A 269,730-nucleotide genomic window follows, 5' to 3' on the forward strand; every position below is an offset into this window, starting at 1 on the left:
ATTGTCTCTTCCAGTCGCTCCAGAGAGCATATTGATTTTTCCCACACTCCTCTTTCTACACACCTCCCTCTCATTCTCTCGCCTCTGTTCCCTTTTACTCCAAAGGAACCTTCATATTTTTCTTTCCCTCCCTTTTCCACCCTGTTCCCTTCCTTTTCTTTCCTTTTCTCTGTTTCTTCCAAAACTGCAACATCGCTCCTGCTAAAGTGTTCTTCTGTTTGCTGATTTGTATTTTAGCCTCTTGCTTGCCTGTGGGACTCTGTCACGCCTCAGGAACTGACCTTGATTTCACAACATTATAATATTAAAGTGCAACCACAGTGGGCTATACATAGTACTGCAAGGACCATTTTCAAAGGTCTTCATGATTTACAGATTCACTTTATACTTAACTCTCACAGGATACAGAACTCCACGCATCATTCCTCGCGTCTGACAGAAAACAGGCCTTGTCTATAAAGCTTGATCTGGAACAAGATTGCTGTTCTTGTCAGGAAATCATATATACTGTGTCAGTATTTAGGAGTCTTTTCCTCAACATGGCTTATAACCTGCTATAACTCATTCACTCACTTCTCCCGCTGTAGTCCTGTGTGGTACTCTCATATCAAGCTGGACCCATTTTATGGGGTTTGTGATACACATATCTCTTTGTGTTTCAGGATTTTCTTTGGCAGTTTAAAAGGAAGGGGAATAAAGCTTTAGCATGGACAAATCTTCCGACAAATTCCTAGATTACGCACAGCATGATAAAGCAATGACATATCTCCAGCATGGATGCTGTTACTACAGTGCCTGAGAGTGTGAATGCGTGCGTGTGTGAATATGAGTGTGTGTCAGAGACCAGTGTTTTATGGCACTGGTTATTAACTCCATGTGGCTTTTCTCTACTTCAGTATCCTGGAAAAATAACGAGGGAAAGGAGAGGAAAGAAATGGAGACAATTAAACTTCATTGTTCTTAATTCTTTTTTAGCCCAGAGAGGGGAGCGGCCTTTACTGTTACTTATAATAATCTGTTCTGTCTGCTTCTACTTTCTCACTGTCATCTAGGATACATCTCCCCCAGTTTGGTAAGACAGGGGATATACTGTCTGGGATATATTGTATTTCCCTTTTAATCTCAAAATGGGTTCAGCAGTGGATCCAGACAGATGTTTAATCTGTTGTCACAACACTGCCCCTCAACAAGCCAGCTCTGCATAACGCACAATTAGTTTCACACACGTGTTTATCTTGTACTTACGGCCTATTTTAGGATAATGGCAGTTGAGCTGTTTTGGTTCATGTTCACGGAAAAGCCACAGTCACAGTATCTGTGCTTAAACACACAAACACTGGGGGATAATTGTGTAAAGGATTAGATGGCTGAGACGCTATTGTTGCACCACAAGCGGAAATATGCAAGACTATCATGTCTGGCTCAATCCTTTCTGCTATCACTGCTTAACACAGACATTCAGACAAACTAAGCTACTTCACCATTTAGACACAGGTAACTCTTGACAGGTTAACCTCATGGGTTCACCGGCAATGAAACTGTCTCGTAGTACAGTGAGAATTTCTGTTCCATTGTGCCTGAGATATTGAGGGAATGTCGGTAGAGAGAAGTTGGGATGACATGCAGAAAAAGGCAACCGCTGCACTAATCAGATGCAAAAGCCTCTAAATGCCACTTCCATCAAAAATGTAAAAGCTCTCAGTTTGCAATATACAATGATCAAATTTGTTCACTTCAAACACAGATAAATCCCACATGGTTGCTTCTAAAACTTTTTTTTTGGTAAAGAAGACACAAATCAGATCACGTAACATCCAAACAAGTCCCATTTATGAGTTTGTAATCATAATGTTGTTTCCCAACTTCATGGACTTAGCTTACTTGATGTGACAGCAGCACTCGTTTTGTAGTTCTTTATTTGTGGTTCTTTATTATTACTTTTTTTTTTGATACATTATATTGTTACCAGTTTCTTCAGTGTTTCATTTTGAATCCTGCTGTTGTCATTTGTAATATTTCCAGCTGCATCTTTAGTGATTTTCCCATGGCTTATTCAAAGAGGTGGACTTAGAGGCATGGCAGATTTGATTAAAAAACAAATTAACTTAAGATACTTTTTTTTTTTTAAATAAGACATTTAATTCAGTGACTAATATCATTTTCACTGCAATTAGAGAAAACTTACTGAACCAGAACAAAGGAGCCTGACAACAAATGTTTATTTAAAAAAAAACATCAGACAGACTTAAAGGTTGTTGCATCTGAACTTATTTGTTTTCCCCAAAACATAAACATCCGCCAGTTATAGAAAGTAAAGACAAAAGTATGGCTGTAGTTAAGCTGGTCAAGCAGGTTAGCTTTCAATTGTTGGAGATTTTGAGAGTTTGACTCTGAGCTTTACAGAAATTGAAGCGTCTCTGAACGCAGCACTAAAGGTCTACTCTTATGCACAGAGCAGAGTCAAATGATCAGGCAGTGTCTTTGCCTGTACAGGTGAAAGACTAAAAGTCCAGCAATTTCACTCACTTGTTGCTCACGTGTGTGGAGGTAAGAAAGAGCAGAACAGCTGAGTGCACCATAACACGCTCAATTGCTTTCCTTTTTCACCTTTCATAACTGTTATGAATACAGGGCCTTCAGACAAGTTTGGACAACAGCTAATACAAACCTTTTGAACATGTATGCCCTACTTTGACACAAACGTTTTAAGATTAAGATTAAGATAGTGTTTATTTGTCACATGCAAAGTTATACACAGTACAATGCACAGTGAAATGTATTTTGTACCTGCAACCATATATACACACACATATAAATAAGAAGAATAAAAAGTAATTCACACTATACACTATACTCTATATACTATACACACTTTTACGTGGAATTATAGATTATAAATTATAATATTTACATTGTGCAATAATGGTCCAGTTAGGGCTCAGAGTTGAGCAGACAGATGGCTTGTGGGTAAAAACTCTTCTTCAACCTTTCAGTCTTAGCCCTCAGGCAGCGGTAACGCCGGCCTGATGGGAGCAGGGAGAAGAGAGAGTGTCCGGGGTGGCTGGGCTGTTTTAGGATCTTCATGGCCCTCAGCCTGCACTGCTTGGTGTAAATGTCCTGCAGGTTGGGGAGGGTGGTTCTGATGGTCCGTTCAGCTGAACGAACCATCCTTTTTAGGGCCATGAAGTCCTGCTTGGTGCAGTTTCCCATCCAGGTGGTGATGCTCCCACGCATGATGCTCTCGATGGTGCAGGTGTAAAAGTTCCTGAGCACCTTGAGTGGGAGCTTGAAGTCTCTCAGCCGCCTGAGGAGGTAGAGACGCTGTCTGGCCTTCTTCACAGTGATGTTTATGTGATGAGTCCAGGACAGGTCCTGTGAGATGGTCACTCCCAAGTGTCTCCCAAATTATTAAAATGTCATCACTGTGCACCAGTGACTACAGTAAATAGAGTAGGTGAGTAGCACTTTGCAGTGATATACGTAAAATTGTGAACTATTGTGGAATGAGTGACAGACACACCAGGGATGACTTAATAATTAACTAATTATTGATGAGTAGTATAAATAAGTCTCACATAATTCTCGATTGGTGACTATGCATTTGTGACATTATTTTTTGATACATTTGTTAATTTATCATTAGTTTTAGTGCATTAATGTGGTGTCAGAATCAAAAGAAAAATAAGTCTCTGACTGGAGAAAACAGCCGGAGACTGGAAATTAACATTATGGTGAGTATGAATTATGTATGAATGATGCTGATCATGAAATCTGGATTACATCAAACAATGTTTATTAGTAAGTTAAAGTAAAGTAGTGTTTATTATATACTGGATATGACTCTCAGCATGTTGTTAAAATGTTCTAAGCAATAAAATAGAGCACATTTGATTTGCATTGTGATTTAAAGCAAATATACAGACTGAAGTTGGTACACTGACTTTCCATCTCAGAAAAAAGAGGCATCTGAGAAGGACATCAATTCACAATTAGTACTTATACTGAGTAGTTTTCACAGTGTTCCTCACTCATTTCTGTCATGGTACATCCAGTACGTGCATGTATACAGTACATTAGGTATAATTGTTCAACTGCTTGTTAACACTAATATCCAGTCAACACAGCAGCAACTCAGTGCATTTAGACATGCAGATATGGCCAATATGACCCGCTGAAGTTAAAATTACCATGGGGAGGAAAGGTGATTTAAGTGTCAGTGAATGTGGCATGGTCATCGATGCCAGCCAGGCCGGTCTGAATATTTAAGAAACACCTGATATACCGGAACTTTCCCACTAAATGATCTCTAGGGTTTACAGGGAATGGTCTGAAAAAGAGAAAATATCCAGTGAGTGGCATTTCTCTGGGTGAAAATGCCCTGTTGAGGTCAGAGGAGAATGGCCAGACTGCTTTGACAAGTTTTAAAGGTAACAGTAGCTCAAATAACCACTTGTTACAACCAATGTATGGAGAAGAGCATTTCTGAATAGACATGTTGAACCTTGAAGCAAATGGGTTACAGCAGCAGAAGACCACACTGGGTGCCACTCCTGTCAGCTAAAATCAGGAAACTGAGGCTACAGTTTAAATGGCTACAGACAACAGGAGGAAAAACGTTATGCTCCAACTTTATGACGGTAGCAACAGAGTTTGACATAAACAACATGGATGCATGAATCCATCTTGTCTCATATCAATGGTTAAGGCTGCTGGTGGTGTAACGGTGTGGAGAATTTCTTTTTGCACACCTTGGGCCCCTTAATACCAACTGAGGATTGATGCTGATCATGTCCATCCCTTCGTGACCACAGTGTACCCATTTTTCTGATGCTACTTCCAGCAGGACAATGCACACTGTCACAAAGTTCAAATCATCTCAAACTGGTTTCTTGAACATGACGATGAAATCACCGTGCTCAAATGGCCTGCAAAGCCATCAAATCTCAACCCAATAGAGCACCTTTGGGATGTGGTTGAACAGAAGATTCACATCACAGATGTGCAGTGAACAAATCTGCAGCAACTGGTGAATATGAGAAGGACTGATACTTCCATAGTGCTTTTCTGTTCTAATTGAGCACTCAAATCTGATTCACCCAATCACACATACATTCATACAGCACTTTGTCATTCACGCACACTCACACTGATGAATGCAGCGGGGGCCGTGCAGCATCTTGCTCAAGGATCAATATGCAGACTGGAGGAGCTGTGGCTCAAACCACTGACCTAACAATTACTAGATGACTCACTCTACCTCCTAAAAAAAATGCACTGCTCAATGCTATATCAGTATGGTCAAACAAGGTGTAATGTATATTTGTGTGTTATTTTATTAAAAATCACAAATACTGAGGCACTTTAACCCCTTTTAGTGATCTTACAAGTGAAATATAATGAACAATTATTTTCCACTCACACAAACAATGGCACACACCTAACATGTGAAACCAGACACGCCTTCCTCAAGAAGCAGAAGAATGGAGCATTTCCAACATACCAGTCGATTCATGAGATCCTATTCACCTCCTCATCATCTCCCTGAGCCTTGGCGGCTGGGTGTGTGTGAGCCAGACAACGGCCTCTCAGACCCATCACAACAAAGGTAACCAGCCACTTACACACCTCAGGGCCTTAGTGCAGTTTCAATACACTTCTTGAACAGATCACATCAGCACAAAGCTGACAGTTGGGAGTGAAAGGAATCCAGGAGGAGGAGTTTCTGTTTTTCTAAAGTTTGTGTGTTTTGGTGTGGCACTGTCTGTGTCTGTGTGTGTCTCGGTGCAGCTGTGTAACCAGCCACTATGTTGACAGTGCCAGTCCAAACACAAACATCATTGGATTTTAATGATGTGATTATTAAGCAAAACACACAAACATAGACTGAAGAGAAACCCACAGCAGATTTGATTAATGTGGTTAATTAATACATAGATGTAATAAACTGTTCAAAATTCTGTCTGTCTCTGTGTGTGTGTCTGCTGCATTGCATAAACTTGTGCCGGTGCATAAATTAATATTAGCAAGATGGGTACGAGTGTGTGTGTGTGTGTGTGTGTGTGTGTGTGTGTGTGTGTGTGTGTGTGTGTGTGTGTGTGTGTGTGTGTGTGTGTGTGTGTGTGTGTGTGTACTGTAAAGTACACTCTTAGCAGCATGTGTCTCAGTAGCAGCTGTCCGGAGGCCAGGTGGCTGAAGTGACCTCCCACACCTTCAGCTTTACTGCATGGCCATAAACCAAAGATAACACAAACAGCTCTTAAATCAACAGGCTAGACTGAGCAGCACCAACATCACAGCCGACAGACAGATTCACGTCTCATTAGCAGCTCTGCAAAACTCTAAACCAGCCAGATTGCTTGGGGTGGAAATTTCAGAAGAAGTCATAAGGTTTGATTCCATAATAATGGTATGCTTGTTTGTGCATAGAGAAATCATCTGTTTTGTTTTTTTCATTATGAATAGATAGAACTTGGTGGAAGTCTTTATTTATAGGTACAGTCATGTAAAAAAAAAAAAAAAAAAAGTTTTTATTGGACTCTATGGAGTCCTATAAAAACCTGAGTACTCCCTGACTGCCTCCACAGGAATTAAGAGGTTAAGTAAGCCATGTACTGCTAATCAAAAGCGCTTGATCAACAGATCATCAGCAAGTGTAAGCACCTCTAAAAAAGCAGAGGTTTTGGTGGGTTTCTAGATCTGGAGCATTCAGGTATGTGTTAACACAATGCCACAATCTTCCCAAGAGTGGATGTCCCAGATTGTCCAACAGCAACATTTCCCAGACGAAAGCTCTGCCTTGCAAACGAGAAAGAAATCAGTGAAAAGGAGCAGCAAACTGTATAAGCTAGACCCTTACCTTTGTGATGGAGTATTACGGGTAGGTGGGAAGCTGAGTAGAATGGCAATGCCTGAAGAACTTAAGCATCCAGCCAGAGACAATTAGAGGTCAGAATATTGGAGCCACTTCTGTTATTTGATTTCATTAATGACTGGTTCAGAATGAGAGCACATCAGAGGCCGCAACAGTGTCCCCTGCGTGGACATCATCACCTTCTCCATCCACATCCTCCTCAGACTTTACAAGTATCACAAGATCATCGCAGCAGTGTACTGAGTGGAAAACTCTGTGCACATATGCACATACAAGGACGGCACACACAAGGACTGCTTACACACACACTCACAAAGACAAACGCACCACAAGATACACTAATCCACTATTCAAACCTGTCTTCCAATGCGTGGATGAATGAGTGCCCCCAGAGCCAGCAACCACCCTAGAATGCAGTCACTCCCACTCCCACCCCCACCACCACCCCCGAGACCCTAGCCACCCCCCGCCCCGGGTCGGGTGCAGGAAACAGGGATGTGAAAAGACCTGCCTGCTCCCCTCCCCACTCATCTGGAAGATGACATGTTGGGTGTATGTGTTGGAATATGTGAGTGTATGAGGTGTAAAAAAAACCGACTATGTCTGTATGAAAATTAGAGTGCTATTAAAATTGAGGGGACAGATGCATGATGAGCACCCGACTGCCGATCAGCAGTGCTCATCCACACCTACCCCCCAAAACCCTCAATGTCTAAGGTTATCTACTGAGAGGCAGACAGCCTCTCAGTAGATAAAACTGAGAAGCAGACAGCAGTGAAGTAGCGAGTGGGAGAAGAAGACTACCCCCGGAAGGAGAGAACCAGCTAACTGGCTCAGTAAGTACCCCAATTCCCCACACCCCACCGCAGGGTGGAGGAGAGAAGGCCTGGGGCATACGGCAACAGCACCCAAGAACAACGCCAACTCCGAGACCAGCACCCACCGCCCAAGTGCGGAAGGCAGCTCCAACACCACAGATACACACATACACACACATAAAAGGTGACAAGAGAAACAGTCCTGAGTCCAGGACAAGGTGCGCCCAACCCTCCCATGCTATCCCACAACTGGAGACAGTTTGTCCTAACACGTGCATTTGGGGAGCTGTATAATGCTCTGATCCAGTTTATGAAGGATGAACCAAATCCAAATTTGTGCAGAACTGCTAATAAAAATTTCCAGTCTAAAGAAACAATTGTAGTTTTAAATTTGTTAATGGAACAGTAGTCTATTATGTTTATTAGTCTGCATGTATTATTGACTGAGTGTCTACCCTTGATAAAAACCTGTTTGATCAGGATGTATTATGAATGGAGTAATTTTTTTCTAAGCTTTTGGCAAGGGCTTTGCAAATTATTTTAAGGTCTACATTTATGAGTGAAATTGGGCAGTAGCTGGATGGCAGTGTAGGGTCTTTGCCTGGTTTAAGAAGCAGGCTAATGTTGGCGGAGTTTATATTTGGAGATAGCGTTTGATCATTCTGAATCTGAGTCACCATTCTGAAAAAAGTGGGTGCTAGCACAGACCAAAATTCTTTATAAAACTCTGCTGGAAAACCATCTGGACCTGGGGCTTTATTATTTGGGAGATGCTGTAGGGCTTCCTGGATTTCAGACATTGAAAGAGGTGAATCCAGAGCCGCAACCTGTTCATCCTTTAATTTTGGTAGATTTATATTGTTAAGAAATTCCTTAGTAGTAGTATCAGATGGATTAATCTGTGATGAGTATAAAGCTTCATAAAAGTCTTTGAAAGATTTATTTCTTTGTTGTGGATCATGAGTAATGTTCCCAGTCGGGACTTTAATAGAATAAATAGTTGTTTTTTCTTAATTTAGTTTTAACTAGTTAGCAAGGAATTTTCCAGATTTATTTCCATGTTCAAAGTTTTCTGCAACAGAAAGTGTGTCTTCTTATCAATTATTTCATTTAATTCCAGTTTTAGTTCCCTCAGATTTTTAATTATATGTTCTTGTGGTGAGGCAGCATAGGCAGCTTCTAAAGATTTAATTTTTTGTTGTAATTCTAACACAAGTGTTTTTTCTTTATTTTTCTTATGTGAGCAGTAAGATATTATTTTGCCCCACATTACTGCCTTTCCTGCTTCCCAAAGAACACATGGCAATATTCCTGGCAGATCATTATTTTCTAAATACGTTGCCCAGTCCCTTTTGAAATAATTAATGAAATCTTGTCTAATGATGTATTCAATCTCCAGTTCCTGATTGCTGATGTGACTCTTTTGTGTGTCAGAGAGATAGGCACCAGTGCATGATCACTGATAGTGATAGGATGAATCTGAGTGTTTGTGATATCCATCACAATGGAGCTGCTAACTAAAAAGTAGTCTAAGCAGGAATGTGTGTGGTGTACTCGTGAAAAAAAAAAAAAACCTCAGTGTGCTTGTGTTTAAACTAACTAGTGAAGTGTTGTGTGTTCACTAAAGGTATGTGTATGTGTGTGTGTGTGTGTGTGGTATGTATGTTTATGTGTCTGTGCTGTATGTTGGTGTGTGTCTGTCCTGCATAGCTGTGTATATGTATGTGCTGTATGTTTGTGTGGCAAATTGCAGCATTAAAAAAAATGCAGTCATATTGCTGAGTGTGGAAAGCAAAGGGAAGGGGTGTGAAAAGTGAAATAAGTGAAACAAGTGACAGCAGTGCAATCACCAAAAAAAAAAAACATTCCAAAAGTGATCTAAAACAACAATGTCAAAAACAAGGAAACAAAACAAAAAACAAAAACAAAACAATAATGAGCAAACAATAACAACAACACTATGCTGATTAATTTGGTATTAACTATTCTATGTAGATGTGCCTATTAACCCAGTTACCTAATGAAAATAAGAGTGAGAGGAAAGGATCAGAAAAAAGCTGTGTATACAGATCTCCTGGTCAATCAGTACAGCCATGGCGTGGTATTCTGGTCGCAGTAAAGCTGTCTGTTGACATAAAGTTTATCGACTGCCATGACAGCTCAGGACCCTCCTTTCATGAACTTTTTCCAGATCGGGAACAGGACCTTGTGTCGCTCCAGGATCTCCTTTGGAAACTGGATGTTAACGCTTCCTCCCCTCTCAGCTCCTGGCCGTGGCTCTTTACCAGCTATTTTTGTTTGTAGTGTTTGAATTTGGCCACGATGGGTCTGGGTCTGCATCCTCCGGGTTGCTTTCCTCACAGGCGGTGAACACAATGGAAGGCAATGCTGTTCAGTGTCCTCTGGGAGCTTCAGGTGAGTTTGGATAAACTCTTTCACTGTAGACTGCGGTATTGTATCACTTCCTGTTCCTGTTTCGGAGCACAGTGTTTTGCTGTCTGTTAGCTGTTATATCTGTATAACTCGATTTATCTGGATAATAACATATTTTAGTGTATCTTCATCTACTTTAAATAGCATACTCTTTGCTGAATCACCTGTATTCACATTATTCACTTTATTTGTTTTTAGAAATTCGCTAGCTTAGCTCAGCTAGTAGCTTAGCCCTTAGCCGACTCACTACCAGCATGGCTTCTTCTCCTGTCTCTCCTGCACTTTCCTGCTCTGGGTGTCACATGTTTAGTTACTCCTCGGCCTCCTTTAGCAGTAACGGTACTTGTAAAAAATGTAGTCTGTTTGTAGCTCTGGAGGCCAGGCTTTCTGAATTGGAGACTCGGCTCCGCACCCTGGAAAATCCTGTATCTAGCCAGGCCCCTGTAGCGGGTGCGGACCATGGTAGCTTAGCCGCCGTTAGCTCCCCCCCAGCAGATCCCAAGCAGCAGGGAAAACAGGCCGGCTGGGTGACGGTGAGGAGGAAGCGTAGTCCTAAGCAGAAGCCCCGGGTACACCACCAACCTGTTCATGTCTCTAACCGTTTTTCTCCACTCGGCGACACACCCGCCGAAGAACAAACTCTGGTTATTGGCGACTGTTTTGAGAAACGTGAAGCTAGAGACACCGGCGACCATAGTCAAATGTCTTCCAGGGGCCAGAGCAGGCGACATTCATGGAAATTTGAAACTGCTGGCTAAGGCTAATCGTAGATTTGGTAAGATCCTTATTCACGTCGGCAGTAATGACACCCGGTTACGCCAATCGGAGGTCACTAAAATTAATATTGACTCGGTGTGTAACTTTGCAAAAACAATGTCGGACTCTGTAGTTTTCTCTGGGCCCCTCCCCAATCAGACCAGGAGCGACATGTTTAGCCGCATGTTCTCCTTGAATCGCTGGCTGTCTGAGTGGTGTCCAAAAAATGACGTGGGCTTCATAGATAATTGGCAAAGTTTCTGGGGAAAACCTGGTCTTGTTAGGAGAGACGGCATCCATCCCACTTTGGATGGAGCAGCTCTCATTTCTAGAAATATGGCCAAATTTATTAACCCTCCTAAAACCTGACTACCCAGGGTTGAGACCAGGAAGCAGAGTTGCAGTCTTACACGCCTCTCTGCAGCTTCTCTCCTCCTGCCATCCCCCCAAAACCCCATCCCCATAGAGTCGGTGCCTGCTCCCAGACCACCAAAAAACAAAGTTAAAATCAGCAAAAAGCTATTTAAGCATAAAAATTCAAAAAAAAAAAAATAATACAGCTTCATCAACTGCACCAAAACAATTAAATGTGGATTATTAAACATTAGGTCTCTCTCTTCCAAGTCCCTATTAGTAAATGATTTAATAATTGATCAATGTATTGATTTATTCTGCCTTACAGAAACCTGGTTACAGCAGGATGAATATGTTAGTTTAAATGAATCAACACCCCTGAGTCACAGTAACTGTCAGAATGCTCGAAGCACAGGTCGAGGAGGAGGATTAGCTGCAATCTTTAATTCCAGCTTATTAATTAATCAAAGACCCAGACAAAGTTTTCATTCTTTTGAAAGCCTGACTCTTAGTCTTGTCCATCCTAATTGGGAAAATCAAAAACCTGTTTTATTTGTTATCTATCGTCCACCTGGTCCCTACTCAGAGTTTCTGTCTGATTTCTCAGACTTTTTATCTGATTTAGTGCTCAGTTCAGATAAAATCATTATAGTGGGTGATTTTAACATCCATGTAGATGCTGAGAATGACAGCCTCAACACTGCATTTAATCTATTGTTAGATTCAATTGGCTTCTCTCAAAATGTAAAGGAGCCCACCCACCACTTTAATCATACTCTGGATCTTGTCCTAATATATGGCATAGAAACTGAAGACTTAACAGTATTCCCTGAAAGCCCCCTCCTGTCTGATCATTTCTTAGTAACATTTACATTTACTTTAATGGATTACACAGCAGTGGGGAATAAGTTTTATTACAGTAGAAGTCTTTCTGAAAGTGCTGTAACTAAGTTTAAGGATCTAATTCCTTCATTGTTATGCTCTTCAGTGCCAACACAGTACAGAGCAGCTACCTAAACTCTGCTCCCAGTGAGGTCGATTATCTCGTCAATTATTTTACATCCTCACTGTGTATGACTTTGGATACTGTGGCTCCTCTGAAAAGGAAAGCTTCAAATCAGAAGTGCCTGACTCCGTGGTATAATTCACAAAGGCACAGCTTAAAGCAGATAACCCGAAAGCTGGAGAGGGAATGGCATCTCACTAAATTAGAAGATGCTCCTTTAGCCTGGAAAAAGAGTTTGTTGCTCTATAAAAAAGCCCTCCGTAAAGCTAGGACATCTTACTATTCATCATTAATTGAAGAAAATAAGAACAACACCAGGTTTCTTTTTAGCACCATAGCCAGGCTGACAGAGAGTCAGAGCTCTGTAGAGCCAAGTATTCCTTTCACTTTAACTAGTAGTGACTTCATGGATTTCTTTACAAATAAAATTTTAGACATTAGAGAAAAATTTATTCATAACCATCTCAAAGATTATTCTCCATGTTCGGCTGCTTTCAGCACTGCTGGTATTTGTTTAGACTCTTTTGCTCCAGTTGATCTTTCAGAGTTAACTTCAATAGTTACTTCCTCCAAACCAGCAACATGTTTATTAGATCCCATTCCTACTAGACTGTTCAAAGAAGTCTTTCCAATTATTGATGCTTCAATCTTAAAAATGATCAATCAGTCTTTATTAGTTGGCTATGTACCACAGACCTTCAAGGTGGCTGTAATTAAACCTCTACTTAAAAAGCCATCACTGACTCAGCTGTCTTAGCTAATTATAGGCCAATCTCCAACCTTCCTTTTCTCTCAAAGATTCTTGAAAGAGTAGTTGTAAAACAGCTAACTGATCATCTGCAGAGGAACGGTTTATTTGAAGAGTTTCAGTCAGGTTTCAGAATTCATCACAGTACAGAAACAGCATTAGTGAAGGTTACAAATGATCTTCTTAGAGCCTCTGACAGTGGACTCATCTCTGTGCTTGTCCTGTTGGACCTCAGTGCAGCTTTTGATACTGTTGACCATAACATTTTATTACAGAGATTAGAGCTTGCTATAGGTATTAAAGGTACTGCACTGCAGTGGTTTGAATCATATTTATCTCATAGACTCCAATTTGTTCATGTAAATGGGGAGTCTTCTTCACACACTAAGGTTAATTATGGAGTTCCACAGGGTTCTGTGCTAGGACCAATTTTATTTACATTATACATGCTTCCCTTAGGCAGTATTATTAGAAATCACTGCATCATCTTTCATTGTTATGCAGATGATACTCAGCTGTACCTATCAATGAAGCCAGATGACACACATCAATTAATTAAACTGCAGGAATGTCTTAAAGACATTAAGGCCTGGATGACCTCTTATTTCCTGCTTCTAAATTCAGATAAAACTGAAATTCTTGTTCTCGGCCCCACAAATCTTAGAAACATGGTGTCTAACCAGATACTTACTCTGGATGGCATTACTTTGGCCTCCAGTAACACTGTGAGAAATCTTGGAGTCATTTTTGACCAGGATATGTCCTTCAATGCACATATTAAACAAATATGTAGGACCGCTTTTTTGCGTTTGCGCAATATTTCTAAAATTAGAAACATCCTTTCTCAGAGTGATGCTGAAAAGCTAATTCATGCATTTATTAATTCTAGGGTGGACTATTGTAATTCATTATTATCAGGCTGTCCTAAAAGCTCCCTGAAAAGCCTTCAGCTGATCCAAAATGCTGCAGCTAGAGTACTGACAGGGACTAGAAAGAGAGAGCATATTTCTCCCATATTGGCTTCTCTTCATTGGCTCCCTGTTAAATCTAGAATAGAATTTAAAATTCTTCTCCTCACATACAAGGTCTTGAATAATCAGGCCCCATCTTATCTCAAAGACCTCATAGTCCCATATCACCCCAATAGAGCACTTCGCTCTCAGACTGCTGGCTTACTTGTGGTTCCTAGGATACTTAAGAGTAGAATGGGAGGCAGAGCCTTCAGCTTTCAGGCGCCTCTTCTGTGGAACCAGCTTCCAGCTTGGATTCGGGAGACAGACACCCTCTCTATTTTTAAGATTAGGCTTAAAACTTTCCTTTATGATAAAGCTTATAGTTAGGGCTGGATCAGGTGACCCTGAACCATCCCTTATGTAGCAGAATGGATTCTAATTGGTTGGCTGCTATGACTGGGCGGTCATGGTATAAAAGGGCGGCGTGTAACACCATGTTGTGATCTTGCTCTCGGTGATGCACACGCTTCCGGGTTTTCATTCACGTTTCTCCTGGCTGTAGCGGAGTATACTGGTGGTAACCTTGTAGCCCTCCCTCCATAAGCTTTGGGTATGGTATGACTCCCTTTTTTTTATTGTAATGCAATTTTAATCCTGTAGCTTATTTGCCTTTTAATTTGTAGGTAGTAGCTGGGGAAGCCCCATACTGGCCAATTTGGTCCCTGCAAGCATTGATTGACTGGTATGTAATTCCGCGGGTTTCTGTTTACATTCAATATTTTCGCCAGTCATTTTAATATTTATTGTGTTATAGGGTGTTTGGGCCTGGGTCGGCGGCGTGTTGATTTCCACGGCGCCGCCATCGCTTCCCCGGGATAAAGCTACAGTGTGCTGCTGTTTTGCCTTTCCCCTTTTTTTATACAAGTGTTTTATGCCCGCTGCCTTGCTTTAATATTGGTGCGATCCTTTCGATGTTGTGCCGGCAGGAAGACTTCGCAGAGGAGAGTTTTAGCACCATTGTTATGCACGGGCGTGCTTTTACTTTGTTTTATTGCACGCCTGCCGGTTTTTAAGGTCAGCGGGTTGTGGGGATTTTATTTGAGAACTGGGGTTTTATTAATGTGCGTGTGTGGTGAGTAATTTCTCACCCACACTGTTTTTATTATTTGAAGACTTGTTTTTATTTTGCTGATGAGTGTTTTTTTTTTATTAAAGTTGATTAAAATTGTAATTTGTTTTATTTCTTTTATTTAGGAGCTGATGGCTGCCGTGATCATATCTGGGTGCCCCCTGGTGGCGGGATCTCTTTTTGTGTGCCGTGACTGACTGTCTAAGACTTTGTGTGGCACTTAGGTTTTGTGTGTGCGTGTGCTGGTGATGGGTATTAAGTATTCACGTGTGCGGTGGTGATCTTCAGCCCTTCCTCAAGCACCTCATTCGACACGGGTAAGCCGCAGCTCCAAGTTCATTGTTTTATATTGTTTTATGCAATCGTTGTTTTATTGTTTCTTATGAACAAAATAAATTATTTTGTTTTATATCTTACAACGTCTCTGTCGTAAGTGAAACGAACCTGAGTGTCCTTCTTGTGCTGGTGAATTGGCGTCTGTTGAAGGAATATTTCCCTGGGTGGAATTCCCAGGGTGGTGTTGTTTCTTTTTGTTTTATAAGCATATTCGCTGTTAGTGTCCTTTGAATATTTTGAAATACAGATCGATCCACCTTACCATCGCCACAAACTTGGCAGATTGTCGGCAGGATTTGCTTTTGTACAGAGACGTTGTTTGTTGTGTTTTATTTATTTTATTATTTTGTGTGAATTTTAAGATTTTGTTCTTCTGGTTTTAAAGGCAAAACAGCAGCTAAGAGGGGTTACTGATACAAATTATAATAATGGAGGATGAATTGCAAGAGCTCAGGGATTTGGTCGCACAGCTAAAAGCAGATAATGAGAGATTGCGTCAGGAAAGGGCTACTGAGCCTGGGACTAGTGCTGTACCGTCTACTTCTAGGGTGACACCCACTGATCCCCCAATTGCTAGTGTCTCTGTGGCAGAGAGATTAGTTTTTGTACCCCGTGATAGAAAATGCCCAATGTTTAGGGGAAGGTCGGGTATAGGCTTGAGTGAATGGCTGGAGGAAGTGGAAGCCTGTGTGAGGGCACGCCATTTGTCTATCTCTGATCAGGCATTTTTCTTGTATGATCATCTGGAGGGGGAAGCGCGGGAGGAGATAAAGTATCGTACTAGTGCAGAGAGGTCTGATCCAGCACAAATAATTGCTATTTTTACAAGAGCTTTATGGTTGTTCAGACTCCTACGTTGCTTTACAGGTGTCTTTCTTCTCCAGAAGACAGCAAGAGGGTGAGAGCATACAAGAATTCTCTCTTGCACTGATGAGTCTTATGGAAAAGGTTAAGCAGTGTTCTCCAAATAACATGCCTAATGCTGAAGTCTTGTTAAGGGATCAGTTTATAGAACAGGTTTTAGATGGAGCGTTGCGCCGTGAGTTAAGGCAGCTCGTGCGAAGGCAGCCTAGGCTGTCGCTGCTTGACGTCAGGGGAGAAGCTATTAGATGGGAACGGGAAGGATCGTCTACTAGTGGAAGGGGCCGTAGTAATTCTGCCTCCGCTGTCTATGGGATTCAGTATGGGGTCCATAGCAACCTTTCAGAAGTTCATTCTACTACTAGGGCTGAAATGATGGAGATGAAACAACTGTTACAGCGGCAGCAGGAGCAACTTACCCAGCTTACCCAAAGTATTGCTCTGTTGCAGAGTTCCCGTCCCACGACCCGGTCAGTACGTAGTGCTCCCATTATTTGTAGACGTTGTCAGCAACCTGGTCATTTTGCTAGAGAGTGTGATGGTGAACGAGTTCCCCGGCCTCAGGTTTCTTCACAGGGCCCCCCGAACCCAGGAAGGCAATCTTACACAGCCCAGGCTTCGGAAAACTAGTGCCCACCGCATCGCAGAGCCACAGTGCGGGGGGGACAGCTACTGGCTCAGAGGTTGTTTTAAATGGGTTGGGGACAGTTTCCCAGTTGGTTTCAGCCTGTCCACATCTAGAAGTGAGCATAGGGGGTGTAATGGTTCCTTGCCTGATCGACACTGGGTCGATGGTATCAACGGTTACCGAAAGTTTTTTCAGACAGAACTTTGAACCCTGGGGTATCGAGTGCCTTCAGGCTTGCCATTGGTTACAGCTTAAAGCAGCCAATGGCTTGGCCATCCCTTATATTGGCTATGTAGAGTTGGATATTGAGCTGTGTGGAAAGCTGATTCCACAGTGTGGGGTGTTGGTGGTCAAGGATCCTCCCGGGGCGGGCCCCCTTAAGGTTCCAGGTGTTTTGGGGATGAACGCTATTCGAAAATTCTATCAAGAGCTTTTTGGGCAGAATGGCGCTGCGTTGTTTGACTTGCCTTCAGTTGTGGATGCCCCAAACTCAATGGTACAAGCATTACAAGAGTGTCACACTGCCAGTAGCCAAACTTCATGGGACTCCCCTGGTAATGTAAGGGTACGAGACAAGCGGGGGTATCGTATACCGGGTGGTGCAATGAAAGTCGTAGCAGCAACCTGTTCGGAGCAGTATTCGGGCGTTACAGCATTGTTCGAGCCCTCCAAGCTCAGTTTACCAGCTGGTCTCTTGGCCTCCCCTGCTTTGGTGAAAGTGGTTAGAGGGACAGCTTACATCCCAGTGGTTAATGTAGGGACCGAGGAGGCGTTACTACATCCGAAGACTATTCTGGGTACCTTAGAGGATGTCCATGTGGTTAGTTTGCCTACCGGAGTAACCGAAGAACTCCCAAAAGCAGCCACCATGGCCTCTCACACAGCTGCCCCTGCGGTACCAGATCAGGTGGAGTCCATTGACTTGTCTCAATTATCTAGTGGGGATCAGGATCAAGTGAAGGCTCTCCTTAAGAAATATAGTTCCGTCTTCTCTGCTCATGACCATGATTTGGGTTGTACTCACCTGATTTTTCATGATATTCCCCTTCTAGATGACATCCTGTGAAGCAGAGCTATAGGCGCATCCCTCCTTCAGAGTATGAGGTGGTAAAAGAACATATTAACCAGCTTTTGCAGGCACAGGTCATTAGAGAGAGTAACAGCCCCTATGCCTCACCCATTGTTCTGGTTAAGAAAAAGGATGGCAGCCTACATTTGTGTGTGGACTACCGGCAGTTGAACAGTAAAACACGGAAAGATGCATTTCCTTTGCCTCGCATCGAAGAGTCTTTAGATGCATTAACCGGTGCCCGTTGGTTTTCTACCTTGGACCTAGCTAGCGGCTATAATCAGGTTCCCATTACAGAAGTAGATAAACCTAAAACTGCCTTTTGTACCCCGTTTGGTCTTTTTGAGTGGAATCGGATGCCCTTTGGACTCTGTAATGCCCCTAGCACCTTTCAGAGGTTGATGCAACGCATTTTTGGTGACCAGCAATGTCAATCCTTGCTCCTCTATCTTGATGATATTGTAGTTTTTTCATCCACAGTAGAGCAACATCTTGGAAGGCTGGAGGTGGTGTTAAGTCGACTTCAGCAGCAGGGTTTGAAGGTAAAGCTTGCCAAATGTGCTTTCTTTCAGCAGGAGGTTCGCTATTTGGGCCATATTATTTCTGATCAAGGTGTGGCCACAGATCCCAGCAAGGTAGAGGCCGTGGCCAACTGGCAGCCTCCCAAAACGGTGTCAGAGTTACGATCCTTCCTTGGGTTTGCTAGCTATTACCGCCGCTTTGTAGAGGGTTTTGCCAAGTTGGCAGCCCCCCTTCACAGGTTGGTGGCAGAGTGGGGTGGCAGGAAATCAAAAAGGAACAGTGTTATTGGGAACTGGACTGAAGAGTGCCACCAAAGTTTTGAGGCACTGAAGACTAAGCTTGTAACAGCACCAGTGCTTGCGTATGCTGACTTTTCTTTACCTTTTATTTTGGAGGTAGATGCAAGTCAGGGTGGCCGTGGGGCAGTGCTTTCCCAGGAGCAGGAAGGTAAAGTCAGACCCATTGCCTACGCCAGCAGAAGTCTGAGGCCTACTGAGCGCAACATGTCTAACTATAGCTCCATGAAGTTGGAGTTCTTAGCCCTTAAGTGGGCTATGACAGAAAAATTCAGGGAGTACTTGTTAGGCCACAAATGCATTGTGTACACTGACAATAACCCCCTTAGTCATTTGTCATCCGCTAAGCTCGGGGCAACCGAACAGCGTTGGGCAGCTCAATTGGCCTCCTTTGACTTTCAGTTAAAATATCGGTCTGGAAGGAGTAATGGGAATGCTGATGCCTTATCGCGTCAGAATCTGCCCAGTTCACAATATGTGGAAGCCTTGGTTCCTGGTACAGTGCTACCAGTGCCTCTCCAACAAGCTTTACCATTGGAGTCTGCTGAAGTGTTGCAAGCGGCAGTAGCAGTGCTGCCCCAGCTGGCCTCGTCCGACTTTATTGTCCTCCAGCAAGCAGACCCTGTTATAAAAGAGCTGTTGGTGTTTTGGAAGCGCAAGCAGCGCCCTGGTGCTGAGGAGCGGCAACGGTTAACCTCACAGGTGTTGGCCCTCCTTCGACAGTGGGATCGCCTTGTTGAAAGGGATGGCGTCCTGTATCGGCAGGTTCATCGCCCTGATGGTGTCGAACCAGTGTTCCAACTTGTGTTGCCAGGTACGTTAGTGAAGCAGGTTCTGACTCACACACATCAAGAGCATGGTCATCAGGGAGTAGAAAGAACTCTAGCACTATTACGAGCACGGTGCTATTGGCCAGGTATGACCGCTGCAGTGACTCAATGGTGTCAGGCTTGCGGGCGATGTCAGGTCGCCAAAAATGTCCATCCAGTTGCCCAGAGCTTTATGGGACATTTGTTGGCTTCGCGACCAAATGAAATTTTGGCAATTGATTTTACCTTGTTGGAACCTACTCGGAATGGACTGGAGAATGTGTTAGTGATGACTGATGTGTTCAGCAAATACACATTGGCAGTCCCTACCCGTGATCAATGTGCTGCTACCGTGGCCCGAGTTCTGGTAACTGAGTGGTTCTCTAAGTTCGGCGTCCCTGCTCGCGTTCATTCAGACCAGGGTTGTAACTTTGAGAGTACCCTTATTCAACAGCTGTGTGAGTTCTATGGGATTAAAAAATCTTGTACCACTCCCTACCATCCTGCTGGGAATGGCCAATGCGAACACTTTAACAGGACTTTGCATAATTTGTTGCGGACGCTGCCAGAAACCAGAAAAAGAGACTGGGCTTCATGCCTCCCTCAGTTGCTTTATTGCTACAATACCACTCCCCACCAGTCTACTGGAGAAGCCCCCTTCTTTCTGATGTTGGGGCAGGAACCACGGTTGCCAGTAGATTTTCTGTTGGGTCGAGTAGAGGAACCTGTGGCTGGGGGTGTCCACGAGTGGGTTCAGGAGCATCAAACTCGATTGCAAATAGCATTTGAGGGTGTTAGAGAGCGATTACAAATGTGTGCTAATCGCAGAAAGAGGAACTTTGATCAACATGTTAAGAATGTTCCATTGAAAGAGGGTCAACTGGTGTTCCTTCGCAACTTGAGTAGGAGGGGCCGTCGAAAAATCCAGGATCTATGGGATTCTACAGTCTATAGGGTTGTGAGAATACCCCCAGAGGGCGGGGCGGTTTACACCATTGTGTCAGTAGATGGCCAAGATAATGTTAAACATGTAAATCGTGCCTTGTTGAAAGCTGTGGTTGGGGCCGAGCGATCCTCCAAAAGGTTTGCGTCAGGCGAGAGTCCCCCTAGCTTGGGAGGCTCACCACCAGAACAATCAGAACATGACATGTCCGGTGACTACGATCTGCTCCTTAGGTCTGAAGTGCCTTGTGTCTTGGACCCGCAGCCTCCTAGACCTGTAGTTATGGCTCAGCCTGTTGCATCGTTGTCAGCGCCACAAAGGAGTCAGCCCCTGGCTATGACATCTCCCGCTGTTGCAGACCCCAGTGTAATCGCCCCACCATCTGTTCCTCTGGTGAGTCCCTCGGTGGCTTGGGCAGAGACTAGTGATAGGGCAGTGCGACGTACCACCCGGTCAACTGCTGGCCAGCATCCTAACGTGCATCATCTTCCACGGTCAGTGGGGGAAGTGGTGCAAGAGACAGCAGGTTCTTCGGGTCAGAGGGCCAGTGCAGTTGGTGCATTTTTTAGGCCTTGGAATTGATGTGAGGTGATCGTCGGGGCGACGATCCAAAAAGAGGGGGTAGATTGTAGCAGAATGGATTCTAATTGGTTGGCTGCTATGACTGGGCGGTCATGGTATAAAAGGGCGGCGTGTAACACCATATTGTGATCTTGCTCTCGGTGATGCACACGCTTCCGGCTTTTCATTCACGTTTCTCCTGGCTGTAGCGGAGTATACTGGTGGTAACCTTGTAGCCCTCCCTCCATAAGCTTTGGGTATGGTATGACTCCCTTTTTTTTATTGTAATGCGATTTTAATCCTGTAGCTTATTTGCCTTTTAATTTGTAGGTAGTAGCTGGGGAAGCCCCATACTGGCCAATTTGGTCCCTGCAAGCATTGATTGACTGGTATGTAATTCCGCGGGTTTCTGTTTACATTCAATATTTTCGCCAGTCATTTTAATATTTATTGTGTTATAGGGTGTTTGGGCCTGGGTCGGCGGCGTGTTGATTTCCACGGCGCCGCCATCGCTTCCCCGGGATAAAGCTACAGTGTGCTGCTGTTTTGCCTTTCCCCTTTTTTTATACAAGTGTTTTATGCCCGTTGCCTTGCTTTAATATTGGTGCGATCCCTTCGATGTTGTGCCGGCAGGAAGACTGCGCAGAGGAGAGTTTTAGCACCATTGTTATGCACGGGCATGCTTTTACTTTGTTTTATTGCACGCCTGCCGGTTTTTAAGGTCAGCGGGTTGTGGGGATTTTATTTGAGAACCGGGGTTTTATTAATGTGCGTGTGTGGTGAGTAATTTCTCACCCACACTGTTTTTATTATTTGAAGACTTGTTTTTATTTTGCTGATGAGTGTTTTTTTTTATTAAAGTTGATTAAAATTGTAATTTGTTTTATTTCTTTTATTTAGGAGCTGACGGCTGCCGTGATCATATCTGGGTGCCCCCTGGTGGCGGGATCTCTTTTTGTGTGCCGTGACTGACTGTCTAAGACTTTGTGTGGCACTTAGGTTTTGTGTGTGCGTGTGCTGGTGATGGGTATTAAGTATTCACGTGTGCGGTGGTGATCTTCAGCCCTTCCTCAAGCACCTCATTCGACACGGGTAAGCCGCAGCTCCCAGTTCATTGTTTTATATTGTTTTATGCAATCGTTGTTTTATTGTTTCTTATGAACAAAATAAATTATTTTGTTTTATATCTTACAACGTCTCTGTCGTAAGTGAAACGAACCTGAGTGTCCTTCTTGTGCTGGTGAATTGGCGTCTGTTGAAGGAATATTTCCCTGGGTGGAATTCCCAGGGTGGTGTTGTTTCTTCTTGTTTTATAAGCAGATTCGCTGTTAGTGTCCTTTGAATATTTTGAAATACAGATCGATCCACCTTACCATCGCCACACTTAGTTATGCTGCTATAGGCCTAGTCTGCTGGGGGGTTCACATAATGCACTGTTTCTTCTCATTCACCTTATTTACTTTGTTTATACTCCACTGTGCATTTAATCATTAATTGATATTAATCTCTGGCTCTCTTCCACAGCATGTCTTTCTCTCCCCTCAGCCCAACCGGTCGCGGCAGATGACTGCCCCTCCCTGAGCCTGGTTCTGCTGGAGGTTTCTTCCTGTTAAAAGGGAGTTTTTCCTTTCCACTGTCGCCAAGTGCTGCTCATAGGGGGTCGTTTTGACTGTTGGGTTTTCTCTGTATTATTGTAGGGTCTTTACCCACAATACAAAGCGCCTTGAGGCGACAGTTTGTTGTGATTTGGCGCTATATAAATAAAATTGAATTGAATTGTAGTTTCTGGGTCTTCTTCTGCCTTCTCTGGGAAGCCTGAAAACACAAGGTTACCCCTCATGCTGCAAGCCTGGAGCTTGATAACAGTTTCTTTAATTTTTTAAAATTTTCTTCTGAGAGCCAGGTCATTCCCTCAGTGAAGGATTTCACCAGCTTCTCTTGGTGGATGGAGCTCCTTTGCTGGTGGAGGGAATCGGCATCTTGTCTGTTTTCCCCATGACGACTCCCTCAAAACAAACTGTCCAGGTTCTTGTCACCATCCTCAAGAGTGCTGAAGATAATTGAAATTAAACTAGAAATGCATATATATATTTATTACTTTGAAGGCAGTCTAGTTGGCTGGTGGAAAATAAAAATCACAGAAGCATTTGTAGTTAAGAGTCACCCTGCCGTGTACAATGCTGCTGAGATTCACGAAGTCTTGCGTTACTGCAGCATAGCGTAGCCAAGCCAAGTTTATTTATAAAGCACTTTAAAAACAGCAACCACTGACCAAAGTGCTGTATATAAAACACATCAGGACAAGAGAAAAGTAAAATTTACAAAGGTAAAAATGTAAGAATTTAAGAAGATACACACAAATAAAACGATAAAATGCATAGTTTACCCTAACAATAAATAAATAACTAGTACACACAATTAAAACCAACAATAAAAGCATAATCTTACCCTAGAAATAAATAAAATTAAAAAAGTAAACAAATTCAGTAGACAGAAGCTCATACTAATCAAAGGCCAAACTAAAGAAGTGGGTCTTACGAGCAGACTTAAAATTGGCCAATGAAGAGGCGTGTTTAATGTCTAATGGCAGAGCGTTCCAGAGTTTTGGAGCTGCCACAGCAAAGGCTCTATCTCCTCTGAGCCTCTGCTATATCCTTGGCACATCAAGGAACAGCTGATCAGCTGATCTGAGTGACCGGGAAGGAGTATGTAGGTGCAGCAACTCGGAAAGGTAAGCTGGGGCAAGGCCATGTAATGACTTAAAAACAAATAAAAGGATTTTAAAATGAACTCTAAAACACACGGGCAGCCAGTGCAGTGAGGATAAAACAGAAGTAATATGCTCTCTTTTCCGCGATCCCGTCAAAAGATGCGCAGCAGCATTTTGAACCAGCTGCAGACAGGCTAGAGCAGACTGGCTAACCAACATATAAAGGATTGCAGTAATCCAGACTAGTTGTAATAAAAGCAGTAATCAGTACTTCAAAATGCTTCTTCGATAACATATTTTTTATTTTCAACAGCTGCCTCAAATGAAAGAAGCTAGATCTCACCACTGCCCTGATCTGATCCTCCAATTTAAAACTCTCGTCCATAATAAAACCCAAATTTGTAACAGATGGCTTTAATTTTTGTGATAATGAACCCACGTCCATGGGGGAAGATCCACCCGGGATGCTGGGACCAAAGACAATCACCTCTGTCTTTTTTTTTCATTAAAATTTAGAAAGTTTAGAGCCATCTATGCTTTAATATCAAGACACTCAATTAGGGTCTGTACAGAGTTGGCTTCCTTGCGTTTCAAAGGTATATAAATCTGAGTATCATCAGCATAGCAATGGAAAGAAATTTTATGCTTTCTGAGAATGGATCCGAAGGGGAGCAGATACAAAGAAAATAACAGAGGTCCCAAAATTGAACCCTGTGGTACTCCACACATTAACGGAACAGGGGATAATTCAAACTCATTTAGATTTACACAGAAAGACCTTTGGGTCAAGTAAGACTTAAGCCATTTCAGAACAGTGCCATGAAAACCAGCACAATGCTCCAAATGAGAAGTTAAAATATCATGGTTCACTGTGTCAAAAGCAGCTATTAAATCTAAAAGCATTAAAATCGCATGATCACCTGTATCTGTAGTCAAAAGAATGTCATTAAACACCCTCAACAATGCAGATTCCGTACTGTGGAGAGGTTTAAAACCAGATTGAAACATCTCAGGAGGCATCCAAGCAACTGAAGTTTGACTGTTTGGGTGGAGCCTATGAAGTCTAATCTGATTGGTCACTTTGATGGCTAGTTCAGGTTACTGCATTAGACGAACTTACACCTTGGTAGCAACACAAGAGCTGTTTTAAACCATATTTGCTCACAATTTGGAAAATAAAGTTTGCCGAATTAACTATCGGTAGTTATTTTTTTCTGTGCAGCAGCGGAAATACTGACAACTGTCAGGACTAGATTAATTTAATGCTGAATAAATCTTTTAAACCAAAGGATTCAAAGGCAAGTTCTGAAGCCTCTGCATTCCTGTCCCATTAATCTGTTGTGCACCATCACATAAAATCATCATAACAAAGAGCACACATCATTCCTAAGAAAAAGGAAAAAAATCCTTTTCAAAATTAATTGAGTAAACTGAATTTTCCAAAATGTGAACAAATATAAAACATGTTTATGTTGATGCCAGATGTCACTCAGTCAAACACCTCTACGCATTTGGCTGCAGAGCTCAACTCACTGAGTTCAGACTCCACTACAATAGTTCATCCAGATAACATTACAGGATCTGTGAACAGGCAAGTCTGAGGAGTGGACAGGAGAAGAGGCTGTGACAGGCTGTCTTTGTACAACACCTGACAGCAATAAGCAGCTCATTTGTGTGATCTGAACTAGTGTCTGATAAAATGGTTCTTACACACCACTCTTGTGTGCTTGGTATGCTAAACTTTTATGGTTTGCAGTTATCTCTATGCAGCTAACCAGCAGATTAACTTTAGTTATGTGTGCTGTAGAGCCATCACTTCGGTCTCTGCCCTGGACCTGCAGACCACAGGGGAACACCACACATCTATCTGTCAGCTGCTATCACTGCTAAAATATTTCTTGTACAATTTTCTTTAATTTTTCTGTGTTCTAGTTTAATAAGTTCATATATTTATTTATTTATTTTTATTTATTTACAAATCTAGTGTTCATAAAGAGACTAGCAGAGCTGTTTCTGGTAGGTACTTAGATTTGTGGTTATTAGTAAAATTACTGTTCACTGTTTCTATAAACATTGAACAAATGCTGCAGATTCTGTAAAAATAAACGATAAAAAGAACAAATGTTCTGCATAAAAATGTACTTCAATCTCTATATAATTGTTAAATGTTTAAAGTGTCCATTAGTGCAAATTAGACTATAATTTTACAAAAGTAAAACATCACAAAAGAGTGAATTCATCCAGCAAATGGATTTTTCACCCCTCCTGCCCTCTGGAAGGCGCTACAGGAGCCTGGGGACAAAAACCATCATGTTCAGGAACAGCTTTTTCCCCACAGTTGTCTCCTTATTGAACTCTGCCCCCCGACAACCACCACCCTTCACACACATACACAAGCACACATGCCCACCTCCCACCCTCCATCACCTCACTCACACATGCACTCACTAAACCCCCCGGACTGACAATTTTATTGCAGTACTGTACACTATTGCGCTTTCTGTGAATATACTGCTCATTCTGTCAACAATGAAAAATCATCTAACTTGCATCGCTGTGCAAATTGTATAACCAATCATAATCTGCAACTGTACATACTGTAATTTTATAGTCATAGTCTGTATACATAGCCATAACCTGTACATATCTGTAGCAACAGTCATAACCTAGACATACATTCATGTAGACACTATTACAGAACTTGTGTACATACTGTATCATATGCTCTTTTTACACTGCTCAAGCACTTCTGGTTAGATGCAATCTGCATTTTGTTGCATTATACTTTTGACATCTGCAATGCCAATAAATTTAATCTATTCTAATTTATTTATATTTTGTATTAATCTAATTCTGCTAAGTAGGATTAAAATGTTAAATGAATTTCAAAGTAAAATATTTGCCTTTGTAGCTTTTTATGAATAAATCAAAAATCATTATGAAACAGTTGATCTGTGCTGCACATCAGCAACTTGTTGTCTTGAGGATTTGTTGACCCTTTACAAAATGAAGTTTGCCAGTTTAACTACAGCTGTTATTTCTACTGTGCACTGGTGGATGTGCTGATTTATCACTGGCTTCACTTTGATACTGAAAAAAATATTAAAAACTGAATATTTTGATGCACATTTTGAAGCACTCATCCAGTCATGTGCAATTACATGTGTTTGCTACTCGCTGAGCAACTCTGGTTGCAGGTTTATTTGTCTCTGTTTTGGCCAAAGTTATAATTGCTACATCCCGATGCACATTTTCTTTCCTGATCCTAGTTATGATAAAAGGTATGTGATGCTTTACTACAGATTAATGGGACAGGAGTGCAGACGTCTCAGAACTTGCCTGTGAATCCTTCAGTTTTAAAGATTGAAGCAATCCAGTGACAGCTGTCAGTATTTCCATTGTTGCACAAAAAACAATAACTACCGATAGTTAATTCGACAAACTTTATTCTTCAAATTGTAAGCAAATACGATTTAAAACAGCTTTTATTTTGCTGCCGCCGACCATCAAAGTGACCATTCAGATTAGGCTCCACCCAAACAGTTAAAAGTCAGTTGCTTCAAAGAATTCAGCTCAAGGCACGTAAAGTTTCCTCAAGATCATGAAACTGCAGCAGCGTGCAGCGAGCAGACACTCGCGTGTGTGATGCTTCTTTGTGCACGCGACAGCTGAGCTCTATGCACGCGAGTTGCTGAATTTACTCGCGAGGAATGAATACCTGTCCTTGCAAAATTAAATTATTTGTGTGGATTATGTTTTTCTCATGTGTGACTTTTGACCTAAATATAGTTCCATAAGTCCATACCAAAAAAGGATGCTCAGCCCCTTCCAGCCAATGGCTCCTCAAGAGCTAGCTTAATAGCTAACAGTTTTTGGTTCCCCACATCATAATTTCTTTCTGCCTGTGTTAACCATTTGGAAAAGAAAGTGCATTGCTGAAGCTTACCATCTGGACCCACACACTGAGGTAGTACTGCCCCCACCGTGGATTCTGAAGTGTCCACCTTGAGCACAAACTGCTATGGGAGTCAGAGTGTATCAAAGTGGGAGCTGAGCTCAATTTCTCTTTGAACTTTTGAAATGCTCGGTCTGCTTTGGCTGTCCATAGGAAAGGCCTGATAGTAGAGTTTAGACTGGCCAGAGGGGAGACAAGTCCTTGCCAGGAACTGCAACTCTTTTCGCAGCTACGTTGGCAAATGCAACCATTAACCGGATGGCCAAATCAACTAATACCTCTAAATCTTTTGCCTCGTCACATGTCACTAAAGAGTCCTTAACATCATCATTCAGAACTTCCCCTTGAGCACTTTGTCTTCCCACTCAGATTCAGCAGCTAATACTCAAAACTAAATGGAGGATTCAGCCACAGACCTATCTCCCTGTCGGAGGGCGAACAGCTGACAGGTAATGTTGTCTTCTTGGAGAGGATGGTCAAACACCACCTTGAAACTCTCAATAGAAATAGAAAATGTTGTTGACTCAGTGTGATTTGCAATTAAAAAAGCCCCTCAGCAAAGTGAATAAATGAGAACACTTGGCACAATCCTTGGAAAATGCTCCAGGAGCACACTCAAACTGTAGGTTACATTGAAGCAAAAAACCACCACAGCAGCCAAGCTCAACGCTAAAAGGCTAAAAGAGAGTTAAGATGAATTTATTTACAGTGTAACTAAGGGTAAGATGGAGTGTCGGGGCAGATAAACAAAGGAACTGGGAAAGTCTGGAAGGGAAGGAGAATGAGAATTAGTATGGCTAAATCTGGTTGGCAAAATAACATGGTGGAAAGTGGGCAGGCAGGTGATTGTCCGAGAGCTGCTGTTATTGGAAGATGAGACTGGGAGACTGCAGGCTGGGAATTCCATGAGGCAAGACTGGTGAGTGTTTCCAAGAGGTTGCAGAAGCATGTGAATGCAGATGTGGTCCTTAATCACAACACGTTGGAAGGGACAATTAGAGAAGCCGGTTACTTTACTGGTCAGAACAAGAGGAAAGAACGACAAGGTGAGCCACTTTAGCACTGGAGGTGATGGGACAATATCACAGAGAGTTGCAGTTGCAGTCTAGCCTAAATACACAACTTACAGATGAGGAAATTACTGCAAGGTGTGTGAGAGCAACTCAACTCTGCCCCAAAGGTGGCAGCCCACTCCACCAGCCCGCTCATCCACCTGGAAGAGAAAAACACAGCACACAAACACCACAGCCAGCCCGCATTCTGAAAATGTTATCCTCATGATGGCACTGCAGAATAAGTTGCAGGGCCAGCAAACTTTATAACCGAGGACCATGAATGTCCAAAATTAACAATTAATAATAGTACAAAGGTCTTGAGTCACCCATCATTTTGTTATATTTTGCTTTGAAGGAGCGAGTCCTTTTTGTAATTTTTTTTTAAACTGGTCTTGAGCAATAGTTCTCCAGAATTTCTGAAGGTTGATCATTTCCTATGAAAATGTAATTGATCATTTTCATAGGAATGTTTTTGTTTTTTTTAAGCCACTAAACACTGACCTATGAATCACTCACCTAACTCAAGGGATGAACCAGTATTGTGTCTACTCATAACAGATGGCTTGACAGGCATAAAATAGTATTTTTGCACTAACAAGGTGAGCTGAAAACCTATCTCAGCATGGTGTGCAGTGTGTCTTTAAAACAAAATCCAAGGAAACTGGAGAAGTGGAGGAAAAAGATGAACAGTATCTGAAAGTCATGTCTGTAAGAAACAGGAAAAAGAAATCCTGCAAAGACCTGACACAGGACCTGAGAAATACATCTGGACCTTCAGTTAATCCAAAGCCTCATCAGAAATGGTCTCTGTAGGATGGTGGCTGTTGTGAAGCCATTCTTAAGGAAGGGTGACGAGGAGAAAAGGCTAAGGTATGCCAAATAGAAAAGCAGCTGGACTTAAAATCAGTGGCATCAGGTCTCATGGAGTGATGAAACCAAACTTGCAATTTTTTTATTCAAATCACTATCAAAATGTACAGAGGAGGTCAGGAGAGAAGTCCAACAATGTGTGTCTACAGCCATCTGTAAAACACAGTGGAGATCCTGCCAATACCACTACCAGTGGTGCTGGTTTGTCAAAATTAATGGAATTATGAAGAAAAGATCCACCATGCAATATTATCTTGAGAACATTTGATTGGCAGCAGCTTCATTTTTTCAGCATGAAAATGAACCCAAAGACACTGCCAATGCAGTAAAAGCATACCTGCACAGAAAAACACTATCCAGTCATGGATTGGCCTCCCAGAGCCCGAACCTCAACATTATTAAAGCAGTCTGTGAACATCTTGACAGAGAACAAAGCAGCAAACATCCAAAGAAGAGCTCTGAATGTCAAGAAGCCTGGAGAACTATTCCTGAGGGCTGTTTAAAGAAATTACAAGAAAGCTGCCTCAGAGAGTTGAGGCTGTGTTGAAGAATAAAGGTGGTCATACCAATTGTACAAACCCATTTTTTTGTACTGTAGTTCCAATTATATTTACACTTTTCAATAAATCGCTACACCTATTTCCCCTTTTACAAGCAAAATATAAAAGAAATAAGAAATGTCTCAAGACTTTAGCACAGTACTGTATTAATCTTGACCAAAGTGGCATTATGATCTGAACCACCCCACTAATATAATTTAAAACATAAAAATGACAAAAGCAAGCAGTGACACTCACCATTAGACATGCACATCAACCGAATCTAGATTGTCCTTATCAAATAATGTTCAAACAGTCTTGCAATATAGTCTTTACTTCAATCCTGGGCAATCACCCAAGTGTGCGTTTTTGTGTGTTTACTTGCTTTGGGAGCACACAGTTGTAGCTTCCTTCTAGGTACAAAAAGCAAGCCCCAAAATGTAAATAATCAAATTTTAGCATGAAGACATGGTTTAAGGTTGAGGGTTATGGTTAGGATTAAGGTAAGTCTCCAGGAAATTAGTGAGAGTCAGTGTAATGCCCTTTGAAGTAATGGAAACACAACTGCATGTGTGTGTGAAGGAGCAGGCAGGTCAGGTAAGGCTATGTCTAAACATGCCATGTGCCCTGAAGTCCTGTCGTACTGCAGGACATAAAGGGTCAGGCTTAATCTTCCCTCTGATTATTTTCTTCCCTTGGTTTAGCTATGTTACACCACCCCTCCTCATCTCCCCAGCCCCCGTTTCTTTTATTAACCGTACTCACAAAAGAGCAAAAAAAAAAAAAATCTGTAATATATACTGAATTTTTTCAGGCTCTGAGCACACTTTGAGGCTGTGGGAGTGTGTGTTTGAGGGGTGAAAACATATCAGCATTACGATCACATACAGCTGTTTGTATTTTGTCTTGGGAGCCACAAAAGAAGGTTTCATAAAAGAGAGAATGACAGAAGAAGACAAACTTTGCCACAGATGTGTCATCTTCTTGAGATATGTATGTCACTGATCCTAATGAAGAATCACTATTATATTATACACTGCCCCCCAAAAATGAAAGGAACACTTTTTAATAAGAGTATAGCCTCGAGTGAATTAAACTTCTGGGATATTGATCTGGTCAGTGAAGTAACAGAGGGCGCTTTGGTGTTAATTAAATTAACAATAGGTCCAGTAGAGGGACAACAGAGACACAACCCCCAAAACAGGAATGGCTTTACAGGTGGAGGCCACTAACATTTTTCCCTCGTCATCTTTTCTGACTGTTTTTTCACTAGTTTTGCATTTGGCTTGGCTCAGTGTCACTACTGTTAGCATGCATACCTGGTGCACCTGGACCCTACAGGGGTTGCACAAGTAGTCCGACTTCTCCAGGATGGCACATCAATACGTGCCATTGCCAGAAGGTTTGCTGTGTCTCTCAGCACAGTCTCAAGAACATGGAAGAGATTCCAGGAGACAGGCAGTTGCTTTAGGAGAGCTGGACAGGGCCCTTAGAAGGTCCTTAACCCATCAGCATGACCGATATATGCTCCTTTATGTAAGGAGGAACAGCATGAGCACTGCCAGAGCCCTACAAAATGACCTCCAGCAGGCCACTGTTGTGATTGCCTCTGACCAAACAATCAGAAACAAACTTCATGAGGGTGGCCTGAGGCCCAGCGTCCTCTAGTGGGCCCTGTGTGCACTATGGAGCTCAACTGTCATTTACTATAGAATACCAGAATTAGTAGTTCCACCACTGGTGCCCTGTGCTTTTCACAGATAAAAAATCAGGTTCATCACAAGCACATGCAACACACGTGAAAGGGTCTGGAGAAGCTGTCGTCTGTAACAATGTTAACGAGACTGGTTTGGTGGTGAGTAAATGATTATCTGGGGAGGCATATCCATGGAAGGATGCACAGACCTCTACAAACTAGGCTAGGCAAACAGAACCCTGACTGCCATTAGGTATCCTTGGATCCTTGGATCCATTGTCAGACCCTACCCTCAGTTCCTCCTGGTGCACAACAATGCCCAGCCTCATGTTGTGAGAGTATGCAGGCAGCTCCTGGAAGATGAAGGAATTGATACCACTGACTGGTCCCCTCGCTCGCCTGAACTAAATCCAATAGAACACCTCTGGGACATTAAGTTTCAGTCCATCTGACACTGCCAGGTTACACCTCAGATTGCCCAGGAGTTAAGTGATGCCCTGGTCCAGATCTGGAAGGCGATCCAGCGGGATGCCATCCATCGTCTCATTAAGAGCATGCCACAGCATTGTCAGGCATGCATACAAGTATGTGGGAGCCATACAAACTACTGAGTACCATTTTGAGTTGCTGCAATGAAATTTTGGCATAATGAACTAGCCTGCTGCATCATTCTTTTCACTTTGATTTTTGGGGTATCTTTGAATTCAGCCCTCTGTAGGCTGATAATTTTCATTTCCATGAAATGATGTGGCATCCTTTAATTTCTAACATATTAACCAGGGTATATCAGCATAGATATCCAGCATGATTATTTTTCCTTTTGAGATCTGATGAGTTTTCAAAGTGCACTTGGGTAACTGATCATCAGCAAGTGTGAGCACCTCTATAAAAGGAGAGGTTTTGGCAGTCTTCCTGGTGTGGAGCATTCAGGTGTGCGTTAACACAATGCCATGATCTTCCCAGGAGTGGATGTCCCAGCAAATTCACCCCAAGGTCAGACTGTGCAATGTTCAAAGAAACTGCCAAAGTCAGACTCTACAGGCCTCAGTTATCATGTTAAGTGTTAAAGTTCATGACAGTGCAAATAGAAAAAGACTAAACAAATATGTCTTGTTTTGAAAGGTTAGAGAGAGTCTCTTCTCTGTAAAAATAACATGGCAGACCAGCTTAGGTTTGCAAAGTTGCATTTGAACAAAAGACTTCTGGAACAATGTCCTTTAGGCAGACGAGACCAAAGTGGAGATGTTTGGCCACAATGCACAGTGCCACATTTGGCAGAAACCAAACACCTGACACCAATTGTGAAGCATGGTGGTGAGTGGTGATGCTTTGGACTTGTGTTGCAGCCACAGGAACTGGGCACCTTGCAGTCATTGAGTCGACCATGAACTGTGTGCAATGTGTGCAAACAAGTGGCAACCTGTCCAGGATGTACCCCACCTTTTGCTCTGTGACAACTGGGATAGGCTCCAGTGCCCCTGAGACCCTGAATTGGATACGTGGTTAAGAAAATGGCTGTGTAAGCCTAATCCATGAATGTAACTCCAGTAAGGAGTGGAATTCAGCAGTGAGATTATCCCACCAAGTCAAGTGTTTGTTGGTTTTTTCTTACATTTTTTAAAAATATAATAAAACAACAATGTTAACTGAAAGAAAATGAAGGAAAACAGAGGAGGAACTGGCCAGTTTCAGCTATGGAGGACCCATTAATATGAAAGGGAGGTTGTTCAAAAGCAACCAGTAATTTATAGGTCCTGAGAACTGAAGGAGACTTGAAGGCTTAAAAGCTCTGAGATGTGAAATGACAGTCTATTGATTGTGTAATTCTATAGCATTACATAGATGATGTCTGTTTCAGAAACCTTCTGTTATATTCCTATTACAATGATTAATCATTTAAATAAATAAAATATATAACAAAATGTGTCATTTTGTCCTCAGTGACAGTCCTTCTCCTTAGAGGTGGCTGCTTGATGGGTAAACAGCTGGCCAATGCTGTTGAGCTGACTGAGTCCTTTTAACTGTATAGTTATATATTTATGCTGGGGGTAGACAGGCAAAACACTCATCTTACTGGAAATCACTGGTCCACACAACTGATCTATTGCTGGCCAGTAACAATGCGAAATACAATTAGTAGATAAATGTATCAGATAATGTGGAGCAAACAGTGCCCTTTGTGAGCAAATATTACAGAACTTAATTAACATGTATATTTTTTTCACTAAATACATTCCTTGTGTTACAGTAACTGATCAGTACTTATTATGCAAAGTGTTATCCTTACTCAGTAAATGCCAGAATCTGCAAATGCAAATTGCTTAGTTGTCAGTCTCCCTCCAAACAGGAGTGAGGAAGAGTTTCTGAAAGTTTACCATTAGAGTTTAAAGGCTTGCAAAGGATTCGGTGTCACATAATTCCCATAGTCCTTATTAAAATTTTTTGTGGCTAAAGACGAATCAGTTTACATCCATTTCAGCTGCTCATCTTGTGCAGTCACAACATATTATGCGTTAATTATGAGACAAGTGTAGTTAGAGGATTTGTAAGCAAACAGGACAAATGTCTCTTAGATACTGTATTTCATTCATCCGTAGAAATTCAAGAGTCGTAAGTTGTTTCTCCTTTGTCCACATTAGTTTTCGGGCTGAGCCTCGGTCGCCTTCTTGAAGCCAGCTAAAGAAGGCATCAGGTGACCGGGACACTGCAGTGAAAAAGAGAGTCCCCTTCCGAGGTCAAACTGTTGCTGTTTGATTGACGGCCAGCTGGAAACCTGCTGCTACCTTGAGGGGAAAACGCAATGCGTGGATGTTTTGTGTTTATCTGAAAGCGAGAGAGAGAGCGAGAGAGAGAGAGAGAGAGAGAGAGAGAGAGAGAGAGAGAGAGCACGTCTGCTGCTGCGTCTGTTCTCTCTCTCTCCCTACCACACACTCTCGGGAGCAGCGCTTTGACGCACCACGCAGAGTTGGATTATAGTATTGCGCGCTGGTCTTTAACGATTTTTTTGTCTCTTACATTACCCTTACCACTGACCGGCAATTGATACATTACCGGAATCAATATCTCTCCGCCACGGTGACCTCTGCGGAGCTTTTTTGGGAAAAAGAAGCGCAGCCGCGGCTTCCTCGCAGGACGCGTGTTGTGAATTATAACCAACACAGCCTTACCTGGAGTGTGTGTATACACTAAGTGTGTGTGCATGCGAGAGGGTTTCTTTGGATCAGATCAAGGACCGAGGTGTTTCACTGGCTTTGCTCCGCGGGCACACATTTACATACAGAGACACGGCACACACCGGGGGGATTTGGGCACCGCATGCCGGGGACATGTGGAAGTTTGCGCCGCTGTAGCGCAGCCAAAGAGCCGGTCCACCGCCTTATCGAGCTCCCCTCTCTCTGCCCAGGGGGACCAAACTCCCTGTTTACAGTCCTCACACACTGAAACCCCGCTCAGAGGACCCAAATGTAAATTCAGAACGAAAGATTTCTGAAACACGCGTCTGCAGAAGGAGGACAACGAAAAGGAGGACGGCATCCCGTTGCGTGCAGAGTTTGGTGAGCTCCTTCTGGGATTTCGGGGCTTTATCTTTTAACGCCCTTCTGTTTTTTTCAGTATTTTTGTGGGTCTCATATTGGCCCCCACTTGCCGCAGTGATGGTGGGAGCTCTGTGCCCCGTTGGCCCTCACCGCTCCCCGGCGACTGTGCTGGTGACTCTTCTGGTCCTGGTCCTGTCCAGCGGATCGGGCGGTCAGCCGTGCCCGGCTCAGTGCTCCTGCACCGGCACGACAGTGGACTGTCACGGCCAAGGGCTACGCAGCGTGCCCAGAAACATACCTCGAAACACGGAGAGACTGTAAGTACGGGGGGGTTGGATTTTTACCTACCATGATATTTCCCAAAAATCTGGACACAGTGCATTGGAAAAGTCACCAGAATATTGTGTTGCCAATTTTTATGCGTAAATGACGACAAATAATATAGCGTGCATTTACCTTTTAATGCGGTGATTCTTCTGAAGGGGTGTGAGGAGTTTAGAGAGTTTATGGACATTTTGAACACACCTTCTGATGTTTTAGACGCTAAATTTTATTCTGATCAGTGGTTACGAAATGTCATCAGCATCGATGCTTATGATCACATAATATTCTTTGAAATTTGATTGTTAAATTTGTTTGTTCTGTTCCTTTTGAACGAGAGGCACTGAAGAGGACCACATTATTTTTTTAAATAGCGCAAAGCTTCATGTCGCCTTTAACCTATACTTTCAGCCTTATTAACGCCGCAGAAAGCATTTGATGTAATATTCTGGTTTGTCGCGTAAATTATGAAAACTGTAGACCTCTTATTACTTGTACCTAACGCGAGGACACGTCAGTGCTGATCGCGGAGCTGAAGTTGGGGGCTGCTGTGGTTGTTGGTGGTTTCGAACTGTTGCATTAGCACAGCCTCCGTAGACCACATCGGTTTGTCTGGAGACCAGCAACTTAATCAAAAACGGATTTAGACAAGTGGACTCTGAGTTAAAGAGGCCGCTTTTTTTTTTTTTTAAATCAGGAAAAGACCCCTAGATGAAATGAACATTTAGTGCAGCAGCCACAGCTCCTCTCAGTTTCTCTGACGCTCAAATGACAATTCTGCATTGGCTACGGCACAGCAAGTTTCAACAAAAACCCCTTCAGTGAGCACACTCAGAAAAATGTCATTATTTTATTAAAGTATCTTTTTAATGTATTGATAATTCCATAAAAAAAAAAAATAAACATTTCTCTGTCTAGGGACCTGAATGCAAACAACCTCACTAAAATCACCAAGACGGATTTCGCAGGGCTGAGGCATCTGCGAGTGTTGTAAGTGACGTTTATGCAATCCATTCTATTTTATCCCCTCTTTATTCCCCCCTTCTTTGAAGATGCAAAAGGAAAACAACAATATTCTCACTCACATGCTCTGTTAAGCAGCACCTCGCATCTCAAAAAACTTTCCAACAGAACACCACAACACAGAGATTTAACTGTTTCCGACCATGCTCGGCAGCAGACTGCTGCACGCAGGCACTGCATCCAGTGGTGGGAAGCTGCGGTTTCACTGAGCCATCATAAGTGTCTAAACAGAATAGTGCAGGCACCTGTTAATGCTGTCGTGTTAATCTGCCAGTGGAAGTGTCAGGAGGGGCTTATTTTAACCACCGGGCCCCGGGGCCCATGTGCTGGAGTGATTAACGCGCTAGCGAGGAAGTGATGGAGGGCAAAAAGAGGAAAGAGATAGCGGTCATTAGGTGTAACCGCGGAGGGAGGAATGCAGCTGCTGGAAGGGAGGGAAGGGTGGAAGGAAAGGAAGAGAAGGAGAGAGTCAAGTAAGAACAGGTTTCTTTACCTGGGATGAATCCAGATTAAGAGTTCCCCTGCACCAGCATTGCCGGGACGGGGATGTGCGCTGTGCGCGCCATTCAGCAGCCAACATGAATGGCAGGGAATACACATAGTTGGAATTCCTCCAGAGATTATGTCCTTAATTGTGTGTGCTTGTGTGTATGCGTGTTTATTTGTGCGCTGTAGTTTTCACTTTAGCTATTTCCGGTATGTTCACCCGAAAGGACCACAATTACTGAGTTTATTGGCATTTTTTTTTCAATCAAAAATAGCAAAAAAATGCTGTACTTAAAAAAAAAAGGGGGGGGGGGGGGGGGGGGGATAGCTTTTTAAAGACTTGGAGCAATTTGTGAGAGGAGTCTTTCATAGCCTTTCCCCCCATTTTTTTTCTTTGTTGCCATGTTTTTTTTAATATTGTTGACTCATTCATGCATCAATTAATTAAAAAAAAAAAGAAGAACTCAGTGGAACTAACCTATAAAAACCTGTGGGTTTTTTTTGGGGGGGGGGGGGTTGCTTGGCTTCATCAGCACACTAATCTTAGTGGAGTTGTGCTAGTGTAAGTGAATGAGTAGTCACAGCTATGTGGTTAGATAGAGAGTAAATTGGATGATAGATGAGTCGCTGTCTAACTGATGGGCCAGTTTTAAAGTCAATTCTGGGGCTCTATCGACCCACTGCTGATTGTCTCCCCTTTTTCTGGCTTTTTTAAAACCTTCTATCACTTTCCATCTCCACCAATCTGCCTTTCTTCTTTTTTTCACACCCACTGCTGCCTGATCTTTTTCCATGTCTCCCTGTCTCTCCTCTCCAGTGTCAATCTCTTGTGCCCTATCTCACTCTGTCTTTCTCTTCCTCTTCTCTCTCTTATCAGTAGCCTCATCCAGCCATCTTTCTCCTTTTTCTTTGGCCTCTTATGGTTTAATCACACAAATCACTCTGTCAGCTCTCACGCTCTGTGTCTCTCTCTATCACTCTCCTTTCCCCCCCTCTTCTCGTTCCTTTTTTTATTGTCCAATTCACATAGTCTCACACTCTCTTGGTGTTTCTCTCTCAGGCAGTTAATGGAGAACAAAATCACCACAATCGAGAGAGGAGCCTTCCAGGACCTGAAGGAGCTGGAGAGACTGTGAGTAATGATGTGTTGACGCCATTGGGTTAATTCTGTATAAAATCAGTTTGCCTATCCTTGAAAATTCAAAGGGCACATGTGATCATTGATTTATAAGTGCATTCCCTTAAAAATACACAGATCAACAAGTACCATCATAAAATCTCTTTGCACGGTAACGAACCACCACAAGCTGCACCAATTCTCTGTGTTAGAAATTGTCCAGGTCTGTAGAGCTTTACTTGAGTTGACGCATTTGGCACATTCAGACATATTTAACAGTACCAGAAATTCAGTTACAGGCTGACTTCAGATGTCAAAGCTTTACATTCTATCTAATGTGACAGAAGTGAAGGCAGACTGTTTCCTCACGTTTTTTACATGGTTGAAACAGTCATCTGAGACAGCCCAGAATCATCCCAAAGAGGCTTTGAAGTGTCAACCTAATTAGCGGCCCCTTGTGCTTTTCATGGATGCGTGCATCGTGTTTTTACACTTTTGTTCATACCTTTTATTTCCCACATTTCTGTCATTTACCCCTGCTCACCCCCTGCAAACGTCTTAGTCCATGAGGCAAATGTTGAGACTGAGTGCCATGACAGTGAATGCCAGAGGTTATTACGCTGCCAGCACAGGTCAGCATCCCAACAGCATAAGGCTGCTATGGCAGTGTTGGTAGTTTATGTGTGTCAGAGAGATCCAGAAAGAAGGGACAAGTTGCCTTTCTGACCAGTAATATGCCCGTTGTGTTTTGTTTACTGTCATGTATGTGTGTTTGTGTGTGTGATTGTTCAAGTGATGTGGTCTGACCGACGGCCAGTGACACATGGGAATGCAGCAGACTGTGACCAAGTGTGAGGAGTCTTAGTGACAAGCTTTTAATTAAAGGCACTGCTTAAACACACACACACACACACACACACACACACACACACACACACACACACACACACACACACACACACACACACACACACACACACACACACACACACACAGAGTAGTTAACATTTTGATAGCTGTTTTGGGTCAATTTTTCAGGAGTTGGTGGGATGAAAGTGGTAAAATGTGATTTATGTATTTATTTTTGCTGTTTTGGTGTTGGCCCTGTCATGCCTGGTTTTTCTTTGCTCTCTGCTGCACTATAGCTGCTCTTTGTTGACAGAGAGAGAAGCTCTGTAGACCGCTATAAGGAATCTGCTAGTGTTTCTCATGCAACCAACACTGGGCTCTGTCCAGCTAAGCAGTTCTGGGAATTCCTACCCAGAGCTGGTGACAGAGAGGGCAAAATTTAACTGCGTATGGTCTGGATTTAAAAGTAAACTTTGATAGTGATTCCCCTCACTACAAAGAGATGGTACAAGCCAGTAAAAACCCTCTTTCATGTACTTATATTAGCAAAACAGTCTTGAACATAGATTGTGGTGTGTTAACAGCAACAGCTGATAAAGTCTTATAAATCTAATGTGAAATTATACATGACATGGTTGTCTCTCTTTATCTGTCTTGTCTGATTGCAACACCTCTGACAACGGCTAACTTTCTGACACAACATGGCTGTCTTCTGTTGTTCTCACGAGTTTTTTTCTGTAATTCAGTTTCTCTTGCGTGGCATGTTCACAAACACAAAGATGAAGTCAGTCATCAATGCCCCCCAACAGTTACCACACAAAGGCACGTCTCTGGAGTCTGGAGTCTGGGGGCTTGTTTCAAAGCCCTCCGTCCTCTTGGGGGCTGGAAGGGGCCTGCTGGGTACCACTGCCCAGAGGAGAGGGCCCTAAGCTTGGCTGACAGATCCACAGTGACTGCCCCCCACAGGGGCAGAAAACGGTTCCCCTTCTCATCTTTTTTTTTTTCTTGCGACAGGCCCGAAGGGCTGGGCAGGGCTGGGTCAGGTGTAGGGCAGTAGCCTGGGGGTACGGAGGAGGGGCATGTGGGTGAAAGAGGTGCGGAGGAGATAGGCATGTCACAGCACAACTGTGCGCACATACAAACACATGAATGTGTTTGGATACACTCATGCATGCGCATTCACTTACGCAAGGCTGCTCTGTCAGTACTAGTTTTATCTTGATTTGGTGGCCCCCAAACCCACTCGCACCGCTTTCATTCATTCCTTAACCTCTCCTCATGTTTTTGCTCCTTACTCACCCATCTGGCTCCCTCGCTCTATTGTCCTGTGTATATAGGAATGTCATACATTCTTTACTCTCACCCTGTGGGTGTAGAATAGTTAAGTGAGGAGTTCCTGATCCTCTTATCCTTCACTTATTTGACTATTTTCCAGCCCCCATCCAATTCAAAGTGTGTGAGGCTGAAGGCAATAACAGCCTTAGACATGCGGGGAGAATGAAACAGAAATTGCAGGTCCTGAGACAGTAATTTCAGAGAAAATCGGTCAGATAAATCCATCGATAATTAGCCTGTAACTGAATGATCACATTATTTAAAGATTATTTTTTACAAAGATGAGTAATTGCACAACTGATTACAGTAGTGAAATGCATCTATCAACAGCAATTACAGAGCAGTTAATGAAGCCTCAACTCAAGTGATCATGTTTAATATGTTGACAATCTGAACAGCAGAAGATAATTGTAACAGTGATCCCAGATAGCGGGGTATGGATTTCAAAGAAAAGCTCTGGATTAGTGTGAAATGATTAGCTCTAAAGCCTGTGAGTGATAACATTGTTCCCGCTGATCATTTCAGGGCAAAGTTTCAAAAAATTTTTTTTCCATTTTTACTGAGCAGCAGACCTTGAAATTATCTCCACTGTGAAGACACAAAGCCATTTTCACCAGAGCAGTTCTGTCTAAAAAGTCATTCAAGATAGATTTTTTTCACGTCTCTGCTGCAGCCAGCATTTGTTATGTTTGTTGGTACACACCAGTTCGCGGAAAGTTTAGAGGAAAAGCTGCCCGGGACTGCTGAATTCAAATGATTTTTGCCTGATAGGAGAGGAATTTACTGTTTGGGAGATAAGACTGGATTTCTGCATTTCTCTGTTTTAAGGCAAGAGATGCTATCTTTCATTAGTGTTTAAATAACAGATCAGATTAGAGAGTTTAAATCTTTGGAGGGTGATGGATATTGGCTCACTTTGGATGCACAAGCTGTGAACCGAAAACATGAACTGTTGAACCACATTCACACCCATTCACACACGCACTGGTCACTTTGAAGTGGTTTTGGAGTGGACAGTTACTTTGGTTCATGGAAATGTCTGCAGTGTTTGGGTTATACAGTAACTGTGGTGTGTGTGTGTGTGTCTGTGTGTGATAGACTGCCAGTACAGCATGTGTATTATGGCTGTAGCAGCATTGGTGGAGTAATAATTGGTTTCTGAGGTGGTTTGTTATTTTCAGAGTCTGCAAGCCTGTAGTACTACACATCAACACGGGTCTGACGTGTTAGGGCTGTGCGTGTGTGTGAGTGTGTGTGTGAGACTTTTTATGTTTGCATGAGTATTCATGTGTGTATGTACAGAGATTTGGCACACTGCGCATGTTTGCAAGTGTGTGTTTACTGTGGGGTTTCTGGGCTTCTAGCATCTGTTTATGACTGCAGGGATTATCACCATGCTGCAGTGTGACATTAGCTCAGCGCAGTGACTCTCACACCTCAGACTACTGGCTACTCAGTCTTCATTCTCTTTCAGCCAGACTTTGGCTAATGAGATATGGCTGTGGAAGCACTCTGAGGCTATTTGTGTACACACACACACACACACACACACACACACACACACACACACACACACACACACACACACACACACACACACACACACACACACACACACACACACTCTGATACAAAAGATGAAGGTACATTCTTTCAGATGTAGAATGAATAAGGTTCATCAGTGGGTGGGGATTGCAAACATATTTAGGCTGTAAATGAGTGGCATGTGGCACTGGTTTATGCTACATATTTGTCTTTGTACACATAAACATCAAATAAATTAAATCACTACATGACCACTGAGATTTGATTGCTTGAGTCAGAAGTTTATGTACAAGCTGATTTTTTAAAAAGTGAAGTGACAATAAGCAGCCAGGCTCACTGGTGACAGAGAGCTCACAATGTGATAACTCAATTGCACATAGTTGGCTGTTGAGCTGTTAATCTTTTAGACAGTACTTTCTAAACTGAGTAAATGTAGCGGTTCAAATTAACAAAATGCTGACAGCGCTACCGAACTGAAGTTCCACAGAATCAATGGTGAACACCACAGTGAAAAATGTGCAAACTGAAGTGGTGCAAACTCAATCCGGGAGCCCATCAGCTGGTCAGCTAACATAGCTAACACAGCTAACAAGGGGCAACAGTCCCCTTTGGTGGTCAACCACGTTAGCTCGTGGATATCCAGGCCAATATTTCCATTTCTGTGCACTGTTCACCGTTAACAAATGCAAGTACATTAGACTAAACAATAGTTGTGACGATGCATGTCAGCAAATGCAACCCCTCTTTTGCTCCCCACACTGACTATGTAAAAGCCGACCAACTGTTGCTCAGCTGTGACTGGTCAACAACAAACAAAGTCCAGAAAGCTTAAAAGACCTTGTGCTTTGGCTGCAGATTCTACATCTTCATATACAAATATCTGTTTACAGAGATTAGGGCAAACTGAGCAGCCATTCAGCTCAGCAAAAGTGAGCAAACTATCTGAAATGGAAATCTACAGTGTAACCACAAAATTTCAGGTAGTTACATTGTAACTAACATAGATGGGTGAGAAACTTGTTAAGGATGATGACAGTCTTTCATTTATAGTATAGTTAAATAAGTGAACTTTTCAAATCTCAGAAAAATTTATAATTTCTACCTCTGATGAACAACACTTAACTCTGATTGTTAATAAATGAATATCACTATTTATCACACAAATTTACCCAAGATTGTTATAAATATCCTACATATCATCATGTAGTAAATCACACGTGGCTTCAGGTTCATTTTGTGTGTCATTTCCATGCAGTTTGGTCAGGGTTTATGCTGGGGACAGGAATACTCAGTACTAACTGGAGTGAAATGGTACACAAAAAGCACAAAATGTTTCATGACGGCATGAATAACTTAAGCTGGACCTTTTATTCTTATTTCCAGCTGCATTCTTATTCTTGGACTCCACTAGAGTTTCTTTAATTCAAAGTTCAAAATAATCCTTATGTATCTTATAATGGATGTTGGTTCACTCCCTCTTATCTGCTGTCTGAAACAAAACATTTTAGCTCCTTGCCCTTGAAAGCCATCCTCCTTTGAAGCCAGCGTTCTTTTGATTGGCTGCTCTTCAGTAATAGAAACTTTGAACAGCAAGAAAAAAGAGATGCTGTGGCTCACAGCCAGAGCTTTGTGCCTGAGATGACAGTATTAGGAATATCCTCTCCCTCTGATATCATTAAGATCCAAGAGTGTTAAAAAAAAATGTCTGAAATGGTCTGAAGCCCAAGCTTTTGGCTCACAGGGATTATTTGTACATACTCTGAAATTATTATTTGAACCTCTGGCTATGTTTAATTAGAGAAAATAAGGACATCCATAAGAGGTCCACTTTAAGGTTATTGGTGTTTTGTTCATATGCAGTGTTGCAATGTCAAGCTGATATGTCTGGTAGTTACATTGTGGTTATCATAGCAAGTTGGAAAACTCATTAAGAATGATGACAGCCTTTCATGTATTGTGTAGTTTTATAAGTCACACGTTTTATAACTGTCACACACGTGTGGATGAGTATATGGAGTCTGTGTCTGCATACATCCAGAAGTGCATGGAGGATGTAAGTGTGACTAAAAACATTGTTGCACAAGCCAACCAAGAAACCTTGGATGACCAGTGATTTATGTGCAATGCTGAAAGCGCAAAACAATGCTTTTAAATCTGGCGATACAGTGGCACACTAAACTGCTAGAGCCAAACTGAACCATGCCATAAGATTTGCAAAACATACTCATGGTCAGAAAGCACAAGATTTCTTCCAGCAACCCACAAACACCAGGCGTATGTGGCAAGGCATTCAGGAAATCACAGACTACAAAGCCACTCCACCCCACCTGTAAGAGCAACATCAACTTTCTCAGTGAACTGAACAACTACTTTGGGAGGTTGGAGGCACTCAATACCACTCCTGCGAGGAAATCTATTCCTCTCCCCAATGAGCAGACACTCTGTCTGGACACAGTAGATGTTTGGAGAACCCTGAGGAGAGCAAACACTCAGAAAGCAGCAGGGCCCCGACAACATATCAGGATGGGTACTCAAGGAATGTGCTGATCAGCTGGCTGGGGTTCCCACTGACATCTTTAACACCCAAAAAGCCCACAATCTCCTCCCTCAACGATTACCAGCCTGTAGCACACAGCCCGATCATGATGAAGTGCTTTGAGAGGCTGATAAATGACCATATTACCTCCAGACTCCCTCCCACAATCGACCCACACCAGTTTGCCTACCACCCAAATTGCTCCATAGAGGATGCCATCTCCTCTGCAATCCACATCCAGTTTAGAACATCTGGAGAGAAAGAATACACATGTGAGATAGCTGTTCCTGGACTTCAGCGCAGCATACAATGCCATAATCCCACAGCACCTGGTGAGCAAACTACCCAGAACGACAATGATAGGGACTACAGAGAGGAGGCAAACCCCCTCGTCAGTTGGTGTCAAACCAACAACCTGGCCCTCAATGCTGATAAAACTAAGGAGATCATCATCGACTTCAGGAGGAGCCAGCCAAGACACGCATCACTCCTTAACAGTCACACTGTAGTCGAAATAGTCAACACTACCAAGTTCCATCCACACTGAAGCTCTGGTCAGTGCAGTGCATGTACTTCCTGCAGCAGTTGAGAACAGCATGCCTCACCCCTTCCAGTCCTCACCACCTTCTACAGGGGCACTATAGAAAGCCTACTGACCAGCTGCATCTTTGTCTGGGCAGTCTCAGAACATTTACAGAGACCCCTTACACCCCCACCATGGACTGTTCTCCCTGCTGGCCTCTGGAAGAAGACTCTGCAGTCAGTAGACAACAGAAGAGAGCAGAACAGGCAGATTTAAAAACAGCTTCTTCCCATATGTTCATATATATATATATATATATATATATATATATATATATATATATATATATATATATATATATATATATATAATTTTTTTTTCTGTTGCAGTATATTGTATATAACTAAATTAAAGACCTTTATAGTAATTTCAAGGCAATCAAAGTGATTCATTAGTAATTAAATTTTTTGTTAGCTGCTTCTTTCTACTTCACTGCATTTGGAATAATATTAAGTCTCAGTTGTAGAGGTCATGTTATTTCTTTATAAACCTGATGTGTTAAAAAAGTAACGTGCCAGAAATACCTGAAAATAAAAGTATTTGAACTTAACAATTGAAAACTTTTACAACATTTGTAGAACTAAAACAGGAAAAAGAAACAAACTCTTAATCACTCTGTGTTGTTAACTACCTCCGCCAAGGAGGTTATGTTTTTGGTAGTGTTTGCATGTGTGCATGTCATTCTGTCTGTAAACATGATAGCTCAAAGTTTTGAAGTTTTGAATGAATTATCATAAAACTTTGTAAGGGTGTAGAGTGGGGTCATGTTGACAATCTGTTAAAATTCTTCAAGGTCAACTTAATGATTTATTAGTCGGAAATTGACAAGAAACTATGTGTGCATGGTCAACATATAGAAAGTACATAGAGATTTAAAACAGGTCACGTTTGACCTCTGACCTCTCCTTCAAGGTCAATAGATGGATTTGAATGTCAAAGTGCTAATAATGCTATACAGAGCTATTTAAAACTATGTTTCCTCCTGCCGTTGTTTGGATTGACAACATATATGGGCATGATGAGAAGGATATATGGGGATTCTAAATATCACGTTATACTTTGCATCCAAATACCATGTCATATTTGACCTCTGACCTCACTTTTACATTTCACATCTGCCTTTCTCTCAAATTGACTACAAAAAAGTATTTTCAAGAGGAGCTCCAGTTATTCATGTCCAGTTAATTACAAATTAAAGTAAACATCTGTCATGCTACCCTTATCTGATTTTTACTGCGCTACAAACTTCTTAAAGTCAGTTAAAAAAAAAGTCAAACAAAGAAAAGAAAATGAATTCATACAAAATACAAAACTACTCTCTTAAAAGTAAACACTGTACAGTGCCTTGGTGGAGGTTTGCACTCTCACAGTGCTTCTTGTTGCGGTGTATATATATTATAGATAATGTGATATTCAGACCGATATTCTAATGAAGACATTTTAAAAAGTCTATTAAAACACACTGATACCTCAAAGGCACTGTCCAGACTGGATGTGATCTCTGTGTCCTGCATCTACTTCGTTTTGCATTTCCTAGTCTGACAGCATTGCATCTATTTTAAGATGATGAGCTCATACCACCTCTCTGCTGTCGTTCCTCCTCCCTACCTCGAGCACCAGTCCGTACACTCTCCCAGGGGATGTCTAGCCCACTAACGGGTGCTCATGGCTGGGCAGGACCTGCAGGGGGAGTGGGCCTCTTTGTGAGGCCATGCGGGGCTCTTAGCTGCCAGAGCCAGCGTTAACGGAAGAGGAGTGAATAATTTAGAAACATCATTTCTGTGGGATGTTAAATATTTAAGCAGACTCTGATGTAACTTTGGAGTGTGAATGTGTGTGCGTGCGCGCGGGCATGTTCATATATTTGTGCTTTGTGGGTGGAAGATGGACACAGAGGGGGTGACGTTATTTAAGTCCACATCAGCTTCTAGTGAAGCAAAAAGAGGTGAAAGACAAAGGTTAAGAGGAAAAAGTCAACGAGAGAATAAAAGAGAGATTTGGGGAGTTTTGAATGGAGCTGGTGTTTTGTTTGAAAAAAATGTGGTGTTTCTGTTCATTTGTGTGGGGTTTTTGTGCGTAAATCACACTGCACTTTTCTTATTAGGTTGAAGTAACTTTTGTTTCTACTGTGTTTTGTTTCACACACAAATGCACGCACGCACACACACACACACACACACACACACACACACACACACACACACACACACACACACACACACATCTTCATTCCTGTCCAGTAGCACCCAGCTCAGCATCCATCGTTTGGGCCTGTCAATGTGTGTGGGTGTGTTTGTGTCAGGGTTAAACTGTTTCAGCAGCCTGTCTCTCATTGTGTCACTCTGTTGCCTCACTCTCTTCTGACTCACATCAAGGCACAAACACACACACACAGATACACCAACACACACTGAACACAAACCTCTTCACTCCACTCAACCAGGGTTAAATGATCGCACCCAGATTATTAAACTCACCCGAGTCGTTGCAACTGTGTGTGTGTGTGTGTGTGTGTGTGTGTGTGTGTGTGTGTGTGTGTGTGTGTGTGTGTGTGTGTGTGTGTGTGATGGGTTGTTGTGAGTTCTTTCCCTGTGAGGGCCTTGTTTACTCAGTGGGGTCCTTTTCACACATTCGGTAGCCCGGCCAGACTGCCTGTTTGTTTTTCCCACATCGTCTCCTCTCATCCGTCTTTGTGGTAAAAACGCCCCTCCGCCCTCCCTTCATCCGAACCCCTTCTCTCGCCATCCTCCCCCTGCTTTCCCTCCATCCTTCTTGAGTTCACTGTTTGTCTGGCAGCCATGTTGTACCCCTAAATCATGGATAACCTCTTTATTTCAGTGTCCATACATGAACACGTATGTGTGTTTGAAAACGCGTCTCCATCAGTCGCCTAATTATTTTATACTTTCTCAAACTGCTGTCAAATCGTATTACAATCAAAACAGTGTAACAAAATTTAATACGAAGTTCAGGAAACGCAAATCCCACTTTAAAATTGCCTATTATACACAAATGTACCCGCTTCAACCGCATCCTTTGGAATGAGCAAGGTCAAGTTTATTCCCTAATTCCTGTTGTATTTCTGCAGGCGCCTGAATCGGAATAATCTGGCTGTCTTTCCTGAGCTGCTTTTCCTGGGAACAACGAAGCTTTACAGACTGTGAGTTGTGTTTTGATTTATTTTCTCTATCCATCACTCATTTGCGCTGCATGGTTAAGTGAAATATTCTCTAAGTATTTGTATGTTTTGCTAAGAAGTCTTGAGATTATCCAGATAAACATTTGATTCATGTAATGGTGTGTTTGGGTGTATCACCACAACTTTTGCACAGTCCACTGAATAGGACTCAAAATTCTGTGGAAATGTATGTTGCAGATGCTGCAAAGTAGAGAAAAATATATGAGGTTTTCTGTGTGACCCAGTCTGGGTGTATCACTTAAATGAAGGAGTGAGAGGAGTGAGAGAGCAGATTTTACATGGCTCTCTCTATAGAAGCCAGTTCAGTAGCTAATGGAGATTAGCACTCCAACAGCTGCTGCCCACTGGGAGAGAGGTGTGTATGTGTGCTTGTGTGTGGTTGTGCAAGAGAGGATGTAGAGGAGAAAGTGAGCATGACTTACTGGTATAAGCAGCGAACAGGTTTCCCTCCTGAAGTTACATTTTGTGTTTCACGGGCAGAAAACAGTTTTCGTTACAGAACATAAACGTTCCAGGTTGCACTGAAACCAACGAGCCACTGTTTCTTGTCATTGAGCACCTTCCACTCCACTCACTGTCCCGTCCGAGCAATGGATTTCCAGCACTGCAGGGCTGGGCTGCAGCACCACTGAAACTGTGGGAACTAACTTCCCGTCACGGTCATTTGTGGTCTCAGGGAATAATTATGGTTGCACATATTTATATGAGTGGCTGAATGTATTTACAGTATCTAAAACAATATTGAAATGCTCAGATGATTCAGAGTGTGTGAAAGTTGTTTATGTTCTGTGGCTGCTGCAGTGGTCGGCTGGGCATGACCTGTTGTGTCTAAGGGTGTGTGTCTACATGCGTTTGAGCAAATGCATGTGTGTGTGTGTGTGTGTGTGTGTGTGTGTGTGTGTGTGTGTGTGTGTGTGTGTGTGTGTGTGTGTGTGTGTGTGTGTGTGTGTGTGTGTGTGTGTGTGTTTCCCAAGGCCAAGAGTTGGCATTTTGCTCAGCGTGTGGGCTGAGGTAAAAATACTACTTGGATATATTGCTCTGTACTCAGCTTGTCAGAGACAAGTTGAGTGAGGGTGTATATCTGCCTGTAAATGCATGTGTTTGTGTGAGTCTCGGTCCTCCAGGTGTAAGTGTTTAGAGGAGGGCCCCTCATCGGCCGCTCTTCTTCACTGAACCTGGACAGTTCATTCCGCATAACAACATTTAAGCTGCTGTATTATTATTACTGTGTTTGTGGTCTTAGAATTAGATTAAGGTATAAAACCCACAGTCAACAGAGAAAGGATGAAAATTCAGACATCTACAGAAAATTACTGTTAAACAGATTTGTCAGACGTATGGAACTCATTCAGCTTGAATGGCAACCACAGAGGCTTGGCCAATAGTATTTAAGACTGTTTGGTCAATATTAAATCTTATGTCTGCTTCTACACCCCCTACAGTTTATTTTAATTTTAGAAATCACAACAAGAAACCCCTGAGAACCTCTGAAGTGGGATCTTGTTAAGTTTTATATTGAGGGTTGTAGGTATGTGCTAACTTGACCGGCTTTGGTTCTTGCGACAGTACTTCTATAAATGAACACTTGCTCAACCTGCTATTATGAAAATTATGTTTTCACTTTTTTTGGGGTTTGGAAAATCTGTGTATGTGTGTGTACTGGAGTATTTATGGTATGTGTTCAACCTTTGCTCCGCGCAGCAGTTTAGGGCATTCAGAACTAATTTAAACTGGTCTGAGGTCAGGTGTGAGAGATGTCTTTGAACTTGTACAGCTAGTTTGTTTAACCAAAAACAAGTCTGAGGATGAATCACGCCTGAATCATCTTTGTCTGCCAACAAACCTTTGGCATGCAGGACATTGGGTCTGTATTGCTGGCAATAATTGTCACAGATTTTGTTCATATTTTTTATGGACAGAATTTCAATGTGTAGCCAGGAGTGGAGCGTCTCTGCTTTGGTGGCCTCAGGATTTCATCTTCATCAGGTGGCAACATCCAGCTCACACTGGGGCGGTTTGTGGCCGCGTGTGAAGTGACAGGAATGAGAACTAGCACCTCCAAATCTGAGGTCATGGTTGTCAGGCGGAAAAGGGTGGAGTTCCCACTCCGAGTCCAGGATGATTTGATGCTCCAAGTGGAGTTTAAGTAACTCTGGGTCTTGTTCACGAATGAGAGGAGAGTGGCGCAGGAGAGTTGTGGAAATGAGCTTGCTCTGTAGGGTGCCTGGGCTCAGCTTTAGTGATAGGGTGAGGAGCTCGGTCAGTCAAGAGGGAGAGCGGAATCGAAAGGAGCCAGCTGAGGTGGTTCAGGCATCTGTCTAACATCCCTTCTGGATGCATCCTGGTTCAGATGTTTCAGGCATATCCTACTGGGAGAAGTCCCTGGGATAGGCCCAGGATATGCTGGAGAGATTATATCTCTTGGCTGACTTGGGAATGCCTCAGTGTCCCCCCGGATGAGCTGGAAGAGGTGGCTGGGGAGAGGGAAGTCTGGGCTTCTCAGCTTCGACTGCTGCCCCTGCATCCCAAATCCAGATAAGTGGTAGAAAATGGATGGATAGATGTTAGAGAATAAACGTTCTGTTTGTTAACTAATAAAAAAAATGATCTAAAAATCTGAGATATGTAACAGTCTAGGGGATAAGCTGAGCATACACCTTTATCACTTTTGCCCGACTAAGTACTTACATTTGGAATTGACATGAATACTTCACATTAACATAAATAAACCCTTCACATGGAGCGAGAACAGGTAGCGTCTTGTCACACAGGTTTTTAAACTCATATTTGGAACCAAATAGGAACCTCCTTTGCTCAATGAGAGACTGCAGCATCTCGCAGGTCTTTCTTTTATCTTTTTTATAGGCTGTTTGAGCTCCACCTAAATGTTATCCAGGAGGAAGAAAATTGCTTAAAATGTTCAACTCTTTTATGCCCAGCAGCCATCAGCAACAGTGTTCTAGTCTAAAGACCCTATTGTTTTTGTTGTGCCTGAGTACAACTTGAACAGAACGTGAACACAACTTTTTGAAATGACTCACCTCTGACGCATATTATCAAACTCACCTACAATAATCTGGTTAGTGCATGAATCCTTAAACTGTGCATGCAGAATGTCTCTCTAAATATTAGTGGTGAAGCTGAAGGTCAAAATGTCCTAGAACAAGCTGCTGGTGTGCTTTCTCCCAAAGCTTTGCAACTTTGGAAGGAAGGTTTTTGTGATGTGGTGACAGCTGGCATGCTCATAGTTGTGCTCCAGTGTACTGAGAAGACAATAAAACCCTGTATTATCTACAGCTGACAATAGCTGCTTTTCAAAAACAATGTACTTGGTGAGAGCTTGTGTTATTTTTATAGACCATGGGTTGTCTCTGGACATATTCTCACACTTTTCCTTGTTGCTAGCATTAGTAAGCACCTTGAATGCTTTGTCAGATATTTTATCTGGCAAATTTATTTTATTTCAAATTGCTTGTGTCAAAGGTGATGTTTTATAATCCCCATCACAGTTTAGCAGAACTATTCAGCATACTAACAAGCAAAGATGGCATGCTAAAGTGTTGTCAATGGACAACAAGTATGTAGATCACTGGTTGCCATGGATATTTGTACCAAATTATGTGTCAATCCATTGAAAAATTTGAGATATTTCACCAGATCTTTAGGAATTTTTGTCCCGTTGATGGTAGCTGAAGAATTTGAGGAATCACAAGACATGTCAGGATGTATAATATAGAGGCTGCAAAATTTCACGGTCATCTGTGTCCTGTGTTTGCAGTTATCATATCTCTAGAGTTGTGGAGATGTTAATGTCTGGACTAACGGACTGACTGACATCTGTGTTTGCACCATAATGGCTAAAAACAAATCCAGTAATTCAGCAGTGAACATTTTGCTGCTTTTTGGGTGGAAATTAATCGTTACAATTTCGAAGAAACAACTTTTTTAGTTTGCACATGCATGTCATGGATATGTGATGTACCAATGTAAAAAAAAAAAAAAGAGAGAACAGCAAGTATATCTTCCTACAAAAAGATGTGTGTCCTTTTCATCATTCCCATTTATAACACCTGTGTCTACACCCTAACATCCTTCACCTCCCACATTACACATGATCGCAGCTTCCCCAGCACCCCAGGGCCCAGACTGCATTAGATTATGTAGACACACACATCTGGAGACACCATGTGGTGGGCATATCCCCAGAAAACTCTCTCTTTGTGTCTGTCTCTAACACACACACACACACACGCACGCACACACACACACACACACACACACACACACACACACACACACACACACACACACACACACACACACACACACACAGAGCTCTCCTCTTTCCCCCCTGGCCTATTGTTGATCACTGAATCCACTCTGCGATAATACTGAGGGCCACAGCTGTGACTGTTTGTTCTGAGAAAGAGAGGAGAGCAACTATAGAAACTGTGATTAAACAGAGCCACTTCATTAGATGGACTCTGTAAAACAAGATGGGCTAGTAAAATCTCGCTGCATTGGACAATAACCAAAAGTTACCTGAGCCAAACAAAGCTGAGATCAGAACACACACACACACACACACACACACACACACACACACACACACACACACACACACACACACACACACACACACACACACACACACACAGACACAGACCTTTAAGATTATGCATTCTGACTGTGACTGCTCCACACACGTCTCCCTATCAGGTCTCTAAGCTGACCTTCGTCACAAGCAAAATTACAAAATGAATAATAGATAAATCATAAAATAAAAGCTAACAAAACCCCCCCAAACAAACGGAAGAGCCCAATACAACCCCAATTCCGAAGAAGTTGGGACAATGTGTAAAATGTAAATAAAAACAGAATGCAATGATTTTCAGATTTCATAAATCCATATTTTATTCACAATAGAACAGAATGTACCATTTTAATACAAATATTGGCTCACTTGATAAATTTGATGTCAGCAAAATGTCTCAGAAATGTTGGGACAGGGCCATGTTGACCACTGGGCAGCATCTCCTCTTCTTTTAGCGACAGTCTGTAAATGTTTGGGAACTGAGGAGAGCAGTTTCTGGACTTTTGGGAGAGGAATGTTGTCCCATTATTGGCTGATGGAGGATTCTAGCTGCTCAACAGCCTGGGTCTTTTTTGTTGTATTTTTCATTTTGTGGTGCTCAAAATATTTTCGGTTGACGAAAGATCTGGACTGCAGTCAGCACCCAAACTCTTCTAATATGAAGCTGTGCTGTTGCAATAGCTGCAGTATGAGGTTTAGCATTGTCTTGATGAAATATAAAAGGCCTTGCTTGAAAAAGACATTACCTGGATGGAAGCAAATGTTGCACTCATAGGCAATGATACCCCCCCCGTACCTTCAGAGATGCAGGCTTTTGAACTGAGTGCTGATATTTAGCTGGATGGTCTCTCTTCCTTTTAGTACAGATGATTTGGCATCCATGTTTTCAAAGATTTTTCTGTTTTTAATTAAAATTTTACACAGTGTCCCAACTTTTTCATGAGGATTATACATGAAATACACAAATACAATTAAGCATAAATGACTTTACACTGATATGTACCTATGTTATGATTTTTATGGTATACACTTGCTGTTGGTGCTGCTTTCTTTATGATCATATTGTTGTTTTCCATCACTAAACAGGAGACATATTTCTTTATCTTGCTCGTTAATATGGTGCTCAGTCAACAGAGCAAGAAAACAAAATGTATGTCATGAAGATAAATAAGGGAAAAAAGCAAATCATATGGTCAGTGGCAAAGTTACTGCCAGCCAGTGTTAATTTTGACAGCAAATTTTGATTTAGTTTTAGCCATAGTCTTTTGATGAAAATGTAATTTAGTTTTAGTCATAATTTAGTCATCTGAATAGTTTTAGTTTTAGTCTAGTTTTAGTCGACTAATTCGTGTAAGAATATAGTCGACTAAATCTACAGTCGATTCAGTGACTAAAATATAAAGGGTGTAAAATGCTTTTTCTTCAGTTCCTTTGAATAAGTAATTATACACACTTAGACGAAATTAAACATTTATTAAAAGTTATGGAATATTATTAATGCTTGAAAGACAACATCTTTATTTACCTGACCTTGTTTATTGAGCATAACAATAAAGTATTGATGAGTAGGCCTGAGGTTAGTGCGGCCTTCCTGGGTTTAGATCAAATTGGTGCAACTGTGCGTTTGATTGGATGTTTTCCTAACTTGTCCCGCCCTGTCACAAAATTAAATAAGTTCTGATTGGATGTCGTCCCCACCGAGCATTTTTGTCTTGTTTTCATTCGTTGACCAAAGTATCAATTAATTTCATCATCGTTTTTATCCTTTTAGGAAATTTTTATCTAGTTATCATCTCGTTTTTGTCATGAAAAAAAGGGTCGTTGACGAAAACTATGACGAAAATAGTTTGTCAATGAAATTAACACTGCTGCCAGCAAAACACATTTCTAATATTTAAATAATGAAAGTATATTCCTGAGAACTTTGATACACATATAAATCCAGTTTTTCAATCAAAATCTGAAGGCAAATGAGGAGATTTTTGATGCTGGAAACTTTCTGGTTTCTGCTTGTTGTGCATTTGACTCTGAGTAGGTGATCGGTCTATGAAGAAGGAACGGCTTTGCTGAAATGGTCAGCAAATCTTGAAACCACTGGCTATAATTGATGATGAATAGCATGTAGATATCTGCTACCTATAGTGCAATCTCTGAAATTCAATTCATTTCCGTTTTATTTATATACTGTAGTGCCAAATCACAACAAATATTCACCTCAGGGTAATATTGGCCTTTGTCCATAAACAGTAAGTGATCCGATGATGGCTGCAGGGTTTCCAGGTTTTCCAAACAGGAAAAAAATCCGCACACAACCTCATTACCATGTGGGACAGGTGCAGAGCCAAAAAAATATAAAACCATGAAAAAGAAGAATGAATGTGAACATTTAAAATTCACATCGGCTTATGATCCTGTACAAATGCACCTCTTGGATATTCTGATCCACAACAAGGACAACATATATACCACTCCTTTAAAAAAAGAATACAAACATGAGCCGGTGAAACAAGCTTCAGATCATTTTAAAGATAAAACACAATCAGAATGTTTAAACACAACTCGGATAAAGACAAACATGGATAATAAGAACACGTGCCATTCAATATTCAGCTCTCGCTAAAGATATGTCCACCATTATTCATAAATATTGGCACCACTGACACCACTCTGAAAGGACACTTGTCCAGTCCACCACAGATTGTGTTCAAAAGACCCTCTAATCTTAGAAACATGGTAGTAACAGCAGATTTTTGATCTTCTGCTATGTGACTCAGTGCTGTGGAGTCTGGGGATTACAAATGTAATAATTGTCTGCAGTGCAATTTCACTCATAAAACAAAGATTTTCTGTCATCCACATACAGGCAAGACCTTTCCGATTTAAGGAATAATCTCATGTAAAACCAGTTATGGGATATATATATATGCTTAAATGTCCTTCTGGGCTGGTGTATATTGGTACAATATCAAAACCTCTGGAAAATAGAATTTCTAAACACAGAAGTGCCATTGGTGCCAGCCACTTTAAGCATATGGATCACAGTGTGTCTGTCTGAGTTACATTGGGATTGAGCATGTACAGCTCCCAAGAAGAGGAGGTGACATTAACACTCCTAAAGGTCTTAATGAAGAAATGGACATTTGTCCTGTTTTATGATTTCTTGTATTTCTATGTCATATAAATTCAGTTTTTCTGTGTATTTGTCATGGATCCAGGTGCTTTCAGCTGTATATCATTTTTAGCACAACTACTGGGTCTAACAATATGCACCTTTTTAGGAGCTTTCTTATACTTGATGACAGAGATACCTGATGGCACTGTAAGACCACTTCTTGAGGCCTTTTTGTATAATATAATATAGTTTATTTGTATTTATACTTTCACATTTTCTTATATAATAGATACTGTATGTGACACATTTGTGTCCTTTTATTTGTGATACGAACTGATACAAAGCAGCAAGTTCAGCCTTAGAGCCCAACCTAATTCACAGCCGTGAAAATCGCTTCGCTTTTCTCATGTAATACACATGTAATATGGTAGAAAACTTGATGTTGAGACGGCAGAGTCACGCCCCTCTGCCGCTTTCGGCACGCGTTCCTGGTTCCAGACCAGCTAGTTTGCGGGGCCGGAATTGAACCTGTTTTTCGGCCGAGCACCGAGTGCTTCGGCAGTGGAAAACCCGCCTAACGGTTCAAATTACGGCAAGGGCTCCAGAACCCTGTTGGTGGGAAAGAGGCCATTATGGGTGATTGGATGAGTTTTATAACTGTCTAACCAATTACATAAAAAAATCTTTTATTGTGAGATATTGCTTGAGAGATTATGCATATTTTCTGTTTTGTTTGCTGTTGGGTTTTTGTGGTGACAGTCTTCATTTATTTATTTTTTTATTTGTTTTTGTTGTTTCTTTTGAGTCTTGTCAGGCACTGATTTTTCTGACTCATGCCAAGGCATTATGCATTATTTGTACATTATTTATCAACTGTTTGTCCTCATTAGATGTAGTTCTGATTGGATATTACTGCCATTGGTCGTGGTTATGCGACCCATCACAGGTGACTTAAGGCGGCACCGCCCTGTGTTTCATTGTCTGATGTAGAGCAGGTGTGCTCGAAATGCCATACGCTATTAGATGCAATACATAAGAAAACTGGACTTCTGCAGTGTGCAAACCATCAATTCTTTTTTAGTCTTTCTTTTTTATGGTTTCTTAGGTTTTCTGACAGTTGCTTTACTCAGGATTACTTAGGATTAAATGCAATAAAGCAGCATTTTTGTGTTCACTTTAAGCATCAAGAGACATTTACAGATCAAGCCAACTTCTTTGTCTACAAAGCAGAATTTCATATATTACATTTAAATCAATATTAAAGAAGTGTCTTTTCAATCTACGGCACTTTTTTCATTATCTAATTCGAGAGTGTTTATGTTGCTCCTCAACTAGTTTCTATATTATAACTGCACTGCTTCATAACCACCACTGACCAGCTGTTTCTTAAACTTTTTGTAAACAATCCGCAGCCTTTGTGATTTGTTAGAGGTACACACAGATACAATGCATTCGTTTTGCCTCCACTCCTCTATTCTCCTCTGCCAGCACTTTCTCTGTGTCTCTTCTCTTTTTCCTGGACAGAAATCAGTAGAGAGATGAAAGAGGGAAAGATGAAAGAGGGATTGATGAAGGGATGGGGTGATGGGAGGATAAGAGAATGGGTCACTGCTTCCACAGTTGAAAAGTATGAGTCTGAGGCTAGATTGATGTGACAGTTTTTGTATGCATTTATGTGTAGATGTGCTTGTGATCCCCCCCCCCCCGCCCCCCCCCGCCCGTGGGCACTTCTGGTCAACAGCAGTGGCTTAGCAGTTCTCACTACAGTGTTTTGTTTTGTTTGGTCGTTTTTTTTAGTATTATGGCTTTCCTGTGTTACTTAGACAGTATAAAGACATGAAGTGAGAACTGAAGATTTGACAAGTATTACACTGTTAGGTTGTTATGTTTCATAAAACCTATTCAGAAGAAGGGAGCCAAAAAATGTAACTAAAGTAGCATCAGTCACACATAAAACATGGAATACATGATGGAAGTATGTGCTCCATGTATTTTTTTCACATTTTGACCTGAAACATGAATGTGCTGAAAAGTTGGGCATAAATGCAACATATATGTGTAGATCAGAAATCATCAAGTCACAAACGTAAGCAGGTGATACAGGTGGTACAGGTGATAACCTGTAAATACATGTGAAAGAAATTTGTACATATTAATATTCATATACAGTCCTGAATTTACACGTTTGCTCACTTGCAAAGAAATTAAGTCTCTGATTTTTATGGTAGTTTCATTTTAATGCTGAGAGAAAGAACATCAACCAAAAAAAAAAAAAAAAAACACATTACATAAAAGTTAAAATTGATTTGCATGTCATTGAGTGAAATAAGTATTTGATCTTCAAGCAAAACATGACTTAGTACTTGGTGGAGAAACTCTTGTTGGAAAGCACAGCAGTTGGTCCCCAGGTTTGCACACATCTCAGGAGGGATTTCTGCCCACTCCTCTCTACAGAAACGCTCTAAATCCTTAAGGTTTCTTGACTGCCACTGCACCACTCAAAGCTTCAGCTCCCTCCACAGATTTTCTATAGGACTGAGGTCTAGAGACTGGCTAGACCACTCCATGACCTTAATGCTTCTTTTTAGCCACTCCTTTGTTGCGTTGGGTATGTTTTGGGTCGTTGTCATGCTGGAAGACTCATCCACGACCCATCTTTAGTGTTCTGGCTGAGGAAAGGAGGTTCTTGTCTAAGATTTTACGGTACATGGCCCTGTCCTCCATGTGGTGATGTCATCCTGTACCCTTAACAGAAAAACAGGCCCAAATAATGTTTGCATCTCCATACTTGACTGTGGGGATGGTGTTCTTTGGGTCATACTCAGCACTTTCTCACAAGCCTTCTCTGAATCATTTAGATGTTCACTGGACAAACTTAAGGCAAGCCTGGACATGTGCCGTCTTGAGTAGAGGGACCTTGGAAGAAATTGATGCTGTGGACAGGTGTACTTTTTACACATAACGAGAGTTGAGATCAGGAGTATTTTCCATTGATTGAGTGATTGAAATGTGTGCGCCACATGGATACCTGGCCAGTCTGTGGGGGCCAGAAATCTGGCTGTAATGTAGGGGATCAAATACTTATTTCACTCAGTAACATGCAAATCAGTTTATACCTTCTTTGTAATGTGTTGTTTTCTGGATTCTTGGCTGATATTCTGCCTCTACTACTATAAAACCTGGAGACTGTTCATTTCTTTGGAAGTGAGCAAACTTACAAATTCAGCAGGGGATCAAATAATTATTTCAACCACTGTACACGCCTTTATATACACTACACAAAATCTACTTTTAAAGCCCACTTTGTGCTTGAGTGAGTCGATTTGCTCCTGAGTCAAAGCATCCTATTTTCCCACTGTGGGACTGCAGATGACTGATAGCATTGCTGCAAGTGCAACAGAGGATGTGCATCCATTAGACAGCAGTATCCACCCCAAATAATGCACAACATGTGGCCCAAACACACAAAACTTAATAGCATGCTGGTGCAAGTGAGATACACACAATGAGTTTATTTTTCACTTTCAGCATCAAGAGACATTTACACTTTGCATAGAGTGGTTTACTATACAACATCAGCGGAGGGATATCAGCCAAACAGTTAAAGCATATCAGGCAATGACATTTGCTGGATCTGTACTTTTTTAGCTTCAACCTTTACTTTCATTAATTGGTTCAGTCTGTTTTGTTTAAAATATCTCACCTTTCTCTCCTACGCTCATCACGAGACTGTTCAAACACACAGAAAAGTTTTTTACTGACAAAAACAATCAGTGAAAAGAAAAAATTACAGGACAAAAATTTAATGAACATCTTATCAAATGCAGCCACTTTAATTTGAAAAAAATCAAACCAACAGTTGGAAATATCCAGTTTTCTCTCATCTGATGAGGACAGTGGGTTAGTGTAATAGCTACACACACACACACACACACACACACACACACACACACACACACACACACACACACACACACACACACACACACACACACACACACACACACACACACACACACTTTCATTTCAAGGCAGGCATGAACTTGTGTGTACCAATTATATTATTATTCCAGTTTGCATGTATTTCTTTATAAAATTGTTAAACATCTGTTAAAATCCTCTGAGAGACTTTAAAACTTGTCAGTCATGTTACACACATTTGTCAGTATTGCCAGTAATTTTACTCATTATTGAGACTACGTCTTAAACTTTCTTAAACTTTACAGTTTCCTTATTCTTCTCCTATTCCTCCCATTTTTCTTTCCTTGGACATTTAAGCTTCTAACCACCTACTTCAACCAAATGTAGAAATCTTATAGGAGATATTTTGAGACTTTTGCTGTTTTATGCACAAATTGGAAACAGCCATAAAAACAGGTGCATGGAAATGCACTTATGAGAAAAAGGTTGCAAGAAAAGAAAAGAGATAGCTGTACCTTGATCGTTCTTTGTCTCTCCACTGAGACAACGAGGGATTCTATGTTGATTTTCTCTCTCATTGGAATCAACATAGAAAAGTTGACTGAGAGATAGAAAATGAGGGAACGTCAGGTCTCACACACTTTAAATCAGAGATAAAGTGGGGTTCGAATTAATGAGATGATGTTTTGTAGGGTGAGTGTGTGTGAGTGTGTGTGTGTGTGTGTGTGTAATAGTCTCTAATCCTTGGCTAAACGGTGCCCTGATGAGGCTTTACCAGGCGGCATAGTTGCTTAGCAGCCTTGAAGGTTGTGGCTTTGTCTTGTGTGAGAGCTTAACCCTGCTGCACACACACAAACGCACGCACACAAACTCGCCTGAGACAACAGGCCTATCATAATGGTTGCACTAGAGTGTCGGGGCACCTTTCATAAGATCTCAGCTTTCCCAGTTAACTAACAGAGAGGGAGGAGGAGAAAGCACAAGGAAGAGAGAGGTCAAAGGTAAAGAAAATTAAATTTTCTCTGGGTAAATAATGTTTTTTAATTAAGACAGAGAGCGTTAGGGCATTGTAGTTGCCACAGTGATGATGACCTTCTGGGCCAGTAGAGGTTAGAGGTGAGGAATGTTCCAGTCAAGAGACCCAAGCACATGCCGATTTAAAAGGGTGAGGAGGGAAAAATCTCCTCCCTCACGTTAACTAAAATCATGATAAATTAAATGTTTACTAATGAAAAGCGCCACATGGAACAGCTGTTTGTGCAAGAGATTTGCTGGGAGTTGTTTTTTTTTTTTTTTAAATGCTTTGATTTGAGGAACTTAGCCAACATGATGTTTTTGGCCTGTGGCCTTCATCGATGTCATAATCCAACAATTTACAAAGAGCTTTTAATGAACAGGCTGGGAAAACAAATTAATAAAATACACACGCTAATCAATCACATAGACACAATGGCTGTGTCTAAAATTTCACATTTAGGGAGTGTTTAGGACACTAAAATTATATGTGAGATTTTTTTAATACCCAACACTGAATCACAAAACAGAAGGCGTCTTTTCATTTATAGTTTCACATTCTTAGACATAATATACATTTGTGAAACCAGTGTTTACGTAACCACTGATTAACACAAAAGTATGTTAATCAGACACATTTTGAGTATATGCTCACCAGCCACTTTGTTAGATACACCTGTTTAACTGCTTGGAATCGCGAATGTCTAATCAGCCAGTCATATGGCAGCAACTCGATGCGTTTAGGCATGTAGACATGGTCAAGATGACCTGCTGCTCAAACTGAGCACCAAAATGGGGAAGACAGGTGATTTAAGTGACTTTGAACATTACGTGGTTCTTGGTGGCATACAGGCTGATCTGAGTGCTGATCTGTTAGGATTTTCCCACACAACCACCTCTAGGGTTTACAGAGGATGGTCCGAAAAAGAGAAAATCTCCAGTGAGTGGCAGTTCTCTAGGTGAAAATGACTTGTTGATGCCAGAGGTCAGAGGAGAATGACACTTCTTGAGTATGGCCAGACTGACAGGAAGGCAACAGTAACTCAGATAAGCACCTTGTTACAACCAAGGTATGCAGAAGAGCATCTCTGAATTCTCAGCATGTTAAACCTTGCAGAAGATGGGCTAGAGCAGCAGAAGACCATACCAGGTGCCACTCCTGTCAGCAGGAACAGGAACAGGAAACTGAGGCTACAATTTGGGCTCACCAAAATTGGACAATAAAAGATTGGAAAAATGTTGTTTGGTCTGATGAGTCTGAATTTCTGCTGCGACATTCAGATGATAAAATCATACACAACATGAAAGCATGGATCATCATCCTTCCTTATATCAACAGTTAAGGCTGCTGCTGGTGGTGTAATGGTGTGGGAGATATTTTCTTGGGAAACTTTGGGCCCCTTAGTACCAAATGAGTATTACTTGAACACCACAGCCTAGCTGACCATGAACATCCCTTTATAACCATAGTGTAACCATCTTCTGATGGCTGCTTCCAGCAGGATAATGTAGTATGTGGCCTCCACAGTCACCAGAGCTCAATCCAATAGAGCACCTTTGAGATGTGGACGAACAGGAGATTCACATCATGGATGTGCAAGAAATCTGCAGCAACTGTGTGATGTCAATATGGGCCAAAATCTGTGAGGAATGTTTCCAGCTCCTTGTTGAATCTGTACCACAAAGAATTAAGGCAGTTCTGAAGGGAAAAGGGGGTCTGACTAAGGTACTAGCAAGGTATACCTAATAAAGTGGCTGGTAAGTATGGAATATGTGTGATTTCAGGTGCAGCATCTGATTAGCCAAGGAGCCAGTGGGTAATTCAACTAAAGATGTACAAGAAGGACTTGTTCTTTTGGCTATAAAGTAAAGCAAATTAGAGCATCAAAGTTCATTCTTAACTTTAGAAAATGTGGTTTTACAAACTATTCACTTGTAATCTTTTTTTTTTTTCCAAAGCTTTCAACCTGCCTTTAAAAAGATGCGTATCTGTTGGCAGCAGAGTTTGGCCACTAACTTTGTGTACATACGATATGCAAATATCTCTCCAAGGAAATGAAGTTAAGCCTTTGCAGCCCAAGACGCATGCGGGTGACCCCTCCCCTCCCCTTTCCCTTCTGTCTAACAAAGATAGACACACACTGACACAAACACATCGCTTTACCATTCAGTAATATTTCCTGCCCCCTCCTGTTTCTCTGAATGCACTTTAACAGATATAAAAACTCTCACAAACATTCACTCCAGCATGCGCACACACGCACGCACACACACACACGCACACACGCGCACAAGAAAGCTCTTTTCAGATCTTTTCAGCATACATAAAGACATATTGTCAGAGAAATGTTTTCATTGGGACTCTTGGATCACACACATCGACTCCAGCCGAACAGGGAAAAAAAGTGATGTTATTTTTTCTTTCTTGTGGCCGGATTTGTGTGTTTTCAGACATTTCCCGTGTCATTTGTGTACACTTTGTGAATCACCTTGAGTGCAAACTAACAGTTACAACAGTGTTGAGGTGTTGAGTGTCACTGACTCACTCGTATGAATCACATGACCGCCTATCTGAATTGCTCAAGGCCACTCATTCCTAAGAAGTGATCTGGCCATTCACATCCCAACACAATGCTGTAATTCATTCCCGAGCAATTGAAGGAGGGCTTGCCAAAGCCGCACTGGCATTATTATGAGGGCACCAGCACAAAAGATTATGTTATACAGACAGAATGTAAAGATATGAAAATGCTTGGTTTTAACCGTGGCTAGAGCTAACTTGTTTCTTAATGGAGCTCAGGCAGTGTGTGTGTGTGTGTGTGTGTGTGTGTGAACCTTTTTTTTTTTTTTTTTTTTTTAATAGCACAACACCCCACTAACAGTGTAAAACAGCCGGGACCTAATTAAGTCCACCTAGCAAGACCTGATTCAGTCTAATAGGCTGACTGCAATAAGTCAGTCTCCATAAAGGTTATGTTGCAGAATGCAATCTGTTGTACTGTTGATTAGTCTTATATTGTACTGAGCGGTATTGTTTGTTTGTTTTTTGTAATTATTCAATCAGAGGGTAGACTCCATTTAATATTGTCTTTAGAGTTTATGAGACAAACCTTCCCTTGAATTATGGATTTCATGTTTACCATTCATTTTAAATTAGCACCGCATATATGTTGGATATGCGTTTAGAATAAATGAAATCATGTAACTTTTCTTGTTTCATCTTCCTACAAATTTCCATTTCTTATTTCTTGATTTGGTGTTGCGCCTGCAGCTTCATTAATCACCAGTCACCCAGGGCGCGCGAGTTTCAAAGGTCAGTGCTCTAAGGTGAAAGGTCGGGGATCATCAGTGTCGGCCAATGAGATATCCAGGATAATGGACATGCCAGCAGCGATGGTGCTGCTTTGCCCATCAACTTGCACGAGGAGCGAGAGTTACGCCTGGAAAAACACACAGAAAGAGGAGGGGTGGATACAGACAGAATGAATGAAGGGTATTTAAGAGAAAGATTAGAGACGTGTTTGCTCTCTTAAATGGTGTGGAAAAAAGAGCAGGGAGGAATTTACCGAGGTGAAGAAAGAAGCGCGTCTACAATGTGAGTTAGCCATGAAAAAAAAAAAAAACAGTGGGAGAAAGTGAGGGACAGAGAAAGTAAAGAAAGGTGGAGAACTAAGGGCAGAGTGTTGTGGAAATGAGAGGAGAGAGGTATGTCAGTGCTTACTGTAGATGGCAGGTAGCCTGAAGCTTGGAGCCAGCAAGTCTGTCACAGAGAAGTGTCCAGGTGTGTGTGTGTGTGTGTGTGTGTGTGTGTGTGTGTGTGTGTGTGTGTGTGTGTGTGTGTGTGTGTGTGTAACCTGAGTGTGGATTATTGGGAGGGGGTTACATACCTACATATCCAACGCCAGGAAGAGCTTACCTGGAAGCAGGTCGTTAAAGAGAGCAGATTGTGTGTGAATCTGTGTGTGTGCGTGTGGGGTCCTCTCGATCATCAAAGCATTTCTTCCCCTTTGCTTGTGTGTTATTAAGGGTGACAGTGTGCGGCAATACCTCCCAACAAAATGTCTAAATCATCCTCTTTACTTCCCTCGATCTGTTTTATCTCTGCTTCCTCTCCCCTCCTCATTCACGTTAGCCACAGTGTTTAACTTAATAACATGAAGTCAACACTGGTGTTATGCAGCTTAGAGCCAGCAGGATGTATATCCCTCCATCTGTGGTGGTTGGTCTCTTCAAGGTATCCGCATGTATGGATCCAGACCCCATATTGATGGATGAGTCAGCCAGCCTGGTGAATTATGGGAGAGATTATGGAGTAATCAGTATAATTCATCAACGTTCCTCTGCTCACCCCCAATCAAACAAACAGCTACTCAGCAATATTGACCCCTGCTCACAGTGTGTATTCATGTAGAGAAGCAGGCGGGTGTTTGGGTTTGTTGTTGCTCTCTTGTCGTGTGTGTGTGTGTGTGTGTTACATTCATGTTCATATGATCAGTTTTCATACAGATTAACTTGGGCTAATAAATAAGCAAAAAGGCAAAGAAAATCATCTTTTATTAACAAATAAAGAAATTACTGCCATCAGATGCTGCTAAACCGTATTTGTCAGCCAGCTGCAGGGTTCACACTTTGGGTGGAAAACTCTGGTAGTATCAAAACACTGACTGAGAAAATATGTTAGGGCAAAAACCAGAAACTCTGAGTGCTCTCTGAGTCTCGCCTGCAGTCAAATGGAAGACAGAAAGAGTTGAGTTTATGTCAATCAGTCAGCAGACCTAACATGGCTGTCTTTCTCTGTCCTGGGTGCCTCCCTCCCTCCCCTCTAATCCTCCATTTTGGCTCTGTGTCAAGCCGCCTTGTCCAGTTGCACAATATACCCCTCCGGGGCAGGCAACTGCATCCCCTCTCTGGCTCCATTAGTGCCACTCCACTGGCATAGCCGGCATTCTCCAGTGGGACCGTCATCGCTGGCCACTCTATTGGCACCCCTGTCACTCTCCAATCACCACAAAAGAAAACCTCACCACCCTCCCTCACTGCCTCTCCTGCTCACTTGGTCTTTTTTGCGCCCCCATTTTATTCCCCTTACTGCTATTATCTTCCCTTTCTCTCCCCAGCACCTTTCTCTTAATTCTTTTCCCTCTCATACGCTTTCTTGCCTACACACCCTCTTCACTTCCCCTCCCCAGCTCTCTCTTCCCCCGAGCCTACACATTGGTTTGGAGAGGCTTATGCAAGACCCTCATCCATGGTAATGATGCAGAAGAAACCAAGAGAGGAAACTGGGAGCTGACCAGTGATTGCTCCCAGAGATGTTGCTCACAAGTTTAGGGCCTCTCACATTATTTCGCTAAAAGCTGAGTGTGTTTGAAGTGACCAGAGTGACCCAGGCTCATTAAAACGCACTATGTTTACATAATGTGAGGGCTCGGGCCCCACAACAACAGATCCATTCGCTGTCACTTTGAGAAAATTTCAAGCTTTAAAATCAATTTAAAATGAATGTCAAAGGGGCAAAACATAAATTAAAACGTATTCAAATATAAATCAAATGTGATCTTTGCATTTAGAGATGGAGTACGAAGGGCTTCTGAAGAGTAACATGAGCGAGAAAGAGAGAAAGTGTGACAGTGTAGCTGTGTAGCTGGAGGCTGGTGATGGATCAGCAGGTTTGTAATCACAGGTTGGTGCTCGACCAGTGTGTGTGTGTGTGTGTGTGTGTGTGTGTGTGTGCGCGCGCGCGCGCGCGTGCACCCAAGTGTATATGCATGTGTGTCTTTGTGAGTGTCTAATGACAGGTTTCAACCCCGATGTGTCATTATCCAATTACAGTTTTCTCTCATCTCTACGGTAACACCATGCCCTCCGTAATTGGACGGCTGCTCAAGAGAGCTTTGACCTCTCAGCAAGTGTCAGACAGAAGAACACACACACACCCACATACACACACACACACACTCACGCACGTACGCACACACGCACGCACGTACAGGATGCCAGTAAGATTGGGTCATACAGGATAAAACAGATGCTATCTGAAAGAGTGATCAGATAAACTATGCACAGACAAGTTAGGACTCTGATCATTTCATATCACTCCTTCTACCTCACACTTATTTTTTCTTCATCTGTCTCTCTGTTTCTGTTTCTCCGTCGAGCAGTAACAGTAACTGGGGCTCATGTGCTTCCTCTCTTTGCACTCTCTCGTTTCCTCCCTTCGGTCTCGCTCTCTTGCAAGTGTGTTGTGTCTAAATGGGCCTAAATGGGCCGAGTCGAAGGAGAGCTTTTGTGGTTTATCGTCCTGAAGCTCTCTCTCTCTGTCTCTCTCTTTCTCTCTCTCTCTCTCACAAAAAAACAAAACAAAACACAGCGTTTTACCCGACACTAGCCCTTTTCAGTATTTCACACAGTTAGAATGCTTCATGTCCTCTTTCCTCCCTGCTTGTGTGCGGATTCCTGCTTATAGCAGATCTTCATGAGGTTAAATGTGATGCTAATACAAAAAGAGATCCTTATCGTTCAGAGAAATTCAATTACAGGCTATTGGCAGACAGAAGTGGATGAGCCACGAAGGAGAGAGTGAGGGAGGAACAAGAGGAGGCACAGAGGAGAGCGTGTGTTTGTGCAGGTTTCCTCCCATTCCTGGGCCAAAGGTCATGAAATAGAAGTCAGGGTCATCTGCATCTTGAAAGCTCATTGGCCGACAAACCCATGAGAAAGAAGAATTTTCACATCTTTTCTTAACACCAGACCAAATTCTGTTCTTCAGCATTTGAGATGTTTTGTCACAATTTTGAAACGAGTGACGTCCATCTTTCATGTTCTCATTTCACGCGTCCTTGTCTCGGCCTCAGAATACTTTCAGTAAAAGTTCTATTTTATTTGTAGCAGTTTTTCTTTTCTTGCTATACTTATCAACTTGTGACATGTCAGTGTGTTTTAAGTGTTTTCATTCAAAAGTCTGGCTGCCTGTCTTCACATTTCAGCTCAGTATCAGGAGGTGGGAAATTCATAATGACAACACGGTTTGGCATGCCTCAAAATTTCCCTTCATTTATTCTTTCGCTCTTATCACTTTCCTCTTTCCGCTGTCACTATCTCCACTAGACGATGAGTTCATTATTAAATTATTTTATGAGTATGTGCACTGTCTCCTAAAAAAATATTTTCCCATACAGCAAAACTACATTTTCAATTACAATCCAAGGGGAAATTATTTTTGCTCCAACAAGCACCAACTTGCAAAAGACTAGGGTTCAATTCCCCATATAGAACTAGTTATTTTAAAATTCTGCTTAGTCCGGCATTATTAGATTTTTAAGTTTCCTTTTTGCTCACGTTAGGAATAGATAATAGTGTTAAAATACATCTTTTTGCAGTGTTAACTATGCAAACAGCTTCACCTTCATTTTCTGGCCATAAGTGCCACTTGATTATACAGTGTATGCAACTTGTTGACTTACAAAGAGCAGCCATAGGAAACACACAGTATGTAATTTGGGAGAAAACACATTTTACGCACACCACTCTAAATAATGCAGTTTAATTTTTAGGTGAAAGGGTTGATACAGTAGGTGTTTAGTGATACATCCACTTTTTTAGATGCACTTTTTCAACTGCACGTTAACACAAATATCTAATATGCAATCACACGGCAGTAATTCAAAGGATTTAGGCAACCTGCTGAATTTCAAACTGAGCATCAGAATGGAGAAGAAGGATGATTTAAGTAACTTAGAACATGGCATGGCTGTTGGTGTCATACAGGCTGGTCTGAGTATTTTAGAAACTGCTGAAATACTAGGATTTTCCCACACAGCCATCTCTGGGATTTACAGAGAATGATCCAAAAAGAGAAAATATCCAGCATGGATCCATCCCATCTTGTATCAGCAGGTCTGGCTAGTGGTGGTGTAATGGTGTGGATCATATTTTCTTGGCACAATTTGGGCCTCTTAGTACCAACTGAGCATCATTTAAACACCACAGTCAGCCTGAGTATAGTTTCTGGTCGTGTCCATCTTGTTATGACCACAGTGTAGCTATCTTCTGAAGGCTGCTTCTAGCAGGACAGCACACCATGTTACAAAACTCAGATCATCTCAAACTGGTTTCTTGAACATGACAGTGAATTCATTGCACTCAAATGGCCTCCATGGTCAAGTGTATGTCTGTAGCAAGTTATGTAGAAAAAATAAAGTTTGTCATTTTTGAGGGGACTTGGCTTTTCCAGCTAGGTGAACGCAGAAGGCAACAGTAAAAGTCAGACAACAACTTCAATACCTGAACAATGAATATGCACACATAACTACAGTATTTTATAGTCTGGAAGAGAGGCAGTGAGGGAATGAGCAACCCAAAGCTATGATGTCAGCCTGTTTTACAGCTCTCATAATTATAAGCAGCACTCTGGGTGGGTGTGTGTGTGTGTGTGTGTGTGTGTGTGTGTGTGTGTGTGTGTGTGTGTGTGTGTGTGTGTGTGTGTGTGTGTGTGTGTGCGCGCGCACGTGCATTCAGAGCACATAAGATTCCTGTCAGGTTACCTTGGTGACCTGCTAGGTAACCCTTCGTCTTTCCCAGACATCTTAGCAGCTGAGGATTTTGTCTATGCTGGTTGAACCTATGTTAAAAGGTACTGGACTGTGAGAGAGGTGGAAATCCCCTTTTTAGTAAAACTTGTATTTCCATTGTTTCTATTGTGTTTTTCCTTTTTTCCCATAAGTCATAAGGACAAACTGCCCATCACTCCCTTTACTGAATCACATCTGGCTTTTCTTCAAAACTTTCCAAAAACCTTTTTCCGTATAAAAAAAAAGAGAGAAAGAAAAAAAAATCCCTGGTGTCTCACAGACACACACAGATACACATATGGATACTTGTAAAGAACCTCTTGCCATCACATTTATATGCGTCAGGTGACCATCCGTTTTCAATGCGAGGTACATGTTGTCTTCTCTTGACCTAAGCAGCTTGACCTAAGCAGCTTCTGAAAGTGAAAGTAAATGTAAAAAGCAAGTGGAAAACATAATAATCAGTGAGTGAAAACCAAGTGAAAAGAAAAAAGGGCCAAACAGAACGTGAACCACGATCTCGTGGCTGGCAAAGCTGTGTTTACTCTGCCGCCACACCTCAAACCTACTAATCCTGACTTTGTAACTCTTTAAAAGAGGAGCGTTATCCCTAGGCATCCTTAATTGCTGCAGGTTAAGGGCAGGAAAACAAAATCTTTCACACAGGAGATGCTAATAGTTTAATATTACAAACCAAAAGTCGCTGTTGCTTTAACCATGGCGATTCTGTGAGTTTGTCACAGTCACAGTAATGCTTTCTCAACCGAAACAATAACCTTTCCCCAAGCCCTAGAGAGTAAGGACAAACAGCCCACAGCTCACTCAGGCTGGAGAACCTTTTGGACTTTTTGGTGCAGAATTCAAAGCATTAATATCTACTGACTGGCACTGACTTCAGATCAAATCAATACAAACCACAGAGGCTCTAGGCGAACCAGCAGCAGTTAACTTTGCTTCAAGCAAGTTAGAGGCCTGGTTGTTAAGATGATTTGGGTGTGTGTGTGTGTGTGTGTGTGTGTGTGTGTGTGTGTGTGTGTGTGTATGTGTGTGTGTGTGTGTGTGTGTGTGTGTGTGTGTGTGTGTGTGTGTGTGTGTGTGTGTGTGTGCGCGCATGTGTGCGTTAGCCTCAAACAGCAGTCTTCAGCACCTGGAATATGGAAAGCCAAGGGGGTAAAAAGGGTAAAGGAGGTAGTGAAGGGGTGATGAGATGGAGAAGGAGGGATGAGAGGAAAGGGTTATTAACCACAACACATTACCGCCTGGCAACCTGCATGTTCAGACAAAAACCACAAGTAATAATCCCACTGTGTGTTTGTGTGTGTGTGTGTTCAGCATGCTGGTCCCATGCAGGTTTGTGGGGGGTTTATACATTCAGTATTGTAGGCATGACAAGCCTCATTTGAACTGAATCTATATGCATGCACTGTATATGTGTGTAAGCTGCTGTCTCAGTGAATCATCCTGCAGCTGGTTGATGCAGAGGAAGAAAAATACTTTGAATCGGCATTTCTAAAATGATGGCAGTGCTCATATCTCCTGCTTCATTTCTCTCAATCAGCTCTCTCAGGAGAAAGCAGCCATTGGGTTGGCTTGGCTGACTTTTATAGCATTTTGAATTAGCTGGGGTTTTTTTTCTTCTCTCTTCAACTCTGTGACTCCTTTTACCTTGAAACTCTCACGTTTCTTTTTCCAAGTCTGTTTGCTTACAGCAGAATCTTTTTAGTATCATCAAAATACACATGTATCACAGATCTTCAGTGATGAAAAGTGACTAAGTATAGATGTTCCAGTGCACAGTTTTAAGATACAGTACTTCATTTTGTGCTCTTATTCTGCTCATTACATTACACGCTTGCATATCTTTTCTTTTTAACCTGCATTAATTTATTACACATTACACTTAGCAAAGAGGACGTTCCCCTGACATTTTTCAAATAGCTGCATTTATTGACAGTTTGAGATCCTCAAAGACGTTTGCTCATCTTTATACTGAATTGCTCATTTTATGACCCAGCAGACTTGTCTCTGACTGTCTACATCTGCAAGCTGCAGTAGAATTACAGCTTGAAGGTATATTACTTTTACTCACTATGTGCTTTTATTATTACATATAACTTATACAGTACTGTACATTACTGTGGTGTTAACAGTTCTACTTAGGTGAAAGGTTTGAATTTCCATTTACACCTTAAACACACCTTTTTCCCCCTTTGCATGTCTGTAAACCAGCAGTGCAGAAACAGACAGAGACAGGTGATATCTGATATCTGGACTGATGGTGATGACTGCTGCTAGTCAAGCAGTATGGATGGTTCTAATTGAAGTGTGTGTGTGTGTGTGTGTGTGTGTGTGTGTGTGTGTGTGTGTGTGTGTGTGTGTGTGTGTGTGTGTGTGTGTGTGTGTGTGTGTTTTGGACAGTTGGAAGTCATTTCCATGGTAGCAATTAAACACTGGGAGGTTTCAGTTCAAGGTTAATTAGCATGCAAAGATGAAAGCGAGTCAGACAAGATGGGGCTGGATGTTTGATCACTGTTTGTCTTGCATGACCATTTGTGTGTGTGTGTGTGCGTGTGTGTGTGTGTGCGCGCGCGTGCGTGTGTGTGTGTGTGTGCATCCATGTGTTTCAGACCTGATTTCTAGTTGCAGAGTATTCATCATGCACAATGCTGTATAACTATGCGCATTGTTTATGTATGTTTGGCACAAATATTATAAACCTACTGATCCAGAACTTAATGTGAAGCAGAATTTAGCCAGAATTTGTATGTGCACAGCTATATTCAGGTTCATGACCATCTGATGTATATTAACAGAAGAGAAGAAGCTTTATTTGTCATGCTATTTAAAGATACATGTAAGGACAGATAGATATTGAATGGCTGATTAAAGATAGAGGCTATTTAATAAGTAATAAGTCGCTCATTTCTTTTGATTTTCTTTTCCCAGACTTCTTTTCAATTTTAAATTTGGGAGCTTGGGACAGAAGCTAACCTCTGTCCCAAACTCTGATATATGCAGCAGAGCTAAAACAACTGCTCGGATAGTCAGTGGAATGATAAAAATTTATTTAGCGATTATATTTTTAAAAAGTGTTTTATTGACTTTATGATTTTCAAAGATCAGGCAAAGTCTGATTAGTACTGAATCAGTACTTTTTTATATTTGATATTCATCCACTTATGTGAACTACAACCTTTCCACATCCTCAGACACTTTATTTGTTGCAACAATGATGAAATGGGCATCTGACACGGTACTTATATAAATCCAATTTCTGATGTTTCCTTCAAACTCACCAAGTTGTTTAAAAGGCATATTTATTTTCTTTAGAGATAAGATAAGATGAGATGAGATGAGATGAGATGAGATGAGATGAGATAAGATAAGATAAGATAAGATGAGATGAGATGAGATGAGATGAGATGAGATGAGATGAGATGAGATGAGATGAGATGAGATGAGATGAGATGAGATGAGATGAGATAAGATTTATTTGTCTCATGCACAGTTATACACAGTACGATGCACAGTGAAATGTATTTTGTACTTATACCGATAATAAGTAGTAAAAATATATAAATAGGAAGTTTTTATCTAATTTTATATTTCCTGTTGTTATGCCTCCTTGGGGTCACGTTAGGAGACAACATTTAAAGCCAACAGCAACAACTAAACTGCAGCAGAGTCTGTAGGAGATGGATAACCAGCATGTGAGACACTCGCCCATCACACCAGAAACCAAACCTAACCACAGACTGCATCAACAGAGCTTTGGTTCAGATTAGGAAAATGTGGTTTTGGCTGATTATATGTAACTAGACTTTTGGCATCTTAAGTTACTTTTTATTATTATTTTTATTTGTGCATTCAACAGGATGTCCACACACTTGTAGATAGGTGATCAGTAAACATTACAACTACAGCTTACTTAAATATTCTGCATTTACTCACTATGTTGCCAAAAAAAAATGTATTTGCTGTTGAAATTTGGAGAGAAATATGATTTACAGGAGACAGAGTTGGAGGCTGGAGAGACTTTCCATATGACTGTTCAGGCTGGTGGACCTGCTGTAAATACAACTTCAAAATGTCCCGCTTTTGTGCAAAATAGATGCCAATTACTTTTTAGTAGTGATGTTACCTCCGCTCAGCAGCATCTAACAGAATCATGCCCTACTCCATAAATCAAAGCATTCACTGCAGCATTGTCTCTGAGTGTGTTTTTGTTATTTTACCGGTTATCACCTGAGTGTTGCAGGTACTTCTCTTCTTCTCCACCTCCCTTTTCCCTCCTTTTATTTTCCTTTCATCATTCTGCACTCCTCCCTCTGAACTTTAACAGCCAAACACTCTGTGCAGAGGATTTCAGCTCTGTTATTCACAGCTCACTGATACAAATCCTGCTGTCTGTGCATTCTGCATGTGTGTGTGTGTGTGTGTGTGTGTGTGTTTATGGTGATTGATACGCATTAATGGTGTAAGGCGAACAACCATTAAAAGCTGGGAAACTGTAAGCAGCGCTGCCTTGAGCTGTGACTATTAGTCTGAAAGTTTCCGGTGTTGGTAAAACACAAGAGACTGCAGTGGCAGATGTTAGAGAAAAGTGTGTGTGTGTGTGTGTGTGTGTGTGTGTGTGTGTGTGTGTGTGTGTGTGTGTGTGTGTGTGTGTGTGTGTGTGTGTGTGTGTGTGTGTGGACTACCAGTAGCAGGTGGTAAGTTTATTTCACCCTCTGGCCCAAACTCATGGTCACAGGGGATTTTGGAGCAATCTAAAGCTCAGCTGTTCTTGCGCAGCAGCTACACTTGTGTTTGTGAGAATGCTTATAAGCTCTGGGACAGATTGTCTTTTTACATTAGCAGGACAGTTTCAAAGACAGAGATTTCCGTCTCTAATGCAATGAAATGAATCATAGACATACTGCAAGTCCTTCTTCTTTTCAGTTTCTGTAATTTCATGCAGTTTCCTCTGTATCTTGACTCAATCATAGTGGCTCTTTCTAAACATGTAGATGAACACTTTTCCAGGTCTTCACTTAAACTCCAGTGTCATTGACACCCCCCCCCCCCTTTTTTTTTTTTTCAAAATTCAAAACCAGAATGAGATCATTCTGCAGTTTCACCTTCTGACTGAATCTCATTAAAGCTAATTACTAATCTGGTCACATGGAAACCTAGGAGCAATCAGCAAACACTCTGCAGTCTTGACACTCAGCTTAAGTAGCCAGGGCTTCAGGTTTCAAACTCTCCAGATGGGCAGGTTTGCTCAGCTCAACGTAAATAAGAGTTCAACAGCTCAGGAAGGACAAAGACTGCCGTTACCAAAGTGGCTGCAGGCCAAAGAAAGGATGAGAGGGAGAAAAGCGAAAGGAGAGATTGTTATTAAATTCTCTCTTCCTGAGGTCAGTGACAGTGGGACTTTTAGTGGCTGCTGGAACCACTCTCCTGCAACATCCCACCTAATTGGTTAATGACATCTGATGTCATAACGTGACCCCCCCCCACACACACACACACACACACACGCACACACTCTCTCTCTCTCTCTCTCTCTCTCTCTCTCTGTGCCAGCATCATTCTTCACCCCTGCCTTCTTCATGTTGCTTTCTAGTCTCTCCACCTCTCGGTTCTTCTGTTGTATAAACTCGCCCAGTCCTCCATCACCTTTACTTTCAGCATGTGTTGATTAAAGAAAATAATATGATAGTGAACAAACATTTTCTGTTTGCGCTCCATAGTCTCTGCTCAATAAATGTGATTTGATGGAAAGACATGGCAGAGATGGAACAGTGGATTTAGAAATTACACCAAAAATAGAAAAGCAGAGGTCATGTCAATGTATGATTCATTCTGTTTTGTTTTGCTTTTGTTCACTAACCTGTCTACAATGTGAGAATCCCACATTCGTAACCATCCAACCAAACCTAGCTTGTAGTTTACATCACTAGTTGGTCAATAGCAGCAAATCCTTAAACTCTTTTCATCGTTTCTCTTTTTGCTTGACAGATAAGATAAGATAAAATAAGATGAGATGAAATGAAATGAGATGAGATAAGATAATCCTTTATTTGTCCCACAATGTGGGAAATTTACAGTGTTGCAACAGCAACAGAACAGCAGAAAACACAAATAGAAGAATAAATAATAAATGATTTCAAACCGCCAATCAGTCACTAAAATATTTGTTTCAAAGACCTTTATTTTTTTACAATATGTAATTTGATAACATTAAGAACACTGATCATGGCTCCATTTTAGTAACTAACTTTACTAACAATAAATATCTTTACAGGATGCGATGTGTAAAATGAAATGTTTTTTATTGAAATAAGCTTTTCAAGTGTCAAATTGTTTTATCGAACCAATCAGTTGATGTGTGTGCACTACATGTGCCCTTTGATTGCAGACTTATTAATGCCCTGAGCAGGGACAACGTTTTACTAAAAAAGAAAAGAAACCCTGCAGACTCAAATGAATGAATGAATTTATTTATTTAGTAGGGACAATGCACATTAATAAACAATCCTGTAAATGTGCCAGAATTAGCCAAAAGGCTATTTTTCATCTGTTGTCCCTGGACAAATCACAATTTGTCATGCTAAAAACAAACATCCATTCGACATCCATTGTGATGAATCGTGTGACTCGAGCATGTGTTAAAAATTGCTTTTCACTCAGGGATTAAAAAAAAAGTCTGCAAATCATCATTTCGGCATGATTAATAAAAATGTAAAGGTAATGTTTGACTACAGGTTGCAAAAATCCACTGCTGTCAGGCTGTCTGTCTGCCATCCTGGCCTTCTGCCTGTCTGTCTGTGCGCCTTTAGTTACCTAAGAACCCTGGACCAAAAATAACAACACACTGTTAGACCTCTCGTTGCAGCCTTCTCACATAGCCCATAAACTTACTGTAACAGCTCTTCATGCCACCTGCACCACTACTGTACACAGAAACACACGAGTTTAAGGCACTCCGATGGAGATCTGTCTCCTGCTTGCAAAGTGGTCATTACAGTCTTCCATTTGGTCATTATGATTGCAGTTCACTCGTGATCGACCAAACTGGGCTTTTCTCCAGCTTCGCACAAGTGTTTTGTGACTCAAAAGCCCACTGAACCTTGTTCAAAACACAGATTTAAGACCACTGATGTTGCTCGTCCCCCCTTGGCCAAAACCCCAATTTCTAACTCCTCCCCTTACCCCCGAGGGGCAGCAGCAGTGACCCATATGTGGCATGAAGCATCAGAAATACATCTGAACCCCAACAAACACCCCCCATCCCCCAAACACACACACACACACACACACACACTTCCTTGCATTTGTACTTTCCCCAAGGAAAAGGCTGAGGGACTCTACACGTTTTCATCCTGTAGAATTCGCTCGCTCAGTTGCACGTGCACGTACACACACACACACACACACACACACACACACACACACACACACGCAGGCACGAACACACACACACACATGCACAGAAACACGCACATATGCATGCATGGACAAAAGAAAGAAAAGGGAGTAATGGGCTTAGCACAGCAGAGCTTCATGTGTGTTATAATCTTGTCATGATACTGTCCTAATCCCCCTTTAATCCACTACCCTTCTGGAAAGATGAAATTGGGATTACCCTTCTATCTGTCTCCATTACACAATCATCTTCTCTTTCGGTGCACGCGTGTTGTGTGTGTGCGTGTGTGTGTGTTATGAGGTAATGCAGCATTCCCTGGAATCCCAGCGATCATCATGCTCTCAGTTTTTTTTCCGCTGATCCCAGGGCTCTGGTTTTCCTACTGCTGCTGTGACTGTGTGTGTGTGTGTGTGTGTGTGTGTGTGTGTGTGTGTGTGTGTGTGTGTGTGTGTGTGTGTGTGTGTGTGAACTTGTATTACTCATGTTGTGGGGACATAAATCTATGTAAGCAGTCACATTGTTGAGACATACAACACAGCTTGCCCTCATAATGTAAATCAGAACATTGAAGTTTGAAGGTTTGGTTTAAGGTTAGTTTAAGACTTTTGGAAATTGCTGTAACGTCCTCGGCGGTGATGGAAGCATGATGGTGCATGTTCACGCGGCTATGTCTGAGTTTAAGTCTGAGTTTCCCTGGACATGTAACGGAAACACACGCACACTCATGGAAACGCACACCCCAGTGGAGCAGATGGCCACTGTGTGTGTTTGTTTGTGCTCAGATGATCATTTATATGCACAGTGAAAATTAACATACTAACAAGCTGGCTGTGCATATGTGTGTGAGTGTGTCAATCCTTGATCACAACTGCGGTCATGGGACAGGAGCTGAATATGCGTCTGTGTATGTGTTTTTGTGTGTGTGTGTATGTGTGTGTGTGTGTGTAATGGCATAGGCTCCACTGACCAGTGTCCGCAGCTTGAAGAGGCAACCCGCTGTCACCTAAAAGCAGTGACATATTTACAACTCCTTCTCCCTCAGGGCAGAAGAGGAAATCGGGGATGAGCAAAAAGGGGAAAGAGAGATGTGAGAAAGAAAGATGCAGAAAAAGTCAATAAATGCTCCAAAATGTAGGACTGGTTCGATGGCAGGAGGACCAAGAGGTGAGATGAAGAAAAAAGGGGAAGAAAGAGGACAAAGGCATAGAGAAGTGGTTTAAAAAAAAAGCTGTAAAGAGATGGTGAAAGGAAAGGAGAGGCAGTCAGGAGGCCAAGTAAAAAGAGGAAAGGAGGTTAAGGACTGGCACATTGATGGAAACAGAGAAAGAGTTCGAAGATGCGAGAGAGAGAGAGAGGAGAGAGGGAGAGAGAGCATGAGGCTCTGACAGCATAAAAAGGCTGCTGTGACTTTTTACATTCTCCGAGATGGTCTTAAGAGACACTGAAATGAATAAAGCTCAGTGTGTGTTTGTGTATTTGTATACTTGCCCTCAAGCTTTTGGCCACTAATGGACAGCAAAGTCTTTGTTCCTGAGTAACATGGTTTTTCTTTTTCTGCAATGGCACACACACACACACACACACACACACACACACACACACACACACACACACACACACACACACACACACACACACACACATTATTTGCCCTTTGAAAATAACTGTCTTGTCTGTATTGATGGACTCTGTGACTTTTAGACTTCATATTTGTATGTATTTGTGCGTGTGTGCGTGCGTGTTAGTATGTATGTAGTCTGACTACAGCTTCTGGTGGTTGATTGCAATCGCTCCCAGTCAGATTCTTGCAGGTCATTGGCTAACTGTTGCCCAGGGAGACAACTCAGCCGTCTGTGATTGGCGGATGATCCTAACGCAGTCTGACAGCTTGTTAGTGCAATCTGATTGGTCAATTAGTAACATCACTTGCTCTGAAATCCCTGGAGAAAGAGAGAAGAAAGAGAGACACAATGTGATACAGAGAGAAAAAAGTAGAAAAAAAAAACAGGGGGTAGAGATATACGTTTATTTTAGTATCTTTAAGGTTATTGAAATTTTTGTTTTTCTTTTTTAAGAGAGGCACTTTTTTTGTTTTGTGTCACAGCAAGTGAAGTGAAGTTTATTGAAGTGAAGTGAAAAAGGCTGACAGAGGTTTTGGAAAGACCGCGAGGGGGAGGATGACGGGAGGGAGGGGGTCAGGGTGGGTGTGTTGTGGAGACAGATTCAATCTCTCCATAAATTATGAATGTGTTCCAGAGGAAAATATTCAATAAGCAAATGCCACATGGTACCGAGTCTAGGAATCCAACTGTGTGTATGTGTGTGTGTGTCTGTGTGTGTGTGTGCGCATGTGTGTGTGTGTGTCCATATGCTTATGTGCTGACATGTTGACATTTTATAATACAAAATAAAATGAGTTTATTTAATTTGAATATTGGCCTTAGAATGTTTACTGTTATTATTTTTTTATTTACCTCCGGTGGTTTGGATGTAAATTGAAAAAAACAATTTTTTCTTCCTCTTTTACGGGACTTTAAATACATATTTACTACAATCCTCAATACCACTCTTTTTATGAATGCTTATTTTTTGTGAAAATCAGTCAAACGCAACTTCGGTGAGGTACTCGTGAGTTATTAAAGTCGCCCTGTGACAGGGTGTGATCGGCAGAGAAGCTCAAGTAGAAAAAAATATCAGTCGCATAGGGGATTCAAAGCCCGTGTCTTGGTGGAAGCCATGTGATTATGCTATCAACCTCTCAGTTTGCCTTCTTATCTAGACTTTTGTCAGTTGTTATACATCCTCATCCATATTCTGGAGCAGTGCCCTGCAGGTTGAAAATGATGCTAAAGGATTAGGCAGTTTGCTAAAATAAGACACTGAAGGCTCCTGACTAAGTGTCAGTATGTGATGAGTCGAAGCAGGAATATGTAGGAGTTTAAAGTTACCTGTGAGTGCTGTTTGTGACATCAGAACTAGTTTAAAGGTGAATCCTGCTCTAAATGGCTCAGTTGTATTGCTGACATTTGAAGCAGGGCATTGCACAAACACAGAATGGTCTTACAGAAGACTTTTTGCATCAAGTACTTAAATTAATGATATGCAAATTATTTGGATTCACTGAAGAATTTCATATCACTTAAAAAGGAATATAAATTTCTTAAATGTAGCTGAAGTGGCTCTTTAAATCCTGCTCTCTTCCTTTTGTCAAAGTTCATATGTTATGTGATGAAAGCTCCGCGCTGCCATGTTTGTCTGACTGTACGTGCATGAGTTTGCTTGCCTTTTTTCCTCCATGTTGTCTTACAAGCTTTTTTACTGGCAGTCGAAAACAGAACAGCCATTGATGTGTCCTGTATGCCAGTGTTGCTAGTAATAAAGTTCTGCTGAATTGATTAAATTGAAGGCCAGCCATGAACAACTTAATGAACTTGTTGGGCTTGCAAGGCGGCTGTGTGCAACTGTGTCAATAGACTGGCTAATAAAGTTATGTTATCAGGATGGCAGGCAGCCTGCACAGCCTGCTGCTTTTAGAGACATGTCACGCTGTGTGTGAGTTAATAAAGTTATGTGTCCTTTGAATGGGTGTAATACAGTTGCCACGGGTGCTGCTCTGTGATGATAGCATTACAGGAGGCATTTTGATTGTCAGTGCAATAGTCTCGAACCAAATGCCTCTCAGTATGATGAGCGAGGCCAGAGGAAACATACTGAGTTTCCCATTGGGTTTTGTTCTGTGTGACCCATGTGCAGTGGTTTTATTTGACTGTTAGGTCTTAACACGATAGGCAAACAGAGAAACTGCAGATAGGAAGGTGATAACAGAAGCAACATGCAGTCCCAGTGATACCCACAAACAGGAATGAGGATGTTTGGTATGTGGCTTCTGTGTCAGGTGGAGCTGAGAAGGGTTGACACCTCGTCAGGGAGTCTGGGAAAGAAGACAGGAGATCTCACTATTTGACACCGGGCTTTTTATAGAAACAGGGGAAGTAGAGATGGATCCAAATGGATCATGTCTGCTTTACAGGGCCCCCTCCACCACTCTGTGGGGTGTGCATGTAAATGTATGTGGGCAAGTGATTTATAGACCATTTTTAAAATCTGCTAATCTCATTGAGATTAAAGTCCTATTTCTATAAAGACATAAAAGAACAACAAAACTCTGCATGCAAGAAACACTGACACTAACGGACTATTAAACAAAAAAAAATTATAGAAAAGTAATCATTTTATGCTGGAGTTTTTATGGTTGAGGTCCTGTTATATACTATTGTATATAAATGAGTTTGGCTCAAGCATCTGGAAGTATGTGTAGTAACGCTAGAAAGTCGTGCTCACCTTAATTACCATATCGCTATGTACCAAATTTATACAATGAATACAAGGAACCTCCAAGATCGAGTGCTTTTGGATTGTGTGCCATAAGTTAGAAATCAGAAATATTTTGTCATTTGAGAGATCAAGTGATGACATTCTTCCAGGCAATACTGGAATTGGAGAGATATGCACAAAGTGTCCTTTTGTATAGGTGCCTTGACACGGGGGTCACCGCAATACTGGAGACAGATAGTCATATATAAAGTTCTGCATTAGGAGGAGGGACAACTGAGTTTCTTAGCCAAGCAGCTGAGGTTTCTGTCCTGTTCAAAGGTTTTACTCTGTTTTGCTTGGATAGTTAGTTAGTTACCACTCTATTTTGCTTGAGTAAAATAAAGTATTTGGTTAAATTTAGTGAAGCACCTGTTGGAAAAAAAAAAAAGACATGTTTGGCACGGCTTCGCATTGTGTGTTTCCTGCAAGTTACCTGGTGCATTATGGTACCAACAGCAAAGAACACCCTGTGAAACACCAGAGGTTGAGACAGAATGGAAGTATTTGACACACTGGGAGTGAGAACTTGCTGAAATCTTTAGTTGTTGAGGTTCTTATTGTAAAACTAGAAAACAATGAACTACTGTATATCTTCCGACTTTGCAATAATGCACATTTAATCCTTCTTTCATGATTAAGCACAGCCTACTGTGACATGTTGTGTTTAACAGCTCTCGTGCATGCACAGTTGAAGTGTGTGTGCACTCATATTCTTTTGTGTCTCCAGGATAAATGAGTTTGAATACATAAAAATGTCACACAGGCTGAAACACAATAGATTGTAAATGTTTGTGTGCATGTCAGCATGTGTGCATACATGCATACATAGATGCATGCGCAAGCATGCATCTGAAAGCACTCTGTGCTCAGCGTGAGTGAGTGAATAAGGGTGAATAGTGCACTGCGGGAATACTGGCCCTCTATAGAAGATAAATGTGCAGATATGACAGTGATACATGGTGATGTTTACAGTAAACCAAGAGAAGAAGAAGGCTTTGACCTCCGTGGGATTAAAAAAGAGGGAAGCAAAAGACGGACCCAGCTTGTAGGATGTTTTTGCTGAACTCTGTTAAGCGCAAGAAAATTGGCAGTGCTTACATTAATGAAAGAGGGCAGTTCATCCATCTCTCTGTCTCTACAGTGAAGCTGTTCTCTATCTTCTCTGTATGATATCACCAGAGGAATGTCATTATTATGTGAACTGACATGGTTGGCTCACGTTCAGTGCTTGTTCAAACAGCCAACATACACTCGCCCGCCCCACCCCCAAACACACACACACACACACACACACACACACACTCACAAAGGTGCTTGTGCGCATTTAGCCTGCTCGTCCCACCCCATTACTGCAAACAATTCCTACAGTGTTTGTGAAGTACAGCATGCTCAATGCACAGCAAATCTCAGCCCTTTCATACTAAAGGACGGCGGGAAATTCAGCAGTAAACACAGATGACTGAGAAATTAAACTGTTTCCTTTCAGTAGCTTTATGGACTTTCTAAGGTTTCCTAAGTTTACAATAGAACCCCGGTGGACTGTCAAAGTAAGAGAAACTCTATACTTTTAGCTGAATTGGTTTTACAGCAGCGCACCACTCTGTGCAGCTCAGTATATCCAAGCTGGTGTATAATGTGATATTGGCTGGCTTTAGGAGACTTAGCGCTGCTGCTCTTGATTTGTTGCAACTTTGTGGGAAAGTTGACTGTGAGTGGGATAAGCCCTTATTGCCTGCCCCTGTGAGTGTGTGTGTGTGTGTGTGTGTGTGTGTGTGTGTGTGTGTGTGTGTGTGTGTGTGTGTGTGTGTGTGTGTGTGTGTGTGTGCGCGTGCGTGCGTGCGTGCGTGCGTGCGTGTGTGTGTGTGTGAGCTGATGGATGAACTTGCAGTCTGGTAAGCAGGGACATTCCCCTCTCTGTTCTCTCTCTGTGCCATGGAAACCAGACAGGAGGGCTATGGTGGCCCACAGGAGCCAAATGAGGCGGCAATAATGCAGCGCTTAACCCCACATTGAAAAATGACTTCATTCTCTCATCAATAGAGCAGTTCCTAACGCCCCGCCACGCTTATGCATGCAGGTACACGTGCACACGTAAACACACACAGACATGCACGCATAAGTAACTGAAGGGGGTATGATACAGTTAACTATTATGCTTTACACACACACACACGCACACACACAGATGCACAGCCTCTCATGCATACACAGTATGCAGTATGCTGCAGTGCGGAGAACCCAGTTTGTTCTTTGGTTTGATTTGGATGAAGATGTGTACATTTCTGTTTCAGCTTGCATTAATATTCAGTTTGTGTGTGATACTTTTCTCTCCATTAGGATTCGTTTTAGCCAGCCTAGCAGATGCTAATCTTCTTGGGATGCATTAATATTAACACAAAATACAAAAAAATAAAAATAAATAAAAATCTGGCAACTCATTTCATTGTGTTGTAAAATTCAAATTATTTTTTTGAGCAAACACTGTTTCCTAATTGCTCCCGAAAGTGCTCATTAATTGAAGGTCATTGTAACACAACACTGCATGCAACAAAGAGCTTATTGATCTGGCCAGAGGTCCAAGACATTAATCCAAACAGCTGCTATTTTTGTGTGTGACAGACACCCCAAAGGCCTTTTAAGATGCTTCTTTCCAGAGGCTCTGTGCTCACTTAGTGCTGGTATTGTACGGCTTTCTTCTGTGTGTGCACGCGCGCGCGCGTGTGTCAGTGCATGCATGTCTGAGTGTGTGACAAAAAAAGGCAGAGAGTAAAAGAAATGAGGTGTACTGTAATATTATAAGTTGAGCCCTGAGGGCAGCTTGGAGCTTTTAGAGAGCAACAGAGACTGATGACAGAATGGCAGCCAGGCGTGACGGACAGACAGACAAGAAAAACGAAGAGAACGGAAGAAGAGACGGACATAAAAAGAGAGAGAGAGAGGCTGAAGTCAAGAGTAAAAGAAAGAAAACAGTAAGGCTATAAAGAAATAAACTCTCATTTCTGTGGAGTCAACTCAGAGTGATAAACCCAGGGAGGGAAATCCCTGATTACTGTGTCTGTGTGTGTTTTCATAATTACCAGTGTCTCTTGGATACCTCTTAGCATCTGCACATTAACCAGAGATGAACGGGCTGTATGTTTTTGTTTTTTAAAAAGTTGCTTGATAGCATGTATGTGCTTGTTTTTGTCAAGTTTGTTTATGAGTGCTTCTTGTGTTGTCTCTTGTGTCCATTTGTGTGTGTACATGTTTGTGCGTGCGCATCCATGCATGTTGCCCCAGGGCAGCTTCTTTATATTCTGTCCTCTATAAGGGCTCGAATTGAAAGCTTATGGAAATGATAACCTAGAGTTATGAATGGCTGTATACACTAAAGAGGGAGAGATATAGAGTACTGTGCAAAAGTCTTGAACATCTCTCTTTTCTTTTTATATAGAAGTCAGATGTTCTTGTAATTTTTAAAGTGGTCTTGAGCAATAGTTTTCCAGGCTTTCTGAAGGTCATTCAAAGTTCTGGCTGATTTTCACTCATTTTCAGTCCAGTCCTTTGTACCTGACCATTTTCAGAGGAATGTTTTTTTCATTTGTTAAGCCACTTAACACCGAACTATGAATTATTCAAGCATAAAACAGGCACCTAACTGAAGAGATGAACCAGTGTTGTGGCTACACATAACAGACAACTTCGCAAAAAATAAATTTTAAAATGTTTCTTTGGGCACTTTGTTACTAGCAAAAATGCATAAGTTGTTCCCATTTCTTCAGTTGAATCTTTGAAAAATATCTATGATAACACAGTTTGACAGAGAATAGCATGTTTGCACCAGCAAGGTGATTTCTAAAGAGCTATTTTCAGAAAACTTAGCATGTCTTGGCATCGTGTGCAGTGTGTCCTTAAAGATTTTGAGGAAATTGGACAAGTGGAAGACAAAAGAAGAAGTGAAGAGATCAGATGCAAAACCCTCTAAATCCACCTGGACACTATTAAAAGAACATTTTTTTTTTTTATCTGGCTCTTATGGTGAAGTTCAGCAATTTCAGCAATGGTGGGGTTATTATCGAGAGAACAAACTGCCCTTTTTTCAAAAATTCCCTACTTTTTAACAAATATTGTGTTTTGTGGCAAAACTGGCTAAATCCAGAGATTCTTTTGTTTGCAAAAACTTTTAAAGCCACTTCTTCCACATAGACAGTTAAAAGTGGTAAAAGTCACCTTTGATTGAACTGTAAACAGTAAAAATTAGGAATTCACCATTTCTGGGGATCAAGGGGGTGGATAGGTTCATCCATATCCATACCTATGTGCCCTACATTTTCAGAAAAGACATGCAGTTATTCTCTTCAGTCCACCCTCTGCCCAGTGTGAATCAAAAATTGAATCAAAAGTCCCAAATATTAGACTATCATAAAAATATCTCTACATAGATTCACACAGTACGACCACAACAGCACAGAATGGCAGCATATTTGGTTTAACAATAACAGAATAGTAGCTACTATGCCGTAGTGGTCGTGACGACACAGAGACGCAAAAGGGGGCTCTGACCAGTACCACCCACATGCGGGTACACGCCGAGCCCATGACCTGCCGTGCCTTCTCCACTGCCTGGTTAGGCAGCCGCTAATGATCCTTCCGCAGGTTCACTGAAGGAAATCTCATTACAACTTTTACTGCTTTTAAATAGTGAAATTTGATTGCCAAACATTTTTCTACACACAAAATAACACTAGACTCACCTACAGCTGTGTTTATAATCTTTACCTCCAACAAAAGCCGGCTCCTCAATGCAGCACAGTGCAGATAATACGTCAAGTCACGTGATTCAATAATGCGTTCTGATTGGTTCTAAGGATGTAGAGGCTTTTGCAGGCAATGGAAAGTTTAAGGCTTTTGACAACACACAGATAATTCAGGCTAGGCGGAGGCGGTATTTAGCAGGTTATGACATGAAATTATTTGATTGGTGTATAGTACGTTTGGAAATATCATCATCTCATTTTTGACAGAGGTGGCGTTTAGGCTTTTGCATCTGAACTCTTCAAGTGTCAGGCCTAAAAAACTATCTATAGCAGATGATCAGTATCTAAAATTTATGTCCTGAAGAAACAGAAAAAAAAAATCGAGCAAAGACCTGACACAGGACCTGAGAGATACATCTGGCCCTTCAGTGGATCCATCTACAGTTCACTGAAGCCTCATCAGAAATGGTCTCAGTGGAAGGGTGGCTGTCAAGAAGCCATTCTTAAGGAAGGGAAACAGGGAGAAAGGGCTGAGGTATGCCACATTACACAAGAACTGGACTGAAAATCAGTGGCAACAGGTTTAGTCGAGTGAGGAATTCAGATTTGAAATTTTTTATTTGAATTGTCATCAATATCTACAGAGGAAGCAGTGTAGGATCATCTTGACAGAGAACAGAACAAAAGGCATCCAAAGAAGAGCTTTGAATGTCCTTCGAGAAGCCTGGAGAACTATTCCTAAAGACTACTTAACAAAATTACTAGAAAGCTGCCTAAGAGAGTTCAGGCTCTGATGAAGAATAAAGGTGGTCACTCCAAATATTGACTTTTAAGCTCGTTATAATTGTGCAAACTCTGTTTTTGTCTTATATACTGTATTCCCATCTATGTTTGCGCATCTCAATAAATCACTGCACTTATTTCCCATTTTACTAGCAAAATATAAAGAAATGAGAGATGGCTCTTGCACAGTACTATACAAGAAAAAAAGAGAGGAGGATATGGGCAAGACCTAGAGATATAAATGGATGATCAGCAAAATAAAAATGAACAGTATATTTCAATAAAAAAAGAAATGTGTAGAGGGAATAAAGTCATTACTGGAGGTGAGAAAAACCTCTGTTATTTCCTTGCTAGGGAATTGTTTTCTTATTCACTGCTCTGTCTTCTTGCCTTTATCTTTAAAAGGGGAAATTGGGAGGAGGCGCGAGGAAGAAAGAAACACTAAAATAGACAAAGGTTATAGGAGGAGCATCTATGTGAGCACATGCGCGAGAGTGAGGCCGACAAAATGAAGGACAGAGGTTAAAAGCTGGTGCAGCGTCTTGTTAACCTGCGTGGTGGGTGACAATAGCTCAGTAGGACCCCTGCTCTCCCAAGCCTGTCTCAAGTGCTGCCTGTCAGTATTTAGAGTGCTCTCTTTCTAATCAGGCAGCTTGCTCCAACGCCTTCACTGTGGCCTCACTAGGGCCTCCCAAGACCCCTGCACTAAAAAGAAACAATTTCACAATGCCAGCCTCTCCAGTCTGCTACGACCAGATCCACGTTGGCTGGCACAATGAATATAACCACTGTGGTTAAAGTTGCACCATTTTCCTCAAAAGTGGTTGGTGCTGCACTCAAGTACTTTTCTTGCGAGTTCTTGTACAAGTGGTCATTTTGTGCTTTTTTTGACCTCTGTTGTTCCTGCAGATCACCTGTCAGTCAAGCACTCAATGAAGTGCTTTGCAAAGCTAGCCCATATGTGGGAAGCTATGCAAAGCACAGCACTTTCTGTTGGAAATTGTAGTTTCTGCAGGTTATAGTTGTCAGTAAAATATATATAGAGACTATGAAATCTAGTTTGTACATATTGAACAATTTTACCATCTGTTGAACCTCATAAGCCTGCAGTGTACCAATATATTTTTTTATACATATACTATAATACACATATGATACTACTATCCCTTATGTGTGGTTGTTTTATTTTTACATATTTTTCCACTTTCCTTATACTTTTGAATTCCTATAAGGAGAAAAGCTAAGAATTAATTTGACTGATAGCCTTTTTTTTTCCCCTTCAAATTTCCCAATTGGTCTTGTGAGAATAAAATTACTTTGAAATTATTTTGTAGTAAAAATCTGATATAGTAACAGCTCCGGCATGCAAGCAGTTTACCCACAGTATGAACACACCAAACAGAACTGCAGCGTGGGCATGTACAAGTATGTTCAATGTATGTACACAGCATATTATAAATGCAAACTGAGTGATTTTTGTGCTTTTGTTCTACTTGCATGTTAAGGAAAAAAGGAAGGAGAAAAAAAAGCAGTTTTCAAAGTTTTGGACGCCATTGTTCTAAGTGTCACGTCTTCTTGTGAACATAGTAAAAAAAAAAAAAAAAAAAAGCCACTTGAAGGCATCATGAAACAGCACCACCGCTAATTAAAGCAACTCATGAGTTGATACCACTTCAGTCACAATAGTTTGCTGTTTGTCTGGCCATATTCACTGTCCTTGTTTTGATGTTAAAGGGAACTCTAAAATCAAATAAAAATGACTTGACAGTAGTAAATGGTCTTATGCAAGAATTAGGCTGTTAAATCTTTAAACCAGTAGGGAATCATTTCCTTTGGTGAAACCCAAGACAGAAAATAACATTTGCCTCAAAAACCTGGACCGAGCGAGAAATCACCATAATTTGTGTTTGTCTTCATATACGTGTGTGTGTGAGCGTGAAAGAGAGCGAGAGATAGAATGTATGTGTCCTGTTGTGGCCACCTCAGGACAATAAATTGTGGTGGGAAATGTGTGTCTGGAGTGTGAAATGGGCTTAGACTATTTGGAACAAACCACAGTAGCTCGTCTACTTAAACTACACCATGTTTGTGTGGGTGTGTGCATGTTTGGTAGTGTTTTATTGCCCTGCTTAATGTGGAAGACTTAAAGGAAGCATGCGTGCCCTCTTTGGTATTCACTGAGAGAAAGGGAGAAGGACAGAGAAGGGAAGGAATGGAGCAGAGGAAAAGAAATAGGTAGGACACAGGACAGAAGGAAATGAATAAGAAGAGGATAGAAAAGCAGAGCATAAAGGGAGGTTGAAAGAAATAACATGGGCTGTATAAAAGAGATGTTTATATGCACCGTGACATCACCCATTAGTCTGTGAAGTCCTGCTTTGAAGCCTAGAGTTTTGCATTACGGCCATTTCCATCTTGATGTTCTGGGGCCAAAATTGACCACATCTGGATGAGAGGCTGATTTGACAGACAAAAAAATGTAAAGAATGGAAGCATTAGCAAGCTTGGTTTCTGCATCCATAAACTGTATGGGCACACTGACAGCCACAGAACCGACAATTAGTGCCAAGTAAAATACCAATAAAATACCATGATGTAACTTAACAAAACTGTAGCACAGACGTCATGGATGCAGTCGTATTGCATGTAACCACATAGCGAGCCATGTTAAATGTTGATTAATAAAACTAAAAACGCTCATAAGGTACAGATGCCACAAACACAGCGAAGACGTCTAGATCAACGATGTATCTGTGCCTGAAAGAGGCCATGCCCCTAATAATTCATAATTTTGAGCCCTAATGCTGTTTAAAAAGGTGAGTTTTTGTAAAGTAGTGGAGAAAACAACAACAACAAAAAACATTTACAGTCACGTCAAAGGAAAGCACCCCTCACTGCTTCCATCGATACTGACAGGGTGAGTAACAGACAGGTGCTGCTAAACATCAGACTATGCAACACTCCGAGAAACTCCAAAAAAAACCACGAGCTGCATCTCAGACACTGCAGACCTCAGTTAGTGTGTAAAAAGTTCATGACAGTACAATTAGAAAAAGACTAAAGTGTGGCTTGTTTGTAAAGGTAAAAGGGTTGTGCCTCCAGCAACAGTTGTAGAAGAAAAATGCTTGTACCACTGCTTAACCAAAATGCATTGGTCAAGCAATAAAATTGTTCTTTATATTAAAAGTATTGTTGCAGCTTCATCTGTTTCCATGCACATTGGTAGTGGGTAAAGTTGTGCTACAAACCTCAACTTTGTTTGGACAAAGAAGTTGAGTTTGACGACTAAGGTGCCGTTTACACGAAGCCGTTTTCACTGGAAACGGTGTCGTTTTGATGCGTTTCAGCCTTTCGTTTACACGATGGCGTTTCAGAAACGATCCGCGTTTACACGAGGACATGTGAAACGATGAAAACGATGTAGTTCCCATGCCAGGCCACAAGTTGGCGTTGGTTTTCTCTTTGCAAAGTTTGTTTACGCAAGACGCGCATGCGTGGAGTGACACAGTAGGTAGTGCGGCAAATTGTTCATTACTTACAAAACGGCCAATGTGAGAGGTTTTGTGTGGACCGATGATGAGGTTGGATCGCTGCTGCACACAACGCTGAATTACAAAACGGTAAAAACACAGGAAAAGCATAAGAAGCACTCGTGAATCCGCGAGTACTGTTTATCAGTTTGCGCGTGCGCGAAAAACTGGCCGTCGCAACCATAGTGCGCATGTGCGAGTCGAGCGTTTTCAAATCACCCCGGTTTCAAGTGTTTACACGAAAACGCAAGCCGGTGCGTTTCTGAAACGCTCCACTCTGGACCCCGTTTCTGAAACACATCGTTTTCACTCTGTTGTCGTGTAAACAGAAGGGCGAAACGCATCAAAACGACACCGTTGTCGTGTAAACGCAAGGCCGAAACGCATCAAAACGACACCGTTTCAAAATGAAAACGGTCTCGTGTAAACGGCGCCTAAATCTTGGCTGACATTGGGTCACATGACAAAGCACAGCAGCAAATCTACAACAGAATGGCTGAAAAAGAAAAGAATCAAGGTGAAGCAATGGCCCAGTCAAAGTCTAGACCTCAGCCTGATTGAAATACTGTTGCAGGACCTTAAGAGAGCTGTGCATAAACACACACTCACAAACCTCAATAAACGAAAGTAGCATTGTAAAGAAGAGTGGCCAAAATTCTGATAGTCATACAAAAACGATTTATTCAAGTTAATGCTGTTAATGGTGGTTTTACAAGCTTAGAATCATGGGATGTACTTAATTTTTCATAGGAGTGCATAGAGTCCGGTTAAAACTGTATTTGTAACAGGCTATAAACATGTTTATTTCCTGCTGTAAAGTTTGGCATTTCAATATGAATATCTAGAGAGACTGAGTCACTTTTAGAGTCAGTCTCAAGTGACAAACTGAGAAAATTCCAGATTTTTGTCTTTGCTTCTCTAGGCTTTATTTTTCAAGCCCAAAGGTTACCTTGGGAAGGACAGATGGAAGGATAGAAAAATAATATGACAACAAGACAAAAAAAGATGTGGAAAGGTATAATGGAAATATAGATTATGGAAAAAAGAAATGAATGTAAAAATTGGGGAAAGAATTGAGAACGAGACGGAAGAAAAGATTAAGGAAATTGAGGGGTAGCAAGGAAGGAAAGAAAGAGATGTAAGTAAAAACGAGTAGCCAAAACGGGTTTGTGGTCAAAGAAAAAGAGGGGGGGTAAAAGCAGAAAGAGAAGAAGGAGGGGGAATTCGAAGAGTATGAGAAAAAGAAAGAAAAAAGTGTCAAGTGTGTGTGTGTGTGTGTGTGTGTGTGTGTGTGTGCGCACGCGCGCGCGTGCATAGGGGTGAGAGGTATATGTCTGTCTTCACCAGGATTAAGCTTCGCCCTTATTACAGCCTCATTACATCAGTCCACTTCTTCCATTACAAACACACACATTCAATGTTGTGTTACTGGTGCGTGCACACACACACACACACACACACACACACACACACATATGCATAGAGGTTCTCGCACATGCACACACATACTTATGAATTTAAAAACAGTCGCCATGTCAATCAATCTCTGAGAGGTCGGGGCTGGAGGTTGGTATTCTGAAATGTTAATCAGTTTATGTGTATGCAAGTGTGTAGCTCTGTGTGTGTGTGTGTGTGTGTGTGTGTGTGTGTGTGTGTGTGTGTGTGTACATGTGGGTGGGCATGTGTGTCACAGCTGTCCAATGCATTACCAACTAATATGACACTCCTAGTGCGCCCACAAACACACAGACACACACACACACACACACAGACACACACACACACACACACACACACACACATCCTGCTAATCTAATTTAGTTAACAGCGGCAGGCTTCAGAAAACAAGCTGATGTGTTTGTGTTGCACAGCGCCTCCTATCTCCCTGCCCGTGGTATGCAGCTTGTCTAAAGTCATTCCTGAGCCCTGACCTGAACATATTCTCTATATTTGGGACACAAACCTCATGGTGGACATTGTAACCGGGCAGGATTGTATTTCAGACTGAGCTGCTTGTGTTGTGCTGTGGTTAGTAAATGGAACAGTGGCATCACTTAGGTCTGGATTCAGCAGCAGCCTCGAGCTGAGGTGTCTCAACTTGTTTAGTGGAAATGTGGGAAATGTGATGTGGTGCTCTAAAGCAGCCCTGGTCCTGGTCGGGGTGCGTGTGATCAAACACCATGAGGAGAAGCTCTGTCTGGTGTTTCGGGGGAAAGGTGTTGATGGTCTTGTGAGAGTCTGTATTTCATAAGAGCTAGCTCAAAGATAAGTTCACATGTATTTAAATGAACATTCATAGTATTTAAAAATAAGCTCATACTCCCAAAAATGAACTACTTCATGCTGATTTCTCACCCTCACCTGCTTTTACTCTTCTGCTGCCAATTATTGCCACTTCCTGGCCTAAATTATTTACTAAATGTATTCCACTAAAAACGAAGAGAAAAATCGAAGCAAGAAAAAACAGGGCAACTCAAAACAGATTGGATTTCAGGTATAATTCATGTCAGTAGTAATGTGTGAGTATTGACTCATGGTGTTCACCTGTGGTAACATTTTCTTTTTATCATCAGTCTCTCACATATTTCCTAACACTGGCTGGTTGCATCCATACAATTTTGTTTCATATTTGCTGCAGATGTTTCTGATGTTCTGACTTATTTTGCAGGCCTACAATTTGCGAGATTTGTGAGATTCCTTTTCGCTGGAATTTGATTTCTTTACAGAATTCCTTCAAATGTTCATTGGGACTGACTTCTACACTAACATAAAGTGCAATGTCTGATTGCTCTAACCATGCTTAAAAAAACTGTTGTTGCTGTTTTCGAAATTTAAAGCACCAGGAAAAGGATATACATTAGTAAGCTACTTCAAGATGTGTCTTAATTATCCTACTCAAGCTTACTCTCACTCTATGACTGACTCTCCCATAAACCTGAATTGGATAACCAGTTAAGAAGATGAATGGATGAATGGAGTCAGTAAATGCTGGATATCAACTACATATTAGTGCCATGGACATGAATATTTTTCCTTTAGTAGAAAGAGTGCAACACAGGCAGAGATCAGGAAGTCATTAAAAACAGTCATTTTAAATATTAACATTGTAAAACTTTGGAATTTGTGAATGTCTTGTGACTGGCTTGTGTTAGTTTTTCCCAAATAAACACGCAATCACCGAAGATCTGTTTCTCAAAATCCAGCCCTCATGTACTGACATATATGTGCACACACATATATGTACACACACACACACATATGTGCACACACATATATGTGCGCGCGTGTGTGTTGTCTGGCTGGTGTCCAGGAGACTTAATGGCCAACGCTGTTTGCTTTCATGGCCAGTCTTTCCAACTCACTGCTCAGAGGAATGCAGAGCACACGCGGTAATCTTGCTCACTTCGGTGCATATGGTGTTTCAGTAAAATGTAGCACAAATGCATTAAAAACACCAACAAGCGATCCAGAAAGCCTACAAGTAGCCTGGATTATGCGTGGCTTCTCATTCTCACACTGTCGGCCATATGGAAATGGATCTTCAGCTTTTGTTTGCTCTCTGTTTTTCTTTCCTGTCTTTTGCTTCTCGCCGCTCTCACTCTTTATCTTCCTTCTATCAGTCTCAAGTATTGTATTTTATTTTGACACATGCCCAATGAACAAAAATTGTTCCCGGGCATGGCGTCTTTGCCAGTAACTGCCACATTTCAGCACCAGAGTTGCAGTGTGTGTGTGTGTGGGTGTGTGTGTGTGCGTGTGTGTGTGTGTGCGCTCTGAGCGGACAGTGGACAGATGGTGCAGGACAGCTGGTCCAGAGTGACAAGTGTGTGTGACCCAAGCCTCTACGGTGGTGAATGAAAGAAAGACAACATTGACGGAGAGAAACTATTTGAAGAGGAATATTTCAGCTAGCCTGCAATTGCCAGGAGCTGGCAAATAGAGGGGTGGGGGAGATGGGTGTGTGTGTGTGTGTGTGTGTGTGTGTGTGTGTGTGTGTGTGTGTGTGTGTGTGTGTGTGTGTGTGTGTGCGGGGGGGTGGTTTGCTGGAGACATCTTGAATAGATTTGGAGTGAGACAGAGAAGAGGAGGTGGAGTAGCGATAAAAGAAAAGCAGAAACTATGCCTTTCTGCCAATTTGTTCTTTTTCTGAATAGCGCTTGGATTTCTTTCTGATGGCCACAAATGTTGTTCTTCCATCTTTTTGTCTTCACCGCTGGCCCCTCCCCTCCGTCTTCCTCTCCTCCCCTGGTCTCTCTCTCTTTCTCTCTCGCTCTCTCTCTCTGGTCTAAAAGCATTGTGCAGGTGCCGGGTCAGATACTGTAAACCGCCACAGCCTCATCACCCACTCACAGCCAAGCAGCTGACTGATGAATCGCTCATTTCCCTAAACAGCCCCGAGTAGACGATTGACAAGAGGCTCATTTTCACACTGAGTTTAAGTGAGAGGCCTCAGGGGAGGAAACACTTTCTGTCTCTAACATACACACAACACACAGAGATGGTGACACACACTCTAATAGTGCCTGATGGGAGAAATGTGATCTGGCCCCAGCTCTTACCCATGATGACCACCTCACTTTTGCCTGCTTTAATGTGAACATTTGAACTGAAGCCATGAGGCTACAACAAACCTGGAGGAGCATCTGTGTATTTTACATTTGGATGTGCTAGAACTCATACTGGTAAAGAGGAATCTAATTCATCTAAATCCATTAGAAACTCTTTTTCTTTTATTGTTTTAACAGACAAATGACATTGCAGCCCTGTGATGGACTGGCTACCTGCAGTTAAGGAAATGGATGAATGGAAATTACATTGCAGAGGCTTCCTTTGTAGACCAGCTGTCATACTGATGTCACTCACCACTGAATACCCTAAATTCACTGAGAAAGATATGAGGAGGAAAGATATGAAGCAAAAATTCCTTGTATGTTAGCATTTTACTTATGGGTAATAAAGCACAGTGGCAATGTGATTTGTTTAAACACGTATGATGCAAAGATGTGCTCCCATTTTGGCTCATTTTTCAGGTGCTAACCACTGCTTTATATACATTAATCAACTATAACAGACCATGCAGTCAAGGTCAACCTCCTGTACTCATATAGGGACATTAAAATAAAGTGTTTTATATTTTGCTAAACCTTGGTCACTTTATTGTGTGATGCTGTAAAGTAAAGCCATTGTCCCCATATATGAGAATATACTCCCTGTTCAGAGATGATGCTTAGGATTTTATACTTATCAGGTCCACCTCTCCCAAATAGCGCAGAAAAGTTAAAAATCCAACATAAACAAAACCTTGGGTATCAGAAGGTTAATAAATATAGCTACTGACTTTTAAGGTGGAATTTTTTTTTCTTGCATCTTAGTCAATGCCTGAGTTAATGATGTGAATCAGTCAACGCGCTTTAAATACCATTGTGACAACTCTGAATGTTCACTTTGTTTTTATGACATGTTCTTTAGTGATGATTGGCTCCCCAAAAAATAATATGAAAATGTAATTGAATTGGTATGAGTTTGGTATGAGGTTGTGAGCATACGCATCCACGCATCCTTTTCCTCACATTGTATATAAGATTTATTTAGTCTATACTACACACTAAATAAAGCTTACTCTGGGACAGCAAATCTCTGTCTGTCAGTCTGTATGTTTCTTTGCCCACAAACCCCTCCTAGCCCACCAGGAGATGAGCCACCACACTTGGCACACAGGTACATCTCAGGTCCTGGAAGGTTCTTATCTATATCACATATTATAATGTCATCATTCTGCCTAGCAACGACCTAACAACAGGCTAAAATGACCTGTTTTCAGCAACTACAGGTAAAACAACCACTGACAAAAGGAATTGGGTGGGACCCGAGATAAATATTTCTCAACTTCCAGGGGTGAGCGATTAAAGCGACTACCAATGAGAGTGCAGGATACATTAGAGGGTTACCTAGGCAACCAGAGCCTGGAACTAGCTATCATCAGTGTGGACTCGGCTTTAATCTTTATGCACCTACACATTATGAAAGCATCCTATTGTTTAAATTACACAACAGTAACATCTAATTTATATCCAAAAAATATACACGCCTAGCAACCACCTAGTAATGGGCTAAAATCACTCATTTTTAGTATATAAACATCTACCACCCCTTTCTTTTACTTTTCTCAATGTGATTAAATATATCAGTTTACCAACATCACATATCTATCTATCTATCTATCTATCTATCTATCTATCTATCTATCTATCTATCTATCTATCTATCTATCTATCTATCTATCTATCTATCTATCTATCTATCTATCTATCTATCTATCTATCTATCTATCTATCTATCTATCTATCTAGCTATCTATCTAGCTATCTATCTATCTAGATATAGATATATTGTGAGTATGTGTGTGTGTATCAGCATGATTATATAGACATGTGTGCATGGGTGTTGTGTCTGTGTGTCTGCAAGGAGGCCTTGCCAGCATGTCACTCTAAGCTGCTGGGTAAACACAGGAAAGGAAAGACAAAACCGCACAAACTGCTGAATTAAGAGATGTGAGAAGAGAAGAGTGTGTGTGTGCGTGTGTGTGCGTGCGTGCGTGCGTGCGTGTGTGTGTGTGTGTGTGTGTGATTGTCTCTGCCTGTCCTGTCACGGTTTGTAAACTGTGAATAATGACACCAGGGTGAGTAAGTCATCGGCGATGCAGTCCTCTGTTACTCTCCGCACTCTTGCTCACATGTTTTGCCTCTTTCCACAGATCCACTAACCCCTCATTCCTGATATACAAACACACTCTCCCCAACCACAGACCATCACTTCCTAAGCGCAGCTGTCAATCTCACCAAAAATGTTGCTAGAGGGGGGAAAAACTGACCTCTATATTTCATAGCTGTTAAACCATTTTTGTGCTGTTTAGTTGTTTATTTGTTATCATCTCTGGTTGGTTTGAGCAGCAAAAAGCAGCAGATGGGCTGTTAGGTTTTAATGGTGACAATTTAAGTGTCAGACTAATATAATGCACATCCAGGTTAGGGTTCCTTCTCACCTCTCCCTCCATAAGCTTAAGCGTTTAGTTTAAGTCCAACGCTTCTGGTCGTCTGACTGAGCAGGATTCCAGGATGACAGATGAATAGCACGAATGAATGATTGATGTATGAAAAGACCGATGCAATGATTGAACGATCAGGAGAGTGGTGCAGCAATTGATGGATGAAGTGAATTGTGGGGGAAAAATTGATGGCGAAGCTAAGTCTGAAAATGACAAAGGATCGTTGGGCACCAGATTGATACGCTATCCACCAGAGATGGTTTTTTCTCTCTCTCTCTGTAAGAAGTTGAAGTTTTAAATGGAAAAGAGGCAGACAAGAAGGGAGGTGGCTGCTTGCTGCTTCAGCTTATTGGGTCATGGAGTTTGTGGCAGATCAGGTCAAAGACGTGGGTGAAAAACTTTCTGACCTGGCAACGGACAGGCAGGCAGAGACACACACACGCAAACACACATGCAAGCAGATGCACAAACCCACACAAATGGACCCAGACACACAATCATGTGCTGTCACTTTCTATTTATCTTTTCTATTTATTATTGTATGGCAGTGTAAGAGGCAAACAGGAAAAGGATATGATGTCACTCACCAAGGGCCTGTGGTGACCAAGTGGTCTGGCAACTCATCCAGTGGTGGTCATTTTAGCTGTGGTGTGTGTGTTTGTGTCTACATCTCATGTGTGTTTTGGACGCTCTTCCAGGCAAAGACTGCAGTAAATTTGGTCATAGTGCTGAGCTGGTTTTAAAATTCAAATACATGCAGAAACACACACACACGTGCACGTGCGCACACACACAAACACACACACAGAGCCTATCTGTCATAGGCAGTGTGTAGGTGTTAGCGTTGGGGTTATTGACTCGTAGAGACAGAGACAGCAGCGAGCTGCGAGTGAACACACTGCTATCGGAATACGATTAATACTGTCTGGCTGATGGATTAGACTCATTACACAGGGAGCAGGGCAAAGGAGGGTGGTGCAGGGTGTAGGGGATGTAGACGAAAGAGACAGAGAAAGTGGGAGAGACAAAAGGAAGAGAAGGATGGAAAGACCCCCAAAGGAAAGCAGAAAAATCAGGATAAAAGACCAGAGGTGGAGGGAGAGAAATGTCAGGAAAGATGGAGACGGAGACATCAAAGATGAAATATTCTGTTACATTTAAATACTTCTCAATTAAAATGAGCTCAAACATCTTTAGAAATCTACTGTCAAACAAGTAAAAAAGTTAACATGCACGTTGACCATTAGGGGGTGCTCAAAGTGCAATATGCTAAATGAAATGTGTTCCTTAGAAGATTTCACTCCGGTTAGGACCAACACAAGTAGTTCTACACAGGTAGCATCACACAACTGGTTTGAATTGTTGTTTTTCGTTCAGACACTTGGTAAACCTGTAAACCCTCTCCTGGACATTTTAAAGTTTAGAATCCCTGCTTATTAGAGGGTGCTGGTACTGACAGAAATTAATGAGATATTTGCATGTTTTCTGCAACCTTTTATCAATCCCTTGCTGCATGTACTGTATGTTTATGTTCTTATATTGTTGGGATCTTCTTTATTATCACCAAAACCAGTTACGAGGCTTGACTGATAAGCACGTAATCGGTAAACTCACGCATGTGTTGATTTCTTTTTTTCATTTACAGTGGATTAAAATGTTCTCAGCATCTCTGACATTTGATGTTTCTCCATTCCATTTGCCAAAACATGTTTTAAAATGCTTACACAATGACGTGAAGAAGAATTATTTCTAACACGCATGTTGGAAGAGCACAGGTGCAGGACACAGTGTGATGGCCCTTTCTGTTGAGCCAGCTGCAAATCTAAATATCATCATCAGATGGTCCCCATTATTAAGCGCTTCTCCTCATATGTAATTACTGTATTACTGCAAGCCATTTCTATTTCTCCACTGTGAGTGTGTGTTAGTACAACAGATGTATTTCTCACTTGTCTATAATTACACGTGTAAACATTTCAGATGATGTCATGGTCTCAGAACGCTGACTAATCTGTTCCTGGGCTGGAAAGCAACGTAATCAGTCTTCTTTTACACACACGCAAACACACACACACACACACACACACACACACACACACACACACACACACACACACACACACACACACACACACACACAAATAGAAGAAAATGTTATCTTTACTTTTTCAGCTTTGTTATTTCACCATCTAAAGAGAAAAGGGAATGTATATTTAGTTTGCTGTTTCCTCAGCAACAGGTTTGGCACGTGGCTTGCAGCTGGCTTTGTCAAAAATTTTTAAAAAAAAGTGAACAATTGAATGAAATTTGCAGGAGCTATTTATGTAGGAGATCAGTAGGCAGAATGTCACATTTCTACCAAGAAATCTTCTTGGCTTTGCTCTCTCCCCGTTCAAAATATAAGCAAGGAAAGATTGCAAAATAAAACCTCAGAATCAGCTGGAAAAGTAACGCAGCTCTTACCGCACGAGCTTCTGTAAACTGGGCACTTTGTACTGCTACAAACTCATGGTGGGAACACGCGCTCTTACCTTTTTTGGGCACATTGCCATCTTTGCAGGACAAGCGCACCCACGTACACACAGGGGACATTTCTGTCAAGAGAAAGTGTCCCTAGGTGTCCACCCTGGTCCCGTAACCATAGCAACCATCTTACCTGGTGTTCAAAGTATGTGCGTGAGGTGTGACAGTGAATAAGGGAAACAGACAATGAGATGGGAAGAGAGGGCGAGAGCGTGGAGGACTGCAGTTCTGTCATTCATGAGCAAAGTCAATATTAGTTTAGGAGAGAGAGAGACTGAAGCAGGAGGCTGAAAGAGGACACGATTGGTGTGTGGGAGGGTGTGTGTAATTCTGCATAATAACTGTCTTTTGAAGGAGCGAATAGTAAGAATCCTTTTTTTATCAGTTCTGAAATCCTGCCGCCCAAGATTTCCAAGATGCACATAAATTTAAACCAGAGAAGCCACAATTTATCATCACTCGCACACCGGGGGCACGCATTCCTCCACATTGCCAGGTGCCAGTCCTGGCCCAGTGCGCTCGATAATCCTCAGTATTGTCTTCAAAAGGTCTACTCTCCTCCCTCTCCTTTCTCCTCTCATCTCCTCTCTTTTCTTTGGGAGCCTTTCTCCTCCTAATTGCCCACAGAAGTGTGATCTTTGGGGGTCCACTAATGGCATCACTGCCGGAATTAGCTGGAAGATCCAACCACAGACACGCACATACTCATGCACACTGAAAGTCCCAGTGTCATTTTTATCCTCCCTGACCATCTCTTCATAAACTCCCTCTACAAAAAACTGAAACTCACTCCTTCTCCTTCTCTTTTTCCCCCTTTTCCTTTTTGACTCTTTCCAGCTTCTTCTTTGCCCATTCACACATTCTAATACTTAATAGGATTAAGGTCTCCGAAAGGGATTTGAACAAGATGATTAGTTTACTGCTCTGCCAACTCCAACTCATACCCTACCCTACCACACACACACACACACACACACACACACTCGGCCACGGGAACCCCCAGTTTGCTGGACCTGGGAAGAATCTTGCGGCAGTAGGCCTTGTACAAAAGAGATTCAGAAACTGTATAACAGTAGGTAAGAGTTTGTGTATGTGTGTCCAGTGTGAGACACAAAAAACAGGGAGGAGGGGAAAGGATGAGGGGTGCATGTGTGAGAATTCAGTAGTGCTCTTTCATGCCCAGGTCTTCTTAGACATGGAGGGTGTCAAAAGCCCCCCTCACATTGAAAAGATCCTTTAGAAACGCAGCACTAAGCTCTTAACACCGAAGACCTGACTCTGTCACGCACACACATACACGCGCGCGCACACATACACACATCCTGGCCCACCAGAGGTGAGAAAAAATGGAAGTTCTAGAGAACCACACAACCCTAGATTTAAATCTAAAAGGTGTTTGTGTGCCAGAATGATGTAGGCCCACTGACAGGTGATTTCTCTAAAGATCCGTCCACACCAAATCTGACCTAAACATGATTAAAAACAGCTACAGACAGCTGGCATCTGGACAGATGTCTCACATAGTTAAACTGGTGCTCTTTACCTGTAATCTGTTCAAAATATAGTCTGTATATAAAAGATGGACCTAGCCACTGTCATTTAAGCTGCATTCATAGACTGTATTGGTGGCATAGATACAGATACATGCTAATTAGTGCTAAGTTAAAGACCAAAAGAATGCTAGAATCTCACTCACCAAAACTGGTGCAGCACTTTTGGTCTTAAAAATTGTAAATCAGTCAGTCAGTCAGTCAGTCAGAATACTTTATTGATCCCAAAGTGAAATTACTACTGTTACAGCTGCAACCGTTTCATTTAAACGAGTAACCCTAAAACACAATAACATACACTAAAGGCATAAAAGTATAAAGACTAAAGACTAAAGAGATATTTTGACTATAAAAATGGCTGAGTTATATAGAAATTCACTGTCCCTCCATCTGGAAGGAAGACCAGACCGTAAATGTGATTATTTCTTCTGTAAAGTAGTGTGTTTTAACACGGCTACTTAGGGGATTTACTTTCTTTTGAAGTCAGGCTCAAGTGGCCATTTGAGGAGTTTTTGACACTTTACTGTTGACTTTACTTCTTAGCCCTGGAGCTTGCTGCTTGGTTTTAATGTAGCCAAACTCACAATTTAGTCATTGTCATTTACACATTTTTCCATCATGAGACTGACAGACAAGCAGTGCCCGGCTTTGGTGCAGTGAGGCATCGGCCAAATCATTATAAAGGACGAAATGTGGTCTATACGTCTATGCTGACATTTAAAATGTGTGACCACAGAGAGGATTAGAGGTTACAGAAAGCTGGCTTTTTAACTGCTTACTGGTAACAATCCTGACCAAAGACTTTTTCATTGTTTTCAAAAAGCTCAAGTTTTCCTGTCCACTCCAAAACCTGAGGCCAGCATTTTAAGATTTATCTGCCCGGGAGAACATACTCAAACAGCTCAGTTTCTGAGTGTGAAAAATAACAGCTTGGTGTGGACACAGGGAGGAAACAGGGACACCGTTTTGTTGTTGTTTTGGTTTTTTTTTTTTAGATTTATCTTTCTTAGGGTGGATGTCAAAGAAAAAGTGCAATGCAAGAAAGCTAAAATAGGACACAACCTTTTCGGACCCTTCTCCTGTGACATTGATGCACAATGTGGCACTGTGTGTGTGTGAGTAAATCTCTTTTCCTACATCACATCCACGACATGGGGCTGTCAGCTGTGAGCTTCAGCAGTGATGCGTCTGGGTTTGGTGTGTGCATGTGCACGTGTGTGTCTGTGGGTGGACGTGTGTGTGTGTCTCCTCTTTCAGAAGGTTCCTAACTTAGCAGCATGATATAGTTCCTGTGTGGGTCTAATACCCCCGGCCCCTTCAAACAAAAACACACATGCACGGACACGCACAGACTGGGCTCAGCGGGAGCCTCTTTTAATGAAGCCAGCCTCCCAGTTTAGGCTTAGGGGCAGAGGTGAGGGGTTAAACCTTGGGGAAGTCCAAAAACAAGACCAATTTAGGAGAAGAGGAAAAGACACAGTGAGAGAGAAGGATGAAAAGGGAGAGGTGAAGAGAGAGGAAGTTCGAGAAGAAAAGATAATGTAGTAGGTAGAATATTCACCAAAAAAATCATTTAAGTGGAGATGAAACTGAATCAGGTGCATTGGTGCCAAACAGAGGAAGAAAATCCACTCCTAAGTCCCTAAGAAGTCAATTTTCTAGGCGGGATAAAACTTGTTATTCAGTCTCTCTCTCTTTGGTGGTCTGAGTGATGAATAGGGTTTAGAGTGGCGTCCTGCACTTCCTTAAGAGCCCCACAGTAACCCAGACTGCCACTCACATGTGTATGCATGTACTAAGTGTACATGAGTATGCCGTGATATGTGTGCAGTATGTGTGTGCATGCTGTCTGTCTCTTGTTGCACATCACAAGGGCAGAAAAATTTCTCAGAATCAATTTTCAATCATCTCAGTGCTTCAGAGAATAAATGTCCATGTCTCCCATGTGCACACATGCACGCGCGCGCACACACATGCATGCACGCACGCACACACACACACACACAGCATTTCTTTTCTCTCCTCTGATGTTTACCAAGCTGCATTACTATAATTGACATAGCAGTGAGTTGTGTGTTCCCAATTGAATGTTAAGTGTGTGCGTAAACAATGAAGGTTGTGTGCGACCTAAAGCATAGGCACACAAATTGTCAGATCTTCACACTTTTGACATGAACAACTTTTTACTGATTGTTATATCTGATAGTTACATCTGTGTGTGTGCTTGTGTGTGTGTTAAATTAAAAAGCACTTGGTTTTAGGGCTCCAGCGGTTAAAGGAGTACGGCTGTTTTCCAAACCCCCTTGGTCCTGTAAAAACAGTATCAGGATACACTCTATTTGATTCAGACCAGCCACTGTGTGTGTGTGCGCACGCGCGTGCGTGTGTGTGCGCGTGTGTGTGTGTGCGTGTGTGTGTGCGTGTGTGTGTGTGTGTGTGTGTGTGTGTGTGTGTGTGTGAGAGAGAGAGCGAGAGAGACTAAAAGAGAAGATGCACATGTGTATTTGCTTTGTGTGTGTGAAACAGCAAAGATGAACACATTTTACTGAGGAGCTGCAACTAATTATTGCTTTTTCCCATCACAACTGTCCAGACCTCAACATGTCATTCTCAGATTCCTTGTTTTGTCTGTCCAGTAATCCAACATCCAAAGATTCTCAGCAAACAGTGATTCATAGGGTGGAGAAAAGCAGCAAAGAAAGTTGATATCATAACCACTTAAAAGATTAGGCAAATTATCTACATCTTCTCTTGGTCATTTTACATTTAATCCTTTGTGTTTGCAGAAATCACCAGCTTCCATTTGGCAATTATATACAGAAAAAAAAAAAAAAACGCAGACTGTGAACTGCAGCAATTTGGTATTGAACCTCAATATGCTGGAATAGATACAGCTCTAATGCAACATTCAGCACACTTTCACTGACTAAAAGTGCACTCACTTGTGTCATTTTGAGACTTGAGAATGAACTTGTGCCTCAGCTGGGACACTGAAAATCTTCAAAACATTTACCTGCCAATGCTGCAATCTGTTGCTGTGGATGCAGAATGATGGATTACTTTTCTTCGCTATCACCCCTAACACATGCCTCTTAAAGAGCTACAGTTACCAGAGGACGTTTGTTTACATTGTGTCTTTGTGCCCCTGCTGTCTGTCTCAGCTGTCAATCCAAAGCTCACAGCAGCCAGCCAGCCCTCCCACAGGCTCGTAGGCTAAAGAATCACTTTCCTTTTGCCATTTCAGTTGGACATTAAGGCTCCAAATGAACAAGCCATTTGTGGGTTTTAGCCTTTAAAACTCCCAGCTTCGTAATTTTTCTCTATTATTTGCAATAAATTACCACTTCAGATGAAGAGGTGGAAGCAGCAGGTGGAGAGATACCTGTAGTGCTGATTAAACGATCACAACTGCCGGAATGCGAGGAATGTGGATGGGCATTAGCTGTTAGCCGATTAGTGTGGCAGAGGAAAAAGTCGGGGTCAAGAGCTGGAAGGTCAAAGGTGAAAGGTCAGATGGTCTGTCTGGAACTTAGGGTTGCATTGGAAGCAGAGGACACATGCGAAAACACTCACTACCAAGCAGTCTGTGATGCTTTTAGGATGCCGGAGTGTCGTCTTTCCAGAGCTGATGGAGTGCCTTCATTTTACTTGCTGTAACAGTCTGTGATGGACAGCTGAATTCATTCTCATGCCTCTGTTTTATCTCATTTATTTATATTTGCACATGTGCGTGTGTGATTAACACCTCTGTTCATGTAACTATTTGTGAGTATATCCTTCAGCACCTTTGAGGGCATGCGCGTGTCCTTTATAAACCAAGCTGCTACATCAGTGAGTGATAGGATGTGTTTCACTTGATGGCAGGCACTATAGCAAAATTTAGTCTGTGAAGCACCTGTTCATATGTTTGAGTGTATTTATACTCCTGTTAATGTGTGTGCGTTAGCACGTTGTGCATGTATGATACTGACTGCAGTGAGTGTTTCTTTTTTTATTGCAAGCTGTAGCTTATTTAAAGTGGATGAAAATTAAAGTCTCTGTAAAGCCCAATGCTTGTACTTACACACACGCACACACACATCCATCACTCATTCCTTAAAAGCAGAGGAAGGAGGGGTTAGTGGGGGTGAGGTAGAGATGTGTGGGAGTGATGAGAGGAGGAACAGAAAACTCTGAGGGAAGTGGAGGTCACTAGTGCCCCCTACAGGTTGCTGGTACACTCAGAGCCTCTTGTACCTGACTTGTATGGATGTTCAGAGCAGACAACTGAATAGCATCTGGCTCTAGATGTGTGGACACTTGTCAGAGGAAGTGTTTTGTATCACTGAGAAATGAACTGAGACGGCTGATTATATTTGGGGAAGGAGTGCTCTGTCTGTGAGGAACTCAATTTTGCAGATGATCAGTCTGGCTCTGAAGTCCCCCCACCTCCCACCCCCACCCAGCCTCTGCATTTTGATGATTACATCAAGTACTTGGATTGCAACGCAAGTGGTTCTGTGATAGCTTGGCTTAACTCTCTGCCCCCATTTTTCTGTGTCTCCTTCTCTGTCCAGTGATCTCAGTGAGAACCAGATTCAAGGAATTCCAAGGAAAGCCTTCAGGGGAGCTGTGGAAATCAAGAACCTGTAAGTGGCACTTTAACAACACTTTCTCTGGTTTTAAGTGTGGTGTGGTGTGTGTGTGTGTGGATGCATATGGTTTTATATGCGTGCACGTGTGGCACCTGCTTTCTGACATGTTTTAGAATGTGCACAACATCCATGTGCTTGTGCATCAATATTTAATTGTGGTAAATGTCATGTGCCTCCTGCCTGCTGTACTGACTGGCACTGCTGCTTGTTAGTGCTCTGTGTGTGTGTGTGTGTGTGTGTGTGTGTGTGTGTGTGTGTGTGTGTGCGTGCGTGCGTGCGTGTGTGTGTGGGCGCGCGTGCGCACTTTGGATGTCACACCACTGGCATTTTGCTGTTTCCTGTCTTTGTTTTGCCTCCCTCCTAGTTATAATAATTGTTGGTCATTTCACAGGTAAAAGTAACTGCCCATCTGTAATTCTATAAATATGGATTTTTCAACTATTTTACTGCTTCCTGTGGTTTTTTTAAATGCCTTGCAATTATTCTCAAAGGACAGGGCATTATGCGGGTGTGCATGTGTGGATCTTTACGTGTGTGTGCATGCATTAGAGTGCGGATGACAGCGCATGATTTACTGTCCTTATGTCTTAATTAAATTGTTTCAGCAAACCGACTTTGAGAAAGAGCCGGGAGAGAGAGGAAGAGGGATGGGGGACAAGGTATAGAGCAGCGCATACAAACTAGACATCAGAAGAGAGCGGGAAACAGGAATGAACACAGAGATAAATACATTGAGAAATGCATCTACAAAGAACAAAGAGACCAGAAGATAAAACTTTTTAAAAAAAGAGAGAAAGTGAAGGTAAAGGTGAGGCAGCGAGGTTGCTGAGGAGTTGAGGTGTTTTCACCTAGAGCTGGCTGAAGATATGTTGTTAAACATCTTTACGTCTTCAGCTTCCTTTTTTTCTTGTGTGTACATGTGTGTCTGCAGCCAGCTGGACTACAACCACATCAGCTGTATTGAAGATGGAGCTTTCAGAGCGTTACGCGACCTGGAAGTACTGTGAGTACCTGCGAACAGCAGCAGCAGAGCTTTGGCGAACACTAACAACAGTACAATACAGAGCAGCTAATTTCCTCCTTGACCTTTCAAAGACTGCATTGCCTGTGCAGCTCCTCAATAAGACTGAATTCATATATTTTGAGCAGTGGCGCTAACACTTTGTTCTGTCATTATCGAGTGTGCTCGGAGCAGGGGTGCAAGTCACGGTATCCCCATTTGTACCATGTCCATCCTTTAGGTGAGACAAGGAAGGCAAACATAAAACAGAGAGAACATGCAATTAATACTGCTTGTTTTTTTCTGAAATAAAGTTAAAACATGACAGTTTGTTTTGTTCACCAATGTCTCAATGCGAGAGATTTTAAATCTTTGCTTTATTGGCTGGCGATTGTGTTTCTCTATCATTACACTTTCAAGGATATTTTCTGTGTCATGTTAATGCTGTCTAAGAATGTTATGTCCTTTCACACGCAGGGCATCCGGGATGGTAGTTTAGGCAGTTAAACATTTTTGTTTGACATCCAGTCCTGATGCATCTTTTTTACTCTTCCTCTCACTTTTAAATAGAAGTGCCCTCCATCATCGCATAATGCATTAATTGGGTCATCAGGGCCACTGAATAGACAATTTTGTTGAAGTGTTATGCAACTTATTAATGTTTTTAATACTAATTATGCTTTGATTTCAAAGTCAGTCAATATCTTAAGTGGGCAGTATATAGACTGCTGTGTGTTTTAAGAAGTTTAATCAGAGCTATAAGCAAATGTGCAAAGGTAACTGATCATTTACAGGCAAAGAAACTTTAGCACCTGTTTTTATCTAATTTCAAAAGATTTTCTGTAGTCTGAGCAATTTGGGAGAGAATAAATGGATAATGTATAAAGCCGATGTCTAAAAAAGACAGACTGAAGTCTCAGTAGGTTTCAATTAAATGTGATTTATAACAGAGCTACTTAGAAACCAACAAGGTGGTGCTTTGAAAACATTAATATAACACAGATTTGTTTTTGATTGTTTTTATGTGACATTACCAGTGCACTGATTTTAGGATGTCTGTTTGCAAGAGCTCTTTTCATGGTAACAATAAAAGACCAATGAGACATTATGCATATCTATAATAAGAAAAGATAATATATTGTGTATTCACTTTTCCTCCTTAGCACCCTGAACAATAACAACATCAGCCGGCTGTCTGTGGCCAGTTTCAACCACATGCCAAAGCTCAGGACCTTGTAAGTGGCATCTCTGTGTATTTGGTACACCTTGCTGCCCTGAGGGGAAGGACTCTTCCCATCCGTGTCCATTTGTATAAAGATTGATTGATCTGTACTTGCAACCCTCTCCCTCTCTCTCCCAACCTGCTCCTGCCTCCCCTGTCATCATACCTCTCATTTCTCACCTCCCCCACCCACCTGTTCTTGTCTGGGTCCTCTTCATCATCCTCCTCCTCCTCCTCCTCTGCCCCCCCAGCCGCCTGCACTCCAACAACCTGCAGTGTGACTGCCACGTAGCCTGGCTGTCAGAGTGGCTGCGACAGCGCCCCCGGCTGGGTCTTTACACACAATGCATGGCCCCGCCGCATTTGAGGGGGCACAATGTGGCTGAGGTGCAGAAGAAGGAGTTTGTGTGCACAGGTAGGTCGGGTTTACTGATTTGCTTTGCCGTCTGTTTTGTGACTTCCCTCTGCTTGCTGTTTCACAGTGGCAAACCCATCTTTTGCTTTGTCTCGTTTGCTTTTTTCTCATTACCTTTTGCTCATGCTTTTTAAAGACTGGGATGAAGGTAAGTACTCTATTAAATGGCTTGTCTTTAACTCTATGTGCTGCATTTCCTAAATTATATATCAATCTGATTTTCTGTACAACACGAGAATACAACATTGTTTTAGATAGACAAGGTCACATCTAAGGACAGCATATTTCCCTCACTTGCACAGTTGCTCTACCTGTGCTGCAGTTTTTTTTCCTTTGCTTTTGGGATTTACTCCAAGCATAATCTGTTATCCATGGATAATATTGGCCCTCTGTCTCTGTGTAGGTCACCAGTCGTCATCATCTTCCTCCTGCAGTGTGTTACAGTGCCCAGAGTCGTGCACGTGCAGTAACAATATTGTGGACTGTAGAGGAAAGGGTCTCACAGAAATACCCACCAACCTGCCTGAAACCATCACTGAGATGTAAGACATGTGATTTAAGTACACGTAGTTACTTCAAACAGCTTTCATGCACACAAAACACCTGCATCCACACCAGGAGCGGTGATATTTCTCCTGCTCTCTTTCCATTTTCCCTCTTCGTCTCTTTCCACCTTTCTGTTTCACTACTTCTCTTTGTGTGGTGAAATAAAACCACACATCTGTGAAATGAGAAAGCCTGGTCATGCAGCTCTTTGCTGCTTAAGAAAATAATAAAGGAATGACAAAAGAAGAACAACTGAACGATTAATCTGAGGGACGAGGCAGATCGCATCGCTATCTGAAAGTGAGAATCAAAGAAAAGTGTAAGGAGAAGAGCTGCCACGTTTAACAAAGTACCAAAACAAAATGTTGACTTAAGATTTGAGACTTGAACTTCTTGAGTCAGACTTAAGTGGACTTCGTAATACTGGTCTTGGCTAGATTTGATGCAGACAATGCAGACTTGCTTGTGTGCAGTGCTCCAGAAAACCAGCAGCATGTAGCTCGATGGCAGTGGCACTGTGTAGGAGGAATGCTGATTGGTTGAGAAGTGGGTTTGGACAGGAAAGGGAGTGAGAGCAAAGTTCACAACAAGAGTGCACAAAAAAAATCTTCAAACATCAAAAAGCACTCACTAGAGGACGATTTCTGCAGTGGACAGTTTTCATTATTTTTAATACTTGATTTCGCTTCAAAGACAATCTTTGTCTATTATGACTTCTGTCTTCTGCACAGCTGGGTTGAGCCGAAGGACTGACAATCTTTAGAGTGGATGTTAGATGTATTTTTAACACTGATAATCTGAAAATCTCTGCGTTGGCGCTCCATAGAACCAATGCACAGTCGCTTGTGTCCCTTTAGAGAGGCTGAACAGAGACCGGCAGAGATGTGGTGCCCAGAGATCTGAATGTCAGTGACATTTTGCAACTTGCAGTGCCAACGCACAAAATAACTGTAAGATGAACAATTGACGTGACAATGAATCGCAATGAAGTATACCACTGATTGACGCACATGTTGCAGGTGCAGATCAAAGTGCTGGGTGCTGTAAAAGTATAAAGAGACTCGTGTCCACATGTCACATGACATGTCTGTCGTTGCATCAGATCTGCCCGCATATTGCCTGTAGACCTTCCTTCAATTTAATGGGACTTAACTGACTCAAGATTAAAATTATCATGATGGTTTTAACTTCACTTGGATTTGTGTCGCCCTGTGACAAAATGGCAACCCTGCTTCTCTGAATTGGATAAGAATTGGATTTGGCTATTTAAACTTAGGACTAGACTTTCTAAATGCTATGGCAAGACATGGGCCCTAACTTAGACTTTTCTTGACTTAGTTAAGACCTAGAATTCTTTCAAATGGCTTAAAACCCGGCATGAGACTTGCAAGACTTCAGACATGTACTTCCTTATTGATTCCAGATTTTATTTTTACTTTAGACTCAGAGAAGGTCTTTGAGTTGACTTGTCTAATTTTATACTTCACTTGGCCTTGCTCTAATTGATTTTAGGCTTGAAAAAGACTGGTGTCGATTCACTTCAGACTTGGAACAACTGAAACCGCTATAGAATAGAAACTTTATGCACATTCAGTCAAAAATGTCAGTAGTGAAATGTTTAGAAAGTAAAAATAACTTGATTTTAGGAAAATGGTTCACAATGAAGTTGTTGTTTTAGTCTAAGTTGTTGTCACAGTGAATGAACACACTGGAAATGTTTGGAGAATGGCTTTTTTTTTTTTTCTTCTTTTTTTTCTTTTTTCCTTTCTTCCAGTCTGCTGGCATGTCTGTTTGATGCAGAGTCAGAATTAATGGAACACTTCCCAGATGTTACGGCTGTGTGTTTGTGTGTCCGTCTGACTATACACATGTTAAAGAGGGCAAAAGATCAGAAAAATGTGGCAGACTTTGGCAGGGTCCATTAAAGGAGCTTATCTGGAAAAGTTTCCCCTTAGCCAGAGCCTCCGGGAATGAGCAACAGCCAACAATAGAGCAGAGATAGCTCTCTGATAGGGGAATGTTAATGCCGCTTCTCAATGGTCTGTGTGTATGTTTGGTTCCAGACGACTGGAGCAGAACGCCATCAAGGTGATACCAGCTGGGGCCTTTTCTCCTTATAAGAAACTGCGCAGGATGTGAGTAGATGAGGAGATGCATGCATTCTGCACCCTGTCAACCATCCACAAAAACTTTAGCTGCTGTCCCCTTTGCAGTTTGTGTTGACCTCCCTGCTACACTTTCTATGTTTCTCTCTTCCTCACTGACTCTCAGGATTTATGCTTCTGTTTCTTGTTTCCTTTTCCTTTTCCACGGCTTTTTCACAGAGACTTGAGTAACAACCAGATATCAGAACTGGCCTCGGATGCCTTCCAGGGTCTGCGCTCCCTCAACTCTTTGTGAGTATTGTGTGGTATGTTTATTTTAAAGATGTGTTTTATAAAAACACTACAAAGCACTGCTTTGAGGTATAAAAAAAAGTTTAAAATCTGCTTAGGACTCTGAGAAAGTTGTCATCATAACTTCCTTTTTTTTTTTTTTTTTTAACTTTTAGCCATTGTTTGCATATTTTGTGTGAACAATGTACTCACCAGTTTAATATCTGAGAGCTGTTATGGTCATAACATACTGAGAAAGAAAAATGGGAAACACAAACAGTCAGGTTTTCCCACAACAGTGTAGCCAAATTATTGAAATGATCCCTCATCAAACAAGTAAAGCTACTACAGTTAAAGTCTTTTTTGGATTTTCTTATGTTTACATAAACTTTTCTGAGCAATAACTGACTGTAGTTGACTGCTTACCACCACCACCGAAAACAGTGACTGTCCCATCACCGCTATGCACTCATAACAAGGCACAGCAGGCCTGTAAACTTTGTATGGGACTCCCAGAAGAGCTTGGTTTTCTTGTCATCATCTTCATTTTTTCTTGTCAGTGGCAACCATATTAAAGGCCCTTTACTGCCAGATACTTGACCGCAGCATGGGACAGGAGATGGACAGGGGAAAAAAGAAAATCCGATATCAATACTCTTTTAAAAAATTAATTAAAAAAACACACACACATAAGGTGAAATCCACAAATCATTTTAAACATGCAAAAAAAAAAAAGTTTTAATAATGATTTCTCTCTGATTTTCTGATCTGTGACTCTCACCATCTGATTGCCTGTTCCCTGTTTCCCTCTCATACTCTCTATAAGGTTGGAAATTACACCCAAATCTATTAAATAAACATATAAAGCATAATGCACAAAACAAAAGCACATACATGTTTGACAAAAGCAGTGGTGTTGCTGGCTTTCTTTGCGACCTGAGTCTCAAGTCGGACCAACTGCTTTGCGTGTGAAGCTGTGGGAAGGAAGGTGGAGAGAGGAGCTGAAGAGGGAGTGAGGGCTGTAGAAGTTATATTAAGGTCTCGTCTCGTCTCTCCAAAGTCAATAATTCATAAATGCTGAATTGCTGAATGGAGGCTTCTGCCACCTCATTACACATTCACCACAGAGAGAATGGGACACACCGATTCATGCTGACATACCACACACACCATGGCTTTCACATTAAGCCACACTGTGTGTTTATTGTGCATCAGTGTTTGGTTAGAGAGGGTGTAAAAGAGCCATAGACGGTATCTGCGCATGTATGCATGTGAGCAAACAGAACTGTATGTGCTGACATGTGTGTGAGACATAAATGAAGCATCTGCTTCCAACTGTTTCCCAACCTCGGTTCTCTCAGGGACGGCCACTCGGCACAATGAAATAAAAGCCGATCTAAAACACATGTCTTCAGCGTGCATACACAACTCATCTCAGCCTGGTGCATAAAAATGTGTGTGTGTGTGTGTGTGTGTGTGTGTGTGTGTGTGTGTGTGTGTGTGTGTGTGTGTGTGTGTGTGTTAGATGTGCTTGCATCTCAGGTATTTGTTGGGCAAGGCAGTGGCAGTCTCAGCCTCGTCCTGTTTGTGTAGTAAATCTGACGTATTTACAAGAAGGCTTCACTCTGATAACGACGTGCATTCCTAACACCGTAATCACAGCCAGATTTATGGAGGATATCTTATTTTTATTATGATATTTAAATGAAAAGTGATCATCATGAGTAATATTTCATGTAGTATTGACATACAGCCAGGTACGAAGTCAGATTCAGTGTTTTTACAGTCTTGATTGAAGTCTTATCATCTACTCTTATCATTTTTTGGGGGGGGGGGGGGGGGGGGTCTTTTTTTTTTTTTTTTTTGGAGTCAAGAGCAAAAATGCCTGCCCTCTTAGTTTTGTAATTTCATTTTATTACATTTTTTAGATGGAATAGTAGTTTTTTGTTTTTTGTTTGGTTTTTTTTTTTAGATTTGACTACTTTTCAAATTTTTTACCAAAGTTTTCTTTAGATTGCTCAGTGATTTTGTAGCTTTCAGGCAATCCCAATTCCTTCAACTATTACAACCATCATCATCATCATTACCACAAACTGCGTTTAGAGTGAGAATGACCGTCAGACTCATAGGAGCTGTATTTCTTTTTTACACAAAAAAAAATATTCAAAGGTCAGTTTCCACCAAAGATGCTAATATTTTCTCATATAGCATAATATAATATTTACTACAGCATATTTCCATATGCTAGACAAACAGAGAGATGAGAGAAGAGGTGTGACTCTCTGTACAATCTTTGATGAGTGATAAGATCAGTATTATTGTGTATGTGCGTTCTTATTAATGTCGCATTTGTTCTCTGCAGGGTACTATATGGAAACAAGATCACTGAAATCTCCAAAGGACTCTTTGAGGGACTGTTTTCCCTGCAGCTACTGTGAGTAGAAACACAACAGATGAACACATCTGCATCTCATTGATATTCAGCTGAAAAGTGCTTACCTGAAACATTGTCATCAGAGTTGACGCATCATGACTGAAAGCCATCATCACTGACCTGCACCATTTGAAACACTCATCAGAAAATGATAACAGGATGAGCCTCCGTTTCACTCTCTTACTCTCCCTCTCCCTCCTTCGCTCTGTCACTTCAGGTTACTGAATGCTAATAAGATAGCATGCCTGCGTGTGGACGCATTTCAGGACCTTCACAACCTCAATCTGTTATCACTGTATGACAACAAGCTCCAAACCATCGCCAAGGGGACTTTCTCATCTCTAAGAGCCATACAAACGCTGTACGTACTCACACACACACACACACACACACACGCACAGAGCTCAGTGAGCACACATACACACACACACCAGAGTAGAGATAAATAAGAAAGTGAAGTAACCGGCAATCTAATAACAGAAAAACTGCGGACATAAACAAAAATCAATTACATTTTTGGAATAACACACCAATTGTTAAAAAAGACTTTTTATTCATCTTTATAAACAGCAGTTTCTTTGCCACTTTTAGGAATTAAACTAACCTCTCAGTCTACATGAATGCTTCAAAATGCGTCACAGAGAAGTGACATACTGCCAGTTTCTTTCAAGAGACTCAACAGGCTCTCTCCCAACATCTTACTCTAGCTCTTACTGTGGTCTCCTGTATACCTACTTATTGCTCTGTTTCTCTTCATTTATTAGTGATTATAACAGGAGTGTAAATTTTAACATCCAAAAAAAAGATCTCAAACTGCCGCCCATCAAACTGCCCAGCACTTTGTTTCACCCTTTAATTTGCTGTCATGCAAAATAAATAAATTTGATTTTAGGTGAAAATGTGCATTTTTTTCTCCTTAATAACTTCTCACTGGTCACTGTAGACGAGTGTGAAGAGTTTATGTCCGGTGCTTTGTTATTGTCTGTATGTGCTATGTGCTGTATATGGGACATCCAAGAACACGGAACTCACTAATTTTGGTAATTACAAATACTGTTAATCTAGGGCAGCTGTGGCATAAACCATTGGGTTACATTGTGTGTTGGTGTAATACATTTATTAAGCTTTATATATATATATATATATATATATATATATATATATATATATATATATATATATATATATATATATATATATATATATGTGTGTGGTTTGTATACAGCATTTTAGTTCTGTGTTGTGACTGTTTACAATCAATACAGTTAAATCTTATTATAGACATATAATACACTTATTGACAAATAAATTCTGCCACTCATCCTGGTTCTTTAATTTAAAGAATAAAATAACCACTGTTCCCGTATCAGCATTTGAGCTGCTGTCCACATATATGATTCTATTACACGCTTCCATTTTGGCCAGCCTCAGAAAAAATATACTCATTGCCAGCTTACCTGAATGTGTTTTGTATGTTCTGTGTCCCCGTGTCTCCATGCAGTCACTTGGCACAAAACCCCTTTATCTGTGACTGCCATCTGAAGTGGCTGGCAGACTACCTGCAGGACAATCCCATCGAGACGAGTGGCGCCCGCTGCACCAGCCCTCGACGGCTCGCCAACAAGCGAATCGGGCAAATCAAGAGCAAGAAGTTCCGCTGCTCAGGTATAGACACACACACACACACACATACAGTAGTTCACAAAAATATAGCCAATATAAATATGGTATGTAGTTGAGAGTAATTTTAATTTCTGAACATTCCCAAACACACACACCCAAGACAAGATGACCACTCCTCTCTTTTCATTCTGTGTCTACCTGCTGGGATTTTCCCTCAGCCTCTCTCTACTAACCTCATCTCCCTGTTTTTTTTTGTTTTGTTTTGTTTTTTAATTTAGTTTTTAAAAAACTAAATAGTAGTATTTTCTGGGATTTTCTACACATTTTTTACACAAACACACACATTGCCAGTAACTGTCGTCTTCTAGTGTAGCATTTTTTTCTTCTGTTTTTCACTTTGACTCTTTCTGTCTCTCTATTAGCTAGAGAACAGTATTTCATCCCAGGTATTGTACAATGAGCATGTGTGTGTGTGTGTGTGTGTGTGTGTGTGAGTGTGTGTTTGTGTGAGAGAGGGTGTATAAACCGCTGTTTGCTCACTCACTGCTGATACTGCACACTCACACATCCTGGACACTTTGAGTGACTTGCCCTGACTGACACCTTTTGAATGCCAAAACATGTTCTCTTAATGGTCTGACATGCATTATGATGCGCCACGTCTAACCAGACACCAGATAATCACATTCTTGTCCTTGCACTGGGTTTTCGATGGTAAGCGCAACCTTGATGATAGAGGGAGAAAAATAGTTAGATTAACAAGCTTGCGTCGCTGTCAGCTGGGCTCTGCTTGTCTGCGAGACGCTGGATAAATGAAAGCACATTGGCACAGCGATCACAGAGACTATATTCAATACCGGTCCTTCTTGCTTCTTAGTACATTTAATGACAGCTAATGCATGATCGTGTGTCCGTGAGCATCTGCGTCTGTTTCTTTCGCTGCAGAACATCAAAAGGTCACACAGTCATCATGCTCAGAGGGGTGCTGGGAAATATGTAAATGAGACATGCATATGAGATCAGTAGCAGGGCTAAAGGCGGTCATTACCACAGAAGCACACAGAGGAGCCACGAAGTGTGTTGCATGAGAAAGCATGTGTGTTTGTGTGCGTGTGTGTGTGTGTATGCGTGCGTGCGTGTGCTCACTGCAGTCATTAACTCTGCTGCTCACCGGGGGGACAGAGGTTTCAAAGCCCAGATACCACATACGGGGCAAAGCTGAATAATTTAAGAACATTTTCGGTTGAAAAGTTGAATAAACATATTTTATTCTGCGGTCCAACCTTGATGTTGGGGCTAAGATCAATACACCTAAAATCCTCTTATTTGCATTTGCGCTGTGTCTTATTTAGGATGCTACCTCATTTTTCTGTTGTTACAAATAAGGCTCTTTTATCTGTTTATGTATGCTTTTTGCCTCGCAGTCTCCCCAGAATAGGTTTAAATCGGCCGTGCTTCAACTAGAAGAGGCCAGAACGTGTGTTCGATAAATGCACCCATTCTATGTCGTGTCACGCAAGCATGATTCTCACTATTCACAAGTCATTAGTCCTTTAAATGAATCACTGCCTGGGGACTGAACACAAACTGCAGCAAATTGCAGCTTTTTTTTTTTTCCTCAGTTTTTCATCAGCTTTTTCCGTCCTGTTCAAATAAACGAGTGAAATCCCTTCTTCTTTCTCCTACTGCCTTTCTAACACACTCAGGAGTACACCATGTCGGCTGTAAGTAACACACACGCACACACAAACACACAAGGTTCTTCGTCAGCTCTGAATCCCTTGCCTTTCGTCCCTGACCGGCCTCTGACCTTTGACCTCAACCGAAGTGACCCTTATGTGACTCCTCTTGTCTTGTTGTTCACCATCAACAACAATGCGATTAGAATAATCATTAAGATTTACACTTTAGCGCTCAATGATTGATGTATTTTTCTCTTGTTTCTTTATATATATATATATATATAGTGTGTGTGTGTGTGTGTGTGTGTGTGTGTGTGTGTGTGTGTGTGTGTGTGTGTGTGTAATACCCAGAAGTCAGCGCTTCTCTTGCATTCAGTGCTGCTGTAACTCTCCTCCCACTCCTCCATAACAGCTGCCCTGTTCCTGCTCTGATGTCTGTAGATGTTCCTCCAGTCTTTCCTTCTCTTCCTGCCCTTTATGAACACTTTTCTGTACTTTTCCACCTTGTCTGATATCTTCCTTCTTATCACTGCTTCTCTCCATTCTCGCTCTTTACACAAATTACACATTTTGAAGTCAGGTGGCTTCTTCTTTCTTCTCTCTTCCTTTTTCCTCCCACTTTCTCTCCTATGCCTCTTTTCACATTCATTCTGCCCTCTGCTCGTTCCTTCCCTGTGCTCTTCCTCCTCCTGTCCCTCTGTCCTTCCCACCCCTGTGTTCCAGCGGAGGAGCAGTCGGTCAGCAGGTTGTTCCTTTGTGCTTGATCTAACCATGTGGCTGCCAGGTTCCTATTGTGGAACATGGTTCTGTCAAGCACCATGGAACGGCCCTGCAACACCCTACAGCATGGCGCAAGAGACAGCAAACTCTTGTCACTCCCTGCAAGTGTGTGTGTGTTTGAAAATATCTGTGTGCATGTGTGTGTGAGCTTGAGATAGAGCCTCACTGACTGTATAGTATGATAGATGACTGCCTGTGTGTGCATGAGCATTTTTGATGCTGTTCTGTTTATACTAACAGCTTCTTTGTAGTCTGACAGGACAGGAAAACTCCAATATGTTTGTTCTCATGTGAGTGCACGTGTGTCTGTGTATGTCTCGATCTTCACAGTTTGTGGAGCTTCCTGTTATTTGATTCCTTTGAGGCTGCGATGCAATGCAGCATTTTGAAGCAAAGCTTATGGGGAATGTTGCAAATGATTGTAATCACCTTTGTTTTCCCCTCCAAAAAAAAAAAAAACAACACAGCCCCTCTGCAGTGACTCAAAATTCTTCTATTGCATCTGAGCCTCTTCTCCATCCACGGTGTCAGCACCAGTACCAGTAAATGCTGGGGTTTGACTCTTGCACAGTGAGGGCATTTACTGACACTGTGGTTGTGATTGTGACCAGGTAACGAGGATTACCGTAGTAAGCTAGGAGGTGACTGCTTCGCAGACCTGGCATGCCCTGAGAAGTGTCGTTGCGAGGGCACCACCATCGACTGCTCCAACCAGAAACTTACCAAAATACCGGATCACATTCCTCAATACACCACTGAGCTGTGAGTCACACTTTGTTTGTCTGCTAAAAAGTGTATCTGTGTGTGGGATCGAAAAAAACCTCACAGCCTCCTTGTCTTTGTCTCTAACCACTTCTTCTTTGCTCTGTTCTCAGGCGTCTGAACAACAATGAATTCACTGTGCTCGAGGCGACGGGGATCTTCAAAAAGCTGCCTCAGCTGAGGAAGATGTGAGTCAGACACGTCTTTAACGTAACAAGGACAAAACGTCAGGAAGTCATACTCCGGTCACACAGAGGAAACCTACGTGTGATGTTGATATATAAATTTAAACGAACCATGTGTATTTCTCTCTGTGCACATTTCTCTTTTCTTGCTGCTTTCTTACTTTCTTTCCTCTTGCTTCCCACTCCGTGTAGTAACCTGAGTAATAACCGTATCACTGACATAGAGGAGGGAACATTTGAAGGAGCTTCAGGGGTCAATGAGTTGATTCTGACCTCCAACAGACTGGAGAATATACACCACCAAATGCTGAAGGGACTGAGTGGTCTCCGCACACTGTGGGTACACACACACGCACACACGCATACATATGCATTTGCATCAAGTATTCTAGCTCCAAAGACATTCCCACATACTGTGACACTATGAAACATAATATAATATGAGCATGCATAATTCACAGGGGTAACACTTCATATTTAGGCTTATGTAATGAGTATCAATTAATAGCTAATAGGACCCTTATGAGGCCATAAAAGTTCACATTTTATCAACCTTGCTAAAAAGACAGTTGACTATTAATTGATGCATAATAAAGTTTATTATAATAATAAATACTATATTAATGATGAAACATAGAAATGCCTTAAACCTTGCTAAACCAAGTCCAGTTGTACAAGTATATGAGAAGAAGAAATCCTGATGCCACCAATACTGATTTGATATATAAAGTCAGTGGTATTAATCTTAACAAAGCAACAAAAAAGTGCATTACATTTAATAATGACTCAATAGGTAAGTTAGTTAAACTCAATAAATGCATTTGCATTGGTCTCATAAACAATTAGAGGAAACTCTAAGTGTTAGTAAGATCATATAACTGTTTATGGTGATTAAGGCTTATGTAGTCTTATATTCTGAAGGAACCTAAAAAAACCAGCTTATCCCCTCAGGTTCCGGCATGTTCGTTTATTAAACAGGAATGACACCAAACAAACGGAATAAGGAGTCCAATTATTAAATTTAATAAAACCATTTCAAACAGTTTACAGATATCTGGGTCAGACTGCATGCCATGCCGTGTGAGATGGCATGAAGTACTGGCACATTCTAATTCAGCTTACAGTTTCATATAGTCACAGCTTATCAGTCTTGGTTACATCATTATTCAAAACAAGAAATGTGCAAGACAGAGAAAAAGGATTCCACAGCTGCTTCTCCCTCCAAGTGTTCCTTTATCATGTTTAGTCTCGTTGACCAGTCCTTGCTTCTGTTATTGATACAATGGCGACGTAGCAGGAACATTCTGACCTAAAACATTATGTATGTATTATCAGTTATATTATTTTCCAGACAAATTTCTCAGGGAAGTAAATGTACATTTAGTAAAGACAAACATATACCATGAACCTCATGAAACTTCATAAAAACTTGTTTACGACAATACACATAATTTGTTAATAAGCAACTTATAAAGAATGTTATGGGTCTTATTAACTATTAACTAATTACTAATAACTATTGCAAAGACAATATAAAGTGTTACCTTTCCAGGGTATATACATATCTCTGTATATATGTTTAATACATGCTAAGTTATTCACTTGTGTCTGCGTGTGTGGGTAGCATGCTGAGGAGCAACCGCATCAGCTGTGTGAGCAACAGCAGCTTCGTAGGGTTGAGTTCAGTGCGTCTTCTGTCACTCTATGACAACCAGATTACCTCCATGAACCCCGGAGCCTTCGACACACTGCACTCGCTGTCCACACTGTGAGTATAAACAATACAGCGCACAAATATGGGAAAATATAAATGCAAAAAATAAATAAATAAATAGAACTGCTGAGCACCCTCATCTCCTCTTTTTTTTTCATCTACAGAAACCTTCTAGCCAATCCTTTTAACTGTAACTGTCACCTGGCTTGGCTCGGTGACTGGTTGAGAAGGAAACGCATCGTCACTGGTAACCCCCGCTGCCAGAGTCCTTACTTCCTGAAGGAGATCCCCATCCAGGATGTAGCTGTGCAGGACTTTGCCTGTGAAGATGGTGAGATGGAGTAAATAATAATAATAATAATAATAATAATAATAATATCACACATGGCTTTCTAAAATATCTGCAGCCCTCGCAGATATTTTAAATTTTTTCTCCCTGATCACTTTTCCTCATGGCCTGTTGTCACCATCAGGTAATGATGAGAACAGCTGCTCTCCGGTGCTGAGGTGTCCGGCTGAGTGTTCCTGTCTGGACACTGTGGTGCGCTGCAGCAACAAAGGACTCACCACGCTGCCCAGAGGCCTCCCCAAAGAGACCACCGAACTGTGAGTTTAAAACATACTCACCATTTAGTATAAAGCGTAGCCAAACTCCACATTTTACAAGTTGTAATCATAAAGTTCTCCGTGAAACGTGCCCATAAACATAAAGAAACATAACTGATTTATGATCATGTCCTTGTGCGTCTCTAAACCACTTCCAGGGCTTTGAGATAATAGCTGTTTTTAGATTGTTCCCTTAACACTGTCCCTGCCAATGATGAATATTCCACCAATCAGTGTTTTCAAGTGTTGACCACTTGCACTTTTGTCTTGTGCAGAGAACAAACATCCAGTTCTGTGTCAAACTTTCATATCACTGTTAGAGATAAGTCTCCAGCTATGAACCACAGACCAAATGGTTTTCAGTTGAAGAGTTCACAAGCTGGTAGAGCATGCTTTGGTTCATTTTTGATAGCATTCACACAGTTAATTCATCCACCAGGGCCAGACTGTCATTGCAGATTTTTTACTGTATCATCCTGAGGCATCTGACAAAGGACATTTAGTGGATTTGACCTGAACAGAGCATATCACAGCATGCCGCTGGCACATACTGCTCTGTAGGTAATCCCAGACTGAATCTGCAATGTTAAGATCTGGGTTCTTTGGGGCCATACCACTCATTGTTCTTCTTGTGGCTAAAGATAGATTTTTTGGCTCTGGTTATATGTCCAAGTTCTGCATCAGGTGTCTGATGCAGTACAATCAGACACTTCATAAATTATCTCTGCAGTGCAACTGTGCAGTTGTAGAGTTACAACAGCAGTGTAATGGAGGCTACAATGAGTGCGTTTGGCAAAGAATAGTGAGTCCACCTGCTGCCCTCTTAGCACCCCAGGAGCTGCCCTGGAGAACGGTATGGCCATAGCAGAGGTCAGAGTCAGAGAGGATTTAAAGGGCAGACACTGCAGTAGTGCTTACAAAGCGCTCACTCCTAGTGTGGATGCATGAAGTTGCAGCTGTCCTTTTTTGGCTTAAAAAAAAACCTCATATTTATTATGCTATGCATCAAAATCAATCTTTTACCTCACTGGAGCTTGAAATATTTAGAAAAAAAAAAGTTGAAAACCACAGTAACACAGGCTAATAGTGACACAGGTACACATACTGTGAATGTAAAGAGAATTGTATTTTTCAGAAATTCATCTAAACAGATTTGTGCTGTAATAATAATGGTGATTGCTATACATCTGCACTCATAACAATCAAAAACTGTACTTTAATTTAAATTTGATTGTCCTTGTGGCAGCACTGTGGACTGCTTCCAGATGGCTGCTATTAGAGGATCGCTCCCTGGAAGCACTTGTGCACTTCCACAGTGTAAACATTAAATTCTATTTCAAACCAGTCCAGTAAATGCATGCAGATGATTATCATTGATGGTGATCTTGAGCTGAGACTTTGACACATAGACCAAAAGCTGTTTCTAGCTAAAGAATCCATAGTCTCTAAGTTCCATAACAGTGCATCAGGTGAGGAGCACAATCAGGAGGATTCCTCTCATTTTTCTGACCTTGGTGTGGTTTAATTCATTCCACAAAGTGAAAATTATTAAAACAGATTTCTAGTGGAACGTCCTGAGTTGTCCATTTAAATTTGGGTACTTGCCAGCTTCCCAGCTTGTATTCAGTGATGTATGGGAAGATTACCCTGAAGGGGAGAAAAGCCCAATTGAAATCAGTCCTGAAACCTTTTGATCATAAAGTCCTGCTCACAAAAACTCCCAAATGAGCAGAGTGTTATAATCTTGAATTAAATATCCGACTGCAGCTTTAGTGATATTTTAATTCATTCTACTGTTTCTCTTTTGGGTGACATGGTTCTTCCAGTATTAACAAAGACTTAATTAATATGCTGGATTAATAGCACATTGTCACAAAGTGAGAGATAGGATCTCATCCATGCATGTGTATTTGTCTGAGCAAGAGAGCGAGAGACGCCTGTGGGGATATTAAACTCCAGTGTTTATTATGGCTGCAGCCATAATGACTGCTCACCCTGGATATGAGGAATTTCCCACATGGTTAACACTTCATTTTCTCCCTTCTCATTTTCTCCCTTTTGTTTACCGATCCTCTTTAATATCCCCCATATTCCGCCTTTTTTTCCTCCCTCTCCCTGTCTTTCTGATTCTCAGGTATTTGGATGGAAATCACTTCACTCAGGTTCCCATGGAGCTCTCCAATTACAAACACTTAACACTCATGTAAGTCTCACCAGTAGCACCTCAGTGGAGAGATATTGCATACATTCACACAGATAATTAACTCACACTTTGCAGAGTTTAGTACAGTTAACACACATAAAATAAATTAAAAAAAAACATTTTAAATAAGGATTGTGACTTGGTCTGTGTTTCCTGCATTCTGCTTTTAATCATCAGAACTAAAAGACTGGTACTTTGTTCTGTGTTGAATAATTTTTGTGACTTTGTTTGGCCCTGATGTGGTGTGACAGTCTAAGTACAGTAGACTACAGAGGAGTATTGCAAACTCCAAAAAGTCTGTGTGCGCGTGTGGGTTTGTTCACGCATGTAAGGACAGTGTTGCCTGTGTGGGTTTTATGTATCTGTTGTTTCCTTTCCAGTGATTTGAGTAACAACCAGATCAGCACGCTGTCCAACCACAGCCTCAGTAACATGTCCGAGCTGCTTACCCTGTGAGTCTGGCTTTACGTCTGTGCCTTTGCAGTGTGTGTGAGTGTGTATAATTGGGTGAATATGGCCTTGAAAAACAATGAAAGCAGAAATCAAATAAGGGAGACACGATCACGTGTGATTACTGCCTCACATTAGCCATCATAGAGACCCATGGGAATCTTTCAGTGCACCACTGGCAGAGAAAAATGTATGCAAGTAGCAGCCTGAAGAGGCTGAATTTATTGCCACAAAATAACCAGAGTCTAGCTCAGAGCTCATCACCCCCCTAAATTTATTACAAATAAAAATGGGGAGTTATGAGTAAATATACAGATGGATGTTGGAGTGGTGGAGGGGCTAAACAGTTGGCAGCAACACAGGACAGCAGAGAGAGCGTGGATCAATGCAGCTTGAGACGCCGGCCTGGACTAGCTCACAGGCTCACTTCATTATTAATACGATATAAACAAGAATTTAAAAAATAAAACAGGCAAGCAGTGGAAGGAGGTGTAAGACACAGGGGAAAACAGTGCATGATGTATACATCAGAAAGCTGTTCTTCAAGTTTATAGTCAGTGCACCAGTGTGATAAATGTAGTTGCAATATAATAAAAGAAACAAAATTCCCACTCTGAGTGCTACATCACTGCCTTGTAAGACCTGCATAATGGGTGTGTTAAACTGTTCACGTTGTTGCTTTGCCTGCTTATCTCAGTCAGATGTGGGATTGTGCTCTGAAATGTCTCGCTGCATGCAAAGATGTGAAAGACTGAAAAAAAAATGCATTGTCTCTGTGCTAAAATCTTAATTCTGTGTGCAAAGAATTCTGAGCTACAACCGCCTGCGATGCATACCAGAGAGAGCATTCGATGGACTTAAATCGCTTCGTTTATTGTGAGTATCTGAACTTCCTGATACTGAGAAATGTTGTACATATATATATATATATATATATAAATATATTGTCTCTCATCGCATTTCGCTCATTTTAGGTCTCTTCACGGTAATGACATATCACTGATACCAGAGGGAGCCTTCAAAGACCTATCATCGCTTTCCCACCTGTGAGTAACACACAGACACAGAAACTTCATTGGTCATGTCTGTTTTGTGTGTTGGAAAAATGTACTTTTTCATGCAATAAAATAACAAACCAAAGAAACACATACAGTAATGATCATGAATATATGTCCTCAGTAAACATAAAAAAAGCAGAAGTAAAGTTGTGACATCAGCCAAGATGTTACCTGCCCGTCTGCTCAGTGACCTCTATGAATGCTGACTGAAGGTCCTTTCTGAACTTTCTAGCAATGGGAAACTTGTTTACCTTAATTTTTGTGTGTTTTCCTCATATCAATTACAACAAAAGAAAACTAAATAAAAAAAAGGTTATGCAGCACAAGGTGGGACTGAACATTTGCTACTTTCAACTACCACATCTATTCCTACCAAGCTAACTGGTTATCCCATCAGTGATCACACAGAATTATGTTTCTTATAAATGGAAAGCAGAGGGGCAGTGGTAATAAGCTGTGACAGTCCAAATGGCATAAATGTGTTTTTTAATACTCGTATTTGTCTTTGTATGTGAAATGGACAATTTCAGAACAATCAATAATAGAATCCATATTTTCTAGTTTGTAAGAGGCCAGGTAAAGATCCACATGCCTTCTTTGGCCATTTTAAGCCAGGGGATGTCTGCAGGACAGGAGCTGCACAACAAATGCATCTAAAATCAACTAGTTTTCTCCTTAACTTAGTTAGAAACTTTGGATTTTATACCTGGATCCTAAACAAGCTTCATCTTTCTAGTGTCAGCAATCTAAAGCTACTTTCAGCAGCTCTCTTATTCACAATGGAGTAGCTCCACATGTTTGATTTGGCATATCTTTACACCAGATGCCCTTCCTGACACAACCCCCAAAGGGATTTGTGTCTCCACCTAGGATCAAGCCAGGAATCTTTTGTTCCTCTAGTGTTAGCAATCTAAATATCTGTAATTAGAATAGTTTGCTGGTAAATATTGCTGGTGCATTTCTTCCTCCTTTGAGAAATGTTCCACTATGTTGGTATTTGGGGCAAATTACCAGGGAATTTTCTTTCCCTGGTAAATAATGGATTTTGAGGGAAATCTGCTAAACTAATTTAATGCAAAACATAAAAAGCCCACTCCCACTGTGGCAAGGACTCCCAGAGCAGAAGCTGAAAAATTCAGAGTGTCATAATGATATATTCTAACGAACAGTGCATAAAGCAGGAATCTGTTGTTGAAAATAACAAGCTGATGGAATTAGGAACTGAAGGACTGGCTTCAAAACATAAAGTAGTTGTTTTATTTTACCGAGGTTTTCTTTGAGTGTGATCTCGACGACGGTCTGAGGGCTGAAACGTCACCTGAACAAAAAACAAATACATACAGAACAAGAGTGTGAGTGGTCATACAGGGTGCAGATAGCTGGTGAGTTACCTGCTGGTGGGAATGTCTGAATCTACGTGACGTGCTCACTAGGATCAGCACCACCGAGAGTGCTTGTAACAGACTGCAGACTGCAGGAAAGAAATCTAATACAATATAACTCAAGGCATTACGTAGAAATATGATGTAGCCAACGTGATGTCACCCTTTGGTGTTGAAGCTGAGGGTTGTCACCAGCTTGGGTTTTTGAAATCAGATGTGACAAGCAAAGGGTGGATCTGAGTGAGAAACCAAACACTGCACACTTGAGGTAGCCATGCCCGAAAGTTTCATGGTCTATTTTTCAAAAAGGAAGGGAGTTGAAACTAGCAAATGAGGCTCATTAAGAAAGTGTCTACTGAGGTATTAAAACCTCACCTTAAGCTTTGTTTACTGGATATCAACAAAAAGACAGAAAAGTAGCTTTTTTACCAGTAGTTTACACCGGTGGACAAATACAAAGTCTATAACTGTTGGTAGTCTGGAAAAAAACTACCATTAATTAATGTTTTTGGCACCATTTTATGGAAATTGATTTAACTTTGAGAAATCCCACCAGTGGCCCTCCTGTAGGCCCACCACCCGCAGGAGGTGTCGTAGGGGTCGGGTGTGGCCGAGGGCGGAGGCCCTGGCGGACCGATCCCCAGCTATCGAAACTGGCTATTGGGACATGGAATGTCACCTCTCTGGTAGGGAAGGAGCCTGAGCTAGTGCGTGAGCTTGAGAGATACCAGCTAGATATAGTTGGGCTCACCTCAACGCATGGCCTGGGCTCTGGAACCAGTCTCCTGGAGAAGGGCTGGACTCTGTTCCAGTCTGGAGGCGGCGAGCTGGGGTGGGTTTTCTTGTATCCCCCCGGCTTGCTGCCTGTACGTCGGAGTTTACACCGGTGGACAAGAGGGTAGTTTCCCTGCGCCTTCGAGCTGGGGAATGGGTCCTGACTGTTGTTTGCGCTTATGCGCCGAATGACAGTTCAGAGTACCCACCCTTTTTGGAGTCGCTGGGTGGGGTGCTGGAGGGTGCTCCATCTGGGGACTCCATAGTCTTGCTGGGAGACTTCAACGCTCACGTGGGCAATGACAGTGAGACCTGGAGGGGCGTGATTGGGAGGAACGGCCTGCCCGATCTGAACCTGAACCCGAATGGTGTTTTGTTATTGGACTTCTGTGCAAACCACAGTTTGTCCATAACGAACACCATGTTCGAACATAAGGATGTCCATAAGTGCACATGGCACCAGGACACCCTAGGTCGCAGGTCGATGATCGATTTTGTAATCGTATCATCAGATCTGCGGCCATATGTTCTGGACACTCGGGAGAAGAGAGGAGCTGAGCTGTCAACTGATCACCACCTGGTGGTGAGTTGGATCAGGTGGCGGGGGAAGATGCTGGACAGACCTGGCACACCTAAACGTATTGTGAGGGTGTGCTGGGAACGCCTGGCAGAAGCCCCAGCCCGGGAGATCTTCAACTCCCACCTCCGGCAGAACTTCGACAGCATTCCGAGGGGGGCTGAGGACATTGAGTCCGAATGGACCATGTTCCGCACCTCCATTGTTGAGGCTGCTGCTCAGAGCTGTGGCTGCAAGGTGGTTGGTGCCTGTCGTGGTGGTAACCCCCGAACCAGATGGTGGTCACCGGAGGTGAAGGGAGCCATCAAGCTGAAGAAAGAGTCCTATCGGGCTTGGTTAGCCTGTGGGACTCCGGAGGCAGCTGACAGGTATCGGCAGGCCAAGCGGAATGCAGCTCGGGCAGTGGCCGAAGCAAAAACTCGGGTGTGGGAGGAGTTCGGTGAGGCTATGGAAAAAGACTTTCGGACGGCATCGAAGCGATTCTGGCAAACCGTCAGGCGACTCAGGAGGGGAAAGCAGTGCTCCACTCACACGGTTTATAGTGCGGGTGGGGTGCTGCTGACTTCAACTGAGGCTATAGTCGGATGGTGGAAGGAATACTTCGAGGACCTCCTGAATCCCACTGACACGCCTTCTGTAGTGGAAGCAGAGTCTGGGGACGAGGGAGATGACTTGACCATCACTGGGGGTGAGGTCACTGAGGTAGTTAAAGAACTCCTTGGTGGCAGGGCCCCTGGGGTGGACGAGATTCACCCTGAGTTCCTGAAGGCTCTGGATGTTGTAGGGCTGTCTTGGTTGACACGCCTCTGCAACATCGCGTGGAGATCTGGGGCAGTGCCAATGGATTGGCAGACCGGGGTGGTGGTCCCCATCTTTAAGAAGGGAGACCGGAGGGTGTGCTCCAACTTTCGGGGGATCACACTCCTCAGCCTCCCCGGTAAGGTCTATGCCAGGGTGCTGGAAAGGAGGGTCCGTCCGTTAGTCGAACCTCGGATCCAGGAGGAACAATGCGGTTTTCGACCTGGAATGCTGGACCAGCTCTTTATCCTCTCAAGGATATTCGAGTGTGCGTGGGAGTTTGCTCAACCAGTCTACATGTGCTTTGTGGACTTGGAGAAGGCATTCGACCGTGTCCCTCGGGGTGTCCTTTGGGAGGTCCTGCGGGAGTATGGGGTGTCTGGCCCGTTGTTGCGGGCCATTCAGTCTTTGTACAACCGCAGTGAGAGCTTGGTCCGTATAGCCGGTAATAAGTCGGATTCGTTTCCTGTGGGTGTTGGACTCCGTCAGGGCTGCCCTTTGTCACCGATTCTGTTCATAATTTTTATGGACAGAATTTCTAGGCGTAGCCAGGTGGCGGAAGGCTTCTTCCTCAGTGGCCTCAGAGTCTCATCTCTGCTTTTTGCGGATGATGCGGTTCTGTTGGCTTCATCAGGGGGTGGCCTCCAGCTCGCAGTGGAATGGTTCGCAGCCGAGTGTGAAGCGGCCGGTATGAGAATCAGCACCTCTAAGTCTGAGGCCATGGTCCTCAGCCGGAAAAAGGTGGAGTGCTCTCTCCGGCTCAGGAATGAGTTCTTACCCCATGTGGAGAAGTTCAAGTATCTCGGGGTCTTGTTCACGAGTGATGGGAGAAGGGAGCGGGAGATCGACAGACGGATCGGGGCTGCCTCTGCAGTGATGCGGACGCTGCACCGGTCTGTCGTGGTGAAGAGAGAGCTTAGTGTAAAAGCGAGGCTCTCGATTTACTGGTCGATCTACGTTCCTACCCTCACCTATGGCCACGAGCTTTGGGTAGTGACCGAAAGAATAAGATCGCGAATACAAGCGGCAGAAATGAGTTTCCTTCGAAGGGTGGCTGGCCTCTCCCTTAGAGATAAGGTGAGGAGTGCGGCCATCCGGGAGGGGCTCAGAGTAGAGCCGCTGCTCCTCCACATCGAAAGGAGCCAGTTGAGGTGGCTCGGGCATCTGATTAGGATGCCTCCTGGCCGCCTCTTAGGTGAGGTGTTCCGGGCATGTCCCACCGGGAAGAGGCCCCGTGGTAGACCCAGGACACGCTGGAGGGATTATATCTCTCGGCTGGCCTGGGAACGCCTTGGGGTCCCTCCGGATGAGCTGGAGGAGGTGGCTGGGGAGAGGGAAGCCTGGGCTTCTTTGCTTAGGCTCCTGCCCCCGCGACCCGGCCCCGGATAAGCGGAAGAGAATGGATGGATGGATGGAAATCCCACCAGTGGCACCACTACCACCATGAGTCAAATGCTTCCAGTCATCTCTTCTGCTGTCTCAGTTCTTGGTTTTAGAAATAAGACAGTGATAGACAACAGTGTCTACAAGTATATAGATCTTACTTTTTCAAGTAAGATCTATATACTTGAAGTTTTCAATTTGTACTCCACCGTGGTCTGAAAGGAAAAGCTTTCGTTTAACTTCTCTCTTTATATTACTGAAAAATGTGCTCACTTTTCCCTCCAATCGGCTGGCAGGGCTCTGGGCGCCAACCCGCTGTACTGTGACTGTCACATGCAGTGGCTCTCAGACTGGGTGAAGAGCGGCTATAAGGAGCCTGGCATTGCTCGCTGTGCTGGGCCCGGCGACATGACAGACAAACTTCTTCTGACCACACCCTCCAAGAAGTTCACCTGTACAGGTAAATGCACATATGGTAGTGTGGCAAAACTTGCCAGCAGCTATACAGAGAAACAGCAAAATATGGTTAAATAAGTGTCTGGTGTTGTACTAGCAAACTTACACACACTTGAGGAGGACTCCCAAAGGAGACCACAAGTTGCCTAAATTGAAACTGCATTACATATACATTAGATTCATATTGTTTTACTGCACAAAAGTAAATGTTAATATTCAAATGTACACAATAACTGTAATCCATAAATTTGCTTGGCTGCATCTTGTCATACTGAAAAATGCTACTGTTAATCTTTAAGCCTTATTATATCACTTACCTTTGAATACAAGACTGAAATCTATTTTTGACCTAATCTAACTGACGCACTGTAGAAGTCCCTGGGCCTTGTGGTTTTCTGGTGCCAGGTAAAGTATCATATCCCAGTACTTTCTACTCAGTCCCAGATTCCCAGTTTGAGCCAGTCCTGTCCCGGTTACCCTCTCTGCTCAGTCAGAACCATTCCGACTCCCTTTCAATCCTCGTGTACGGACCAGCATTGTGTTCTTTGTTAAATGTTGAATTTCTGTTATCAAAGTTGGGGATATGTGTGTCTTCTGTACATGCTATGGTCCTGCAAAGAAAATGTCATCTTTCTCATGTAATAGCTGTAATATATGAGCAAGAGGAACCTCTGCACAATTATACTAAATAATATAGTACTGTTGGTGTAATCGCACGCTTTCTTAGATACACCTTGCTAGTACCAGATTGGAGCCCCTTTTGCCTTCAGAACTGACTTAATTCATGGCATAGATTGAACAAGGTGCTGGAAACATTCAGCAGAAATCAAGACTCATCAGACCAGACAGCATTTTTCCAATCTTTTATTGTCCAATTTTGGTGAGTCCATGCAAATTGTAACCTCAGTTTCCTGTTCTTAGTTGGCAGAAGTGGCACCCAGTGTGGTTGTCTGCTGCTGTAGACCAACCCTAGAGATGGTTGTATGGCAAAATCCCAGCAGATCAGCAGTTTCTGAAATACCAGCTCCACTGAGCTCTGATGCTCAGTTTGAACTTCAGCAGGGCATCAGGCCATGTCTACTGTACGTGCCTGCATTGCGTTGCTGTGGTGTGATTGGCTGATTAGATATTTGCGCCAACATGCAGTTAAACGGGTGTACCTAACAAAGTGACCGGTGAGTGTATATAGAATACAGGGCAACAAACCACCAGCTTTATCTTCTGCAGAAAAAGCTGACATTTGAAGTTTTTGCAGCTGCCAAACAATGTACAGTCCTCTATGTAAATCTAGTCACTCTGACTCTTCCTGCTCCCCTACGTGTCAAACTCTATGCATTGTTAATAATCTCTCTTGTGTATATGTTTTATTTGTGTGGATTGGTGCACCATACAGGCCCAGTGGATATAAATATCCAGGCTAAGTGTGATCCGTGCCTGTCCAACCCCTGCAAGAATGATGGCACATGTGCTAATGACCCTGTGCACTACTACCGCTGCACCTGCCCTTATGGATTTAAGGTATGCAAACCATGGAAGGCCAAGAGGATTGCATTCACCTGTTCTTTTTTTAGGAGCTTTTCTAATCACTTACTGGTAAAAGAAAAAATAGTCTTTTTGTCTTCACAGTTAATGCCTGTGGGACAGGAACAATATCTTACACACACAGAAACGCACACGTAGAAAGACCTTATCCCTGTGTGAGCCAGATGAATACATCTGTGAACGTTTTCGGGTAAAGAGAGTGTATGGATAAGAGACAACAGTTTCAAAGTCAACTGATGCAATAGGTGGAAATTATAAGAAGCTGTTGTTGTTTTAGCTCTCTGAGCATATGTGTGTGTTTGTGTTTGCATGCAGGGCCAAAACTGTGATGAACCCATTCATGCCTGTATCAGTAACCCGTGCCAGAATGGTGGAACCTGCCATCTGAAGGAAGGAGAAGGCAGCAACTTTTGGTGAGAGATGTTCAAAATATTTTATCCAATCTTGTTAGTCTTGGCTCTTATTCCCTCACAGGTTAAGTGATAGAGGTATTTCACTCCATTCACACACAAATCTCCCCCTTTTTGCCTCAGGAAAACTGTGTAACGTCTTCTGTGGCTCTGGAGAGAGGTTTTTAAAGGGTGAACTCTGATGATGAAAATAGCTGGGACAAAAAAGAAAGCATTTGTTGCTTCTGTGGAGTTTTGAAAGATGTGAGCATTTACCTGGTGGGGTGCATTGCATTATGGGAAATCCAAGAAAATGCATCTAAGGATCAGACATTTTTAAAGAGTTTTGCCCGTCCTGAGGAACTTTGATGCCAGGGCCTCAATTGCATCAGTTTTGACCTCTCTTTTGAGTGTTTCACTCAATGGCGTTTTAACTCCAGTAACCAGTTTTCTAAGTGCTACAGGCTCAGTGGTGGCATTATACATCATAAGTAGTGTATGGTAAGAATTAGAGAGAGAGAGAGCTTAAAAAAAAAAAAAAAGGGCTAAAGCAAAACTTCCACACAGTTTTCTTCCTTAAAGAAAACTTATGGTTGCACCATTCTCAGATCTTGGCAGATGATGGAATGGAACGAAAACACTAATAAACATAAATAACTGTGTGACCACAAAGTCTGGTGCAGCATCTGTTCATAAACCAATTATTCAGAACACCAAACATCAGCTCTCAGATATCAAGAGACCGGTGAGAATGCGCATGAAGGTAATCTGCGGATTCTCAGCAGATCCTTCCATCAATGATGCTGCAGCAGTAATGAGAGGTGGCAATGAATTTACGGGAGGTAAATGGCTCAGGGGACCGGTTCTGTTGTGTCTCCAGAGTGAGGTGGGCAGACCCACTGTGAGAATTGTCCTCTCTTCATTAGTCTATTTAGTGTTAACTGTAGAGGAGCTAATTCCTGTTTGCTTGCTCCGAGCAGATTTTAACCACGTAAGCAGATAATTAAACAAACCCAAGCTCCTCCTGTTTGTCGCTTCTTTACCTTCTCTGTATACTGTATGCTACTATTTCTTGTCCATTTATGTCTATATTTCCATCAGTGTATGATTTCTTTTCCCTCTCCAGTGTAGAGGTGGAATATTCATCGTGAAGAGCTGTCGCTGACTCTATAATGAGATATTAATCCACCCGAGTGTGTGCCGCATAAGAGCTCTTTATTAGACCCATAATATAGCACTCTCAATGTGTGTGTGTGTGCGAGGGAGAGTGTTGTAATAAACCTGAGTAGTAGTTACAGAGTTGAGGCACGCTCATCTTAACAGAATAATGACTCTCTTCTGGGGATATGTAGATGGAGCTGACACTGCCATTATGAGCTGCAAGCATGGATAGTGCATCTGTGTGTGTGTTTGTATATGTGTGTGTCAGGGGAGGGGAAGGAGTTGGGGGGGGGCATTCAGGATGGCTGATATTCACAAGTCCCCAGAACTGAGCAATTTTCACGATTAGAGCACCCATGATTGGTCAATAAAATTGTCCACCCACACAAAATTAGTTGTCGACTATATTGGCAATTATTCAGTAGTAATCAGCTGCTTACAATTATCCCCACACTGGGTAGAAAATCCCTACCTGGTGTCTGTTTGAGGCCACTGAGAGTAGCGTATTGGTGGTACATCAAGAACACTCAGACATGTGCGTGTATGAAGCTTCGTGGTGTGTGCAATGGGACCTAAAGTACTCACAAAATATATACTCACAAGTGGCTGCTGTGGTTAAAAATCATGTGATGAAGCTCCCAGCTGTTTGCTAACATGTGCCCTGTCTCTGGCTTCACTTCATCCAAAATGCTACAGCAAGAGTACTGACGGAGAGTAGAAATAGAGAGCATGTTTGTCTCATATTGGTTTTTCTTCATCGCCTCCCTGTTAAATCCAGAATTGAATTTGAAATCCTTCTCCTCACATACAAGGTCTTGAATAATCAGGTCCCATCTTATCTCTAAGACCTCATAGTTTGTGTTCATTGTGCGTCGCTTTTAGTTTTACTTCCTTGTTCCTTGTCCTTGTTTTCCCCCAGCTGTCTCCACTTCTCTAATCATTCCTCTGTGTATATGTTGTCTCTGTCTCTTCCCATACTTTGTCAGGTCATCTGTTTTCCTCACCCCACTGTTTCCCAGTTTCCACTGACTCTCCTAATGTCATGTTTCTTTCACTTTTCAGTATGTTTTCCAATATTAGGTTTTTGCAGTTTAGTGTCCTCAGTCCGCTTTTTGTGTTTAGTTCTGCCATTAATAGATTGAAACAGCCTTTAAAATACGGCTTGCTTTGAGTTTGTCTGCCTCCGTGTCCTGTATTTGCGTCCCCACTCCTTCACACTCCACATGGGTGACAGTTTCAATGGTGTATTGTTACGCAGTGCTTGGTATAGTGTAAGTGACCCTACAGGTTTTTATCCACCTATTTATGAGTGTGTGGATCTGTGTGTGTATGATCTCAGGTGTGTGTGTCCGGAGGGCTTCGAAGGTGACGCGTGTGAGATCAACATTGATGACTGTGAAGATAACGACTGTGAGAATAATTCCACCTGCGTTGATGGAATCAACAACTACACATGCATGTGCTCACCAGAATATACAGGTAACACTTATGAAGAATTAAAGGCTGGGAACGGATGTTGGATGTCGGATGCATGTTTTCCCTGTTCTGTATTCCCATTTTATTTATTTCTCCAAACAGAAGCACAGGACTCTCCCAGATAATACAGGGATTGTGTAGGTTTGTGTCATAGCCATCAGTTTTAGTTATTTCAGCATTGTGTTGATATTATTTTTGCATGATATCAGCCTCTGCAGTACGCATAGGCATCGACCACCATTACCACAGAAAAAAGGCATGCTGAAGGAACAAATTAGAATATCTAAAAACAAAATGTTGTACCATAATATGCTTAGAGACATTCATAACAGAATTTTTAGATCAGTGACTGGAAATTTCTTTCCAAAGTGCATCCTGGGAGTCAATCAAAAATTCATGCCACTCAGCCCATTAAAGCTGGACATCCTTTTGTTTTAAATTTTGCACATCTTGCCTTCAAGGTTGTCTCATTCTGCAACTCTGGAGTGCATCCAGTGTGGCTGCTGTTAGTAGATCACTGTGTTCACAATGCACCACAAACCTGCAGAGAGCCAAATTTAAAAGTAAGCATCATCACTGGTGATGAGAGCTGAGACTTAACAGCAGTTTTCATCTGAAGGTTGTGCAATCAGACCGTCAATGAAGTGCTCCGCTATTACATCTTGAAGCCTCCGGGGGGACGATTCATAAGCATAAATAACCTAAAGTCTGGCGCTTGCCCAGCTCGCCAAATTTGTGTCTTCATGTACTTCATACACTTCTAAAACTGGAGGAGATCCAGTCTGCACAGCAGTTACACAGGTTCTCAGATTAGGGCAAGTGTGATCCGAAAAAACAGCAGCGGTAAAGGAGACGACCTTGATGGGAAGATCTGCTAAATTTAAATCAGATAATGTTTTTGATTTTTATGGGCAAAGTTGCAGAGCTTTATGATAGCACCTTGATTTAACCAAATGTGCAAAAACTTTTACATTTGACTCTCTTTATTTTTTCTTTAATCAAATATCAAGTTTATTTTCTCACACAGTTCTTTGTGCCGTATGTTGTACTAACATTAACATTATCTGAACTGTGGAAGTGTAAAGGCTGTCTGTGGGAAATATAAAATAAACTTTCCGTTCCAGAAATTGTCACCATGATTATCTCTTCCACAAAAACCTTCTGTAGTTACAGAGAATTAAACAAGACAAATCATGTTTTATTTAACTAACACTGGTCTGTTGCTACTTGTTTGTCTGCTTTTGCACTGTTTTTGCACTAATCATCTCTGACTGCTAACCTATGCGGCGGTGTTCTCTCTCTGTCTTTTTGTGTTTTGCTGTCCTGTGTCTTTTCTCCCATCTCGCTCTGCTTTCTATCATCTGTCATCTTTTTTTTGTGGTTGCAGCTGCTACCAATGAGGTGGAGAGAGGTTAGTCTGTTCTTCCCTCTGTCCTTTCTGTCCCTCTCTCCTTCCTTCCTAACTTCCCTCATTTCCTCTGCTTTATCCACGGGAATGCTACAGATTCAGCATACTGTATGCAGCCATGCTCTGTGTTAGCAGTGCATGTCTTTGATGTACAAATAGACCTCTCAGATTTCCGTGGTGCTTGCTGCTTCACGCATACATGGGATGACCATCCCAGGTAAATGAGCTGGAATTAGAGGAGAGAACTGGTAATGTTCTATATTATGAAATGTAAAAATCCCATTAAAAGGTCCAAACTAACAACTTGTGTCTCTGTCCTACAGTAATGTAGACATTCATCGAGTGCATTTATTCCATTCGCTCCTCCAGAACAAGCATATATTTTCAGTTTTTTTTTGTTTTTTTTAAAAAAACAGTTTCTAAGCAGTTACACACTGTAGTTATTATCCCGCTTTGCTCAAATGGTGCACTGGGTGCTGACTATTTTCAGCTGTACATTTGGTGGCCCTGAAAGTATTTGTTTGATTCCACGATAGACTGAAATAGACTAAAATGTGTGTGTTTAGTGTTTTAAAGCTATTTGGTGGAACAATGGAAGCCTTTGGAACAGAAGAAGTTATATTAGGAGCCAATCATTGTTGGTTTGGGTCATTTCTTGGGATTTTTTTTTTTTTTTTTTGGACAATAAGGAAAACATGCTGAGTTACATCTTATCATTTTTAATAAAGGTCATTTTAATGTTCCACACTGAGGAATGAAAGTTTGGGACAACAACTACGTCTGCTTCCTGAAACCTGAATATCTACAGTGCTGTGCAAAAAGTTTAAGCCACCCCTCAATCTTTTTGGTTCTGCTAGGAAAATGGGAAATAGGTGCAACAATTTATTGAAACAACAATGTGCAAGCATGCATTGAAATACAATATATAAGGTAAAAACAGGGTTTGTACGGTTCTAACAAGCTTGAAAGTCAATATTTGGCATGACCACCATTATTCTTCAACACAGCCTGAACTGAAGGCAGCTTTCTTATTATTTCTTTAATTAGTCTTCAGGAATAGTTCTCCAGGCTTCTTGAAGGACATTCAAAGCTCTTCTTTGGATGTTGGCTGCCTTTTGTTCTGTTCTCTGTCAAGATGATCCCACACTGCTTCAATAACGTTGAGGCTCTGGGGAGACCAATCCATGACTGATAGTGCTCTATTGTGTGTTTTTCGCTTTGCAGATGGTATTACACGATGAACCAAATCTGACTGTGCTTTTCTGTGTTCATAATTCCATCAATTTCAACAAGATCTCCATCAACACTGGCTGAAATGCAGCTCCAAACCATGAAAGAGACTCCACTGTGTGTCTACAGATGGCTGCAGACACTCACTGTTGTACTTTTCTCCTGACCTCCTCCATACATATTGGCAACAATTTGAGCCAAAATTTCAAATTTGTCACTTATTTTCAGTTCAGTTCTTGTGTATTTTGGCATAACTCAGCCTTTTCTCTGTTTCCCTTCTTTAAGAATGGCTTCTTCTTTGGCATTTTTTGTAGATTACACAAAAGAAACAGGACTCTGTTTCTTATGTGTTTTAGTGACAGGGTGCTAGTAACAAAGTACCGAAAAATACAATTTAAAAATGATTCTTGCCTAAGTCATCTATTATGTGTAGATACAACACTGGTTCATCTCTTGAGTTAGGTGCCTTTTTTATGCTTGAATAATCCATAGGTCAGTGTAAAGCTGTTTAACAAGCTGAAAAATAAAAACATTCCTCAATACAAATGAGTGAAAAAGCAGCCAATGTCAATGCCAAAGTCCTTCAGAAAACCTCTAGAACTATCGCTCAAGACCACTTTAAAAAAAAATAAAAAATGCAAGAAAGTCTGGCTACTTGGAAGCAAAATACAAGAATAGAAGAAATGAGGGGTGGCTCAATAGTTTTGCACTGTACTGTGTCTTACAGTAATGACCCAAAGCACCTGAGCACATTTTAAGGAACTAAAAGCCTACTGGTCTGCATGCATTTCCACCGCAGTCTAAACATTTCTGAAAATTATGCACATTAGTCCAGTGGAGTATGAAAAAGTAATGGCTGCTTTAATACCTGAAACTATGTTATATTTTATCATTGGTCAGTCTGTCATATGCTTTTTTTCTGCAGCTTATTTGATGTGAACAAAAAAGCAAACTGTTTATACAGTTATAACATTTTAAATTGCCTTTAATAAAATGCTGTGAGTACTTGGCCAGTAAGTAATGCTCAGCTCTGCGAGCCCCGTTCCTAAAGTTTCTGAACTGACGGGACATTTTGTGGGATAAAATAATTTTCCCTTGGAGGAGTAAAAGCTCAAGTTGACCTACTATGCTTTTGTGTCATACATAAACTGTGACTGGACTCTTTGGAGAGATGTTGGGTGGTCAAAGTTTCAAATAGTTTTGTTTTTTTTCACTAAATGGTACCAAAGAGAGGAATAATCTTAATATGGTCATATTGGGCAGACAGCTTTGGCTGTGAGCACAGAATCCCGACCCACCTGCCTGCTGTTTGTGTGGAGCAGCCAATCAGAAGAAAGTTGGTTTCAAATGAAGCTGGCTTACACTGAGAAGCACTTAAATTGCTTATTTCCGACAATGGATAAACCTGTATAAGATGAATAAGGAATATTATTGAACTGAAGAATGTTTTAAGCAAATCTGACTACTTCTAGGTGTGTGAGACACAGCAGTTACTGTCTAAATGAAGGGCTCAGTAGCACAAACATATACATTCACATCTCCCACTGTTTCACACTCATTTTTACTGATCCCCATAGGGTTGTGTAATTATTCCCAGAGTGGAATTTGTGCTGTCAGGAGTATTGGTGTATTCCCTCATCAGTGATTCATTTGGAGTTCAGAGTTTCAGGAAGATCAGGATTTAAACTCTGGAATATGATCAGAAATACAACATTCTCAGCACTGAGATCATTTATCAGAGCGCTGTGTTTTTTCTGGCCACAAGAGAGTCATCCATCATGAGGCCAAGCACCCATTCAACATATACACACGCACACACACACACACACTTACACACGCATTTCTATGCATATATGACAAACACGCACTGACAAAGAAGAAACACACTGGAAAGATGTTTAAATATTAATGTGTTTTATGTTTTAATTTCACTTTATCGTTAATGCTGTGCAAAGAATTGAAAAAGTGACAATATATTTATGTGTGTTTGTGTTTGTGTGTGTTTCTAGGGGAGCTGTGTGAAGAGAAACTGGACTTCTGTGCCCCCGAGCTGAACCCATGTCAGCACGACTCAAAATGCATTTTGATTCCTCAGGGATACAAGTGGGTAGACTGGAAACACACACACACACACACACACACACACAAGCACACACACAAACACACACTCTTGTATAAACGCATATGCAAAGTTATTAGAATAAGCAGTGCTTCCTGTTTTCTCTATCAGGATTTGAAGACTTATATTTTTCACACAGAAATAATTTAGTTGCTGGTTTTTCCCAGCAGACATAAGCAGTGTGTGTGTGTTTTTGTGAGAATGTGTGCATGTGAATGGGAGGTGTTGGGAGTGTGATTTTGGCTCCCTAGAAAGGTTTCCTGGCAAGATTTTATCTGAACCTTGATTTAGTTTTATTCCCTTGCTTATTTGTGCTGTGGTCAGTGTAGTTATGTCTGCAAGTGCTCTTCGTCAGGCTCTTTGGCATTATGTAAATTCGGGATTGTGTGTGTTTGTGTTCTCTAGCATTTGTACCATGTGGACTGTCTGGGTCAAGAGGCAATTGACATGTTTTCTTTTTAGTTTTAAAGAAATCTTACACATGTAATTAGAGCAAATCTAGCCACAGACAGACACAAAGAACAGCTGTATCCCTGAAAAGAGTCCAGTAATAACAAGTATTTCTGTGTGTGTGTGTGTGTGTGTGTGTGTGTGTGTGTGTGTGTGTGTGTGTGTGTGTGTGTGTGTGTGTGTGTGTGTGTGTGTACATTTTAGGTGTGAGTGCACTCCAGGCTACGTAGGCGAGCACTGTGAGCTGGATTATGATGACTGTGAAGAGAATAAGTGTCAGAATGGCGGTCAGTGCATCGATGCCGTGAATGGATACACCTGCATCTGTCCGGAGGGGTACAGGTGAGCTACACACCACAACAAAAGACATGCTGACGGTGTCACAGCCTCTTAATCAGCAGTATCTGCAACAGTGTTTTGCTACGTGGAAATCATTTTAACAGACATAAATAGCTTTTAACTGGAGACCTTACCAAATGGAAATGTCAACATTTGCTTGACCCTTTAATGTTTTCTGTGCTTGCCAAGAAAATCATTTTCTCCCCTCACACCAATCTACAGCTAATATATAAAAACTCTTAGTTGTGATATGAGAGAAGCTCCCCCTAGTGTTCACTGACAGTTATTGTGATGAGCATGCTATTTTTCTCTACATCCCTGGATAGTGTGATATATTTTTAAGTTTCCCAACAGTGTTCCTTTTTTAAAAAAAAAAAAAAAACACCAATATCCAACTGTACTTGAAAGCACCAAGGACATTTTTTGAAACATGAAAAGAATACATATAAGAAAAAAATAAGTGCCTTAAAACCCACTAACTGTGTTCACAAGGATAATCTGAAACCTTAAAAACATTTTGGTTAGTACTTAGAAACTCTGGACTCTTATGGTATTTAATGTGAGTGAAAATGTGTGTTGCAGCGGATTATTCTGCGAGTTCTCTCCTCCAATGGTCCTTCCTCGCACCAGTCCTTGCGACAACCATGAGTGCCTCAACGGGGCGCAGTGTGTCATTGTGGGATCAGACCCCCGCTGCCAGTGTCTCCACGGCTACGAGGGCGAGCGCTGTGAGACACTCGTCAGCGTCAACTTTGTCAACCGCGAGTCCTACCTGCAGCTTCCCTCCAGCCTCCTCTCGCCACAGACCAACATCAGCCTGCAGGTGCTCAATCAGTCACAGACTGTTTACTTTATTTGTGTCTTTTGTTTTAATTACGTGCACTTTTGCTTTACTTTCAGGTAAAATATTTTTGCAATTTTTAAAATGAAACCAGGGTTTGCAAACGTTTTGGAGATTATGACCCCTTAAAATAAACAGTGTCTCACTGGTAAACAGCTTAATCAGAGAAACCTCCCAGATATTTTAATTTAAATAATCCATCCAGCCATCCTCTGCCACTTATCCTGTTCAGGGTCACGGGGGGGCTGGAGTCTATCCCAGCTGCAGGGTACACGGGGAGAACATGCAAACTCCACACAGAAAGGCCTGGGCCAAGGTGGATTCAAACCCAGAACTTCTAGCTGTGACAGCACAACAGTGCTAACCACCATGCCACTGTGCTGCCCCTCATTTAAATAATTTGTAAAAATTTTGATACAATTGATTAAAAAAACAATAGCAAAGCAACAAATCCAGGAAATGGACCCACATTTGTGTTGCAAGAGTTTCTTTCTGAGTCATTCCCATGGAGGGTTGTTTCTGCCACTAAAAAAAATGTTTTTTTAGTGTCCATAAGTCAAAATTTGGGGATTTTATGTAAAAAATTTCAGATTACGCATCTCAAACTTTCAACTTACTAACTGAAACTTCTGAGAAAATAACTTGAAACTCTGACATATTAAGTGAAAAACTGGAGATAATAAGTCAAAATTTCAATTCAGCTCTGCCTGTTACAAATGTTGTTTTCAGTGATGAGAATAGGCTTCTGTACATTCCATCTCAAGTCATTAAATTAAAAAAAAAAAGTCCCATCTGACCATTGCAGATTTACCTGAAAAAATTCCAAGGCAGAGCAGGTACACTTCTTAGTTGGAATTATGCAAAATTTCAGGTGATTAGTTGTCTGGGAAAAAATCTAAATTTCATATTTGGAAAATGAGAGGGAACATCATCACAAAATTTAGATAAAATATTAACAAAGTTTATTAACAAAATAATTTGGATTTGGGACATGGTGTCATACCTGTGGAATATGCTGAAGCTGGATGGAAATATGTCATATTAAAGCTTTAATACCTGTGAAACCATTCACCTGATTTTCACCATTTTAAAGAATATCACAAACATAAATAAGAAGCTGTAAACAAAATATCAGTCATGCAAATATTTGCTTTCTGTGAACATCCTAACATTTTAGAGACTTCCAGCATCCATCATTCTGTGTTAATGTGAGCTACACTCCTGAAAGTCCAAATTCATAGAGCTACAGGACCAGATATTCATCCAAAAATATTTTTGAATGACCTAACTCAAGTAGTTCTCTAGATAATATAATATAAAAATGGTTGGTCGGTCGGTCGGTCGGTCGATCGATTGATTGATTATCTTGGCTGAGGATACTTTGACACGCAGGTTGGAGGAGCCAGGGTTCAAACACCACCTTCCAATTAGTACTGCCTCCTGAGCCACAGCCACCCCTGATGAATGACCCTACCTGACCCTCCTATTAATCACCACTCAAATCTAGCTTGTTACCCTTTGGAGAGGGCACGGACACCATCTGGACTAAAATGGCTAGCTTAATATTAACATTTAAACTTAGCTGCACCTCAAAACACTAAAGTTCTGGTAAACACATTAGCTACTAATCTGGTGATTCTGGACAGTAAGTACTTATTTCTAATATTTTAAAGCAAATGTTTTCATTATTTCTAGAATAACAATTTATCAGATGTGGCAAATATTTTTCACAGAGCCACATTGAATAGTAAGAAGAATCTGTGCCTCCCCTCAAATTTATGGCACTTTATAATTTCACTGTGTTGGTTTATTTATAATTAAATTCTCATTGGCATGCAGACACAGTTAGTGACTAGCTGGTAAACGTAGTGGAGCACTTAGCTGCTAAAGAGCCAGATTTCCTTCAGGGGTTTGTAAAGATCTCCAGTTTGTGTTCCTCATGTATTAGCATACATTTAGATCACAGAATCAACACCAGCCATCAGTTTTGCATTTTAATTTCTCTTTTAGAGAAACCAGTGGTTATGCCTGTGACATTATTAGTGCCGGGATGCATAAAGAAAGGACAGCTGAGACAAAAACAGTTAAAGTGGGTGAATAAGCCTGCATTAACAGACAGCTTTTTGATGACAAGTTCATGATATTAATTTCTGCTGCTCCCATTTGGGCAGGTTTAAGCAGAGGTTGCAAAAGTACACACATGCCTCACAAAAGTATTCACTCACCTGCCTTCTCACATATATGAATTTGAGTGACATCCCAATACATCCTGGAGAGAACACCAAGAATCAAAAGAACCCCTATGAGCAAGCACTTGGCAACAGTAGGAAGGAAAAACTTCTTTTTAACAGGACAAAACAGCAGAACCAGGCTCAGGGAGGGGCAGCCATTGGCTGCAACCGGTTGGGGGTGAAGGGAAAGAGAAAAGAAGAAAGAGATCATAGAGAGACAGGACAAAACACAGACTAAGGGAGAGAGAAGGCAAAAAGGTTTGTGACATGTTGCAGTGGCATAGAAAAAACCCTCAAATTAATGAGGATGTAAGCTTTAACTTACGCAGTAAGTCAAATGTCACTGAGCAGTCCTTACCTTTCAAATTGAAATGAGGACCTCTCTCCCTGGAAATACAGGGAGAGAAACTGCACACAGTTTCTGTGTTTGCTGATATTTGTTGAGCTGATAGAAATGTTGCATTTGAAATTACCTCTCACTTAAAAATCATTACTCCCTTTATGCTCCTCTTCTGTAGCGTTAGCTAGATTCTGATGTACTGTGACCACAACTTATGGACCCCTGCCCCCAAAAAAACACAGTTATGGCTCATTCCAGCCCGCTTTAACCCCTTAGCGCTAAGTGTAGAATTATAAATTCTACATAGATTATCCAGTTTTGGCCCTTTTTCATCTCTTTGTGTGTGATAAGCACTGGTGATGGATACACTAATAGGATTAAGTGTTTTGAAGGCTTGCAGTGATGGGAAATAACAAACTCCCCTCAAATATCTTAAACCTAAATTAAATAGCCTGTTTTGAAAATGTAAGGAGTAGAAAGTAGAGATATTTGTGTTAGAATGAACAGTAATGAAGTACATGTACGTTATGTAGTAATGAAGTACTTTGTTGACAGTTCTTATAGTAGATAAATGAATCAAGTGCATGTTTCCCTGCTAAAAATTAGGCCATTGACATGGAGATCATTTTGTGTTTTCAGATTGCTACTGATGAGGACAGTGGTGTGTTGTTGTATAAAGGGGACAATGATCACATTGCCATGGAGCTGTACAGGGGACGTCTCAGGGTCAGCTACGACACCGGCTCCTATCCTCCTTCTGCTATATACAGGTACATGTACATGCAAACAGAAAGCTCATTCACAGACGTCACAATCACATGATGGATGGTACAAATGTCTGGAGTGAATCTCTCTCTCTCTCTCTCTCTCAGTGTGGAGACAGTGAATGATGGTAATTTTCATGCCGTGGAGTTAGTAGCATCAGATCAGACTCTGTCTCTGTCCATCGATGGTGGGCCACCCAAATCCATCAATTCCCTCAACAAGCAGTCCACACTCAATATAGATTCTCCACTTTATCTAGGAGGTGAGGATCCAAACACAGTGCATATTCTTATAGCTGTGTCTGTGTAAATGACATAGAACATCATCTTGGTAAACTTGGTTAAAATCACTGGCATGAAACATCAAGCCTTGATGGGCATTTTGGTCCTCAATTCAATTTGAAACTCACACATATATCATTAAAATAATCTTTAATCATCTTAGAGCTTTTGCTAAAGACAAGTAATGAGATACTGAGATACCTGCATTAATAATATTCTTATTACTTTAATAACTTCTATCTTCGTGTAGGGATGCCAGAGCGTGCCTCAGCTTCTGGCGGTCTTTCAGCTCTGCAGCACAGCTCAGGAGGCCGTAACGGAACGAGCTTCCACGGCTGCCTCCGTAACCTCTACATCAATGGGAAGCTCCAAGATCTAGGAGCTGGGCTAGAACCTGGGCTTCTGGGTTCTGGGACCACCCAGAGTGCCACCAGACAGTGGTTGGGCAATGGGGTGGAGCCAGGCTGTCAGCCATGCCAGAGAGGCGCCTGCATCCAAGGTGAATGCCACCCTACTGGTCACCGCGGCTTCACTTGTACATGCCACGCAGGCTGGACAGGAACCTTGTGTGACCAGCAAGTTAGCAACCCCTGTGATGGCAACAAGTGAGTGTTTCTGTGCTTTGTCTATGCATTTAAAACCACAGCAAGTGCAATGGCAGCTGGTTCCAGAGAGGCAGCAAGATCCACATCCTTATGTTCTGTCCCTTTCCTCTTCCACCCTACAGGTGTATCCATGGCACCTGCATCCCAATCAACTCTTACTCTTACTCCTGCCGCTGCCAGCCTGGCTTTGCTGGTGTCCTCTGTGACGAGCAGGAGCAGGATGCAGCTAATCCCTGCGGTCTGTCTCGCTGCAAACACGGCAAATGTAGAGTGTCAGGCCTGGGCAAGGCATACTGCGAGTGTAACAGCGGATATACAGGGGAGGCATGTGACAGAGGTAAGAAAACATGGATACCTGTAAACTTCCTGTATTGTTCGAAAAATAATAATGTAGTACTTAAGTCTGTTTCTTCTAACAAAGTCTAAGCTTCTCTGTTACTTGCTAACTCTCTTCAAGTCTCTCAGCAGCATGTGTGTCTAAAAGTGTTTCATGTCTCTGCACTGATGCTTCTAACCCATCACTTTTTCAACTCAGCATCTCCTGAGCTTCTTCTTAATCCCACACGAGGGGTTACTCAGGTGAGGCCACCTGATCGCATGTTACCATCCGCTTACTGATTTTGTCTCTTGCATGCAGTCCAACAAACCTCTCCCTGTTATGGTTTGCTGTCACATTGTGCAACATGTGGCATGAAATATCCCAGCTTTCTATTTTTCCTTTCTGCTCATTTTTTACTGCTATAATGTAGTTTGGCAAACTCACATGGTTTTCCTTTAATATTAGCATTAAAGTATTAAACTTTTTTAAAGGTAACAGGTCTTGATATTTCTGTCATTATATTCCAGAACTGGAAATACTTAATAAGCAAAAACATTTATACATTAAGCGTTCACATCTTGCTCATTTGGTCATGTCTCATGGGCATTTTTCTTTTTTTAAGCTTGAGTCTACTACTTTTGTCAACTCATTGGAAAGACAGTGAGAGGGCTTTCACAGGTTCCTAAACAATGTTGAGATTTCTTAGAGCATCACAGCTTAATAACTGTTGACCATTTGCCCTCAAATCACATGTGATGATGAAGGTGCTGGAGAGGTCTGGGTTGACCTTCTACAGTCTGCATACAGATCAAATCTACATGCTGCAAAGCACGTACTCCCATCTAGATAGTAAAGACTGACCAAGGATAACTGTCTTTGATTTCTCAAGTGCATTTAACATGATCCAGCCGCTGATACTGAGAGAGAAACTACAGAAAGTGTCAGTAAACACATCTACCATCTAATGTGTTACTGACTACCTGACAGACATGCCACAGTATGTGAGACCGGGCAGTGCTCTGTCTGATTTGGTGATGAGCAGTGCAGGAGCTCCACAGTGGACTGTGCTGTCTCCATTCCTGTTTGCCTTGCAAACCTCAGATTTTCAGTGCAACTCCAGATCATGCCACCCACAGAATATCCACCAAAATTTGGTATATATTCTGTGATGCCACCTACAGAAATAATCTAATGGTTCTGTAGTGGCTTGATGTTTAGCAGGAAGAGGCAAAGCACTTGTGGATGATTTTGTGGTCTAGAGGAATTATTTGCTTCTGAATGTGAATAAGACCAGAGAGAAGGTGATCGACTTCAGAAGGAAGAGGATGGCTGCATAGCCTGTGTCTGTCCCGTGAGACGATGTTGATGTGATGGAGGGGTACCTGGGTTTCCACATCACATCAGCCTCAGCTAGAACACCGACACAGAGGCAGGCTCTATTTCCTAAGGAAGCTGAGCTCCTTCAATGTGTGCAGCAAAATTATGTAGATTTTCTGTCAGTCAATTGAAGTGACTGCAGTGTACTATGCTGTGGTCTGCTGGGGGAGCAGTATCAGAGCTGAGGACACCAATAGATTAAATAAACTGATGAGAAAGGCTGGATCTGTGATTGGCTGAAAACTGGACACATTTGAAGCTGTGGTGGAAAGGAGGTCACTGAACAAACTACTTTCCATCATGGATAATCCTGACCACCTTCTGCCCCACCTTTTCCTTACTGGCGGAGGACCTTCCCTAACAGACTGACTTATCTCCACTGACACAAGGACAGATGCAGGGATACTCTTTGTAATACTTTCATTATTACGACTTGCAACTACTTGCTACTTGCTATAGAAGAAATTCCCAAATATGGGATAAATAAAGTATTTGTTATTCTTATGAATAAAAACTGTCAAGTTGTTGAAAAGGCTCCTAGAAAAAGTCATCTTTTTAAATCTGAATTTGGTTGAACCAACAACAGATGTCTACTAAACTTCTGCTTTTGAACCTGATAGTTTTATGAATATTTCAAACAGGGGTTGTTCTAGAAAGATTCTTCTTCATCTTCATTCCTTATATTAGTGCCATTTTTCCTCTTCTTACTGTCCTCTTTATGTCATTCATGTATTGACTTGTTGTGTTGTTGTTTAATCACCATTAAGACTGACTGTCATTAAGACATTGTGCTTTAAAACAACTGTTTTAACATTGCACTCCTACAACACTGTCAGCCTTTTTTCAAAAAAGGATCAAAATCCAAACAGCAGAGCCAGACATATCATTCCCAGCATATTTCTTTCTTATCAAAGCCTGACGACTTTTTCCCCACAAACTCTGATGTGCAGAATCGATGGTGTTCTCTGTAAAAATTGCAGAAAACTTGCAAATATTCCCCCTGTTCTTCGTGTCTGCAGAGGTGGCCTGCCGAGGGGAACGGGTCCGAGATGTCTACCAGAGACAGCAAGGCTACGCGGCGTGCCAAACCCAGGAGAAGGTCTCCCGTTTAGAGTGTCGAGGCAGCTGCCCGGGGGGAGCAGAAGGACAGGGCACCTGCTGCACCCCCCTTCGCAGCAAACGCAGGAAATACACCTTCCAGTGCACTGACGGGTCCTCTTTTGTCCAGGAAGTGGAGAAAGTTGTCAAGTGCGGCTGTACAAAGTGTTCTTCATAAAGAAAAAAAGAAAAAAAAAGGAAAAAAAAACAGAGACAACACCGTCAGCAGATTTTCTGTTCTCCAGATATGTTCTGTGTTCCTGCCCCCTTACTTGATCCCCCTTCCCCTGTTGTCCAAGATCCTGATTCCCTGTGAGGAAACCCTGCACAGTATCCCCCACCCCGACCCCATCACCAACAACAACCCTGTTTTGTTTTTTAAACCCTGAAAAAACAAAAGAAACAAAATTTTAAAAATAAAAAGTTTCTTTTCTTGTCAGTGCTGGACTGATGATTGATGCTTCCTCGGTGGGGATGTCGAATTGTATTGTAAAGTACAAAAACAGACTTATTTTTTATTATGAAGTGGAGAAAAAGACAAAAAAAAAAATTACAAGAGTTGACTTTTTCCTTATATCTACTTCTTTTTGTTGGTCATGATGACTCCAATGGTGTGCCACACTGTCTCTTCCCTGGAGGACTGATGGGTCACTCACAGCTGACCACTTCCTGTAGGCTTCCTGCTTCCCGTCCCGAGTTGTGTGTTTTAGGAGTAACCTTAGTACCACAGACTCACCACTAGGAGGAGCTGCATTAAGGCATCGGGAGAGGGTGGGCAGTGACAACCTTCACAAGAAACCATCACTGTAGTCTGCAGTCTCCCTTAGCAGACCTCCTGAACCCTCTGAGACTGTGTGCATGATCCTACACACAGCTGTGCTCAAACATGTGGTATTTTCTACAGCTACTGAACAACAAACAGACACACACGGACACACACACACACACACACAAATACTCTCACCTGTAGAGTTAAACATATTACCTGCCAGGTTAAATACACTATCTGTTTATTCTACACCCCCCCAGTCATGATTGACAAGTATTTATTGTATCATAAATACCTGTACTTATTCAGTAGATTCCCCATGTATCAATCTGATTCTTTTAATATATATTAATTTATACAGTATTTGTCCTTATTTTTGTATTAAAAAGACATAATCTGTCAAGATAGCTGAACTAACAAAATGGTGTCCTTTATTTTGGTTGAAGAGAAGTTGTTTTTTTTTTTATCACTGAAACTATTGTGCTTGCCAGAGACCTTTAGTTACATTTTAATCTGCAAATGTGACGTGAAGACATTGTATATTTTTGTCGCGTTTCCTGGGAGTTTGTACTGTGCCATTACCAGAAGGTCTTTATATTAGAGTATAAATGTATAGATAATTTCCCTACCTATGTATTTCACACACAGATCTTGTGAGTAGCATTGACCCTAGAGGATGCTTAGGACTGTTTTTACCTTTTTAACAAATTTATGCTTAAAGAATACTGTGACTTTTTCTAAATGAAACTACTTTGTTAGCCCCTTGGTCTCCGATGTTAACATGTTGCTGCTAAGTTTTTGTACCGTAGACTTGGATCCTGATCTGTATGTTATATAGAACTTCCTGCTCCTACTGTACGGGGGGCACCTTGTGTAACAGATAAATATGTCCCCCTCCACCACTACACATGTGCATTGTGCTTTATATTTCCCCTTCTCCATCCCCAGACTAATGTCAGTTCCCTGACTGATGTTTGTTTATTAAACACAATATTTACCTCACACTTCTCATCTTTGCCTTTCTGTCATGCTAAGACACACCGAGGCGAATGATTATTAATGACTGGAGAGCAATAATGTGAAAAATAACTCCCCATTATTTTTGTAAAGATAATGCACAGTGCAGAAAATAGAGAATCCACTTGAAATCCTCACTTTTACCTTTTTTCCTACCTTTACTCTCGCATAAATATTTAATCTTCTTCCTTGGTATTTTTGAGCTATCATAACCACAGACTGTATCAGAGTCTATGGTCCTAACATTTCAGCTACAGTAAAGCACCAATCACAGGTAAGTTTATTGCAAGCTGAATGCAATTTAGCTGAAAACATGGAGAAAGAAATTATTCCCGTGCACTGTATTGCCAAAAGTATTTGCTCGTCTGTCTTCACACACATATGATCTTGAGTGACATCCCATTCTTGATCCAAAAGGTTCAATATGATGTTTGCCCACCCTTCCCACAAATAACAGCTTCAGCTCTTCTGGGAAGGCTTTCCACAAGGTTTAGGAGGTTTTATGGGAATTTTTAACCATTATTCCAGAAGCACATTTGTGAGGTCAGGCACTGATGTTGGACAAGAAGGCCTGGCTTGCAGTCTCCACTCTAATTCATCCCAAAGGTGTTCTGTCAGGTTGAGGTCAGGACTCTGTGCAGGCCAGTCAAGTTCTTCCACACCAAACTCGCTCATCCATGTCTTTATGGAGCTGCTTTGTGCACTGGTGCGCAGACATGTTAGAACAGGAAGGGGCCATTTTCTCTTGTGGTCTGGAGCAAAAAGTATCCTTGTATGCGGACGAGCTTCTTCTTTATATTTCGAACTTCTCTGTTTCTATCCCAGCAACTCTCTCCACTCTGGACTCCTTTGGCGGTATTTCTGGTTATAAGCTAAACTTGGGCAAAAGTGAACTCTTCCCCTTGAATAAAGCTGCAAATGAGTATCCGTTAGAGACCTTGCCTTTTAAGATTGTCATGCATAGTTTCCTCTATTTAGGTATTCTTGTAACCTCCAAATTTAGGGACCTTTATGCAGCAAACTTTGCCACCCTTTTGACTCGTACAAAGATGGACTTTGAACGCTGGTCTTTACTAAATTTATCTATCGCAGCCCGTATCAACACTGTTAAAATGATTATTCTCCCCAAATTTTTGTATCTCTTTCAATGTGTTCCTATTTTCTTACCACAAACTTTCTTCTTAAATCTGGATGGCTGCATATGTGACTTTATTGGAGTAAAAAGCCTCCACGGATGCGTAAGCAGCTATTGCAAAGACCTAAATCCTTAGGTGGTATGGCTCTTCCTAACCTTAGATACTACTATTGGGAAGCTAATCTTAAAATATTACAGTTTTGGCTTCACCCAAATTTAGGTGCTTCCATCCCAATATGACTATCAATGGAGGCCAGTACTTGCCGACCAGTATCTCTGTCGGCTCTGGTTCACTCCCCTATTAAATCTGCCACTGACCTGTATACGAAGAATATAATTGTTAAGACATCTTTGAAAATTTGGAAACAATTCAGACGTTTTTTTGGGCTTCAGTCATATTCGTTGCAGGCCCCAATAACATCAAACCACATCTTTTCCCCATCTCTAGTAGATGGCGCTTTCACCGTTTGGTCCAACTTAGGCATCAGATCATTTAATGATTTATATATGAATAATGTCTTTGCTTCCTTTGAGCAATTATCCCAAAAATTTCTCCTCCCAAAGCAACATTTTTTTAGATACTTGCAGATTCGTAGCTTCGTCAATAACAGATTTCCTTTGTTTTCCTGCTGAGCCCCCAGTTTCTTCTTTAGATTTTTTTTTTTAGACCAGTCCCATCTTTGAAGGGTATGATCTCATACATTTATATTCAGATTTACTCTTTGGATCTGACTCCTGTGACTCCTCTCAGGAGGCTGTGGGAGGAAGACCTGAAGGAGCAGATAACTGACGATATGTGGAATAAAGTGCTTAGAAAAGTGCATGAATCTTCTATTTGTGCTAAGCATGCATTTGTTCAATGTAAAATAGTACATCGTGCACACCTAACGAAAGCCAGGTTGTCAAAAATGTTTCCAGATGTGGACTCTGCCTGTGACCGCTGTGGTCTGACGCCCGCAGCCCATGCTCACATGATGTGGTCTTGTCCTAACCTGAGATCATACTGGGGAGAGATATTTGACTCGCTAACTAAGACTGCCGGAAAACAAATTATGCCTGCTGCTAGTATCGCAGTATTTGGGGTACCACCTCCTTACATACACCTGTCTCCTCAGGAAGAAGCTTTCGCAGCCTTTGTCTGCTTATTGGCCTGACGCCTAATTCTAACAAAATGGAAATCTTCATCACCACCATCACATACCCACTGGGTCAGAGAAGTCCTTTACTTTGCTAAATTGGAGAAAATAAGATTTATGCTAATGGGAAGAGAGAATAAATTGAGTGCAATGTGGGATTGTTTCTATGATCATGTAGGGAGACTTGTTCTCCCTAATGTCCCGGATTGATGCATCTCACACTGTAATGTTGAAACGACAGGCAACCTGAAAAAGTATTTTATTTGTTTGTTTTTGTTTTGTTGAGGGTATTTGCTTTGTTCCTGAGTTTGTTCTATTTGTTTTATGTTATGTTTTGGGTTTTCTTTCTGTTTGTTAGGCCAGGTTTGAATCTTTATGATACTTATTCTGTTATGTTTACATGTTGGCTATTTTCTTGTAAAAAACAATAAAAGTTGTTGGAAAAAAAAAAAAGAACAGGAAGGGGCCATCCCCAAATTGTTCCCACAAAGATGGAAGCATGAAATTGTCCAAATTGTCTTGGTATGCTGAAGCATTAACAGTTCCTTTCACTGGAACTAAAGGGCTGAGCCCAACTCCTGAAAAACACCCCCACACCATAATCCCCCCTCCACCAAACTTTACACTTGGTACAGTGCATTCAGACAAGTACTGTTCTCCTGGCAACCGCCAAACACAGACTCGTCCATTGGATTGCCAGATGGAGAAGTGTGATTTGTAACTCCAGAGAACACATCTCCACTGCTCTAGAGTCCATTGGAGGCGTGCTTTACACCACTGCATCCAGTTGTGCTGTTCTTGAGCTAATCTGAAGGCCACATGAAGTTTGGAGGTCTGTAGCGATTGACTCTGCAGAAAGTTGGCGACCTCTGCACACTCCGCTGACACCGCTTTGTGTGGCCTACCACTTCATGGCTGAGTTGCTGTTGCTCCCAATCACTACCACGTTGTTATAATACCACTAACAGTTGACTGTGGAATATTTAGTAGTGAGGAAATTTCACAACTGGGCTTGTTGCACAGCTGTCATCCTATCACGGTGCCACACTGGAATTCACTGAGCTCCAGAGAGAGTGACCCATTCTTCCTTGAACACAGGTATTAATTCAGTCATTTAGATACTATACTCCCTTCTGACATGTAGCGCGAATAGAGGCGAAATTACTTAACTAATGCACATTTACCTGAAAATAAAGTACAGTACTTAAGTTAATTTTACTTTCCACCGCTGCTTTTACCACAGTAGCTGATTTTACCTTAAAATATCAGAAGTTGCACTCTCTACTGTTCCAAAGGTGTTTCTGTTGGAGCAGTTCCCGTCTCCATCTGGCAAATCATCGTTGTTGCCCTGCTAATTGGACCAGCAATTGCCCACTGTGCACCTTCCATAAATGCAGTTCTTCTGGACACTCAACAAAAAACAAACAAAACAAAACAAAAAGCAAAATGGATGCACACGTGTGTGTGTCCGCATGTGCGTGTGTGTGTGTGTGAGAGAGAGAGAGAGAGAGAGAGAGATGTCTGCGTTTTTGTCACAAAACAATGAAGGTGAGACGCTTCAACAACGCCCCCCTGGAGCTGGAGGCAGATTGAGGAAAACCCAGAAAACTGGAGGCCAGACAACCCAACGGCAACCACACATGCGCCCCAGAAAAAAATATTAAAGCATGGTTTGATTTTCTGATTAAGATTTGAAATTACAGATATTTATTTATTTGAAAGAAAAATTAATTTCAGTGGCAAAAAATAATTTTTTTAGTGGTGGAAACAAGCTTCAGCAGTGAAGTACATTTCTGTCAGAATAACTCCTCTGTATTCAGATTATTTGAAGTCAAGAAAACTGGTTAGGAAACAAATGGGAATGTTAATAATTTGTTTGTTTGACTTTGTATTGTATTTGTTGGTGTTTTGCTGATAATGAAAGAGTAAGGTGTAAATTAATAATTCTCAGTCAAGAATTTACTGAAAGCAGAGGTTGTACAGTTTACATGATTTCAGTGGCTTTTTACTACCTTCATTTTGTGGATTCTACTCGTTGTGAGGTTGATAAGGTACTTCTGTCATGCCCCCTGGGTTTTGATCCCACGGTTTGGCATCTTCTGTAGCTTTGAGCTCCCTGTTTGGTTTCTTAGCTGTTTTGTTTATGGTTGGGTTTTGATTTTCAGTTATGCCTTAGTATTTTGAACCATTAGTCTTAGATGTATTTTAGTTCTAGCTACTCTTTGTATTTATAGAATTTGCTTAATCCCCTCAGTTTGTGTTTCTTTGTTTTCTGGCTTCAGTATTGTAATTAATTTCTTGCTTTATTTTGGTGAATATGTGCTTCTGTTGTCGTGTGTTTAGTTTTACTTCCTCTGGTGTCTGATTGTCTTTATTATCTATACCTGGGTCTAGATTGCCTCACCTGTTCCCACTTCCTCTGACTGGCCTCCGGCGTGAGTATTTGTAGCCCTTTATTCAAGCCTTTGCTCTTCTTGTCGGTGCTGCTTATTGTATTCTTGGAGTTTTGGGTTTTTATCACTTTATGTGGATCTTTTGGACTTGTGCAATCAACCTGAATAAAATTATGTTCCTTTTTTTCTTTTTTTTTTCCCTGCTTGTTCTGGGTGCTGTGTTTGGGTCCATTTACTGCTAAATTATAACAACTTCGAAGCACAAAAAAAAAAAAATTCTTAAAAAGAAAACATGCTATTTAGCACAAAAGTTGTTAATATATCCATTTCAGATTTTTGAAAGATAAGCATAAAAATTATATTCAAAGACTAAGATCATATCAAATGATTGGTATTGGTTTAGAGAGAATCTGCAAGGTTGCAATTGATTGATGGTAAATATACGGTGTACTGATACATGATTTGTACAAACAACAAGTACAGCAATACTTTCACTGCTGTTCGTTTGTCTCTCTGTGTGTCTGCCAGCAGGATTACACAAAAAATACTGAGCTGAACTTCATCACACATCTGTTGGAGAGGTGAAGTAAGGGCAAAGGGAGAAGCCATTACATTTTGGGGCACATCTGGATCACTTTAAAATGTACTTTACAGTGGGGAATTGACCCCAACAGAGAATTGCACTGTCCTTATAGTTTATAACTTCAGTCAGTGAAGCAAGTGTATATTGGAACCCTTTGTCCATATGAATAGCAGTTGATTATTTCTATTCCCAACTTGATCCAGTTATGAATCAAACAATGTTAGAGTGTAGCTGCAAATCAGACCTCTGACTGTATCTATTATGTTTTCTTATGCTTATATACAAAAATTCCTTATACAGTTGACAAACTTGCCACAATACAGTCTTATAACAGCCAATCAAGTTAAATTCAGATCAGGAAATTTTCAAGTACCTCCAGTCATCATGAATACTGAACAAAGTATGAAAATAAATTAATTGTATTTTCTTAAAATAGAAATTTCTTAACAGCCCCTGTTTTGCCCTGAAGAGATTTAACATGAAAATCCACCGCAAGATAATGAAGTTGAATATGAAAAACATATACTTACTTCAAAATGTATCTAAAAGCAACAAAGAAAGATATTCATAGAAAAGAAGCTGGCAATGCTCTTAAACGATATTTTACTAACAGTTAAATCTGAGTTATTGCCTCAGTTAAAGTGCATTTCGTATCTCCACTGTGTGAATTCTCTCCTGGGCTGAAAAACATCCAGTGAGCAGTTAGGATAACACTTTTAATCATGTGACAGAAAAATATCAAGAGATAGTTTTGTTCACATGACAGTGTGAACAAAACATGAAAGTTTAAGGTCAAAATTCACTCATACACACACACACACACACACAAATACTTGTACTTATTCACTAAGTTTGCTATGTATCAATCTGATTCTTTTAATATATATTAATTTATACAGTATTTGTCCTCATTTTTGCAAAAAATTTATTGTTGAAACTCTTGTGCTTGTGCAGAGTCCTTTTGTTATATTTTAATCTGCAAATGTGATATGAAGATGTACACTGCTCAAAAAAATAAAGGAAACAATTAAACAACACAATATAACTCCAAATAAATCAAACTTCTGTGAAATCAAACTGTCCATTTAGGAAGCAACACTGACTGACAATCAATTTCACTTGCTGTTGTGCAAATGGAATAGACAACAGGTGGAAATTATTGGCAATGAGCAAGACACACTCAATAAAGGAGTGGTTCTGCAGGTGGAGACCACAGACCACTTCTCAGTACCTATGCTTTCTGGCTGATGTTTTGGTCACTTTTGAATGTTGGTGGTGCTTTCACACTCGTGGTAGCATGAGACGGACTCTACAACCCACACAAGTGGCTCAGGTAGAGCAGCTCATCCAGGATGGCACATCAATGCGAGCTGTGGCAAGAAGGTTTGCTGTGTCTGTCAGCGTAGTGTCCAGAGGCTGGAGGCGCTACCAGGAGACAGGCCAGTACACCAGGAGACGTGGAAGAGGCCGTAGGAGGGCAACAACCCAGCAGCAGGACCGCTACCTCCACCTTTGTGCAAGGAGGAACAGGAGGAGCACTGCCAGAGCCCTGCAAAATGACCTCCAGCAGGCCACAAATGTGCATGTGTCTGCACAAACAGTTAGAAACCGACTCCATGAGGATGGTATGAGGGCCCGACGTCCACAGATGGGGGTTGTGCTCACAGCCCAACACCATGCAGGACACTTGGCATTTCCCGATGCCCTAATTTTGTGTGTGACTCCAAATCCAGGCCTCCATTGGTTAATAAATTTGATTTCCATTGATGATTTTTGTGTGATTTTGTTGTCAGCACATTCAGCTTTGTACAGAACAAAGTATTCAATGAGAATATTTCATTAATTCAGATCTAGGCTGTGTTATTTGAGTGTTCCCTTTATTTTTTTGAACAGTGTATATTTTTGTCTCATTTCCTGGGAGTTTGCACTGTGCCATTACCAGGATGTCTTTCCCTACCTGTGTATTTCACATACAGATCTTGTGAGTAGCGCTGACCCTAGAGGAGGCTGTTTTTAACCTTTTAACTAATTTATGTTTAAAGAATACTGTGACCTTTTTCTAAATGAAACTATACTGATGTGGACCGAGTAATGTGTTGGGAACAAAAGGATGCCACATCATTTGATGGAAATGAAAATCATCAACCTACAGAAGGCTGAATTCAAAGACACCCAAAACCTCAAGGTGAAAAAATGATGTGACAGGCGAATCTTTTTTTGCCCCAATTTCATTGTAGCAACTCAAAATGGTACTCAGTTGTTTGTATGGCCTCCACGTGCTTGTATGCATGCCTGACAATGTTGGGGCATTCTCCTAATGAGACAACGGATGGTGTCCTGGAGGATCTCCTCCCAGACTTGACCAGAGTATCACTGAGCTCCTGGACAGTCTGAGGTGCAACCTGGTGCATCGAAACATAATGTTCTACTGGATTTAGGTCAGGAGAGCATGGAAGCCAGTCAATGGTATCAATTCCTTCATCCTCCAGGAACTTCCTGCATACTCTCACCACACCAGGAGGAACCAAGGACCTACTGCACGAGCATAGGGTCTGACAGTGGGTCCAAGGATTTCATCTCAATGGCAGCCAGGGTGCTGTTGTCTAGCCTATAGAGGCCTGTGTGTCCCTCCATGGATATGCTCCCTAGACATCACTAAGACACCACCAAATCAGTCATACTGAATGATGGTACAGGCAGCATAACATTTTCCATGGCTTCTCCAGATCCTTTCATGTCTGTCGCATGTGCTCAGTTTGAACCTGATCTCATATGTGAAAAGCACAGGGCTCCAGTAGTGGACCTACCAATTCTGGTATTCTATGACAAATGCCATCTGGCCCCACAGTGCTGGACAGTGAGCACAGGGCCCACTAGAGGACGTCGGGCCCTCAGGCCACCCTCATGAAGTCTGCTTCTGATTTTTTTGGTCAGAGACATTCACACCAGTGCCCTTCAGGAGATCATTTTGTAGGGCTCTGGCAGTGCTCATCCTTTTCCTCCTTAAACAAAGGAGCAGATACCGGTCCTGCTGATGGGTTATGGACCTTCTACAGCCTTGTCCAGCTCTTCTAGAATAATTTCCTGCCTCCTGGATTCTCCTCCATGTTCTTGAGACTGTGCTGAGGGACACAGCAAAACTTCCTTGCAATGGCACGTATTGATGTGCCATCTTGGAGCCTGGGAGATACCTGGACCCTCTGTAGGGTCCAGGTATCTCCCCATGCTACCAGTAGTGGCGCTGATCCTAACCAAATGCAAAACTAGTGAAAAACAGTCAGAAAAGATGAGGAGGTAAAATGTGAGAGGCCTCCAACTGTAAAATCATTCCTGTTTTGGGGGTTGTCTCATTGTTGCCCCTCTGGTGCACCTGTTGTTAATTTTAGTAACACCAAAGCAGCTGAAACTGATTAATAACCCCCTACTTCACTGACTAGATCAATATGCCAGAAGCTTAAATGACTTGATGCTGTACTCTGATTAAAAATTGTTCCTTTGTTTTTGAGCAGTATACTTTGTTAGCCCCTTGGTCTCCAATGTTAACATGTTGCTGATAAGTTGTTGTACCATAGACTTGGATTTTGATCTGTATGTTATATAGAACTTCCTGCTCCTTCTGTACGGGGGGGGATTACCTTGTGTAACATTTTAACATGCCCCCCTCCACTACTACACATGTGCATTGTGCTTTATACTGTATTACTCTTTCTCCCTTGCCTAACTGATGTTTGTTTATTAAACACAATATTTACCTCACACTTCTCATCTTTGCCTTTCTGACACACTGAGACACAGTGAGGAGAATGATTATTAATGACTGAATGAATGAAAAGTAAGCCCCCATTATTTTAGAGACACTGCACAGTGCAGAATATAAAGAATACACTGGAAATCCTCCCCTTTACCTCTTTTCATCTCTTTTCTCTCAGTTAAGTATTTAATCTTCTTAATCATATTTTATCTTCTTTCTTAGTATTTCTGAGGAATTCATAGCATTCCGATAAAGATTTTGTTCTTGCCTATTTAACTAAAATAGTTTGTGAAACCTCATAAAACACCTCTAACAACAAATTAATGAACTGTTCCAGCTAATCTTCTATGTAACTTGTGCTTTTTTATTATAGTTCAGCTGTGGGTACTTTGGAGTACCCAAGATGAGCTAATACTTTTCTTTAGGTGGTACATTTTCTCAGTTTTAAAAGTTGATATGTTTCTATGTTCTTTTGTGAATAAAATATGGATTTAACATCTGTCTGAATTGTATGGGTGTATCCTCCCAACAGCCAATGTGTCCAGTGTCTCTTTCAGCTCTAGATGACCTCTAAACCAACTTCATGGTTAACTTGAAGATCTAGCAACCTTGTGGTTTGTCTATGAGAGAGATGAAGGCACACAAGATCACAGAGGTCAGACAGCGATCTTCACTGAGATCACTGAGTCCTGGTGAAATGATGTGCTCCTTAATAAGAGGGAGGATGCCAAAGGTGGTGGCTTCTATCCTTTGAAAATGTACATACATGCAGGAGATAAAGACTTACAGCACTTTAGAGAAAAGGTTAGGTGCTTAGATGAAGACCATGAATTATATTGCCAGTTCATATTTATCTTTGCCTCCCCTATTTCATGTCTACTGACAATTAATAAAAATAAGTACCCAAAATCATTTAAAAAGCCCAACTTTTAATGTTTAATTTGATTACACAGTCTGGCAGTGCCATCTGCTGGTGTGTGGCTTAATTACAACTTACTGTTTTATCTCAACTGAATCTCAATTGAATCTACTTATTGTTAGAGTGTAGCTGCAGACCTTTGACTGTCTGTACCCATTATGTTTCCTCTTATTTAAAAAAAATCCATAGAAAACACTTAACACAAAAAACTTAAAACTTAACAAAAAGACATAAAATGAACACAAAACAGTGGACATTAAAGTCTGAATTCATCAAGTTAATGATGACAATTTTCAAGTGCTGACATGTTCCAGCTCATATGGATACTGAGCAAAGTATAAAAAGAAGATTAATATAAAAGAAGCTACTTTTCACTGCTGCCTGATTCACAATGGGTCACCACAGTGGGCAGCTCCTCATATTTGATTTGGCCCAGATCCTTTTCCTGATACAACCACAAAAGGATTTGCATCTCCTCTGGAATTTTTATGAATCATAAATGTATAAATTAAACGATGTATTTTCCTGAGGAGATCCAACATGTAAATCCACAACCGGCTAATAAGTATGAACAAAAACTAGATACTCATTTACTCCAAAAGCAGCAGATAAAGATATTCAGGGACAGTGAAGAAATGTTTCTAATAAATCTTAGCTAATAGCTATCATTGTGTTCTTTATAAATATTTTCTAGATTTTAAAATCAAGTAAACCTGAAGTGTTACCCCAGTAAAATTGCAATTTGTATCCCTACCTTGTAAATTCTGTCCTGGGTGGACAAACATCAAGTTTTATTGATGTAACAGAAGAATACAGCAAGAGAGTTTTTGGTCATGTGACCAAGCAAAGTTTGAAGTCAAACCTAAGCCAATTATTTATCAAGTATCATTACAGTCAATAGTCAAATCTAATTTTTATTGGTATTAAACTTTCAACAGTCAACAGTTCCTTTTGTTTCATTATTTTTGACCAGGATATGTCCTACAGCTTGCACATTAAGAAGATATGTAGGACTAATTCCATTCAATATGCTCAATATCACTAAAGTTAGTAACATCCTCTCAGACTGATGCTGAAAAACTAGTTCATGCAGTTATTACTTCCAGGCTGGACTGTAATTCATTATTATCAGGTTGCTCTAAAATCTCCTTGAAAAGCCTTCAGTTAATCCAGAATCTGCAGTGAGAGTACAGCAGACACCCTCTCTACTTTTAAGATTACACTTAAAACTTTCCTATTTGATAAAGCTTATAGTTAATGCTGGATCAGGTGACCCTGAATTTTCCCATGGTTGCAACAGACTGCTGGGGGCATCCCATGATGCACTGAGCATTTCTTCTTCACTCCCCACTTGTTAATACACAATTACTGCATTTAATTATTAGCAATTATTCAACTCTGGCTCTCATCCATAGTTTGAATTTTGTTCTGTCTCTGTGCTCTGTTCTCTTTCCCCTCCCCTGCTGGTAGTTTGCTAACCCTCCCTGACCCAGGTTCTGTCAGAGGTTTCGTCCTTTTAAAAAGGAGTTTTTCCTTCCCACTATTGCCACGTGCTTCCTCAGAGGGGGGTTGTGTGATTGTTGGGGTTTCTTTGTAATTTTGTGGGAGTTTAAATAAATATAAATAAAATTGAATTAATTTCCTTTTTCCATCCAGCCATCTTCGTTTCTTCTTCTGTCCAATGCCAGGTCGCGAAGGCAGCATGTTGTTTAATTATAGCAACATGATTTGTACTCCTCCTAAAGTCCACATTTTCTGTGTTTATTCTTAGCTCAAACTCTCCACCCCAAATTAATGTGTGCAATATCTGACTTCTACCACTAGATTTCATTGTTCCCTTGCCTCTATTGGGTTCAATTTCGGACCAGGACAAACAAAAACTCTGCTCTTTCCCTCTGAGTCTGTCTCTTTCTGGTCTATTCTTAGAGGTTAGAGGGACACTGTGAGAATGGGGTGTAAGGCTTTCTGACGCCCCGCACTAATAATTCAACTGCCTCACACAACAGCACGAATGAAAACTGGCAGGAAAGATGTACACAGCTGCACCGGCCACTTGTGGCCGTCTGTTGGAACCCTTTCTTCTTATTAATAAAGTATTTTGTGTCCTCTTCTTGCACTTCTCCATTGTTTTCCCCCCTCTGGGTTCATTTATACAACCTATTTTTGGCTCTTGTCACAAATGTAAATCAAAACTGTTACGTAAACACACGTCTGAATTATTTACTGCGTTTGAATGGCCACTGACATTGTAAAAGGGCATTTATGCTTTAGATTGTCTGAGTGATTGTTTAATCAAAATATACACCTTGGTGTGTTCATTTTTTATTCTGTAGTTTTTCAATCATCACATCTCCAATGACAGATAATTTGTGGACTCTCAGCTGTTACAGACTTCATTGCAAACAGCCTACAATACAAGGTAACTTCTTTTGCTGTATGTAACTAAAAAACACTGTAGACTCTCACGCTACCTTTTCTTTTTGTAACTTTCCTCTCTTTCTTATCTTTTCTGGCCTGATTCTCTCATATTCTTTGACTTGAACAGACATACTTGTGAATGAAAAGCACAGTGTTTAGTTGTCAGCCTGGGCCAAATTTGTGTAAACGTGTTCTCTCTAAATCTGTAATAATGCTGAGAGCAGGGGCTTCTCCCCCCAAGAGTTTTAGGATTATTGCGGCAAACAATGCGAAAACTTCATGATCTGATTTCCCCAAAGGACCAAAGGGGATTATAAGACCTGTCAGATGGAGAGAGTTTACAAATCGCATCAGAGGAGAGAAGAGAGAGAAGGTGTGCATGGGTGGCTGTGTATTTGACACATAACAGCACATTCTCATCCAAACAAATACTTAAAAGAGTAGTTTTTATTTTGCTTTGTTTTGTTTTTTTAATTTTTGGGGAGCAACCGTTCACTCAGATTATAATTTTTAAAATAAGTCAGAGATTTTCACCTTATATTCACCAAGTCTAAATAGGTCGGATGGCTCATGAACTAATCTGACTACACACTGATTCACATCACTGAGTCAGATTAATCTACAGTTAAGTCCATACATTTTTGGGCAATGACACGTTTATTTTTTTTTATCATTTTACACCACCACGGGCAATCGTTCAGCATCAACATCTCTTTGGACCTCTTAATGAGAGAACGGGTAGCAAATGTTAGTTCAACACTTGGCATCAGCTCCAGATTATTTTTTTTTTTACCTCTTTAATTTGCCATGAAATAAAAATGGAGCAGGCCTCACCTAGCCATGAAACTGCTTGTCAGTTTATTGTCCTGTGTGTAAAAATGTCTGTAATTCCTAAACAGTTAATGCAATGATTTTGTTAAAGCCCCTGAATTAAAGCGGAAAATCTACACTTCAATCACAACTTGATTGCTTGATTCATAATCCTTTGTGGGGATTACCTGATTGTTAGTGAAACTGTGCCATTTTCCAAATGCTTATGGACCTGACTGTACATGAATGTGAAGAACGAGGTCAGCTAATACAGCAGCTAGGAGCATGTATTATTTGAGACCCGTCCACAAGATGTTTTGCCATACAAACTGCAATATGATGGCCATCACTAAACCACTTTAAAAGAGAAACATTAATCCAGTTTACAGCTCTGTATGTTTGTTCTAGGACTTCATTAGAGTACACTTCCATGATGTGTACTTAAAAAAAACATCTGATTTCTCTTTTTGCAGGACTGAAGCCTACTGGCTTTTCTTGATTGGAAAAGGCAAATAAAATCCATCAAAACTTGTCTGTGTCTAAATCGGATCCAGAGAAGAAGAATGGAGACCACGGGCACCCACAGCAACAAAGATTAGAGCAGGATGTCTCTCATCAATGCTGTGTAAGATAACAGTAGATTCAGCTTTCTGATCACAAACCATATGTTTCTATATATACGCCTGCCAACCACTGTATTTGTTAACTGCATGTTAAAGCTAATATTTAATCAGCCAGTTACGTGGGAGCAACTCAGTGCATTTAGGCATGTCAAGAAGAAGTCCTGCTGGAGTTCAAACTGAGCATCAGAATGGGGAAGAAAGGGGATTTAAGTGACTTTGAATGTGACATGGTTGTTGGGACCTGGTCTGAGTATTTCAGAAACCTTTCTGGGATTTTCCCACACAACCGTCTCTAGGGTTTACAGGGAATGTTTGGAAAAGGGGAAAATATCCAGTGAGCAACAACTAAATTTGTGGTATTTAGAAAGCTAAAAGCGGTACTTAAAGAGATAAAACATAAAATCAGTGGTGTTGAAACTGTAAGCGTTTTTGATAGAAAGTTCTCAGGGGTTGTAAGTGACAGCAGACATATTAATTACACAAAGCTAAAAATCTCAAAGACACTTTGTATTTTGTATAAAATTAAAGATTTGTTTACTTATAATGCCTTATTTATAATGTACTGCACACTTATCCTTCCATATATGACTTATTGTGTAGAACTGTGGGGGTCCACTTTAGTCAACGATAGAGTTTTAAAATGCAAAAATGAGCTATGTGCCTAATAAATAAGGCAGGCCATTATGAACGCACATTCATTATTTCTAAAATCCAGTAATGAAATTTAACGATATAGTTTTATATAAAATTAATTCAAATATTGTTTAATGGAAAATCAAAGACCCTGCCACACTGTGCACAAAAATATTTTGTACTTCAGGAAAATAAATACAATCTAAGAGATGAATGTAAGTTTATTGTACCTAAGGCCAGAAAAGGGTTCAAACAGAGATGCTTGTCTGTTCTCGGACTTCAGCTGTAGAATAATGTGATATATGAAAACAGATATGAAAACATGTAATTTATTTTTTCTTTTCAAAAAGAAAATCTCACAATATATTTTACATAGTAATATGACTAAATGGATGTCCTTTAGGATGAAGGTCACAAAGCTTTTCATCTTCTTTTTTTTTGTATTTTCTTATATCAAAGGTAACTTGTAAATGGGTAAATTGTGAGTTAGGCATATAAGTGTTTGCTTCTGCCTGCTTTGGTCTCACTTACTGATTGTCAGATGTGCATTTATGATTTTTGTGTGACCAAAACAAAAAAATAAACTGAACTGAACTCAAATAATCTGGTCAATATGAACCAGAATCTCTGAGTAATGATTCCAGCACCTTATTGAATCTATACCATGAAGAATTAATGCAGCTCTGAAGACAAAAGGGAGTCCAACAAGCCACCATCAAGGTAAACCTAACAAAGTGGCCGGTGAGAGGATATGCTCTGTTATGCGCAGGGGGAATCCACTAAAATGCAGAGTGAAGTGGAAAATATTTGCTGCCAAGACCGACCAAAGTTCTGTTTTTTCCTCCTCTTCTTTTTTTGTTGTTGTTGATGGCAGAGGTGAAACATCTTCAAGAAACTTGATGAAGTCCAGTCGCCTTTTTTCAAGCTCCAGAGACTACCATGACCTGGATGACTGAGAACCTACACAGACATTTTCTTTTTTTTGTTTGTTTGTTTGTTTTTTGTTCTTGTAAAACATTTAATTTAGGCTTCCTAATAATTCAGCCCTAAAAGTTATTGAAATTCTCAGATTTAATAGAAGTGTGCACAATGCCACAGTTAATTTTTCTATTTTTGAGAGAAATAGTGTCCCTTAGAAAGCTCAGTGCAGAAGTTACCTTTATTAGAGGAGTTCCCCGTCCTCAAGTGCGCAAATCGATTAACACCTTACTCAGAATCACTCTGCTTTGTCTGCAGCCTCAGGGGCTCTTTTTAGCTCTCACAGTTTCAAGGTGGGTACATGCGGCCCATAAAAAGCTCCTCCAGGTGAACTACCATGGGAGACACATTGATGCAATGAGCTTCTTTTGGGTGAGATGAGACTGAAATGAGGACAGTCATTAGTCAGTCAATATTAATAGATGTAATCACTTTATCATGAACTGCGCCCCCAGTCGGATCTTTAAAGACTTTTCTCACTCAGTTACTCCCCGTCCAACATCTGCACGTTTTAAAACATTTATTTGACCTTTGTTTTATTAATCCTCTTCAGTGTGGGGAATATTCTTGTGCACAGTGCAGCTGAACGTCCCATGAAGGTTGCAAGCCCATTGCAGAGCATACCATGATGTCTTCCCCTACTCTTCCAATGCACAGACACAAACATGCTATGACTGTGGTACTCCACATGTTTTCAGTGAAACTGCGAGCTATGACTAATGATTATTTGTTGTATGTAAAGGAAAATTTTTAAAATACTGGGGAATGCATTTATTAGCTTTAGCTTATATCTGGGTGACAAAAATTCATCTGTAATGTCTGGAGCAACATCATGTGTCTTTTGACTCAAACAACCAGAGAACAATCAGGGTGTTTCCACTTTGTGAAAAACAAACACATGTAAGCTACAGTAAGCATGAAATGTCTTCTCACCTAAAGCTGCTGTTTCTCCTTTTTCTTTCCCAGCCTGCACTTAGAAGTTAGCAGATACTTAGAGAAGAGTTGATGCACACACCTTAATTTTCAGTAAAGCTTCAGATGGATTTGTTTGTCAAGACAGCTGATTTGTCAGTTTTACCACAGGTCAGCAGATTCAAAATACAAATGAAACAAATTTTTTAAGTGCATATGTCCTTGGACCAAACGCTTATAGCCTGTTACAAAAACAGCAAACTCCTATATAGCAAATATTCCCTGCATAATAACAGCATGAAAGGGTTGAATTCATAACTCAAGTAAACTTTTATAACTATTTTATAACTTGCCTGTTTGGCTTTTAAGGTTTAAAGTTTGGGGTGTGACCGGTTTCACTGAAAGGTGTGCTGTACAGAGGAAGGTGTTGCAATAACTGTCTGTTAGACCAATTCTTGTCACTGAACTGGACCTCTCACCCATGTTAGTGGTGTTGATGCCTTTTGGAGCACTTTTAATGGATTTATCTGGAGCCCATCCAAGAAGACCTTAATATAGCTTTTTATGACTTTAAACAAAAGGGGAAAAAAAAGCTCAATTTTCTGAGTTTCCAGGAGTGACCTATAAGGTGATTCTCTGGGAGCGAGAGTCTCAGTTTATCTTACACTCACCAGCCACTTCTTCAGGTACCACTTGCTAGGACTAGGTTGGACCCACTTTTGCCTTCAAAACTGCCTTAATTCTTCATGGTCTAGATTCAACAAGGTGCTGAGATTTTGGTCTATATTGAGATGATAGCATCACATAGTGGCTGCTGCTTTGTCAGCTGCACATCCATACGGGTGTGTGAATCTCCCGTTCCAACGCATCCCAAAGATGCTCTATTGGATTGAGATCTGGTGATTGTGGGGGTCATTTGAGTACAATGAATTCATTGTAATGTTCAAGAAACCAGTTTGATATTATTTGAATTTTGTTACATTGTGCCTTATTCTGTTGCACAAATGATGGATCCATGCTTTCATGTTGTTTATACCAAAATAATCCACCCATCCAAGTAAAACATCTACTCTGAGCTGAAAGCTGGAGGTGAGGGAGAGAATAAACTTCACCTCCCTTAGCTTGATTCAAACATTTGGCCATCTACAGGTGTCTGCTTTATTTCTAAAGTAAAATTATATTATCTTTCTCTACTATCCAAATGTTGTTGCAGAAATCGAGACTAATCAGGCTGGAACACATTTTTACAATCTTCTATTGTCCAATTTTGTTGAGCCTGTGTGAATTTGTGAACCATTTCCTGTTCTTAGCTGACTGGAGTGGCGCCCACTGTGGTCTTCTGCTTCTGCTTCAAGATTTAACATATTGTGCGTTCAGAGATGCTCTTCTGCGTACCTTAGTTGGAACGATTTGAGTTACTGTTGCCTTCCTATCAGCTCAAAGCCGTCTAGCCATTTTCCTCTTACTTCTGACATCAACAAAGCATTTTCATCCAGGGAACTGCTGAGCTCTGGATATTTTCTCTCTTTTTTGGACCATTATTCGTAAACCCTGGAAATGGTTGTGCAGAAAAATCTGAAATGCTTATAGCAGCCCATCTTGCACCAAGAACCATTTCATGTTCAAAGTCACTTGAATCACCTTTCTTCCTTATTCTAATGCTAGGTTTGAACTTCAGCAAGTCCTCGTGGCCATGTCTACATGCCTAAATGCACCGAGTTGCTGCCATGTGATTGGCTGATTAGATGTTTGCGTTAGCAAGTGGGTCAGTAAGTATACCTATTGAAGTGGCAGGTGAGTGGTGACTGAAAATAAGTAAAACAGCTTTGTTTAGACCTTACAATTTAAAAAAAAAAAGTGGGAAAAAATATTTTTTGTTTACAGGATTGTGTGTGTCTGTATGTGTGTTACAAATTGTAAACTTTCAAATATGTGCGGGGGTGCTGCTTGGCAGATTTTCCTACTTCTTTATGCCATGCTAAGCTATCCAGCTGCTAGTTTATGTTACAGTTTTTACATTAACATGTAAATGGCATCAATAATCTCTTGACAAGAAATAAAACTCTGACTAATTCTTTATATAGTAAGCTACCTAATAAAATAAACTGTAGCTCAGGAGGAAATCATTTTTCTTGTTGGTTCCATTAAGGCTTGGTGGTTCTTTCAGGTCACAACAGACACGTTCATATTTAACACCAACAAGGAAGTCCCATGAAATTAAAATGAACAGATGTTACTATGAAGAAAGTTCATCAGAGAGCAGGCCATGAGCCTGCATACCTCTACTCTTGTCGTGGCCATTTCTGCATCAGCCTCACTGCACAGAATCACATCTTGTGTTTTCAGAAGTTGTCACCATAAAAGCTTCTGTGTTCTTGCTGGTCAGGACATCTTTCACAGGAACAACCACTACAAATAATTCATGATTGTTTCTTTCAGGGGAAAAAGGGTGGGGGGGGGGGACAGAGTGCACTGTGCATCCACCAAGATGCACAGCTGACGGGTGCTAATGTGAGTTACTTACATAATCCCATTTCTAGAGAGTCACAGAAATCCTGACCTCTGGTAAATCGCTCTCCACGCTGGGGGAAGAGAGCAAGAGGAAGGCCAGTTATTTGCCTTTTGAATGGCCACGCTGCAAAACCTCTGTCCTACTGAGTAAATTTTTCTGTTAATCCACCCATCCATGTAAAACATCTACTCTGATCTGAAAGCTGGAGGTGAGGGAGAGAATAAACTTCACCTCCCTCAGCTTGATTCAAGCATTTGGCCATCTACAGGTGTCTGCTTTATTGCTACAGTGAAATTACATTATCTTTCCTTTATATTATAAGATCAAAATTTCTCCACTTAACTCAAGCTGCTAGTTTTAAAATCTTACTTCAGAGTACTTTAAACCCAAAGACTTTGTTGGGTACCGATCACCAAAAATAAAGCTCATGCCTATACACACATAGAAACAAACAGCACCACCCACATTTATCCAAACACTCGCCCTCATCCCAGACACTAGAAGACATCCTGATGTAGTTTAATAGTAAGGTAGGGTTGTCATTTTATGGATGCTTGGGACCTCCCTAGTGTGAAAAATTCAGTGTGCTTCATTCTTCCTGCCCCTCTACATCCGGGGTTCAGTCTGGTCCCCTTATTTTTGCCCTACCCCTTGACCTTCAATTTATCCCACTCATATGGGAATGTGCGTCAGCCTGTCTTTGTAGTTCCTTTCCTCGGTGTCAGTGACTTGTTCCGACCTCGTCCCTCTGTGATAAAACACAGTCACCGTGGTGTTCCCGCTGTCCTCACTTTCTCTGGTGTTCGTCGCACAGGAGACGTCCAGCCTCACCTTCATCGGGCTTTCTCGCTTCGTGTTTCCAGCCTGGTTACTCGCCATAATCGTCTCCACCGCTGCGCTCACCGCGGCCAAAAAGCCGCGTCTGCGGCAGCGCAACAGGCGCAGGAAAGCGTCTCTGAAGTCCGCGTTGAACGCATATATGACCGGGTTGAGAGACGAATTGCTCCAGCCGATCCACACAAAGACATCGAAAGTTTTTTCACTAACGCAGTAAGGGCCACGCTGAGCCGCCGGAGCTCCGGGTCCGGGACAGAACGGCAGAGCGCAGTTCAGGATAAAGAAAGGCAACCAGCAGCAGACGAACACACCCATTATGATGCTCAGAGTTTTGAGCACTTTTGTCTCTTTTCTGATGGAGACTTTGAGCTCGCAATGCGACTGATTAGAGGGCTGGCAATCCGGATCAAGACTGATATGAGACTGAGACGAGTGGGTGCTCATTTCTGTACACAGGTGCGAAATTAGTTCAGGAACCTCCGAGCGGCAACTCTGCGCGTGCTCCGCAGCCCGCTCCAAGGATAATATCATGCGGATCTGCATTTGGGCTATCCGGTAGATGCGTGTGTATGTCACTATCATGATCACAACGGGGATGTAGAAGCTGATGAGGGAGGAGGAGATGGCGTACGTGCGGCTGAGGCTGGAGTCACAACTCCCATCATCAATATTGTCTCCATGGTGCGCCAAACCCTCTCCGGTCGGGTCACCGATCTCCGCCCGGTGCCAGTTTAGCTGCACGGGAACGAAAGAGATGACCACAGAAACTGTCCAGGTCACACCGATGATAACGGATGCCACTCTTCTAGTCATACTCCTTTCATAGCGAAACGGGTTGGAGATGGCCCAGTATCGGTCCACACTAATGACGCACAAGTTAAGGATGGACGCCGTTGAACACATGATGTCGCAGGCCAGCCAGGTTTTACAGAAGCCCCCAAACGGCCAGAAACCGGCCACTTCGGCCACTGCTTTCCATGGCATTACCAGCAGGGCCACCAGAAGATCCGACAGAGCCAGTGACACGATGAAGATGTTGGTTACTTTTGCGCGCAGGTGCCGGTAGCGATAAACGGCTGCGCACACCGTGAAGTTACCTAAAAGCGTCCAAATGATAAGCAGCGCCAGAACACAGCCCGTTAACACGCGGTGCGCCGGTAACCCTTCCCGGCTGCCACCTCCTACCAGCGCCAAGCCGGTTGTGTTATTCATTGCCTCGTCGCGCGCTCGGGCACATGTGTGCAAGAATCCGCGCCACTAGCAGAAAACGAGGCTTAATGGTCGCCCACAGTGGCGACTGCGTGTCCTGCTCCACTCGGACTGATCTGAGCTTCTGCTCTGAGCGCACAGCAGACTGACTGGGGACCTCATGCACCACCAGCTGGTACTCACTGCTGACAACACAGCTCCCAGACGCGCAGAGCTGAGAGAAGTTTGCCACCTGAGAAAAGCAGAAATCATGTCGAGCCATTTTTAATTTTCTCTGTGAATAGTTTCATTCTGCCTTACTATTTTAGATTAATCCCTTGCCCCGACGCTTTGGGCTCTTTCTTTTTCTTAATCTCAATACACTTAACATCAGTGGAAATGTTGCTGCAACAAAACGAAAAATATAAACGTGAGGATTCAACACAAACATACAAAAGACTTTCCTTTATACACATTTCCCAGTTCACAGAGATTACGGCCAGAAATGCTGATTTATTAAGACAAAGTGTTTGCTTTAAATTACATATTTTATTAATTCGCAGTTTTCCCTATATAGATTCATTTTTATTATATTTTGTTTCGCGCATTTGAACTGAAACACTAGTTCATTTTTTTCCCTCAGACACATGCAGTGTCTGTAATATTCATGTATCACGGTGTGCTGGATGTCTTTTCTATGCTCTCAGGGAGCCACGCTCTCCTCGGTATCATCACCTTCTTTCTCAGTGACTCAGACAGACATGCTTCAACCAAGCACCTCATCCCACTGTAGGGTCACAGTTGGCGACAAAATATCCACAGTCATTCACACTCATATGGCCTGGGATGCTGAACACTAAGATTACAAGAGACTGCAAAAAAGTCATGGCTCATTGTGCAGCGTCCTGATGAACTGATCCATCTAAATATAAGTATGTGACCACTCATTTTATCAGAAAGCTCTCAGACAGGAAAGAAATTAAGATTTTCTTCAGATTTGGCTTTTCATTGAATGTCGCACTCCTGCTTATTATCTTAACAGATCTCTTCATATCACCCGGTTTCTCTCTATAATATTTGCATTCATTCAAAAGAGTGAAGTCAGTCAGATATTTAAATAGAATTTAGAGGGGGGGGGGGGGTTTCAAAGATTATTTTTGCCCTAATCACCCAAACATTAGAGTTCTTAGTCTCATTCTAATGTTTTACCAGAGAATCATTACTTTCATATAATTTCTGTAAGCCCATGCCTTGGTCAAGAACACAGTAAAATCACTGCAGTATCAAATTATCAGACTTATTAGAATTTCATTGTAATTAACAGAATTATGTTCACCAAACAATCTGCAAGTTTAAATTAATAGTTTAACATTCTGCTCGAAAACATGCTTTGACTGACCAGGAGAGACAGCTCTAATATTGCTTATTCACTTGATACATACAAAATACAATTTGTCACATTTCCAGTCTTCATACTAAGATAACTGACTGCTTGCTGAGACTTCATATGATGGTGATATGTGTGGCACACCCAAAATGTATGGCCACTTTTGTGTTAATCTGTTAGTTTCATTTATTTAATTTGCTTACCTGTGATTTCCAGCGACAAAGACTCAAAATATTTTTGGGAAACATGACCAATATTTGTGCTGATTTATTGGGCAACATGGACTATACAGAAGGACAGTAAAATTGGAGCAACACCTCAGGTGGAACTGTTGATTCCAGGGAAGATGCACCCCGGTTGCTTTAGGGGGGTGAATTTCCGCCCGCTAAACAGATGCAATCTGGAAGGCAAACCGAGTGCACTGCGTCTTCATTGCTTCTGAATGTTACCTGTATTTGCAGGGATTTCATTTTTGTTATGGTGGCACCATCCCTGGGGCCCGTAACAAATTGTGGGGGCTCGTCCGGGATCCACTTCCAATAGACTCGTCGACGGAAGAGGGTCCAGAGATATCAGAACCATCAGGCCAACGCGAGGTGACGTTGCTGTAGCCAAGACGACAGCTGGTGAGTGTCCGTGAGGGGAAGCCAAGATTCAGGCGAGGATCTTCGTTCTGCCAAGGGAACTGCACTGCTGTGTCTCACCAGTGGAAGCACATCATGTCAACAGCACGCAAGGAGCTGGTTTGGAGCATCAAAAAGAACCTGTATAAGCTTTCAGGTGGGGAAGCCTACCAGCTAGCAAGAGACATTGCAACTGACTATCCAGGTGATGAGTTAGAACCCACTGATGAAGAAGGTTGTGTGGAATGCATTATTAAATATATGCAGTCTGATGCCTTGTTACAATCTGAAGATGAAGGAATGAGTCAGCTGCTAGCGTTAAATGATATGTTGTGCAGCATAATTGAAAATCGTGATTTGCTTAACATAGTGCATAAGGTTGCACAGTCACAGGACAATGTTAATGTACCCGCTAAGACAGTAGAGTGCACCACACTCACACATGCTGCCTCCCATCAGTCACCACCAGTTACTGATGCTCTACAGCACACTGACTTTGGTGCACAGACACCCAACACCAATCAAAGCTTAACCCAGGCTAGAATCACACGAGGTGAGCTGGGTAAGCAGCCACAGCAGTTTGGAACTTGGAGTAACCCACAACCCAGTGAGGTGCACAGTACACATGACACAGCATCACGTGCTACATTATGTCATACTCCATCACATGTAGCCAGTGAGAGGATGGTTTCCATAAAGGACCTCTCTTACCTCCAGCGGAGGGAATTTAAGGTACACGGTGGACAGATTGGGGACCACAACTCTGACATAACTTACAGCAGCATGTGCAAACAGATTGATGAAGGAATCAGAGAGGGTTTTACAGATGCTGAGGTAATCCGAGGTGTACTGAGGATAGTGAAGCCAGGTGTCTTCAAGGACATGCTCATCAACAAAGAGGAAATCACCATCAGTGAAATCAAGAGCTTCCTCCGATCACACTTGGGCGAAAAGGCCAGTACTGAATTGTTCCAAGAACTAATGTGTGCAAAACAGAATGACCAAGAAACCCCCCAACAGTTTCTGTACCGTATGATTGGGCTCAAACAGAAGATCCTTTTCCAGTCAAAACAGGCCAGTACAGACATTCGCTATGACCGCAGGACTATTCAGGGAGTATTTCTTCACAGCATCTATCAGGGTTTGTGCGCAAAGCACACTGACATCAGACAACAGCTGAGACCGCTTCTCTCAAACAGCGAAGTCACCGATGAGGAGATTCTCAGCCAGGTTACAAAAATGATGAGTGATGAAAATGAACATCAGCGTAGGCTAGGCCATGCTCCCCGTCAAAAAACAACACATGCACACAGTATCCAAGTGGAAGAAAGAGAGGGGACCGTAGACCAGGGTGGTAGTGAGATGATACAGCAGCTCAGTGTACAAGTAGAGGCTTTAGCTAACATGGTCGCAACTCTAATGGGCCAACAGACAGCAACCCACTCAAAAGCTGTACCTACCCAAACAGCAGACCAAGACAAGTTGCATACCACCCAGCCTCTTGCTCACCAAGCACCCACTCCTCCACCAAGTCAGCCCTCTTTTGTGAGGAGAGGTAAAATATTCAGCTGCACCAACTGCATGCAGCAAGGCTCAGAGAACTGTAACCACTGTTTTTTGTGTGGGGACCCTGGGCATAGAGCAGTTGGCTGTCTGAAAAGACCCAAACAGTCGGGAAACGGGAGTCGGTCTCTGTTGAGGGACAGACAGAGGCCATTCCACAGTCTCAGTCCCGCTCAGTAATGGCCACCCACAAACAGAGACATCGGAATGGAAAGAAACATAGCAAAAAAACAAGACATTCATGCCCTCTTAAGACACAAGCTGCTAGTAACAGTACAGTGCGCACAGTGCCACTAATTGGTAGAAAGAGTCTGATTAATTGTTTTCTCAATGGCTTTGCTGTCTCAGTACTATTTGATACTGGTTCACAAGTAAGCATCATTGATAGAGCCTGGAAGGAGGCATTCATCCCTCAAAATGCAGTAAGGCCTCTACAAGAGCTCCTGGAGCCTGGGGAACGCTTTGACTTGTGTGCAGCAAATGGCCAGTCCATCCCATATGATGGGTGGGTGGAGCTAGCAGTCAATCTCCCAGGGAATGTTGACCCCAACCTCACAATGGAAGTCCCCTTCCTTGTTAGCCAGATCCCGCTTCCCCAGCCACTACTGGGAGCCAATGTTCTCCAGGGGATGGTAAATAACCAGCAAACTGATGCAGACGCACAAACTATGATCCTTAGCCTCCTCAGCAAAGCCCTAGGAGTAGAGGAAGAGCAGGCTAGGGCCATGGTCAACTTCATCAGTGTTCAGAAAGAGCCAAATTACAGTATGGCTGCCATTCGAGTAGGTAGGGAAAATATCAATCTCCCACCTGGTAAAACGGTGCGTGTGCGATGTAAAGTACCACCTACCTTTGATATTTCCAATCCTGTGGTCCTGTATGAACCACCGGAAGAGAGTTCCATCCTCGAACAGCTTAGTGTTGGAGAGGGTCTACTAGAAATCAGTGATAGCCGGCAACCATTTGTTAAAGTACCAATCTCTAACCACACTAAGCAGGAAATCATCCTGCCAAAAAGGTCTCAACTTGGCTCCATCCAGCATGTAGTCAAGATTCTCGAACTAGGCAAGCAGAATGTGCAATGTGGGAGGCCATCACCAGCCGGTGTAGTAACGGCTGAAGTTAATGTTGCTTCCCCTAGCACTCCCCCTAATGACCTGTGGCAACCACCGGTTGACCTCAGTCACCTCAGTTCAGACCAACGAGAAATAGTTGAGAAAGTACTTTATGAGGAGTCAACTGTATTTGCTCGGGACAGCAGTGACATTGGCTGTATTCCCTCTCTCCAGATGTCAGTTAGACTCAGAGACGAAACCCCTGTCCAAAAGGCTTATGCATCAATCCCAAAGCCATTGTATAGGGAAGTCAAAGAGTATATCCAGGAGCTGCTGGTGAAAGGCTGGATTATTAAATCACACTCACCATATGCTGCACCTATTGTTTGTGTGAGGAAGAAAGATGGATCATTGCGCCTCTGCATTGATTACAGGCTCCTCAACAAAAAGACTGTGCCAGATCGGCACCCTCTTCCCCGCATCCAGGACCTGATTGACTCACTGGGGGGCTATAGATGGTTTTCCATCTTAGACCAGGGCAAAGCTTACCACCAGGGCTTCATCGCTGAGGGGTCCAGACATCTGACTGCATTCACAACCCCATGGGGTTTGTATGAATGGGTTAGGATCCCTTTTGGCCTGTCTAACGCGCCAGCAGCCTTCCAAAGAAGTATGGAGGAAATGCTGGATACACTCAGAGATGAGTGTTGCATCCCGTATTTGGATGATGTACTCTGTTTCTCCAGGTCTTTTGAGGAGCATGTTGAGGTCCTGCGGCGTGTACTCCAAGCTCTGAAACAACATGGGGTTAAACTCAGGCCTGAGAAATGTGAGCTACTCCGCAAGGCGGTCAGGTATGTTGGCCGCCTGGTGTCTGCAGATGGGGTGAGGGTAGACCCAAAAGATCTTGAAGCTGTACAGGCACTGAAGCAGAAAACCCCACAAACAGTAGGTGATGTCAGGCGACTGCTGGGTTTTCTGAGTTATTACCGCGCTTATGTACAGGACTTTTCCCGTATAGCCAGGCCACTCTATGGACTACTCCAGACAAAACCTAGTCCACCGCTGACCAAGCCAAAAAGAGGGAAAATGAAGGGGCCTCAGCTTCCTTCACGGACTTTAGTAGAATGGGATGACCAGCACCAAGAGGTTCTGGAGCACCTCATAGATATTCTAACAAACCCACCGGTGCTGGCCTACCCAGACTTTGACCACCCGTTCATACTGCACACAGATGCCTCTCAACAGGGCCTCGGGGCAGTACTATACCAAAACCAGGATGGTAAGATGAGGGTGATAGGTTATGGGTCCCGTACCCTGACTCCAGCTGAACAGAATTACCACCTCCACAGTGGGAAACTGGAGTTCTTGGCCTTGAAGTGGGCCATATGTGACAAGTTTGTAGATTACTTGTACTATGCACCCCACTTCATTGTATTCACAGATAACAACCCCCTCACTTACGTTATGAGTACGGCCAAGCTCAATGCCGTGGGACATCGCTGGGTGGGGCAGCTTGCTGATTTCCACTTTGAAATTAGGTATCGGCCCGGCAAACAGAACATTGATGCAGACACCCTTTCTCGCTGTCCACTTGATATCAATGTCCTTATGGATCAGTGCTCAGAAAGACTATCAGAAGAAGTAGTGTGTGCCACTTGGGAGGGAACTAGGACAGCCAAACAAGGGGATGTAGCTTGGGTAGCAGCCCTCAATATCACGTCACAAAAACAAATACACTCAAACATAGAGCCACTTTCAGTAATCAGTCACAAAGAACTTGCAAAGGAACAGCATAAAGATCCTGTAATAGGTAAAATCTTAGAGTTAAAGGAGAAAAACAGAGAACTAACTGATGAGGTACGTAGGACACTTGACAAGCCCACAAGAAAACTGACACGGGAATGGAGCAGGTTGCAGGTGGAGGACGGCCTTCTTTATAGGAAGACTCCCGGGCGACGACAGTTTGTCCTGCCTGCCATCTACAAGCCAACTATCCTCTCACACCTGCATGACAGTATGGGACATGTTGGGGTGGAAAGAGTCCTTGGCCTAGTAAGAGACCGCTTTTATTGGCCTTTTATGAAAAGAGAGGTTGAGGAATACATCACCAGAAGATGTCGCTGCATAAAGCAAAAAAAGCCAGCATTGCCTGACAAAGCACCCATGGGAAGCCTTACATCAAGCTCACCCCTAGAGCTGGTGTGCATTGACTTCCTGCACCTTGAGACCAGCCGAGGTGGGTACGAATACATATTGGTTGTAGTCGACCACTTCACCAGATTTGCACAGGCGTATCCCACCAGAAACAAGGCTGGAAAGACAGCTGCAGACCGAATCTTCAGTGATTTCATCCTGCGATTTGGGTACCCAGCTAAGCTCCATCATGATCAGGGCCGGGAGTTCGAGAATGAGTTGTTCAAGACACTCAGACAGCTGTCTGGTGTAAATCATTCCAGAACTTCCCCATACCATCCTCAGGGCAACCCCGCAGAAAGATTCAATCGAACTCTGCTACAGATGCTCAGGACACTGGGTGAGAAAGAGAGAGAAAACTGGAAAGATCACCTGGCTTACGTCGTTCATGCATATAACTGCACCAAACATGAGTCAACAGGGTTCTCTCCATATTACCTTCTGTATGGCCGCCATCCACGTCTGCCTATTGACGTTCTCTTTGGATTGGTAACTGAGGATGAGACATGCACTCAAAGTGAATATGCAAAAAGATGGAAAGAGAAAATGATTGAGGCATACAAGATAGCCAGCACTAACAGCCAACATTCAAGTGCAAAAGGAAAGCGCTATTATGACAAACGGAACAGAGGTGTGACTCTGCAGCCCGGGGACAGGGTTCTTGTTCGCAACCTTTCAGAAAGGGGAGGTCCATGCAAACTGAAACCATACTGGGAGAAAGCCATTTACATTGTCAGGGAGCAGGTTGGGGATAACCCAGTCTATAAAGTCAGTCCTGAGAAGAAGGGTCACCCCACTCGTACCCTCCATAGAAACTTGTTACTCCAAGTTAATGATCTGCCAATAGACCTAACTGAGTCTGCCATGCTTGATAAGCCTCAAAAGAGGAAAGGAAGGTCAAATCCACCCCTGGAAACTGTCGAACAAAGACAGAACAGTGACACAAGTGATTCCGAGATGGATGGGGAGGCACCCCGTTACTGGCTACGGGTACCAAGAGAACAAGTGCAGGCCAATTTGGACATGTATGGGCAGGATACCACAAGCAGGCTACAGAGTACCATTGAGACACCTGGAGATCTATTGGAGGAGCACACCCCTGTGGAATCTGAGTCTGAAAGCGTGAACGTAGGAGAGATAGAGCAAGAGAAGGAAAATGAGATTTTGCTCTCTGCTGAGGAGCCCCAACTTGACGAAGCACAGCAGGTGCTTCAGACAAACAACTCAAGGGGAAATACTCAAGAGTGTCAACCAGACTTCCAGCCTCAGCCAAGGAGATCTACAAGGGAGAGGCGACCTGGCCAGATGCTGACCTACTCTTCCCTTGGTCAGCCAACTTATCAGCCACGTTTGGTTGTTGGCTCCATAGGAGTACAGCCGATATTTCACATGTGCCAGTACCCACAATCTTACTGGTATTCAGTCCAACCCACTCACACCATACCTGTCACCTACTCACCAATTAATCATTGTATCCACTGTTGTTAAGGTCGAGAAAGACATCTGACAGGTTTTGTTCATGCGATACTGTTATAAATTTGTAATGTGTGTTTATATGTATCATATAGGAGTTGAAACCTGGTTCAAGAGGTAAAAGGAATTTGGACTATTAACAGCAAGTGTCAGGAGCCACTTTTGTTTGTTGGGGAGCGTGTGGCACACCCAAAATGTATGGCCACTTTTGTGTTAATCTGTTAATTTCATTTATTTAATTTGCTTACCTGTGATTTCCAGCGACAAAGACTCAAAATATTTTTGGGAAACATGACCAATATTTGTGCTGATTTATTGGGCAACATGGACTATACAGAAGGACAGTAAAATTGGAGCAACACCTCAGGTGGAACTGTTGATTCCAGGGAAGATGCACCCCGGTTGCTTTAGGGGGGTGAATTTCCGCCCGCTAAACAGATGCAATCTGGAAGGCAAACCGAGTGCACTGCGTCTTCATTGCTCCTGAATGTTACCTGTATTTGCAGGGATTTCATTTTTGTTATGGTGGCACCATCCCTGGGGCCCGTAACATATGGTAGATTTTAATATTAATAAGACCGTATTTTCTGTTTTGCCCTGTGGTGTACTGGGTGTGTTTTTTTCTCCTCTCAGGAAGCCATGTTCTCCTCAGCATCATCACCTTGTTTCTCAGTGACTCCTGGCAGACATGTTTCAACCAAGCCCCTCATCCCACTGTAGGGGTCACAGTTGGCTGCAGGACGTCTGTCTTCAAAGGATCCACAGCAATTCCAACTCACATGCCCCAGGGATGCAAATACTAACATTACAACAGGCTGTGGCAGTGGAGAAGTCATGGAAACTGGAGGCAGAGCACTGACTGGTGAGGCGAATCATGTTAACAGCACCGCCATGTGACCTGTAGAAACGGAGGTGCTCGGAGGGACATTTTCTGAGGATTTTGGTAGCGTTTTCAATCTATTTTTAATTAAAAACTGAATATTTCCATATTTCCATATGTTCAAACAGTCACAGGATGCATGAGAAGAATAGGAGTGTGTGCACGTGTCTGAATGTCTCTCTGTCTATGTGCCATTCAGTGGCCTAAACTTACTGAAGTCCCCCTTCACTTCTCATTTCTTTAGTGCTAAAATCAGTGTGGCAGCCTGATGTGGCTGATGTGTTTCCTTTGATGGGGGTTGGTATCCTGGGAGGAACATCTCCAAAATCTTCCCAGACATAGTGAAGACATAGCGAGCTATCCAGAGATGATTCCCCATTACAGTCCCGTCAAAGCGGCCGACCTGGAACTCCCACTGATAGATGAAACCATTGGATCAGACATCAACTTATGGTGTCTTTAATCACAATCAAATGATAATTAAGGAAATCATGTGTAACAAATGTCTGGAGCTAGAATCAAAGCAAAGACTTCAGATATGTTAAACTGCGTTAAATGAATCTCAAATAGGTAACTGGGACATTGTTGCATATGATCCAGGTTTTGCTGGACAGCCACGACTGTTCCCTGTCAAAAAAGGCAAAAATGCTGATGAAATTCTTTTAACAATTTTTTAAAATTTGAAATATGTGAACTATGTCATGTCATGACATTATTTTAAAAACTGAACATCTATGTTTTGAGATTTGGGGATGTCTCAGACTTGAGTCAAGCTATTAGAAATCATATTTAGCGCTCGTTTTGCCTCCAAACTATCAAAAACTCACACACACTGGATGGGACTCCACCAAACACAGAGCTAAATATATCATCTGTTACCTGTTGGATGCTCTACTATGTTTCTGGCTTACTGCTAAGTTTGTATATCTGCTTTCTGGTGCCCTGTCCTTTAAGTAGCACAAGGTGGGCTAATCATAGCTCGTTGAGTAAGCGTGTGAGGGAGTTAATCAGTTCAGTAAAGCTGTATTAATGACTTGTGTAAGATTCCTCATTAAAACTGAGCCCTTTCACTTAATATGTTAAGTTTAAAAGAGGCTGACCTGGTAACTTAAAGGTTATATAATAGATTTTAGCAGTTTTACTAGTTTATTGGTTTATTTTATAGTAAAATAATTTAGTCCTGTTGGACAAGCTTTTCATACCTGGGAGGGTAATGATTCTGCATTGGTGTCCCAGATCTTTATACCAGATAGGCTCAATAGTGACAGATAGAAACAACTCTTCCCTACACTTTTTTAATGCCTACAGCACAAGACAGTGACAATAAAACCAACACAAAATAAGATTCAGTAAGAAAACAGCCACAATTAAAAATGTCATTGTCCTCCAGTCCTCCTAGCTGACTCACTCAGTTTTCCTCTGTGTGTGTGTGTGTGTGTGTGTGTGTGTGTGTGTGTGTGTGTGTGTGTGTGTGTGTGTGTGTGTGTGTGTGTGTGTGTGTGTGTGTGTGTGTGTTTTGTGTGTGCGCATAATTTCTTTTTTGCTGTTTCATCACTGCAAACAAACTCACTATACTTCATTCTGCGAGTCTGCACTTTGAGTGCAATTTGACAATTAATTATGGCATAAAAAGCTATAAGAATCCAAACTACTGATCTAACATGATTATATTTAATTTCAAAATTGAATGTTTCTTTGTTCTAAACCACACCTCTTGTAAATAAGCAACCACGTAGAGAAGGCCAACCAAAGTGCTGGCCATCTATATCCAACAGTATGTATTCCTGCTTCATCCCAAACCACAGCTGAAGCTTGCTCCATGACTTTAACACACTGTGAATGCTGATTACTTCCTTCCTACAAAGAGTATAACAGTTTCAGTTTGTTGGGCTGCTTGTAACTTTTTGTTTCATGTTCCAGTGTTCAAGAGAGTATGTGCAGCGCACGCAGCTAACACCAGTGTTACCAGTGGGTGTGCAACTGCACCAGTTTATTATCAAATATGAAAGGGTCTCTAAATATTTGGACCAAGGCAACTTCAGTTAACTGGCCATCATTTATGCAGCCAGCCTTCCATTCTGATACATCTGCTAAGTTATGAACATCAATAAAATTGCCATGCACATACAAGGCACAATAGTTAGGACTCAAAGAAATTACTACACCAACTACAAAAGTGAAATTTTTAGTGCAGATTCTTCTACTAGTGCCTCTGATTCCAGCTGGCTCATTGTGCAGAGTCCTGGGATTACACTGTAGGTTTTTTCCCACCTTTATCAATCTAAATCTATGTGACCAGGCACTTCAGACCTTTAGCAAGAGATGGATAGGGCATCTTGACTATCTTGTGAACACTGAAGATCTCAGACTGGTGAGTCATGATGGTTTTCTTAAGGCTCTGCATGCTTTTCATTGAATGCTGCACTCCTGTTTCTTACCTCTTTTATGTGTGGACCAGTGGACACACTAGCATCATTTTAATGCTTTGCTAGCCAGTCAGTGCAATGGCATTGTTTTCAGCTGAAAGATTGTGCTGTATTGTACACATATACTATACATGCTCAGCAAACAAATGCAGACACTGGGCTGGTAATAATTGTGAAGCCTGAATCTGTAGATTTTAAAAAACTAACAACATCACACAGTAATGTATTATCTCTTGTTTGCAAACTGCATTTACTGATATTTAGTTTTACTTTGGACATATTGTGTTGTAATTGTGTTGCACTGTTATGTGTTACCTGCTTCCTGTAAGCAATATTGCTTACAGGAAGTAATACTGCTTCCTGTATTACTTACAGGAAGTGTGATTTATTATCCTCGCTTCCCACAGCACTCTCTCTCTCACACACAACCACACACACACACACACACACACACACATTTCTTCAGAGGACCTTTGACTTTGACTTATTTTCTGGAGACTTAATCGAACCCAAACTCAAACTAGTACTTTACTTACTTTCAGGTAAGTACTGAACCGAAGACAAAAAAACAAGAGTTCATTTGACATTATAGAAGTTAAGTTATTGTAATTTTATTTTGTCTCCAAAATAGAGTTAGACCATGACTGTGTAAACAAATATGTTCCCACAACATGAGTAATACAAGTGTGCTCAAACACAGACACACACAGGGCAGTGGATAAAAGCAGACTTTTTGGCTAGGAACAGAAGCAGATGGCACAGTTGAAGTCACAGCATCCGTAATAATGCTGAAATAGCACTCAGGCAATATTTGCTCTTTATTAATGGCAACAGGATTTTGTTTGAATAAAAGGTTTAGATGATGCAGACAGAGATAGCAGCACAAAGCAGAGGGCGTGGAGACGATCATCAGATTATGTCCATTATTGCTGATTTTGTTTTTGTTTTTGGCAGTTTAAGACATACAAAGGAATTACATCCCTTTGTTGAAATGAAATTGTTTTCACATGGGCATTAACTCCCTTTCAGAGCTAATGGTAGAATCGAATAAAACAGTTTAAAGGTTGCAGCATATTAGATGTGCAACTGTGATGCGTAATTATGGTCCCAGCAAACACTTGAATGGAAAAGATTTATAATAAGATCAATACAAAATGTTTGTGCTGTTATTGTGCACAACGGTGAGTTCCAGCACTCTTCAAAGCTGCATTCAGTCTCATCTCTTGTCATTCACAACTGTCCCTGTGCCATCTCTCTACAGAGATCCTAACACTTCTTGTCACACTGCTTTTTCATCACTGGGATTTTCTTGTCGCACTTTTCTCTTTCTCTTCACAGGTTGTCCTGCAGTCGTCGCTTGAGGCTTTTCGTACTCACTTTTTGTTGCTCAGACTTTATTTTGGGTTTTACTCCTTCCTTGAAGGCCTCGGTTCTCAGTTTCTCCACCCTCTGCATGTCCCTTTCTTTGTGATTCTCCTTCCTCTGATGTAAGACTCCTTGTCCATTTGTTTTTTTCCTCTCAACCTTCTTCCTCCTCTGCTCTTGTAAACTCTGGGTAAGTCAGTCCAACTGTCTGCATTTGTTGACGTTCTCTTTCTGTGTTGTTTTTTACTTTAATCCTTTTAGACCTTCTCCTCCATTGATCTTGCTTTCTCCTTCCAAGTAAGATAAGATAAGATAAGATAAAACTTTAATGATCCCACGACGGGGAAATTTGTGCATTACAACAAGTTACAAGTAACATTACAAGTTACTTGTAATGTTACAAGTAACATTACAAGTAACTCTGTGAGGTCTTACCTGTCAAGTTTTTCAAGTCTTAGCCAGAATTTCAGTCATCTACAATTCTTGTACTTTCTTCTTTCTGTTATTTTCCTTCTCTCCTTCTTCTATATCTCAAGCACCTGTTTTTTCTTGAGCTCATTCATCTCCCTCTGCCCTGATTTTTGCTGAACCGTCTCTAGATTTCTTTCATAGCACTCATTTATTATGTTCTGTTGCTCCTCCTTCTCATTCAACAGCCACTTCTTCTGCAGCTGATGAACCACATCTTTGTGTGTTTTCTGGAAATTTTCTGAGTGTTAGCTTTTTTTATTGTCTTGCATCATGATATCCACCAAGCAAAAGGAGCTCCAACACCTATTCTTTGCCACTGGAGTACTTCCCACCACTTGTAGCCAGCAGCTTAGCCAGATTGCTGCAGCCATCTATCATACAATATTTCATAGCTGTCTCTTCCATGGATGTCCATCACTAAGAAATGCTTATTAGTTTCACCTCTCTTCCTCGCTTCTGCTCCTATCTGAGAAGTACTTGCTTCTTCACCTCTTGTAGATTCTGATTAGTGTCAAGAAAGAAAGAAAGAATTGAAAGAAAAAGAAAGAAAGGAAGGTGCAAAGTTGCTGAATGGCATGCCGTTTGTCCTCACTATTCTCCCAAAACACTGTAGCTCTATAGAAATCCCAACACTGTGGGTGTGACCATATGGCACATAAATCCCCTCTGGACTCCACCCATCATTATCACTCTTTTTTCCTGATAACTGAAGAAAGTTTGTATATCTGAAGCACTCAGCTCAGCAGGTCTCTGCACTGAGAATACTCAGAGAGGAACAGTCTGATGGTGCATATATAAGCAGTTTATCAAGAAGTTGGTGTGAGTGTTGTCAAAGTCCAAGAGGGGCTTCTTTAATTGCCATTTAGGCACCAGCAATCAGAAAATTAGATGTTCTTCTCTCCTTGCTGAAGTCATGCAAACCAGAGAAACAGACTGAAACACAAGAATGGCTAAAATTGTTTGCAGTGACTTGATGCTGCAGCTCTAGGAAAGGAAATTATCAGCTAAATGTTGTCCTTCATGTTACTTTCGCAATATGCTGAACAGCTGTAGACTAATGCAGTTTTTTGGGGGGGTTTTTGTTTGTTTTGTTTTGTTTTGTTTTTCCCAAACTCCACTAGATGGAAGCAAAGGTTAATTCATCTCATAAGAGCCTGACAGTGATATGTTTGTGCCACTGGAATGAGAGCAATGACAAGAGGGATGGTAGACTTTAAAAAAAAAAAGGTTTTACTTAATTGTTTAATTTAATCATTGATTCAGGTTTTATTTTTATTTTATTAATGTAATCTTTTTAAATACTGCAGAAAGAAAAACATTTAGTCAGTTGATGAAGGAATGGATTCGGTGTCTAAAAATGGGAACGTCTATTTATAGAAAAAAGGATGAAATTCAATTTGCTTATCACATCTTATTAATGTTTCCTTCCTACTGGAAGAAATCATGATGAACAATGTGCATTTTTCACAGCATTCTCAGTTGGATCCTGTTCTGGGGAACACGAGGTCAATGACATTAATACCTTTGTCATTTAGGAACTGCCTGCACACTCTGGCCACAAGAGGATGCACATTGTCCTGCACCAGGGCCCACTGCACCACCATAAGGTCTGACCACTGGCTAACACGTGGAGGTCTGTATAACACTGCCAACCAGGCGTGCTGGATGATTCTGTAGTAATCTGCACTGTGCTGGGCTGTGAGCACAAGTCCCACTAAATGATGCTGAGTCTTCATGACACATTCATGGAGTCTGCGTGTGACAGTTTGGTCAGAGACATAAACATGAGTAGCCCACTAGAGGTCGTTTTGTAGGGCTCTGGCAGTGCTTTTCCTGTTCCTCCTTGTGCTTCTGGAGATCCTGTCATGCCCATCTCCTGGTATCTCCTCCACACTCTTGGGACTGTGCTGGGAGACACAGCAAACCTTCTTGCAACAGCACATTTAGATGAGTCATCTTGGTGGAGCTGGAATACCTGTGCAACCTGAACAGGCTGCAGGTACCCTCACATGCTACCAAAAATGATAAGAACACAAGCATGTATAAATGAATATTTTAGTGATTCACTGTGTCTGCTGTAAGATTTTTGTTGGTGTTATAAAACAGTGGGAGTAAGAAACTGCACCCTTAGAACCAATTCCTAAAATTTACTTTACAGGTTTTTCTTTATTTGTCATATCTTTGCTATCTATATGCTTTATGCTTTGTATGCTTGCCTACCTGATTATAAATGTAAATTAAGTTAGAGAAGAGGTGCTGATGCATTAATTTATGATTCTATCCTTTGTTTTCATGTCCTATGGCACTGTTAAACTGTCTGTGGGGCACTTGGTAATAAAAGTTCATTAAGTGAATCAACTCTAATTAGACACAATCTGCCCTCTAGAGGCTCTTTTTCAGAATTGAAATAAAATAAACTGTTTATTCACTTGCCTGCCCTCTACAGTCCTAACAAATTGAGGAGTTTTGTGACACTGTAGTAATCTTGTTAATTCTTGTGTTTGTCATCATGAACAGGGCACAGGCAATGACTGCTCTATAATAAAGATTCAGGTAGAGAAGATGAAATGTTGGTGCAATGTTGGTGGCATGTTATGCAAAAAAGAGAAAAGAAGAAGTGGACAGTTTTATGAAATGTACATCACACACACCAAATAAGAGTTAAACCAACACAAACTGGGAGAGCAAAAAATATATTTAATAACACAGTATCAAAGGTTTATTTTTAGTTGTATCATTGAGCAAAGTGTAAATTAGTAATAAGGTACAGTACATCATTACTTTGTCCTCAAAAGGTACTGTCACGGTCTGCTTAGTGTGTTAAAAGTCTTTGTAAGGAGGAAGGAAGTAAACATTCAACTTTTTACTTCAAGTACTGAGAGCTTGTAAACCAATGTCAGCTTCACGTGGCTTCAATAGTTTTACCTTACATAATCCACCAGTGACAGTGCCTATAAGGACAGATGTGATTCATCATGTAGGCTGCGCCACTGACCTTTAGATTGTTTCAAAAGTATTTTATGTTTCTCTGCTGGTGCACCCCCCCCCAACACGTAACTGAGTCTTGAAAACAGGATCCTCTGGTTGCTTAAAATGTAAGGCAAGAAATGTAATGCCTATAGCTGTTAGCTCATCAATAATAGAGTCCATGCATGTTCAAGGCAAGGCCTAGATTGTCTTACCGCTCCACTGCACTGTGACACATGCAAGCAGACCTTACATAAACTAACCAAGAGGCTTTCTGTGCAAGCGTGTGGTTAAATGCATGATTTGTGCGCAGTGACCTCGTCTTCTTTATGTCAAAACAAAGACAAACATTCACACACACACACACACACACACACACGCACGCACACAATACTGACAATACTGACTTTCTTTCAGACAAAATAAGTCTTCATCTGATGTTGCATTAAGGTAGAAATGAGGCATAACAAGGGTTAGTGTTGATAAAAAGTTGAAGAAGCTGTCAGGATGCCTTGGCAATGATGAGAATGCTCATGAGGAAGACCATGACGAAAAAGATCCACATGAAAAACCGATCCATCACCTTGGCAACCTTTTTCCACTCTGCTACCTTGATACACGTAGCTCTCTGCTCACGGAAACAGTTGGCGATGTACTCGATGTTCTTCACCACCTGGTAAAAGGACAGACGGGTGGGAAAAACACTCAAAGGTTATTTACATAACCTCCAGAAGAACATTGCTGTTATTGACACTGGTGGCCATTAGATGAAGTGCAGTCGGTAACCCGCTTCTTGCGTTTGCATGACCGCAGTCGGGATGCTGACTGATGAGATTTGCACGAGACAGCAATATTATGTTGCTGTGTTGCATATACAGTATATCACGTATATTTTGTACAACAACTGAGTGGCAGTGTATATACTGTAATCCTGCATTTAGGTATAATGACTTCAAAGTCCTTCTAGAAGCAAGTCTTTGCCATTTTGAAATGCTTTCTGGCATTTATTTTGAAGCATTATCTAAATTTAATTTAATTTCAAAGGACACCAGGACATAAGAGTACATCACCAGTGAAATCTAAGAAAAATACTTTAAAAAATTGCTGGCATTGCCCCAGAATAAGGTTTTTAAAAAGCTTTTTTCCCCTGGAAGTTATACTGTTTGCTGAGTGCCACAATTCCTCTTTATAATGTCCCTCTTTGCATTGCTCTGGTCCTTTTCTGTGGGAAGCAGTTTCTTGCTCTACACCTTTGCTTTGTACCATACATTTATTTTTTCTTGGGTAAACACTTAGTTGGACTTATCACATAAGTTATATCATGGTTTATACTGGCTGGGGAAGCATTTTGGTAATCTAGAAAGCATATGCATCCAAACTAAGGTTTGTGTCAAGGCTGGCAGTGTGGCAGGCAGAATTTGGACCCAAATGCAGGACTCTTGTAATAGACAGACAATAATTTGAGCAGTTTTAATGAAAAGTCTTTTCCAAAATACAGAACTCCAGGGAGCAGAACAGGAAGGCTTGACCTCAGGTGGACGGAATCACACTAACGAGACCAGGGAAACCAAAATTAAATACACAGCACACGACACAAGAAACTACCAACATAAAACAGGAAGTGGAGAACACGGAGACCAAGACTAAGACACATGAAGTTGACACAAAGACTGGGAAATGTACAAACACGGGGAAGAAGGCACACAGAAGAACATAGTAGTCAAATAAGAGTAAACAATTACCAAGAACATAATCCAGATAACTAACTATGGAAGCCTGAAAATGCCAATCCAGGAAAACACTACAAGGCTCCTAACTGAAAACTACAAGCCATAATAACCTATTAAAAAAAGAGATAAAAAACAGGATTAACAGCTAAAAACAGAAAACACTGGGTCAATGACCCAGGACCATGACAGTTTGCAAGTTATCTATCTATCTAACTCAGCTACATTAGATGCACTCTGGTGAATTTCAGTTCTTAACATTCATTGATAAAGTAACTTAGTGATGAAGTCATTTGAATTAATCCAGTTTACCAGCCCTGAGAATTTGGATGAAGTAGCTGCCCTTATCCAAACTACATGAGATAGTTGGGCAAACAAGACTTAGAGAACATCAGTTAGAAGAAAGTTTGGAGTTAGTTTTGTTCCCTAAAACCAAGTAAAGTTCCCTTCCCCAAAATCCTTCCCAATCACCAACTCCATAGGCTTTAACAGGCAAACCACAGACATGAGTAAGATCATAATTTATCACTGAGAAAAAGCTAAATACTCCACTTTCAAGGAAGCACTTCTAAAAGAAAATCAGTTGCATCTATAAGTGTCACCTGTTTATGTTGGATGCAGGGGCAGCAGCAGGGGCAGGCAGGGATTCGAGTCTTCTCTGAGGAATAGAGGATCTGGTCCTTAAGGCCCCCATTCAGGTGTTGGAGGTGTGGTGGATGCCGAGGGGCCTGGTAGTCCAGTTCATCCCTCCTGATGTGATGGTAGCGCTGAGTGGGCTCATGCTTCACCTCACCCCTCTCCAGCCTGGAAGCTTGGTTACTATGGTTTTTGTAATGGTGATGCCTGCCTTTGGTGCTGCCTTTTGCCTGTCTTTTGTGATGGCTATTGTGATGATGCACGCCATGACCATTGCTGTGCGTGTATGGATCACTGTCAGCATAGTAGAAGCCATCATGGAAGCGGTCATCATGGTAGCAGCTCTTATCACCCATGGGTTCTTCTGGATACAGTGGGGTCCTCTGGCTCTCTGGCGTAGTGCAGTTTTCCCCAACTTCATAGACAAAGAAGATTTTTGACATGTAGTCAATGATGAGCACCTTAGCCCAGTAAGGGACTGGTTTGGCCTCAGCACCGCAGAAATGAATGTTCATGATGAAGATAGTGAGAGAAGTTGAGGCTGTGATCATAGTCATGGTGGCAATGTAGTACTTCCCTAGAAAAGAAGACAGAAGAAATTACAGATTCAAAAAATATTGTTGCCAAATTTGTATGTGTGTGTACTTAACATAAACAATGCATTTCCTTAATGATATTGGAAATGCATATTTTGCATGTAGATTAGTCACATATAAAAGAAAATGCTGTAAAATTTTTTAAGACAGCATCATGAGATGTCAAATTGTAATATATAATCGTAATACTTAGGAACTCATGGGACACTAATGCAAAATTATGTGTAAACTTATTGAAAATTTTGACCTTGCCCCTGATAATTCTGAATTAAGTTTTTAATTATTTCAGAAACAAATTCTGGTCGGTATGATTTTCTACAGTTTCCATACTTCCAAGAAAAATTCAGACCTATGTAGGGCATGCTCTCTGCAGGAGGCATGCTCTCAGCCACCAACAACTGGAACACAGTGAGCGCCAGCAATACTGTCACCCCCAGGGAAACTTTCTCCCCCGAGTCGGCTGGAAGGTAGAAGCCCAGTGGGGCCAGGAATGAGATGAGGAAGCAGGGCAGGAGCAGGTTGAAGATGTAGAAGGAGGAGCGCCTCTTCAGGAGCAGGGTGTAGGTAATTTCAGTGTAAGGGTCAGAGCAGCAGCCATACATCATGACGTTTCTAACCGCTGGCATGCCGTGACACTCCCACTCCACGTTCTCTACAAAGTCAGACAGGTCACCGCTGTCCATGCCCAAACTGATGTCCACCTGTGTGGGGCACACGCAAGAGCACGGTGAAAAGATGTCAGGGAAATACACACAAACAAGCAGAATCATCATTGCACTCTTGAATTTCACAAAAGGGACGGGAAAACCAAGACAACCAACATTTAGACATACTAATCCCAAATATCATAATAAAATGTTTTATTTTATTTATGTTGCTTTCTCAGTAGAAAGCAACATAAATAAGTTTTAGTATTCCCATCTAAACCACGTTGAGGTGTCTGAGCAAACAGACAGATAGTGGGAAAAATGGATTTTGGAAATGGTTTCAAAGGTTTATTGTTATGTTTCCATATTTTTTATCCCTGGGTTCATTAATGAGGACATATTGAGAAATAATTAAAAAGCTGTATGTTAGTCAAAAAACAAACAAACCCTGAGCTGTATCAAAGGTGTGCTGTTTTCTCTACATTTTTAGATGTCTGCCACCTTCTTGCACTGCATGCTTTCTGTGTGTACACACACCTGGTTTCCATTGTAGGTCCAGGAGCCAAATGTGAGATTGCATTGCTGCCAGTCAAAGGGGAAGTAGGAGACATCCACCACACAAGTGCTCTTTGTGATGGCCGGAGAGTCCCAGATGATCTCTCCGTTGTAACGCAGCTTCACATTAGTGTTGGACGGGCCCGACGACTCCTCGTCTGCTCTACATGGACAAAATAAAGAAAAGAAAAAAAGAGAGAGTGAGTTCAATCTGATGCAGCTTTTCACTTGATTTTGTTAATTCTCCAAATATCACTCCTTGTCTTCTTTCTGTTCTTGTCTGTTGTTACTGACTTGTTATAGAGGACTATGTCTGGCTTCCAAACCAGGTCACTAGGGATGTTGATCATTTCTAGGTCATCATATTCCTCCTTGTCCCACTTCAGATAGGCATCGTGCCAGACCTGCCTGATCCACAGGTATGTAGTTAGCACCTGGTTCTTCTCATCCTGAACACACACACGCACATACACAGTGACAGAGAGAGACAGTTATGAATGTTGAAGCCCTAAATTTCTGAGAGGCTCACACACATGAATCCTGAATAAGACTCCTATTTTATACTACAGTTACACTGAGTGTGGCCCCCACAGAAAGAGCAAACTGAAAGGCTTACTGCCCGCTGGCATTACTCTGAAATCAACACATTTATCTGTAGCTCTGAAGATGTGGGAGTAAGACACAGTCTGTGAAAATAGTCTCTATGTCAGGTCTGAGAAATTTAAAAAGGTGAAGTGAACTGAGTATCTCAGCTTGGGTTGTTAGAAATGTAAATCTGTTACTGAAAGCTTGAGTTTCAAACTGGAGGCGTGGAGTTTCAAAACAGCCACTGAGGGTCTCACACAGCAGGCTGCAGAGTTATATAAAGGGACTTAAGTGTGGGAACCAGTGGTTTTGGAGCTTAACATTTAGAGGCTGCAATTTCTATAACTTAGCATAGATATGATTATATCTTTATTTACATTCAGTTTCACTATTGCTTATCTTTATCTTTATTATGACAACCACAAAACAACCTCAGTGCTGCCAAAACATACATGACTGAAGTATGAAGTGTGAATAGCAGCTGAGTGTACTTAACTGCATTAGCCTGTGCAGGTGTGCCTGATAAAGCAAAGGCTGACTGTATATTGAGTTATTAACATTGTGCTATAAATCATTGGATGTGTGTTACAAGGAAATGTGATTTTAAGCTACTCCTCAATTTTTAAACTTATACTTAAAAACCTATTTTAAACTTTACCATCATAACAATACATACTGTCCTAATTCTTCCTATTCTTATTTTATTTTTTATTTTATTATATACCACTTAAAGGGCACCCTGGGGGTCATGCCACTCTGGATTTTTTTTTTGTTTGTTTTTTTGCACACACTGTGCTTCTCACTAATAAAATCTTGAAACAGTGTGGACAAGCAGTGGTCAAATGCACACAATATTTTACCCCACATTTTTAAAACTGGCCAAATACACCTGGTTATTGGTAAATGTAATTAAATAATAACTGTTAAAGTGTAATAAAATATATTTAGGCTTCCTCTCGACTCACCATATCTTTGATCTGTGACAGGGTGATCTGCAGGGAGACATTGAGGGCTTTGTCTGTGTCCTCTACGGGTCTCAGAGCGTTGGAGTAGTTCTCCATCAGGTCATTTAGAAGTTTACGGGCATAATGACCCTGAGCACAATGTGACACTGAGGAGCAACACACACAGCACACAAAGAGAATGGAAAGCTGCACTAAACAGAAAGAAGGAAACTGTGTGGATGATAAAAGTAACAAATCAAACTTGACTTTTTAAAACAAACTCATGTAAAACGAACATTCAAAACAAACTCATGCCTCAGTTGTGCATCAGTTAGCTCAGGCATCAAAATGAGCCATCATGAAGAACTGACCTCGCACCAAAAGGCCGATCCAAACCATCAGCAATGCCTTCCTCATTCTTAACCAGTCACAGGCCCAAGGATCAATTATTCAGCAAAGCAGTCGCCGGGACAGCCTGGGTCCTAATCCAGCGTCACTCGATTCTGATCTCCATTCTCCATTCTCCCTCGCTGAAGCTGAGCCAGCCGAGACCACAGAAAATTCTCGAAATCTTACATCCTGTCAGAAGCTCTCAATGCTTCGCTAGTTGTTAGTCGCAGTTCGTCTCTGTCACTGTCTCTCTGTGTGTAATCGCTACTGGAACAGGACCTGGGGCTATCACACACACACACTCACACGCGCATCTACACACAAACACTCAAACACAGGTACAGGTGCAGTATCACATAGCACACATGCACTGGGTGAAATGTGATGCCTGCAGCCCTATCCACTTCTGTACATGACCACAACCAGCTGTATGACATGCACACGCACACACGCGCGTACACACTGAACCTTACAGCATTACACAGCTAATGACAAATGTCAGTCACACACATTCAATGCATCTCATGACACTTTCTTACCCATGTTCATGTCATTTAAGAGGACCACTGAGGCTGTGACACAAGTCATGCATTTCCCATGACAATGAATTTTACACAGATCCAGGATCAGGTCTCACGCTGTAAACAGGAATTTTTAACATGGCAGTCAGTGAGAGCAGATTTTATCTTTGCCTTTTCCACCAGCGTGTTGAAGAGGCTACAAGTAATGGATCTCTGTAATACTGTCCAGCAGTCATGGGATGTTTAACACAGAGCATAATAAAATGCTTACTGCACACTTTTATTTGCATGTTCAGATGAATCTGACTGATTCTGTCTTTGACGCTGTTGTTTTGTGTGTTTAGACAAATACTATATATGTACTGAGTTTTTATCTTTTAGTAGTTATCTTTTCATAAAGATAACTACTAAAAATAAATGATAAAAGAAAAAGGGAAAAGAAAGGTATTAAACAAGCAGAATTTTTTTTAAGAAAGTTCATCAGTAAAATCTGAAAGTCTGCTTCTATGAAATAGACAAGAGCTGAGCTTCAGTGAGAGGAGACTGGTAGGTTTAAAAACTGATTACCATCTGATGAAGTGAAACAAGAATATAATTTTCATTTATCACACAGCCTCTCTGTGTCTCTTCAGATGCTTTTTTCCAGCTTCGTTGTTTGGACCCAGTGTTTTTTCCACAGCTGAAGATGGCGGAGAGTTGTGGCTTATGTAAATGTGAAGCATGGCAGCACTTAAAGAGAACAAGAAGGGTCAATCAGCTTTATTCACAAAACTGTAGAACTTCAGGTCTTTTAATTAGACAAATACTAATATATTAGTACAATGTAGCTGTTTTACATTAGAACTGCATGACTTTCACTGTATTTTGTTATTCACATTTGTGCACCAGTTAAGTCCAACACTGATTATAAAGGATCCTTTTGTTCTTGAGTAAATTTAACACTTCTGAAGGAGGAAAGGAAGGAAGGAAGGATGAAGGAATCAAATGTCAGTAAGAAATGTTAGTGACACAGTTTTACTGTGTTATTCTGCAGAGAACTGTGCATGGTGATGTGATGTGTTAATGTGTCACTCAGTTTCTGTGGTGCTGAGCTCGTATAGGACAGGTGTTTCCTGTGTGTGTGTGTGTGTGTGTGTGTGTGTGTGTGTGTGTGTGTGTGTGTGTGTGTGTGTGTGTGTGTGTGTGTGTGTGTGTGTGTGTGTGTGTGAAGCAGGGAGAGAGTGAGATAAAGAGAGAGAGGGGCACAGAAAACCCAAGAGCAGTAGTTTGGTGACAGTTAAGGAAAATGTGTATAACATATAATGAGCAACTTCTGGTGAACTGAGCTCATTTGCAGTTAAACAAGTCCTTTTACATACAACACTTTATTCTTGATTATTGAATATCCAATCTGGTAATATCCTATATTATTTTTATTGTCAAATCCCATGAAATAAGCAAATAATTAACAATTAACTCATAACTTCTCTCAAGGGTGGTTTGTGTAGCCAAAGCGTGGCCTTACTTTTTGTCCCTGTGCCACCGAGCTCAAGAGTTGTAGACAAACACATCAGTGAGGCACATCATTGCACTGGAAATGCCCTTTGTTTCCCAGATGTCCTTTGGCACACAGAGAAACAAAGGCTGAGATATTAAGATTACTTTTACCTGCTTTTAGTTTCAGGGTGCAATGATGTGTAGTGGTTCACTGTCACACTGACTGAGGTCACCACAGCCTGAATGCCACAGGGAGGAGGCTGGAAAGTACTGAGAGGTGGTGTGTTAGTTTTGGCCTTTAAATGAATTTTTCACTAGAATTGTTGAAAGTTAGATTATTACATAATTCTAAAAATGCAAATTAAGGAGAAATATATTCCCTTTTTTTCCCTTGTTTTTTTTTGTGAAATGCCAGTTTAGTACAAAATTGAGTCTATTGAAGTCAGCGTTTGATTCTTTTTTTTCTCTTTTCTTTTGTGGTGCAATACTGTAAAAACTGGAAATAAGTTGCTGTTGTAGCAGAAAAAGCACAGGTGTGTGTGTGAGAGTCTTAGCATAACATCCAAATGAAATACACCCTTTATCATTAATGTTATTAGCTACACTTGTGCTTTGGTTGCTATGAAATGTCCCTCAAGGCATATGAGAAAGAAGCACATCCACCATTCGCTGACTATGAAGTGGCTTGGCTGCATACAATTCTGTATACCACTTGTGTGCGTGTGTGTGTGTGTGTGTATGCGTGAGAGAGAGAGAGACAGGCATACAGCGACACAGAAGACAAGGATAAGGTATTGTGGTAGCTGTGGCAGAGAGCACAGTGAGAGATGAAAGCTGTGACCACAGCAGGCTGCCAAACATACTGTGCTCTCAAATTGAAGCAGTTCTCATACTACTGACGTGTATTAAAAGCATGTAAAATGTACATTTATCATCAGCTACATTTGATCATGTGGCTTTATCTTTGGAGTACAGATACCTTTCAAAAATATGTCAGCAGTAAAGTAAAAATGATGTTTTTGCCACTAAAAATGAGAAGAAAACATGACAAGAGAAAGATGAGACTGGCTTAAGATTTATATCCTAATTGTACAGCAAACCTAGGTATTATATTTATAACTGTAGCCTTTGGGTGTCCATGAGAATAAAAATATGTTAACCCACAAGTTCAGTACAGAGAAATTTAAAGTTTAAGCCAGTCTTTACCTTTGCCATGTTTTGATTTCAAATGCAAATACCTAATGACTCAATGTACAGTTTACACTGATGAATGACCTGAACGGTGCTGTATCTATATTGGTATAACATGGTTATGAAACATGGTTATTAATTTGTGAATACTCAGGATGCCTGATTTCTTGTACCCATGTCATTTCATATGTCTTTAGCATTGTAAAACCTAATAATGCTTTCATGTTTATTAAAGGAAACTAATCAAACTCTCAATTGGAGCTTATTTGTCTCTGTAGTTTATTAGTACAGTGGATTTTTGGCCCACTGTACCACCTGATATCATTAGATGATGTACACAGTTTTCATAAAGTTCATCCTCTGTTAAGGTGGTCTGAGGCTTTTGTGTGTGATCTACATGGCTCTGTAAGCAAGCATGTAGGGTTGTCAGTAAGTGTGTATGCAAAGAGAACGTGTATGTGTGCTGGCAGACGTGCTGAGAGTTGTGTGTGTTCGCACAATTATATCTATATTATGTACAGAGTACACGTGTGTGCGCTGGGATGTGGTTAGGTGTTTTTCACCATATCCTTGAAAAGTCTTCACTTGTACCTCATATCCTTAGCAACTCTGAACACCGCATAGGACAGAGATATGTAGAGAAAGGGCGGGAGACAACATGAGGGGGAATGAAAAACTTCTCTGAGCTTCGTTCCTGGGTCTTTGCTGTTTTTGGATGTCCTTTTTTTAAACTTTCATTCAGTTAGAACACTGAAGGTTGTGTTAAACTGAAAAAACTAGTTGAAGACAAACTAGTTGTTTTAGCCGTCATTCCGTCCTTTGACATACATGCGGCTCATGCCTCATATTTAGGAGAGGCCTGTCATGATAATCCTGCACTGATGATAACTCTGATATTTAAAAACAAAATGTTAACATAGTGTCAATAATCTGTACATCAAAATACTGTAAATTATTCTTTTTGTATGTTTTTGGACAGTTACAGTTACACACTCTTGCTTCTTGTATTTTGAGCTTAATTTTTTTTTTTTTTAAAAAGTTTTAACTGGATAGAATTTTTTATTTATTTCTTTTTTTTGGAGAAGCCTGACATTTCTGACCTTCACACTTCACAGCGGATACCTCATGTATTATCCCTTACACAAATACCAGAAGCGCTTACCAACCATAACACTTCCGCATATTACAACTTGTGCCGATATGAGTCCCAAACCCCTAAGGGACAATTTTTTTGGACTAAATTAATAAAACTAATGAAATGAACAAAGTCATATGATATGCATATTATTTATAATTTATGTGATCATAAAACAGTACCATTAACATTTTGCTACACATCACTCTGTATTAGTATACGTTAGCCTGATAGCATAATTGCCTAAATAATTTTTAAGCAGTGGGAATAATGCAGAGTGGGGCAGAAATCTCTATTTGGACAAAATATGACTTGAGCAGTTATGCTATGAGGCTAACAATATATTGCATAGCTACTATACTACAGATTTACAAACCATACATCTCTTAACACTGGTGGAAGGTCTGAGTCCTTAGACATCTCAGACTGAAGAACAGCGTTGTACACAAAAGATCACACATTAAATAAAGTCCCTATACGGACGCTCTTTGGTGTGCAGACCTTTTTAAATCTGCTAGGTGTTTTTTTTTTTTTTTTATCCAGCATTCTACTGAACACCAGTACATGCAGGTCTGTTTGAGTCTTTGTGGAACGCTTTATCAACCAGAGGGTTTAACATAATCACTATTATTTTAAAGAAATTACCAAACATTTTTATACAGTTTGACACATGCAAAAAATCTCAAAGTATCTTTAAATATATATATATATATATATATATGAAGAGACTGTTTTTAATTTATATTTTATACATATTTGATTCATACTTATTTTGTGAGTTTACTCACTCAGACAATTCATAAAACAAGGGAATAGGGATACACAAAACACGCAAAACTATATTTTAATACAGCACAAAATCTTTACAAAAGTTGCCACTGTATTATATGACAACGCATACAAATTGGAATGTTTCGACATGTAAATTGTATCATTTTTATAAAGTTTATTCAGGACTAGTAACTCATGTAAGGCACGTGGGAAGATTATTTGCATTACATGACAAATAAATGATTTAAAAGAAAAAGAAGTGACCTCAGACCTTTGACTTCTATTAGAAAAAGGCACATAAACTTAAACTCCAATGCAACTTCACCAAAAACACCCAAAATGGCTGAATCGATAACACTCAAAATAACGTACAATTATGATCATTTTTACAAGTTTGGAAAGGGCATTTCACAATTGTATATTTATTCAATCTTCCGCTAAGGGTGAAATTGTACAGACACACTGAATATTCACATGAATGAAAATCATGTGTTAAATCCTTAGCTTTAATTTAGTTTTAAGTGAGTTAGTTGTTCCACAAATAAAACACACAAACACGCACTCAATAGTGCCCAACAACAGATCTCTTTTTTTTGTATTTTCTAAATAGAGGCACAGAGTTAAACGCTTAATTCTGTGCTCATGGAACGGTTTCAATAAAAATTAACACTTTATTTCTAATAATATTTAATAAAATTGAACTATATATATGAGTATGCTCAGCCCAACATGGGAAAATACTTCTATTTATCATTTTCTTGATATACCTGATGAGAAAAAGCAATAAAAACATATTATTATTAACATTTTTTTTAAATAAAAAGTTTCTATGAATTTAGTTGATGTTCTGCTTGTTTGGTTGTGACAAATGTGCAAATCTCACCATCGAAGCCCCATGCAATTTTTAAAAATGTACTTTTAATTTTGGCTGACACATTAACATACTCTCCTCTTAAAGCTTTAATTAAGTACAAGTCCTTCACAAAAATACTTTGTCCCATTAGATCTAGCTCCATATAAGAATAAACATCATTCTTTAGGACTGCATGTGTGGATGACACAAACGTAGACTTTTCACCTCTGTACACTTGAATCAGAGTCCATTAGGTTTTCAGTGTATTTTCAGTTTAAATACTGATCCAGTTTAGGAGGGTCGTGTGGGGAGGTTAGTGAAATAGAACTAAGTTTACCCCTACAAGGCCAACTGAGTTTGAACAGCACATTAAAAAGTCATCAGATAAAAGGCTCAGGAGCTCATAAAATCAAGTTGAAAGGCTCAAAAGACCTTGCACTGGTTTATGCTGAACATGCGTCTTCTGGCCTGTTTCTTGGCCTGGTTAACAACTGTCCGCACAGCGTACTCAAACACCTGCTGCACGCCACGGTTGCTTAAGGAGGAGCACTCCAGATAGCCTTTAGCCCGAACTTCTTGAGCCACATGTTTACCCTCCGATGGTGTGATGCATATGCCCCGATGCCCACCCACTTCCCTCAGGTCCGTCTGGGTTGCCACAACCAGCACCGGTACCCTGGGCAAGTGTTGCCGAACCTCATTGATCCACTTGTTCTGGACACTGGCGAGAGAGTTAGGGTTAGCCACAGAGAAGCAGATTAGGACGACGTCGGCCTGCTGGTATGATCGTGGTCTGATCTGTTTGAAGCTGTCGTTACCAGCCGTGTCCCACAGCCCCAGACTGATCTGGATCCCATCCATGTAGACCTCCACCCCGGTGTTATCAAACACTGTGGGCTTGTAGGAATCAGGGAAGGTCTCTGAAGTGAAGCGGACCAGCAGTGCCGTCTTTCCGACTGCACTGTCCCCGACCAGGACGCACTTAATTGACATTTCCGGATAGCCGTTCATATTTTCCTCCAAATATTTCACTCCTGAAGATGCTTGAAGTTCTTTGAAAAAGCTTAAGGCCTAACTTTTTTTGGTTTAGGGGGACACAAGGTCCACGAGGTAGTTGAAAGCAGTGATCAGTCTGTGTTCTGTACTTCCGTATGCAGGCAGTAGTTTTCAAAGCAGATTATGTGTGGCCCTGCTTGGTGTAGACTTCATTAACAGAGATGCTCTTCTGCAGTGGTCATTTATTAAGGTGACTTACAATACGTCTCCTCAGACTCCTTTTTACTGACAATGAGTGTGCACAGGTAGCTCTTCTCCAGTAGACAGATTTATATATGCTTCACATAACCTCTTAGATCTTCAGGCCATCTCAGCTCGCCTCACTTCCGCACTCTGCGCAGGAGCTGGTCAGGTTCTGGTCCTTCTCTCTACACATCTTGAAAACCCTCCTCCTTGTTAGGCAGGTGTACTTTCAGCACTGAAGAGCAAAATTTGCTGGGGAAGAGAGATGAAGACACAGCACTTTAAAAACAAGAGGTATCTGAGAGCCCCTAGAACACTTCATTCAGCTGAAACCTGATTTGCACATCTCTCTGCACATCTGTCCGACTCTTCTCCTACATCGTGCAGTCTAACGTGTAAGATAGCAGCAGCGCAGCTCTTAAAACAATACGTTTGAAGAAAATATGAAATATGAGCTCAAACAATCATCTGTTGACTGCGTGAGTACTGTATGTGGAAGATGCCGCTCACTTTTGCTTTTACGACAATTTGAAGTATAAAGATGTGATTCTGTGTCAAAGTACTGATTAAGTGCGGAAGTAAAGATTGGTATGTTTGGGTGTGACCCAGAATTCACTCCTTTATCCTGGAAACTTTAACAGGTGCTCAAAAAACAACATAAACACCGTGTCATACTGTCACACTCACATAAAGGATCCATCTTATGTGTTTCCTTCCTTGATTCTGCAGTTTATACCACAAACTGACATCTGACGAGGGGTGAGGAAGTCAGTTTAATATGGTGACAAACATTAATCTTAATGGCTAATGCCACGATTGAACAAAATCTATTGGTAGCTCCTCATTATTCATCTGGGCCTTTAAAGTGACTGATTTATTAAATTAAGTAGCAAACATACTAAGTGACAACCTCAAAACCACCTGCCATGTCACACAGTCATCCAAAATGGAAAGCACTGTGTAACGTAGATGGGACACTTTAATCAGTGGTTTTTCCACAGCTCATCTCTCAGAATTATCGGACTAAAATAAGTCTTTATCTGATTCTGTCTGTTTTGTCAGAGGAGGGGTAAATAATTTAAGAAAGAAAGGAAAAATAAAATATGACCAATCTGTTAGATTAGCAACACTGTCCTGCCATTCTCATTCTCTCATAGACGATTTTGTGCATAGTTTAGTCTAAAACATCCATAATTATTCATTTCAGGGGCACACCTTAAAGAGCTCACTTGTCCAGTTTTAAAGTCTGACTGTTAAAAAACAATCCTAAAAACTGTCCTTTTTATTTATATATATTTTTATAAGACAAAAATTCATATATTTATAAATATTTTTTTTTTTAATTTAATGATTGGTTGTTAAATTTGAGAACTAAATAGAAAGCCTTGGTCATAAAGACTCGAGGCACATGATGTTGTATCAAGACAAAGAGAAAGATAAAGGCAAGTGAGAAAAAATGGTTCGGCCTACCTTTCTTTTCGGTCTCCTCGAGCTTGAACGGGCGGATGCTGGCTGCTGCCGCCTTTGTAGACTTCACAGAGCTAGTAAAAATTAGTTTTTTAAACTCCTGAAAAGGCGTCTTATTAATTATAATGTGCCGGCCCGCTTTAATACGACAACCCTTGCCAGAGGCGCCAATAATTAGGACAAAACTAAGACGAAATATTGTGGTACCTTCCTAAATATTTGCCTGGTAGGTATCGAAAGGAAGTGAGAAAGTACGAGAAAAGACAAGTCAATTGCATCCGCTTGTTAGAGTGTGGAGGTGTGACTGAGTCTACTGCTCGCCTCCCCCACAGCAGCTGTGCACCATGTATCACTGGGGCTTTTTTTCCCCCCTCTGTTGTGGATTTGTACTATTTGCTTGCAGCTTTACGCAGCAGCGGAGCGCACAGCTGGCGCACAGGTTATAAAGGGCTTTTAACTGTTAATGCGGCTGAACCAGCGGCCGTGATCACACTGTCATGTGGGCAATTATAGCAAATAAAGGGATACAAGTTTTTATTATCATCATTATTATCATTATTGTTACTGTAGGTAATCAAAAGGAAAGCACCAGTGTACCAGTGTATAGTATTCTTATTGCGCCTTCTATGCAGAGTCCAATTTATTTTCCATTGTTAAAAGGGACAAAGTGCAGGGATTTTACACGATTAAAGGTCTGTTAAAAGCTTTAACCTACAAATAGAAATAAAAGTGTTGAATGAAGCTGAAAAATGTAATTCTGAAAATGGAGATCAAACTATTGGTGACCGAGTTTGAGTGACAGAAGCATCGAATGAAAGGAGTGAATGAAAAAAATCTCTCTCGTGTCTTCATCCTGAGTCCGATGGTTTTAAAGGTGCTTTAAAAACGTTACATTTAGTTTTTATATTTTGTTCATCAGCATTGTGAATTCATTGCAATTTTAAATTTGTACACAATTTGACAATATTTATTTATTTATTTATAATGCCATTTGACTTCTTGCCCTATTCAAAAATAGGACAGTATATGTGGACACACTATGAGGACAGGTGTGGTGTGACTGTGGGTGAGGGAGTGTTCTGTATGAATGTGCTCAGCTCCGTTCAATGTGGGATCAAGACTCCTAAATGATAGGACTGAAAAAAAAATGACTTTACTGAGAAATAAATGATCAAATATCTGTGAGTCCGCTGTCTGCCATACAAGAAAAAACCTCCATCAGGGGCCCTCTGGCAGCTCAGACAAGGTCAAATAGGTCAGCAGCAAAGCTATTCTTTGGTTAATTAATTGAAATTGTATATTACATTTTAATTTCATATACATTTTAAACATTCATGAGCAAGTAATTAATATCAGGCTTTGTCATAGCATTATTTCTTAAATAAATATAAGCCTCAGCCAAAGGTTATTTTATATGACCACTCAGAGATTTGCAGGATGGATAATTATGAATATGACACCAGTTTGATGCTATGAAAAGAGTAAATAAACAGAATGCAATTATTTCACAGGCTTTTAAACGTCTATATGAAAGTAGTTGTCTTTGTTTTTTTGTTTTTTTATTTCAAAATTTGTTCCCATTAACAAAAATGAAAATGCCATCAAAAGATGGAAAAGTTTTTTAAAAAGGTAATGGAAAACCCACAACTGTTAAAACCTTTCGAGTCAAGATGCTCAAGATGCAGAGTTCATGCCTCAAGAGCGTGTAGAGCAATAGTTGTGCAGTGTGAATTTGTGAAGAATTTGGGGATTTTACAATTTAAACTCATAATATGATGAAAATGTTGAGCGAATCCAGAGAAACGTCTGTACACAAGGTACTAGGTTAATAAAAACCAGCACTGAATGGCCTGATTTTCAGCCTCTCTTAAAATCCCAGTTTGGGCTCAGCAGCACAGTTTGTTGCTGCATCTACAAAGACAATTTAAAAGAAAATAATAAAAATAACAAAAAAAAAAATCAAAATTTGAACTTGGAAATCAGGCTGAAGAGGAGAGTCACCACACAGCGCGTTATCTGCACCGATCAAAAGCCAACGTACATGATAACGAGTAGTTTGCGCGTGTGAAAACATCATTGCTGCTAAAATATATAAAAGTTTAAAAAACAAATAGGGTCTGATTATTTAAGCAAGACAGTGCCAAACTACATATCACATTTATTACAACAGCTTAGCTCTGTAATACAAGAGTCCAGGTGCTAAACTAGCCTGATGACTAACTGTTAAATACAGTTAATATATATCACAGCTCTCCCTTTTATATTTGTAAGTTATCCAAAAATGGTAACTGTTATTCTCTCACACACAGGCACACACACACACACACACACACACACACACACACACACAAACAAACACACACACACACACACACACACACACACACACCTTAAACTGTAAGCAAATAGTTTTATTTAAACAGTACGTTATCTTCTTTAAAAAACACAAACAACAGAATACAAAAATACAATCTTCTTTATAATTCAGGTGCTCTCAACAATATGTATAATCAGTAAAATTTGCCATCATGGTTGTTGCACTTCTCTGAAAAATATTACACAGAAGCTATTTTAAAACTAGAATGATTAGTAGAACACAGCTGCTACAAAATATGCCACAATGTGTTTTTTATAAAAAAAAAAAAAAAAAAAAAAAAAAAACTACAAGGACTGGAAACAATCATGTGCCATCAAGAGAAGAAAACTTAAAGTTTGTCACCTGAGTTTGAATATATTAGCAGCAAAACATTTCGACTTGCACAAGAGTAAATGAAGAGCTGAGACAAAACTCCATAATTGCTGCAGAGATCACAGTAAAAGTTCCTCAAACTACTCAATGACACAATTAAATCATTTTTTTTAAAAAAACATCTGCAAAGTTTCAGACTCACATCGTACTGACGGTAATACTACAACCAAGAAAAGACTCTCTCTTCCTTCTGAACACTGGGCTTACTGATAAATTCTCAGACTACATGACAAAATAGTACCAAATTATTAAAATGTGTCTGAAAATGTTTTTGTCATATTACTTAAAATCCTGGAGAGAAACCTCCAAGCAGACAGCATGCCATCACAATTGAAACAAAGTGTTTCAAATTTGTACATATTTAAATGATTAACAATTTATTTGACATGGAGCCTGCTAAACATAGGCATGTTCCATCTTTAAAAGATAAAAAGGCAAATGTACACTATAAAACAATTAAATATAAAATATGCATACATTCTAGCTTTACAAAAGCAGTGCTTCACACCATAAACGCAGAAGAAAAACACAAAAGGAAGAGCAGGAGAGTATAAGAAACTGACAGAAGTAAGACCGATGGTGACAGTGTATCATACTGCACAAGCTCTAACAGATGTATTGTGGCGCTGTTGAAGTGGAAAGTGAGAGACAAAGAGAGTGTTGTCCTCCATAGCAGCTTCAGTCTGAACACAATAAACGGCTTCTTTCACTTCAAAGAGACCAACACAAGACCTGGCTTTGGCTCAGTGAACCTGAGAGTTACAGAGATACAAGAAAAGGTGGGTGAAGATGAAGATGTTTAGCATGCGTGTCTTGAGCGTGAGCGTGTGTACATGTATGTGCGTTTACCTGTAGTGTTTGTTAGTGAGGTAGTCTATAACGGCGGGGCGGATGCGGGCCACTCCCCCCTGGCTGTGGTTCCCTCTTCCTGTGATGACAGAGAGCTGAGGTCGGCACAGACCCTGCTCACATTCTACAGAAAGAGGCCAAAGAGGAACAAAACAGGCAGAAAGAGTTCAGTTTACAGCAGTAATAATGAGTACAAACTCTGAAGGGGGCAGGGAAAAACTGCCCTTTATAACAAACTGCAAGCTCGGTGTCCTGCTGGGTAACACTGTAGTTCACATCTTCACCACGTACCAGCGCTGTCCCTGGTTGGACAGCGCTGGTAAGTGGAGGCATACTCCCATAAACTTTACACATTTAGTTCAAAATATCTCAATTTATTTTTTCTCTGGTACAAACCAAGTAAACCCCTAGTACAGGTGTGAAGTCTTTATCAGGCCTTTTTCAGATACTGAACATGTAACTTTGCCTGGTTTTTTTGGTTTTTTCTAAACATATGACAGCCACACTATTTGTGTGATCTTTGGCACCTGGTGACTGAGAGGGAGCAAAGAGCAACAGAACGAGACAAAGAGACATGAGATGAAGGCCGTGATAATGTATGTATGTATGTATTACAGTGATCATAGAGGGTGGTAATGTTAAAAAAAAAATCTGTTTCCCCTTGTGCTGCTGCAGCTTTTACACTCTTCTAATGACATTTAATTCAGACCTGGGCTGTGCTGAAATGTTACTCTGTCCAATCTAACGAGGTCACTGTGGACACTTTTAGGTAAAGTCCCCACACAGTGTTATTCTCACATGACTGATGTACAGTATTCAATTGCCATAGAATAGCATTAAGGGACGATTCACAAATATCAACATTTTCCAGAGCGTACAAAGCGTACTTTTTTTCAGACTGGCTGAAGCCTATCCCAGCTGTCATAGGGCAACATGCAGGGTACACCCTGTAACTAACAGATATACCTATATATTAGAATTTATAGGGTGCAATAAACTGGTTTGAAATTTAATGTGAATGTGTACTGCACTACATGTACGTAAAATGTACATGCTGCACAACTGTACACAGTGGCAGTGGAGCGATTTGTCATCTGAATAGCTGGTCCTGTGCCAAAAAGTGATTTCTGGTATTTGCCCAAACATTATTGCTGGTATTTATATTGTTGGAAATGACTTGGGGGCTATAATCTGTCAAGAATATGTCAAACATGATCTCTTATGAATGATATAAATTCATTTTGAGTCATAAAGAACATTCCTGTCATATGGTAGAAGCTGCAGTCAGTTTTAGTCAAAATGACTTTCATATTGTAGCGATTCTGTTAACGTTAGATGCTGTTTTGTGCAGATGTTCTGATTTCCCAGTGGTTTGTTGGTACTTGAACTTGTGGGTGCATGTGAGGGAGAGTGAGGAGAGTCAGAGGGAGTCCCGTTTTGTTGTTGTTTTTGGCGTGGTTGCGACACACAGCAACCATTTAATTGTTAATAAAAGGGAAACTTTTGCTGGCAATCTGTCGCCATCTTCTTCAACGTCTTAACAGAGGCTACAATATATTCTTTATTAATGAGGGTAAGAACAAGTCATTTCTTCATTTTATATATAAGCCCTTCATAAATCCTGTGCACCAGTATATTTACTGATATAAGCAAAGATAAAACATTTAAGAAAAGAAAAGAAAAAAAAAAAAAAAAAGGAAATCCCTTTTTGACTCAACACCAGAAACCTGAAAACTCCACTGTCACCATGTTTTGTGTACATACAGCGCTCATACTGCGTCCCTTCATATGCTGTGGCATCGCCCGGACCTCGCTTCGGCACTGAGGGGGATGGCACACACATACCCCCGGACCTCAATTCGTCCTTTAGCGACTTCTAGCGATTTTTGAGACAGCCAACAGTGAGTTTTGTTACACAAAACTTGGCAGAAGTGCTGGCCGCCGATGCCCAGATTATGCACAAATATACGGGCCAGCATAGATAAAAACGGGCCAGGAACATGTAGAATAAAATCCATCATCTTTTTCTGCAGTTTACTGCGTACAGTTTCCATTTTTGGAACAATGCTTCCACTTCTTGCTGAATTTATCTCTGGCAGCTTTGGCTGCTTTTCACACCTGCTGCGCTGCACTCATTTTGTGAATAGATGATGGCTTATTTTAGAGAATTCAATGACACCTTTGAACTGATCTGCCAGACCTGAGGCCATATCGCTGCAGACCACAGAATGGTGCAGTGGTGTGGATGCCTTGGCCATCGGCAGTCAGACGGCAGCGCTCATATTACACAGACTGACCGACATTTTCTATTTGAAAAGCGTACGCTGGGTGTTACCCCCCTCCCCCATGTCATACGCTTTGCACGCTCAGGAAAACGTCGATATTTGTGAAGCGTCACTAAGATGTTCATGAAAAGGGCATCTGTAAGAAACTACAGCATACTGAATATATAAAATATTTTTAAGCACCTTTGGTTTTGTCCTGTAAGACCTGAGCCAGATGTTCCAGGGCCTCGTTGACGTGCAACCCATGGAGGTCCAGGATGTTGCTGGGCAGCAGCGATGAGTTGACCCTCTCAAAAATCTGAACTGCTGCACGGTGATTCGCCTCACGCACACGCTCACCATGCAGGTGTCCCTGAAAAACAGAAACAAAGAAAAATTACAATAAAAAGAGCAAATACAAGTTAATCTACCACCATAAATGACATGTTACAAATTCAAAAACATAACAGAAGACATCACTTCCAATGCAGAAAATTCCCCCCAAAGCAGTGAGACTAACACTATACTACAAACTAGACAAGTTTATGTAAAGTGTTTCATGACAAACTGCTAATTTAACCCTTTCTGTCTCAGACACTCACCTGCTGTGCGTAAAATGAGGCCACTTCTTTGCGTCCCTGCTTGTAGGCCTCTGCAGCCTTAGCAAAACTCTCGAGCTGTCGGCTCCTCTGTAGTTTGGCCTCAGCCCTGAAGTCTTCATACTCCGGATCTTCTGTATCCTGATAACTGGGTACAGCTGATTCCACAGGCTTCTGCTTCTGACAAATTAAAGGAGCAGAGCGGTACAGAAAGGATTTTAGGGCTCTGGAAAAGTAAAGGCAACTTACAGTCAACTGCATGATTGGGGGCAAAGTGAGGCAGTACAAGAGCTCAAAAAGGCAGTGACAATGAATGAATGAATTTCCTTGTTCCACTGTGAAAATTATTCTGACGGTAAACATGTGCTCCGCATGACTTTTCTCCCAGGTCATTTGCGCTACACCTGTCATGAACCTGTGACCTACACTTTGCGAAACACTGGATGAAACTAAAGAAATTAGAACAAATCATTTTTTTGCAACAGGCTGCTGGTAACAAGGTTCATCCTTTTTACATCTTTTTTCATGCATGTGAGTACTGGAATATTACTACATAATGCACCAATACTACATAATCTGCTGATATCAATGTATTATATATAACATTTATATAACATCACTATAATCATAAGGCAACCATGCAGAAAACATAATGCAATCATGTTGTCTGCATTTGAGCAATATTGCTGAGCAGTAGGTATGGCTTTAATATTGGTCAATGATGAGTTATTGATGATAGTCTATACTATTTATGGCCATGAGTCATCCCTGACCAATATGATAGACAATGCTCAGCCAGTCAAAAGGCATTACAGCTTAACCAATAAGGCTGCAGCCTAGAACTGATGTTACTATAAACAGACTGGCTCTTTACTGAGAAATTTGGAATTACCCAGTTTCTCATTATCTGGCTATGCCAGCTGTTCAGTGACCTAGATGAGCTGGTAGATTATGGGGAATCCCCACTTTCTCCATTTCAGTCAATAATGGTCAAGTAGGTATAGCCAATCACACAGCACAATATGATCACATGATTATGCTAAGCCAATCAGGCATGAGAAAGAGGCTGCATATCATTAGCATATATTATGATGGCATTGTCAGCCTGAAATCCTCTATGTTGTTTCCTCTCCCCTTCAGATAAATACAGCCAAAGCGTACAAAGAATACTAAACATCCAGGAATATAAATATTGTGCTGCACATCTTTGAAGAGTAAAATTGAGCCAAATATATTGATTTTGGAATCTTTAGACTTGAAAGGTAAAACCTCACGGACAGTATGACAATATCCTCTCGCTTTATTTTGGGCAAAAGGATAATAAAAATTATAAGAAAGCCTGGCTCCTTGAAAGCAAAATATAAAGAAATGAGGGGTATCTCAAGACTTTTGCACAGTACTGTATATCACAATATAATTTGCCTGTATTGCAAAATAAGAACTGTAGAGAAGTTGCGATGAAACAGAATGTTATTTCTTCAACATCCAAACATGGCAACCAAATGCTAAAAAGGTTGAAACAGTCAGACATGTGACTACACAGTTCATATTTTTCCACATGTGACACAAGTACAATATATCGTCTGTGTTGTGAATACCTTCACCCTCTCCTTGCTTGCTGCTCTGTGGTGGTCAGACCGAGGAGCTTCTGGAGCAACTACAGTCTTCACAGGCTCCTCGTTCAGTAGAGAATGAAGAAACAGCTCTGTCTCTCTGAGGTTGTAACTAAAGATACACAAAAATACAAGTTAGCCAAAAGTACAGATCAGTACACCAAAAGATCAACCCATTTAATTCTTATGTTTAGATGTCTGTAAAAACTTTCACAAAACAAGTGAGTTCAATGTGTTTTCTCACTTGTGGTCCCTGAAGATGTCCTGCAGAAAATGCCTGTCAATGGTGGGGAAGAGGGAGTAAAGCTGATTCTCTTTCAAAAGTGTGGCTCCGTTACGCTGGTCAAGGTCTGCACGACTTTGTCTGGTCTGAAAGAGAGTGTTGGATCAACTTTAAGGTAAGGATATCAAAGAAGAACAAGATGCTTATGTGAATTCTACAAACTCTACAGGTACAGTAGGAGCGAGTGTTACCTTCTCGACATTGTTCTGCAAAGCCTGTTCCTCTTTCATAATCTCTCTAAGAGAGACATGTGGACGGGACGCACTCCAGTGGTCCATGAACGGCATCGGACCGCAAGCCTCTGGGTGGCTGCCCAGTGACATGTAGCCATCCGTGTTAATCAGGAAGTTTGCAGACTGCGTCTGATCTTGCCGCCCAGGTATGCCCGCCTGTGAATCACCCCAGTGTACTGAACCTAATAATACAAAAAAAGCCCTGTTAATTCTGTGCATGTGCTTTATGTTACTGCATATGCAGACATGACTCTGTGATTCTGTGACATGACTCATGATTCAACACAGTATTACTGATGAGCCATACAAACACTTCTTGAATGTCATTTAAGAGTATTGTGCTTGTTAAACTTACTTTCCTGAAGCAGGTGAAAGGAAAGAGCTGCTTGTCTTTGCCTTTCCTGAAAAACATAAATTATACATTGACGTTGGAACAGAGACACACAATAAATCACAACAGATCTGTAACTATCAGACCTAATGCAGGTGAAAGAGTAACTTGAACTCACCTGGATGGTTTCCTTCCACTTCTGGTGGAGCAGTTTAGCCAGGTTCAAGTCCATCTGCACTGCATAGTCATCTGCAGAGCATGAACCTGAATATAATCAGATAGGACAGACACAATCATGTCAGTTCTGAGTAGCAGAGAAGATTAAAAAGACATTTTGTTGATTCAGCAGTCCAACAGTAAACAAAAGCACCAGCTGGGTCAGCTAACAGAGTATGAAACACTGTCACAAATGGCAGAACCAAAGAGCGACAGGGTGCGATATTTTTGAACAAAAGAGAAACCTGTCACTCACACCCATATTACGCAGCAGCTGATTCTTTCACAATTACCTTAATCCTTTTTGGCATCTACATCGGAACAAACCAAGCATTAGTGCCTTCAAAGAGACTGCCCTAAACTGCGTGCTTTTACTGCACCTGTAAAACTAATGATATCTCACCCCTCTTCACCTTGGCTTAGCCGATGACCAATCACAATAAGGTCTTAAGTTAAGATTTCCTAGTTGAAAACTAGAAAACCTGTGGGTTAGTTACCTGGGTCTACTCCCACAGGTCCAAACAGTTCAGTTAACTGCAGTGCCAGCTCAGTGGGGAGTTTCAGCTCCACACTCTGAATATCCAGGTGATGTCGGCTTCGTGTCTCCTCTCTTCTCTGCTTTTGCTCTCTCTCCAGCTCCTCAAGCTCTGCCTGCAGAAGTCGGTTCACCTCTTCCATGCTGGCAATCTCATCCTCAATCTCAGCCCCTGACTTTTCAATTATTGCATTATCTAAACTCTTGCTCCAAGCTCCCCTATCCTGGTCAGACGCTGATATTCCTTTGGGTTCAGTGTTGTCACTTCTCTCTCCTTCCTTTACTGCTTCAGGCAGACTAAGATCAGTGTCAAGAGATTTTTCTGAACTGGGGATTGCATCAGGCTGGCTTGTAACCAGAACCGCACCTCCCAAATTTGACATATCTGTATTATTTTGGCTCTCCTCTGATTCACTGACTGTCTCACAGGTTGAATGCTGGGTCGCCTTTGGCCAATCTTCAGAGCGAGCCTCATGTAATGCATTAGGACATGAAATGCTTTCTACAGTCTGACATGTGGCAGCACACAGACCAGATGTGTTGTTACTGTCAGCTGGAACATCTTCATCTCTAAAGAACTTCTCTCCAGAATCCAGCAGCAGGTTGGTGGCCCATTCTAAGTCCTGACTGCATTTGTCGTACAGATCTTCTAATGTGTCAAAGCTAACGAGTTTAAAATGACGGCTGAGAATGCACAGGCTCTCCAGCCGGTCTCGAGTCACCCCGAGCTCTTTCTCCCCCACCTGTGTGCCTTTCTCATGCACTACACGGTAGGGTACCTCTCTGTGGCCAGACGGGTGAACTGCATCTGCTGCAGACACGGCAGAGGAGAGCTCCGGAACAAAACGAGAAGAGTCGCCGTACAGGACTCCGAGGTCACTGGTGCACGCAGAGCTGGCTGTATCATCGGGGTTGGTTTGATGATTGAGACGCCATAGAAGGGCAAAGTCTCGAGGTTCTGTCTGAGTGAAGCAGCCAGTATCTGCTGGATTAAGAAGGGGTGGCTCCAGCGATGCCTCAAATTTAGACAAATCCAGGTTTGGCTTAAGATCAAAACTAGTGTTTGAATTAAAGTTAAGTTCACCAACTGAGCTATTATGACAACAGTCTGAGTTTTGAGCTTTGGTGTCGGGACAGTCTACAGACAGGGGGCAGTTTTGAGTGAAGGTGAGGGCGAGTTTGCACTGCTTCCCTGACCTACGACCCTGACGCAGTTTTCCCTCCTGACCGCCTCCAGTGGAGGGGCTGCTTTCTGTTTCCACAGAGCCCTCACACACCGGAGTCTGACATGTTTCACTCAAATATGTGCCATCAGTCTCTGCTGCAGTCTCTCTGTCATTCTCTGTGTATTTGCTTATGTTCACATCAGGAGCAGCCTCATCTTCAATACTGTGGTTTCCCATATCATTGCTGCATACAGTCACCTCCAAAGTTTTAGAGTCGTCTACTAAATTAGTGGCTAGAACTGATGAAGGATTTTCTTTGTTGGCTGGATTTAAATGTGCAGACATAATTCCTGTACCAATCTCTGGCTTGGTGGATTTCCTTTCCTCTTCACTACACCCTTCATTCTCAATTTTAAGTCCATCCGAATCATCAGTTCTCGATTCCCTGACAATGCCAGAGTCAGCTGGCTTCCAGTCCAACACGCAGTCCGGTAAATCACCTCTGCTCCCATTAATTCTGTTCATGTTTCGTTTTCTCTCTTTACTGTTAGATCTACTGCCGTGGGACTCCTCGGAGCTTCTATCTGCCTCATCCTCTCGCTCAGATGCCTCTCCAGAACTCAGAGAAAGAGAGGGCGAGAGGGAGGAGCTGGCTGACACTGTGGCTCTGCCAGTTTGAATGAGATCAAGAAGCTTCTGAGCCTCAGTTACATCTGGGCCTGATTGTGCTCTTATTGTTTTTTTATATTCACTGCCTTCTTGAGATGCACCTTCATCTTCCTTTCCATGCATCTCTTTATGCCTTTCTCTTTTCCTCACCTCTCGCTGCTTGAGAGGCCCTTCAGAAGGCCAGTCTCCCAGAAAATTCAATGTTTTAGGGATGTCCTTCTCTTCCGTGTACCTCACCACCTCAGCTCCTTCAACTTCCTCTTCCTCCATAATCTCTTTCACTTTTGTCCCACTGTCTAATTGGTTAGTGTCTTTCACAAGATCTGCAGGCTCCATCCTCCTGCTCGTTCTCTCTCTCCTCAATCTCTGTCTAATAGACTCAGAGAAAGCCACAGACATTTCATCCCCACAGTGATCTTCATTCATCACCGATTCCACAATACAGTCTGGCATTCTCTGCTCTTCTACTGGGTGATTTAGCTCTAAATGAGCATCCAGCTCAGAGTCTAATTCCCCCAAATCCATATCATCATTTTCATCAGAAGCTTCCAGGCTGTCTGTAGGTTTTTCACCAAGCTGGAAATTAAGTGACTCAGTGGATTTATGGGTGCCATCTTCAGTCATTCCCACTTCTCCAGAGCAACCAACAGATGACACGTCTGGGAGAGAGGAAAAGAGCTGAGAGCTGGATGTCTGACATCCCTCAGCTGATCTAGGCTGGCCTACAAGGTCAGGACAAGGTGCTTCAGAAGATGTCAGCCTAAAGTAAACATACACACAAAAAAACAAAAAACAAAAAAAACATACACAGTTGTAGTCAGAAGTTTACATACACTCATGATGGGCATGAATGTCATGGTAATTTTGGGGCTTTTAATGATTTCTCTGAACTGGTCTTTTTCCAAGGTGGAATGATTATACAGCATACATCTTTAATGACTTTTAAAAATTAAATAACTCAAGAACTGGATGTACAATCATTGTATCAACAAGTGTTTAAAAATGTCACAAGAGGAATTATTCTGACCCCTAAATCACATGCTCCTCCCTTTCATTTATAATCAGGTCCTCTTCAGCCAAACCTAATCTGATCCAAACAGGTGAACCTAGATGTCAGCTCTATGAGACCAACATTATGACTGAAACTCACTGTGAGCTTCTGTTCTGCAGAAGCAACTGACGTTTCAGCTCGGGCATCTGTGATCTCATGATAGACTGGACGGTGACGAAGCGCTCATATCCTTCGAGCATGCGGCGGATTGATTCCACGTGTACACTGTGTGTGGTACGCCTGCACACAGAGCAACAAGCAGAACTGAAGGTTTGAAATTTTCTCCAACAGCATTTTTAAAAATTAATTTAGTTTAAATTCTACATTAAAACCAAACGCTGCTGTAATTCCTCTGTTACGCTCACCTCACCAGCTCTTTGGGCTTATGTTTCCACCAGGTGTCGGGCTCTCTGAACAGCACCCTATAGCCATGTTTTAGCGCCTAGGATAGATTACGGGAATATTTTTGGGTCATTCATAACAAATTTATGTATAATTTATTATATCCAGTGCTTATTAACTACCCCCTAAATGGTCACAACTTGTTTCACAAGAAACAAGCTGCCTCTGCACTACACACTGTATGTTAAAACTCGACCGCACGTCCAAAAATACAGATATTAAGCCAAAATGTTTTTTAAAGCCTTTGCACATTTACAGTGTTGTAACTTTTTATTGCTAAGATGACTGACCTGTGCAACATATGGTTTCATCTCCCAGCCCTGCATGTTGGTATTGTCAATTATGATGGGATTAGTGCCCTTTTCAAAAGCCTCCTTGGCTGTGGGATAAGAACAAAGGAGACAAGCCAAAATGGATTTGTTCTTTCAGTGCAACACAAGCTGAAAAAGCATCAAGCAAAATCAAAAGCAATCGATAACAGAGATAAAAAAATATTTTAAAAAGGATCGCACAGGGTTTTTTCCACTTGCTTTCACTTTCAACTGTGTGTGTGTGTGTGTGTGTGTGTGTGTGTGTGTGTGTGTGTGTGTGTGTGTGTGTGGTGTTTACCTCTTTTATGGTTCCACTCATGGGCCTCCCCCAGGGCAGTGGGGTCAAACTGATATTCTCCATTGCGAGTGAAATAGTCATCGGTGCTTAGCACAGCTCCACCTGGGTTGTGCTCTAACAAGGTTCTGCAGAGACACATGCAAAGATCAAGACTCAAGTGGTGTAAATGTAACAGCTTCCAATTACAGGGAGCAGCAGTAATCATCGACTTGTGTGGAACAGTGGTTGTTAAAGTGTTTCTAAATTGTCGTGACTCTGCTGTTTCAACACAATACCAGCTTTGTTGTAAACTGGTGGTGACCCAATGACCCATAATCTTTTTTTAAATATTTATTAGTTAACGTAATCCTGTTAGTACCTATCACTCTGGAACACAATCACTCCTCTGTCTTTAAAAAATCCAATATGAGGTTTCAACATACTTTACACCTAACAGGAACAAGCTTAAGTCATGGAAAATTTCCAATGTTACAGTAACTACAGTGCTGTGCAAGAATTTTGAGCCACCTCTGAGTCAGACTTTCTTGCAATTTTTTAAAGTGGCCTTGAGAAGTAGTTCTCCAGGCTTTCTGAAGGTCTTTCAAAGATTATTTTTTGTACAATGGCTGCTTTTTCATTCATTTTCAGTCCAGTCCTTGTACCAGATCATTTTCAGAGGACTGGTTTTTTTTTTGTTTGTTAGGCCACTTAACACTGACCTATGCATTATTCAAGCACAAAAAAAGGGGCACCGAACACAAGGGTTAAACCAGTGTTGTGACTGGACAACTTAACAAAGAACCAGTTTTAAATTTTATCTTTAGGCACTTTATTACTAGCAGCCTGTTGTAAAAACAAACAAAACAAAAATCATTGCCATACTTTAGCTGAATCTGTGAAAAATATCAAAGTAAAAAAAAAATGGCAGGCATAAAATAATATTTTTGCACCAACAAGGTGATACCCAAAGAGTTATTAGTTTGGTATATCTTGGGATAGTGAAATTTTTGAAGAAACTGAACAAGTGGCAGACATAAGAAAGAATGACAGGCTAAAAAAAAACACATCAACAGCAGATGAAGACCTGACAGAGGACCTGAAAGATGCATCTGGGCTTGATCCATCTGGTGTTCACTGAATCCTAGTGAGAAATGGTTTCAGTGGAAGGGTGGCTGTCAAGAAGCCATTCTTATGAAAGAAAAAAAGGAGAATATTCGGAGGTATCCCAATTTGCACAAGAACTGGACTGAAATTTTTTGGTTCAAATCATTGTCGGTATGTCTGCAGGTCAGGAGAGAGGTACAACAGTGAGTATCTACAGCCATCTGTAAAACACAGTGGAGGCTATGTCATGGTTTGGGGCTGCATTTTAGCCAGTGGTGTTGGGGATCTTGTCAAAACTAATGAAATTATGAGCACAGAAAAGTGCCATCAGATTTTGAGCCACCCTTGGCAGCAATGTTGGATCATCTTAACAGAAAACAGATCAAAAGGCAGCCAACATCCAAAGAGGAGCTTTGAATGTCCTTCAAGAAGCCTGGAGAACTATTCCTGAAGACTACTTAACAAAATTACAAGACAGCTGCTTAATAGAGTTCAGGCTGTGCTGAAGAACAAATGTGGTCATAAATATTAAATTTCAAGCTTATTAAAATTGTACAAATTCTGTTTTTATCTTTATATACTGTATTTCTGTTTGTGTTTGTACGTTTTAATGAATTGCTTCGCCTATTTCTCATTTTCCTTGCAAAACAGTGAAAGGAGGAGTGGCTCAAGACTTTTGCCTAGTACTGTATTTAAATATTCTGTCAACTATTTAACAACAATTATTTTATCTTTTCTGGTATATTTTTGACAGGTGAAAAACCTTTACTTAAATTGCACTTTTATAGCACTATATAGCAAAAAGTAAAGCGAAAGAGGAAGATCCACAGGGTAGCAGAATTTATGTTTTATGCATATATAAAACAAGGGAAAGTGACTATGTATAAACAAGATTTCTTGGCTGGTTAAATTATTACTCCCTGTTGAATGGCTGTTTACTAGTCTGACACTATTTGCTAAATCTACACCAATTACTGTTTAGTCTATCAAAACATTCCTACCTTGCCAAGGTGGACTTGCCAGAACCTGGAGCACCCCGCAGAAGCACAAGCACCTTCCCTTCCAAACAAAGCCTGCTGTTGTGGGCAGGAAGCTGTGGGGCAGCAGGCAAGGCCCAAGACTTTGGAATAGTAGCAAAAGGTTTGAGAGGTGCTTGACTAAGATGGCCCTGACTCAGCCAGGGGGGAAGCCAGTTTGAAGGTGTTTGGGCCACAGGGGTAATAAAGGCTGGCATCTGGTTTCCATGCATACGAGGAAAAAACACAGGTGCCTCCAGGTTCCAGCGTGGTGACAAGCGGTCGAGCGGCTCTGGATTCGCCGTGTTCATCTTGGACCTTGCTCCACCATCTGTGTGCATGACCCCAGCATTCTCTGAAATAGTGTCTGTTGGGTCTTGCTTTTTATACACCTGGAAAGCTGAGGGACGCCCTGAAGCTGCCAGGTCCAAAGGAGGTTTCAGGGTGTCTGCAGATGTTTCTGTCATCAAGTGTGCAAAATTCACTACAGATTGCTGCCCTTCTGAGTTCTTTTGTTCCCATGTGCTGAGCTGGTCAAGTGAAGAAGAATCTCCAGACTTATGCTCAGTCAAATATCCTCCAGGGCCAAGCTGCTCAGCAGAGGGCCCTCTAGATCCATGCTCCAGGCTGGACTGAAGCAACTCAGGGAGAGCTTGCTGAGGAAGTGGCGGTGGAGGGAAAGAAGAAAGCAATGCACCAGCAGATAAATATTTGCTGCTGCGGTGCTCTTCATCAACATCCTGTTGTGCAGTTAGTGTCTCTAGCTCTCGATCAACTAGCAGATCCAGCTCTTCAGTTAGGAGGGTTGAGGAGGGAGGAGAGGAAGGCTGCTGTGAGGGTTTGGAGGGCTCTGTGTCTGGTCGCGGTTCAGAAAAGTGTTGTGGGCCAAGCAAGGCTGCAGCAGTGAGCTCAAAGCCAGAAACAGGGGGTGGGGCAGGGGGTGTGCCTTCGGCAGCCACAGAAAGCTCCAAGAGGGAGTCCATTGCATTTTCAACTATGACACACAGACACAAAGAAACACACATAAGTGAATCAGGAACTGTTTATGCACAATTCAAAGCTTCAGTATCTGAGTGCCACTTCAACACGATAAATAACTTACATAGGACAAAGAAAAAAATGCCACTAAAACTAATGATTTTCAACTTGGTAGCTATGAACCCTCAAGTTTGCTCTTCAGTGACTTTACACGCTCAGGTTGTCAGAGGAACAGCGGCAGACCAGTCTGTCAGAGGTTTTTAATGAGACTCAGAAAATAATCCACATTTCATAAAACTGAGCTGAAGTGGTGTTTGTTGCATACAGTTGTTTGTAGGGGTCTTTCCTCCAAGTATGATAACGCTGCTTTTAGCTGCTCCCTTATTCACATGAGGTTACCACAGCAGGTAGCTCCACATGTTTGAGTTTTTACACCGGATGTGATTCCTAATGGAACCACAGAGGGATTTGTCTCCTCCCAGGATCGTACTGGGGAGCTTTCACTTGTTAGGCAAATGTGTAAACCCCTAAACTATGGAGCCACTTTCCTGTGAGTATGAGAAAGTGAGCAATTTGCAATAATTTATGCATGTGGAAAACTGGCTGTAATTTAAACAGATATTCTCAACAGTAAAATTGAGGGACGATAGGTCAGGAACCAATGCTAAATTCTAATTTGTGCTTTTCTTCGCTCCAGACAGGTGAGGCTGTTACACACAGTCACAGATTTACAGGTAAATCATTTGCTGCGCAGCTGACGTCCTTAGGTTGAATCCTTGACTATATCACAGCCGATATTTGTATTATTTTTTTTATATTTTATTATATTGTTCGTTTTTCTTTTTAAAACCTCTCTAATCATGAAAAAATATGCACCTTCAGTTGCTCTAGGTACATAAATTGTCATTACACATGAACAGGATTGTAAATATTTCTAAGACTATAAATATACTAAGAAAAATAGCACACACAGCAAATTTGCGCTGACATTATCTTTTTGTGGGACTTTGGGCTTTTCTAAGATGGGCATTTTCTCCACCACGAATATACCTTACCACCTCTCCTTCTGGACCATTTAATAAGGAGCGAATTTATCCAAATTATCCTGATCTGCCCTATAAAACGTAGTAAAACGCCCCGGCCATGCCAGAAATGAAAAACAAACTATCCGGCTAACCAGTTGGCCAAGTTACAGCAAATACCTTTCCCAAAAGTGGCACAGCAGGTCTGTCGTGTTACCTTTGAAGTCACACTCGGAGAGCACGATGTAAATAACTTCGGGGTCCAGGTGTGAGAACATCTCCTGCATCTGTCTGACTATCTTCTCCTTGACCGTGTTGGGTGGAAAGTTGCTCGACATAGCACCGCCGTACGCCTGAGGGAGTGGGTGACTCGTGCTATGACCGAGGTTTCCCCGCTCCGTTGGACCGCCGTCCGGAAGCCTGGCTGGGCTCTGGCCGTTTTTCTTTCTCCGGGGCATTCCGTTGGTCACCGACTATTCTCATTGGCAGCTAATGGAGCAGCTAACCAAGTAGCTTAGGAGCTACATGAGGATGGCCCAAAGCTGAAACCATGTTGTAGCTCCAAAGTGCAACAACTCAGTGAAATGCTAACAACATTGAAAAACACAAGCGCAAAGGAAGTAACGTACCGGAAGTCAGTGGCTTCATAATAAAATGTTTTCGTGACGCTTATTTCGGCCACTGGAAAAAGAAAAAAAAAAAAATCCCATCATAAGTCAAAACTTTAGGTTAGGCATCTCAAACTTTTGACTTGCTAATTCTTGTGAGAAAATAACTCCAAAATGAGAAAATTATTGCGAGTTATTAGGTCCAATTTTGAGATAACCCGAAATTTTAAATGAGTTCCGCCAAAAAAATATAATAATAATAGTAATTTAAATTAAAAAAAAAAATAATTTTTTTTAAAGTGGCGGAAACCAGCTTCCATACAAACCTGATCCGACTGAGCAAAAATAACAAAGACTGAAATTTACTCTCACATTGTTAAACCGTTTGGATGTCGTTACAAATACGACAATAAAAACTGTAGCTCACCTGTAAATGATCAAAAGTGAAAGTGCTCAGCCATGTCTCCTTACAATGTTTATACTAGCATTTTAGTGGATACACTGATCTATAGGCTTGCTACCAGATAACATTAGATAAAAGCACTAAAGTAAATAAAAAACAATGTAGTGGATCAAACGCATAAAGTGAGATGAACTAGCTCTGGAGTAAGCATACCTCATAAATGTTTCCAAATACAGTGCTTGGAGATGTGTACTCAGTTTAATCTTCATATACTTATGCATATACTTTCATATACTTCTAAATATTGCAGGAAAGGCATTGGTCATAAACATAATCTGGAAACAACTTTCTCATTAGTTGTGGGAACAATTTTGTGATTTATAAACTCTGTTTGTGAGATCAGTTGATTTTCTTGTACAACAATTGTATGGAAATTAAATACATACTGCATATCTTCTTTGTAATTTCTTTAAGTAGTCTTCAGGAATGATTTCCAGGTTTCTCAAAAGACATTCAAAGCTCTTCTTTGGAGGTTGGCTGCCTTTTTTCCATTCTCTGTCTGCTTTAATAATGTTGAGATCCTGTTACAACTGATTTTCAGTCCAGGGCTTGTGTAATTTGGCATACCTCAGCCTTTTTTTCTCCCTGTTTCCTTAAGAATGATTTCACAGCTACCCTTCCACTGAGACATTTCTGATGAGGCTTCAGCAGACAGTAGATGGATCAGCAAAGAGTAGACGGATCAACAGAAGGACCACATACATGTCTTGGGTCCTGTGTCAGGTCTTTGCTGGAGTTTTTCTGTGACTTTCAGATGACTTTCAGGCATTACTTTCAGATATTGTTTATCTGCTGTAAATAGTTTTTAGGCCTGCCACTTCTTGTTTCATCCTCCATTCGTAAAGTTTTCTCAAAGATTTTAAGGACACACTGCACACCATGCAGAGATATGCCAGGTTTTCAGCCAATAGCTCTTCGGAAATCACTTGCAAAACTTGTATTTCACACCTGTCACACTGTTATCTTTGGCATTTTTCATAGATTCAGCTAGGAAAATAGGAATAAATGATGTGGGTTTGTGACAGGCTGCTAGTAACAAAGTGGCTAACAATACAATCTAAAATTGGTTCTTTGCTAAATTGTCTGTTGTGTGGAGGTACAACACTGGTGCCTTCCTTGGGTTTGGTGTTGTTTTTAATGTTGTAATGATTCATAGTTTTTTAGTTTGTTAAGTGGCTTGACAAACAAAAATTCCTCTGAAAATGGAAAGTACAAGAAAGTTCGACTCTTTGGAGGAAAAATATTTTTTAAAATGAGAGGTGTCTCAAGACTTCTCAAGACTCAAAACAGTATTGTATCTGAACACAAAAGCAATTAAATACCAGACTTTTCATGGGAAAGTGTCAAGAATGTCTTCTTTATTTTATATTCACTGTCCATCAATCAGACACCTGCCTTCCAGAAGCTATAGTCAACTTGAGGACATTATAGTAAGCAGAATAACTCACTTCTAAAACAGAAAGCAAAAAGGTCTCTGAACTTTTTTTTGATAAAGGGTTAATAAATGTTGGTGGCTGCCTGAAAAATACTGTGCCTGGACATGCTTTCATACCAGTCAGGAAGAAAAGGGGGCAGATCTAATACAAAAACATCCTTCTTATTTTATGGTTCAAAATGATAGTTTCAGTTATTATCTATGCACAACTGACAAGAAAATAAGTATTTGTATTACTATGAAAATATTAGGATACTGCAAAATGTAAAGAAACTGCTAATGTAGTTTTTTGCTTCCCAGTAGTTACCAGTTGACCTCTAGGTGTCAATTGGTATCAAAAAATTATTTTAACACTTAACCTGTAACTAGTGGTAGTTACAATAGTAATAATAATGGTGTTTATAACAATGATATTTGTGCCACAAGGTTTTGTTTTATTGTTTCTGTTATATTTTCACTCTCTACAGCACATGTTGAGCATTTTTAAGCACATTTCTTATCATTACTATGCAGCTGACATTCAGTCATATATCGCCTTTCAGCCCCAAAGTTTTTCTAAGCTACAGATCTTGCAAAGGTGCTTAGAGTCTATTAAGAGTTGGATGGCTGGCAGTTAGCTTAATGAAGAGAAAACAGAAGTCCTTGTTTGCATCACGGACATAGATCAGTGAACTTTTACAATTATACATCTCCAACAGGAACCTGGAGTCATGTGATCAGGATCTGCTAGCTGTGTATCATATAAGTCTGAGAACTAAAGGAGACAGAGCTTTTGCATCAGTGACTCCCAGATTATGAAACTCTCAACCTCTGAGCCTGAAGACTTGGTAAACTTGATGAGCTCTTTCAAAAAGCAGATAAAAACTAATCTTTTTTTTAAACTTGCTTTTGGGTAACTTTTATTTTCATTTTTTTTGTGAAGCATTTTATATTTATCTATATAAATAAAATGTGACTTTCTTACTGTAAAATGCTGCTGCAATACTTACTAGTTATGATAATGACAATCTTTTCAGTGTTTTTGTCAATGAATCCTCTGTACATGGTAGCGTATGCCAAGAGAAAAAAGAAAATATTCAAAGGATTTCATTTAATTAACAGATTTAGACACAAGAATATACCCGCACTAGGTTGAGGAACAGAAAGTGTGCCAGCTATCGGTTACAGACTCCCGCCATGTAATGTGGTTCTGCAGTACCTGTGTAAGACCGAAGGGGGCGTTCTGCACCCAGCCTTCACACAAACAGCACTGACTGAACGGACAGAGAGCTTTGTGCCGAAAACTAAGCCCAACCTGTGTCAGACTAATGAATTAAAACGGCCTGTTTGAGAGGTAAATACTACCGAGGAAGCGCTTGGCAAATATCCCGGGGTTTAAGTCGCAGCCGTATATTTGAAAATAGACTAATTTTGCATTTGTTAGGGTGTTCAAAATCATCCGTGGGGCAAGTTGGTGTTGAGAGAGGAGGGCTCAGGGCGACGATAGCAGCAGCCCTTCTTTCGCCTGTGAACTAGCGGCAATACGGAGCGATGCTCGGAAGTTGAAAAAAGACAGTAACAAGTAAATTAGCTTCATTTTTAAACTTCACAAAGTAGTTGCATTAGTTGTAAAGCACAGGAACTAGCCACGAGCATGGCTATTTTAGGCAAAGAGGAGAGGATACTTCACTTCCTCTGTGATTGTAGCTGGAGATGTGATGGGTACCTGAATAGTTTGCGGCCTATGCTAGCAGAGTAGGCTAACCAGTTAGCTAACGTGTACTAGCTGCTAACTGCTAACATTACTTCCTTCCCGCAAAATGCTACCTGCTACGCTAGTGATGTTTGCATTGCAGCTAGCGAGCTAATTTGATAACCTGTATGACAGTAGATATCCACCGGCGTCTTTTGTGTTGTTATTTAAGGTGGTTTTCAAATTGCTTAGTGGTACAGATAGCTGTAATATTACCGAAACAGCAGCTGAGTTCGTTTCTGCATCCAAACGATGATTTATGAGAAATATGCGGAAAATGTAGAGCTGATGTTTATTAGCTTTCATGTTTAGCATGCAAGCTAATACTATGCACGGTGCTGGTTTACTGCTGGCTTTCTGTCTGAAAAGTTAACCGGATTAGAATATCATTAAATATACAGGTTCGGTTTTGTCAGTTTCAGCAGACAAAATTGATGCTTGGCAAATGAGAATGATGCTTAAAACGAGGTTTTGTTAAGTGCGGTAGCATGGTTGTGCTGAACTTTTGTTTTCTGACCCATAGAGGCCAGTAGAAGACCGTGTGGACCGTACATCAACAAGCATGGAGTTCCCGCAACAGCAGAAACCGGCGGGGGACGGAAAGATCGTTTATCCTCCTGGAGTTAAAGAGATTACGGACAAAATCAGCAACGATGAAGTGGTCAAACGATTGAAGGTATGTTTAGTGTAGGTTCTTGATGTAAAAACACCGTTTGCTTCTTGCCCCTAACCTCATTTAGAAGTGTCCAGCCCATGGCGCAATGCCAAAAAAACCCCTAACTTTGTGAACTGCTAAATATTGAGCCATTATTGGCCCTTGTTTTCCATGTAAACAATACTCATCATCATGTTGTTCCTACCAGAGTGTTAAGATCTTTTTAAATTCGAGTGTGACCCCATACAAAACAGGAGGGAGTATTGTTCATAAGCCTCAGCTTTTCTAGGCCTTCATCCTTTCACCCCAAGGCTGGAAAAATGGGATGGTCCCAAAATGTGAATGCAAGAAAAGCAAACATTGCATACTGAAGCTATTTTTACAGCGAGTGAACAAAAACAAAACAGTGAGTCATGTTTAAGTGAGACTTAAGAAAGGAGCTGCAGTAATGAAACTGATTATAAACAAAATTTTATTCTGACGAGTTTGGATACAAGTGAAAACTAAGTGAAACTTAGGGAGCTAGTAGACCTTTAAAATATGTGACAGCTCTGTACTAAAAAAAAAAACCCAGAACATTCTACAAGCACATTTATCATTTTAATTAATTTGGGGAGGCTGTGTATGACCCTTTTTTATTGCACTCATGAACAGTTTACTGAAGTTTAGTTTTATTATTCTATGCCAGATTTTTCATACGTTTGTGGGATTAAAATATACACTCACTGGCCACTCTGTTAGGTTCAGCTGCTAGTTAATGCAAATATCTAGTCAGCCAGACACGTGGCAAAAATTCAATGTTTTTTAAACATGTAGATGTGGTCATGACAACCTGTTTAAGTTAAGCCGAGTATCAGAGTGGGGAAGAAAGATGATTTAAGTGCATTTGAATGTGGCATGGTTGTTGCCAGATGGGCTAGTCCAAGTATTTCAGAAGCAGCTGATCTGCTGGAATTTTCCCACACAACTATCTCTAGGGTTTACGGAGAATAGTCTGATAAATGGAAAATATCCAGTGAGTGGCAGTCGTCTACATTAAAATGCCTTGTTGATGTCAGAGGAGAATAGTCAGACAGCTTTAGACTGATGGGAAGGAAACAGTAATTCAAATAACCCTTTGTTATAACCAAAGTGTTTAGAAGAGCATCTCTGAACTTATGATGCGTCAAAACATGAAGCAGATGGGCTTCAGCAACAGAAGACCACACCAAGTGCTACTCCTATCAGCTGAGAACACAAAACTGAGACTACAATTTGCGTGAGCTCACCAAAATTGGAAAATAGAAGATTGCAAAAATGTTGGCTGGTCTGATGAGCCTTGGTTTATAGTGCAACATTCAGATGGTCAGGTCTGAAATTGGCATAAACAGCATGAATGTATGGCTCTATCATATCTTGTATCAGCAGTTCAGGCTGCTGGTGGTGGTGTATTGGTTTGAGGGATATTTTCTTGGCACACTTTGGGTTCATTGGTGCCAGTTGAGCATTGTTTAAACACGACAACCTTGAGTATTGTTGCTGACCATGTCGTCCCCTTATGACCACAGTGTACCCATCTTCTGATGGCTGCTGCTTCCTCAATCTAGTAGAGCATCTTTGAGATGTGGTGGAATACAAGATGTACAGCATGGATGTACAGCTGACAAATCTGCAGCAACCGTGTAATGCTATTATGTAAATGTGGACCAAAATCTCTGAGGGATGTTTCTAGCACCTTGTTGAATCTATGCAACAAAGGATTAAGACCGATCTAGTAAGGTGTAACTAATAAAGTGTTCAGTGAGTGTATGTCAAGTAATGGAACTTTTTTTGCGACAGTATTGTGATATTGAGTTCAGCTGTGTCGTTCACCAGAGATTTACCTGACCATTTGGAGATAGGATGCAGAAAATTGACAGGCCATTATTTAAAATCATTACATTCATGACCAATTTGGAAGCTTGCAGCTATGCAGAAACATTATAATATGTCAGTTATGATTGTGGCCACCTGGAAAATTATCAGTTGATCTCTTTAAGCCCTATTTGTGGTCTAACCAGCCCCTGAGAGAAACGGGTTCCTTAACTGCTCAATGCTGTGTTGAGCTTATCTGTAATTTGATCCAGGTGGATAGTAGGATTTTAGATTTATTTGCTGATAGCTGCTGTGAGATGTAATTGGATGCAAAGCTGTTTGACGTGTGACATGAACCAAAACAGTCATGTTTGGGGCCAGAGAGCAAAGCATTAGCCAGAACTCATTAGAGAGTTCTGTAAAGCCAGTGGTAGCTAAAGAGAGTGCCAAGTTCTAGGTGTATCCATTCATCCATCCACTTCCGCTCATCCTGTTAAGGGTCGCGGGGGGGCTGGATCCTATCCCAGCTGTCATAGGGCGAGAGGCAGGTGTATCACTATAAGTAAATAACAATATGATTATTTATTATAAAGATATACATTAGAGCTGTTTGAAGCTTGTGTCTCATTGTACATCCTGTGTAATGACAATAAAGGCATTCTATTCTATTCTATTTAACAGTTCCTTGGTCTTGTCCAGCTGGACAAATGTACTGAATGGCAGGGTGCTGCTTACTGTATAAGACAGATGTGTACAACAGTTTAACCTGTGCTGTATTTAAATGATTGACATTAATTACATCTGCAGTAGCCTAGCTAGTTATTTGATAGAAGAAGTTTTATTGTACTGTGCTGCCAGTAAAGCAGTTAGAGGCTACTTTGTGTTAGAAGGTAAATGATTTCATTTCCTGTCTTAAGTTTTTCAGACATTCCATTGTATAATATAAACTCATTTTATTTAATTTATTTCATATTATTTAGTTATTTTATTTGTGTATTTTTAGCTTGTAGGTTTCACAGTATGTGTTATTGAGGTGAGTTTACTAGAGTTTGTCATCACAGTATTATTCTCACCTGGACTAGTGTTGTGCTGGTCTTGTGCAGTTTCTCCCATTAAGTTAAGTAAGACCTATATCAGGCTCTCAATTGGTGGGAGACTGATTGGTCCATATGTAAAAACAGTGCATTACTTTTTTTTGCCTTTACATTTTTTGTGATGTATTAGCTACTTTCAGACTTTTGCTGTTAATTGTATGGTTAGCCTACAGATTTCATTCACTGGACGGATAGACTGTGAAACGGCACACTGTGTCGATCTGTTTGTTGACGAGACATTATCTCTGTCTAGGAGTGAAGCTTGTGTTGATCCTGTGTAATTCAGTCTCCTGGAAATGAATGCTTTCTGCAGATTTGAGCCTGAAGTCCTGGCAATGCAAGCTGTGCAGAATTAGAATTAGAACACAGACATGGAAAATCCTGCTTTTCCACGTCTGTACTCAAAGTGATCATTTTAGATTGTTGATTTAGTTGAACAGTCTGGTACTTACAAGCCTCGTGTAGCTGTATTTACTTAAAAATATGCATAATGGTGTTACCTTTTAGATTTGCATGTCTGTTATTCTTGATCTTTTTTTTTTTTTGTACATGTAGCCCTAAAATGTCTTATTTTAGAATTTACTCAAGAAAAAAAAACCTGATTAACTGTTTAATAACTGAGAAATGGCTTAACACTTAAGGCATGTAAAGATAACAACAGTGTTGTGCATTTCTTGAAGAAATTCAGGTTTCAAGGATAGATTGTCATGTTTTACGCAACATTGGTATTCATCAGACGTGACTAAAGCATGCACTAAAAGAATTTGTTGTGATGCAGAATTGAAAGGAGATGGAAAATGAGTGCCAATATCTGTCCCTACTCACTTTTCTCCTATTTAGACAGGGCTACATTCACTTTGTGAGCTACAAAATGCTTCATGTGTGGGAGTAGCTTACAAGCTGAGTCTGTATTAGCCAGGCTTTAAAGATGAATCAAATGAAAAATGGCTATCTTATCCTGTAATAAAACCCTATTCATGTCACTGGAATCTCATATATGTTTTTAGAAAATCACAGTAGGATGAATTGGTATAAAAATCATATCAAGCATCTTTTTTTGTTGTTGGCAGAAAAAACTGAGCAACTTGGGCTAGTTTTGAATGGATTATATATCATTATACAATGTACTGTTTGATTTGGCTTTAAATGTTTAGGGGGAATGTCTTTGTTTTGGGGACTTTGGGTGACCTTCAAATAAAATGCACCCTTGTGGGCTCTGCAGGCACAGTTCTTCTAGTCTGCTGGAGTTTAAATCTGCCATGATGCGCTGACAATTTGACCAATATTTTCACCAGCACAGACTAGTCATGTAGTTATTAAGCTGTCAAAAAAACCCACTTTGTACACCATCTGCTTTGCTGTGTGTCAACTTATGGTGACTGTTTTAAACCCTATTTAAAAACAGGAACAGTTAAACACTTTATTGCTGAATTACATCAGAAGATTAATTTATTCTTATGCTTGTATGGATATACAGTCAAATGTGGCTAATGTTGTAGTCGGTTAAAGTAGCATTAAGCAGGATTCATGGTAGCACTTTTGTATTCATTTGCTTAGGTATTTGGTTGCATAGAGATAAGGATTTTGGTTATGCAGCCTTCCACAAAACCCACAGCACGTAGCCTCATAGGCAATGGGCATTCTGTGCATAAGTTGAATGGTGATTGGTTAAAAGTTGGCCTGAACAGGAAATTGAGCAACAGTGGAGTTCACTGGGAAGGGGACATCAAAAATTAAGGAAAAAAAACAAACATGAAAAGCACAAACAGTGGCTGCAACGGACAGTTTTCATTGTTTTTAAAACATCATCTCTTCGTATGTTATGACTTTGGTCTTCCCAGTGGCTGGCTGAAAGACCAACAACCCAAGCAAGAGCATTCTACAAACTGCTCAGCAATGCTGTGCGTGTGACCAAAGCATAACCTTGCCTGGCTCTTTATGCCACAGTCACACTAAGAAAACAGTGGCTGGAGACCATTGCACGGCCAAAATGTTTGCGACTGTGTGTAATGAATTTGCAACCTCGTTGCCTTTGAAATGGTTGTTTCAAAGGGGAACCAGGTCTGCAACTACTCACAGTTAGTTGTTATCTTCAAAATGACTTTGTTTTGTCAAGACAGTAAAAACTAAATAAGATGGGAGTTCGCCTGAGTCAAGTTGGGAATGACATGTAATCTGTTTGTGATAAATTGGCAAAAATTGCAGATCTGTTGCCATCTGCATACACAGAATTTCACATTAGCAATTTACATCCAGAGTCCACCTAGAGCTCAGATTTGAAACAACAGAAATTCCTACACAAATTGTGATGCAGTTGCTGCAGGACAGTGATTTAACTGCAAAATGACACCAGGGCTTGGCAACATAACCAGAATACAATCATCTGGCAGCCAGTGTTGGTAGTCTGTTTGAGTTTATAAATTAGACAGTATAAATTTGCAAAATGTCGCCTTTGTCTGTCTGTGATTGCAGTGCAGTCAGTTTGAGTCTCTTGCTTAGAGACAAGGTTGCCTCCCACCAGGTGATCTGTGCAGTTGTCTTGCGATTAAAAGTGGTTACTAAGAGGGTGAGGGTGTTGCAAGCTTAACCTCTGGCTGACCAGCTGGTCTCTGGAACTATTTGCAATTGGCCTACAGCCGCATATAAGAAAAAGACAAAAATTCAGTGCCGTCACCAAGTGAGCACATAAGTGTTTATGAACGACTTGTAGCTGTAATGTTTGGTGGTGTTGGTCTTACCGTTTTGATCAAGCTTATAGTTAGGGCTGGATCAGGTGATCCTGAACCATCCCTTGGGTACATAGGCTTGGGTTGTAAGGGGGTATTTCCTTTTCATTCACCTCTTTTCATTGTGTTTACACACCACTCTGCATTTAACCTGCCATCTTCTCAGTAGTGAGTCTGTGTGAGTTTGATGTATTCAAAGTGGGTGACACATCTTTCTCCTGCACACAGCCTTGTCAAACAACACAGAATATTTCTAGTAGCCAGAACATGTCTGAAGTGGACTACTTCCTTTTGTGTACTACATGTGAAAAAGGACAACTTTAGACAATATCTTGACCTAATTCTCATCTTAACCTATTAACTTGCCATGTCCTGTCCATGGGACATTTGTAGTTCATTTTATATGGCAGGCTAGACCCTCCCATTATGATGGACACCTCGTTCAGCCAATCATGTAATTGGCCGCACCAAATCACCTGACAAAGCTACTGATGACCTCTGTGGAACCCATTTCTTAACATGATTGGCCAAATAGCTGTCAATCAAAATGGGAGGGTCTAGCCTGCCATATAAAACGCACTTCATACGTCTGGGTCGTGGCCAGTTAATAGGCTATGAAATGGGTTTTCCAGAGCAAATAATAACCAGAGGGCATTATGTAGTTTTTTTTTTTTTTTTTTTTTTTCCCAGGTGATTTTAGTGCTGCCAGTTAACAGGTTAAGGAGGAGTCATCTATATGTGGAGGTGGCTGCTGTCTCAGGCAGCCTCAAAATTAACAACTACTATGTAAAGAAAGCTTCTGTTCTTTGTAGAAATTTGTAACCAACATGTGTCAAACATGTGTGCAGCGGTTGGGCGTGGCTAAAAATGTGGTCGTTGCATTTGTTGATTAGGTAGTTTGACAAAGGACTCTTATTGAGTCTTACTTTTTACTTGTTGGGTTTTGGGTTGCACAAGAGTAGAGCTTGAGTTCTTGCATGATTTGAGTAAAACGTCGTCCTTCACTTGACTTGGGTTCACTGTTTCCACTGTCTTCTATGTGCTGTCTGCTCTGCTTGTTTCACTGGTGTTGTACTTTAGGTGTCCACTACCAACTTGGGTCTGTACGCTTTAGATCATGAATGTGAAGCTCTGTGTGAACGTCCATGGGCCTTTAGTTTAGTCCGCAGTGACACTACACTACAAGGCCATCACTATGCATTTGCCTTCCAAACAAACTCTTTAAGAGGAAGGAGATGTTGCATGGTGAAGTTATGGCTTAATCAGACATTACAATGAGGACACATGGCCCTCAAAGAAACCTTAATTGAAAATGATGGAAGAAGAATGTAGCAGCAGAGATGGTAGAAATACAATTTGTAGCAAAATGAGCAAACTTTTAAGGCTTTTTTTTATTTTTATTAGATTTCACTGGTGATACACCTAGTTATGCATCTGTGGCCATTAACATTTATTTAGATAACGCTTCAAATAACTTCCCTGATATATGCACAAAGGCATTTTGAAATGGCTGCTGAGTTGCGAGACTTGTTTGTGAAAGGACTTTGGCCTAATTTTAGCCTAACATTTAAAGGTTGTAGATTCAAGAGTCAAGAACTTGCATTAGCAGCTATTTGAAAATATGTCACTCTAGTTCACATTGAACTAAATCTTTTGTTAGATTTAGGTTGCAACAATGCAAGTAAACAGTCCCACGCGTTCAGCGTGGAGAGCCTCGGCTCTGGGTAGCAAGTGTTTCAGCTGAGAATAGAGAGGCTTGGGGTGCGCGTGTGTGTGTGTGTGTCTGTAGGAGTAATTGTGGTGCTCTGCAGTCTGCTGGAGCCTGTGGCCCATCCCCCACCCCTGCTGGCTGGTGATTGAGCTCTTCTGTTATGCTTCAGCTTTCTCTCATACACATAAACACGCACACACAGAGGAAGAGAGATATCTTAACTGAAAAAAATATATCACTGGATTGATAAGATTGGTGTGAAGACAGGCTTGAGATATCAGTGTTTCATATTACGTAGAAATACGCAGATTTTTTTTTTTTTTTTTTAAGAAAAAAGGAAAAGAGAAAAAAACGGTCCTTTGAACTTAAGTTTATATTTGTTGTAATCCAAAGGGCAAAGACAACATCAACACTGATAAGTGCTGGAAAGCTGTCACTTTCAGCTTGAGTAGTCTTTTTTTTTTTTTTTTTTTTTTTTTAGCCATTTAACTCTTTAAAACCCACAGCACTCTGAAATGACTTTTTTTTTTGTCACTCTCACCACTTGTGTTATTAAGATCATAAAAATCCATCCATCCGTCCGTTTCTCACACATAGACTTTACTTGGGTGGACCACTTGTGTATATTAATGGCCAAGTATATTTGGTAACTCATTTTAACATTTTTGAAAATATAATTATTATTATTTTTTATTTCTGGGAGAACAGTGCTGTGCAGGATCAATTTACTATTCAATAATCCACTCCCTCTTACTTTGAAAGTTGAGTTGCTTCTAACCAGCTGTCCCCAATCCTTCCCATTTTCTACAACTACTTGCCTGATGGCCAGTGTTGCTGTTGTGCTGGTCCTCACAGTCATCCAGCTATTTCCGCAAAGAAGACATTGTCTCTGGGTCAGATGTAATCTGCAAGATTGAGGGACACTCAAAACAGAACCCACAGCAGGTGAAGAACCTGTCCATCTGCTCTGATACCATGCTCACCAAGGCTGCATAGAAAAAAAAAAACACTAAGACAGTTGAGTTCATTTTCAGGATGAAACTTAATGGAGAAAAGATGGTGTTTCGATCACTCATACTGTATATAACAAAGTATTTTGCAAAATGTATTTTGCAAATGGACACTTTACCTCCTCTGCCATCACTTTATCCTTACAGTCCATATACATTTTATTTATTACACTCACCCATATAATGCATACCATGTATGCTGTGTACCTTACTGGCTACAAATGTATATGTTTGATATCTGTATATAGTGTTCTGATGTGTGTGTGTGTATGTATGTATATGTGTGTATTGACATTGATATATATATTTTATGTATATAGTGCTTATGTATATGTGTATAGTTTTTTCTAGTCTATTCTATTTTAGTTCATTTGTTTTTATTCATCCTTTTCATTTTTCTCTGTACTGAGCTGCTGTAATGCACAAATTTCCCCGTTGTGGGATCATTAAAGTTTTATCTTATCTTATCTTAAACTGTGCCGAGGAGAAACTCATAGATGGATTTGGTAAAGAAAATGTGTGCCTCTCCTGGCAGTGCATGCGAACGGCCTTATGTCTTACAAATGAAAAGTCATCTGTCAACTCTCTCTGGTACAAGTCTTGGTGACAGTGCTTCTATATTAACCTAAGGGGAGTAATTACAGTTACATTAATGCCACCCAGCAATGTTAGTAGAACCTCTTTGGGTAGGGGAATGAGCATTCTGCTTTCTCTGAAGTGCATTTAAAATATTCCACTTGATTTCTTTTTTTTTTTTTTTTTTTTTTTAAGTAAAAGCATCCACCATTTCACCCTCCACCCTTGTTGCTCTGTTTAACAGATGGTGGTGAAGACGTACATGGACATGGATCAAGACTCCGAAGAGGAGAAGCAGCAATACCTCGGCCTGGCACTCCACCTGGCATCAGAGTTCTTCCTTAGGAACCCCAATAAAGACGTTCGGCTACTAGTGGCCTGCTGTCTGGCTGATATCTTCAGGATCTATGCCCCTGAGGCTCCCTATACTTCCCATGATAAACTCAAGGTTAGATACTAACCCTGGGCTGAACACTGTCCTCAAGGGTATTGCATGGCTGTCCAAACTGTGATCATTAGACAAGTTGATAGAACAATTGTCATTTTCTATGAACTAATAAAAACATTGACTTTTATTCAGTTAATGGCTTGTTTCCTAGCTAATAGTTGAGTCTGTTTGATTGATACCTAGTGGATGGTGAACGGGTCTGTCCACTGAAATGCTCTTTGGGTCGTTAGTCTTCAGTTCATGCAGGCCAATCTTTAGGAACCCCCTGAACAAATGAGGGACATTACTGGCAAATAATAGTCTGTTAAAAAGTGGGAGGAAAAAAATCAGATTAACAGACGTCCAAAAATTAGGGGAAAAAACTCAAGCAGTCAAAATTGATCATTTTAATAAAAACTTACATAGCCATTTGAAACTGTTATTCACATTATTTAACTAAATAAATAAATGCCCAAAACCCCTGAAATGTGCATCACTTTGCATAACAGCAAGTGTGCCTTTTGTGGCATTGCACACTCGAGCGGTGTCATATCGGTTTGCCCAGTGTGGTTAATGTATAGTAGTGTTAGCATCAGTAGCCTTCTTTCCTGGTGGGTTAACGCCTGCACTACATGTGGTTACGCACTGCTCAGACTAGCGAGGGGAGCAAAGCTTAATTTTTAAGTCAGATAATTATGCACACCCTTTTAAAAATGTGCTCAAATTCTATTGTAGAGTTCATTAAGGTTGTGTGACATGAAAAGTACACTAAATTGGTTCGTGAATTAATTGACATGGTTGAGTTTGCAGCAAGATTACAGTGTTGATGTGGCCTTCGGCTCTTTTAATTCGAAACAGCAGCAAGGTTATTTTACGATGAAGCACACCTCAGTGTTGGCTGTGAGCCTCCCATGATCATCTTTGGCACTGCTACTGTGAGACTTGTGTGTACTCAGCAGCACTAACATAAAAGTGTTTAACTCGGTCGCTTTCCCAAAATTCCCCAGGACATCTTCCTGTTCATCACCAGACAGTTAAAGGGGCTAGAAGACACCAAGAGTCCTCAGTTTAACCGATACTTCTACCTGCTGGAGGTAAGGTGCTGACTTGTAGTCTGACATTTCTTAAACAGTCGGTACAGTAAACAATAAAAACCTGTATTTATGTTTTTTAGTTAAAAGGTAAATTACACAGTCATAGTATTAACTGCTAAAAAAAAACAAAACAAAAAACTATTTATGGCTTTCTTTCGTGTTTTCTTTTTGTGTTTGTAGAACCTGGCGTGGGTGAAGTCGTACAACATTTGCTTCGAACTGGAGGACTGCAATGAGATCTTCATCCAGCTTTTCAAAACACTCTTCTCTGTTATCAAGTAAGAACTTTTATCACATGAATCTGTCACTCTTTTTTACACTAGAATTTAAAATAAAATTTACCACTTGCCAAGAAGGAAGTGAATTGATAGATGGGACTCGTTTTAAAACATTTAAGCATTTAGATTTTACCACTGCCTAATTGGAATACTGTTATATAAATAAATACTGTTTATGTATAGATAATTTTTTTTAACATTATTATTAATTTAGTTTTATTTGTTAGTTTGTTTTTGTTATTTTGTTGTGTTGTTCCTCTTCCTTCACAGTAACAGCCATAACCAGAAGGTGCAGATGCACATGATGGACCTGATGAGTTCTATCATCATGGAGGGAGATGGAGTCACACAGGAGCTGCTGGACACCATCCTTATTAACCTCATCCCTGCACACAAGGTAAGACAACAAATAACCTACTATACAATATAAAATCAAAACTGTAATATTCTTCAATTGTTTTCATTTTTCAAAAAGATTTTTAGAACTATGTGATTGCTGTCATTGTTTTGCATTAAGATTTTCTGTGTGCTTTCTGGTAATTAGAAAGATTTTGAACTGTCCTTACCGCATTAACTAATGGTGTGTTTGACTGGAGCAAAAAAATAAAAATGACTGCAGTTACATTTAATCTTTTTTTGATTAAGATATTTAGTTGAATTAATCAATCTGTGTTTAACCTTCCTTGGAACAGAATCTGAACAAGCAAGCGTACGATCTTGCTAAGACTCTGCTGAAGAGGACCGTCCAAACCATTGAGACGTGTATTGCAAATGTGCGTAGCATCCTGCACTCAACTGCTTTTTTTTTTTTTTTTTTTTTTTTTGATGTTTTACTTGCACCTTCTCACTTTTCTGTGTTTTTGTTTCTCCCTTGGATTTGGTCAGTTTAAATATCTGTGTATCTATTTTTTTTTTTCCGTCTTTAGTTCTTCAATCAGGTTTTAGTGATGGGCAAGTCATCAGTCAGCGATTTATCAGAGCACGTCTTTGACCTCATCCAGGAACTGTTTGCCATTGACCCTATGCTGCTTACCTCTGTCATGCCACAGCTGGAGTTCAAGCTTAAGGTGAACACAGTAGTCACTAAACAAACTTTAACCCTACTTTAGATGTACAGTATGCATTTTTAATATTAATCAACCTTTGTAGGGTTCATATTTAATAGACCGTCTACCTTTTGACGGTTAAAAAAGTGGATGTCTGTGTATTTGACAAACCTGGGTTTATTTACAGGAGTTCTGAGTTCTGCATACGTTTTTAAAAAGATGTATAAAGTTGTATAAATCGTTTTCTGCCTACAGAAGGAGCTGTGCAGAATGTGATAAATTGCCTTGATGCCCCTTGAGGAATGTAGGATAATGGTTTGAATTATGTTTAGAAGGAAGTGAGCTTACAAATCTGTGCTGGCCACACAGGTCTGCTTGAGGCTGGCAGTCAAGGCTTTGTTTGCCACCTTTAATATAACATAGCACAATCCTCATATGAAGATCTTCCCAATTTCTTAAGGGTGAGCACCAGGTTTTAAGAATGGAGAAGAATGCATGGAATAAAAAAATATGTCTGTGGTTCTGTTTTTCTCTTACTGACCATTGTGTGTCCACCAGGTTTATATAGGGATGCACCAATTTGTGAAACTGATATTTAGCACAACAATTTGGCAGATGGCTGGTACAAAAGTCTTCATTATAAAAAAATTAACTCTTTTAGTGTGTTTCAGCTCCTCATCCCATAATCACTGAAAATTTAGTGAGAGCAAGAGTGATGTGATAGAAGAGTTAAACACTTGCCACTGACATCAGTCAGTGTTGTCTTGTTTGGTATCAGTCAGAGAGGCAATATCTGCCAATACCTACTCTTGGCTGAGATATAATTGCATCATTGAGGTTTAATCTTGCATCACTACTGAGTCATGACTCATCTTTTAATGTTGTGGGGTTTTTGTTTTTGTTTTTTTTTTTTCTTTTTTCAGTTAGATGCTGTTGTAAGAAGGATTTTCTTTTTTGGACAAATTTGGACTTGTGCCTCTAAAAGTGCTAAAACTGCTTTGCAGCAGTGTGTGGAAGCAATGGGTCCTGAGCACAAGATACAAACAGGATTAATAACCACTTCAAAATTGGATAAAAGCGGTAGCCTGTATTAAAAATAACTGTGTGTGTTTTGTGTTTGCAGAGCAACGATGGCGAGGAGCGTCTCGCTGTTGTACGGTTGCTAGCTAAGTTGTTTGGGGCCAAAGACTCAGAGCTGGCCTCACAGAACAGACCGCTGTGGCAGTGCTTCCTAGGACGGTGGGTGACATGATAAATAAAGCTTGACGATGATGATGATGAACATTACAGACATGAAGCAATGTTTTAAGCTGACTTGATTCAATCAGGAGAGACAAAACACAATGCGAGAAGAGATTATTTAGTTGGATTTAGGAGTGGTTTGGATACAGAAAATCATTTATCTGAAATAGAAATTATCTGTGCATGTGTGTATGGAAGGTGCATGCTTTCATGATTAATTAGGAAGTTAATACAGTTTATAAGGTGTTCCCCTGCAAATATTAATTTTTTTAAGTACAAAGTACAGTGAGTCTTTTTTCCTCTCAGTGGACTTCAGCTGGCAACAGGTAGTCCTTATTCTGCCCTGCAGCTTGGGTCAGTTTGGTGTAGCAGCACATGAAATAATTCACCTCCTGCTGCAGGTTCTGGTTATAGCAGATATCCAGAGCAGAACAAAGACATCTTCATTTAAGGAGTCCTTTAAGGAAGTGGACTCAGTCCTCTATGGAGAGGCAGCTGAATGCAGGTTCTGGTTTGAACTTGCAGCAGGTACAAGTACACCTTGTAGAATGCGATTGTCTTTGGGGAACTAGCTGAACAATAGCAACAACCAACATAAGAGCAACTTGGCCAGTGAGCAAGCCAGTAAACACAAGAGAGGAAGGGCACATGCTCACTAATTAGCAGTGACTAACCTTTAAAAATAATAGTGAGGGGATTTTCCACTAGAACGTGGATTGCAGAGAGGGCGTTTTACCGCTGTAAAAACTTTTTTTTAAAAGAGAGCGAGAGGGGAAAAAAGGAAAAATGCTTGAAATGAGTCGCTGATTATTCTTTGGTGCCCATGTAAAGTCTGTGTGTGAAACACTGGAGACCTCACCAGTCTTATTTACTTAGCTTTACTAAGACGCTTTATTTGTACTTCGTCAGTCAAACACTTGCCAATTCACCCAGTTGCTCAAACTTACTAATGTCAAATTAATCATGTCTAACTTTATTTTGATTTCCAGGTTCAATGACATCCACGTACCAGTCAGATTAGAGTGTGTAAAGTTTGCCAGCCACTGCCTCATGAACCACCCAGACTTGGCAAAAGACCTGACAGGTTTGCTTTGTGTTGTGTTTGTTTTTACACGATTGCGGTGCCTTAATCCATTGTTTTTCATCTCGATTTAACAGAAATATTGTTGCTTATCTTTATTCTTTATTTTTTCAGAATATTTGAAGGTGCGTTCCCATGACCCAGAGGAAGCCATCCGTCACGATGTCATCGTCACCATCATTAATGCTGGAAAGAAAGACCTCAACTTGGTCAATGACCAACTGTTAGGCTTTGTACGGGAAAGGACCTTGGACAAGAGGGTAAGATAAATATTTGTAGTACAGATATTGTAACAGGCATGTATTATGTTACAGCTAGTAATGTGCTGGTTTATTAGCAATGACATTATTTTAGTGTAACAATCAGCAATCATGGACCTCAAACTGTTGTGAAATAAAACGTATGAATTCTCAGAGTTTATGTAAGTGTTCATAAAAGTGCGAAAATTTCCCAAAAACAAAATTCTTTTCTCATGAAACAAGAAATAATAGAATTTACTTCCCAAATATTGATTTAATTTTTCCCCTCTTTAATTCATTTTCCTTCCTTGTACTCCCTTGTCCTGTAGTGGCGTGTGCGTAAGGAGGCCATGATGGGCCTGGCTCAGCTTTACAAGAAATACTGTCTGCACCATGAGGCGGGAAAAGAGTCTGCCCTGAAGATCAGCTGGATCAAAGACAAACTGCTGCATATCTACTATCAGAACAGTATCGATGACAAGTGAGAACATGCATGCTCAACAAATCAGATTAATGATTTGCTACTGCTGAGAATCAAATTTACTAAAGTTTTTTTTTTTTTTTTTTTAACTCCTCTGCGAGGGCAAAGTAAAGCGCATGTTTTTTTTTTTTCAGAAAAGGAAACAATGTAGATTTGTTTTAGATTTAATTACTTGATAATTGAGCAGAAACATTTGTACTTCGTGACCAACAGACCAGCATTAACAGCAACTCCAGAGGAAAAACGAGGAGGACAGACTGAGTCACTTCACAGAATCTTTGCTCCAGGCCAAGAGGGCACCTTAGAGACTGATCTGTTTTAAAATAACAGTTTCCCTACAGTGTTTGTGATAATGATGGTTTTTCTCCAAAACTAATGTTGCAGAATAAGGCTTGTTGTCCGCTGCTGAGGAGATGACCTATAGCAATAATAATAATAATAATAATAGCAGAAAACTTTAAATTTCCATCTGTAGTTGATTTATTGATTTTTTTTTTTTTTTTCTTCTTTTTTCAAATAATTAATGGAAACTCTTCCTTCCTTTTCTTCAGGTTATTGGTCGAGAAGATCTTTGCCCAGTACATGGTCCCTCACAATCTTGATACAGAGGAGAAGATGAAATGCCTCTACTACCTGTATGCCTGCCTGGACACAAATGCTGTCAAGTCAGTAAATCTGCACTAATAACACCATCAAATCATTTTAGATTTATATACATCAGTACTGATGAGTGTATTTGCCATAAACACCCATCACAAAACTTCAAAATAGGATGCACACCCATCTCTGTATCTGTACGCAGCATGAAAACACATTTAAAGCAATTGCATATAAGCCTGGATAATTTCTGCATCTGCGAGTCCATTAGGGTCCGCTCAGGCCTGAGCGATGTACATTTCAGCATCAGATGGTGAGGACAGGGGTCTGTGCAGATGTCCATGTGCCTGCCTGTTCTTTGTGACAGTGTGGACTTGTCCACAGAGAATTTGTATTACGATGCACCAATTACTCATATGCCCCAGGCGGCAGACAAGTGGACTTCAAAGAAGTATAACAGGAATGAATACTCAGTTGTTGATTCTCTGTTGAGTCTTATATTCTGATGTGCATGTGCACAACAGAGTAGAATTCAGGCTTTACGAGGACAGTATAATGATCTTCCCTTTGTCCCTTTGTTCTTTTCCATAGTTGATGCCACATTTTTCTCCTCTCTCTTTGTGTCATTAATTTTTGCTTTCAGGGCTCTGAATGAGATGTGGAAGTGTCAGAACATGCTCCGTGGCCTCGTCAAAGAGCTGCTTGACCTCCACAAGCTGCCAGTGGTACATTGAGAGACACACACACACACACGTCATTTCTTCCATTATCTTCTTTAAAATCTATAACATGATTCTCTCTCTCTTTCTCTTAGTCTGAGGCCAACAACACAGCAATGTTTGGGAAGCTGATGAGTATTGCCAGTAAGTTGTAAACATACAAACAGTACTCTACACTTTGACTCTGCTAGAGTAGCTTTGTTTGATTCACAGTTTTAAAAAAAACAAAAAACACAACTTATTTTAAACTTGGCCCTCCAGTTTATCCACTGACTGAAACAAGTTGATTAACTCCTTGTCCTTTAACACTGGGTGATTGCTGCTGATACACCGTTACCTGCCGTGAACACCTGGTTAACACAGACCGCATTAAGGCTGAGATATCAGATCAAAAGTACTTTTTATTACCGTAATTATGCAACCATTTGACCTATCTGAAAAATTCAAACGGTTTCTGAAAGCTGAGAAATTGCGCTTCACACCCAACATAGTTATTATGGTAATTGTTGCAGGAAGTCGGGGAACAGTGGGACATTTGAAAATCGTTCTGTCGCTGACGACAGGTTCGGTGTTAAAGGGTTAAGGCTACACTCTCTTTAAACCTACTTACTTTGATTGGTTGCCCCTTGCAAACAAGGTTTAAGGAGCAGATGGGTGGGGTTTCTGTACTCAGAACCAAAGATGTGTTCCACATTAAAAATCCCCCCTCTTTTTTACACCATACAATACCAAGAGTAGAAAAACTGTCAGAAAGCAAGTGTTCAGAGCATTCTGAAACCTGAGCTTTTGGCTCACAGTGATTATTTGCATGTACACTTCTTTTATTTAAAATTTTGGCTATGTAAATGGACTGGTTCTTATATAGTGCTTTTCTACTCTACTTTGAGCACTCAAAGCGCTTTATACATGTCAAATTCACCCATTTGCACGCATTCATACTCTCACAGCTGCATCAAAGAGAAACGGGTTCAATATCTTGCCCAAAAATACTTTGGCATGCAGACTGGGGCAGCCAGGGATTGGACCGCCAACCTTCCAGTTAGTAGGTGACCTGCTCAACCTCCTGAGCTACAGCCAAAGTATCCAAAAGCATAATAGATCAACTTTAATATAAAACCAGTTTTTTAAATACATGCAAATAATGTTGTGGCTGCTCAACAAGTCAGGGATGTTATTCACGAATTTGTTCCCCAGCTCCACCAGTGGTCATGTCAAAGTGTCATTGTTACAGCGTGTGTATATACGACGGAAAATAAGGAGAAGCAAAATGGGTCACCTTTAATACTCTAGGTTCATTCTACTTGAGAATGTAACTGATTTCCTATTCTAACTCTGCCTTATGTTTTCAGAGAACCTACCAGATGCTGGAAAAGCTCAGGACTTCATGAAGAAGTTCAATCAGGTTCTCGGTGAGGATGAGAAGCTCAGAGTACAACTGGAGATGCTCATAAGTCCGACGTGCTCCTGCAAACAAGCTGAGATTTGTGTGGTGAGAAGATATGAACATTCATGCACATTGAGATATCCTCACTCACATGTTTAGAGTCTCCTCTCTCTCTCTTTAACTATGCACAATTATTCAGGTTGCAAATGTAGTCTCTAATTTTAGTGCTGTGAGTTTGACTGTATCAGTCCAAAGGAAAAAAAAACAAACAAACAAAAGAAATAAACACTTAAACAGGGAGAAGGAACTGTGGAAGTTTCTAACAATGGTTCATGTTATTTTTATATTATGTGTCCATTTAAAAAAGTAAAACAGACAGCTTCCTTCCCTAAAATGCAGATAGTGACAGATTTCAACAGAGCAAAGAAACTGGAAGGTTGGCTTTTTTTTCTCCCCTCTTTACCTTTTTAGTTGTGACAGTACTGAATTTTATTATTGCAGCCTTATAGGGGCTTAGGACTGCATAGATGGGAAATAATACAGGGCTTGGTATGAATGTGCGTTTAAATTAACATACACAGAATGACACAAGTATTAACGTGCTGTGGTGGTGTTTATACTTTGTGCAGAGGGAGATCACTCGGAAGTTGACATTCCCCAAACAGCCCACTAACCCGTTCCTGGAGATGGTCAAGTTCCTGTTGGAGCGCATTGCCCCAGTTCATATCGACTCTGAAGCAATCAGGTCAGAAACATTTACCCATGAATACTGGATGAAACAGACTCAGAACAGAGTCAAAATGTTAACGCATGTTTAAGTTTATATTCTGATTCCAGTAAAATGGATCAAAGTAAATATTATTTCAGTTTGTGGGGGAAAAATGTCAGTTACTAAATCCTGTCCCAGTAAGTGTGGTTTTTTTTTTTTGTTTTTTTTTTTGTACAGTCTCCAAAACAGAGGTAGTTATATGACGAGCAGTGTCTCTTCCTCTCACTCAGAGTGCTTTATGTCATAGCTTTGTCTCTCTCATTGTGTAACACTGTACCATTGACAGGCTTTACTCATTCACTGAGACACCTAGTGGTGATGAGGTGTAACTGCAGGCGTCTGGCAGAGTACACGTTTAACCCTTTCTGCTTTATGGAAAAACACCATTAGAAAGGAAACGCATGTATTGAATGGCATGTAGTGTTTAAGTTTTGCAGTTTAACAGTTTCCACATAATACTTTTTACTGTGTGATTTTTTTTTTTTTTTTTTTTTTGCAGCTATAAGCAAACAAACTTATGAATTTGCTAAATATAGGAGTAGCAATAATCTGTTTTGTTTTACTGTAGCGCTCTGGTAAAGCTGCTGAACAAGTCCATTGAGGGCACAGCTGATGATGAGGAGGAAGGTGTTACCCCTGATACTGCCATCCGCTCAGGACTGGAGCTACTCAAGGTACATGGTGTCAGCAAAGTATTCTGAAATAAAATTACCGCCACACAGAGGAAGAAACAATGTTGTTAGAGTACTAGTTAGAAAACATTTCCTGCTCTGTTTCCAGGTCCTGTCTTTCACCCACCCCACCGCATTTCACTCAGCAGAGACCTACGAGTCTCTGCTTCAGTGTTTGAAAATGGAGGATGACAAAGTGGCAGAGGCAGCCATCCAGATTTTCAGAAACACTGGGCAGAAGATCGAGACTGAGTTACAGCAGATAAGATCGTAAGTGACGTAAATGACAGTGCTGTATATGTCAAATGAAACACTATTGGGCTTGTGTGGAACATTTTATAAGGCGGGAGTCTTTGTTTGGTTTAAGTCTCCAGAAAAGTGCCTTTGGTGTTGTAAAGACTCACTTTCAATGTATTACTTATCAAATGGGTAAATCAATTAAAAAAAAACTGTTTTGTACATTGAAGATGCCAAATTAGAGGTCAACCAAAACCTTCTAAAAGGACTTGGTTGACCTCTAACTGACAGAAATTATTGGCTGTGATCATCTTAAATCACTTGTTCTTATGTGTCCATCAGGACTCTGATTCCTATCCTGCATCAGAAAGCCAAGCGCGGCACACCCCACCAGGCCAAGCAGGCCGTCCACTGCATCCATGCCATCTTCAACAACAAGGAAGTGCAGCTGGCGCAGATTTTTGAGGTAGTCAACTCTTTCGCTTAAGCAATTGTTTGATTTTATGTCACCTTGGTCAGATATTCGCGTCTCCTTTTTTCAAACTCACCATTTGTTCCTTCACATGCAGCCTCTGTCACGTAGTCTGAATGCAGATGTCCCAGAGCAGCTCATTACTCCGCTCGTGTCTCTGGGTCATATCTCCATGCTAGCCCCAGATCAGTTTGCTTCACCAATGAAATCCATCGTAGCCAATTTCATCGTGAAGGACTTGCTCATGAATGACCGGGTGAGTGCAGATCAGTAGTGTGTAGGCAAGTAGTACTTACAGTACCAGACAAAAGTTGTGTGTGTGTGTGTGTGTGTGTGTGTGTGTGTGTGTGTGTGTATGGGGGGGAAAAAAAAGTGAAAATTTGATGGGTTTCTGCCTTTTTCTTCAGTCGGTAGGAAACAAGAATGGGAAGCTGTGGACAGCTGATGAAGAAGTCTCACCTGAGGTTCTTGCTAAGGTAAGAGGTGATTTCACTTGTGCAATCTGTTCATCAAAACTATTTTTGTGTATTTATGATTTAAGAGCACAATTTTTTATGCTTTCTATAATATTTTTTTTCCTATTTCTGTTCCCAAAGGTTCAGGCCATCAAGTTACTCGTGCGTTGGTTACTAGGAATGAAGAACAACCAATCCAAGTCAGCTAACTCCACCCTGCGCCTGCTGTCAGCCATGTTGGTCAGCGAAGGAGACCTCACAGAGCAGAAGAAGATCAGGTATTTTGGGCTGAAGGTCCCTTTGCTGAGTGACTGCTGTTAGAGTCATGTGTGAGAGTGCTTTGGATGGAGGCTTTAACGTTTTCCTGGCTAGTGTTTGAGGTGCCCCTGTTTGTTCTTTCTCCTGACAGTAAATCGGACATGTCCCGTCTGAGGTTGGCTGCAGGTGGAGCCATTATGAAGTTGGCACAAGAGCCATGCTACCATGAAATCATCACACCTGAGCAGTTTCAGCTCTGTGGTCTCGTTATCAATGTAAGTCTCACCTTTTTGTCAGACTTCAGGGGCTCTGTCGTAGAAGATGTTTGAATGTCACAGTTGGAAAATCGTGTAAATATCTACCAACTAACTCAGTTTGTTCCTCCGTGCAGGACGAGTGCTACCAGGTTCGTCAGATCTTTGCACAGAAGTTGCACCTGGCTCTTGTGAAATTGCTGCTGCCCCTGGAGTACCTGGCTGTGTTCGCTCTGTGTGCCAAGGACCCGGTGAAGGAGCGCCGCGCACATGCCAGACAGTGCCTGCTCAAAAACATCTCCGTCCGCAGAGAGTACATCAAACAAAACCCCCTCGCTCAGGGTCAGTTCTCATCCTCTGGATGTTTTCAAGCTGAAACTTCACCTTTTGTGTTATTACACACTGCTGTTGCTGCTTGCTTTCATTTCAAAGACCTTTGATGTGCAGTTTTTAACATGCTCTTTATTAGATGACAGTTTAGATGATGAAAGAGGACAGAAGTAAGGTTCCATCCAAATGTAGTACAAATAGTGACTAAATTTAGTTAGAAAATGTGCCAGAGAAAATGCAAACTAGTGTGCTCTGTGATTTACTACAGTCATGTTAATATTAAGCTTTCAAGTCATTGGGATAAAAAAAAAAACAAGCTTTTGAAATGAATTCTTTAGTCAGGTGCTGTTAACCTATTGCATAATTCAAAGAGCAATAGAAAAACATGAAACAAATGACAGAAGCATAACCTTAATGTTTGTTGTTGTTTACATGTTTGGTTTGTGTTACAACAACTAGGACAACATTGTTTTTGTCCTGATGAAGGTCATTTTACAGTTTTATATTCCCCTCTTGTAATTCAAACACAGCATCATGGAAACACTCTCAGCATTGTTTGCTGAGACTGACTGAGATGCTTAATTCAGTCCTTTTGGCAGCACACCAACTATTCCACAAGTGTAATGTTTCACTGGGGGTTTCTTTTTCCCAGGTTGAAAAAAAGGACAGAGAAAGTTACTTACAGGCATTAAAATTAGTTATTCTCTTTCCTCAGAAAAACTCGTTTCTCTTCTTCCTGAGTATGTCGTTCCTTACATGATCCACCTGCTGGCTCACGACCCAGACTTCACAAAACCTCATGAATACGAGCAACTCAAAGACATCAAAGAGTGAGTGTGTTTTTGATTTGGGCTCCACCTGAGACTGCCTTTCAGAAAATGCCCGCATTTCTAAATTGCTCTTTTGTTCTGTCATAAAGCCCAATAAATACAGATAAATGATGATCACTACAGCTGTGGCATAAAGAATATTTGTTGTGTGTGTTCATATCTGTTTAGATGCCTGTGGTTCATGCTAGAAGTCCTGATGACCAAGAATGAGAACAACAGTCATGCCTTTCTTAGGAAGATGGTAGAAAACATCAAACAAACCAAGGATGCTCAGTGTCCTGAAGACACAAAGGCCAACGAGGTTTGTGACGGAGTTATTACAGCTTTGCATTTTCTGATTTAGTTAGCTAACCTACTTTTAGTTTGGTTTTCATTGACTGTAATAGCCTCGGTGCATACTAACACACACACACTCAGTGCAGCAAACATTTAAATACATTTGGCTGGACTTGCACTGTAGTTTCAAATCTGTAGCATGTAAAGTTTATAATAAAATTGCCATTTTAAATCTTATTTTGTAGCTTTTTTTTTGTTTCCTTCATGAAAGTTCCTATGCTTTAAAAATCACTGAGCAAAGTCTGTGGATTTTACATTAGTAGTAGGCAGTGGTTTTAATAATTATTTAACTGAATGTCTTTCTGCGTTGTTGCTTTCATTCCTTGTTGCAATTACAGAAGCTGTACATTGTCTGCGATGTTGCTCTCTTCGTGATCGCCAACAAGAGCACCGCATGTCATCTGGATTGTCCAAAAGAGCCTGTCCTACCCTCCAAGTTCTTCCTCATACAGGACAAGGTAACACACTCATACAGGTGTTTCACCTCCTCCTGAGGATAGAAAGTGATTCATGTTACTATAGCTGGAAGAACGTGCATGGTTAGGAGCCTAAATCATGACCTTTTTTGTTAAAGTTAATTTTAGTTTAGCAGTTTATGATGGTCAGTTTTCTTTTATAATTTTTTTCAACAGGACTTCAAAAATGATAAAGAGTATCTGACGGCAGAGATGAGACAAATGCTGCTCACTGGAAAGGTAAATGCACACTACTGAGGCTTATTGCTGTAAAAAAGCAGTTATGTTTAGTTTTAAGAAAGGTGATGTATTTTAGTGCAGGGATGGGGGGGTGTACAACATGGAATGCCAACAGTTTGGCATTAAATTGTAAATTTGCATCCTGATGTGGCGTTAAAAGGTTTAAAAAAAAAAAAAAAAAGATCATTGCTGTGTTTCTCTGATTGTGAAAAGCTGAATTCTCTTTCATTATGTAGCCCAAACCAGCTCCTGTCTTAGGAGCTGTCAATAAGCCTTTGACGGTACCAGGGAGGAGGATCTTCACTAAAACCACCACAGCTTCAGACACAGCCAGTAACACCAGCACCAACTCCTCTCCGCTGAGCTCAACAATCAAGAACAGGTAAGTACACTGGCACAACAGGTGCTCACTTTTACGCATAAAATTCATCTCATTTTAAATGCGTCTTGCAGTAACAGCAGTTCTACCACCGAGTCGTCAGAGAGCCGAGCGCAGGAAAACAACGAGAACCCAGTTATCAAGGCTGACGAGGTGAAGAAGGTAATCTCACACGGGACCTACACATTTTCTACCTTTAAGCACTGTTTTTTTTTTTTGTTTGTTTGTTTGTTTGTTTTTTCTTGGCTTAACTTTTTTTGCCATTTTCCAGGACGAACCCAGTCAGAAAACTGCTCCCGATGCTGGGACAGAGGCGTCACCTGTCAAACGACGTGGTCGCCCACCTAAATCTGCTGCAACTGCTCCTGTAGCAGCTGACAAAGAGGGAGCAGCAGCACCAGTGGGGGGTGGAACTGGCAGAGGCAGGAAGAGAGCAGCTGACCCCAACTTGAACCCATCTGCAGAGTCAATCAACATCAAGATGTCAAAACAGCAGCAACAGAATGACGAAGGGACAAAGCGACAGATTGATCTGCAGAGGTGAGGTCTGAGGAGGAAAAAGAGCATGTGGCAAAAATAAGATCATTACGAAGCTTAGCCTTTTGTTACTAGTCATATAAGCTGAGGAAGAATTTGAAGACAAAAAGAAAGTTGAAAGTGGTGATTTTAACATTTTAATCCTACTTTGTCTCAGGTGTTAACTATTTTTGTCTCAGCAGGTGGCCATTTGTGAGCAAAGTGAAAGGAAAAGGGAGAAACTTGGAGAGGAGTCAGGGAGAGTTGTAGGAACAATTACCGTCCTCCTGGACAGTGAGGGTGACTGTAATCGAGCCTGAGCTCTGTGTCAGAGAGATACCAGCTCACGTGAGCACAGTCAAGCTGTGCAGCCTGGTCCACCATAAATAGCCAAAGAGGTACCAAGTCTTCAAGGAGGGGAGTTCCCTCTGGCAGGAAGGGAGAGTCCATCAGTGGAGGAAAGACAGGTAGACAGGGCAGTGAGATGGTTTAACACAGCACATCTCACTACAAAGACATACCAGGCTGTTCAGGTCATGAGTGACCACTCAACTATGATGATTTAAGAAATACTCTCACCAGACACTTTATTAGGTACACCTTGATTCTTCATGGCCTAGATTCAACAAGGTGCTGGAAATATTTGATCCATATGATAGCCTCGCACAATTTCAGGAAACCAGTTTGAGATGCTCTGAGCTTTGTGACATGGTGTATTGTCCAGCTGGAAGCAGCCATTAGAAAATGGGTACATTGTGGTCATAAAGGGACGGACATGGTCAGGTAGGCTGTGGTGTTTAAACAATGCTCAGGCAGTATTTAGGAGCCCAGAGCGAGTCCAGAGTAGCCTCAGTTTCCTGTTCTCAGCTTACAAGATTCAAGATTCAAGAAGTTTATTGTCATGTACACCGCAAAACACTGTGGTTATGCTGAGCAATGAAATTCTTACTTGCGACTGCTTTACAGACAATTGAAATAAGCAACTAAGTTAAAATAAAATTTAAGAACTAGTATATTAGGAAAGTAAAAGTAGAAAATAAAAATAAATAAATAATAAAGCAAGTGCAATATATACAGATATATACAGATGAAAGAAAGGCAGGTAATCACAGTTTGGTAATCAGTCAGTGGTTCAGTAGCCTGATGGCCTGTGGATAGAAACTGTTTTTTAGTCTGGTTGTTCTTGCTTTTACACTCCTGTAACGTCTGCCAGACGGCAGGAGTGTGAACAGTGTGTGCTGTGGGTGGGTACGGTCCTTGATGATGTTGTGTGCCCTCTTTATTACCCGGGTATTATAAGTGTCCTGTAGTGATGGGAAGGCAGCTCCACAGATGAATTGTGCTGTTTTGATGACACGCTGGAGAGCCTTCCTGTCCTGACTGGTGCAGTTTCCATACCACACCGTGATGGAGTTTGTCAGGATGCTCTCCACAGTGCATCTGTAAAAGTTGCTGAGGAGCTTGGGGGATAATCCGAATTTCCTCAGTTTCCTTAAGAAGAAGAGTCTCTGCTGAGCTTTCTTGACAGTCTGTGCTGTGTTGTAGGTCCAGGTGAGATCTTCACTGATGTGGGTGCCAAGGAATTTGAAGGTCTTCACTCTCTCCACCTGAGTCCCGTTGATGAATAATGGAGCATGCTGGTCTCTTCTCTTCCTCGGGTCAATAATCATCTCCTTAGTCTTCTCTGTATTTAAGGAGAGATTATTTTCCTGGCACCAGGACACCAGCTGGGCCACCTCTTCCCTGTAAGCTGCTTCCTCTCCCCCAGTAATCAGCCCAATGACGGTGGTGTCGTCAGCAAACTTGACGATGGAGGTGTTGCTTTGGGAGGGGATGCAGTCGTAGGTGAAGAGGGTGTACAGGAGAGGACTGAGCACACAGCCTTGTGGGGTCCCAGTGCTCACTGTCTTTGTTTCTGATGTCCTGGTACCAACTCTGACAAGAGCAGCACCCGGTGTGGTCTTCTGCTGCTGTTGCCCATCTGCTTCAAAGTTCGACTTGTGTAGTCAGAGATGCTTTTCTGTATACCTTGGTTGTAATGAGGCATGCAGAGTTACTGCTGCCTTCCTATCAGCTCGCAGCAATCTGGCCGTTTTCCTGACCTTTGGCATCAACAAGGCATTTTCTCTGAGAACTGCCACTCACTGGATATTTTCTCTTTTTCTGACCATTCGCTCTAAATCCTAGAGATGGTTGTGTGGGAAAATCCCAGGACATCAGCAGTTTCTGAAATACTCAGACCAACCCGTCGCTCACCAGCAACCATGCCACGTTCAAAGTCATTTAAATCACCTTTCCTCCCCATTCTGAAGCTCAGTTTGAACTCCAGCAGGTCGTCTTGACCATGTCTACATTCCTAAATACACTGAGTTGCTCCCATGTGTTTGTGTTTATGAGCAGTTGAACAGGTGTACCTAACAAAGTGATCAGCGAGCGTATATTGAAAATCTGCATTTGGTTCAGTGACACCTCTCTTGTTTGTGTGTTAAGGTCATTGTGTTGGGCGTGATTAGAAACCAATAGCCTGACAGCAACTGTATTCCAGTAATGTCAAGATCCTTCTGTGCTAATGCATTTTTAAAAATATAGCTGTTAGTGGTGGAGCAACAACCACCATGTAGCCATATCTAGACCAGTCCACACTGCATTGTACTAGAGTACCTACCCTGAAGTAGAAGCTTAAAAAAAGACCCCACGAACAGATCTTAAAACTTTGACGGTTCCAACCTCCTGTAGTGTTCCCCTGGTCTGAACGTGATTACTGTTCCTCCAGATTTTTACAGACTGATCCCTGATGATGTTACTCAGGTTTTACCTTTTAGTTCCTACAGATGTTTGTAAAAGTTAATGAACTCTCAGGGATATCCAGGATCGAAAGAAACAACCTAAAGATAAGAGTTTGTTTGAGGAGATTACCAGATAAGGATATTTACGTAAATGTTAGGTTGTTGATCTGTGTTAAGACTGTGCTGAGGCAGGATTGGGCTGACACTGACTCCAAGTTTCTTTGTCTTTCAGGTAAAGAGGAAACTGCTGAAGGTGAAACCAAGACTGTAGAGACTGGGCCAGACTCTTCCTTATATCTTCCCAACCCTGCATACAAGCTCCTCTGACTCTTAAAGCTTTCCTGGATACATTATGGACCTTTCTTAAAACACATAAACAGGCACACACGCACGCACACAAACACTCTAGAAGGTTTTAAACACCTTGTAGTCATGATTTGAAGCTCATTGTATGTAGGTCTTACTCAGAAACATGTTATTTTTTTTTTCCTTTGTGTTTGTTGCTCTTTGCTTCTTTTGTGGAGCCATTTTTAAGAAAAAAACAGGATGGACATTTTACAGCCGTTTTAATCTGGTTATGATTGTTGCTTATTAAATTCCCTGGGAAAATCCTACTGTATGTCTCTTGACCTCTTCCTCGTGTCTGTGTTGCACAGTATTTTTTATTTTCGATCTCATCGGTTTTACACAGTTATATTTTGTAAATATGCCTTTCCACTGAAAAATTTTTGAATATCTGAGTAAAAACAGTTAAAACTTTGCAGCAGATGGCTTAACTATGGGAACACTGATTCATTTAACAGATGTACCGGCACCAAAATTTTATACACTTTGGTAAGTTTAGGTTTCTAACTTTGGTATGTTTAGGTGCTTTAGCTTGTTTATAGCATCACAAGCCCAGTTAGAAACTTGCAGTGGCTTCTCAAATGACACCAGTAATGTTTTTAAAGGCCTATTGATTTATTTCCAGTGCGTGTAAATAAACAAAATTTAGCAGTCGGGCATTTCTGGATACTGTGCTCCAAGCTCTGCTCGCTGCCTCATGCCCTGGACTGGTCAGTGGCTCTGAAATCGAGCTGGGTTTGAATTACTTTTGTTTTGGGGGGTTTGTTTTTAACTTCTGAAGTACTTCACTTTGGAATGCATAAATATTACTATCCAAGTATGTGTTAAAAGTTTTTGTTCATCTTTTACAATTAAATATTTTTTGTACTTTGTCAGCTTTCTGTTGGGTAATTCCTGATTTTTTTTTTTGTTTGTTTTTTTAAAGCATCGAGTGAGTGGAAACCATGTGGGTTTATGTTGATGATGGGACTTATTTTTGGTGAAGTTAAAGTATGCCTATACTCATGATCATATTTAATTTTTTCCAAAAATAATAAATGCTTTTAGATGTTACGGTGCAGTTGCGTTTGTCTCTATGCCTGTGTTTGGAAGTGCAGTTTTCAGAAACACGAGCCAACATGATTTTCCACTTTTTTTTTTTTTTTTTTTATTCAAAGAAACATGACACTGTCACAATAAATAACCATGCTTTTTATACTGCAGATGCTTGCTTCCAAGAACAAGGAAAATAAGTCTCAATCCAAATGGAGAAACTGAGATGCAACAGCCCCTTTTTTATGCTTTGTAATCGTGCAATATTGTACATCATGAGAACACCAGGAAGACAGGGGGGGGGCTCTGTCCTTGTCTTTTTCTTAGAAAATAGATCCAGCCATCAATGGTGTACTCTAGTGAGAACAAGAAGGTTCTTTATCAACAACCAATCCCAGCTATTTACAAGTAAGGGAGATGGCACGTGCATCCTACCTGCCTATGAACTTGTTTTCACTGAGCAGAGAAGGCTGCACATTAACTCCATGTTGCACTGTAATACGCCGCTGTGCTGGTAGGGACTGAGCTGGAGGTCAAGCAAAAAAGATAATTCCTTTAAAAACAGAACAGCTCCGTGTGAAGATGCATCCACACCCTTCTCCATATGCCAAGCATGTTTTTGCAGTCCATGTACCTCAAATCAAAAACGTGAAAATACTTTCCAGGCCTGCTATTTTACTTCATAGAATAACAGAGGAGTTCCAGCCTCTTTTACTAATAAGACATAATTCAAAGACAACCTTCAGTGAGTGTTTTATTTGGCTGTGTAGTAAAGCATGTTTGGGAATATAGGACATTGCCTATATACCTGTATATATGGCCAAAGTTTTGCTGCTAGACTGGATCTGCAATAAACTGTACAGTACCACCTTCTAATGATTAATGAGCAGATCCTCAATCCGTGGCTGATGATGTGCCTATGGTTTCAAAATAATATAAAATACAGCACTGCAAATCCAAATCCTTAATGACAATCACTCATTTCTTCTCAAAGTGTCCCAAACAAATGTCTGCACTTTCCATCAAAATATCTGTAAAATAAACAGATAAGGCTTTGGTTCCCTACAGGTGTAACACCAAACTGGGCGGTGCTAGGTGGCTTTTTCCCCCCATCAGAGGTTCCAGGTGTCTGTTTAGAATGAGTCCTGCAAGATCCACGAGTGTAGGAGGGGACGCAAAACCGAACAAACACCCACCACGTCATTTGGCCAAATCAAATAAAGGCAACAACATGCAAGGACATTAAAACACGCAAAAAAAAAAAAAGATTGTAGATGATTGCAGAAAAGGTGGCATGTAAATGACCTTCAAGAGGCCTGAGCTGGCTATTAGCTCCTGTGCCGCAAGGGCCAGGATTTTGGCTGTGCCACCCTTTTAAACAAAAAAAAGAAAAACACATTCAGAGGGACTTCTCATGGATTACAAAAGCATGAAGATATCTCTCCGTACAATTGTAAACTAGGCATAGTTTATATTTAAAATAATCTGTTTTACAATGCCATGTGAGAAAAAAGTATATCCCCATTGTATTTTCAAATTTACACAGATCTATTTACAGATATTTTTCTTGTGTGCATGTGTGCAGATGTTGGAAGGTGTGTGTGTGTGTTTTCATTCTAAGTTTACACACAGAAAGTAAAACCTGTACATCCAAACTTCTGCAGTGTATTGAGGCATAAATGACAACTTGTTCAGGGGGGGAAAAAAATTACACTGCTCATGCACAGCACTATCCAGTCAAGTAAATTTAATCCAGCAAGACTTTTTTTTTTCTTTACAGTACTAAAAGTCTGTAGCAGAGAAACACACACAGTCCGACCGGCTGCCGAAGGAATAAACGGAATTGTAGTGTGGAAGCAGTCAGCAGGCTTTCCCTTACATTTTACCCTGAAAAATCCACAGCTGTTTGATCCTTTACAATATTAAGAAATTTGTGGGGAAAAAAATTCAAAGCCAATGTGATTAAAGGGCATGGAAGACCAGATGTATGAGTGGAAATTTTTTTGGGGGGGGGCTTAATACTGAAATACACATTGAGTTGGTGGGAGAAAAGACTCAGCAAAATGGATAGATGGGATCAGGCAGGCAACAGGGTGCTGTGCATATTGGCAACTGCAGTGCTACTGGTGTTGACTTAGTAGCAAACAAACTGGTAATAAAAGAAGGCTCAGACTGCCGTGGTGAACGGGGTGTTTGTTGTCTGTTTCACAAAAGGCAGTGGTGGAGGAGCTGATACTGTGATGAAGGGAGTTTTTGGATCCTCACACCTGGCTGGGCTTCAGTTGCTGAGGAGCAGCTCCGTCGCTGTTTCCACGTCCCAGGATTTTGAAGACAAGGCCGCTATTACTGCATTCTGTACATGAGGAGGAAGAAAAGTTTAAAAAATATTGTCATCTGCAAATTGTTTGCAATATAAAGCAGCGTTTTCCACAGACTGTATATAGCATACAGGCCACTCAGAGTATATATGGCACCTCTTTTTACATTTTGTTTGTCCCAAAATACAGTGGTCTAGTGGTCACACCCCTCACTTATTTTTGAAAGTTTAGTTACTACTAACCAGCTAGCCTCATGTTTCCCTACTGACAGAGAGCCACTGTAACCAGAAACAGCAGCACATGTACCCCTTTTCCACCGCCGGGGGTTCCGGTGCCAGTGCTGGTGCTGTTCCCAAAAGAACCAGTGAAAAGCTTAGGAACAGGCCTGCGTTTCCACCGCGCTTGTGAACCGCTCCTTTGCTATGAGTATGGGCGGGTCCTCGTCTATACACGGAAGCTGAAGGGCACAAACGTGGGAGAACACGCTCCCCTTTCTTGTGCTGCGAACACATTTTACAGTGCAAACAAACATCTGCAGCATCTGTGTGCAGCACAGAGGTAAACACAGACAGCAAGATGACAAGTACGCACCTTTTATCTGTGATATGAACTGATACAAAGCAGTAAGTTCAGCCTTAAGACCCAACCTAATTCTCAGCTGTGAAAATCACTTCACTTTTCTCATGTAATACACATGTAATATGGTAGAAAAGTTTACATTGAGATGGCAGTCACGCCCTTCTGCCGCTTTCATCACACGTTCTTGGTTCCAGACCAGCTAGCTTGCGGGGCCCGAGTTGAACCCGTTTTTCGGCCGAGCACCGAGTACATTCGCAGTGGAAAAAAACCCTGAACGGTTCAAATACTGGCACCGGCACCCTGTCGGTGGAAAAGTGGGCGATCTGGTTGATCAGCTATGCTGAGCTCACAGAGGTTGCAGAGAACAAGGACCACCAACTGCAGCTGGAGTTCGTCCACACTGAAGAAACAACTAAATACACTGTCCCATCATTTATTTGTCACAAAGTACTAAAAAAATTCAAATGTTTGCAAAGGAGTGCCTAATGAACGCAATTTTGTTATATTATGACAGAATGTCCTTATATAATTTGTTGTATAATGATTAATTTCATTGTATGTATAATGACAATAAAGTTCTATTCTATAATAACATTACTGTATAATAATGAATTCAAGAAAGCGTGGGTAGGTGTACCTCCTTCATTCACCACACATGCTCACACTGTGAGAAAGAGCAACAAAATTAATAAAAACTAAAAAGGATAATCTGAAAGAAAAGTAATACACTCTTATGATATAAATGTCAGATATATAAACAGCATTTTAACATGTAAGACAAATGGCATACGTCTTTGAATAATCCACCTTAATCATACATCCATCTTTACAGGGAAAATACGTTGGGGCACTGATTTTGATACAAATATACAAAAACAAAAAGATTTTGAGAAACTTGTTTTTCCCCCCAAACAGATATATATATATATACACACACACACACACACACACACACACACACACACACACGCATATTGAATATAATGCCAGTAACAACTCAATATATACTATTAATAGTCCATCCACATCTTTGGTAATTAAGCTTAAGTTCCTTAAGTGCCAGGAGACAGTTGGTACAGACAGCTGCTGTTTATGGAGTACTTCTATCTATAGAGCTTAAATTTAGTGGTGGAGTGGAGACAATGTGTAAATTACAGAAAGAAAGTCGGACCTTTTCTTGCCATTGGTTGGCTGTATTGTACGAACAAATGAGAATTCAAACACATGCAGAATCACAAATACGACTTTGACCTCAGCGATCCCGTTAGATGATCATTGTGTGTAAGTTGGTTTAAATTCTGACTGATACTGTAGGAGTATCAATTTATCTAAACTGTGGATTAACGGATGGAAGACAGATGCCTTGTCATGGCATGAGCTCATCTGTCCTTCAGCTGGATAAGCTAAAAAAGATGACACGCCACATCTCACTGTTAATTATCAACTTTTGAGTTATGTGATTGAGTATAAACAGAGCATCTGAGAGAGGCCAAGTCTTCAGGAAGTGAAGAAGGGGAGAGGGTCAAACTATTTAAGAATGTTGTCCACAGTGTAAAATTGCAAAGCATTTGGGTATTTAATTCATTTCCACTGTACATAAAAAAGGATAGCTCAAAGTGAGCAGCTGAAATCCCATATGAGGCAAAAAATGAAGAAACGCTTGGCCTTCAAAACTAAATCTCTTCATTTCACAAGCACAAAGTGCCCTTGGAAGAAGATCTGATGCAACACAGTGATGAATATGCCTCTGTCTAAATGTCTCTGAAGCATGTTGCTGGCATCAAATTCAAAATAAGCATTTTTCTTAAAAAAAACAAATTGTTTCAAGATTTCATATGAGAATGTTACTTTTGTTCTAAATTAATACTATTGTATTAAGTGTAAGCTCAGTTTCCCAGACATGGATTAAGCCTGTCTTAGCCTTAATAAAATGTAAATTTTTAGCTATAAATATGAGTGTACAACAAAAACAAAGTGATTCTGACCTTATCGAAGCCCATGGCACAGAGTTTGTCTATTTTACGTGTATAGTCGGGACTAGAGACGGGAGCACCCGCATAGACGTGCGACCACAGCCTTGCAGTCTGTTTGAACATTTCTGGGTTCTGCTTATACTGTGGATTCAGAAAGACAGTTCAGTGAGCAACATTTCAGAATAAATTAGCAAACATGGTAGACACCGTACTTTAGACACACAATTTCATATCAAAAACTGATAAGCACCTACAGTAACTCTGTGCTCTTGTATTCAACTTTTTTTTTGCCATCTGACTATAAGCAGAAAAAGTGCTAGCCTTGCATTAAGTCTTTCTCACCTGGTTTGCTACTACCGCATCCTGTGGATCATCTGGTTCTGCTGCAGCGAGAAGAGCCTGTAGAGACAACAGCACTGTCCTCAGGGTCATAGCAGCTGCCCTGAGAGAGGGTGAGACAGATTCACCACTGGAGCAGGTTAAGTGAATGGATCACATGCACATACTGAGAATGGTTCAGGTACTTTTCACTTACCACTGGTCTTTTAAAATATCCAAGCATATTGCTCCTGTCACAGAACTGATATTAGGATGCCAGATCTTAGTGATGAAGCGCACCTAAGAAAGACAGATGAGGGAGTGTTATCTAGATAAGAACTGGCGGTGGTAAAAAAAATAATAATAATAATAAAAATATTTACTATTTCTTACAATGGATATGTCCCCATGCAAATCATTGAGCCAGCAATGCTTCATGGCACCACTGTAGTTTTACATCTATGTGACAAATTGCCGTGATATGTTGAGCGTTTAATTTACTGGATAAGCCAAACGCAGGGAGTTTAACCCTTAAACTGTTTCCAAACAGGTTATTTGGTGACATTATTGCAGTGAACAATTTTTTCTTAACCTCCCTGTGTTCAGGATATGTTTACAAGATTCATTTGGTCACAGGAAATCAAAGGCTAGGGAGACAATAAATTTTTATTTTCACCATTATCCCTATTAGACTTTCTCTTTAGTTTTTAACGTGCAAACTAAGAGTGACCAGAAACTTAAAAAGGGTGTTTACAAGCTGCAATATGCTGCTCTCTGTCAGAGGACTTCTGTTAGCACACCCAGGTTCTTTAAAACATAATTCAAGGTTTTGAAAATAGGCTGAATTTATTCCAAACTCATTTGATGCTCATTACAATTATAAATGGACTGCATTTATGTAATGCTTTTGTTACATAAATGCACTTTGCTCTCAAACTGCAGGCTTACTTGTGGTTCCTAGAGTTTCTAAAAGTAGAATGGGAGGCAGATCTTTCAGCTATTAGGCCCCTCTCCTGTGGAACCAAGTTTGGATTTGGGAGACAGACACCCTCTCTACTTTTAAGATTAGGCTTAAAATTTTCCTTTTGATAAAGATTATAGTTAAGGCCAGATCCCTTAGCTATGCTGTTATAGGCTCAAGACTGCTGGGGATTTCCCATGATCCACTGAGTGTTTTTTCTTCTCTTTGTTTATACACTACCACTGCATTTAATCATTAGCAATTATTAAACTCTGGCTCTCTCCTTTAGTTTGCCTTTTGTCCAGTCTCCCTCTGCTTTCTCCTCTTTCCCCTCACCCCCAACCAGTCACGGCAGATGGCTGCCTCTGCCTGCACCTGATTCAGTTGAGGGTTTCTTCCTGTTAAAAGGGAGTTTTTCCTTCCCACTGTTGCCAAATACTTGACTGATTGTTGGGGTTTCTTTTCAGTACCTTTATATATATATATATATATATATATATATATATATATATATATATATATATATATATATCTTACAATATAAATTGCCTTGCTGTTGTGAATTGGAGCAACATAAATAAAACTGAATTGAACTGCAGCACTGGGAGCTGTTTTGGGGGGTTGGGTACCATGCCCAGGCACACTTCAGTATGAGGAGTGGCGGTTAATGACAACCTGTTTAGCCATAATAACAGTGCACATGTTTTCAAACTAACTAAACTAGAAAGATAGGCTGAGAATGGACGAAGTGCTTCTTTTTTTTTTTTTAAGAAGAAGCAACTGGAAGACAATACCTTTGGTGGGTTAAAAGGATAGGTTTCTGGGATTTTTATTTCAAGTTGATATCTGCCACCTTGGAAAGAGAAAAAAGTTAGCGCTTCAGATCATAAGATGAGTGTTGTATCGATATCCTGACAATCATTTCCAATGTGACAGTACCTTCATATGGTGTGTCTGGAGGCCCTGCTATTTCACCCCTCAGCTCTGTGAAGTTCTCATCCACCAGATCTACTTTAATCTGGTTTTTACTCGTCTGCAGGTCGAAACAAATGCAAAGAGTTACCCAGCTTATCTCTTCACATGTTTACATCAAACTAAAAACGTGAAGTCGCTGACATGTTGGCTGTTAAAAGGCACGGCTGGTGTCATTTTGTGTAAAATTAAAAGCCAGTTTTGAGCCCCACTTCCAGGGGGAATCGCTACGACAATTAACGTTAGCACCAGAAGTACCAAAGTTACAAAACTACAAACCAGTAGAACATGGCAGGAAGTAAAATGACAACATAAATAAACGCAGTCCCTCCACACTGAAAGCAACCGGCTGACTAATGTCTGATAAGTTTGCTGAACGTTACAGCAGAAATACCGCCGCTGCTAATGCTAACTGTGTATGTCAAAATAACGTTAGCGTTAGCAAGCCTTGCTAACTGACGCTAACTCATTTACGCTGCCCTGCCTGAGGCGCCATACAGGCCACACGCTGGAGGTTTATTTGAGTTGTGTAATTAAAACAAACGTGTGCGACATTGTGTGTTAGGCATTAGGGCCTGTCAGTTGACAGAGCTGAATCCTCGGTGTTTCCTGAACACACCCACCTGACACAACAAGGGAGGCGCTGATTTGAAGCTAAAGCTAGCTAAAGTTCTCCTGTTTGGGCCTGACCTGCTGCAACACAGGACCCAAACCTGACTAAGGTAAATCTGTTTGGTCATAATAACGGCCCCTGGAAGCTTACAATTTAACAGTGCTGAAACAATTTTTTAAAAAATGAGCTGAGTAGAAGTGGAAAAACAGCCGGTAATATTACCGCACCTCTTCGCTTTTGAGAACTTCTTTGAACTCCCGTTTGATCCTTTGGACCGCAATGTTGGCCATGGCTGTGTCTGCTGAGCTGCTGTTGCCTTCAAGCTACACCCGTGGCCCGTCTCCCTGTGCGGTTTGTTTGTGTGTGTGTGTGTGTGAGTGAGAGCGAGCGTGTGAGAAAGAGAGGAGGGGGGGGGGAGTCCGCCTGCTCGGTGCTTTCCTCACTTACGGAGCTCCTTTCACTTTCACCGTGTACGGCGCTTCTTTCTAGCACAGAGAGAGTTTACAGTCCGCCTGCCCGCAACCAGCGTCAGTGCGTCCAGAACACACACACACACACACACACACACACACACACACACACACACACACACACAGTGCAGCTGCATGGAGCACACACTGGAACTTTCATTAATGAGCTCTGGTGACAGGCAACGTGGGTTCATGCGCTTTTGAAACTTCCTTCAGGGCATTTCTCATCATATGCTGGTACTGCCAGGGTTTCCATCTGATTGTGTGAATTTTTATTTAGAGAAATGGGAACTCTCTCACATTTCAACTCTATGGTGTTCAACGCATATTATATATATTGTGTGTATGTGTTCTGCATATGGAAGACATATATCTGTTAAAGCTCAATATATACTATTAATAGTCCATCCACATCTTTGGTAATTAAGCTTAAACTTTGCAGTTCCTTAAGTACCATGAGGCAGTTGGTACAGACAGCTGCTGTGTATGGCGAGTGCTTCATCTATAGTGCTTCAGCTTAAATTTAGCTTTTCAACTGCGTTTATACCTTCATGGTTTATAATGTGAATGGCTTCCATCTCTTGGCGGTGAAGAAGAGAGTGCAGGCAGGGTGGAGTGGGTAGAGACAAGTTATCAGAGGTGATTTGAGACAGAAGGATAGCAGCGAGAGTGAAAGGGAAGGTTTACAACATGGTGGTGAGACCTGCTATAATGTATGGTTTGGAGACAGTGATGCTGGGAAATAGGAGTTAGCAGAACTGAAGAGTCTCAGATTTTCACTGGAAGTGACCAGAATGGATATCAGAGAGACAATTTGGGTAAAGAGCTTGGGAAACAGAGTTACAGTAGAGAGGCAAGGCTGAGGTGGTTTGGACATGCGCAGAGGAAGGATAGTGGATGTATTGGACAATGTTGATTATGGAGTTGGTAGGCAGGATGAAAAAGTAGAAGACCTCAGAGGAGGTTCATGATGTAGTGATGCAGTGTAGGAGTACGTGGATAGGAGGAAGACATGGTGTGACAGAGGAGAATGCTAGTGATAGGATGGAGGTGGATGACCCACTGTGGTAACCCTCTAAAAGGAGCGTCTGAAAAGGAGTTGCTTCCATCTATTATGAGGATCAGATCCACCTTTATTGACACTTTACTCAGGTACAATAAACTATTTGTTCATAAAAATTAATAAATTCCAAGTCACTTATAGATGAAAGTAGGGTAAATAACTTCTCACATTTGTGATCATAATAGTAATAATAATACACACACATTTAATGAGATGTCTGTTAAAATATCTTTTTTTGTGCCATGACAGATTGCACTGGTTGTTTTAGTATGTGTAACTGAGCTTCTATTGTATCGAAAGCTTGGAAAATACAACAGGTTGGATTGTTTCGTAAATTATTGTGCTTTTTTGGCTCTTGCTTCTAGTTATTTGTGTCTTGTAAGCTTCTTTGGTGTGGCCATATTTTTATTCGTGACACATTAACTTTAACACACTGATAACCTCAAATCAATCAATTATATAACAAACAATAAGAAAAAGTCCTGATTCAAAGTTAAAGTATTTGTTGAGCTGCAGAAAAGTCGCTCGTTGTTTTCTTTACAAAAAGCATTTATAAAGTAACTTAAAATTTCAATATATATAATTTTAAGTCAGGTAAAGTATTCGAGTGAAGTCCACCACCGTGTATTTGGTTACACAACTGCACAGATGTTGGAAGTTCATGGGCCTCTGTAGGCTGACAGGCAGCCGGACTGTTTGTTTACTATCCAGAGGAAGTGATCGTTGCTTGCTGTGATTGACTCAAAGGGCCTGCCCATCAAACTTTTAGACCAATAACAGGACTGAACAGAACAGAGCCACAAGGGACCGCCTGCTTTCTGAGGTCCCGGATGAAGAAAAGCTGGCTGGCTCACGTGTATTAAACAAAACAGAGACGGTGGGTTGATGTGTCTGCAGTTTGGTGGTTTCTGTGGGGAGCAGCGGTGTAGCTCGGGCCCCTGAGAGATACTTGATCGTCTTCTTAACATCATACAGCTCGAGTAAGTCGATGTTTTGTTTTTGGTTCTGTTTTGTTTTGCTCTCACGTCTGTCTTCAGCTAACAGTCAAAAAAAAAAAAAAAAAAAAAAAAAAAGGAACGGGGGTAAGTTTCATCTGGCTTGGGTGGTGAGGTTAGCAAGGAGCTAGTGTAAACGTTAAGCTAAATCACGTTAATGTTAAGCTAAAGGGAAATAACGTCAGCTGCTGTTGAATTAATTTTAGCAGGCTGAAGACAAACTGGACCGCTTGTTTCTTTCCTTCTGCAAAAGTGCAAGCAGAAAATACCGTAACCGCTGTATGTCTGATGCTAAATATCCTGCTGTCTTAATACAGAAAGCGCAGTGAAAAAGTACAGTGTTGATTCGACTGTATGTGGTGCTATTGAACTGTATTGCTTCACACGATTGTGTTATTAGTTTGCTGTCACTGAAGCTAGTGGGGTGGAGAAAAACGGCTCTAGCTATAAGCCAATAGAAATTTAACAGCACCACCAAATACAGCCTGTAAAATGACAGTAAAATTCACTCAACAGTACGCTTCTTTATTACACAACCGTTGGGAGTGTGCGAGTTTTAGCCAGGTGTGCATCACTGGCCGCTGGGTGTAGGCCGTCTTAGTGATGTCTGTTTCATTGTGGTACAGACAGATAATTTGGATGTCTAACCCACTGGGTGGGAGGACCTGGTTTATTGTAGATATCTGTGTGCTGGTGGATAAAAACAAGAAATGCAGGAAAATATAGTAATTGAAAGTAACAGAAAAGATCCTGCTAATTGTACATATGTTGGCCATTTATATTCTTTAAATCGTTTCATATTAATGTTAAAAAAAAAAAAAAAACTTTATTAGTTACAACTGTTCAACTCCTCATTAATGCAAATGTCTAATCATCGCATCAGTCAGATATTCAGTGCATTTACTCATGTAGACATGGTCAAGGGGGGGAAATATCATCATCCCCACTCTCTGAGATTGGTTACCAAGTACCAAGAATGACTGATACGTTCAGGCCAACAGCAGCAGACCTGAAAGAGATCATGGCTAAGCTGGAAACCTCGACCCTCCATGGCAGATTACCAGCACTACCTGAAGTACCCTCTGAAACTCTACTAGAAGAAGTGAAGGCAGCACTACAGACAATCCTTACTGCAACCATAACTAAAACCAACCAGCTGATCTGTACCACAGCAACAGTGATTCTTGAGATGCTTGGTTATAAGATGAACAACAACCACATGGAGAACAAGACTTGAGGCCAAGATCAAGGCAGCACAGAGGGAAGTTAGCAATCCAATAACCATCACAGTGGCAGACATCCAGGAAAGCGTCTCACATATGAAGAGTTGGACAGCACCAGGCCCTGACATGATTCACACTTACTGGTTAAAGAAGCTAACTATATTCCACGAGGACCTGGTCGTACAAATGAACTAGCTGCTAATGGATGAGACTTACCTAATGGACCTGACTTACCTAACGTACAAAATGGCTGATCAAAAGATCAGCAATTATGTACGATCAAATGGCTGATGCCAAGGATCCCCAGAAGGGACCGGCCCCATCCTGTACTGGTAGATAGAGCTGTCACTCGAGACTGTAAGACCAGACTGACCAACCTGTGCACTGTCTAGATTGACTACAAGAAGGCCGAATTGAACAAGACATAAATTCACTGATCCACAACCACTAGGATCTATAGCAACAGCATCAAAATGTGTCAATTATGGCCTGGAAGGCCTGAGGTCAAAATGGGATACGCCTCCACGTGTGCTTGAGAGTGACCAAGCTAAGATCCTGTGGGACTTCCAGATACAGATGGGATAAACTGTGATGGCTAACCAACCGGACATAGTAGTGGTGGACAAGCAGAGGAAGAAGGCCGTAGTAGTAGCTGTAGCAATACTAAGCAATAGCAGCATCAGTAAGAAGGAATATGAGAAGCTTGAGAAATACCAAGGCCTGAGAGAAGTGCTAGAGAGGATGTGGAAGATGAAGGTAACAGTGGCCCCCGTTGTAACTGGGACACTCGAGGCAGTGATCCCTAAACTATAAAACATTGGACATTTCTTGTAACATGTTTCTATTTTATTAATAAAACTTTACATTCATTCAAGATTTTGAAAACTGTCCTGTATTTTATTTTTTTGCTTGTTTGTTTTTTGTTTTTTTGTTTTGTTTTTTTTGTTAAATGTATAAACTATGACTGAGCTCTTACAATTAATAGTAACTCAGTAAAACATCTCTCCTATGGCTGTAAGAGAGCCATTGTCTATCTGATATTAGATCAAATTATAAATAGTTAAATTGAGGAACATTAAAATTAGTTTTTCTGTAAATCTCATTAGGGCTGTCTAGTTAATCAAATTTCAATTTTGATATTGACTCCAAACGATCACAAAAACAATATAATCAACAAAAAAATTAAATTATTTTGTCACATTATGCTCTGCAAGTATACTCGTAGGCCTGATTTATGCTGCAATGTTGAGTCTTTGCAGGGCCTAAAACATAACCTACGTAAGTGGCCAGCGATATTGCCAGCACTTGGGATTGTGCAAGTGTTAGTTACCATTAATTACCAAGCAGGAAATCTACGTCGTAGCGCGACATGCACCTCCAGAGATATGTACTACAGGTCAGGTTGATGGAGCCAGAAAGGATTCTGATTGGCCTGTTCAGCACGATCAATTCCTTCTGCACATTTTTGGCTACTTATGCAGCAGTTTGTTATTCTTTCACTGATAAATTCAAAATCATCTCAATATAAGAAAGAATAATCATTTCATCAATATAAGGATTCACAAATGTCAGGAAATTCCTGGAGGGAGATTGGTGAAATGGATGTGAGGGAATGAACAAAGAAGTGGGAAAAAAAACTAGAGGGACAAATATGTTTGTACCTGGAAGAAAAAAACTGACCACAAAGAGCGAGGACCCAGGAGGGGAGAAAGTCCCAGCATTTTATTTGTTTCTATCAATCGGCACTGCATATAAAACACCGGGACATCACTGCAGGATAAATAACACACACGTTAACACAGATTTGCTACATGATGGAATCTGCACCATACGCAGCCCAACCAATCTGTTCAGTCACCTGAAGTTGAAACACCACAGACCTGCCAGTATAACCAGTATTTCTGTGTCAGCCTGAATAATTCTGATTTAGTCTGTCGCTTGACATGTATTCTGTTTGCTCTGGGCTATAATGGACCAGCCTTCTATGTTCTTGGATTGAGTTACTGACTAGAATTAATTGAATATAGATTTTGGATCCATGTACAGGATCTATCAATGCACTAAAATGTGAGCAAATTTATTTGGTCTAAATAACTTCTTTCTTCCTGGTGTCATGTTAACTGGCATTACCTTTCTATTTATTTATCTATTTATTATTTGTGTTTAATTTATAATGTATTTATTTAAATTGCAATTTATATTCTTTGTATTTTATTTATATTTTTAATATTTTGTTTATATATTCTGTATTTTATTTTTAATTTAGTACTTATTATCAAGGTTGTAGAAGTGGACTAGATTTCAAGGTATTCCCTGCCCGTTAAGCACAGTAAATGTAGTGTTCACAAAGTTAGCAATCATGTTAACTAATCGTCACTTCAATATTGACCAAAAATAATTGTGATTTATGATTTTTTTTTCTCTCCACCCCCATAATCAAGCAGTTAATTGAACTAACTGTTAATTGAACAGAAAACTTGGAGCTACTGATCTCAGCGCTTATTAGACTCCTTTTCTTGAACCTGCTGACAAATCTTATTAAAGCAGTTCTGAAGTTAAAACGTGGTACTAGCTAATAAATTGAGTGTATTTCAATATTCTTATGAGCTTTAGAAATTCAGTTTGTTATGGGTTTGATAACCATGATTAGGCACCTGTAGCAGACACCTGTGTGTTTGTGGCTGTTATGTTTTTCATTTTTCAACCACTGTCTGTGTTTTTCACCTCCATCATTTTCAGCTTTAAGTATTTTGTTTTTGACTGTATCCATGCTTTATTCAAGCAAGTAATTACTTATTAAAAAAATAGTGTTCTGACTAAACTAAACTATTCAGCATGTCATTAACAAAGGGCTTCATAGAGTGATAAAGATCAAGGCTATTTTTTAAATAGAGACTCAACATTCCTCCTTTAAATTTAATTTATCTTTTCTCTTTCAATGTTGCCACAATGTAATTGTAAGATTGGCAAACTAGTGGGCATTTTGACATGCCCAGCGAAACCAAGAAAGCATAAATTCATCTTTCACTGTTAACCTGCAGCAAAGTGAAACAGCCACACGTTATGTTGACTCTCCCTACCCAAACAGTCTCCTCCCCCTAATCTGTGTGAACTTGTAGAACAACTATAGAGCGAAGCACTGACAAGAGGTGGCATTAGGTTTCTTTCAATTGTTCATGCACGTCCTAGTTACATGCAGTACTTCTTTTCCAAGGTGGATACTATCTGGTGAGAAATGGCGGAGGGAGGCTTTGACCCTTGTGAGTGCATCTGCACCCATGAGTACGCAATGAGGCGCCTCATCAACCTGGTAAGCAACAGCGTTTAGACGCTTTCGAAGTAACGTCAAATCTAAGTTGAAGAGGCAGAGTGTAGACATGCCAAAGAATTCAAAGTATGCCGTGTGAAATGATAACATCACCCTCTGAAGTCGAAAAAAAGGAAACAAAGATCAAATTGCAAGTAAATTCAAGTCTTAAATAGATAAAGACGGAAGGAAATGAAAAGCTACTGGTAACACTGAGCCAACACATCCTGGTTCCTGTTTGTCTTGTGAGCCTGTCTGTTCTGCCATGCAAGAACAAGGCAATTTTATTGCTCTCAGGCTTGTATTGTGCTTGGAAATAAACTTTGACTTCTCTTATTTGAAAATGTAATGTGTCATTTGTTGATATGAGTTTCCTGGTGTAATAAAAGACATGGTTGTAGTTACTTTCTGTTTGTTTGCAGTTGACCTCATTTACATTTTGTGCACAGGTGTAACTTGCGTGACTGAGAGTTGGATACTAACTGGGCCTTCTGATTTGCTTACTGTATTAAAGGATATTTAAATTATTCATAGTCAGAGCTGTTGTGTTTATCTCAGAAAGCAGGTAGTTTTGTAATACTGCTGACCACAATATTTCTGGTGGTTAATTGCTCAAAGTTTAGTAAGCAGTGTCTTTTCCTCCCTGGTTGAGGGCAGAGAGTAAATGATGTTTCTTCTGTAATTTTCTTCCAGCTCAGGCAATCTCAGTCCTACTGCACAGACACAGAGTGCCCTCAGGAATGTATGTATGGACACTTTTTTTAATGTGTGAAGTCATGATAGGACTCAAATGTGTTCTTGAATAAGAAGTATTACATGTTTAAGGGTTTGTGTTTTCAGTGCCAGGTCCCAGTGGGTCAGTGGGTGGAGGTGACCTGACCCTCCCCATGGTTCTGATGGGATGGGTGGTGGTGGCCCTGGTCCTGTTTCTGCTGCGCCCATCCAGTCTCAGGGGTGCCCGTCAGTCAGGAAAACCCAGTGGACCCCACAATGTGAGTTCAGATCATACTCATTTTTACATAACACGGACATCTGAAATGATAAGACTTGTATTATGGTGCAAAAGTCTTGAACCACCCCTCATTTCTTTATATTTTGTAAGGAAAATAGGAAATGGGTGCAGCGATTTACTGAAACATGCAAAAAAAAAAACACAACCAAAAACATTCCTCTGAAAATGGTCCGGTACAAGGACTAGACTGATAGTAAGAAAAATAAAGATAATGTTCAATGGAAAAACTTTGAAAGACCTTCAGAAAGCATTATTAGGAATATTGCTCAAGATCACTTTAAATATTAGAAGGTCTGACTGCATGGAAGCAAAATCCAAAGAAATGAGGGATGGCTCAAGACTTTTGCACAGTAGTGCTCTTATTTTTCCCCTTTCCTTTGTACTCCAGGCACCATGTGCACAGTAAGTCACAAGACAGGTGTTTTGTCAGGGGAAACCAATTTCCTTAAATCTAAAAATGCTAAGTAAGATTGAGTATTATAAACGAAAGCGTTATTATCACAAGTGATTAATAGGAAACCCAGTTTAGTTGTTAATACTCTGTTTTCTGGTTATTAGGCTTATCTTCTATGAAGGAGGAACAAAAAATTTTCTTTTATAGATGGTTATTATTTTTAAGAAATTATTGGTAAAAATATTAAAAAGAGACCACCCAGAGTGTACTGCAGAGTTAGAAGGGCTAACAGCTGCTACATGAATTTATCATTTTAAAAATACAACACTGTTTATGTAGCAGTCAGCCTATAAACATAGAAGCAATATCTTTAGTCATTGTGATAAGAGGCCTGGTTCATCAGTGAGGAAAATCTGCGTCATCTACAAGGAAAACCGTTTGTCTTGTAATGAGGTCAGGGGATTAGACAAACCTGATACCTCCTGGACGAGCCAGATGTCCTTTATAACAAAAGGCGGCACACATGGAGCATAAAAACAACCAAAATCTAAGGTAGAAACTAACACCAACTCCCTTCCATATAAGTTTGTTGCTACCGCTGTACATTTGACTTCTAAATTTCTCTCTGCCTGCTTTCCTCTCTCTCTCTCTCTCTCTCTCTCTGTCTTTCTCTC

The 269,730-nt window shown here is 41.1% G+C and overlaps 8 protein-coding genes and 2 long non-coding RNA genes across 13 annotated transcripts in view; 5 read left to right on the top strand and 5 right to left on the bottom strand.

The window, feature by feature from the left end:
* The first annotated feature begins 14,445 nt into the window (after positions 1-14,445).
* LOC115789451 (uncharacterized) lies at positions 14,446-14,874 on the top strand. The gene is made up of 3 exons (XR_004020701.1): positions 14,446-14,549; positions 14,623-14,681; positions 14,754-14,874. It is a non-coding gene; the product is annotated as an uncharacterized LOC115789451 (long non-coding RNA).
* A 6,453-nt stretch (positions 14,875-21,327) lies between these two features.
* Positions 21,328-21,916, top strand: LOC115789457 (uncharacterized). The gene is made up of 3 exons (XR_004020703.1): positions 21,328-21,350; positions 21,424-21,482; positions 21,555-21,916. It is a non-coding gene; the product is annotated as an uncharacterized LOC115789457 (long non-coding RNA).
* Positions 21,917-34,865: 12,949 nt separating this feature from the next.
* Positions 34,866-150,403, top strand: slit2 (slit homolog 2 (Drosophila)). 2 transcript variants are annotated; one of them, XM_030729263.1, is made up of 38 exons: positions 34,866-35,771; positions 36,694-36,765; positions 38,345-38,416; positions 48,338-48,409; positions 106,168-106,239; positions 107,177-107,248; positions 108,409-108,480; positions 108,719-108,882; positions 109,286-109,424; positions 111,492-111,563; positions 111,753-111,824; positions 114,166-114,237; positions 114,455-114,598; positions 115,739-115,902; positions 118,934-119,084; positions 119,198-119,272; positions 119,462-119,605; positions 120,894-121,037; positions 121,148-121,314; positions 121,457-121,589; positions 123,724-123,792; positions 124,173-124,244; positions 125,047-125,118; positions 125,217-125,288; positions 130,511-130,674; positions 131,043-131,075; positions 132,064-132,188; positions 132,528-132,625; positions 135,102-135,241; positions 136,626-136,649; positions 139,886-139,979; positions 140,650-140,787; positions 141,367-141,607; positions 144,836-144,966; positions 145,069-145,223; positions 145,493-145,847; positions 145,970-146,184; positions 148,563-150,403. In XM_030729263.1, the coding sequence occupies exons 1-38, from the start codon at positions 35,572-35,574 to the stop codon at positions 148,817-148,819; spliced, it is 4,728 nt and encodes a 1,575-aa protein (XP_030585123.1). In that variant the 5' UTR covers positions 34,866-35,571; the 3' UTR covers positions 148,820-150,403. The 2 variants fall into 2 exon arrangements, with proteins under 2 accessions (XP_030585123.1, XP_030585131.1); XM_030729271.1 differs by lacking the exons at positions 131,043-131,075; positions 136,626-136,649.
* A 19,499-nt stretch (positions 150,404-169,902) lies between these two features.
* Positions 169,903-171,333, bottom strand: LOC115786099 (D(1) dopamine receptor-like). Its single transcript, XM_030738141.1, has one exon. It carries the CDS (start codon positions 171,277-171,279, stop codon positions 169,903-169,905), a length of 1,377 nt encoding a protein of 458 aa, XP_030594001.1. The 5' UTR covers positions 171,280-171,333.
* Positions 171,334-188,057: 16,724 nt separating this feature from the next.
* On the bottom strand, positions 188,058-194,052 carry chrna9a (cholinergic receptor, nicotinic, alpha 9a). The gene is made up of 7 exons (XM_030739830.1): positions 193,723-194,052; positions 193,373-193,518; positions 192,117-192,271; positions 191,805-191,985; positions 190,970-191,321; positions 189,991-190,601; positions 188,058-188,334 (listed from the first exon to the last, which is right to left on the bottom strand). The coding sequence occupies exons 1-7, from the start codon at positions 193,766-193,768 to the stop codon at positions 188,164-188,166; spliced, it is 1,662 nt and encodes a 553-aa protein (XP_030595690.1). The 5' UTR covers positions 193,769-194,052; the 3' UTR covers positions 188,058-188,163.
* Positions 194,053-199,018: 4,966 nt separating this feature from the next.
* On the bottom strand, positions 199,019-202,618 carry rhoh (ras homolog family member H). Its single transcript, XM_030738576.1, has 2 exons — positions 202,398-202,618; positions 199,019-201,179 (listed from the first exon to the last, which is right to left on the bottom strand). Exon 2 carries the CDS (start codon positions 200,697-200,699, stop codon positions 200,112-200,114), a length of 588 nt encoding a protein of 195 aa, XP_030594436.1. The 5' UTR covers positions 200,700-201,179; positions 202,398-202,618; the 3' UTR covers positions 199,019-200,111.
* A 2,242-nt stretch (positions 202,619-204,860) lies between these two features.
* Positions 204,861-220,658, bottom strand: n4bp2 (NEDD4 binding protein 2). The gene is made up of 16 exons (XM_030740609.1): positions 220,280-220,658; positions 218,048-219,056; positions 215,964-216,088; positions 215,645-215,733; positions 215,318-215,394; positions 215,052-215,192; positions 212,029-214,661; positions 211,494-211,579; positions 211,340-211,385; positions 210,943-211,166; positions 210,713-210,837; positions 210,454-210,580; positions 208,859-209,035; positions 208,461-208,629; positions 205,993-206,116; positions 204,861-205,895 (listed from the first exon to the last, which is right to left on the bottom strand). Exons 1-16 carry the CDS (start codon positions 220,518-220,520, stop codon positions 205,850-205,852), a joined length of 5,439 nt encoding a protein of 1,812 aa, XP_030596469.1. The 5' UTR covers positions 220,521-220,658; the 3' UTR covers positions 204,861-205,849.
* Positions 220,659-223,776: 3,118 nt separating this feature from the next.
* pds5a (PDS5 cohesin associated factor A) lies at positions 223,777-252,701 on the top strand. Of its 2 annotated transcripts, none has more exons than XM_030737798.1 (33): positions 223,777-223,901; positions 224,824-224,976; positions 234,150-234,353; positions 235,340-235,426; positions 235,607-235,704; positions 235,975-236,101; positions 236,397-236,477; positions 236,631-236,771; positions 237,874-237,989; positions 238,982-239,076; positions 239,188-239,333; positions 239,642-239,793; positions 240,345-240,458; positions 241,034-241,115; positions 241,205-241,253; positions 242,459-242,598; positions 243,123-243,238; positions 243,831-243,936; positions 244,043-244,203; positions 244,513-244,636; positions 244,740-244,898; positions 245,050-245,118; positions 245,239-245,375; positions 245,507-245,630; positions 245,747-245,951; positions 246,655-246,769; positions 246,938-247,070; positions 247,444-247,563; positions 247,738-247,800; positions 248,037-248,182; positions 248,254-248,341; positions 248,451-248,719; positions 251,714-252,701. In XM_030737798.1, the coding sequence occupies exons 2-33, from the start codon at positions 224,863-224,865 to the stop codon at positions 251,715-251,717; spliced, it is 3,885 nt and encodes a 1,294-aa protein (XP_030593658.1). In that variant the 5' UTR covers positions 223,777-223,901; positions 224,824-224,862; the 3' UTR covers positions 251,718-252,701. The 2 variants fall into 2 exon arrangements, with proteins under 2 accessions (XP_030593658.1, XP_030593664.1); XM_030737804.1 differs by lacking the exon at positions 223,777-223,901 and adding an exon at positions 224,061-224,129.
* Positions 252,702-252,991: 290 nt separating this feature from the next.
* ube2kb (ubiquitin-conjugating enzyme E2Kb (UBC1 homolog, yeast)) lies at positions 252,992-261,059 on the bottom strand. 2 transcript variants are annotated; one of them, XM_030735607.1, is made up of 7 exons: positions 260,820-261,059; positions 259,947-260,040; positions 259,802-259,860; positions 258,264-258,346; positions 258,071-258,197; positions 257,741-257,869; positions 252,992-255,211 (listed from the first exon to the last, which is right to left on the bottom strand). In XM_030735607.1, exons 1-7 carry the CDS (start codon positions 260,880-260,882, stop codon positions 255,137-255,139), a joined length of 630 nt encoding a protein of 209 aa, XP_030591467.1. In that variant the 5' UTR covers positions 260,883-261,059; the 3' UTR covers positions 252,992-255,136. The 2 variants fall into 2 exon arrangements, with proteins under 2 accessions (XP_030591467.1, XP_030591474.1); XM_030735614.1 differs by having other exon boundaries at positions 258,071-258,170; positions 260,820-261,051.
* A 1,861-nt stretch (positions 261,060-262,920) lies between these two features.
* smim14 (small integral membrane protein 14) overlaps positions 262,921-269,730 on the top strand; it is an 8,830-nt gene continuing 2,020 nt past the window's right edge. The window contains exons 1-4 of the mRNA XM_030751712.1: positions 262,921-263,105; positions 267,558-267,653; positions 268,344-268,392; positions 268,491-268,642. Of these exons, the coding sequence (XP_030607572.1) occupies positions 267,579-267,653; positions 268,344-268,392; positions 268,491-268,642 (276 nt within the window). The 5' untranslated portion in view covers positions 262,921-263,105; positions 267,558-267,578. The remainder of the gene's footprint in view (positions 263,106-267,557; positions 267,654-268,343; positions 268,393-268,490; positions 268,643-269,730) is intronic.

This window comes from Archocentrus centrarchus, chromosome 1 (genome assembly GCF_007364275.1).
Source record: "Archocentrus centrarchus isolate MPI-CPG fArcCen1 chromosome 1, fArcCen1, whole genome shotgun sequence".
Lineage (NCBI taxonomy): Eukaryota > Metazoa > Chordata > Actinopteri > Cichliformes > Cichlidae > Archocentrus > Archocentrus centrarchus.

Coding starts and splice junctions, on each gene's coding strand:
- slit2 (XM_030729263.1), top strand. CDS start 35,572: ATGGTGGGAGCTCTGTGCCCCGTTGGCCCTCACCGCTCCCCGGCGACT. Junction 119,085..119,197: donor CCTCAATACACCACTGAGCT/GTGAGTCACACT, acceptor CTCTGTTCTCAG/GCGTCTGAACAACAATGAAT. Junction 145,224..145,492: donor TTCTCCACTTTATCTAGGAG/GTGAGGATCCAA, acceptor ATCTTCGTGTAG/GGATGCCAGAGCGTGCCTCA.
- LOC115786099 (XM_030738141.1), bottom strand. CDS start 171,279: ATGAATAACACAACCGGCTTGGCGCTGGTAGGAGGTGGCAGCCGGGAA.
- chrna9a (XM_030739830.1), bottom strand. CDS start 193,768: ATGAGGAAGGCATTGCTGATGGTTTGGATCGGCCTTTTGGTGCGAG. Junction 191,322..191,804: donor GGACCTACAATGGAAACCAG/GTGTGTGTACAC, acceptor TGCCCCACACAG/GTGGACATCAGTTTGGGCAT. Junction 190,602..190,969: donor AGAGAGCATGCCCTACATAG/GTCTGAATTTTT, acceptor CTTCTTTTCTAG/GGAAGTACTACATTGCCACC.
- rhoh (XM_030738576.1), bottom strand. CDS start 200,699: ATGAACGGCTATCCGGAAATGTCAATTAAGTGCGTCCTGGTCGGGGAC.
- n4bp2 (XM_030740609.1), bottom strand. CDS start 220,520: ATGCCCCGGAGAAAGAAAAACGGCCAGAGCCCAGCCAGGCTTCCGGAC. Junction 215,395..215,644: donor TGAAACCATATGTTGCACAG/GTCAGTCATCTT, acceptor AATCTATCCTAG/GCGCTAAAACATGGCTATAG. Junction 206,117..208,460: donor CTTACAGGACAAAACCAAAG/GTGCTTAAAAAT, acceptor CTCTTTCTGTAG/AATGTGAGCAGGGTCTGTGC.
- pds5a (XM_030737798.1), top strand. CDS start 224,863: ATGGAGTTCCCGCAACAGCAGAAACCGGCGGGGGACGGAAAGATCGTT. Junction 236,102..236,396: donor ACCTCATCCCTGCACACAAG/GTAAGACAACAA, acceptor TCCTTGGAACAG/AATCTGAACAAGCAAGCGTA. Junction 239,334..239,641: donor AAAGGACCTTGGACAAGAGG/GTAAGATAAATA, acceptor CTTGTCCTGTAG/TGGCGTGTGCGTAAGGAGGC.
- ube2kb (XM_030735607.1), bottom strand. CDS start 260,882: ATGGCCAACATTGCGGTCCAAAGGATCAAACGGGAGTTCAAAGAAGTT. Junction 260,041..260,819: donor AAGTTCTCAAAAGCGAAGAG/GTGCGGTAATAT, acceptor TTCGACCTGCAG/ACGAGTAAAAACCAGATTAA. Junction 259,861..259,946: donor TCCAGACACACCATATGAAG/GTACTGTCACAT, acceptor TCTCTTTCCAAG/GTGGCAGATATCAACTTGAA.